Genomic DNA, 288,358 nt, shown 5'->3' with positions numbered 1-288,358 from the left:
GCAGCCGTTCAACTCTGTTTCTCTTTAACCCAAATCATCACAACATGGAAATATAATCATCAAAATGATGTGACTGGAAGGATGCAGCAGTCTGTGCTCCACCTTTCTCCTCCACACCTGCAGGTGGAGAACATGGATGCATGAATCTCTACAGAGTTCTTTGAATATTATCCGTCTTATCAGTTTTCAGTGAACAAAAATCCTCACAGAGCCAAAATAAGCAGTTTGTATCCAACATAACTCAGCTGGACTCTGATGCTCCGTATAACAGCCACACATGAGTCTGGATTCACTCAAAGCATTGAACAAACTTTATTGTAAATGAAGCTTTTGGACATTTATTCTCTGATATTTGCTCTTCAGCTCGAGTCTCCATCAGTGGGAACATTTCCTGATTCAACTTTTCTTCTGTTCAAATCAAACTCCATGAGAATCAAAGTGTGAATCAGAGTCCTGATGATCAGATTCTATAGAAACATGGAGACTGTAGAGGATTTACACTCAATATGTTCATTTGGTCCCTTCAAGAAAAATCAATCATTCATCAAATAAAATCAGTCGTTGATCGACTCAGTTTGATTGACAGGACAGATGATCAGAGGTGCAGAGTTTTTACCTCCATCATTGATACATGGACCGAAGTATGGGTGGAGTTTGTGAGTGAAGGAGCAGCCAGTAAAGGAGTAGATCAGAGCTGCAGCACCTACATCATAAAAGGAGACCAGACCCTCCTCATAATCCACAAACACCCCCACCTTCTCAGGACCAGGATGAAGACAGAGATCAACTGAAGGGTCATCAAGAGCTTTGTACTCATTTCCATTTCTCAGCCACACAGTCCAGAAACCATCCTGAGGACTCGCTGTGATTTGTCCCTTCCTGTTGATCGACTCTGTGGCCACTCCTAAAGTCCATTTAGTCTTTCCTTTAACCTGAACCTCAAAGTAAAATCTGCCTGAAGAGAAACTCTGCTCTCCTAAAACACAAGGACACAGAGAAAATCTCTCTGGGTTGTCTGGAAGATTCTTCTCCACATCACCACAGTAAACTTGTTTTCCATCATCAGACAGGATGAGATAAGGATTTGCTGTATCAGGATCCAGAGTCACATCCACCTCGTACTGCTGCACCCTCTGCAGCTCGGCCTCAAACAGCTTCTTCTTCATGGGTTTCCAGACTGTCTCCTCCAGCTGAGCCACAGCTCTCCCCACAGTCCCCTCATATGATGGTGGATGAACTCTGACCTCTGTCCAGTCCTTGGTGGGTGGAGCAGCTTTCAGGTTGGAGAAGCTTTGGAGGAGGTGGAGGTGGTCTTCAGAGCGTGAGAGCTGCTCCACCTCAGAGCTTCTCTCCATCAGCTCAGAGATTTCCTGTTCCAGATCTTTGATGAGACCTTCAGCCTGTTTCTCTGTAGTTTCCTGTTTGTCTTCGATCTCCTTCATGAGCTCCTTCAGGCGTCTCTCAACAGACTCCATCAGAGCAGTGAAGACCTGAACACCTTCTGCTTTCTGTCTGTCTGCAGCATCTTTACTCATCTTCACCGACTCTGTGATCTCCTGAATCTTCAGTCGTCTCTTCTGGATCATCTGCTGAATCTCAGCCTCTGTCTTCTCCAGTTCTGCCTTCTTTCCTTCATATTCTTCTCTCAGAGGAACAAACTCGTGGTTCTTGTGGTCTAAAACAGAGCAGAGCATGCAGACACATGTCTGGTCGGTCTTACAGAACAGCTCCAGAGGTTTATCGTGCTTCGTGCACATCCAGCCTTCCAGGTTCTCCACAGCATCAATCAGCTGATGTCTTTTCAGACGTTTCACTGTCAGATGAGGCTCCAGGTGAGTCTGACAGTAGGAGGTCTGACACACCAGGCAGGACTTCAGGGCCTTCAGTCTGGTTCCAGTGCAGACGTCACAGGGAACTTCTCCTGGTTTGGCAGCTTGTTGCTCTGAGCTGCTGCTGCTGGCTTTCTGCTGAGCTTCACGTCTGAACTGAGCAACCATCTCAGAGATGAAGGTGTTGACCCTCAGCTGAGGTCTAGTGGAGAAAGTCTCTTTACACATGGGACACTGACAGCTCTGATTCATGTCCCAGTGCTGACTGATGCAGGTTTTGCAGAAGTTGTGTCCACATGGTGTAGAGACTGGATCAGTGAACACATCCAGACAGATGGAGCACAGAAACTGATCTTCAGATCGCAGATTGCTGGCAGCAGACATGTCTGCACTCTGAGGGAGAAAGAAAAGAAACATTTGATTCAAAATTCACTTTAAATTTCATTTTTAAAAAGAGAGAAACAAGCGTCAGTAGTCTGAGGAGCTTGGAAAGAAAAGCATCTGGACTTCTTTGAGTTTCTTGAAGACGTTTCATCAGAGAAGCTTCTTCAGTTCTCAGAGTAACTGGTGGAGACCCAGCAACACACTCAGACACAAACTGGTTCATCCCAAACACAAACTTAACATCGTCGTGTCTGCTGTACAGTGCAGCGTCCAGATGAACAGAATAACTTTTGGGGATGAAGATAAATACAGTCGTTAAAAAGATGTGAAATTGTTTCTCTGACTGTTTTACAGAAGGTCCAAGATTCATCCAGATCATTTGTATACTTGAATAAATCAGTTTGTTGGATATATTCCATCAATTACTGTGAAGTAAACTTCGACCTTGTTGGTGACTAAATACTTCTTATTGTAAGTCCAGATCAACGACCCATTAATATTAAACAGTGACTGTTCCAATAGAAGTGACAGTGAGGAGGACAATGAATCATAAACCTCAGAAATGTGTTATTAACTGTTTGATCCAGTATTTTAATGGCATTTATGAGAACATGTTTATTCAGTGGTGTCTGTATATTTGGTCCATTTGTGCGTCATTAAAAACTGTTTTCTCTCACAGATACTGGAACATCACAGCTCCTCACAAACTCAGGATATGGAAGAAGATGAACTTTTCCAGTCACTCGCTGGGATACATCATTCAATTATTCTGGATCCTCAGAAAACATTGATTTATTTTTTTATTTCATATATTTGTTTGTCCAGATCAAAGATTTATGTTAGTAGAGAAGAAGCCACCATGATAAAGCCTGTGTGTGAAAATGAGATCAGTGAATTTTGTTGATCAAAATCACATTTAAGGAGGAATTCTGTCCTCCAGTTTGTTTAAATAAGCTTTGGGATTAAACACCATCATCTATGTTTGTGTCTGATTACATGTTTGATCCAGTTCAGCTTGAATATCACAGCTGATGTGTGAACTCTGACATATTTAAAGCCTCGATTATCAGGATGATTCAAACACATCTGTTTAAATAATGAGATTTATGTTTCCACACAAAGTTATAAAGTGCAGCATCGACTGTTTTCTGAATGATTGAGGAACATCTGTGACTCTTACAGGATACACTAAGTCAGATAATCTCTCTTTGTAAAATGTCTGAATGACTTTTTAAAGTACTGACCAAAATCTGCTGGTTTACAGTATAAAAGGCTTTATATCAATAAAGAATAAACAGGTGTTTTCACGTCTGTAATCCTTATGATCAATCAGATCCAGAATCAATCTAATAGGAACAGGAAGTGATGAATAACCAGGAAGTGTGGAGTCAGTCTGAAGTCCAGAGCACAGACTGAGTCCACAGTCCTGAGCAGAGCCACAGTGAGACTGAAGCAGCAGCTCGATGTTCCTACAGTGGATCTGTGGTTACAGGAGCAGATTTCTATGGATCCAGTGTGACTGTGATGAGTCAGCATGAAGTGAACAGAGTGAAGATTTGTGTAGAAACAGGAAGTGTGATCAGCTGCACTCACCACTGTTGCTGAGAGAAACCTGATGGACTCCAGTGAATCTTCTTTTAGAGACAAACAGGACTCGACTGCAGCTCTGCTGCTGCTCTCTCACACTGTCACTTCTGCAAAATGACGTTGAACTTGTTGTTTTTCAGGTGTTGCTCCGCCTCTTCCTGCCTCTCCCTGCACCTGTTTGTCTGGTTTTGCTGCCTCTCCTTTTACAGGTATCAGCCGGTCTGTACTCAGTGACTGTGTGCAGCGGGTGGGAGGAGTGAGGAGTGGTGTGTGGGTTCACACAGTAATGACGGCCTCAGGTGATCAGGAGAAACTCACCTGGATTTCCTTTTTCCACAGCAGACTGAGAGCTTCAGGTGGACCCTGAAGGAGGTCTCAGACACAGGTGGTAAAAGTACACACAGTCTGTACTGAAGTAGAAGTACTACTGTTAAAAATACTCCAAGTACTAATTCAACTTCTTTTCTCAAGTAAAAGTAAAAAAGTTCTGGCTGTGAAATGTAAGAGAGTAAAAAGAGCTGATTGAAGAACATTTCTAACACATATGTTTACACAAAGCTAACTGAACCATGTGCTACATCAACGTAATAATAAAATAATATTATTCACTTTATTTCAGTCTAAATTTGAATTCTAATAAATATTTTAGCTTGAAATAAGTGAAGAAAATCTGCCAATGGAACAAGTTAAAATTCTCTAGTTTTTCTCTAGTTTCAAGATTCACTGTCTTGAAAAAAGTTCATATATGTTACAAAATGTTGCTCTGTAGCTGATTGTGTCTTATTTTAAGTGTAATAAGATATTTTGACTAGAAATAGGACATATATACTGGATAAGATTTTGAGTTTTTGCAGCACATCAGAGATCTCTGTCCAGAAGAGCTAGTTCATGCATGTATTACTTCCAGGCTGGACTCCTGTAATTCATTATTATCAGGAAGTCCTAAAAACTCCCTGAAAAGCCTTCAGTTAATCTAAAATGCTGCATGTGCACTAGAACTGTTAAACTTACTTTATTGTTATGATTTTAGTTACATGAAATACTGCATCAAAAAGAACAACACAGCGATCACAGACATGTTTATGCGAACAAACAAACATTAACCCAGAAAAGCCTTTAAAACAAGCTGCTGTGGTTTGGAGTAGAGATTCCTGAATTTACCAGGTGCACCTAAAGGCAGCACGTACCAGCGTTTCTTTGTTGCTGATTTTTGTTCCACAAACCAAAAGAAAAAAAGAATCAACCTTTAATATATTTTCATGTGTGTTTCAAGCACTATGACATAACACACACACACACACACACACACACACACACACACACACACACACACACACACACACACACTGAGTGTGTCACTGATAAAGCTGTGACACAGCAGCTCACTCAGTCCAGTCCAGGTAACAGACTCACCTGTTAGCAGCAGCTCTCCCCTCACAGAGCTCAGCTGCTTATTTTAGTCAGCAGGAAAAATTAATATTATGGACTACAGCAGTCTGTCAGGGCCGTTCAAGGACACAAAGTCACACACAGGCTTAAACTGTTAGACTCATGAATATCCACAACGTTAGATTGATCTCCAAAAGTTGATTCTGTTCATCTGGACGTAGCGTTTTGTGGGAGAAACGTTGCGTCACTCATCCAAGTGACTTCTTCAGTCTCAGCTGACTGCAGGTTTCCCCAAACCCTATAAACAGTACATTTGCATAATGACTGAAACCAGCCCACTGAAGGAACAATGGGCTGGGAGGTCAGTTCCTTAATCATAATTATGCAAATTCCCACGACCATTGATCAACAACCACTGACCAAAACCCACTGATCAAAGAACACTGATCAATGGCCATGAGTACCATTCACAGAGAGTTGGGGAATGGCTGCAATCACAGCATTGTAAGATGGTGACAGAATGATTAAGGATTTCTCACTCACATTTTCAGTGACGGTGGACAAACAGCTGTAACACTCACCTCTGACACTGAGAGTATATACATTAGATATATACATATATATATATATATACTAGGGGTGCAACGATACTCGTATCGATATTGAACCGTTCGATACAGTGCTTTCGGTTCGGTACGCATATGTATCGAACAATACAGCATTTTTAATTTATTTTATCAACTTTTCTTCTGACGATGCTGTCTGTGTTGAGAGCTCAGTGGATCTGCGTTCGACTACTCCGCCTAGGCTGCACTGTCGAGCGCAGATCCACTGAGCGCAGCGCAAGCTAGCAAGACAGAAGCTAAGCTTGCAACATGGCAAATTGAACCTCCCCCACCCTCATTCAGATCTGGCCTTTGGAACTATTTTGGTCTTCATGTGAAGTATGACCCTGAAGGTAAGCGCATCATGGACAAAAGTAAAACAGTATGTCGGATGTGCCACGCAATGCTCAATTACATGGGTGGGAACTACTGCGTTAGCGCAGTTTGCTCGTTAACGTGTTGACACCGTCCAGCCCCAGGCACGGGGCGATCCGCGGTAGCTTGTTAACGGAGATTTGCCGTGTTGTGGCGTTAACGTCATTTCAGATTAATGCTTTGGACCCGGTTTCCACGCAAATAAAACAGCGGGAGCCGCAAATACTTTTTGACATCTAAAATGAAGATAACACTGTATATATTGTTTTTTGCCTTTATGCTTTGTGTGAACAACTAAAGTGTGTTGCTTATGAAATCCATGAATTGCTACAGAGAAAATTACATTTTATTTATGTAATTAACACATTTTGAACTCTTAAAGAAATATAACAAAAGGAAAGACACCCAGCTGAACTAAAATGATCCACGTAGCAAACAAAAACTGTTGTGAGCCGCCACCCTCATATCGCCTTTGGGCTTTTGGAGCCTTGACCTGACTTTTAAAAAAATAATTAGGAAAAAGCAATATGCTGCTAAAAAAAAAGAAAAGAAAAATAGATATTTACAAAATTCAGGTTCGGATGCACCTGAGCGGCACCCGCAATCACGCCTCGCCGATTTAACGACTGTGCGATCTATGCTGTTGTTGGTGTATGTCGGGCTGTGAGCTGAAAAGCTACAGCCAGCTGTATGCGTACAGCAACCGTGTGTGAAAAGTGGTCAATAAAGAGATGCTGAAAAGCGTGTTCATGCAAACATCGTCGGGTCTGCCGTGGTATGTTTACAATGGGACTTCTGCTCCTGAACCTCTGCGCACAGCGAAGTCACTTTCATCTTTACGCAGGACTGTAAGCTGTCATCTGTGAGGCGTGAGCGGTGTTTGTTTTAACATAGTTCACGGTGGAGAATAGCTGCTGACATAATGTGGATCCGAAGATCCATAATTGACCTACCTGGGGTTGAAAGTCTCGGTAAATGCACGGCGTTTCGGCGGGTACACCGGCGATGAAGAAATAATAGAATATAATTGTATTTTTATATTTCAATATCACAATAATCTAACAATTTAGAACTGCAAGTTAAAAAAGAACTAACATAAATAAAATGCACTTCAGCTAAATACTTCTAATTTATTTTTTCCAAACCACGCGGAGCCACACTATAAGGACTAAAGAGCCGCAGGTTGCCGACCCCTGTCCTAGTGCAAAGACAAGTGGAAGCAGACAAAAACGACAAGCACGCATGCTACAAACTTTACCCGAGTCATTTAGACAGCCGTTAGCACATGATTCTCCTTATGGGGACCTAATATGTTTAATATGCTCCTGAGAGTATACCCCAGAAGAAGCATATAGTATAGCTTTTATTTTGGAAAGAGCCATTTCTCTGTAATAAACTCTCTTTTCCAAAGACGAGTGATTTCTCGATCAGATAGGTTAATTTTTTATTGCTTTGTTGTTTCAGCAACATTAAATTTAAAAACTGTACTTTTGAGTTAAAATATATATTTATAATTTTAATAAATGACAAATTAAAAAAGCATGAACACTTTTTTGTATCGAAAAAATATCGAACCGTGACACCAAAGTATCGAACCGAACCGAACCGTGAATTTTGTGTATCGTTGCACCCCTAATATATACATATCTATATACATATATATATGTATATATATATATATATCTATATATGTATATATATATATATATCTATATATGTATATATATATATATATCTATATATGTATATATATATATATATATATATATATATATATATATATATATATATATATATATATATATATATATATATATATATATATATATATATTTACGGATAAATTCTTTACAAATCCTACCATGTGAATTCATGGATTTTTTTTTCACATTCTGTCTCTCACAGTTGAAGTGTACCTCTGGTGCGAATTACTGACCTCTGTCATCATTTTAAGTGGGGGAACTTGCACAATCGGTGGCTGACTAAATACTTTTTTGCCCCACTGTATATATATATATATATTTTTTTTTATATATATATATATATATATATATATATATATATATATATATATATATATATATTTTTATATATATATATATATATATATATATATATATATATAGATAGATATAGATATATATATAGATATATATATATTAGATTTAATTGAGGTGGATAAATGCTAACAGTAGCGAGGTTGCACCTCCACATGACGACAGGGTGGATGTATCTATGTGTGTTTCTCTGTTTTTAAAGGAGTGGAAAGATGAAAGCAACATCCTAGGTTGTGTGCTGATTTAACCTTTTAAAAGCCACTTTCTGTGTCTGTGAATTTACCAGCAGAGTGTTATTTATGACCCAGTATTGCCAAATGCAAAGGTCAGTTTGAGAAAGTGTGTATACACCTGCGCAGCGCTAACATTTACATTCTCTTTTCTACAGCAGAGGGTTAATCATGTGATCTGATTCTGTGGTTTATAGGACATACCACAGGTTGTTTATTTATTTATTTTTTCTAACAGAATTACTGGGTTTATGTGTGAAGGCAACTGTGATTACAGGTTATATGTTGGTTGTGCAATTACTAGGGATGCAACGATACCAATTTTTTCAAACCAATCCGATACCGATACTTGGATCTGAGTACTTGCCGATACCGAGTACAAAAACCGATACTTCTACCACACACAAGTTAAACTTAACCAGTAGTAAAGAAACGACCCCAGACAACTCTTTAACACAAACGAAACGTTTACTGAACGTAAGGGCAGAGAAAGATACTATACAACACATCCCTTTTTTAAACTCCAATGATATTCCAATTCCTTAACCAAATGAAATACACTGTATAAATGACATAATTCCCTTTCAAATTATATTAAACAACCCAACTTATGTTATCACCTTTTGGTAAGTGACTCACTAATATACACTCCAAAGCACGTTATATAAATCCACTAATCACACAATATTCACACATCGGTTCCACACACTCACATTCACACTTGTTGCAGGCCTGTTTGCTGCTCACGCCGGACGATGGAGAAAAATCCTCTTCTCCCCAGTAAGAGCACAAAAGTCTGACTTACAGTTCCGTTGCCCGGTAGATCGCCGTTCACCAGTCCCACACTAAATCCACTCCCTGCGGACCCGATGCTGTCTCTGCTACAGCACGTTAGCGAGTCACTGTCCAGCTCATAGCGGCTGCCGGGCTAGCCTTTAGCCTCCGCGGTCGTAGCTGGAAACACAGCACGGTGGTGCGACCATTGAAACAAAAAGTCACTTCACCCACACTCTGTTGTGAAGCTCTCACACGGTCAGCTTTCTAGTCACACACTCTTTTGTGCTGGTTAACCTCAGTAAAACTAGCTGAGTCTCTCATTTTGGTTCAGCTAACCTCTCTCTCCATGCCGTTCTGTTTTCCTCCTCCATTGCAACAGATACACAGGTCCCGTTTTATGCTACCTTCACGGGCCTCCAGAAAATTAGAACTCTGAAAAATATTTTAACTCCCTTCAGAGTTACATACCATAAATAATACTTTTATGATTAACATAACAGTTTGATTGCTCTAATTACCTGTATTTACCTTGTGACATATTACAGGGCAAATTACATTCAGGGTAGAGTTACATCACATAACATCAACTGTGAACACCTTGTGTTACCGTGGCGTTTAAGTCCATGGGTATTATGAGTATCCACTCCCAAATTCCCATCCGGGCTACATTAGTATCGGTTCATGGTATCGGTTAACTTTTACGAGTACGAGTACGCACACATTTTACAGTATCGGCCCCGATACCCGATACCAGTATCGGTATCGGTGCATCCCTAGCAATTACACTATGTTGTTGAGAAAATGTTGGAGAAAATGTGACTACAGTGTCAAACATACTGTGTTTGAAACCAGTATTATCTCTTTTACAGCAGAGTGTTAACTTTATGATCTTTTGCAGCACCTCTGGAATCTGTTGATCCAGGAAGAATATCCAGGATGCTTCATATGTTTTGCTGATGTTTGTTTCTCTCTAAGAGTGCTATTGAAGGATTCAGCACAGAGAGACAAGTGATGTTAGAGTAGACGTGCAGTGATTGTGTGACATTTTTAGTGTTGGGCTCATTATCTGATTACTGTTGAGCTCATAGTGATAAACAGTGTGAGTGACTTTGCTTAAGGAAAGTCGCTGGTTACAGTAATGTTGAAGAAACACATGGGATGATCCATGTCTGGGGCGAATTATGGCAATAATTGTGGTTTAATAATTTGAGAAAACCTGCACAGGATACTTGTCTTTGATGCTGAATACTTCATTACTCTTATGATCTACAATTGTTTGCAAGTGTGAAGTTTGATTTACCTTCCAGATCTTGTTGTGTATGCCGTCTCCTAGCGGAGCCAGGTGTTAAGCAAATTTAATATGCAAAACACACTAACATCTTTTATTCCAGGGTTACAGAGCTGCTCCGGAGGAGATGCCCTGATGTTGCATTGACAATGATCTAGCTGACCTTTTTCTTTGAGAGAGGAGCCTAGTTCTGATGAGTTGACTCATGGGAGTGTCCATGCATCAAGAGGAGGGATTCCAGGTTTAACATGAAACAATGCTTTCTGTGTTTTTTCATGATGATTTTCTCCATGACTTTTTTACTGTGACTTGTGGGATTAACATGCTATGGACGGGTATTAAACCTCTACAGGTGGTACACCCATGTTCAGATGAGGGTTTGAAAACCTGTAAGTGAAGTTCACTAAACTGAAAGGAAAAATGTGGATTGATGTTGGTCGATATATTTTCCAAAATGTTAGAAGTTTTTCCTTCTAGTAGGGAGATACAGGTGCAGCAGCCAGAGTATTGCTGGAAGAAATCATCCCAAGGGTGGAATCTCCAGACTGAGGTTGAGACTGGGTGCTGATCAGAAGTCTTCAGAGACCCAGCGAGAACTAGGAAACACTCATGGCATAGCTGACAGCCCAGACAGTGGTTGAGGTCAAAGGTCGTGCGGTTTGTGGCCCTACTAGTCATTATGAGAAGATTCCAGAACCACAGCAATAACCATAAAGCTGCATTGGAACGAGAGGGCGAGGGGTGAAAAGAGCGCCCTCCTCCAACAAGAGCGTGCCAAGCTCCAACTCAGCGGCTGCAGAGTGAGACTCTGTGCCACCCAAGAGGGATCATGAATGCAGATGACACCTGCTTAAACAATCAGGCAGTTGTGCCTGAAGTAGTTCCGTGTGGTTTTGAGTTAAGGGGGTCGTTGGTGTGACATTTCTAATCATCTTATAAATGATATGCATTTACACGACTCTCTGAACATCACAAACTCTGTTAGAGTCCTGAGCCCGACTGGAAGTGACTGGAGTAGTTATAGCATGCAAGTTTTACAGAAACCTAACTAATAATTATTTGTGTATATTTTGTAGGGCAGCTAGACTGATTTTCTAGCATGTCAATTCCTGATGCGTAAGTGCATTAGGTCCTTATTGTCTGAGTAAACATAGTAACAACAGTTGTGAGTTCTTTTAACATGTGTACTCAGCTTTGACACATTGTTTGACAGCCTACAGTAGGATTTTGGGATCATCACATTTCATTGAGGGATTTTGATAAGTCTCAAACATGCTGGAAGCACCTAAAGAATGAGGTTGTTCTTCTAGAGTTAAATGTGGTTGTTTTGGTTTCCCCAATCACTGATGTGGGGACAGTAAAGATAATTGTAAATGCCTTTGAGAGGGTTTACACTGTTTAAATGGGTCTACAGTAGGAAAGAGTACAGCACAATGCATAGATAGAGAGGAAAGATCGATCTCTCTGTTGTAAATGTAGCTCAGAAGTGTTTAATATATGTTGGCTGTGTGGAATTTCATGGCTACTTCTGGGTTTTACCCCAGATTTTGGGAAGCACTAACACTGAAGTTAGTTTATGTTTGTGGTATTCACTTAGGTACAGATATAGTCACAGTCCTTTATGGCAAACATCTGGACAGGGCAAAGCAAATGGCACAAAGGAGTGTCTCAGTGTGTGTGATGTTTGGTGAGGCATGTGTCACTCAATTCCTAATAACACTGGGGGAGAGGGTCTTTTACAGAAACCGTTAATAAATTGGGAAACATGGGTTGATGGATTTAATGATAAATTGGGAAAAATATATCACACACTGAAAGACTTCCTTATCTAAACAACAGGTTCTTACGAAAGAGCAGCTTGATGTAACTAAGGTTACAGATGAACAACAGAGGCCGTTTCATTTCTGTATATGATCTCATATTGTGTTTTCCTTTATGATATAACTGCCATCCTTCAAACAAAGGGTGGAGACTCAGATGGAGCGAAGATGACCATAAAGTGTGAATTTGTTTTTTTTTTCCTTCTGAATATAGGGAGGATGCACATTATGGAATTTCTTTGAGTACGTAATTGTGCTGATGTTATGTTCGGTAGTTAGAAAAGAAATCCCCATGTTTTCATGTGATTCTTAATTGTGGTATCACAAAGGGTGGAATGTGGTGGCAGATTTCTTTTCTCATGTATTAATCACATATTTAATTATATCACATTAGTTATAGTAATATCACTTTCTCACTTTACCATAGTAAGAGCACTCCTGCCACTACTTTACACACATGTGGAAAGTTAACACAGTGAGGCCGTTGTAATGGGAGACATTAAACAGATAGTGAGACTTCTTCTGCTTATCAGGGATGTAAATCCTTAGGTGAAGGCTAAGCAGAAAACAAGGTCATAATTCTCTCTGTGAGGGAGGAGGTACAGCCCCCCCCTGAGAGGGGCCAACATGTTAGAGTTTGTTCTTTGTCTGTGTGTCTGTATATAAGATGTAAGGGCGGTGGCCACAAGGCAGAGACGGTCCTGGTGTTTCACTGGGATGCTCTCTCCACATTGCAATGTGTTTATCAAACCCACTTCAAATCAAGCTCACTGGGTGTGTTGCAGGTTATTGTTAAAATTTCCACAACACCACCGACTGGCATCTGTTCCAAAGGATCTGTCTGGCTTTCTTTTTGGCTCTGGGCCTTTTCAGCTTTCATCACATTTTTCCATTTCACAGGACCACTCTACCACTATCAGCATATTGGGAACAAAACACTGACTTTTACAACCCTCAGTACTCAGGTAGAGTAGAAAAGCACTAAATAAGAACCAGTTCAGTTAAAACGACAACACTGATAAAGTGGATTCAGAAGAATAAACTGAAAAACTGGGAAAATGTAAATGTTTCGTGCCATCGAGACATGAAACTGAAGAAAAGAAGATCAAAAGTACTCTAAGCTCATGCATGTCATGGTGTTGTGTCTGTTTAGTTTACTGATGAAAATCAAAGAGGCCTTCAGTCCTGAGGTTCAGCTGACCTTTCACTTTAATGTCTACATGTCTACTTTTTAATGCACAGGTACAACAATCTGCACGTTTCTAATTACTCTAAATATTCTTTACTATTCAAACTTTGTTCAGTATCCCACTCTGTTTGCACACTACAACCTGGGTTTGCAACTTATCTGTATTCTAATTTTAATAACTGTACAGTACTCTGCTTTGGTAGCTATTGTCCACGATGTAAATATGTACAAATATTGTTTCTGTTCTGTTTGTATATGTGTGTTTTTGCTGCTGGTACAACCAAATTTAACCTTGTGGGACAATTAAAGGACTATTCTATTCTATTCTTAATCTATAAATGCTTTAAAGGCTCAGAGAGTGTGGAAATCATCCTGTTATTGAAGCAGATAGTTAGAAGATATTTTAAATGTATCCATCCATCCATTCGCTTCCACTTCTCCTTTTCAGGGTCGCGGGGGGCGCTGGAGCCTATCCCAGCTGTCATAGGGCCAGAGGCGGGGTACACCCAGGACAGGTCGCCAGTCTGTCGCAGGGCCAACACAGGGACAGACAACCATATTTTTAATCATATCTTATTTTAAATGTAGCTGAGCACAATTCCTCTGAAATATGTCTAAATATGTTTCACAGTTTGTTCATTGGTTCATTTGGGGAAACAATCAGGTGACTAATGAGCAGTCGTTGTACAACATGTTGCTGCTCACATTCATTGGATTTTGATAGCATTTTTATAGATGGTCTGCAGATATATATTGTGTTAGAACAGAAGGTGGCACTATTCCTCAGTCTGTAGACAAACCCTTTTTAAGGCTCCTCTCCAGAATCTCCTGGAAGTGTTTAGTTAAATGTTGAGGCACAGAGCAAGAGAAGGACCTGGGTTTGAATCCAGGCTGCTTTTTCTGTGTGGAGTTTGCATGTTCTCCCCGTGTCTCTGTGGTTCTCCCCAGGTACTCCGGCTTCCTCCCCACAGTCCAAAAACATGCAGTTACTGAGGTTGGGTTAACCGAATCTAAATTTAGCACAGGTGTGAATGTGAGTGTGCATGTCTGTCTCTCTGTGTTAGTCCTACAAAGGCCTGGTGATCTGTCCAGAATGTACCCTGCCTCTCACTCTTCCATGACCTGAACTGGATCAGCAGACGAAGATAGACTGATGTTTATTAGATGTCATTCTGTTGACTGTGATGGCCTCTGGAATTATAGATATATTTCTCATTTTTATTCAACTATTCAGAAATTGAATTGAATGTCTCTCAGTCTTGTTATTCCATTCATCCATTTTCTTCTGCTTACCAAATTCAGTTAAATATAATTGTAAATTTTACCAATTATGCCAAGAAAAGTGGTCAGTTAACCAAATGTAAGTGTAACATATGTATTAAATGGTTTTGAATATGACCAAAACACCCTTTTTTAATTAAATTCTTAAATCCTTCTTCTTCAATATGGCGGCGCGCACGGGTGCAGCGGCTCTTAGCTCTCCAGTTTGGTGCTCGTTTTTACTTTTACTGTGTGTATTTTTAAATGTTTGCAACGCCGCCATCTCTTACAGTCGCCAGAACCTAATTGACCTAGGTTTCAAATATAGTTTGTCTGTTTCTGGCGACTATCAGCGAACACACAACATCCTGGAGGAGATAGCGAGACCGCCTGGGTCACCGTGGATGGTCTGCCCGCCCAGCAAGCGTAGAAGGCGACGGAGGGAGAGAAAGCAGAAGAGGGGATGCCGGTCGGGCTCAGATGCTAGGCTACGCAAACAACCACACCGGCCAGCACTTCCGAGCCTTTTCGTATCGAACGCCAGATCCATCACCCACAAATTAGACGAATTGGAGCTACAGATAGCCACCACGAGCTTTGCACGCAACTGCAGCATCATTCTTATTACGGAGTCGTGGCTTCACCTGCTGATTCCCGACGCTGCAGTCGAGTTAGCAGGCCGCACGCTACACCGGCACGACAGAAACAGCAACTCAGTTAAAAGCAGAGGAGGGGGGCTATGTGTTTACGTGCACAACGAGTGGTGTTGTAACAGCAGGATCATTCACACACACTGTTCTCCTGATTTGGAGGTTCTGGCAGTCTCGTGCAGACCTTTTTACATCCCGAGGGAGTTTACAGTAGTTATTGTGATAGCTGTTTATATACCGCCGGATGCTAACGTTGGCACGGCTCTCAGCCTCTTGCTCAACACCATAAACAAACAACAGCTTGCCCACCCTGATGGGGTTTTTATTGTCGCCGGCGACTTTAACAAAGCGTGCCTAAAGACTGTGCTTCCTAAATTTGTCCAGTTTGTGGACTTTGCTACGAGAGGTGAACACACTTTGGGCCATGTCTATTCAAACATCAGGCATGCTTTCAGAGCGACAGCCCTCCCCCACCTGGCTGGATCTGACCACCTCTGCATGTCCCTCACCCCCACCTACACCCCCCTGCTGAGAAAAACAAAGCCCCAGATAAAGACAATAAAAACCTGGCCTGAAGGAGCCCTCTCTCAACTGCAGGACTGCTTCTCATCTACGGTATGGGATTTATTCTCCAGCCACAACCTCCAGGAGTACACGGACACTGTACTCTCGTACATCAAGAACTGTGTTGATAATGTCACCGTCAACAAAAGGGTCAGGGTGTTTCCAAATCAAAAACCCTGGATGAATAGCGAAGTGCAATCCCTCCTAAAAAGCTGCAACACTTCCTTCAAGTCAGGGGACAGGGCTGCGTATAGGGCGGCCAGGGCAGACCTGAGTAGAGGCATCAGGAAAGCTAAGGCTGCCAATAGGAGGAGGATTGAAGATCACTTTGCTGACAACGACCCCAGAAAAATGTGGCAGGGGATCAATCACATTACCAACTACAGAAGCAATAACCAGGAGTCCCCTCCTGTTTACGCTCTACACATCCGACTGCTCCCCTACCCATCTCTCAAACACCATCATAAAGTTTGCGGACGACACCACCGTGGTTGGACTCATCTCAAGGGGGGATGAGTCGGACTACAGAGATGAGGTCAACAGACTGACTGAGTGGTGTTCAGTTAATAACCTCCAACTGAACACCACGAAAACTAAAGAACTTATCTTCGACTTCAGGAAGGGCAGAGCAGACCCGGCCCCACTTTACATTCACGGGAACTGTGTGGAGAGGGTGCACTCCATGAGGTTTCTGGGCGTGCAGATCTCTGATGATCTCTCCTGGACTGCAAATACCACGGCGGTGGTAAAAAAGGCCCAGCAGCGTCTCCACTTTCTGAGAGTGCTCAGGAGGAACAACCTGGAGGAGAGGCTGCTGGTGACATTCTACAGAGCCACCATAGAGAGCATCCTAACGTACGGCATAACAACATGGTATGCAGGGTGCTCAGCTGCGGACAGGAAAGTACTGCAGAGGGTCATCAACACAGCCCAGAAGATCACTGGCTGCTCTCTGCCCAGCCTGGAGGTCATTGCAAACTCTCGGTACCTCAGCAGAGCTGGCAATATCATCAAGGACTACTCTCACCCCAGCAATCAAGTGTTTGAACTATTACCGTCAGGCCGACGGTACAGGTCACATAAAACCAGGACAAACAGATTCAGGGATAGCTTCTTTCCCAGAGCTATCACCGTAGTAAATAAGCACAAAAACAATTGAACCTGCTTAGCCATACCATACTGTCACTGCCATTATATTATGCTGCTATTCATACTGTCATACTGTCATTATATTAATGCTGCTATCCTGTAAATATCATACTTACTTTTGTTTGAGTACTTACGTTTGTTTTATCGTACCTGTTATATTTTACATTTATATTTATTATTGCATTTTGCACCAAGGGAGTGGCACTCCAATTTCGTTGTACCCTGTACAATGACAATAAAGGCTATTCTATTCTATTCTATAAATATTTCATGTAATCTCCTGTCTATGTGAAGTTTTTAATGAGTTTTAGCCCGAGGATGCAGCTGTAGTACTGGCATGCTAAGTGAGCCTGGTCGCTAGCGGCAGGTGAAAGAAATCACTGCGGTATTTTGTTGATGGCTGTTCTCTTGTCAGGAGAGGCACTCTAGCAAGAGCGCAGCACACACAGGTCACAGCTTTGTGTTTCCATATTTTGCAGGTGTGGAGATATTTTTTATGTTCCTGGGATTTTCAATAATTGCTTTTATGGTGTCGTGTTATATTACCTGTGAAATGGAAAATGACAATTCATTAATATAATTGGATTTGAGTTTAAGTTTAAATTATAAGCACCAAAATGCTGGAACCTGGTTATTAAGTTGTATTTGTTTGTCTGATTGTTTAATTGGTTTTGAATTATTTTGTTTATTGTTCTTATAAGTTGTTTTTGATGATTTTTCAGTGATAATATTATTTATTTTGTGTTTTTGCTGTTTTTTGAGAGATATTTTAAAACAAATAAATAAATAAAGCTGCAGGACACAACTCCACTCAGCATGGTTGGAGGAGAGGTGTCCCAGCAGGTGTGCAACACAGACAGATCACAGCTCTGTATGTCGATGTGTAGCAGATGTTGCTGCGATTTACACTAAACAGCCCAGAGATCCAGTGTCGTCTCCTGCCTCTTATTCATACGCCAGAACACAACGCATCGACAGACATAACACACAAACGTTACATAAGGAGGGGTGGATGTATATATTTGAGCCTGCATGCACACTTGTGACTTTGTGTGGATTAGACAAACCATGGAAAAGGAAATAAACAGAGTTTCTAAAAGTGTAGCACATTTTGCCAAGAAATACTGATACAAAAAGGAAACCAGCCAACCAAAGACAAGTTTTCTTACTTTTTAGACTAAATGTAATTGTAACAGTACAGTGAACAGGCGTGAAATAAAGGACAGTGTTGTACAGTGTGGCATACAGTTTGTACATACAGAGGTTTACATACACTTATACATACATAGCAGCAGTTCATAACCTTAGCTGCCTTCTTTTGACTTCCTATTGCATTGACTTTCACACTCCTGGAACATACACAATGGATCTAAAGTCAATTTTCTACTTTTATTTTGGTAAAATTTGAAACCAAACCAGATTGAATCCATGAAAAGACCTGCAAGACAGGACTTTTAGACTGATTTAATGTCATCCATGCTGACAATAATATTAGTAACTGTTTTCCATAAACACACCACATACGTGATGTGTTTAATTTGTAAAAAACAGTTTTTCCTGTCTAACTGTGACACTGCAGTGACTGTTGGTGTGACTTTACAGTTCCAGAGTCCACACAGCATCTACCAGGAGACCTCAGAGCTCTTCATACTTCGTTCTCTTCACAAGCTTCAAGCTTTCCTTTCCCAGCAGGACTCAGGAGCTGCTCACAAACACACTAAACCCAAAGCTTATTACTGTGTTTGATTGGTCAGCCAGCTCTCCTGACCTGAACACCTCGGAGAATCTGTTCTTATTAAGATGAAGATGAGAAACTCTGGAAGAGCTGAAGATCACAGTCAGACCAACCTGAGCCTCAGTGACTCCTCAGCAGGAGCTGATGCAGTAACTCATGGTGCTGGAGCCCAAACCAAGTACTGAGAGTGTAAATGAACAGAGTTTCTGAAGGTGGATGTTTTTGAATGTAAACACTGTTTTTATTGATCCAACAATGTACAATTCATTCTTCACACTTCCTGGCTGCCTCAACATTAATGATGCTGAATGATCCAAACTACATTCTTGGTATCAGGTTCATGTTATGTCCACAAAGAACTCCAGTGGAAGAGATTAAAATACAGAATTTACAAGTTTGTTTCGTGGGAAACACTGATTGACACAAACAGGTGGTCTTTGTGTTTGCAGAGGATCAAAAAACAAAACATCACAACAGCAACAATCACAGAGTCATTTATAGAAACATGTCATCTATCATAATGGTTACAGAACACATAGAATAACACGTACAGTTGAGTATATCTGATATTAAAACTGTATATGAAGACAACGCATGATACCAGCTTTACACAGAGAAGGAATCAATGTTAAAGTTTTCCTTTTACCTCACAGTTCAACACTTCTATTATCAATCAATCAATAAATATAAACATGCAGTAAGTTTGTTCTAATGAACCTTTACAATACATTCAGATTACAGTTCATGTCACACTGATATGGATAACACACTCAGACCACAGGCTTCAGCACACGGCTATAGATGGAGATCCATCAGAACACAAGGAAACAGCACAGCAGCACTGAGCAACAACACACTCTGGGTCATCATCATTATGAGCTTCTAATGTTCGAGAAACAGCTGGCTGAGGTTGTTCAGCTGTTAGCAGAGGAAGGTCAAAGCAAAGCTGCATCTTCATGTTTATGGTATCATAGTTACACCACATACTTTACAGTGTATGAACCACAACAAGCTAACAGAGGGTCTGTTCTTCATACTCCAGTTCCATTTCGTCCACTTTGAGCCACAGCCTGGCCACCTTTTGGCTCATCCTGGAGGAGCAGACAGAGGAGAGTCAGAGAGAGAGCATCAGATGGATCCAGTCTGGTCTCATAATGACACACATGTAACATCACATGTTCCAGTTTCACACAGAGGAGTGGGCAAAGCTTTGATTCATGTTATGTGTAATCCCACTCAGGTGGTCTACACCTGATCATCAAGCAGAGCCAAAGGACTGCAGCATCCCTGGACATGAGGACAATATTCCAGAGAAAAGCAGAGACTGCAGGGACAAAGCAGCTGTCTGTCACTATGTTTGTACATGAATCAATCTCACTAATGATCTCATCAGCAGCCACTTTTAAAGCTGTCACATATGGCTGGATTGTTTGTTGAACCAAGATGGTTTTTAGTTTTGCTCTTCCCGTCTTCTGTCTGTTCCCTTTGTAAAGATCTTCACTGGATTCCCTCTCTGGAGTGTGGTGAGTGTCTAGTGACACTTTGATGGCAGCAGACTCTGGAGAGGACGCCATTCTGGTTATGTTGGATCCCACCTCTGCTTTTGATACTGTTGATCACGGTGTCATGATAATCACGCTCAAAGGAAGGAGAGAGGATGTTGAAATGACTGAGAGGAAGCAGCTCCATCACTGACGGTTTTTAATAGATGCCTTAAAACACTAAACTCTAACATCAAGGGTTTATTTAAAGTTTTCTCAATCCAAGACGGCGCCTGTGTGTGCAGCTTGCCGTCAGCTGCTACCTGCTTTGTTAACATCCATTTTCTTCAAAAATGTCTCTGCTCTTCTGGTTTATGACTTCTAATGGTTTATTCTAAGTTTATAGACTATAACAACTTGTAAGACGATGAGCTTTACTTCTCACAGCCCATGTTATGTTGTAGTATCCATTTATCATTATGCTACTTTGCTCTGTGGACTGTAAAAATGTTTGTATTCATGAAATAAACTACACTTTCACAGTTTGCACCTTTTACTGTTTTCCTGCTTTTGTTCACTCCGAGTTTGACAAAAAGATTAGAGGAAGCCAAGTTCTTTCCATTGCTTGTTTTCTGAGATGCAGAGTTGAAAATGTTATGTTCAGACAGACAGATCATCCAATCAGCTGCTGTATAACCAGCAGCTCTTTAATAGGGAACTACAAACATGGAGGACCAAATCTGTTCCTTCCTTCTTTGATGGTACACAGTACAATGTGTGCATTTCTCTTGTAATGAGCCAAGAACTTTTCCAGAGCAATGCACATGTCAGCTATAGATCAGACTGTGATGGAGAAACTGACCACTGTGAATCATTTACCACGACTTATGAGGCGTTCACTGACCTGTGTCAAACTGTTCTTCCTGTGGGACATTTGCTTTCGTTGTTTCTTCTGAATAGCAGAGGACCATATGACGTGTGAAGACAAACCGTTTGTTTGGAGGAATTCAGGTACTTTTCACTGGTTGTTTATGCGAGATGATTGATTACTAGTTTTAGTTTTGGCCTGATATTTTCTGTCTGTTGGATCTAAATTAGTCGCATGATGCGTTCAGGGCCACTGGTGTTGTGCGATAAATCAAACTGTATAAAAGTCTGAAGGTCATCTAACGGTGTGAGATTAGGATCCACTGAGTTCAGGTCAGGACAGCTGCCTCGTGTAGCTGTGGTGACACACGTGTTTTGGTGTTTCTAACTTGGTATCTTAATAACATGTAATTATGACAGGACGACTCTTTTTGGTTTATGCGAGCAGTATTTGCCTAACTCCTGCAAACAGCACAGGACTCTGAATGGGATTATGATGTGTTTCCTGACCTGTGTGAAGCATTTCTCAAGCTCTGTGAAGTGTTTACTGACCTGTGTCAGACGTGTCTCCCTGTTGGAAATCTGGATCTGTCGTTGTTTTCTGACAGATTGAGATGAAAAATGGATTGTCAAGAGAGACAGACAGATATCAATAAGTGTGATTGTCCATCCGTCTCTGCTGGTATCTTCAACATGAAGCTCTTAGATCCAACCTGCTGACCTGGTCCTTTCACAGAAGTTAAAAGGGAGGAACCCCCAATATCTTCTACACCTTACTTCTATACCTGCCCACCCTTTCTCCCCCCTCTCCTGTTGGATGTCTTTAACACTTTGTTCACCTAATCAAGTTGTTGATTTCTAACCATCTGATGTCCACCCACACCTTCTTTCTCTCTCTCTCTCTGACTTCTTCTACACCGATGATTAAAGATAGAATTTAAAATTTAAACTATAAAATTATTTTATTAAATTTCCTTCTTTCCTGTAACAGAAACTGCATCACATTTAAACATTCAGTGAGTATTGATTATAGTTAACTCCATGTTTCATTTCGTTTCTGTGATCTTCAGTGAGAATGAATTAATACATTTTGACAAGAACATTCATTTTACACTCTTTAAATCAGTTATGTGAAAATTTTCTTTTACTTTTTAAAACTCTGTTTGTCAATCACATTTTACTCAATTCAAATTTCTTTTCATTGAAAGAAATGACTGCAAAATGTCAGTTTAATGTCACATAAATCAGTCTGTGATGTGTTTACCAACCTCTGTGAGGAAGTGACCTGTGCCAGGTGTGTCTCCATGTTCCACATCTGCATCTGGTATTTTTTATGAGAAGCAGAATAGAATATGATGTGTCAAGACAGACAGGAAACCAGGTACTTTGCATTCGCTGTATTTGCCTGATGATTATTATCTTATTTCAAGCCTTCAATTTGGAAATATTTGGTCGTAATTTTCCAGAAAACAAATGAAGTGAGTTGTAAATCAGTCTGAGAAATACAGAGAATATCATGTGTAAGAGAGACAGAAAGACAGACAGATTTCAAACATAGAGGATTAACTCTGTAGCCTCTTTGATGGTAGATGGATGATATACTATGAATCCTTCAGTGATGTGTTTACTGACCTCTGTAAAAGATTTACTGACCTCTTTGAGTTGTTTCCTGGTCTGTGTCTCCCTGTTGGACAGCTGTGTTTGGTGTTTCTTCTGAAATGTAGAATGAAAAATGGTTTGTCAAGAGAGACAGACAGACAGATATCAGCATATATAAATAATATAAAATTGAATTAAGTTATGGATCCATCTCAGTGTGTTTACAGCCCTCTGTGGATAATTTACCAACATTTCTGAGGCATTTACTGACCTTTGTCTTCACCTTCATCTTCTGTGCCAGTGTTAGCTCCAACATTGATTTGCCTGTCTGAAGTTTTTTCTTAATTGTAGAGAGAAAATGACATTAGTCTGTGATGTATTTTTTTTTGCTTGTTTTCTCTTTTTTTTCTCTCAACAGCTGATCCTGGAGATTTTTTTCTCTTCTTTCTCTTTGTAAGTGCCCTTTCTCACGGTCCCTCTTCCCTTCTGTTTTTCTTTTTCTTCATCTTTCTTTCTCCCTTTCCTATCCCTCAGTCATGTCTGTCAAGTCTGTAACAACTGAAAATAAAATAAAATAAACAATAACAACAAATGTTGATCAAATGGACCAATACGGCAAGGCTGTGATGATCCATTTGGCAAAGTAAATCCATTGGGTATCCTTGTTGGTCTTCAGACAACAATTCTGACGGCTAAAGAACCAAATGGGACAGACAAAAAAAAAAAAAAGACAGACAGACAGATATCAGTACGTGTGATCATCCAGCTGTGTAACCACCAACTCTTTAATAGGGAACTACAAACATGGAGGACCCAGTCTGTTCCTTCTGTCTTTGATGGTACACAGTTCAATCTGTGCAATTCTCTTGTAATGTGCCAAGAACCTTTCCAGAAATAAAACATCAGCCACAGATCAGACTGTGAGGGAGAAACTGACCACTGTGAATCATTTACCAACACTTATGAGGTGCTGCCTGATGACTGCAAAGTGTCAGTTTAATGTCACATGAATCACTCTGTGATCTGTTTACCAACCTCTGTGAGGAAGCTGCTTACGTGCGTAAGAGGTGTCTATCTTTTGGACGCCTGTGTCTGGCGTTTCTGGTGAGAAGCAGAATAGAATATGACATTTTATGGCAGCATACAAACAGATGTTACTCTCACCTCTGACACTGAGAGTCACTGCTTTCTGTAGCAGCATGTGTCCATCCTTGTTGTAGACGGTGCAGGTGTAGACTCCACTGTCAGTGAGGTGGAGGTCTTTCAGGGTCAGACTGAGGTCTTTAGTGTTCAGTGGGTCTTTGTTCATCTCAGTGCGGCGTACATAAACCTGATCCTGTTTCTGACTGCTGTCGTTACAGTGAACCATCTTTTCTTCAGGGTGAGTGAGTCTCCACTCCACTTTGATCACCTGAGGAAGCTCACCTGTAATTTTAAAAGGCATCAGGACAGACTTCTGACCTTGTGTCACCTCCACCACTGCTGACTGGTAGTCTGTGAGGAGAACAAAGCAGAACATGAGCTGTACAGACAGAAGCAATGAGAGACGTCAGCATGACAGACTCAGTTTGGTTGAAGATCAAGGGGACTGAGATCCTCTGGCTCATCTATTCAAAAGAGTAGATCAGACTGAACATCCAGCCTTTTATAGCTACAGACATACAGAGTGCTATAATAAAATATTTTGCTAATAGTTAGTCATGCATAAATCTATTCTAAATATATTATGTATGGAATTTCAGGAGTGGGACCACGCCTCCAAACACGCTCCTTCCGGCTGTCATCTATATAGGTTCCTCCAGTTCCGCAAGCTGATCATTCTCGTTTACGTGCCCCACCCTCCCTCCACCCTTCTTCTCCATTCTTCACCTTCTTCATTTCTGTTTAGTACATGGGGATCTGCCAGGCCCGTGAGCCATCGCCAGTCCCATTCGAGGCCTTCCCCAAACCGCAGCTCAATTCATGTCAAAGCATTCACTTTTACCTACTAAAATGCTGTCAAACTTAAAATGAGGACGTGGGCCCAGCTAGTGAAATGAAATATAAGGGATGAAAAAATGAAAATTGGGCAATGTTTAAACTTTGCCTTTAATTTTATGCATGCTGAGATAGAAAGAGGAACTGCTGAGACTGATTGTGAAATATGCCAACAATATGCAGGCAGGTGTGTGCAGCACGGTGGCACGATGGTTAGCACTGCTGCCACTCAGCAAGAAGGTCCTGAGTTCAATTCCACCATCAGGCCGGGATCTTTCCGTGTGGAGTTTGCATGTTCTCCATGATCTCCCACAGCCTAAAGAAAGGGGATCGGTTAATTGACTAATCTAAATTACCCATAGGTGTGAATGGTTGTGTGTTCGCCCTGTGACAGACTGGCGACCTGTCCAGGTTGTACCCTGCCTCTCGCCCTGTGACAGCTGGGATAGGCTCCAGCCCCTCTGAAAAGCATAAGTGGAAGTGAATGGATGGATGGGTGTGTATTTATACATGGACTTTGATAGAACATTTATGAAGCACAGAAAATGTTAGCAAGGGGAGAGAGAGAGTGGAAGCACTGCACATGCCCAAATAAGTTTATTAGGAAGGTTCAGGGTTCTGTTAGGGTTGAAAATCTTTGATATTGTATTTAAATTACATCCACAATGCAAATGTGGAGCCTTCCTTCTATTGGATTTTGTACATATTGGAATTTTGAACTGAGCACTTCAAAAAGACTTTGCATAGAGCACTACCAACACTGTAAATAAACTCAATGAACTTTCATTCCTGAGTCCTGCGTTTGAGTCCAGTCAGACAAACCATGACAGCTTGATTTCATCTGTCAGTCATTGGAAACAGTAATACAGCTATGTACTTATGATTTTAACTAAATTACTGTATTAATGTAGTATTTTCAGTTCCATGTTTTCCTCTTTAAACACAGGTGAGCCAATCACAGGTAACAACACAAAACATTTAACAGGAAATATTTAAATCCTCTCTTCATTTGCTGCTCTCTGGTTATTTGTGGCACAACTTCAACATTTAATACAAAATATTTGTCTCAAAAAGCATTGCACTGTGACCAGTGTTGGGACTAACGCGTTATTAAGTAACGCGTTACAGTAACTACGTTATTATTGTGGTAACGAGCACGGTAACTAGTTATTATGCCAAAACCAGGAACGCGTTACTCGTTACTGGGATTTAGATAGGCTCGTTATTCGTTACTTCGTGTGGTGGCTATCACGGAGCTTCCACAGATTCAGTAACATTAGCAAGTGGTGGAGGCCAGCAGGTGGATGAAGGAAAAGGGAGGCAAGAGGAGAGACCCGAGGCAGCCGCTGGTCCGCGTGTCAGGTGAACTGAACTTCAGGTAAGAAGTTATGACCTGCAGTCTATCTGGGTCAGATATAAACCAAGTTTAGGTGGAGTTTATTTTCGTTATGCTGACATTTTCGTACTGCGTGCTAGCTAGCATGACGGAGTTTCTATACAGCTGTGTGGGTGCTATGATGTTACTGATGTTGAACTTTATTTTGTTCATAAGGTTAATTATTAGAGTTGCCAACCGTCCCCTAAAAAACAGAATCATCTCGTATTCAGAGAAAATATTACGCGTTTCGTATTGAGGTGAAAAGGAACACAGTTTGTCCCGGACTTCAGCTACAATGAAAAAGACACAAAGCTGGAGCTGCACAGCTGCCTCTTCTTCTCTCATTCTCTCCTCTCCTGTTTCTACTTCAATCACGAAACTGATCAATGATCAGCTGATCGGCTTTTCTCTCTTGTTTATTTATCGCCCACTTTGCGCCAGAAAGAGGAAACCAGCAGAGGTCGCGCTAAACAACAGCAGCACGTTTAAGTTTGATCAGCTGTTGTTAGAATTTATTTAATATTAATTTCTAGTATCAGCTGATGTTTGCTGGAGCCACAGCTGTAAAGCTGCTGGTCATGATATTGGTTTGGTTATCTGGTGAGAGGGAAACATGAAGATGAAACCAGGAGATGTCCTTACTGAATCACCAGAGCTGAACAGGTGATGGAGAAACAGGTTTACCTTTTAGGTGACATGGATGAGTTGAAGGGAAGTTATGAGCTGTTTCTGAGAGACAAATAACACCAGGATCCTTTTCTATGTAGCTGACAGCTGGTAACTGTGCAGGGGCGGGTCTAGCAAAGTGTTGCCAGGGGGCCAGGTAGGGCATTAACAGGGAAAGGGGGGCACAAGGAAATACTTTTCTTTTTTATTCTCATTTAAAATGTCTCGTTTTTTTTTTTTTTGTTTTTTTTTTGTTTTTTGTCTGTCCCATTTGGTTCTTTAGCCGTCAGAATTGTTGTCTGAAGACCAACAAGGATACCAAATGGATTTATTCTGCCAAATGGATCATCATGGCATTGCCGTATTGGTCCATTTGATCAACCTTTGTTGTTATTATTTATTTTATTTTATTTTCAGTTGTTACAGATGGGACAGACATGATTGGGGGATAGGAAAGGGAGAAAGAAAGAGAGGAAGGAAAAGAAAAACAGAAGGGAAAAGGGACAGTGAAAAAGGGCACTTACAAAGACAAAGAGAAAGAGAAAAAAAATTAATAAATAAATCTCCTGGATCACCTGTTGAGAGAAAAAGAAGAGAAGACAAGCAAGAAAAAAAAACCCAAACAAAAACAAAGCAACATACTAAACACAACACCATCACGTTAATCTAACTAAGTGTGAACGGCAGTAAATACTAAATATTGAAAGTTGTTGTGCAACACGCAGGACAGACAGCGCACAATGTGCTTTGAAGTAGCAGCTAAGAAAGGTGTAGTTTATGTCTACGAACAGTGAACACCCGTGTGCACACCTGTGTGGATCAACGCGCTTGTATACAAAAGGTTTCCCCATGTAATGGTCTGCTAGAGGGTGTGGAGGCCCATAGCCCCGTCCCCCAGGGCATGAAGCAGGCATGGAGGAGATCCAGGCTCCAGACATCCAGAGGCCCCAGAGTGCGAGAGCCCAAGGAGTACCACCGGTGGGGCATCCGTGCCCCCTTCCTGGGAAGGGCTGAGGAGATCCCCAGACGAGGGGGTCACCCAGTAGCCATGGAGCACAAGCCAGATTGGGCTGCACTGGCGCGCCCGCCGGCTCTGCCGGCAGCCAGCTGTGCCAGAGTGAACCGAGTTGCAGGCCCCGAGGCCGGAGGCCCGAGGGCCCCCTTTGCCCCGGAAGAGGCCTGACCGAGCGACAGGCACCAGGCCCCGCCAAGTAGCCACCGGGAGTGAGCCGGTGCATACCTGAGCGCCCAGCCCCGGACACCAAGAACCACCAATGCACCGACCCCTGAGGGCATCAGTTACCAGCAGGGAGTGTGGTGAGGGGAGATAGGCCTCCACACTTGGAGGGCCTGGGAGTACCCAGGGAGGTGGAGTCTAAGACCCGACCTGACATATAGACACAGACAATCAGGCACACACAGACACAAACATGCTTTCCCACCCTCATGCACACATATACAAACACTCAGCACTCACCCAACGTAGGGATAGACACACATAGACATGTACACACAATCATACGCCCCAAACATACTCTATGCCCCGGGTCCAGGTACACTCGCCCCCAGAGGGGGAAACGGCACCCAGACCCAAGAGATGTGACCCTTTTCCCCGGGGTGGAGGCAAGCAGACCGCCCCAGGCTCCGCAGCAGCAGGGAGGCCAATCGGACAGCCCACACCTCCTCCCAGCCCCCCGCCCTGATGGCTAGTAGAGAACGGGGGTGTGTGAAGACCCCATACCTCCCTCCTCCCGCTCATGTGTAGTGTTGCTGCGTGTTGTTCTAAAGTGCATTTAAAACAAGGGAGGGCATGGTGCTGCTGCCAGAGAGCAGCAGGTGTTAGCACGGCCCCTCCCGAGAACCCTCAATGTCTACATGGATTTAAAATTGAGAGGTGGGCACCGGCGCCAGAGGTAGGGTTGAATACACAGACCGTCCTCTGGACGCCGTTGACGTGGTCACCCTCAAGGCCCTATATATTATTGTTATGAGAGTGTGAATAATGTGGATGTCTAAGTTGTGAAATAAAATTGAGGCACAGGTGGCCAGAAGGGGACAGAGGGGGGGGGGGGGGGGGGGGATGCCTCCCCTGCACCCTGGTGACACACCCGCACCCCAAGGCCCTACCTGTGTGGGTGGGTGTGGCGGAGCGGGAAGAGGGAGGCAGCCGGGGATGGGGAGGAAAAGAAGGGAGGGGCAAGATGCCCCTCCTTAGGGCCAGCTCCCCCGCTGACCCCAGTAGGCACCCCCGTCCTAATGTCTCGCTTTTAAAAAAATAATTATCTGAATCTTACAACAAACGATTGATAGATTGATACATATATACCATCAGAACAGTGTACATCACTGTCACAACAGTGTTTATTTTCATTCAAAGGTTTTATGATTTTTCCCATAATGGCGGGCCGGTCTCTAGTCAAAATGCCCGGGACAATTTTTTTGTCCCAGTCCAGCTCTGTATGCAGCTCATCTGCAGTCTGGTGTTACCTACGTCTTCCTGTTCAGAAGGCAGAATTTCCAAGTTCTGAGTACAATCAAAAGCACCACGACTGCAGTTTTTGTGTTGGATGTAAAAAGCGCACATGACGCTGTGACGTAGGCTAGAATCATGTCGGTGGTCAACGACGGTCCAGGCGTGGGATTTCTCTCGTGGGAATGTGCACATTATTTTTTCCTTTCTATTGGTAGGTGGCACAGCACACTTGTGGCAAGTAAGCAAGCTAGAAGACTGGCAATCTCGCTGGGTATCCAGTTACGGAAGCAACACATTAACAAGATAATTCTGAGTAAAAGCAAAGTTACTTTCCCTAGTAACTAGTTACTTTGAAAGTAACGAGTAACTTGAAGTAACTGAGTTACTTTTTTAGAGAAGTAACTGGTAATGTAACTAAGTTACTAATTTAAAGTAACTTACCCAACACTGACTGTGACACAGTCCTACATATCAAACTGAGAAAACAGTCTGCTTTGATGATGGACTTGTTCTGTTTTCCTACAGAGCACCACGTCATCTTCTTATATCAACATCTGCCAGTCTGTGTACAGGGAATGAGGAAACCCCGTTCATTTACTGAGATCAACAGCAGACTTTCCAGTGTAAGACTTCATAAATATGTGAACATGAGCTGACTCTGGAACAGCTTCTATACAATCATGGACTGTAAAACAGAGGCAGGTGCCACCCTCTCTCTCCTGCACTGTACGGCTCAACTCACATACAGCAAACCTGCACTGATTCAACATATGTCACATTCCCATGATGCATCACAGGCTGTTTGATTGGATCTTTTTCATTGAGGATTTGTAATGTGGACAAACAGATGTTACTCTCACCTCTGACACTGAGAGTCACTGATTTCTGTAGCAGCATGTGTCCATCCTTGTTGTAGACGGTGCAGGTGTAGACTCCACTGTCAGTGAGGTGGAGGTCTTTCAGAGTCAGACTGAAGTCTCCAGTTCTCAGTGGGTCTTTCTTCATCTCTGCTCGTCCTTGTGGAACTTTCCTGTCTTCATGTTTCCACTCCGCTGTGACGTCCTGAAGCTTGACATCAGTTGTAAATGGCAGCAGGACAGACTGAACCCATTTAACTGTTTCCACCATCTGAACCTCAGGAACTGAGAGGAGAATATGAGACAGACAGACAGATGTCAGTGAAGGTGATCCTCCATCATCTAGTTATTATAGTTTGATACTTTCATTGTTTTTATTTAGTGTTGGCCTTTTCTTTTGAATTCAGTTTAAGTTTCTGTGAGTTTCCAGAGTGGGTTTGCTCCTTTCACTTTTGTTTTGATTGTGTGTAAATGTTTAGTTTTTGTTTAACTTTTATTACGTGAACTCTTAGTTTTAGTCTCTATACTTATTTTTGTTACTTATAAATCTATACCTATTTTGGACGGTGGACAAACAGCTGTAACACCCACCTCTGACACTGAGAGTCACTGATTTCCGTAGCAGCATGTGTCCAACCTTGTTGTAGACGGTGCAGGTGTAGACTCCGCTGTCAGTGAGGTGGAGGTCTTTCAGGATCAGACTGAGGTCTTTAGTGTTCAGTGGGTCTTTCTTCATCTCAGTGCGCTGTTTCTGATCTTGGCCCTTTAAGTGACACTGGTCTTTACCAATCTGATACTCATGAACCATCTTGTTTTTGTGTTTCCACTCCACTTTGACATCCTGGGTGAAGCCTTCTTTGATTTTAGAGGGCAGCAGGACAAACTCCTTCCCCTGTGTCACCTCCACCATCTCCAGCTGGTACTCTAAAGAGAAAACAGAGGAGAACACAGTCAGAGATACAACATCCTTTACATCTAGATGACTCATTGTAGAGACGTCAGGTCTGAACTTCCTGGAGCCAGGAGATTTTCTGACTGAGGCCAGACCCACAAAATCAGACACTTCCTTTGATAGATCCAAATCTTGTACCGGTTAAAGGACTCAGTATAAGATTTGTGCACAATGTTGTGCACCATCAGACTCTTCTCTCTCATTACATGAGCCAGTAAAAAAAACTTTTGGCTTCTTCATTAGTTGGAAATGCTTCCCTAATTTTGTTATTGTTAGTCTATCTTTGTCATGGCCTTGAGCTGTTTGACCTAGGGTTTTTAAGTCTTTTAGCAGTCATGTCATTTGTAAAGTTTTTATTTAAATATTGTTTGGTTCTTCATTTGTGTGTTTTTAGTGTTTATGTTTTATAATTGTACTTAAGTGTTTTTAGTCTACTTCTTAGTTCTGGGTTGTATTAGAGTTTAGTTTTTCTCTCAGTGTTTCTTGTTCCATTTTTTGTGTGTCTGCATTTCCATGTTTAGTTATCACTTCTCACTTCCTGCTTTATTGGATAGTTATTCATCCCTTGCTCTTTACTGTGAGTTTTACTTCCCTCATCTAATTATCTGTTCTTTTACATCTGTGTCTCATTTTCCCAACTGTCTCTGCTCCCCTGATTACCCTTCTCTGTGTGTATATATAGTGCTGATTTCTCTCAGTCCTGGTCAAAACATCAACTCTACTTCTCAGTGAATTTTCTTCATGTACTTCTGCTGTATTTCTTCTATTTCTATCAGCCCAGTGTATTTCCAAGTTCCATGTTCGCTAGTTATGGTTTTCAATTTTCTTTTAGACGTTATATGTTCCCCTATTTGACTTTCCTCTAAAACAGCCTAACAAAGATTCAATCCTCTCTTCATTTAGACCTCTCTGGTTATTTGTGCCATAACTTCAACATTAAATATAAAACCAGCTCAAACTGAAAGAGCACAAAGAGCTATCAATTTAAAATATATTGGAATTTATGAGGTGCCGTAAGGGACATTATTACTGAAATGCTCTCACACACACTACTGAAAAACCAAGGCATTTCAGTTGACCAGGAAGGCGTTTCAGTTAAACAGGAAGGCATTTCAGTTGAACAGGAAGGCGTTTCAGTTAAACAGGAAGGCCTTTCAGTTAAACAGGAAGGCGTTTCATTTGAACAGGAAGTTGTTTCTTGACAAGAAAACTGAAGGAAAAAGTGGTAGATTTCAAACAAACCACTACACAGATGTCTACTCATCAACCTGCTAGTAGCCAAAGTGAAGCAGCTGCATTACTTAACAATATATAAGCCTCAGCATAAGTCAAAATTTAGAGTAGCAGACGGGCATTATCCTGGTTAATTTTTTTATGTGCTTTTTGTCTTTTTTTAGCAAAGAAAGAATATCTTAAAATCATTAATAAAACCACGGAGAGAAGGCTTAGCGTTCCTCCATTTAGCACAATGGATATGATATTTACTCAAAAGTATGATGATGACACCCAATGCTAGATGATCCATATAAAAAAAAAATATGATGTAATTCAATTAGTGGCACATCAAGTTGCACCATATCCATTGTGTGATAGGGCATAGAACAAAAGATGTTCTAGGGTTTCATTTTCATCAGTACAAAAAGAACATTGATCCACCTCAAAACCAAATCTCTTTTTTAGTAATTCTGCCACAGGATTAATTTTGTTTATTACTTTAAGTGTGTTTCTTCAACTTTAGGTAGAATAGGCTATTTCATAAATTTTTAGTATTGTGGCGAGCTCAGTCACGGAGGAGACAAAGGTTTCTTTGGGAGCACCCGTTTACTTACAACCGGCCCAGAACACTGCCGCTACCTCCCTCCTCAGCGTGGCAACAACATAAAACAACAAAAAAAGGCGCTCTCTCACCGGAAACACAGTCACCGGGAGAGCGCGTCACTCGTCACCATAACAACATGACAACAAACACATAACTGTAATAACTGAACAAACCCCGAACAGCCCTGGCCCACTACATATGCCCCACCTAAGGGGTCAGTCGTCCCCGACAGCCCCATTACCCCACACAAAGTCCTGTAAGTGTCCAGGTGCCTTCTTCTGGCGCATCGGCTGGTCTCGACCGGCGGGGGAAAAGTCACTCGGATCAGAACCTGGGGTGTCACCAGCATCCCCTGCCCCGGCGTCTGCCGGAGCGAGCGGTCGGTACGGTGAAAGCCTGTCCCGGTGCAACACCACCATGAGCCCCGGGCCCGGCATGCGGATACGGTACACCACTTCCATTAGCCGCTCTACGACCTCCGCCGGCCCTAGCACGGCTGAAGTATGCCACCACTCGTTCTCCGGCCTCGCCCTGCTGGGAAAGGACCGCCCCGACTCCTACATTGCTAGTGTCAGTGTCCACAATGAAAGGTTGCCGGGCGTCGGGGTAGGCCAGAACTGGGGCTCTGGTGAGGGCCTCCTTCAGCTGTGCAAAAGCCGCCACGCAGGCATCACCCCAGCCAAACGGCTGGCCCTTGTCAGTCAGGCGGTGGAGGGGGCTGGCTATCGTCGCGAACCCCTTGATGAACCGACGGTAGTAGGAGGCTAGGCCCAGGAAGCTCCGCAGTTCTTTGACGTTCGAGGGAGTCGGCCAGTCCCGGACCGCAGCCACCTTTGCGGAATCGGTGGCGATACCTTGAGCGCTGATCACATGGCCCAAGAACGTAGTCTCTCTTGCCAACAGTCGGCACTTCGCAGGGTTGAGCCGCAGCCCAGCTCGATGGATGGCGCTGAAGACCTCGCTCAGGTGAGACAGTGCACTGTCGAAGTCGCCACCGTGCACCAACATGTCATCCATGTACACAACACAGCGGCTACGAGGGATGTTCACGAGCACCCTCTCCATCAGCCTCTCAAACGTCGCTGGCGCATTGCAGAGCCCAAATGGCATGACCCTGAACTGCCACAGCCCCTGTCCAATGGTGAATGCAGTCTTAGGCCTTGCTTCGGGGGCTAGCTCCACTTGCCAGTAGCCGCTGCGCAGGTCGAGGGAGCTGAACCAGCTGGAGCCGGTAACGTAATCCAGGGCCTCGTCGATCCGTGGAAGCGGGTACGAGTCCTTCTTGGTGACTGCATTGAGACGACGAAAATCCACGCAGAACCTCGGGCTGCCATCCTTCTTCCCCACCAGGACCACGGGTGCCGCCCATGGGCTGTTGGACGGCTCGATCACCCCAGCCGCAGCCATCTCACGGAACTTTTCCTCTGCCACCTGCCGTTTGGAGAGGGGCAGCCGGTGTGGGCGTAGACGGATGGGTTGAGCAGAGCCGGTGTCGATGGTGTGCTGGACCAGCCCCGTCTGCCTGCAGTCTTTGTCACGGCCGCCGCCCGCGGTGCGCTCGCGCCGTCGGGACCCGTCGGGGGACTTACATGGCCGCTCGCTTCCTCTCTCCTCGATCGCCAGCTTCCCAAGCAGCGGATGCTCTCCTCGACAGCTTGCTCCAGCCTCCGAATGTCTCTCTCCATTATGGCGAGGGTGAGCAATCCCACTTCTGACACCAATGTGGCGAGCTCAGTCACGGAGGAGACAAAGGTTTCTTTGGGAGCACCCGTTTATTTACAAGCAGCCGAGAACACTGCCGCTACCTCCCTCCTCAGCGCGGCAACAACATAAAACAACAAAAAAAGGCGCTCTCTCACCGGAAACACAGTCGCCGAGAGAGCGTGTCACTCGTGACCATAACAACATGACAACAAACACATAACTGTAATAACCGAACAAACCCAGAACAGCCCTGGCCCGCTACAGTATGCTTTATCCAGTATATGAAATAACTAAATTAGAACCATGCAATGTAACCATTCTGTTGTAACTATGAAATATTTTGTCTTTGAAGAAACTACTAATAAATCTATTATTGCATTTTTATCAAACAGCTGACATTGCCCTAGCAATAAATTTGGGAGCACAGATGGGAACTTATTGTATATCATAACATTTTTAATCAAATGAAGCAGAGGCAGTGGGACCAAAATTTGTTATATTCTCTTTGAGAACAGTTTAGACAATATTTTTCTGAGATGTTTCAATGTAATGGGTTTTATTCCTCCACAAAAATTTGAAAATAACTGTGTTAGCCTTATTAATGTTTTTAGAGGAGATATATAGAGACTGATAAGGATAAATCAATTTGGAGATGCCTTCAGCTTTAGATAGGATGTTTCCTCCAATAATAGCGAGGTCTCTGGTTAACCACTGGCTAAGTGATTTCTTCATCTCCATGATACAGTTAGAAATATTAGTGTCTTCTCTGCTAATTGTTTTTTTTAGATATTGACTTATTTTGAAGTCTTTATTAAAAATTGATATTCCTTGTATGTCGTTAGAATTTTTGATTAATAGTGTTAACAACTGAGTTGCCAATATAAAAAGCTTTGGGGAAGCAGGACATACTTGCCGAATTCCCTCTTGCACCTTGAATCCATTCCTTGATTCAAGGAAGCTAAAATATTGTTAAGTAATATGGCTGCTTCACTTAAGCTACAAGCACAGCCGTCCCCAACCCCCAGGTCCTGGACCAGTACCGGTCTGTGATTTATTTGGTACCGGGTCACAAGAGTTGAGGCTTGAGTTTGAAATTTATTGTTTTCAAGGTATTTATCTTTTTTTTTTTTTTTTTTTTTTTTTTTAATATCGTTTATATTGTTAACTCTGTTTCCTTGGGTCTTTTCAAGTGTGTTATAATTAAATCTTCTTTTTTTGGAAGCGGTACTGGTTTTATTTTATTGTATTTATCCAAGACAACTTAAAGGCCGGTCCGTGAAATTACTGTCGGCCATGAATGGTACGTGGCGCAAAACAGGTTGGGGACTGCTGTACTAGCAGGTTGTTGAGTAGACATCCTTGTAGTTTTTTGAAATATACCACTTTTTCCATCAGTTTCCTTGTCAGGAAAAAACTTCCTGTTCAGCGGAAATGCCTGGTTTCAGTGGAGTGCGTGAGTGCATTTCGGTAGTGTGTGTGAGAGCGTTTCAGTAGTGTGTGTGAGAACGTTTCAGTTGTGTGTTTGAGAGTGTTTCAGTTGTGTGTGTGAGAGGTAAAATTTAAGTAGTGTGTGTGAGAGCGTTTCAGTAGTGTGTGTGAGAGCGTTTCAGTAGTGTGTGTGAGAGTGTTTCAGTTGTGTGTGTGAGAGGTAAAATTTCAGTAGTGTGTGTGAGAGCATTTCAGTAGTGTGTGTGAGAGCGTTTCAGTAGTGTGTGTGAGAGGTAAAATTTCAGTAGTGTGTGTGAGAGCATTTCAGTTGTGTGTGTGAGAGCTAAAATTTCAGTAGTGTGTGTGAGAGTGTTTCAGTAGTGTGTGTGAGAGCATTTCAGTAGTGTGTGTGAGAGCATTTCAGTAGTGTGTGTGAGAGCTAAAATTTCAGTATTGTGTGTGAGAGCGTTTCAGTAGTGTGTGTGAGAGCTAAAATTTCATTAGTGTGTGTGAGAGTGTTTCAGTTGTGTGTGTGAGAGCTAAAATTTCAGTAGTGTGTGTGAGAGTGTTTCAGTAGTGTGTGTGAGAGCTAAAATTTCAGTAGTGTGTGTGAGAGCGTTTCAGTAGTGTGTGTGAGAGCTAAAATTTCAGTAGTGTGTGTGAGAGCATTTCAGTAGTGTGTGTGAGAGCGTTTCAGTAGTGTGTGTGAGAGCTAAAATTTCAGTAGTGTGTGTGAGAGCATTTCAGTAGTGTGTGTGAGAGCGTTTCAGTAGTGTGTGTGAGAGCTAAAATTTCAGTAGTGTGTGTGAGAGCATTTCAGTAGTGTGTGTGAGAGCGTTTCATTAGTGTGTGTGAGAGCTAAAATTTCAGTAGTGTGTGTGAGAGTGTTTCAGTAGTGTGTGTGAGAGCTAAAATTTCAGTAGTGTGTGTGAGAGCGTTTCAGTAGTGTGTGTGAGAGCGTTTCAGTAGTGTGTGTGAGAGTGTTTCAGTAGTGTGTGTGAGAGCTAAAATTTCAGTAGTGTGTGAGAGTGTTTCAGTAGTGTGTGTGAGAGCTAAAATTTCAGTATTGTGTGTGAGAGCGTTTCAGTAGTGTGTGTGAGAGCTAAAATTTCAGTAGTGTGTGTGAGAGCGTTTCCGTAGTGTGTGTGAGAGCGTTTCAGTAGTGTGTGTGAGAGTGTTTCAGTAGTGTGTGTGAGAGCTAAAATTTCAGTAGTGTGTGTGAGAGTGTTTTAGTAGTGTGTGTGAGAGTGTTTTAGTAGTGTGTGTGAGAGCTAAAATTTCAGTAGTGTGTGTGAGAGTGTTTCAGTTGTGTGTGTGAGAGCTAAAATTTCAGTAGTGTGTGTGAGAGCATTTCAGTTGTGTGTGTGAGAGCTAAAATTTCAGTAGTGTGTGTGAGAGTGTTTCAGTAGTGTGTGTGAGAGCATTTCAGTAGTGTGTGTGAGAGCATTTCAGTAGTGTGTGTGAGAGCTAAAATTTCAGTATTGTGTGTGAGAGCGTTTCAGTAGTGTGTGTGAGAGCTAAAATTTCATTGGTGTGTGTGAGAGTGTTTCAGTTGTGTGTGTGAGAGCTAAAATTTCAGTAGTGTGTGTGAGAGTGTTTCAGTAGTGTGTGTGAGAGCTAAAATTTCAGTAGTGTGTGTGAGAGCGTTTCAGTAGTGTGTGTGAGAGCTAAAATTTCAGTAGTGTGTGTGAGAGCATTTCAGTAGTGTGTGTGAGAGCGTTTCAGTAGTGTGTGTGAGAGCTAAAATTTCAGTAGTGTGTGTGAGAGCATTTCAGTAGTGTGTGTGAGAGCGTTTCAGTAGTGTGTGTGAGAGCTAAAATTTCAGTAGTGTGTGTGAGAGCATTTCAGTAGTGTGTGTGAGAGCGTTTCATTAGTGTGTGTGAGAGCTAAAATTTCAGTAGTGTGTGTGAGAGTGTTTCAGTAGTGTGTGTGAGAGCTAAAATTTCAGTAGTGTGTGTGAGAGCGTTTCAGTAGTGTGTGTGAGAGCGTTTCAGTAGTGTGTGTGAGAGTGTTTCAGTAGTGTGTGTGAGAGCTAAAATTTCAGTAGTGTGTGAGAGTGTTTCAGTAGTGTGTGTGAGAGCTAAAATTTCAGTATTGTGTGTGAGAGCGTTTCAGTAGTGTGTGTGAGAGCTAAAATTTCAGTAGTGTGTGTGAGAGCGTTTCCGTAGTGTGTGTGAGAGCGTTTCAGTAGTGTGTGTGAGAGTGTTTCAGTAGTGTGTGTGAGAGCTAAAATTTCAGTAGTGTGTGTGAGAGTGTTTTAGTAGTGTGTGTGAGAGCTAAAATTTCAGTAGTGTGTGTGAGAGTGTTTCAGTTGTGTGTGTGAGAGCTAAAATTTCAGTAGTGTGTGTGAGAGTGTTTCAGTAGTGTGTGTGAGAGGTAAAATTTCAGTAGTGTGTGTGAGAGCGTTTCAGTAGTGTGTGTGAGAGCTAAAATTTCAGTAGTGTGTGTGAGAGCATTTCAGTAGTGTGTGTGAGAGCGTTTCAGTAGTGTGTGTGAGAGCTAAAATTTCAGTAGTGTGTGTGAGAGCGTTTCCGTAGTGTGTGTGAGAGCGTTTCAGTAGTGTGTGTGAGAGTGTTTCAGTAGTGTGTGTGAGAGCTAAAATTTCAGTAGTGTGTGTGAGAGTGTTTCAGTAGTGTGTGTGAGAGCTAAAATTTCAGTAGTGTGTGTGAGAGCGTTTCAGTAGTTTGTGTGAGAGCTAAAATTTCAGTAGTGTGTGTGAGAGCATTTCAGTAGTGTGTGTGAGAGCGTTTCAGTAGTGTGTGTGAGAGCTAAAATTTCAGTAGTGTGTTTCATTAGTGTGTGTGAGAGCTAAAATTTCAGTAGTGTGTGTGAGAGTGTTTCAGTAGTGTGTGTGAGAGCTAAAATTTCAGTAGTGTGTGTGAGAGCGTTTCAGTAGTGTGTGTGACAGCGTTTCAGTAGTGTGTGTGAGAGTGTTTCAGTTGTGTGTGTGAGAGGTAAAATTTCAGGAGTGTGTGTGAGAGCATTTCAGTAGTGTGTGTGAGAGCGTTTCAGTAGTGTGTGTGAGAGGTAAAATTTCAGTAGTGTGTGTGAGAGCATTTCAGTAGTGTGTGTGAGAGCGTTTCAGTAGTGTGTGTGAGAGCTAAAATTTCAGTAGTGTGTGTGAGAGGATTTCAGTAGCGTGTGTGAGAGCGTTTCAGTAGTGTGTAAGAAAGCATTTCAGTAGTGTGAGTGAGAGCGTTTCAGTAGTGTGTAAGAAAGCGTTTCAGTAGTGTGTTTACGAGCATTTCAGCAGTGTGTGTGAGAGCGTTTCAGTAGTGTGTGTGAGAGCGTTTCAGTACTGTGTGTGAGAGCGTTTCAACAGTGTGTGTGAGAGCGTTTCAGTAGTGTGTTTGAGACCGTTTCAGTAGTGTGTGTGAGAGCGTTTCAGTAGTGTGTGTGAGAGCATTTCAGTAGTGTGTGTGAGAGCGTTTCAGTAGTGTGTGTGAGAGGATTTCAGTAGTGTGTGTGAGAGTGTTTCAGTAGTTTGTGTGAGAGCGTTTCAGTAGTGTGTGTGAGAGGACTTCAGTAGTGTGTGTGTGAGCGTTTCAGTAGTGTGTGTGAGAGCGTTTCAGTAGTGTGTGTGAGAGCGTTTCAGCAGTGTGTGTGAGAGCGTTTCAGCAGTTTGTGTGAGAGCGTTTCAGTAGTGTGTGTGAGAGTGTTTCAGTAGTGTGTGTGAGAGCTAAAATTTCAGTAGTGTGTGAGAGTGTTTCAGTAGTGTGTGTGAGAGCTAAAATTTCAGTATTGTGTGTGAGAGCGTTTCAGTAGTGTGTGTGAGAGCTAAAATTTCAGTAGTGTGTGTGAGAGCATTTCAGTAGTGTGTGTGAGAGCGTTTCATTAGTGTGTGTGAGAGCTAAAATTTCAGTAGTGTGTGTGAGAGTGTTTCAGTAGTGTGTGTGAGAGCTAAAATTTCAGTAGTGTGTGTGAGAGCGTTTCAGTAGTGTGTGTGAGAGCGTTCCAGTAGTGTGTGTGAGAGTGTTTCAGTAGTGTGTGTGAGAGCTAAAATTTCAGTATTGTGTGTGAGAGCGTTTCAGTAGTGTGTGTGAGAGCTAAAATTTCAGTAGTGTGTGTGAGAGCATTTCAGTAGTGTGTGTGAGAGCGTTTCATTAGTGTGTGTGAGAGCTAAAATTTCAGTAGTGTGTGTGAGAGTGTTTCAGTAGTGTGTGTGAGAGCTAAAATTTCAGTAGTGTGTGTGAGAGCGTTTCAGTAGTGTGTGTGAGAGCGTTTCAGTAGTGTGTGTGAGAGTGTTTCAGTAGTGTGTGTGAGAGCTAAAATTTCAGTAGTGTGTGACAGTGTTTCAGTAGTGTGTGTGAGAGCTAAAATTTCAGTATTGTGTGTGAGAGCGTTTCAGTAGTGTGTGTGAGAGCTAAAATTTCAGTAGTGTGTGTGAGAGCATTTCAGTAGTGTGTGTGAGAGCGTTTCATTAGTGTGTGTGAGAGCTAAAATTTCAGTAGTGTGTGTGAGAGTGTTTCAGTAGTGTGTGTGAGAGCTAAAATTTCAGTAGTGTGTGTGAGAGCGTTTCAGTAGTGTGTGTGACAGCGTTTCAGTAGTGTGTGTGAGAGTATTTCAGTTGTGTGTGTGAGAGGTAAAATTTCAGGAGTGTGTGTGAGATCATTTAAGTAGTGTGTGTGAGAGCGTTTCAGTAGTGTGTGTGAGAGCTAAAATTTCAGTAGTGTGTGTGAGAGCATTTCAGTAGTGTGTGTGAGAGCGTTTCAGTAGTGTGTGTGAGAGCTAAAATTTCAGTAGTGTGTGTGAGAGGCGTGTGTGAGAGCGTTTCAGTAGTGTGTAAGAAAGCATTTCAGTAGTGTGAGTGAGAGCGTTTCAGTAGTGTGTAAGAAAGCGTTTCAGTAGTGTGTTTACGAGCATTTCAGCAGTGTGTGTGAGAGCGTTTCAGTAGTGTGTGTGAGAGCGTTTCAGTAGTGTGTGTGAGAGCGTTTCAGTAGTGTGTGTGAGAGCGTTTCAGCAGTGTGTGTGAGAGCGTTTCAGCAGTGTGTGTGAGAGCGTTTCAGTAGTGTGTTTGAGAGCGTTTCAGTAGTGTGTGTGAGAGCGTTTCAGTAGTGTGTGTGAGAGCTAAAATTTCAGTAGTGTGTGTGAGAGCATTTCAGTACTGTGTGTGAGAGCATTTCAGTAGTGTGTGTTAGAGCATTTCAGTAGTGTGTGTGAGAGCGTTTCAGTAGTGTGTTTGAGAGCGTTTCAGTAGTGTGTGTGAGAGCGTTTCAGTAGTGTGTGTGAGAGCTAAAATTTCAGTAGTGTGTGTGAGAGCGTTTCAGTAGTGTGTGTGAGAGCTAAAATTTCAGTAGTGTGTGTGAGAGCATTTCAGTAGTTTGTTTGAGAGCGTTTCAGTAGTGTGTGTGAGAGCTAAAATTTCAGTAGTGTGTGTGAGAGGATTTCAGTAGCGTGTGTGAGAGCGTTTCAGTAGTGTGTAAGAAAGCGTTTCAGTAGTGTGTTTACGAGCATTTCAGCAGTGTGTGTGAGAGCGTTTCAGTAGTGTGTGTGAGAGCGTTTCAGTACTGTGTGTGAGAGCGTTTCAACAGTGTGTGTGAGAGCGTTTCAGTAGTGTGTTTGAGACCGTTTCAGTAGTGTGTGTGAGAGCGTTTCAGTAGTGTGTGTGAGAGCATTTCAGTAGTGTGTGTGAGAGCGTTTCAGTAGTGTGTGTGAGAGGATTTCAGTAGTGTGTGTGAGAGTGTTTCAGTAGTTTGTGTGAGAGCGTTTCAGTAGTGTGTGTGAGAGGACTTCAGTAGTGTGTGTGTGAGCGTTTCAGTAGTGTGTGTGAGAGCGTTTCAGTAGTGTGTGTGAGAGCGTTTCAGCAGTGTGTGTGAGAGCGTTTCAGCAGTTTGTGTGAGAGCGTTTCAGTAGTGTGTGTGAGAGTGTTTCAGTAGTGTGTGTGAGAGCTAAAATTTCAGTAGTGTGTGAGAGTGTTTCAGTAGTGTGTGTGAGAGCTAAAATTTCAGTATTGTGTGTGAGAGCGTTTCAGTAGTGTGTGTGAGAGCTAAAATTTCAGTAGTGTGTGTGAGAGCATTTCAGTAGTGTGTGTGAGAGCGTTTCATTAGTGTGTGTGAGAGCTAAAATTTCAGTAGTGTGTGTGAGAGTGTTTCAGTAGTGTGTGTGAGAGCTAAAATTTCAGTAGTGTGTGTGAGAGCGTTTCAGTAGTGTGTGTGAGAGCGTTCCAGTAGTGTGTGTGAGAGTGTTTCAGTAGTGTGTGTGAGAGCTAAAATTTCAGTATTGTGTGTGAGAGCGTTTCAGTAGTGTGTGTGAGAGCTAAAATTTCAGTAGTGTGTGTGAGAGCATTTCAGTAGTGTGTGTGAGAGCGTTTCATTAGTGTGTGTGAGAGCTAAAATTTCAGTAGTGTGTGTGAGAGTGTTTCAGTAGTGTGTGTGAGAGCTAAAATTTCAGTAGTGTGTGTGAGAGCGTTTCAGTAGTGTGTGTGAGAGCGTTTCAGTAGTGTGTGTGAGAGTGTTTCAGTAGTGTGTGTGAGAGCTAAAATTTCAGTAGTGTGTGAGAGTGTTTCAGTAGTGTGTGTGAGAGCTAAAATTTCAGTATTGTGTGTGAGAGCGTTTCAGTAGTGTGTGTGAGAGCTAAAATTTCAGTAGTGTGTGTGAGAGCATTTCAGTAGTGTGTGTGAGAGCGTTTCATTAGTGTGTGTGAGAGCTAAAATTTCAGTAGTGTGTGTGAGAGTGTTTCAGTAGTGTGTGTGAGAGCTAAAATTTCAGTAGTGTGTGTGAGAGCGTTTCAGTAGTGTGTGTGACAGCGTTTCAGTAGTGTGTGTGAGAGTATTTCAGTTGTGTGTGTGAGAGGTAAAATTTCAGGAGTGTGTGTGAGATCATTTAAGTAGTGTGTGTGAGAGCGTTTCAGTAGTGTGTGTGAGAGCTAAAATTTCAGTAGTGTGTGTGAGAGCATTTCAGTAGTGTGTGTGAGAGCGTTTCAGTAGTGTGTGTGAGAGCTAAAATTTCAGTAGTGTGTGTGAGAGGCGTGTGTGAGAGCGTTTCAGTAGTGTGTAAGAAAGCATTTCAGTAGTGTGAGTGAGAGCGTTTCAGTAGTGTGTAAGAAAGCGTTTCAGTAGTGTGTTTACGAGCATTTCAGCAGTGTGTGTGAGAGCGTTTCAGTAGTGTGTGTGAGAGCGTTTCAGTAGTGTGTGTGAGAGCGTTTCAGTAGTGTGTGTGAGAGCGTTTCAGCAGTGTGTGTGAGAGCGTTTCAGCAGTGTGTGTGAGAGCGTTTCAGTAGTGTGTTTGAGAGCGTTTCAGTAGTGTGTGTGAGAGCGTTTCAGTAGTGTGTGTGAGAGCTAAAATTTCAGTAGTGTGTGTGAGAGCATTTCAGTACTGTGTGTGAGAGCATTTCAGTAGTGTGTGTTAGAGCATTTCAGTAGTGTGTGTGAGAGCGTTTCAGTAGTGTGTTTGAGAGCGTTTCAGTAGTGTGTGTGAGAGCGTTTCAGTAGTGTGTGTGAGAGCTAAAATTTCAGTAGTGTGTGTGAGAGCGTTTCAGTAGTGTGTGTGAGAGCTAAAATTTCAGTAGTGTGTGTGAGAGCATTTCAGTAGTTTGTTTGAGAGCGTTTCAGTAGTGTGTGTGAGAGCTAAAATTTCAGTAGTGTGTGTGAGAGGATTTCAGTAGCGTGTGTGAGAGCGTTTCAGTAGTGTGTGTGAGAGCTAAAATTTCAGTAGTGTGTGTGAGAGCATTTCAGTAGTGTGTGTGAGAGCGTTTCATTAGTGTGTGTGAGAGCTAAAATTTCAGTAGTGTGTGTGAGAGTGTTTCAGTAGTGTGTGTGAGAGCTAAAATTTCAGTAGTGTGTGTGAGAGCGTTTCAGTAGTGTGTGTGAGAGCGTTTCAGTAGTGTGTGTGAGAGTGTTTCAGTAGTGTGTGTGAGAGCTAAAATTTCAGTATTGTGTGTGAGAGCGTTTCAGTAGTGTGTGTGAGAGCTAAAATTTCAGTAGTGTGTGTGAGAGCATTTCAGTAGTGTGTGTGAGAGCGTTTCATTAGTGTGTGTGAGAGCTAAAATTTCAGTAGTGTGTGTGAGAGTGTTTCAGTAGTGTGTGTGAGAGCTAAAATTTCAGTAGTGTGTGTGAGAGCGTTTCAGTAGTGTGTGTGAGAGCGTTTCAGTAGTGTGTGTGAGAGTGTTTCAGTAGTGTGTGTGAGAGCTAAAATTTCAGTAGTGTGTGAGAGTGTTTCAGTAGTGTGTGTGAGAGCTAAAATTTCAGTATTGTGTGTGAGAGCGTTTCAGTAGTGTGTGTGACAGCTAAAATTTCAGTAGTGTGTGTGAGAGCGTTTCCGTAGTGTGTGTGAGAGCGTTTCAGTAGTGTGTGTGAGAGCGTTTCAGCAGTGTGTGTGAGAGCGTTTCAGCAGTTTGTGTGAGAGCGTTTCAGTAGTGTGTGTGAGAGCATTTCAGTAGTGTGTGTGAGAGCTAAAATTTCAGTAGTGTGTGAGAGTGTTTCAGTAGTGTGTGTGAGAGGTAAAATTTCAGTATTGTGTGTGAGAGCGTTTCAGTAGTGTGTGTGAGAGCTAAAATTTCAGTAGTGTGTGTGAGAGCATTTCAGTAGTGTGTGTGAGAGCGTTTCATTAGTGTGTGTGAGAGCTAAAATTTCAGTAGTGTGTGTGAGAGTGTTTCAGTAGTGTGTGTGAGAGCTAAAATTTCAGTAGTGTGTGTGAGAGCGTTTCAGTAGTGTGTGTGAGAGCGTTTCAGTAGTGTGTGTGAGAGTGTTTCAGTAGTGTGTGTGAGAGCTAAAATTTCAGTATTGTGTGTGAGAGCGTTTCAGTAGTGTGTGTGAGAGCTAAAATTTCAGTAGTGTGTGTGAGAGCATTTCAGTAGTGTGTGTGAGAGCGTTTCATTAGTGTGTGTGAGAGCTAAAATTTCAGTAGTGTGTGTGAGAGTGTTTCAGTAGTGTGTGTGAGAGCTAAAATTTCAGTAGTGTGTGTGAGAGCGTTTCAGTAGTGTGTGTGAGAGCGTTTCAGTAGTGTGTGTGAGAGTGTTTCAGTAGTGTGTGTGAGAGCTAAAATTTCAGTAGTGTGTGAGAGTGTTTCAGTAGTGTGTGTGAGAGCTAAAATTTCAGTATTGTGTGTGAGAGCGTTTCAGTAGTGTGTGTGAGAGCTAAAATTTCAGTAGTGTGTGTGAGAGCATTTCAGTAGTGTGTGTGAGAGCGTTTCATTAGTGTGTGTGAGAGCTAAAATTTCAGTAGTGTGTGTGAGAGTGTTTCAGTAGTGTGTGTGAGAGCTAAAATTTCAGTAGTGTGTGTGAGAGCGTTTCAGTAGTGTGTGTGACAGCGTTTCAGTAGTGTGTGTGAGAGTGTTTCAGTTGTGTGTGTGAGAGGTAAAATTTCAGGAGTGTGTGTGAGATCATTTAAGTAGTGTGTGTGAGAGCGTTTCAGTAGTGTGTGTGAGAGCTAAAATTTCAGTAGTGTGTGTGAGAGCATTTCAGTAGTGTGTGTGAGAGCGTTTCAGTAGTGTGTGTGAGAGCTAAAATTTCAGTAGTGTGTGTGAGAGGCGTGTGTGAGAGCTAAAATTTCAGTAGTGTGTAAGAAAGCATTTCAGTAGTGTGAGTGAGAGCGTTTCAGTAGTGTGTAAGAAAGCGTTTCAGTAGTGTGTTTACGAGCATTTTAGCAGTGTGTGTGAGAGCGTTTCAGTAGTGTGTGTGAGAGCGTTTCAGTAGTGTGTGTGAGAGCGTTTCAGCAGTGTGTGTGAGAGCGTTTCAGCAGTGTGTGTGAGAGCGTTTCAGTAGTGTGTTTGAGAGCGTTTCAGTAGTGTGTGTGAGAGCGTTTCAGTAGTGTGTGTGAGAGCTAAAATTTCAGTAGTGTGTGTGAGAGCATTTCAGTACTGTGTGTGAGAGCATTTCAGTAGTGTGTGTTAGAGCATTTCAGTAGTGTGTGTGAGAGCGTTTCAGTAGTGTGTTTGAGAGCGTTTCAGTAGTGTGTGTGAGAGCGTTTCAGTAGTGTGTGTGAGAGCTAAAATTTCAGTAGTGTGTGTGAGAGCGTTTCAGTAGTGTGTGTGAGAGCTAAAATTTCAGTAGTGTGTGTGAGAGCATTTCAGTAGTTTGTGTGAGAGCGTTTCAGTAGTGTGTGTGAGAGCTAAAATTTCAGTAGTGTGTGTGAGAGTGTTTCAGTAGTGTGTGTGAGAGCTAAAATTTCAGTAGTGTGTGTGAGAGCGTTTCAGTAGTGTGTGTGAGAGTGTTTCAGTAGTGTGTGTGAGAGCTAAAATTTCAGTATTGTGTGTGAGAGCGTTTCAGTAGTGTGTGTGAGAGCTAAAATTTCAGTAGTGTGTGTGAGAGCGTTTCAGTAGTGTGTGTGAGAGTGTTTCAGTAGTGTGTGTGAGAGCTAAAATTTCAGTATTGTGTGTGAGAGCGTTTCAGTAGTGTGTGTGAGAGCTAAAATTTCAGTAGTGTGTGTGAGAGCATTTCAGTAGTGTGTGTGAGAGCGTTTCATTAGTGTGTGTGAGAGCTAAAATTTCAGTAGTGTGTGTGAGAGTGTTTCAGTAGTGTGTGTGAGAGCTAAAATTTCAGTAGTGTGTGTGAGAGCGTTTCAGTAGTGTGTGTGAGAGCGTTTCAGTAGTGTGTGTGAGAGTGTTTCAGTAGTGTGTGTGAGAGCGTTTCAGCAGTGTGTGTGAGAGCGTTTCAGTAGTGTGTTTGAGAGCTAAAATTTCAGTAGTGTGTGAGAGTGTTTCAGTAGTGTGTGTGAGAGCTAAAATTTCAGTATTGTGTGTGAGAGCGTTTCAGTAGTGTGTGTGACAGCTAAAATTTCAGTAGTGTGTGTGAGAGCGTTTCCGTAGTGTGTGTGAGAGCGTTTCAGTAGTGTGTGTGAGAGTGTTTCAGTAGTGTGTGTGAGAGCTAAAATTTCAGTAGTGTGTGTGAGAGTGTTTTAGTAGTGTGTGTGAGAGCCAAAATTTCAGTAGTGTGTGTGAGAGTGTTTCAGTTGTGTGTGTGAGAGCTAAAATTTCAGTAGTGTGTGTGAGAGTGTTTCAGTAGTGTGTGTGAGAGCTAAAATTTCAGTAGTGTGTGTGAGAGCGTTTCAGTAGTGTGTGTGAGAGCTAAAATTTCAGTAGTGTGTGTGAGAGCATTTCAGTAGTGTGTGTGAGAGCGTTTCAGTAGTGTGTGTGAGAGCTAAAATTTCAGTAGTGTGTGAGAGCATTTCAGTAGTGTGTGTGAGAGCGTTTCATTAGTGTGTGTGAGAGCTAAAATTTCAGTAGTGTGTGTGAGAGTGTTTCAGTAGTGTGTGTGAGAGCTAAAATTTCAGTAGTGTGTGTGAGAGCGTTTCAGTAGTGTGTGTGAGAGCGTTTCAGTAGTGTGTGTGAGAGTGTTTCAGTAGTGTGTGTGAGAGCTAAAATTTCAGTAGTGTGTGAGAGTGTTTCAGTAGTGTGTGTGAGAGCGTTTCAGTAGTGTGTGTGAGAGCTAAAATTTCAGTAGTGTGTGTGAGAGCATTTCAGTAGTGTGTGTGAGAGCGTTTCATTAGTGTGTGTGAGAGCTAAAATTTCAGTAGTGTGTGTGAGAGTTTTTCAGTAGTGTGTGTGAGAGCTAAAATTTCAGTAGTGTGTGTGAGAGCGTTTCAGTAGTGTGTGTGACAGCGTTTCAGTAGTGTGTGTGAGAGTGTTTCAGTTGTGTGTGTGAGAGGAAAAATTTCAGGAGTGTGTGTGAGATCATTTAAGTAGTGTGTGTGAGAGCGTTTCAGTAGTGTGTGTGAGAGCTAAAATTTCAGTAGTGTGTGTGAGAGCATTTCAGTAGTGTGTGTGAGAGCGTTTCAGTAGTGTGTGTGAGAGCTAAAATTTCAGTAGTGTGTGTGAGAGGCGTGTGTGAGAGCGTTTCAGTAGTGTGTAAGAAAGCATTTCAGTAGTGTGAGTGAGAGCGTTTCAGTAGTGTGTAAGAAAGCGTTTCAGTAGTGTGTTTACGAGCATTTCAGCAGTGTGTGTGAGAGCGTTTCAGTAGTGTGTGTGAGAGCGTTTCAGTAGTGTGTGTGAGAGGATTTCAGTAGTGTGTGTGAGAGCGTTTCAGTAGTGTGTGTGAGAGCGTTTCAGCAGTGTGTGTGAGAGCGTTTCAGCAGTGTGTGTGAGAGCGTTTCAGTAGTGTGTTTGAGAGCGTTTCAGTAGTGTGTGTGAGAGCATTTCAGTAGTGTGTGTGAGAGCTAAAATTTCAGTAGTGTGTGTGAGAGCATTTCAGTACTGTGTGTGAGAGCATTTCAGTAGTGTGTGTTAGAGCATTTCAGTAGTGTGTGTGAGAGCGTTTCAGTAGTGTGTTTGAGAGCGTTTCAGTAGTGTGTGTGAGAGCGTTTCAGTAGTGTGTGTGAGAGCTAAAATTTCAGTAGTGTGTGTGAGAGCGTTTCAGTAGTGTGTGTGAGGGCTAAAATTTCAGTAGTGTGTGTGAGAGCATTTCAGTAGTTTGTGTGAGAGCGTTTCAGTAGTGTGTGTGAGAGCTAAAATTTCAGTAGTGTGTGTGAGAGGATTTCAGTAGCGTGTGTGAGAGCGTTTCAGTAGTGTGTAAGAAAGCATTTCAGTAGTGTGAGTGAGAGCGTTTCAGTAGTGTGTAAGAAAGCGTTTCAGTAGTGTGTTTACGAGCATTTCAGCAGTGTGTGTGAGAGCGTTTCAGTAGTTTGTTTGAGAGCGTTTCAGTAGTGTGTTTGAGAGCGTTTCAGTAGTGTGTGTGAGAGCTAAAATTTCAGTAGTGTGTGTGAGAGCGTTTCAGTAGTGTGTGTGAAAGCGTTTCAGTAGTGTGTGTGAGAGCTAAAATTTCAGTAGTGTGTGTGAGAGCGTTTCAGTAGTGTGTGTGAGAGCTAAAATTTCAGTAGTGTGTGTGAGAGTGTTTCAGTAGTGTGTGTGAGAGCTAAAATTTCAGTAGTGTGTGTGAGAGCGTTTCAGTAGTGTGTGTGAGAGGTAAAATTTCAGTAGTGTGTGTGAGAGCATTTCAGTAGTGTGTGTGAGAGCTAAAATTTCAGTAGTGTGTGTGAGAGTGTTTCAGTAGTGTGTGTGAGTGCTAAAATTTCAGTAGTGTGTGTGAGAGCGTTTCAGTAATGTGTGTAAGAGGTAAAATTTCAGTAGTGTGTGTGAGAGCATTTCAGTAGTGTGTGTGAGAGCGTTTCAGTAGTGTGTGTGAGAGCTAAAATTTCAGTAGTGTGTGTGAGAGCATTTCAGTAGTGTGTGTGAGAGCGTTTCAGTAGTGTGTGTGAGAGCATTTCAGTAGTGTGTTAGAGCATTTCAGTAGTGTGTGTGAGTGCGTTTCAGTAGTGTGTGTGAGAGTGTTTCCGTAGTGTGTGTGAGAGCATTTCAGTAGTGTGTGTGAGAGCATTTCAGTAGTGTGTGTGTGAGAGCGTTTCAGTAGTGTGTTTGAGAGCGTTTCAGTAGTGTGTGTGAGAGCGTTTCAGTAGTGTGTGTGAGAGCATTACAGTAGTGTGTGTGAGAGCGTTTCAGTAGTGTGTTTGAGAGCGTTTCAGTAGTGTTTGAGAGCGTTTCAGTAGTGTGTGTGAGAGCGTTTCAGTAGTGTGTGTGAGAGCATTTCAGTAGTGTGTGTGAAAGCTAAAATTTCAGTAGTGTGTGTGAGAGCGTTTCAGTAGTGTGTGTGAGAGCTATAATTTCAGTAGTGTGTGTGAGAGCGTTTCAGTAGTGTGTGTGAGAGCATTTCAGTAGTGTGTGTGAGAGCGTTTCAGTAGTGTGTGTGAGAGCATTTCAGTAGTGTGTGTTAGAGCATTTCAGTAGTGTGTGGGAGAGCGTTTCAGTAGTGTGTGTGAGAGCATTTCAGTAGTGTGTTTGAGAGCGTTTTAGTAGTGTGTGTGAGAGCGTTTCAGTAGTGTGTGTGAGAGCGTTTCAGTAGTGTGTGTGAAAGCTAAAATTTCAGTAGTGTGTGTGAGAGCGTTTCAGTAGTGTGTGTGAGAGCGTTTCAGTAGTGTGTTTGAGAGCGTTTCAGTAGTGTGTGTGAGAGCGTTTCAGTAGTGTGTTTGAGAGCATTTCAGTAGTGTGCTTGAAAGCATTTCAGTAGTGTGTGTGAGACCTAAAATTTCTGTAGTGTGTGTGAGAGCATTTCAGTAATAATGTTCCTTATGGCACCTCATAGGAATTAATAAACATTAGACTTTGAACAGTAGAATGAGGAAACCCTGTTCATTTACTGAGATCAACAGCAGACTTTCCAGTGTAAGACTTCATAAATATGTGAACATGAGCTGATTCTGGAACAGCTTCTATACAATCATGGACTGTAAAACAGAGGCAGGAGCCACCCTCTCTCTCCTGCACTGTACGGGCTCAACTCACATACAGCAAACCTGCACTGATTCAACATATGTCACATTCCCATGATGCATCACAGGCTGTTTGATTGGATCTTTTTCATTGAGGATTTGTAATGTGGACAAACAGATGTTACTCTCACCTTTGACACTGAGAGTCACTGATTTCTGTAGCAGCAAGTGTCCATCCTTGTTGTAGACGGTGCAGGTGTAGACTCCACTGTCAGTGAGGTGGAGGTCTTTCAGAGTCAGACTGAAGTCTCCAGTTCTCAGTGGGTCTTTCTTAATCTCTGCTCGTCCTTGTGAAACTTTCCTGTCTTCATGTTTCCACTCCGCTGTGACGTCCTGAAGCTTGACATCAGTTGTAAATGGCAGCCGGACAGACTGAACCCCTTTAACTGTTTCCACCATCTGAACCTCAGGGACTGATTAACACAATATGGCTGTGATAAGTATCAGGTGAGTTTGACTGCAGAAAAATATGCATTTGTTATACTTTGAGAAGGGATTTTATGAAAACCACTGGTGTGCCTTAACATAACAAGCAGTAACACTGATAAAATCGACTTTGTGTTGAAGCACACAACTATATTTCAGACAAAGTTCCCAGAATTCATGCTTTAAAATACTAATTTCTGTGGATGAATTTGAAGTGATTACAACATCATATCATACAGTGATTACAAATAAACCTGTGTGTGACTCTAAGTGCTCTAATAGGGTGATATGGCAATACAAGGTCATTAAGATTAGATGGGGTCTAATTATTTAAGATCTTGTATGTAAGGAACAGGATTTTGAATTCAATTCTGGATTTAAAAGGAAGCCAATTGAGTCTAATAACAGATTAAATGCCATGTTGAGGCTGTCATTTTTAGCATCTACATGGATGTTAAAATCACACACAATAATTATTTTATCTGAGCTGAGAACTAAATCAGATAAAAAGTCTGAGAAATCAGACAGAAACTCTGTGTAAGGCCCAGGTGGACGATAGATGATAACAAGTAAGACTGGTTTCTGAGTTTTACAGCTGGGGTGGACGAGGCTAAGCATCAGGCAAGGCTAAGCATCAAATGAATTAAAAGTCTGTCTGGGTCTTTCATTAATTCAATCAATCAATCAATCAATCTTTATTTATAAAGCACTTTTCATACAGAACAAACTGCAGCACAAAGTGCTTTACATGGTTAAAAGCAGCCCACCCCACCCCCCCCCCCCCCCCCACCCCCCCACCCCCTCACACACACACACACACAACTAAAGAGTAAAATTGGGCTGGGTACGCATTAGCCAAGTGAGGAAACACTATCACAGGGAGCTGTCTGCACCGGGAGCCGGTCACAGACCGCAGCCTCCAGGCTGGGCACACAGCAGGAGGGAGGCAGAGAAGCCCCCCAGCCAGGCAGCAGCCACGGTCGATCACAGCCCCGGTGCAGAGAGCCCCCTCTGAGGAAACACTGGAGATATGACCTAATAAGAATATAAACAGGATAAAAAGATAAAATAAATAAGTTATAATAAATTAATAGGCTGGTGTGAAAAATTGCTGCCACACCGCCCACTCGGCCTGTGCTTCGAGGTTTCTGGTAGTTAGAATGACTCGGGGGTGTTGATTCATTTGAACTAACATAATCATCCTGCTGCAACCAGGTTTCTGTAAGGCAGAGCAAATCGATTTGTTGATCAATGATTAAGTCATGTACTAACAGAGACTTGGAGGAGAGAGACCTAATATTTAATAATCCATCTTGATGCATTCTCAATCATCCAGGAAAGTAAATCTCCAAAAGTTGAATCTGTTCATCTGGACGTAGCGTTTTGTGGGAGAAATGTTTCGTCACTCATCCAAGTGACTTCTTCAGTCTCAGCTGACTGCACGTTTCCCCAAACCTTATAAACAGTACATTTGCATAATGACTGAAACCAGCCCACTGAAGGAACAATGGGCTGGGAGGTCAGTTCCTTAATCATAATTATGCAAATTCCCATGTAGTTGATAGTTTATAGATTCTCATGTCTGACCCTGTTTTAAAATACTGCGTCAGAAAATGTCTGCTTTGTTCACACCATAAACGGGTTTGACAGGTTTTACATTTCGAACATAAACTCACTGCTTTTGGTTAATGACAAAAACTATTTAAGCGATCAATTTTTTATATTCTTTTTTAATAAAACTCACAAGTTTCTTGTTAGGCATAGTGTTTATACTACATTCCGAGTTTTAAAATAATACAATACTTATTTAAAGTCATTGGTTTTTGCAAAGTACGAAGTTACAAATGTTTTTCAGTCTCTATCTGTGAAATAATCTGTGAATCAAGGAACATGAACACCTCTGAGAAAACGATTTTTTTTGGGGGGGGGGGTTGTCCAACTATTTACAGGGCCTTGAATATAAAAGCTGAGAATCTTTAAGCTCTTCTTAACTGAAAAACTGTAACATAAATATGTTTTTGCTGAACAGCAAGTAAAACTGCCCTATTGTCTAAAAGTAAATCCCTGATGCCAATTGCCAGGTTTATATTGTTGATTGTCATTTATTCTTAGAAATATTTACTCATATATCATGTTATCATGTTATATACTCATGTTATCAGGAAATGATCAGACAGCAGAGGGTTTTCAGGAAACACTGTTAAATGTTCAGTTTCTATGCCATATGTTAAAACAAGATCTAGAGTGTGATTAAAGTGGAGTTCTTTTTTTTAATTTTCCAATTAGGGTTGCCAAGGCTAAGAGTCTGGCTTTTAAATGAATAAAACCTCTTAGGGTCTTTGGTTGGTTAATAAGTTGGATTTAAAGAGTTCTGAACCCTACCTTGATGATTTTAACTGCTTGTGTGTATCACAGGTGCTGATTCATTTAAGCAATTCAGGGAGGTCGCTGTGGTCTGCTCTCAGATCCACTAGCCACTGAGCATTGCCACTGAGCATGGGTTGCGTCCTTCTCCCATATGCTCTTCCAGTATTGCTCCATCTCCAGCCTTGGTGGTGCTTTTTCATATTGTTCACCTGCCACTGAGAGTACACCTTGGCTGATTCTGTGGAGAACAGCTGGTTCTTTGTCCTCCCTTTACTCTTTTTGGCCTACTCTTCAAGTGGCTGGCCAATGCTGTGAGTCGTTGCTTGGCAGCTACTTCTTAGGCACCTTCTTTGTTGTGCCTCGTCAATCTCTAGCTGTGAGAGCAGTCCCTTCTTCTAAATGTTGGAAAACTGAGCTACTAGTTGTTCGTCATTGGGTTTAGAGTACAGTCTGACAGGAAAGCTGTGACACTTTTTACATTCATTAATGTTAGCTGGTTAGAGATTATGCTGGAAGATAAGCTGCTCACCTTGGATATGTTTCTGATTCTGCAGACAGTGTATCTCCTCATATTGGGACCAGTCTGCTTCATCAGGAGACTCCTCCTGTCCCCAGTGTGGAGAAAGACCCAGAACCAGAGCTGGACTGCAGACAGCCAGTCAGAGCAGCTGTGTACAAAGTAAGACTGAACATCTGTCTGCTGATGGACTCATTTCTGAAAACTGGACTTCTTGTTGTGTTGTTCAGACATTGAAGAGTTTTCTTTCTCTTTAGTCTCATTGTTTTTCTTTCTTTCAGCAGATGTTGGTCTGCAGGAGTTTTTACGTGAACATAAGATCAGTCTGAGGAGGAGATGTGAACGTGTGACTGAAGGAAGTGATGAAACAGGAAGTAGAACCCTCCTCAACAGGATCTACACTGAGCTCTACATCACAGAGGGACAGAGTGAAGAGGTTCATACCCAACATGAGGTGAGGCAGCTGGAGACAGCTTCCAAGATGGACGCCCTCCATGACGCTCCAATCAGGTGCCAGGACATCTTTAAAGCCTTACCTGACCAACAGAGACCCATCAGAGTGGTTCTGACCAACGGCGTGGCTGGTGGTGGAAAAACCTTCTCAGTGCAGAAGTTCACTCTAGACGGGGCAGAGGGCTTGGAGAACCAACATGTCAGTGTGGTGGTTCTGCTTTCATTCAGGGAGCTGAACCTGATCAGAGATGAGCAGTACAGTCTTCTGGAGCTGCTCCATGTTTTCCATCCAACATTACAGAAGGTCACAGCAGAGAAGCTGGCTGTCTCTCAGCTTTTGTTCATCTTTGACGGCCTGGATGAAAGTAGACTTTCATTGGATTTTACCACCAGGAAGCTGCTGTCTGATGTCACACAGAAGTCATCAGTCAGCCAACTGCTGACAAACCTCATCCAGGGGAATCTGCTTCCCTCAGCTCTCGTCTGGATAACTTCACGACCTGCAGCAGCCAATCAGATCCCTCCTACATGTGTTGACAGGGTAACAGAAGTACGAGGCTTCACTGATGCCCAGAAGGAGGAGTACTTCAGGAGGAGATTCAGTGATGAAGAGCTGTCCAGCAGAATCATCTCCCACATGAAGACATCCAGGAGCCTCCATATCATGTGTGGTATCCCAGTCTTCTGCTGGATCACTGCTACAGTTCTGGAGCACATGTTGACTACAGAGCAGAGAGGAGAGCTGCCCAAGACCCTGACTGACATGTACTCACACTTCCTGCTGGTTCAGACAAAGAGGAAGAAGAACAAGTACCATGAGGGACATGAGACGGGTCCACAGGAGCTGACAGAGGCTGACAGGGAAGTTCTTCTGAAGCTGGGGAGGCTGGCGACTGAACATCTGGAGAAAGGAAACATCATGTTCTACCAAGAAGACCTGGAGCAGTGTGGTCTGGATGTGACAGAGGCCTCGGTGTACTCAGGAGTTTGTACAGAGATCCTCAAAAGAGAGTGTGTGATCTTCCAGAAACCAGTCTACTGCTTTGTTCATCTGAGCATTCAGGAGTTTCTGGCTGCAGTCTACATGTTCCACTGTCAAACCAACAGGAAGACAGAGGTGCTGGAGGACTTCCTGGGATACAATTGTAGTCATTCTGACTTTAATCTTCACTATTACGATTATTCTAATTTAGTCATAGATCGGGGTTGTCACATTAACCCTTTAGAGCCGAGCGTAGCGCCCGCGGTACAATTTGCGTATCTATTTTTAAATCCCTGTATCACTGCAACCACGTAAGCTAGCGCAATAATTTTTTTTGCATATGAAACCTGAGAAGTTGTACTTACATCTTATGCCATCAGCTTGTCCTAGGTCACGGTTTTCTTCCACATATAGCTTTGCAAAAACTGCATAAAAAGCGCTTGCAGCAACAAAAACATAATATTCCAGAAACACGCTTTGCCGATCTGATCAGCTGTTCATAACACTTCCTACGTTGGAATAGACGTCAGCGCGAACTTTCGCATGTCCGCCATTACCTGCCCGAAACCGGAAGTGACGTCATTTTCACGGAAATGTAGTTTTTTTTTACTGTCAGGGCCTCAGAGCCTATACTGGTGTTTTTAAAAGTTATCTTTGACTTTATGACTTTCTGTGTCGTTTCTGGGATGCTTAGAACTCAAATTGCACTGCTGGAAATAGTTTATTTTGATGCATATGCTGCTTTTTTGCAAATTTGCACTATAATATTTATTTTCGTTTTTCCTGCAGTATATAAAAATTGGTGTATTTCAAAAGTAAAACTATGAAGACACTTCAAATAAATTTCCTGTGGTGGGAAACTAGTTTGTGCAGCTTTTTTGTATTTACAGTTTTGAGGGATAAGCCTCTTAAATTTCTCTAACTAGAAATATATGTTAAAAAAACAAAAACGATTTTCAATTTTTTTGTAGTTTATTGCACTTTTTTGCAATTTATGTAATTACTATGCACTTAATGCATACATATTATTAAAATTTGGGCTGTAATGGTTGTATTGATGTATATCAACTTGAAATGCTCCCAAAATTGGCACTACAGCATGTAAAAATATAATATAAGCTCTGGCGGACTTGGTTCTATGGTAGGTCTTAAAGGGTTAAACTATCTTTGGGTGAATCCTCTGTGGATGAGTTTCTAAAGAGAGTCATGGAGAAATCCCTCCAGAGTAAAAATGGCCACATGGACCTGTTTGTTCGCTTCCTTTATGGCCTCTGTTTAGAGTCCAACCAGAGACTCTTAGGAGGTCTGCTGGGTCAGACATGGAACAGTATAGAAACCATCCAGAGAGTCATCATCAACTTGAAGAAGATCAACAATGATGAAATCTCTCCTGACAGAAGCATCAACATTTTCCACTGTCTGATGCAGATGAACGACCTCTCAGTACATCAGGAGATTGAAGAGTTCCTGAGGTCAGAGAACAGATCAAAGTTACTCTGTATGATCCACTGCTCAGCTCTGGCCTTATTGCTGATGATGTCAGAGGAGGTTCTGGATGAGTTGGGCCTGCAGAAGTACAACACATCAGAGCGGGGACGACTGAGACTGATTCCAGCTGTGAGGAACTGCAGAAAGGCTCGGTGAGTCCAGATGTGATCATCAACATCATTAATTAGTGTAGATTAGTAGTTTAGTTCTTCAGATAAGCACAGTAGTAAACAACTCTCATTAGTTTGAGTTTCTCAGATAAAATGATATTTTCCTTTGATCGGGAAATGTTTGTGTGCACTCAGCATGATCCCTCATTGGTAGTCGTACGCTGTGTGTTGTAGACTCACATCTACATGTAGTAGCTGTGTGGTGTCACTAGGGGGCAGTATTTTAAATCTGCTGCTGTTGTTGGTCATTCAGACTTTGCTGTTAGAGAGAAGACAGAAATAAGAATCTATTAAGAGCTTCTTTGTAGTGAAGTGAACTTTAATGTTACAAACAGTGAACAGACAGAACTACAGACACAGAGTTTAGTGGCATAAACATGGTGAGTGAGGATGAAGGTGCTGAGAAAGAATCTGGTTCAGTGTGATTAAAGTGTGATGTACTGATGTGGTGATGTAATGATAAAGAGTGACAGTGTTGTGGTTCAGAGTGAGGTGAACCAGCTGTGCTCTCTGCTGCTGCACTGCTGGACATAGACAGGTAGCATCATTTTGACTTGCTGTCACTTGGATCTGGAGTCATAAACAATGAAGCCCAGAACAGGAATACAAATCTTTCTCTGCCAACTAGCGACACACCAGTAGACTAATGCTTCAGTTAGCTAAAATGTGCCAATCATTTCTTTGTTTAGTTCCCCTGAAATCAGATCTGATATTAACAGCTCTGAGTTAATTCATCATTATTGTCCAGTGATGAGATTTCTGCTCCGGTTGGTAACAGTCATCAGGTTTTTCCTGCGTGTGGACGTGAACAGTCGTACCTGACAGCAGGTGGCAAACAGAGATCATCTTTCCCAGCCAGAACTCTTCACTGAGCTTAACTCATTCAAAATGTTCTGGAGTCAGATTCAAAACAGGAAACAGTCCAAATTTGTGTCTTCAATCTGACTCTGGATCAGATCTCACTGAAAGACTGTGGACATTATGGACATTATTTGTCTTCATGTACATTCAGTCTGTGTTTATAATGCAGATTTTCTGATTTTATAATAACACATTTTATATTTTCTAACATCACAGACTGACTCTGTGTGGACTCTCAGAGACTCACTGTGAAGTTGTGGCCTCAGCTCTGAAGTCCAACCCCTCCCATCTGACAGAGCTGGACTTGAGTGAGAACAAGCTGCAGGATTCAGCAGTGAAGCTTCTGTGTGCTGGACTGAAGAGTCCAAACTGTCGACTGGAAACCCTGAGGTGAGTTCACTCACTGCAGCTGTTGTTGGTTTTTTTTTTTTTTTTTTTTTTTTAAATATATATTTCAGATTGTTGATTGTTTGAAACTTTCTTTTTGGAGTCACGTGGTACGCCCGCCCAAGATGGCAGCATAGGTTGGAGTTGCGCTCTCCACTCCCCCTAAATTTCGTTAAAAATAAGTTGGAGCCGGTCATTTGTCTTACTTTGGGTCTGCCCTGGCAAATTCTGTGGAAGGAGTCAGAAGAGTCATTACTTTACACGCAACGACCCGACTATGCCGCGAGGGAAAACACACAACACTCAGGCTACTTCGCTAACTACTATGGCGGAGGCACCTGATGGTGCGGATGCTAGGTGCTCCTCCCAAGATGGCCAAGCTGACTTCTATAAGATCTCTGCTTGAGCAGGTAGCGCAAGACATAACGGCGGTGAAAGGTGGAATTGAGTCTCTCAAGGAAGCCGTGAATAGCCTAGGTGCGAGGGTGGACGAAACAGAGATAAGAATCTCTCGTTTGGAGGACGAAGAGAATAAAGCAAGCTCAATAAGTAAGAACTTGAAGATACAGAACCAGCGGCTGCAGGAAAAGGTAACGGCGCTCGAGGGTTTCTCACGGCGCCAGAATATTAGAATATCGGGTATTATAGAAGGAACCGATGGCCATAATCTTGAGGACTGCGTGAAGAATTTGTTGTCTGAGGCTCTGGACATTGAGATGGGAGATTACTACGAAATAGATAGAATCCATCGGGTGGGGCCAGCACCTCCGATGCCAGCTGCGGATTCCAGACCGAGACACGTTATCGTTCGCTTCCTACGGGATAAAGCCAAGATGTCCGTACTGGCGGCCGCCAGAAAAAAGAAGCAGATCATTTGGAAAGGCATGAGAGTCCGTTTTTTCCAGGATTATGCGCAGGAGGTACAAGAAAAACACCGGAAGTTTGACGAGGTACGTCGTCTGCTGCAACAGCGCAATATTGACTATTCCCTTCGCTTTCCGGCTGTTATGACTTTTTCAGTGGATAACCAGCATCATCAGTTTTCCAACCCAGCAGAGGCTAAGCACTTTCTGAGCGGGCTGGATTCAGCGAACATTCCGGGTGATGTAGACTAAGAGGATTTCTAAGTTAAGGGGCAGTTTACTTCTGTGGTTTATTCCTGGATTGGGGTTTCGTTACAGCTTTCGACCTTTCGGTTGAGATTCTTTTTTGTTTTGTTTTTTTTTGGGGGGGGAGAGCGTGAGGAGGGACGCCATTCTGGGATTTTTGAGTGCTACGGACCAACGATTTCATGATTTTTTTTTCTCTTTCTCTCTTTTTTTTTTTTTTCTCCTTGTTCTTAACTGTGTTTGGTTTTGTTGTTCCTTTTGATGTTATGGTGCCAATTGTACTGTATAGACCTATTTTTTGGACCACTGGGTTGTTTCATGTAACTGGCTTTAAGATTTGTTATATGGGTATACTCGATTTTCTTCTGGATAAGTCTGTACAATAACTTGGCTCGCGTGGTGTTATGGAGTTATGTAAAATAGTGTCGTGGAATATAGCAGGTTGTCATAATGTTATTAAAAGGAAGAAAATCCTCACATACTTGAAGCAGAAAAAGACAGACATAGCCCTGATTCAGGAGACCTATCTCGATGAGGCGGAATCATTAAAGCTTAAAAGAGATTGGGTGGCTCAAATCTATTTTAGTGCATTTTCTGCTAGAAAAAGAGGGGTGGTCATATTGATCAGAAGAAACTTGGATTTTCAGGTTTTTAAGCAGATCAGGAGGGTAGATGGGTGATTTTGGATGCATGTTTACAGGGGCGGAAAATGACATTGGTCAGCATATATGCTCCCAATTCTCCTCAGCCACAGTTTTTTCATGAAGTCTGTAACATTGTGCGGACTATAGGTAATACAAATATCGTAATTGGGGGAGATTTTAACCGGGTCAGGGATGTATTGTTGGACAAATCCTCCCGTACTGGATTAAGTAAGGACCCAGTAAATGCTGCGGTGGACGTGTTGTCAGAGGAACTGAGCCTGGTAGATATATGGAGACTTCTTCATCCTCAAGAAAGAGAATATACTTTTTTTTTGCATCCTCACTCAACTTACTCCAGGATAGACTATTTCTTGGTGTCTCGTTCTCTGGTGAGTCAAACTATTGGGTCCTCTATTGGTAATATTGCTGTAACGGATCATGCTCCCATTGACCTTGTTCTTTCTGGTAATGATAATATTAAACCGTCACCTAGGTGGCGTCTGAATAACTCACTATTGAAGAATAAAGGTCACTGTGAATGTATAAGGGAAATGATAAAGGAGTTTTGGTTGCACAATGAGGGCTCTATTGACGATGTTGGAATGACCTGGGATGCTTTTAAGGCCTACTTGAGGGGGCGCCTCATCCAGTATTGCTCCTTGATTAAAAACGCTGAGAGGGACAAGCTGATGAAGCTGGAACAGGATATCAAGGAGCTTGAAAAACAACACATGCTGCACCCAGAGAGGGAATTATGGAACAAATTAATTAAATTTAAATTTGAGATGAATAGTATACTGGAGAAAAAAGCAGAATATGCAACGTTTTGTTTAAATCAAAAGTATTTTGAACAAGGGGAGAGAACAGGTAAAATGTTGGCACACAGGGTTAAGCAGATAAAATCTAGCAACCTTATACCATCTATTTTTGTTCCTAGTAATAATAATAAGTTGACCACCAGTAAAAAAGAAATTAATGACGCCTTTACTAAATTCTATCAGGAGCTTTACACCTCCAATGGATTGGTGGAGGATCAGAGGCTGTCAGATTTCTTTTCTTCTATTAAAATTCCCAGCCTGTCTAAAGACCAAAGAACTGTATTAGAAGGTAAGATTACACTAATTGAAGTTAAGCAGGCAATTGGCAGTCTTAGATTGGGCAAATCTCCAGGCAATGATGGATTTCCATCAGATTTTTATAAGGTGTTTGTGGGCGAATTAGCTCCAAGACTACTGTCGATATATAAAGATGCATTTCAAAGAGGGAGACTACCATTTAGTATGCGATTGGCAGTGATCACATTATTACATAAAAAAGGGAAAGACCCACAGCATTGTGGGAATTACCGCCCAATTTCATTAATTAATGTGGACGAAAAGATTATTTCCAAGATACTAGCTTTTAGGCTTGAGAAAGTTCTTCCTTGTTTGGTTCATAGGGATCAGGTCGGTTTTGTGAAAAACAGAAGTTCTGCAGATAATTTACGTAGGTTATTGCATATATTCTGGAAGAGCAGGACTAATTTAGACCCTGTCGTCGCGTTCTCCTTAGATGCAGAGAAGGCCTTCGATAAAGTTTAGTATCCCTTTCTGTTTTATACGTTGAAGCAGGCACGTGCAGAGGGGGGGGGGCGGAGGGTGCTTGAGCACCTGCCCCTTTCCTCCAGGATGCCTCAAGTGCCCCTTTCTTGAAGGGTTTTTTTTTTTTTTTTATGTTTATGTGCGTATGGAGCCCTGTCTTTGCCCCTCAACAATAAAATGTAACTATTAATCTCAATTTTGCTAAATAATCTGGCTTGCATCAGTCACATGACTACCATTGACCAATGGTCGCCATTGAGGGCAGAGCACGCTCGTTACGAGCCGGGTACGAGCTTGCAAAGTGCACGCGCATTTTCTGCAAGCTGGTTGGTGCGGAGCTGGACGAGGCAAATTAATTGGAAGGTGCTGCTGACTGCAACAAAACAGTAAGTAGGATGTACAGCGCACACTATAGTCTATAGCAACAAATAAATTGAAATAAATGAGCGTGCTGTTTGTGCAACAGCGCGACAAACATTACATGTCCTTTTATGAACTGCACAAGTAGTGGTGGTCATTAACTGCTAGCTAACTGGGTAAGGGTGTTACAAGGGGGCCTGTAGCTCTGTCCACAGTTTTAGGGAACATGTTTTGTTTTAAAGTAAGTTACAGGACTTTTCCCTTCTTTTCTGGAGGGCTTTTATTTCACTAAAAACGATCTAATATGGATATCCACATAATTATGGATTATTATATTTATGATATTCACCCCCCCCCTCCCCCCACTGTTTTTAAAGAAAATATATTAAGTAACAGATGATATTAAGTTTATATATCAAATTAGATAAAATGCTGATTTTACAGCAGTAAAATTATTGTATCTCTACAGTTTAAACATTAAATAAGCACAGCATGTGTGTGTGTGTTTTATGTGTATAGATTTTTAAAAATTATTACTAATAATATAACAAATATTCCAGAAATGCCTCGTAAGGAGAGGAGGAAGAAACGGCTACAAAAGGAGCTGTGTGAGGCTGCTAAAGGCAGTGGATCCCTCACCAGCTGGATTAAAAAGAGCACAGGTAACAATAACACATGTACCAGTTGTTGCATTGTAGAGGTATTCATTATATTAACAGTAATTAAAACAGTTGCAATGTTTTGGTTCTATAACATTTTCTATCATGACTTTATCATGGACTAGGTGCAAAAGTTGTTAAGTGTAGATAATTAAGTAATAGATTAATGAGATATAAAATTGTGTGTTGTTCTCAGATAAACAGCAAGTGGAGGGTGATAGTTCAGATGAGGAGATGGAAGGAGGAAGCGAGGCAAAGACTGAGTCACAGGCAGAGCCTAGAGAGAATGTAGAGGAAAGGACAAGCCAGGAGAAAGAGACTGGAGTGAGAAAGTCAGAGAGTGAGTCAGAGCCCAGAGAGGAGGAGAGTGAAGCTAGTGAAGCCATAGAGAGGACATTCTCAAACCTACTTGGACTTGCACACCCAACTGATCCTGCCCATGTCATGCAATTCCACATACAATATGATCAGGCCTTTATTCAAATGTGTGATAATATTGGACCCTGCCAACCAGTACTGTCATCATATCCAAAGAATGAAGAGGGACGATCATTTCAAAAGAAGTTGTGTGAGAAAAATCCATGGCTAGAGTATTCTCCAACTGCTGATGCCATGTTTTGTTTCAGCTGCCGTCTTTTCTTAAATGATGAAAAGTATACAAGTCGCAAAACCTGGAAAACGGAAGGGTTCAGTCGGTGGAGAACGGCTCTAGAAAAGATTAAAGAGCACAGTGCATCAGAGTCTCACATGTGTGGTATGGTGAGGTGGAACTCATTTAAAAAAAAAACCTTGGAGGCAGCTTTTGAAGTAGCTGACCAAGTGTCACAAGCTGCAAAAGACAAAGAAAGAGAGAGAAACAGAGAAATTTTGTCTCGTTTGATAGACATCACTCTTTACCTGGCAAGACAGGGTATGCCTTTCAGGGGAGATGATGAGACCTTGTCTAGCCAAAATCGAGGGAATTTTTTAGAGTTAGTTGAGTTGTTCAGCAAGTATGACAGCGTAATTAAATTACACCTTGATGCCATAAAAGAGCGACAGGGACCTGGAAAAAGACCTCTCGTCTCGCTCCTCTCAAACAGAAGTCAGAACGACATAATTAAAGCTTTGGCCACATCAGTAAGACGTGTCATCCAAGCAGAAATTCAAGAATGTGAAACCTTTTCTATCATGATGGATGAAACCACAGATGTGTCGCACACAGAGCAGGTTTCCTTTGTTGTCCGATATGTGCACAACATGGAAATCAAGGAGCGCTTCCTTCAGGTGTGTAATGTGGAGTCAACAACTGGAGATGCTCTTGAAAAGCTAGTAATAGCTCTACTGAAAGAAAATAATCTGAAGATTGACAACATCCGGGGTCAAGGTTATGATGGGGCTGCAAACATGAGCGGACGCTTTAAGGGACTTCAGTCAAAAATACAAAAAAAAAAATCCAAAGGCCTTATTTGTCCACTGTCAGGCACATTGCCTTAATCTGGTTTTAGTAGAGAGCGCAAAGTCAAACATGTGTTTTGTCAGCTTTTTCAACCTAATCGAAAAGCTTTACACTTTTGTGGCCAATTCATCTAAACGACACTCTGCATTTATTAAAATGCAGGAGAAGTTGTACCCTGAGCAGCGCCCACTGGAGCTGCAGAAGCTGTCAGACACTAGGTGGGCCTGCAGAGAAGCTAACCTTAAAACAATGAGGAAGATCCTTCCAGCTGTCATGCAGTTTCTGGAGGAAATACTACAGCAAGATCCTCCAGACTCTTCAGCAGGTGATGCAATGATCCTTCTGAAAAGCATCAATTTTGAATTCACCCTGTGTCTGGAGATCACCTGTCCCATCTTCCAAGTGACTGCTACTGCATCTGATGCATTGCAGAAGAAAGACATTGACCTGGCTGCAGCATACAAGATTGTTGATGATGTTTTGTAGAGCCTGGACCACACCAGAACAGAGGAAGAGTTTGAAAAAATTTATGAACAGGCTAGAGAGAAGGCTGCATCAGTGGGTCTGGACCCCCCATCTGAGGTCCCGGGACAAGCTCGGAGGAGGAAAGTGCCATGAAAAGTTTAAGTTTGCTGCCACAACAGCTACTGCTGATGACTATGCTTTCACAACTCCCCAAGAATACTACCGTGTTAAAGTGTTCTATGTTTTTGTTGACACAATGACACAGGAGCTTCTGAGACGCTTTAAAGGAGGAGATAATTCCACATGGGAAATCTTGAATGCCTTACATACCCTGACAGTCCCAGAGAACTGGAAAATAATCTCAACAAAGGCACTCCAAGCTGTGAAGAAACTCTGCCAGTTCTATGACATTGAGGAGGAATACAAATTACAGACAGAACTTAAGGTCTTTCATGCTTCATACACATGCCCCCCACCAGTTAGTGTGGCATCCATTCTTTCGTTGGTCAAAGAAAACAATGCACATCTGATCTTCCCCAACATGACTGAGCTGCTGAAGACATGGAACACTCCCAGTGTCCACAGCAACTGTGGAGCGTTCTTTCTCAAAACTAAAACTAGTTAAAAACAAACTTCGCACCCTTTGCTCAGAGGAGAGGTTGTCAGACCTTCTTTTATTGGCAGTTGAGAAGTATGTTCCAGTCAACCACAGTGATGTCATTGACATTTTTTGGGACATGGCAAACAGAAAGTTACTGTTATAATTTGGGACAGGACAAGAAGAGCATCTTATTCCTTCCTGCTCTTTCCAAAACATACCCTGTGTTGTTTTTGTTTTCTGATTAATAAAATGTTTGATTTATACTCCTATTGTTTTTTTTTTTTTTACTGTATTTTAATATTTGAAAGAAAGAAAGACAGAAGATTTTACAGTTCTAGAATCTAATCCCTCCCATGTAAAGTTGATGCTGTGATGTTTTGTGCTCTTTGATGTTTAAAAGGTGCTAACAGGACACACACACACTGTCTGTATAGATTTATTTTTAATAAATTCTCACCCTACCATGACCCCTGTCTTTTGTACTATTAATATCCTGGTTTCAGTTTATTTCCCAGATTTTTTAAATCTGTTGCCTTATGGTTCCAAGCGCTGTCACCAATCTTTTTACATTTTATTTTTATCTCAAAGCATTTGTTTAATCAGCTACCCATGGACTTTTTAATGTCTACAGTCTCAAAACAACACAGCCCTGCCCTCCAGCACTATCAGCAGAAGGAACAGCAGTAATCCCTCAACAGCAACATTGTACGCCATCAGGTAAAACAAAGGCTACATTTGCTTTGCATTGTCCCCACCTGATGTCAGTCATATAGTATGATGCAATTCCATATTAGATTCGCCATGAATGTGAGTTGTTGTTATTCAGCCTGTGCTATCTGCCCCTTTTTTAACTTTGAGCACCCGCCCATTTAAACGTCTCTGCACGGCCCTGCGTTGAAGAGATTCGGTTTTGGTCCCATTTTTAGGCAGTGGATTCAGGTGGTATACACAGATCCAATGGCTACAGTTACTACCAATGGGATAATGTCACCCTCCTTTTCGTTAAGTCGGGGTACTAGACAAGGCTCACCTTTATCACCACTCATTTTCGCCCTGTTTTTGGAGCCTTTGGCTATTGCATTACGTGAATGCAAGCAAATCAGAGGGGTGGATATGGGTCAAGAAGAACATAAAACCTTTTTGTATGCAGATGACATTTTAATTCAATTCAATTCAATTCAATTTTATTTATATAGCGCCAAATCACAGCAAAAGTCGCCTCAAGGCGCTTTATATTGTACAGTAGATAGCACAATAATAAATACAGAGAAAAACCCAACAATCATATGACCCCCTATGAGCAAGCACTTTGGCGACAGTGGGAAGGAAAAACTCCCTTTTAACAGGAAGAAACCTCCGGCAGAACCAGGCTCAGGGAGGGGCGGCCATCTGCTGCGACCGGTTGGGGTGAAAGAAGGAAAACAGGATGAAAGACATGCTGTGGAAGAGAGACAGAGATTAATAACAGATAGGATTTGATGCAGAGAGGTCTATTAACACATAGCGAGTGAGAAAGGTGACTGGAAAGGAAAAACTCCATGCATCATGGGAATCCCCGGCAGCCTACGTCTATTGCAGCATAACTAAGGGAGGATTCAGGGTCACCTGGTCCAGCCCTAACTATATGCTTTAGCAAAAAGGAAAGTTTTAATCTTGAAAGTAGAGATAGTGTCTGTCTCCCGAATCCAAACTGGAAGCTGGTTCCACAGAAGAGGGGCCTGAAAACTGAAGGCTCTCCCTCCCATTCTACTTTTAAATACTCTAGGGACAGCAAGTAGGCCTGTAGAGCGAGAGCGAAGTGCTCTAATAGGGTGATATGGCACTACAAGGTCATTAAGATAAGATGGGGCCTGATTATTTAAGACCTTGTATGTGAGGAGCAGGATTTTGAATTCAATTCTGGATTTAACAGGAAGCCAATGAAGGGAAGCCAAAACAGGAGAAATATGCTCTCTCTTTCTAGTCCCTGTCAGTAGTCTTGCTGCAGCATTTTGGATCAGCTGAAGGCTTTTCAGCGAGTTTTTAGGACATCCTGATAATAAAGAATTACAGTAGTCCAGCCTGGAAGTAATAAATGCATGAACTAGTTTTTCAGCGTCATTCTGAGACAGGATATTTCTAATTTTAGAGATGTTGCGCAAATGGAAGAAAGCAGTCTTACATATTTGTTTAATATGTGCGTTGAAGGACATGTCCTGGTCAAAAATGACTCCAAGGTTCCTCACAGTGTTACTGGAGGCCAAGGTAATGCCATCCAGAGTAAGAATCTGCTTAGATACCATATTTCTAAGATTTTCAGGGCCGAGTACAATAACCTCAGTTTTATCTGAATTAAGAAGCAGAAAGTTAGCGGCCATCCAGGTCTTTATGTCTTTAAGACATTCCTGCAGTTTAACTAATTGGTGTGTGTTACCTGGCTTCATGGATAGATAGAGCTGCGTGTCATCTGCATAGCAGTGAAAATTTATGCTATGTCTTCTAATGATGCTGCCTAGGGGAAGCATGTATAATGTAAATAGAATTGGTCCTAGCACTGAACCCTGTGGAACTCCATAATTGACCTTAGTGTGTGAAGAGGACTCTCCATTTACTTGAACAAATTGGAGTCTATTGGATAGATATGATACAAACCACTGCAGTGCAGTACCTGTAATACCTACAGCATGTTCTAATCGCTCTAATAGGATATTATGATCAACAGTATCAAACGCAGCACTAAGGTCTAGCAGGACAAGCACAGAGATGAGTCCACTGTCAGAGGCCATAAGAAGATCATTTGTAACCTTCACTAAAGCTGTTTCTGTGCTGTGATGAGCTCTGAAACCTGACTGAAACTCTTCAAATAAGCCATTCCTCTGCAGATGATCTGTTAGCTGTTTGACAACTACTCTTTCAAGGATTTTTGATATGAAAGGAAGGTTGGAGATTGGCCTATAATTAGCTAAGACAGTTGGGTCTAGAGATGGCTTTTTAAGTAAAGGTTTAACTACAGCCACCTTGAAGGCCTGTGGTACATAGCCGATTATTAGAGATAGGTTGATCATATTTAAGATTGAAGAATTAATTAATGGCAGGACTTCTTTGAGCAATTTTGTAGGAATGGGGTCTAAAAGACACGTTGATGGTTTGGAGGAATTAATTATAGAAGTTAACTCAGAAAGATCAATTGGAGAAAAAGAGTCTAACTTAACATCGATGGTACTAAAAGTATCTGTAGATAATATTTCATCTGTGGGATGATTATTGGTAATTTTTTCTCTAATGATAAAAATTTTATTTGTGAAGAAGTTCATGAAGTCATTACTAGTTAATGTTAAAGGGATGGTTGGCTCAGTAGAGCTCTGACTTTTTGTCAGCCTGGGTACAGTGCTGAAGAGAAACCTGGGGTTGTTCTTATTTTCTTCAATCAGTGACGAATAGTAAGATGTTCTGGCTTTGCGGAGGGCTTTCTTATAAAGCAACAAACTATTTCTCCAGGCTAAATGATGATCCTCTAAATTTGTGACACGCCATTTCCTCTCCAGCTTACGAGTAATCTGCTTTAGGCTACGTGTTTGAGAATTATACCACGGAGTCAGGTACTTCTGATTTGAGACCTTAGTTTTCACAGGAGCTACAGTATCCAGAGTTGTACGTAGTGAGGAGGTAAAATTATTAACAAGATAATCGACTTCTGTTGGAGTAGCGTTCAGATAGCTGCTCTGCTCTGTGTTGGTACAGGGCATTGAAGATGATAACAGTGGGTGGATTATATTCTTATACTTAGTTACAGCACTTTCAGAAAGACATCTACTTTGATAAAGTCTACTCTCCACTGCTGTGCAATCAATTATTGTAAATGTAAATGTTATCAGGAAATGATCAGACAGGAGAGGGTTTTCAGGAAACACTGTTAAATGTTCAGTTTCTATGCCATATGTTAACACAAGATCTAGAGTGTGATTAAAGTGGTGGGTGGGTTCTTTTACATTTTGAGAGAAGCCAATTGAGTCTAATAACAAATTAAATGCGATGTTGAGGCTGTCATTTTTAGCACGAGGCTAAGCATCAGGCTTTCAAATGAATTAAAAGTCTGTCTGGGTCTTTCGTTAATTAATAGACTGGTGTGAAAAATTGCTGCCACACCGCCCCCTCGGCCTGTGCTTCGAGATTTCTGGTAGTTAGAATGACTCGGGGGTGTTGATTCATTTAAACTAACATACTCATCCTGCTGCAACCAGGTTTCTGTAAGGCAGAGTAAATCGATTTGTTGATCAATTATTAAATCATGTACTAACAGAGACTTGGAGGAGAGAGACCTAATATTTAATAATCCACATTTCACTGTTTTACTCTTTGGTTCAGATGTGGATACTGTATTGTTCTTTCTTTGTGATTTTTTATGTTTAAGTTGTTTGTTGCTGGTTTTTAGTTTGTTTTTTGTCTGTTTGGGAGCTGACACAGTCTCAATGGAGATGGGTTTTTGGGGGGGTAGCAGGAGGAGAGAAGCTGCAGAGAGGCGTGTAAGACTTCAACTCTGCTTCCTGGTCCCAACTCTGGATAGTCATATTTTGGGGGGTTTAATAAATTGGTCCATATTTCTAGAAATGAGAGCTGCTCCATCCAAAGTGGGATGGATGCCGTCTCTCCTAACAAGACCAGGTTTCCTCCAGAAGGTTTGCCAATTATCTATGAAGCCCACATCGTTTCTGGGACACCACTTTTACTGATCTCAAGTAACCCAGAACAGGCCGTTCCTGCAATTTCCTCAATTATTGATTCCTTTTCTGTAATCTCTGGCTACACCATAAATTGGTCTAAGTCGGAAGTTATGCCCATTTCTAAATTGTGTCCTCCAGTTATGAGGAGCTCATGGCAGTTCAAGTGGGTGCCCGAGGGTTTGACTTACTTGGGGATTAAACTGACCCCTGGTTTAGACAACATAATGCAAGTAAATATTTCCCCAGTGATTCAAAACATTCGTCCGCTGTTGCAGAATTGGGTTAAGATAAATCTGTCCCTTTTGGGCAGAATTAATTTGGTAAAGATGCTTGTTGCCCCTAAACTTCAGTACCTTCTTTACATGTTACCGATAGCAGTCCCACATAATTTGTTAAAGCTTTATAATACATGTGTGGAGGGTTTTGTGTGGGCAGGCAAAAAGCCATCTTTTAATCGGTCCAAATTATATGCTGCAAAAGATAATGGCGGGTTGGCATTGTCCAAGATGGTTTGGTATCACTAAGCTTTCTCCCTCTCTCAGTTAGTTAAGATACATCATTCCCTTACAGAGAAGCCTTTATGGGTTGCGATTGAGGAAAGTCTTGTGGCTCCTTCGTCTTTAGAGGCCTTCCTCACTCAGAAGGGAAGACCAGTACCGTTTAAAGATCCTGTATTGGCTTTCATGCAAGAGACCTGGTGTAGAGTTCACCAATATATCAACGTTAGCCCTTATCTAACCTCTAGAGCCTCTATCTGGTATAATAAGAAAATATTAATTGGTAAGAAACCAGTCTGGTGGGAGGCTTGGCCTAGGACAGGTATCAATCAGGTGGGGGATTTATTTGGGCAGACTGGTATGAAATCGTTTGCAGAAATCAGACGAGAATTTAATCTGGATCCAAGGGAAATTTGGAGTTTTTTTTCAAATAAGACACTGTATTAAAACCATTTTGAATAATAACCCAGACCCGCCATCTAGTATTCAGGAGATGTTTGCAGCTCCTGGCATTAATAGAATCAGGGCATCCAAATTTTATGGGATTTTCAGAGAGGCGCACTCTCCCAATTTGGGGGGATTGGGGCAGTGTTGGGAGAAGGATCTGGGTATCCAGATTTTAGAGGACACTTGGAAGCAGCTGGTTTCATCATGGTATGTTTGCTCACCTGAAACACAGTCTCAACTTATCCAGTACAAGTTGCTTCACAGAAATTACTGGACTCCCAGTAAATTAGCCAGGCTGAAGCTTGTGGATAATGACATCTGTTGGAGATGTCAGGAGGAAGCCGGGACTCTAGTTCATATGTTGTACACATGTCGGAAAAATGATTATTTGTGGGACGGGATCATTAACTTGGTGAATGATATTTTTAAACTTAATCTTTCTAAATCTCCAGCTGTGTGTGTCCTGGGCCTGTTACCTGACAATAGTATCCTTTCAAAAAAACAGAGACTGTGGATGCGTTTGGCTTTCATAACAGGATGCAGGATAATACTGAGGCACTGGAAGTCATCCACCCCCTGTTCTCTCAGGGAATGGACTGAACAAATGTCTAAGATGGCATTATATGAACGGGTTATGTACAGAATTAAGGGGAGAGAAGATATTTTTGAGCAGGTCTGGGGTCCTTTTTTGTTGTACATCGACAATGTCTCTTAGATATTGTGATAAGTGTTCTTTTGGGGGGGGGGGGGTTCATGTGTCGTTGGTGTTTTTGTGGTTGTTCTTTTACTTTGAAAGTCAGAGGGAAGAAATTGTCTAATGTTATCAGTGGTCAAGGTTATGTTATATTTTTAGGCACCCGGGTGTTTAGCCCCCATTGCTTTTGTTTTTGTTGATGTTTTTCAGGAGGCGGTTTATCTTTTTGTCTCTCCTGGTGTTTTGTTTTCTTTTTGTTGTTGTTTTGTTTTTGTTTTTTGTTTTGTTTTTGTCTTTTTGTTTGTTTGTTTGTTTGTCTTTAGTTATTGTTAGTCCTTATTTGTTGGTTTTTGTTAAGAAACGGACAGAGAACTGACAGTATGATTATTCCTGTTTTATATTTGTTAATGTTTCTGTCCATCGAAAATATGAATAAAAAAAAAAAGAAACTTTCTTTAGTTTCTAAATGTTCAAAAAAAAATAAACAGAACAAAAGTAAGACATCACAGATCTGAATGAATGAACTATTCTTATTAAATACTTTGTTCTTTACATAGTTGAATGTGCTGACAACAAAATCCCATAAAAAACTATCAAATGTAGCAACCCATGTAGGTCTGGATTTTGAGTCACACTCAAAATTAAAGTGGAAAATCACTACAGGCTGAAAAAAGCTGAAGTTTCCTCAGAACTACTTGTTATTCGAGTAGTTTTCAAAACTACTAAATGTTATAGTGACATTTTCCGGCATGAAAACAACCTGATGCAGAATGATGCAGATTAATAATAAGAAGCTGACACTCAGCTGTCATGTTGCCAATGTTTCTCAAAACAAAAAAAATCTGTTTTTTCTCTTGTTGTGTTTGTTTCTGTTGACTTCAGCTGTTTGGAGTTTCCATTTTCTAAACTTCTACATTCTGAACCTTCTTCAGCTCTGAACAGATTATGAAACACTGAATGATTTCAAGCACACACTTTGTCTAATAAACTTACACATTTCATTCTTTATACAGTTTCAGGGAGTGTGGTTTGTCAGAGATCAGCTGTGATTATCTGGCAGCAACGCTGAAGTACAACCCCTCCCATCTGAGAGAGCTGGACCTGAGCTCCAACAACAAGCTGCAGGATCCAGGAGTGAAGCATCTGTGTGGTTTTCTGGCGAGTCCAGGATGTAAACTTGAAACTCTGAGGTCAGTCACCATGTTTTACTCGTGCTGAGATGAATATGATGTGAAAGTTGTACTGACACTAAACTGCAGACATAAGGCTGATATTATACTGATCCACACTCAGGATCTTCATGGTAAAGTCTGTTTTCTTCTTCTCTGGTTTAGTCCATTGACTGTAGCAGAACAATGTTCACATTTCAAACCTTAAAAGAAGAAGAAAAATCCTCCACTGGATAATTAACTGTGAAACTCTCCAACTCTTCATTCCACCTTAAAGTCTGTCTGACACTGAAATCCAAAGCAAAATGGCCTTACAGATAGCAGTCCAACACAAACATACACACATCATCCAAAACACAGTCCAAAATCCAAATCTCCTCCACTGCCAGCATGAATGATGGGAAAGAGAAGGAGGAACACTCTGACATTCAGGGTTAGAATGAGTTTCATAAAGCAGACTGTGAAGATCAAAGCTGCATTAGAAGCTTACATGAATGAATGAGTGGACAGAGATCATCTGAAGCACTTCAAAGGCTTTAAATCATCACATTTCTCTTTATTCTTCATGAACTCTGTTAGTTTTTATCAGTTTTCTGTGTAATGAAGGTAACAGCAGGCTAATAAGATGCTGACCAATAGGTTTCTATTAAAGGTTGTAGTTTCCTTGCAGAAGTCCACTCTGCAGGTGGGGGAGAGACACAGGAGAGGTGGAGAATAAACCTAACCTGGGTGTCTGTTGTCTTGTGTAGTCTGGAGATGATTGAATGTTGGGGTGGGTATAGTTTCCTCTGCGGTGGGGTGGGCTTCCTCAGGTCCTGTGGGGCTTAGCGGTGCTGCTGCCATAGACCCCGGTCTGGATGGGCCTGGGCTCCCTTGCCTTGGTGGGTACTAGAGGACGGGGGTGCCTACTGGGGTCAGTGGGGGAGCTGGCCCTAAGGAGGGGCATCTTGCCCCTCCCTTCTTTTCCTCCCCATCCCCGGTTGCCTCCCTCTTCCCGCTCCACCACACCCACCCACACAAGTAGGGCCTTGGGGTGCGGGTGTGTCACCAGGGTGCAGGGGAGGCATCCCCCCCCCCTCTGTCCCCTTCTGGCCACCTGTGCCTCAATTTTATTTCACAACTTAGACATCCACATTATTCACACTCTCATAACACACACACACATATATATATATATATATAGGGCCTTGAGGGTGACCACGTTAACGGCGTCCAGAGGACGGTCTGTGTATTCAACCCTACCTCTGGCGCCGGTGCCCACCTCTCAATTTTAAATCCATGTAGACATTGAGGGTTCTCGGGAGGGGCCGTGCTAACATCTGCTGCTCTCTGGCAGCAGCACCATGCCCTCCCTTGTTTTAAATGCACTTTAGAACAACACGCAGCAACACTACACATGAGCGGGAGGAGGGAGGTATGGGGTCTTCACACACCCCCATTCTCTACTAGCCATCGGGCGGGGGGCTGGGAGGAGGTGTTGGCTGTCCGATTGGCCTCCCTGCTGCTGCGGAGCCTGGGGCGGTCTGCTTGCCTCCACCCCGGGGGAAAGGGTCACATCTCTTGGGTCTGGATGCCGTTTCCCCCTCTGGGGGCGAGGGTACCTGGACCCGGGGCATAGAGTATGTTTGGGGAGTATGATTGTGTGTACATGTCTATGTATGTCTGTCCCTACGTTGGGTGAGTGCTGAGTGTTTGTATATGTGTGCATGAGGGTGGGAAAGCATGTTTATGTCTGTGTGTGCCTGTTTGTCTGTGTCTATATGTCAGGTCGGGTCTTAGACTCCACCTCCCTGGGTACTCCCAGGCCCTCCAGGTGTGGAGGCCTATCTCCCCTCACCACACTCCCTGCCGGTAACTGATGCCCTCAGGGGTTAGTGCATTGGTGGTTCTTGGTGTCCGGGGCTGGGCGCTCAGGTATGCACCAGCTCACTCCCGGTGGCTACTTGGCGGGGCCTGGTGCCTGTCGCTCGGTCAGGCCTCTTCCGGGGCAAAGGGGGCCCTCGGGCCTCCGGCCTCGGGGCCTGCAACTCGGTTGACTCTGGCACAGCTGGCTGCCGGCAGAGCCTGCGGGCACGCCAGTGCAGCCCCCTCTGGCTTCTGCTCCGTGGCTACTGGGTGACCCCCTCGTCTGGGGATCTCCTCAGCCCTTCCCAGGAAGGTGGCATGGATGCCCCTCCGGTGGTACTCCTTGGGCTCTCGCACTCTGGGGCCTCTGGATGTCTGGAGCCTGGATCTCCTCCATGGCTTCTTCATGCCCTGGGGGACGGGGCTATGGGCCTCCACACCCTCTAGCAGACCGTTACATGGGGAAACCTTTTGTATACAAGCGCGTTGATCCACACAGGTGTGCACACGGGTGTTCACTGTTCGTAGACATAAACTACACCTTTTTTAGCTGCTACTTCAAAGCACATTGTGCGCTGTCTGTCCTGCGTGCTGCACAACAACTTTCAATATTTAGTATTTACTGCCGTTCACACTTAGTTAGATTAACGTGATGGTGTTGTGTTTAGTATGTTGCTTTGTTTTTGTTTGTTTGTTTTGTTTTTTTTGCTTGTCTTCTCTTCTTTTTCTCTCAACAGGTGATCCAGGAGATTTTTTTTCTTTCTCTTTGTCTTTGTAAGTGCCCTTTCTCACTGTCCCTTTTCCCTTCTGTTTTTCTTCTCCTTCCTCTCTTTCTTTCTCCCTTTCCTATCCCCCAGTCATGTCTGTCCCATCTGTAACAACTGAAAATAAAATAAATAATAACAACAAAGTTTGATCAAATGGACCAATACGGCAATGCCATGATGATCCATTTGGCAGAATAAATCCATTTGGTATCCTTGTTGGTCTTCAGACAACAATTCTTTCGGCTAAAGAACCAAATGGGACAGACAAAAAAAAAAAAAAAAAGGTTGTAGTTTGTATATTAAAAAGTGCTTTGGCTCAGCAGGGATCATCTTACAGGTAGAATACAGCTGCTGGATGGGATTAGCATGTCATAGCTATCTACCAAACTGATAACTGGGGAATTTCAGGCCATCTATGAATAATTTTTGCTAACTGGTTATTCAGCTTAGGCTCACAGGGCTGGAGCCTGTGCTCTAGCTGTCATAGGGCAAGAGTTGTGGTCCTCTAATGGAGCCACAAAACATGTCCAATACTTAGTCTGTCTTGTTGGACAAACTGGAAGAAATGATTCAAGGACTTAGTCACAGAACAGAGATTCAAATCTCCAAAATCCAACTGTTGGCATCGGGCATATAGTCTGAAACTCTGCACAGTTTCCTGTTTGAAGCTGCTTCCTGTTGGCTTCAGCTGTTTGGAGTTTCCATTTTCTAAACTTCTACATTCTGATCCTTCTTCAGCTCTGAACAGATGATGAAACACTGAATGATTTCAAGCACACACTTTGTCTAATAAACTTACATCTTTCATTCTTTATACAGATTGGGGGGCTGTGGTTTGTCAAAGATCAGCTGTGATTTTCTGGCAGCAACTCTGAAGTCCAACCCCTCCCATCTGAGAGAGCTGGACCTGAAAAGAAACAACCTGGAGGATCCAGATGTGAAGCAGCTGTCTGAGCTTAAGCAGAGTTCAGACTGCACACTGAAGACTCTGAGGTAAGTAGAGTGATGGAGTGAGTGGATGGTGCTGTCATCAGTATTGTACTAAACACAGTCAGTATGAAACAAAGATCCAGTGTTTCCTGTAAAGCTGCAGCTTCTCAGTGAAGCTGTGAGAGGAGAACAGCCAATCAGCTCTCTGAACAAAGCAGCACACAGACCAATGATTGCATTCATTTCCAAGTTTAAAGCAGTGAAGAACACAGTCTGTAGGTGAGGAAGAATTTAGTGAGAGCAGATGTTTGGATGGAATTCCTCCAGTTAACAGCTGGAACCGTCCATCTCGATTGTTGTCGCTTGTTGTTGGGGTTCCTACAGAGCTCAGAGTGGACACACCAAGGTTCTTCTAATGAATGAAAGTCCAAACTCAAACTAGGAGGGAAAAACTTTTTCATCAATTTCAATAAAAATCCAAAGATTAGAAAAAGTGAAGCAACAATGAGTCCTAGTACAGTCCCAGCACTGAAGTCCCTGCTGCTCTTTATACTGGATGTGCTGCATCACTGACTGACAGCTGATGAAGAGTCTCTGGAAACACTCGTTTATCTCCTCTGCTCTTCCTTCTTCTCTCTGCAGGTTGAACAGCAGCAGCAGCTTTTGTGACTGACAGAGGAATGAGAAGAACTGCAGATGACTCTCAGTGCTGCAGAGTGAACTGCTCTGAGAACAGCTTCACTGTCAGACACAATGTAGAGTCCAGCATCATCCCTGTGTGTCCCTCTGGATCTGACAGAGGATAATCAGTGTATCTGGACTGCTCTGCTGCTGCTCTGTCCTTCTACAGTCTCTGCACAGTCTCTGTCTGACTCTGGCTTCAGACCCTCCTGGATTAAACTCTCATGGAAAGGCTTTCAAACACCTTTGAATAATAAACAGCATGTTTTTATAAGATAAATATTATGTTTTCATGTATGTGTGCATCCTCAGTGGATGAATCAGTGCTTAATGTTTAAAGTGGATTCTAATGATCAATAAGTGTGCTGATTGGAATCAAAGGAATGACTTGGACTGAATCTTTTCCTGCTTTTCTCTCATGTGGATCCGACCCAGACCTCCAGCTTCTGCCCTCCACCTCACATTAGTCACCCAGCACAGCAGTTTTCCCATTAGAGCTCACTTTTCCCACTTTTAAAGAAGCCTCAGGCACACCTGGAAACATAGATCAGATGAGGTGAGATGAGACGAAGAAACGCTGTGAGAAAAGACACAACACAAACTTCTTGTCTGTGACTGATACTATTGACTCATTTTTAATCTTTGCTGTTAAACTGGGCAGTGATGCAGCTTTGAACACATGACACTCACCTTTGACCTTTAAATGACCCCGTGACCTTTCCTCCAGCGCCATCCTCAATCCACTGATTTACTGAACTGATCAATAGTCCAATACTGATCAATGGAAAAGTTTTACAGACTTGATGCTGCACTCTGATTAAAAAGAGCTTCTATTTTTACGAGCAGGGTATAGGTCACTTCCTAGCGTGACATTAGGACACATCAGGAATGTCCTGAAAAGTAAAATAAGTCAGAATGAGCTCAGTGATCAGATAAAGACTCTAGCTGTGTCCGAATTCGCTTAAAATGCGAGACTTGGAGACTGTTATCCATGCTTTTATAACCTCACTCTTGGATTATTGCAACTCCCTTTTAATAGGGATTTGAATGGGCACTCTGACACGCCTGCAACTAGTACAGAATGCTGTGGCACAGTTCTTATCTGGTAAAAGGAAATTTGAGCACATTACTCTGGTTCTGGCCTCCCTGCACTGGCTTCCAATTGGCTCCCAAATCATGGCTGAAACTGAGAGGAGGCCGAGCGTTCTCTATCGTGGCTCCAAAGCTTTGGAATAATCTTCCTCTTCACATTAGGCAATCAACATCAGTGCTGGTTTTTAAATCCAGATTGAAAACACATTTTTTTTCACTGGATTTTGACTCAGTGGTTAACTGACTTGTATTTACCTATATTTTATTGTTTTTGCTATGTTTATTATTTTATCGTATTTATTATTCATATGGTATCTATTATGTTTCTATTGTTCAGCACTTTGGTCAGCCTTGTGTGTTTTTAAAGTGCTATATAAATAAACTATGATGATGATGATGATATTTGGATGCAATGACATCACAGCGACGCAACGAAGGCTGTCCGAATTCAAAGAATACTCAAAGTGTGGTGACAAATGCGTCCTACTTTTACCCAAATTGTAAGGATGGGTCCGATGTATCCTTACTTATATCCCAGGATTCATTGCGGGTCATAGAGGATATTTATTTCTGATAACGATGGTGGTCGAAGCGGGAGAGGAAAACATTTTCAAATGTAATTGTCAGAATTAATAATTTAAGAAAAGATATTTTAGAAATATTTAATCATTTGTATGCTGATAAAGTATCCTATCCTTATTAGGTCTGATAAGAGTCTGTGTGCACTTGTGTACCATGAGATGAGCGGAAGCAGCCTTGACATGCAGCCTTGAACGAGAGTGAGGGCTCAGGGACTCGCACTCTGCCACTACCCTGGTCTTTATTTATATACAACAGTAGGTGCGTTCATTTATTACATTGGAATGTGGATGTGTGTATATGTGTGTGTGCGTGTGCCAGGAGAGACTCCTCTACCTGGTACGAAGTGAAACTGCTTGTTAAGCTCTTATCTACCACTAGCAGGTACTGCTCCTTCCCAGCTTGATAATGGGTAACAGTGAATTAAAACAACAGTCTGAGTCATAAAGAGGTCATCATGCAGTATTCTATCACATGTAAACTTATATCATTAAAAACTTATATTGACTACTAAGTACAATTTTCTATTGACATTCCCTCCTGCCTGATTTTGGGCCTGCTGAATCTCTCTCAAGGCATTCAGGGCGTCAGTCATGTTTGATGAGTGTACATTGTCTGGTATGTAAGTGCAGCAGGTGTTGTTGAAGAGGACGCAAAGTCCCCCTTTCTCTGCTAGTATCATGTCCAGAGCTACTCAATGTTGCATCACTGCGATCCGTAATGCGTTGATTTCCTGGTTCTGCTGTTCGATGATTTTGCACGAAGCGTTGAGGAAAGGTCCAAAACGGTAGTCCAGAGTTTCAATCCTAAGCATGTTTTTTCCGGTTCCCACCCAGGGGAACGATGAATGGAGTACTTTCTGTCCGGTAGTCCATAATTTGAATTCCTTGGGTAGATCGCTCCCCCATATCGGGTTATGTGGCTGAATTTTGGGGAGCGTTGATCTTCTTTTCCGGCGTACTGTAGAAGTGGTGTTTACTGCGGTCATTCTGAAAGTGTGGTCTGACAGGAAAATGGCAGCACATGTTCCTGTCCAGCCTGGGGGCAGTATGAAACATGCCCGTTGTCCACATGGCCAGGCCATTCCTTGCACCCAGTATGTGCCATTAGATGGTCCAGTCTCCTTCTCCCCCTCCAGTGGTCCGGTTGCAGTTTGTGGTGTTTCCAAGCGGCCTGTTGCCTTTGCTTTGTTTATAGCACATGGAGTGGTTCTTCCCTGAAGTTTGGTCCAAGAACACTGGGAAATGGATGGATGTATTCCGGTTTGTCACATTGAAATTGATGCAGAAGATTTGATCACATGTACCTTTATCAAGTGCAACGACTTCAATGGTGATTTTCTTGTGTTGTAAACCTCCTAGAAGGTTGACGTGAAGAGTGTAAAAGGTAGATGGGTTTGCCACGTCGATCTTCTCTGTCTACCTCGTGGTTCAGCTGTTGTCGGCATCAGCTGGGGGCCTGTAAGGGTGAGCATCGTATGCTCAATCAGCACTTCACCCTCACCACTGAAGCAACCAAGCGAGGGTGAAACTTTCCTAGTTGATTTCTGTGAAGGAAGTGGAATCCTCTGGGACCTCAACTTTCTTGCAGTGGCTTTGATGTATCCAGGAAGGTCTTTCCGCTATTTTGCAGGCAGTTGGAGTGGTCAGAAGCACTTGGTATGGACCCTTCCACCGTGGCGAGCTCCAATTTTTTCTTTGGAGTACTCGGACAAGGATCCAATCACCTGGCTTCAACCTGCAAGAAATAGAAGAAGAGTCTTGCGGCAGATTGTTTAAAACAACTTCTCTATTTGTCAACAATTGAGTCATCCAATCTGCCAGAGTGGTTTCACGGATTGATTTATCTAGTGGCTCGCTAGTAACTGTTAGTGGAAAAGGTCGCCCATGTATGATTTCAAATGGGGACAGTTTGTTATTTCCTTGTGTTATTCTCATCCACATTTTGACTAGGCCTACACATTCTGGCCATGGTCTGCCAGTTTCTTCCATTGATTTCCTGAGCCTTTGTTTTATAGTGCCATTTGTTTTTTCCACTAATCCTGCACTCTGTGGATGGTAGGCACAATGGTGTTTTAAACTGAAACCTAGTGCTTCAGCTACTTTGCTGATCACGTCATTTACAAAATGGGTTCCATTATCTGATCTTATAAGAGTAGGAATACCATATGTTGGAATGAAATGGTTGTATAGACACTTTGCAACTGAGATTGTGTCTGCTTTTTTCACTGGGTAGATTTCTGGCCATTTTGAGAAAACATCTATAATTACTAGAGCATATTTTGAGCCCTGACACTCATTCAATTCAATGAAGTCCATGTGAATTGTATGAAATGGGTAAGGTGGTGTAGGAAAATGTCCTCTTTTTGGTCTTACGTTACCTTGGGTATTGTGTTTTTGGCAGGTCATGCATGTTCTCACGTATTCTTTTGCTGAAGTTTCAAAATTCATAGTGTAGAATTGTCGATTTATCATAAAGACCATCCCTCAGATCCTCCTTCCTGATGAGGCATGGCTCAAACCATGGCTCACTAGAGCAGCTGTTTTGTGCAATGATTTGGGAAGAATGGGCTATTCTCCGCTTTAAACAGTTTTTATTCATTATCAAGAAAAGCATACAACATAACAAAGCAGACAAAAAAGAAAAAAAGAAAGAAAAGAAAAGAAAGAAAAAACCCAAAGAGAATATATTAAAGTCATTATATACCTGTACAAATACACATATGGGGTAAGGAGGAGAAAGAAAAAAACAAAAAAACAAACCAAACAAACATATTTTCACTCAATTACCCACAGATTTAGAAAGAGAAAAAGATAAACTCCAAGAGTGAATTGTTGTCCTTTACACTTACTTCCTATTTAACTGAAAGCATCTTAATCGCACCCCCCCCCCCCCCCCCCCCCCCCCCTCCTCAACAGTTGGGACAAATCATTTGGCAAATAAGAAAGCAAAGGGGACCAAACATTGAGAAAGAGACCCTTATTTCCTCCTAAAATAGCAGCAGTTCTTTCGTGAGGAATAACTTTAAATAATTCTCTGTACCACAAAGTCACAGAGGGAGGTTTATCCTTAACCCAATTAATGAGAATCCATTTCCTAGCTACCAGCAATAGTTTGTCACATAATTTGCGCTGCAAGTGATTCAATGTTACTTCTTTAGAGGGTAGGCAAGGAAGAAAATACCCGGGGTCTCTTTGAATCAGATTGTTGAAAATATTACTTAGTTCTTGAGATATGAAGCTCCAAAATCTTTTGATTAATTTACATTCCCAAAAGTAATGAACAAAAGTACCAGTTTCTTTTTGACATTTACTACATAAATGGGAAATATGATGTGCAATCTTATGCAAGACATTAGGAGCTATGTAAAGGCGATGTGTGATTTTGTATTGGGTTTCTCGCAAGCGGTTGCAAGTAACAGTGGAACTACCCATGTTAATGGCTCCTTTCCACTCCTCTTTGGTATATTGATTATTAAGATCTTTCTCCCATTTATGAATAGCGCTCAATGTGTTGCTACTGAGAGTATATAGGAGAGAATAAAAGGCTGAGATAAAATGAGTTCTGTCTTTTCGTTTAAAAAGAAATGTCTCAATATCATCATATATAACTATTTCTGAAGACTGTGGAATTTTAGAATGAACAAAGTTACGAACCTGGAGAAAGCCAAAAAAGTGGTGTCGAGGAATATTAAAATTTGACTGCAATTGCTCAAAGTTCATCAGTGTGTTGTTTTAATACAAATCGCCAATTACCCTTAATCCCTTTTTGTGCCACTTATCGAACATACTGCGAGACATTCCTGGAACAAAATCTTTGTTTCTCAGTAGAGGAGTCAAGAATGAAGTGCAATCTTCTCTACCCAACCTTTTACGCATTTCCCCCCAGAACCTTATTGTATTATAAATGATTGGGTTATTCGTAATCCCCGTTTGTAATATTGTTTTTTTTTGTCACAGACAGCTAAGCTCCAAAGGGAACAAGGTAAAGTGGACCAAGAGTCTAGGTGAGAGTGAGAATTTAGATAAGCATGTAGCCACTCTCATAAGATGCGGCTATGACATGCCCAATTATAAAAAATTTAATTTGGTAAGCCTAAGCCTCCCCTATCTATAGGCAGTTGTAAAGTTCCAATCCTTAATCTAGGATTGCCACGCCAGATAAATTTTGAAAAGGCTTTTTCTATATCACAAGAAACTTTCTGGGTGATCAGTAAAGGTAGCATTTGTAGGGGATATAATAAACGCGGGAGAATACTCATTTTGATTAAGTTCACACGCCCCATAAGAGAAAGCGGCAATTTTTGCCATCTATCTAAATCTTTTTTTATTTTTATTATAACTGGTGATAAGTTCAGTTTCCATAAATCTTTAAGAACTGGTGGAATGTTTAGCCCAAGGTATGTAAAGCCGCTGGGGACCATTGAAATGGATTAGAAATATCTGGCAAAGAGTTAATCTGATCACCCAGCGGCATGACCTCTGATTTCCCAAAATTAATTCTGTAACCCGAGAATGAGCTGAACTCATGTATAGTACATAATGGCTGGTATTGATTGTTCTGGTTTTGATAAGAACAACAAAATATCATCAACATACAATGCTATCTTATGATTTGTTCCACCCACTGTTATACCATGTACATCTTGGTGCTGGCGAATGGCCTCAGCTAGAGAATCAAAGTGCTAATGCAAAGAGGAGAGGGGACAGGGGACAGCCTTGCCTCGTACCTCTTTGCAGTGGAAACGCTGATGATTGTACACCATTAGTTATGACACAAGCTTCTGAAAGTTTGTAGATAGTCTTAATCCATCTACAAATATTAGACGACTATTAAATATTATACAATACTCGAATCAGACAAATTATAAAGCCTATGTTATATCTTTAGATGCCAAAAAGGCATTTGACAGGATTGAGTGGACATATTTATTTAATGTATTAGAAAGATTTGGCTTAGGTGAGGGTTTTATTGCATGGGAAACGATTTTGGATAAAGCCTGTTTGATCAGGGTTTATAAGCAGTGGGAGAATGCCCTCAAGCCTCCTTACTGATAGCTTGGAGAGTAATTTAGCATCGACATTGATGAGGCTGATTGGTCTGTATCATTTACACCTATCTGGTGATTTATTTTTCTTTAAAATTAACAAGATATTAGCCTGTCAAAGTGTTGAGGGCAATTGTTCATTCTTAAAAGAGTCTAAAAACATATCAGTCAATGGTCCTGCAAGAAAGTGACTTAGTTTTTTATAAAACTCTGGGCAGTACAAGTGAGTACAAGTGTATATAAAACTGCTTCATAGTTCGATTGATATCCGTTGTTTTATAATGCTTGACATGTTTATTATTAAACAGTGATGGTATAACGTTTGTATCTATCCTGCCTTTTGCTATTTTTGCTAAGAGACGGCCAGGTTTGTTCCCAGATTCATATAATTTATGCTTAGCAAAGAAAATTGCTGCCTTTGCTCTCTTAGTCAGTAATTGATTTAAGGCTGAGCGGGCTGCTTCTAACTTCTTAAGTATAGTTTTGGACCTGGAGATTTTAAACTGCAGTTTTTGTTTTATGTGCTCTAAATCAAGTTGCTCTTTCATTGAAGCCTTTTCCTGCGCTGTGGTGTATGAGATAATACTACCCCTAAGATAGGCTTTAGCAGTTTCCCACAATAAAGATGGGCTTACATCTACCATTTTATTAGTGGTCATAAAAACATTCCACTCTTTAGTGATATACTCAATAAATATATCCAAAAAGGCAAAAAACAAACTAAAAACCAGCAATAAACAACTTAAACATAAAAAATCACAACGAAAGAACAATACAGTATCCACATCTGAACCAAAGAGTAAAACAGTGAAATGTGGATTATTAAATATTAGGTCTCTCTCCTCCAAGTCTCTGTTAGTACATGACTTAATAACTGATCAACAAATCGATTTACTCTGCCTTACAGAAACCTGGTTGCAGCAGGATGATTATGTTAGTTTAAATGAATCAACACCCCCGAGTCATTCTAACTACCAGAAACCTCGAAGCACAGGCCGAGGGGGCGGTGTGGCAGCAATTTTTCACACCAGTCTATTAATTAACGAAAGACCAAGACAGACTTTTAATTCATTTGAAAGCCTGATGCTTAACCTTGTCCACCCCAGCTGTAAAGCTCAGAAACCAGTCTTACTTGTTATCATCTATCGTCCACCTGGGCCTTACACAGAGTTTCTCTCTGATTTCTCAGACTTTTTATCTGATTTAGTGCTCAGCTCAGATAAAATAATTATTGTGGGTGATTTTAACATCCATGTAGATGCTAAAAATGACAGCCTCAATATGGCATTTAATCTGTTATTAGACTCAATTGGCTTCTCTCAAAATGTAAAAGAACCCACCCACCACTTTAATCACACTCTAGATCTTGTTTTAACATATGGCATAGAAACTGAACATTTAACAGTGTTTCCTGAAAACCCTCTGCTGTCTGATCATTTCCTGATGACATTTACATTTACAATAATTGATTGCACAGCAGTGGAGAGTAGACTTTATCAAAGTAGATGTCTTTCTGAAAGTGCTGTAACTAAGTATAAGAATATAATCCACCCACTGTTATCATCTTCAATGTCCTGTACCAACATAGAGCAGAGCAGCTATCTGAACGCTACTCCAACAGAGGTCGATTATCTTGTTAATAATTTTACCTCATCACTACGTATGACTCTGGATACTGTAACTCCTGTGAAAACTAAGGTCTCAAATCAGAAGAACCTGACTCCGTGATATAATTCTCAAACACGTAGCCTAAAGCAGATTACTCCTAAGCTGGAGAGGAAATGGCGTGTCACAAATTTAGAGGATCATCATTTTGCCTGGAGAAATAGTTTGCTGCTTTATAAGAAAGCCCTCCGCAAAGCCAGAACATCTTACTATTCGTCACTGATTGAAGAAAATAAGAACAACCCCAGGTTTCTCTTCAGCACTGTAGCCAGGCTGACAAAAAGTCAGAGCTCTGTTGAGCCAACCATCCCTTTAACGTTAACTAGTAATGACTTAATGAACTTCTTCACAAATAAAATTTGAGAAAAATTACCAATAATCATCCCACAGATGTAATATCGTCTACAGCTACTCTTAGTAAAATTCAAATTCAAATTCAAATTTTATTTGTCACATACACAGTCATACACAGTACGATATGCAGTGAAATGCTTATACAACTGCTCGTGACCTAAAGAAAAAAAGAAAAGGCTATGAATAACATAGGAAATAAATATGAAAAATTAAAAAGGATAAATTTAACTAGGAAGGAATGAAATAAAATATATATATGAGTTTGTTGAAAATAAAATAACTGTACAACACAAATTAGAATGAAGGGCAAATTTAACTGGGAAAGAATAGGATAAAATATATATGGATTAAAGTTTTAAATAAAATAACTGTACAGCAAAATACACAATACACAGTATAGAAATATATAAGAATGTTGAAGAAATATAAATATATATACATACAATAACAGCAGCATTTTAAAAGTATTAAATGGAATGAAGAAATATAATGTCCAGTGTTGTGCAAACCACATTGTAGGTGTCTTGTGCAGTGCAAATATGCTTAAAGTGGTGAAGTGTAAACAAAGTCCAGACTGTCCAGTGTGTGTGTAAGAACCATATGTGTGGGTCCGTTCTATGTGGTGGTGTGATTGAGAGACCGTATCGCCTGCGGGAAGAAGCTCCTCCTCAGTCTCTCTGTGTTGGTCTTCAGGGAGCGGAATCGCTTTCCTGACCTCAACAGAGAGAACAGTCCGTTGTTGGGATGGCTGAGGTCTTTCACGATCTTCCTGGCCTTGGTCCAGCACCGCCTGCTGTAGATTGAGTGCAGGTCAGGGAGCTCGGAGCGGATGGTGCACTCAGCTGATCGCACAACCCTCTGTAGAGCTCGTCTGTCCTGCATGGTGCTGTTCCCAAACCAGGTTAAGATGTTTCCCGTCAGGATGCTCTCTATGGTGCATGAGTAAAAATTCCTGAGCACCTTGGAGGGCAGTCGGAAGTCTGTCAAGCGTCTGAGGTGGTAGAGACGCTGTCGGGCCTTTTTCACTACGGTGTTGATATGACAGGACCATGACAGGTCCTGCGTGATGTGAACTCCGAGGTATTTGAAGCTGTCCACTCTCTCCACTGGGCACTCGTTGATGACAGGGGTCTGGTAGTTCCTCTCCTGCTTAGTACTGAAGTCCACTATCAACTCCTTTGTTTTACTGACGTTTAGAAGGAGGTTGTTCCTCTGGCACCAGTTCTCCAGATTCCTAACCTCCTTCAAGTAGGCCGTCTCGTTGTTGTCAGGCCCACCACGACAGTGTCGTCAGCAAACTTGATGATGCTGGTGGAGCTGGTAGTGGCCACACAGTCATATGTGTACAAAGAGTACAGCAGGGGGCTCAGAACACACCCCTGGGGGGCTCCAGTGCTGAGAGTGGTGGAGGCTGAGACATGTCCGCCCATCCTTACTGCCTGTGGTCTGCCAGTTAGGAAGTTGGAGATCCACTGACGCATAGATGAGCTGAGTCCCAGGTGCTCTAGCTTGGTGGTGAGTGTGGAGGGAATTATGGTATTAAATGCAGAGTTGTAGTCGACGAAGAGCATTTTAACATAATTCCCCCTTCTAGTGTCCAGGTGAGTGAGTGATGTGTGGAGAAGATGAGAGATGGCATCGTCTGTGGAACGATTTGGACGGTAAGCGAACTGTAGTGGGTCCAGTATGTCTGGTAGTGAAGAAATGATGAAGTCTCTGACCAGGCGTTCAAAGAACTTCATCACTACTGAGGTGAGGGCTACAGGGCGATAGTCATTGAGAGAAGCAGGGTGGGGTTTCTTCGGGACAGGAACAATGATGGACTTCTTGAAGCATGTGGGGATCACCGACTGAGATAAAGAGATGTTGAATATCTCAGTGAACACAGGAGCTAGCTGGTATGCGCAGTCTCTGAGGATACGACCTGGGACGCCGTCTGGTCCTGCTGCTTTCCTGGTGTTCACTCTCTTGAAGGCTCTCCTCACGTTGTGCTCAGAGATGACGAGCACGTTCCCGGTGTTGGCAGTATCTTCCTGTCTGCAGCCGTTAGCGCCGTTAACGCTAGCATCGTTGGAGTCTTTAGCTGCAGCCTCGAAGCAAGCATAGAAAGTGTTCAGCTCGTCTGCCAGAGTCGCGTCCGCGTTCGTCAAACCGGCTGTTGGTGCTTTATAATCCGTTATTGTCCTTAGTCCCCGCCACAGGCTCCTAGAGTCACTCTGTTGGAGTTGTGACTCTAGTTTCCTCCCGTAGCGCTGCTTCGCCTCTTTTACCGCCTTCCGCACGTTATAAGACGCGGCTTTGTACGGGTCCATGTCCCCTGTCATGAGTCCCATGTTGTAGGCAGCGGTGCGGGATCTCAGAGCGTCGCGGATGGTTTTATCCACCCACGGCTTCTGGTTGGGAAACGTTGTGATAGTCTTTGTCTCCACGGTATCATCCGCTAGTTTCCCGATGAATCCCACCACCGCTTCCGTAAACACGTTGACGTCATCATCGGAGCTGTTTCTGAACATGTCCCAGTCTGCGTTGTCGAGTGCGTCCTGTAACGTGGCCACCGATTGGTCCGTCCAGCGCGCGACCTTCCTCTGAACCGGAACTTTCTGTTTCAGCCTTTGTTTGTATTTTGGCATGAGGAAGATGGCGGCATGATCAGATTTGCCAAACGGAGGGCGAGATTGTGCCTTGTAGCCGTCCTTGACCATAGTGTAGCAGTGGTCCAGTGTCCTTTCACCCCTGGTGGGGCAGGTGATATGTTGATGGAAGTTCGGCGCTGCGCGTTTGAGGTTGGCACTATTAAAGTCCCCCGTTACAATAAACGCGGCGTCCCGGTGTTGTGTCTGGTGCTGGGTGAGAGCCTCATGCAGCTCGCATAAGGCAGTGACCGTGTCCGCTTGTGGTGGAATATAAACGGCACTTATGATGACCGATGTAAACTCTCGAGGTAGATAAAAAGGACGACACATGATGGACAGTAGTTCCAGATTTGGTGTGCAGGAGCGTGTGAGAGGAACAACGTTCGCACTGTTGCACCAATTGTTGTTCACCATTAAACACACGCCGCCTCCCCTTGACTTCCCCGAGTCCTGTGTCCTGTCCATGCGGTGAACCGAGAAGAACTCGGCTGGCTGGATGGCGTGGTCCGGCACCGCTGGGTTCAGCCATGTCTCAGTGAAGCAGAGGAGATTGCAGTCCCGAATGTCTCTCTGGAACTTTATCCTGGCCCTGAGATCATCGAGCTTGTTCTCCAGTGACTGGACGTTGGCGAGCAGGATGCTAGGCAGAGGTGTGCGGTGTGCACGAGCTCTCAGCCTGTTCCTGACGCCGGCTCGTTTCCCTCGAGGCCGCCGCTTTGCGTCGCGTCCTTTGTTCTCCCTCAAGATCTCACTCGGCCAGCTCGGATCCGGAGTTAGAAACTTCGAGTTGTGAGTACATTGTATACCAATAGAAACAAGAGTGTCACTGTCATACCTAATGTACCCAATGGTGATGAATATGACGATTTAAGAACGCTGAAAACTAACTTATAAAACAAAAACGAAGAAAAGGTGGTCGGAGCAGTCGTGACGGCAGCCGACCTCACCGGCGCCATCTTGAATAATACCAATAATAGTACCAATGATGTTAAGTTAGACTCTTTTTCTCCAATTGATCTTTCTGAGTTAACTTCAGTAATTACTTCCTCCAAACCCTCAACGTGTCTTTTAGACCCCATTCCTTCAAAACTGCTCAAAGAAGTCCTGCCAATAATTAATTCTTCGATCTTAAATATGATCAATCTATCTCTAATAATCGGCTATGTACCACAGGCCTTCAAGGTGGCTGTAGTTAAACCTTTACTTAAAAAAAACATCTCTAGACCCAGCTGTCTTAGCTAATTATAGGCCAATCTCCAACCTTCCTTTCATATCAAAAATCCTTGAAAGAGTAGTTGTCAAACAGCTAACAGATCATCTGCAGAGGAATGGCTTATTTGAAGAGTTTCAGTCAGGTTTCAGAGCTCATAACAGCACAGAAACAGCTTTAGTGAAGGTTACAAATGATCTTCTTATGGTCTCTGACAGTGGACTCATCTCTGTGCTTGTCCTGCTAGACCTCAGTGCAGCGTTTGATACTGTTGATCATAATATCCTATTAGAGCGATTAGAACATGCTGTAGGTATTACAGGTACTGTACTGCAGTGGATTGTATCATATCTATCTAATAGACTCCAATTTGTACATGTAAATGGAGAGTCCTCTTCACACACTAAGGTCAATTATGGTGTTCCTCAGGGTTCCGTGCTAGGACCAATTCTGTTTACATTATACATGCTTCCCCTAGGCAGCATCATTAGAAGACATAGCATAAATTTTACCTGCTATGCAGATGACAGGCAGCTCTATCTATCCACGAAGCCAGGTAACACACACCAATTAGTTAAACTGCAGGAATGTCTTAAAGACATAAAGACCTGGATGGCCGCTAACTTCCTGCTTCTTAATTCAGATAAAACTGAGGTTATTGTACTCGGCCCTGAAAATCTTAGAAGTATGGTATCTAACCAGTTTCTTACTCTGGATGGCATTACCTTGGCCTCCAGTAATGCTGTGAGGAACCTTGGAGTCATTTTTGACCAGGACATGTCCTTCAAGGCACAGATTAAACAAATATGTAAGACTGCTTTCTTCCATTTGCGCAACATCTCTAAAATTAGAAATATCCTGTCTCAGAGTGATGCTGAAAAACTAGTTCATGCCTTCATTACTTCCAGGCTGGACTACTGTAATTCATTATTATCAGGATGTCCTAAAAACTCGCTGAAAAGTCTTCAGTTAATCCAAAATGCTGCAGCAAGAGTACTGACAGGGACTAGAAAGAGAGAGCATATTTCTCCTGTTTTGGCTTCTCTTCCTGTTAAATCCAGAATTGAATTCAAAATCCTGCTCCTCACTTACAAGGTCTTAAATAATCAGGCCCCATCTTATCTTAATGACCTTGTAGTGCCATATCACCCTATTAGAGCACTTCGCTCTCGCTCTGCAGGCCTACTTGTTGTTCCTAGAGTATTTAAAAGTAGAATGGGAGGAAGCCTGGAAAACTGTTCATGAAATGCTCTGATACAGATAATTGGCCATCTACAGAGGAACTGCTCAGACCTCTGGGGTAGAGCAGGATGGTCTGAAATTTGTTAAAGGTCTCTAATGTTCTTGTGTGTATTGTATACAAATATAGAGGCTTAGGATCCAGGTTATTGTCTCACAGCTTTAATATCCAGCCATCACCTTCGAAAAAAAAGTAATAGCACTGAGGGCGCTCACACATTCACTGCAGTTCATTTGTATATTTGTACTTTTTTTCTAAATACTGTTCATATGTATGTAGTGCTGCAGAAACCATGCACCTCACCCCCTTCTTCTCCCACATGTTTGCACTGAGTAGGAGATGCTCTGGGTGTCATTGTACATCTTTATGTTGCTGCTCTGCCACAGATCAGCAGTTTAACCCATTTCTGCACCTTTAATCTCAGTCTATTTTTTAAGGGTGTGACATTCTTCTGGTTAATATTTTTATGTTCTTTATATACAGCGCCTCAGGTCAATTAGGTCCCACACCTCCAGACTCTCTAACAGCTTTTTCGCTTGGGCCATTCAGACTGTTACCCCCACCCCCAACACACATCTTTCCCCTCATCATTCTGCATCATGTAAATAAAATGACGTTTATTCATATAGTGCTTTACAAAGCTGTTATAAACAAGTCAGAAAAACTGTCCTGAATCAAGTAAAACAACACAAAACAAAGAAACATTAAACAAATGTCTGTCTGAACAGATCTGTTTTCAGCTGAACATATAAGCACACATATGAAATTAAGTGAAATACACATTTTCTGATTTACTGTAGTAACCAGAAGACATCTGTTCATAGCAGGTGACTGAGAGCTTTCATACCATTAAGTTTCCAGCAGAGGAATGGAACCAGAACCAGGAGGACCACAGAAACCAGACCTGCTACAACTGGGACCAGGAGAGAGGAAGGAGGAGGAGGGGGACAGTGAGGAGGTGGAGGATGGATGATGGTAGGAGGATCTGCAGGAGAGATGATGACGATGGTTCAGTCAGTTTATTATCAGGTCACAATGTTGCATAATTATTTTAACCAGGAAGTAATGTCAGTTTTCTGACCTCTGACCCTCAGAGAGCTCTGAGGGGAGTCTCCACCCTGATCAGTAGAACATGAGTAGAGACCTTCATCAGCCTGCTGGATGTTAGTGATGATGTGCTCTGGTTTAATTTCATTTTCAGCTTGATGCCCATTAATGAAGAAATAAGCTGCGACTGTGGCACCATTCCTCTGCCTGCAGCGCAGAATGACATCACTTCCTGTCCTCACAGGAAGTGCAGGGATTTCCAGTATAACATTTTTTTCTGACAAGCAGAGACAAACAGAGTTAATGAGAACAGAGTCACCCAGAGACAGAGCCACAGCTGGAACATCTCACCTTTAGTCTCTGATTGGACACTGAAGGAGACGTTGTCACTCTGCTGTCCAGAGGAGTCCTCACACCAGAAGGTTTCATTGGGAGCAGAAACATCCACAAAACACGAGGAACCAAACTTCATCCAGAATCCTGAACCAGATGCTCCACCACAGTCCTCAGTGAGGTTTCCTCTGGTCCTCTTCACTGTCCATCCATCAGCTGTCTGACCATCATCAACACAACTCAGATACACTAAAGAAAATCCACTGAAGAACTGCTGAAGGTTTGGACTGACAGACAGAGACACTGGAGGACAGACAGACAGACAGACAGACAGACACACACGCAGAGTAAATGTATTTGTGTTCTTGTTGGAGTGTCTTACTGATTGTTTTCACTTCCATTAACTCACCTGCAGAAATAGTCGGTGCAGACAGCAGCAGCACACACACACCTGTAACACATCACATCATTATAACACACACACACACACACACACACACACACACACACACACACACCTGTAACACATCACATCATTATAACACACACACACACACACACACACACACACACACACACACACACACACCTGTAACACATCACATCATTATAACATACACAAATACACACACATGTACACTCAAAAAAGAGATTCAGGTCCTTCTTTAAAAGAACACATACAAATTTTGTTAGTTGTTCATAAATGTAATTAAAAAATACCAAATTAATTTGATTTTCTTTGTGTAAACTTAAAATTATTCTGAATCAGCAGTGGCTGTCCCTGCAGGTTTTAAATCACAGCTGATTTAAATGGCTAAATTAGCTCCTCAACATGTCCTGAAGTTCTCCAGAGGCCTGGTAACCAACTAATCATGTGTTTCAGGTGTGTTGACCCAAGGTGAGATCTAAAACGTCTTGCAGGTTTTAGATCTCACCTCAGGGCCTGGAATTGCCCTCCCCTGTCCTAAGGCTAACTTCATTCTTACTGTTTTCTTTTTAAAATCTAATAATGTGGCATTCTGTGTTTATTATTATATATGGCCATATTCTAGTACATATTCTAGTTTGAGGTTGTTTTTGAGGAACTTTACTGAGGGTGCTACCAAAAGTGAACCATGTGGCTGTAAGAGTAACTCCAGTCAGCACAATGTGCACTCCTGTGATGTTCAAACCTATTTATTATTAAAACTGATTTATTTACTTTTTATTTGCTACAGCCTAGATTATCAGAAAATGCTGTGTCAGGGGGAAGCATTGGAAGGAGAGGGTGATGACAGTCGCTGGGTTAGTAGGGGAGGGCACTGGAGAACCAGTGAACCCATATGGAAAAGAAATCGTAAAAACTTATAAAAGACTTATATAGTGAATCATATAAGGCTTGTTTCATTTATATAATTTTTCAAGAGATCTTATATCTGTTTTCACTCTTGTATGCTTTTCATACAAGTTTCACATAAGACAGATACAAACTTTATAAGATTTATATATATCTTTTCCATATGGGAAGTTTGACAACGAGTTTTGTATTCGTCTTGTAATCAAAAGGTTGCCAGTTCGACTCCCGGCTTGGACAGTCTCGGTCGTTGTGTCCTTGGGCAAGACACTTCACCCGTTGCCTACTGTTGGTGGTCAGAGGGCCCGGTGGCGCCAGTGTCCAGCAGCCTCGCCTCTGTCAGTGCTCCCCAGGGCTACAATGTAGCTTGCCATCACCTGTGTGTGAATGGGTGGATGACTGAATGTAGTGTAAAGCGCTTTGGGGTATAAAGGGACTAAGTAAAGCCCTATACAAATACAATCCGTTTACCATTCTTTAGTGGGTAAATGAACCAAAAGGCCATATTATGGACTTGGTCTTTACATATGGCCTGGATATAAATGACGTAGGAATTTCTGATCATTTTCCAATTTCCTTTGATATTGCTTTGTCTGCCGCTGGACATCAGTCTGTAGCTCTTTCTCATCTGCTACGTGTACTCAACTCTGAAGCTGTGTCAAAGTTTGCTGTCTTTTTTTTAGATTCAGCATTTATGATTCCTGACTGCTGCTCAGTTTGCTCATCTGATGTCATGCTGATATTTTGTTATCATTATTTTCATCTACCCCTGATTTGGCTGTACCTGACTATTGTTCTCTCTGCTCGGTTGATGGTTATGCTAATATCCTGTTATCTTTTTGTTCTTCTATTCTTGATTCTGTTGCTCCCATCAAAATGAATCGCCCTGCGGTAATGGCGTTTACTGGGTAGACGTGTTTTAGGTCCGCTCCGCTACACGGCTCAGTATTTACTTAAAGAACCTACTTCTTTGAGATTTTGATTACCAGTTTTGGATGGTGTCAGGAGGAGAAATATTTTACTGCTATTATTTGTTGCTATTTTTATAATTAGTATTACCATTCCATTTGTTATTAATATTGGTATTACATTCAGATGTTTAAACCTGTGCTTTTCTGTGAGTGAGAGGCTGAGTTGCAGGCTGACAGGAAACTGCAGGGCTTGCAGAGCATGCTTTGCAAAAGTGAAACCGAAAGCAGAGTCTGAGTGCAAGTATTTTGAGCGGGTTATTTTATTCTGCATTGATATCTTTGATTAAGCTTTGATTAAGTTTTAAGGGGTTGTATTAGATTGAAACATTTGTTTTATACATTTTACATAGAAGTTAAGATCATTACCCACAGGATGGCCTTAGCCTGGTTGCCTAAGTTGAGGTTAGACATACAGACACATATAGTTAGAGAGGTCAAATAAGGTGCAGAGCGAGGGCAACATAGCCACACACACACAGCAGTAGACTCATTTAGTAGGTAAGAGTGTGATTATGTTTTGCTTGCGACTGCAAAGTTGTGCATGAGTGACAGTTTGTGCAGAACGTGGACCTGATGTTCCAGAAGATAAGCCTGGGCAGGATGGTGACAGGAAGCACCTGGGGTCGAGCCGAAGACAATGTTCTTTTAAACTGTGTCAAAAGTTAACTGAACGTTTGTGGTTTTGATTTGACGTATGCTGCATTAAAATCTGCCTGACAACAGGGGGGGGGGGGGGGGGGGGGGGGGGGGCTGTGCTGTTTCACCCGTATAAAACCTTTGTGCTGATGCTTGCAAGTCAGTCCAACACTGAATCTGTACAGTGTTGGCTCCACATGTGTAACTATTAAAATGTCGTCTAATTGCACCCGGCCGGATCAGTGGTGGTTACTTTGGTCTACCTCCTCAATTCCTGAACCCTTAACATTTGGGGGCTTCGTCCGGTGAAAGGGGGAATTTTGGAGGTGTAGACGGAGAGATCCGGGGTCCGTGGTGATTAGACGGGCAGACGCTGATCAGTGGTGAAAGTGAGCAGGCATTCCCCAGGGGATTTAAAGGTAAGACACTGCCTGTTGAAATACATTTCCAAAAGGTGTCACATTGGGCATGTCAAATTAAAAGCCTAATCACTGTAATTACTGGTGGATGTCTGGTTTGATTTTGGTTTTGATTGTAATGTCATGAGTATGAAACTGAAATAAGGATAATGAAATTGATGAAGTATAATACTGAGGTTTTGAAGCAGTTGGACTGCTAATTTAGTTTGGTAGGAAATTTGGTAATTTTGTGGACTAGAGTCCTGATTGGTCAGACACGTTGGACGTGCTTCAATTGTACCCTTTTGTAGGGTATTAATTGTCGTTTGAAAATAATTAAATTAGTTTAGGACGGGAGTTGGACTCCTAGGACTGCACCAAGTTCAGGGGTGGGAACCCCCTCCCTTTTCCAGACGTGGGAAAGGGTCCTCCGGCGTGAGGGAATCCCAGGTGGCCACTGCCAATGACTTGGGACCATTGGTTTTAAAATAGCCCCTGATATCTTACCAGGTTGTCGTCTGGGACGGCATTGTGCAGTGTTTGGTCAGCAGAGGTTGGACTTCGGGCATGTAATTTTAACTTAAAACTTCGGGGAAGCCTGGGATGTGAAATGCCCCACAATAGAGCTTCAGGTGGAGTTTGGGTTGGTTAATGCTTTTAAATTGACTTAGGGATCTTAGAAATTGGGCCAGAAACTGTTGGACAGATACTGGTTAATTGATTACAAAAAAGTCTGGGACTTGATCGGTTGGACCGTTAGGATAAATTGTCGAAATTGTTAGGAGCGAAAAGGCCTAAAATCTGTGCAGTTGTATATATATGACGTCTGTGTAAAATTATGTATAAACGGAGTACTGTTTGATGAGTCTGACTGAGTGACAGGATGCTACGGTCCTGTGAGTTATTCTTAGAGAGCCTGTGAACATGCACGGTGTGAGAATGAGTAGAGATTTCAGTTTTTTCCTTTGACTTGCGTTCATGATTATGGAAAGCATGTCTAAAATACTCGCAGGAGAGCGTATTATAAGTGATTTTAACTGTGTGAATGCTGTTAGTATCTGATTTGAGTGACTCGGTGTGATTGGTACTAAATAAGTAAAGAGGTAATAATAACATTAAGGAGGTTGTTTAGTAGAGTGAGTGAGAAAGAGAAGGAAAGAGAAAGGGCTGGGTGTGTGATGAGTCCTGAATGACCAAAGAGCTCTATTTAAAAGTGTGAGTGAACTAAAGCTGTATTGTTTTTAGATCAAGAGTTAGTAGAATTAAAGAGGGTTTGTAGACTATACATACAAAGTAGGAATAAAAGAGTTCGATGAGTCTGCAGAAACAGGAAATACGGCCCTGTGTGCCTTTGTGTGTGTGTAACCGGGGCTGCATGCCCATAAAAGGAACAGAGTGTGTGAAGAGAGAACCCAGAGAGAGAGACGAGTTAAACTACAGATAGATGAAGCAAAAAAAAAAAAAAAAAAAAGAAAAGAAAAGAAAAGAAAAGAAATGAAAAGGATATTAATTGTATGCTTGAGTGTGTTAATACAGGTGGACTTGTCTCAACCTGGAACCTTGAGTACAGCGGCAAAAGCATAGATTAACACAATTGGGAAAAACAGGCCTCTCTTTGGCTTAAAATTATAGCTTGACCTGGCACTTTGTCCTTGACCCTGAGAAGAAGCTCAAAGGCCAGCTGATCTCCTGATGAAGACCGACAGAACATCGTGGATCAACAGCAGGCAAAAGGAACCAAACTATTAACACTGATGACACCAGCAGCAGCATGTATGCAACATGTACTGTGAATTACAGGCTGGGCAGTTGAACAGTGGGATAAAGAACTGTGGAAAAGCATTGGGCACTGAGTTTCATGTTTGCCATGCTTGAAAGAGGAGACTGAAAAGATGACTGGAGAAGAACAAGACAGTAAATGAAAATAAGATTGACTGACGATTCCAGAAGCAGAATGGAGGAAACCCCATGATAAAACATGCAGGGGGAACTGGAGGCTGGTCAAGAACAGTGTCACATGACTGGGGGGCACTGAGGCGAAGGAACTGAATGTGGTATTTTGCCAGACTGGAACTTAACGTAAAAGGAGAACACTGAAACATCAAAACAGAGAAGAAACAGACTGTGTTTGCTTTAAAGGCCAAACAGGACAGTGTGAAGAGATGGACCAAGGTCAGGTGAACCAGGACAAGTTTGACTGCGAGTATATAGGATATGATTGGGTTGAAAGGCTGGACTCATGAGGGTTTAGGGATGTCCACCACATCACAACAAAGAGGCAAACAATACAAAAGGTAAAAATAATGAAGGAGAATAAGTGACAATTATATTATTGAATAGAAAAAACACATGCACAAATTGTTACAGGTGAAATTATTTTTGGAATGAATCAGGAGTGGGATAGTTTGAATCCAGAACTCAGAGAAAAGATCCATGAAGTAAAACTGATTACAATTTAAGATGCAATGAAGAAACAGCTTGCACTTAGTGTATATTGACATGAATACAGAAAAATGCAAGGAAGAATATAATGAAGGCATGCAACGCAGAAAACAGCTTACACTGCATTTACATGACCACATAACGCAAGGAAGAACACGCTTACATACATGACAGAAGTTGGTATTTCTGACCAGAGAAAGAGAAATGGGTCGTTTAAGCACGAATGATAATCATGAAAATGTTTTAGTTTTGTTATTTTTTAGGAGCAAAGCAGACCTGGACCAATTCTCCAGATGCAGCAGTCGGAAGAAATTACAGGTTAACATCAATGGATAAGTTAAGGCAAGTTTCTGGTTGAATTGTTTACAGAATAATGTGTCCAGGAACCTGAAAAGCAAGCCCTAACTGCTGGCTGAAGACCAGGAGGGCTGTTATTTAAGGTGGGAAATCGAAAATAAAGGGCTAGTAATTCAGGGGGAAGGAGAAAAACTGACTGTCTAAAGTGGAGAATTGTGAAGGAGTCTGAAATACTGCAAAGCAACATATGCAAAACCATACATACAAACAGAAAATGCATTAATCTTGAGAAGACAAAGGCAAGCTTATGAGGATAAATGCGTAGATATTGATTGGTTAAGAACACAAACACATGCAATTTAATCAGCTTGCTAATTGTATGAGTGATAGAATGGTGTGAATGTTTAATAAAATAGACTTAAACGTTTGAAGTTGACTCAAAGAAGTTATATGACAGGGGAGTGAGTGGTGACGAAGGCACTTCCTGTGCGCGTGTGAGACGGAGGTGTTCAGTTGAGGAAACGGAGCAGTGACTAAGGAGGATTATTTTGCGACAAATATAAGGGTAAAGTAACAGGATAATTGATTATGGTGGTCAGGATTGTTCAGAGGGGCAAATATGGACAGGGAATTTATAATCTAGTACTATTGTGGTGTGGAAAACGGTGCAGCTTTTGACGAGGCGGAGGTTGCAGTGAACGGGTGAACTTTGGGATTGTTTCAGATTTTTGAGGCTGTTGTTTCTATTTCACATGGACATGTCGAAGAGGGCCTATAGTTTTTGTAGTAGTGAACTTAGAAAAAACCTGTCAGGTGGTTTTGTTTTGTACTTTGATGAGCTAATAATCAGCTCTCTTTTTTCATTTTTTGGTTTTGAAGCAGGCCTGGAAGAGGGTGAGCAGCGCTGACAAAATTCTCGGGAGAACAAAAGATAAGGTGGGCTTTACAGATTATAATTGGCTGAGGAGGAGACCTGATTGGCTGTGAGTCTCTGTCTAAAAGGATTGTAGCGATTCAATCCAGACAAAAGCCTAAAGGACTATTTTCCTAAAAAGAAAAAACAAGATACAACAAATGATTGAGCTCATGTTGCTGATGTAGAGTATCTGATTATTTGAAGGCTCGATATCAGCAAACATCATGTGCGAATGCGTGTGAATGAATGTGAGTGACTGGACCAAGGGGGGGATGAATAAATGTGGACAAACATTTTTTGATGCGAGGAAGACAAATGGGATGCTTTGTTCTGCGTTTGTCATAAGCAGGACGAGTGGAAGACTTAATTCTGGGGATGCTGACTTTTGAGTTGCTTTGAGGGAATTGGTGTTCTAAAGGGGGGTTAGAGTTTGGGGTTACATTATATTGTTGGGTGAAGGTTTGATGCTTTAGGGGAAATATTTTTTGATATAACTCATGTTACCATTAACAGAAGAAACACGTTTCATATTTTGCTGCTATTTCTGCCGCTATTTTTTTTATAGTCTATTTGTTGGATAATTGTGCTGTTTTGGGGTTTCTTTCTTAATAACACAGATTGGATTATAAAGGGGGAGTTGGTTATGAAATGTAAAGTACAGGTTTTGTTTCCAGGAATTTCCAAGGATCCAGATTTCGAAGGAGCAAGGAGTCGAGGAGATGTGTCATGATGATTAAATTGATTTTATTCCTTAAAACACAGGTTTTGGGGCCGTACCAAAATACCTGAGAGGAACAGGGCAGACGTGTTCGGAGAGAGGATATGACTAACCTTTTTCCCTTTTAATTTTTAAGTACAGGTGACACATTTTGAGTTTTATTTGGACACACATGTGAAGTCCAAATAAAAAGGGGGGGATTTAATTTGAAATGGGTTTTAGGATGATTTTATAATTATGGGGTGTTTGTGATAATTTAGATATGGCAAAACTGAGGCAGGAATTGTTATTTTCATGTTTAGGCTAAAGGAGTAAAATGAACTGTATTGTGTTCAGTAGATAAAGGGTGTCCATAAGAAGTTGTACACGAAATTTAAAGGGAAACCGTGGGAATAATAATAATAACAAGGAAGATTAGTGAAGATTTTAGGAGTAGAAAATGTTTGATTTATTTTTATTTTTAGGATAAGTGGTTATAATCCAGGCTTACAGATATTACATAGATTTATTTCTAGCGTAGAGGAAGAGCTTTTTATGAGCATACTAAAAGTGTCGCTGTCCCAAATGAATAGATTACACACAGAAATGATTTTATACACATTGCATTCTGTGCCTTTAAAGGAGTTGTGGCTCAGAAAGTCGTCTCTTGAGGGGTATGAACTTTTGGTTAGCGTTAATGATTAGCCAATCTACTGTGAGAATGACCTGAGTTATTGAAGGATTGCACACGCTTACAGACATATGGAGTTCTTAACACACATGACAGTATTGATTTGAGGCCAAGGGCCTGGAATTCCTTTAGCTTCTATCTGAATTTGAGTTGGCCCAATAACACGTGACAGAAAGGAGGAACTGAATATAGGTTGCATGCAACTAAACTGTGTGACATGAAAAATATTGAGATAACACATGCAGCCCGACAGGAGTCTTATTAGATGAATGCAGTTACAGAATAACAAATGGTTGTTGAAGTGACAAAGTTTTTTGCTTTAAAACAGAAGTAAAGAGGAGAATGCTTAGATATTGTGGTTAAGTCTGATAAAATATAAATTAGAAGGTACCGTTAAATTAAGAGCAGCAAAAATGAAATAAAATGTTATATTCAAACAGGTTATAACAGGGAATGTGAGCTCTAAAATACAGTTAGAGTTGACATACAGATGTGGTTTTAAGCAGCTTTCAGCAATGATGCAATTTATTTAGGAGCTATTGATTATATGCTTACACTTAGCTGATTGAAGTTCTTTGATCCTGTAGTAGAATAAGTGTATATGATGATCTTTCTTGTAAAAGGTGACTTACATGCAGCTGCAACAGCACAGGATGTTGATGATCAGATAAGGGAGAAGAGAGCGAGCAACAGGAAGTGGATGTGAAAGCAGCCCTTTGAGAGTTTTATACATGATGAGTGATGTTGAATAATATATAGAAATGTTAGGTTGAACCAGGTTTGAATAAAGAGAACAATTGCTGAATATAAGCTAGGGAAGCGTAGGAGGGATAAAGTGTTTTTATCCCTAACAGGAGGAGATTTTCACAACAGAAGGAGGCAGCCCCAGATGAAAAGGGTGTGGCACGAGAAAGGAGCCAGGAGGAAGCCCAGAGCGAAGGAGAGGTCCCTGAGCGGAAGAGCATTGTGTGGGACCAGGAGTGATGCAACACGTAGTTTTGTGTTGACCTCTGGTAAACCAGAGGTCAAAAAGGGGGAATGTCAGGTCAGGAAAGATGCCCTGGTCAGGATATAATTTGCAACTTCCAAAAGAGTATGCCGACCATTGTAATTTTTAACAGTTTGACTGTAAGTGACGGGAGTGTACGGGCCGGCCTCATGTCTTGTTCATATTACCATGGCATTAATTACATAATCTCCAAGTAGGGATAGTGCATTTAGATTCTTACACTGAATCTGCACAGACTTCGGTGAGTGAGAGGCTGAGTTGCAGGCTGACAGGAAACACAGGCTTGTGTAGGGCATGCTTCTGCAGAAGTGAAACTGAAAGCTGAGTCTGAGTGCCAAGAGCAGGGTGTTTTATTATGCATTTATCTTTGATTAAGCTTCGATTATGCTTCAAGTAGTTGTATTAGATTGAAACATTTGTTTTATATATTTTATATATCAGTCAAGATTATTGCACACATACACACACGCATAGTTTCAGTACATGCTGGCCTTCTGTCTGGTGGAAAGGTTACGAGGCTTAGCTGATGAAGTGAAGGGTGAAATAAAGGGCAGCAGAAGCTGACACACATACACATACATAGAAGTAGACTCATTTAGTAGGTAAGAGTTTAATTATGTTTTGCTTGCGACTGCAAAGTTGTGCATGAGTGACAGTTTGTGCAGAACGTGGACCTGATGTTCCAGAAGATAAGCCTGGGCAGGATGGTGACAGGAAGCACCTGGGGTCGAGCCGAAGACAATGTTCTTTTAAACTGTGTCAAAAGTTAACTGAACAGTTGTGGTTTTGATTTGACGTATGCTGCATTGAAATCTGCCTGACAACAGGAGGGGGGCTGTACTGTTTTAACCCATATAAAACCTCTGTGCTGATGTTTGCAAGTCAGTTCAATGCTGAAATCTGCTCAGTGTTGGACTCCACATGTGTATCTATTAAAATGTCGTCTAATTGCACCCGGCAGGATCAGTGGTCATTATTTTGGTCTACCTCCTCAATTTCTGAACCCTTAACAACTGCTGTATGCAAAAATTAGACGAGGAGACAAAGCCGCGTGCTGACATTTACAGCACACCACAAGCTGGTTTCAGTGATGTTTTTGTAGATGGCTCAGAGTCTAAAAATAGCCTAGGACGAAACTGTGTAGGTTATGCAGTAACTACAGGAGATAGAGTCATAGAAGCGAAACCGCTAACATCCTCCCATTCTGCACAGAGTGCAGAACTAACGGCAGTCATACGTGCATGTGAATGGCACGTAGGCCAAGACATAAATATACATACTGACAGTCAGTATGTTTTCTCAGCAGTGCACCATTTTGCAAAGATCTGGCAGAACAGAGGAATGGTTATATCTACTGGAAAGCCAGTACAACATGGAAATCTTTTGAAAACACTATTAGAAGTGATTACATTGCCAAAACAGTTAGCATTGTGTAAATGTGCTGCACATCAGAAAGATAAATCAGAAATAACTGAAGGCAATAACTTTGCAGATCAAGCAGCTAAGTTAGCTGCACAACAAACTGTAGACACATTAATGTCCGCATCCTCTATGCAAATACAACCTGCGAATAGTGGTATGCAAGTACCACTTGATGTACTTAAAGATGAACAAAAAGCAGCACCAACTACAGAACAAAAGAAATGGTTAAAGTGTGGAGCACAACTAGAAAGTGATCTTATGACTTGTGAAGGTAAACCAATACTCCCAAAGTCCCTACACAGAACAGCAGCATTGGTGACCCATGAGGCAACCCATGTTTCAACGGGAGGAATGGTCCAAGTTGTAAACACACACTGCTATACTCTGAATTTTGAAACATCAACAAAAGAATTTGTGAGGACACACATGATCTGTCAAAAACATAATTCACAAGGCAATTTGAGGACAAAAAGAGGACATTTCCCCACACCACCTCATCCATTTCACACCATTCACATGGACTTTATTGAATTAAGTGAAAGTCAAGGCTCAAAATACGCTCTAGTGATTATTGACGTATTTTCAAAATGGCCAGAGATTTATCCAGTAAAAAAAGCAGATGCAATCTCAGTTGCAAATTGTCTATGCAATCATTTCATCCCAACATATGGTATCCCTACTCTGATAAGATCAGATAATGGGACATACTTTGTCAATGACGTGATCAGTAAAGTCTCTGAACCACTAGGATTTAGCATAAAAAACCATTGTGCTTATCATCCACAAAGTGCAGGGTTAGTAGAGAGAACTAACGGCACAATAAAACAGAGACTCAGAAAATGCATGGCAGAAACAGGAAGACCATGGCCTGAATGCATAGGCCTAGTAAAAATGTGGATGAGATTAACACAAGGCTCCCAAAAACTTACATCTTTTGAGGTTGTTTATGGGAGGCCTTTTCCCTTGCCAGTGACAAGCGAACCTTTAGAAAAATTCGACAGAGAAACGACTCTGGCAGAATGGATGGCAAAACTACTAGAAAATAAGGATATTGTTTTGAACAATAAACTGCCGTATGAATCTTCTCCAGTCTCTTGCAGGTTGAAACCAGGTGATTGGGTCCTGTTACATGTGCTCCAGAGGAAAAATTGGAGTATGCCTCGCTGGGAGGGTCCATATCAAGTATTATTGACAACACCCACAGCTTGTAAAATTGCAGAGAGACCCTCCTGGATACATCAGAGCCACTGCAAAAAGGTCCAAAAAGGTCCCCCTGAGGCACAAAGGCCTCAGGGGGACATTTGGCAGCCAGGGTTAGAGCTCAGACACCTGGAGCCTGGGGGTTGGGGGACTAACAACACTGACTGGTAATAGAATCTAACATCGAAGTGTTACATGGTGTTGCAGAAGATAAAAATCCATAAACTACTTCCATTCGTTTAGAGGTGATTGCCAGTTTGGTTGGTTGTTTTAGAGTCACAGAGATCCTGTTCTGCATTACTTAAAAAAAAATGATTTTCAGAGCTGTTGATATATGAATCAGTGCTCATAGAAACATGGATCAACCCTGTTTTTGGCATTGAGTGTTACATTGTGACAGTTTCCATAAAAGCCTACACATTCTCTGAACAGGTAGCCATGAAGCAACCATATTTTTCTTAAGATTAATTCAACTTAATATTATTTGTATGGCCATATCACAACAACAGCATAGCCTTAAACCAGATTTGGAGTAAAGAGAACTGGACATATAGTTGGGTTACTTTGATGTCAAGAAAGTTAATTTGTTTAGAACTGTGATCAAGGATAACACGTAAAACGTTGAAAGTGTCAATATAAAATCTGCACAAACTCCAGAAAAGTGGCAACTGAGGTGGCAAAAGTGCAGGCAATTTTTACTTAAGTAGAAGTACAGCTGCTAGTGTCAAAAACACTCGAGTAAAGGTTTGATAAAGTATTGGGTCAGAAATGTGTTCAAAGTGAGAAAGTCAAAGTAGTAGCCTAACTGAACCTTGTGCTATAATAAAAAAAATAAAATAATATTAGTAGATAGGACTACAAACTTAGTCTGGTGGTAAAAGGCACAAAGGCCTCAGGGGGACATTTGGCAGCCAGGGTTAGAGCTCAGACACCTGGAGCCTGGGGTTGGGGCTAACAACACTGACTGGTAAAAGAATCGAAAAAAAAAAAAGTGTTACATGGTGTTGCAGATGATAAAAATCCATAAACCATTGTTTAGAGGTTGTTGTGGAAGTTTTCCATTTAATAAAGCCTGCAGACAAGCGATGAGCGGTAGCTAACATTCTTTAATCAAGACAAAGATCAGAACCCAAGCTTGGTGAGGGACTGCCATCGCTGGGGCAGAGGGTGAGCATGGCTCTCAGTTAAATACCTCCTACAGGAACAAAAGGCAGTGCACAGCTGTTTTCACACCTTTGGACTTTCCCCCCCAAAGAAAGTTTCACACTCCCTTGCTATCTCTTACAGTGGAGAAAAGACAAAAAGACTCTTCCTGTGGAGTAGTCTGCTTCCCCACAACTTCCTTACCAGACCCCCACCATCTGTCTAACTGTTTGAATGGAGTATGAGGCAGACATGCTAAAACAGTTACCTAAAAGCATTACCAATAAACACAGTCCCCTTGTGGGACAATTAAAGGATTATTCTTCTATCAATACATAAATGAAAGAAATTCCTCTACAAGGTGATTGCCAGTTTTGTTGGGATTTTTAGAGACACAGATAGAAACAGAGATCCTGTCCTGCATTACTTTAAAAAAATAAAGGGGGGTTTCAGAGCTGTTGATATACGCAGCAGTGTTCATAGAAACATTAATCAACCCTGTTTTTGGCATTGAGTGTTACATTTGTGACAGTTTCAATAAAGCCTGCAAATTCTTGCATTTATACTGGAGAGCAAAGAAAAATTAAATGCTACTTGTACTATGGCCAATCAGTTTCATAAAAGCTACATAAACAGAGCTGAAGAAGACTGTGCTTGCAAAATTAGCGGTAACGTGTGAGCACTATAAGACAGACTGTTTCTGCTATCGAAACAATTTGTGTTGTTAATCCTGAATGATTCATGGTGACAACATCATAAGAAGAAGGTCATTTTACTCCACACACTCACACACACACACACACACACTCTCTCTCTCTCTCACACACACACACACACACACACACACACACACACACACACACACACACACACTCAAACACACACACACACACTCTCTCTCACACACACACACACACACACACACACACACACACACACACCCCTTTGGAAAATCACATAGTTTGACCATAAAATTTCCCAGAATAATTAGTGTTTGAGAAGCAACATCACAAAAGAAAAATATCCTTGCATGTCACTTTGCTTTCATTTGAAAATCTAAAGTTTTTTTTATGTAAAACATAAAAGCAACAAAAACTTTAGATGTTAGAGATGTCTGATGAAATTTGTGAATATCTAGATCAATGGTGTTTCCTTGTGAGAGTCTATAGGGCATAGACTGAGGCTTTGTTTTAGAAATACATGATGGTAACATAAGACATGTTAACTTTGAGAACACTAACATCTAGGTGTGAGAAGTAAATGCACCACAGAAGCTGAAAAGGAGTTCCTTGTCTCAAGATTAGTTGAAATAAATTGAAAATAAACTGATTTGAACAGGTTTGATGCATTATACAAAAAAATGGTTGATGAAATAGTTCACATGATCTAAGCAAGAGTCACTCGGAATCTCAATTGTTAAAGTACACTTACTGATTGTACTTTTACTACATGAGCTAATGTGATGTGCTAATAAGATGCTCTAAAAGCACGCTGACTGAAAAAGTAGCACACATTTGGAGAAACTGTGCTTCTCATACTGTGAAGTTTTCTGAGAAAACTGAATTGAAATCTTATGCTGTACAGCTTACTAAGGGGTCCTGTGATGGGCCATGTGCAATTACACAAAAGAACAAGTTAAATTTTACCATAACACTGACTGGAGAAAAGCCAGTTTGGGATTCTAATTGAGATTACAACTGAAATCAGTAAAACCAGTGCTGTGATAGTTAGTTTAAGATCAAATCCTGATTTAAAACACAGTCTAACATCAACATTCTTGCCCCTGAAAACAGGTCAGGATGGCCGAAAAATGTACTTTAAAATGAGATTTTCTGTGTTTCATTGGAACAGTAAAGTACCATAACAAAGAAATGAGTACACCTTTGTAGATATCACTGATATGGAGTTTATCATGTTTTACATAAAGACTTAGACTTTCCTAGTGGCATTTTTCTCATTTAAACCATGGTGACTTAAAGGTTTAGCAGCAAGACACTTGTTTCCTTTGTTCCATCAAACATTTCTTTCATCCATCTGTGTTTATCAGAGCAATATGTGACTATTTTTTTTAAATGAATCACCAGAAAGTACACAAATACAAGATTAAATATTTCATTTATTTATCAAAGATACATAATTACACATTGATACAATGAACAAGGTGTTTTTAAAAATTACACATGGTGTAAGAAAAACATTATATATGATAATCTGACATACTTTAAAAGCATAAGAATAAAAGTTTAAAAAAAAATCATGTTCTTTGATGATCACTTTACATGTATCACATTTTTTAAAGCATAACGTAGGGAGCAAAGTGTTCACAAAGACAGTTTTACGATTACTTTTTCCACAGTGCTTGTATGCCTCTCGCAAAACTATGTACTTTTCACCATAAGACACAATAACTCACGATTATCTAAGACCAGCCATGAAATGTCCATCGCTTCATTACGATAATTTGTCCCTGCTGCTGCCCTCAGATCCAGTCTTCTGTACTGGGGGGTAAAATGGCTCTTTGGGTGGTTCATAAAAAATATCTCGAAAAGCGATGTTGGTGAGGGGACCAGAAACACTGGGTTGCAGAGCAGTTGGTAAGGACTTGTATATTTCTGGAGAGTCTGCAAAAGCTGTCTTGCTCGTGCTCCTGATTGGATATGTGGAGCCCGGCTCTGATATCTCACTGGTGGCAGCTAAATGTAGGCACGCCTTGGAGGCAGAGTTGGTCTCGGGCGCAATCTTTCAAACGAGCCTCACGGCATTTCAGGCAACTTCAGGCTGGAAACAACATCCGGTCACTCCCGGTCACAATCCACGCAGAGCTGGTGTTTCGCAGGGATCAGGTTAACACATGTGGCTTAAATCAGAGTCTAAAAATATAAAGAAAAACAAAAAGAGTTTTAAAACACCCAAACTAGCAAAATATCAAAAGAGCATAACATAACAATAAGAAGATGATATGAGATACCTGATGAGGCCATGATAGGTGAAGTAGACATGTAATGTATAAACTTTTACGGGAGTTAAAGTGGAGCTTATATATATTTTTAAAGTGTATTGTACGTGGGATAGGCTCCAGCGCACCGAGCGAGCCTGAAAAAGGGATACGCGGAAGCGAATGGATGGACGGACGGTGTATTGTACGTGTTACAAATTACAAATTACATTGTGATATTTTTTAAATGAAAGGATTGACAGAATGGTAAAAAGGAAAATGCAAAAATGTAGTTTGAGAGGAAGATTAACACTTACCGAGTGATATGCACATAGGGAAAGCGAGGCGAGTTGTTGTTGATCCCTGGTTCGCGGTTGTTGCAAGCTCGTCCCGCAGGCTCTTCTGCACTTCGGGCATAGTGATAAGGATCAAAACACCCCAATCAGACGAAGTAAAGGCGATCCGCGGTGTTAGCGGGCCAAAACCTTCACCTGCTTTTAGCTGGTAGAAATAGATTTCTCTAAGGCTGAAAGCATAGCCCCAAAACCCACCGGTGTTGAGCCTGAATCTCTCCTCCATCGGACCTGCAGCCGATTGGCTAACCGGGGTGAGGGGAGCCGCCCCTTTGTTATGTGATTGGCAGCGGGGCGAGTTAGGCATGCCTGCAAGGCGGAGTTGGTCTCTGGCGCAAATTTTCAAACTAGGTAAGCAGCATTCGGGAGCTGAGCAAGGGAGCGAACTAGAAGCAAAACATTGTGCGCTGGCAGCGGTTGCGGGTCGGTGCGATTAAGACGGAGGTAGAACTTAGACTCTGCGCTGAATTTTAGACGGAGCTAGTGAGAGGGCTGATTTTGGAGAAAAAAGACTAAGGATTTTTTTCAGGATTTCCCCTGTTTTCGAATATAAGGCTTTGGGTATAGAGGGTTCCCTACAAGTTATTCTAGGGTTTTTTGTTGTGCGTATTTTGGATAGAAATATGGAGGGTTTTTTCAGGAGTTTTTCCCTGCTTATTTGCCTAAGGGTTGGGTGGGAGCAGAGAGAGTTTTATCGAGTTATTCTAGGGTTTGTTTTTTTTTGTGGTGCGTTTTTTGGAGAAAAGAGTTTTTTTTCAGAAAGTTTTTTATGTTGAGAGCAGCGGTGCGTTTATGATCGGACTTTGATTCTAAACCTCCTTGTTCAGATTAAACAAATGCAAATAAAATGAAATAAAGTTGTCCCCCAAGGCATGCAACCTGTATGTCTGGCCATACTGAACGTTACAAAAGCACAAGTTTAACTAAGCACTTTTACTATGGTTTAACACATTTTCACACACACACACACACGCACAAGCATGGTCCCAGAGAGACAAGCGCGCACAGACACACAGGCGCGGGGGGCGTGCACGCGCGCGGTGTGCGCTCACACACTGACCCACCACCAGATGGTGTTTTTTAAGCATAAAAAAGTAAAAACTTTTTTTTAATGGCTTAAAAATAAAAGAATGCTATTTGATATAAAAATAAATAAATAAATAATCAATTAGTTCTTTTTGGGGGGAAGAAAAAGCAATGAGCTATTAACTAACATATTTTGGATGAACATCATAATTTTTATGAATATCATGATTTTTATGAATATCATATTTTTATGAATATCATATTTTTATGAATATCATATTTTTATTACTTCCTTTATTACTTCCTGAGCTCATGAATATTTTATTGGGGGTCATAAATCACTCAGTTTGAAATAAGGGGTATAATATCCCTCCTCCCAACAATCATATGACCCCCTATGAGCAAGCATTTTGGCGACAGTGGGAAGGAAAAACTCCCTTTTAACAGGAAGAAACCTCCAGCAGAACCAGGCTCAGGGAGGGGCGGCAATCTGCTGCGACCGGTTGGGGCGAAAGAAGGAAAACAGGATAAAGACATGCTGTGGAAGAGAGACAGAGATTAATAACATATATGATTTGATGCAGAGAGGTCCATTAACACATAGTGAGTGAGAAAGGTGACTGGAAAGGAAAAACTCAATGCATCATGGGAATCCCCCGGCAGCCTACGTCTATTGCAGCAAAAATAAAGGAGGATTCAGGGTCACCTGGTCCAGCCCTAACTATATGCTTTAGCAAAAAGGAAAGTTTTAAGCCTAATCTTGAAAGTAGAGATAGTGTCTGTCTCCCGAATCCAAACTGGAAGCTGGTTCCACAGAAGAGGGGCCTGAAAACTGAAGGCTCTGCCTCCCATTCTACTTTTAAATACTCTAGGAACAACAAGTAGGCCTGCAGTGCGAGAGCGAAGTGCTCTAATAGGGTGATATGGCACTACAAGATCATTAAGATAAGATGGGGCCTGATTTTTCAAGACCTTGTATGTGAGGAGCATAGTTTGGTCCCACCTTCGCTGTTGTGATTGGTGTGGGGGTAGGGACAGGCTTAGGGTGTCGGGGGATTCCCCAAGAACATCTTCCTTGGAGGGCTCAACCCGGGGTAGTGGTCATGGCCTATTAAGGGCTCTGTTGGCTCTTAGGTGACCGTTTCCTCGTGGCTGCGTGCAGCGGGGCTAGGGGAGGGTCTGTGCTGATGGACGTGGGTCACTGACCTGGTAGCTTAGCTGCCCCTGGGTGGGTCCAGGATGGGCGTCGGGTTCTGGGGGTGCTCCATCTCTGGGCTGGGGCCCTGGCTGGGCCTTGGGGGCTTGGGTACTGGTTGGTGTGTTGCCGGGGTTGTGGGCGGGTGGGTGTGTGGGGGCACAGCCCTGGCACAGGGTGCCGCTGGTGCATCGAGCCACCTGGGGGGGCTCTTCAACTGGTGGGTGAGCTTGTCACATCTTGCAGGAACTCACTCTGCAGGAGGGGGAGAAACAGGAGAGGTGGAGGAAGATCTCAGCCTGGGCGTCTATTGTCTTGTGTAGTCTGGAAGATGAGTGGATGATGGGGTGGGTGGAGTTTTCTCTGTGGTGGGGCCAGGCAGCGCTGCTGTACTGGGCCCCGGTCCAGATGGGCCTTGGCCCCCTTTCCCTGGCGGGTTGCAGAGTATGGGGGTGCCTACTGGGGTCAGCTGGGGAGCTGCCCACCTCTCAATTTTAAATACACGTAGACATTGAGGGCTAAAACAAAAAAAAAAAACAAAAACAAAAAAAAGACATTGAGGGCTAGCAGGAGGGGCTATGCGCTTACCTGCTGCTCTCTGGCAGGTAGCTCCATGCCCTCCGGGTTTTAGATGCACCTTAGAACACACATGCATCAACACTACATATGAGCGGGGGGAGGGAGGTTTGGAGTCTTCACACACCCCCGTTCTCTGCGGCCTGCTGGAGCTGGGGGGCTAGGAGGAGGAGTTGGCCGTCCGACTGGGTCTGGAATGTGGGGCCTCCCTGCTGCTACGGAGTTGGGGCGGTCTGCTTCTCCCCACCGCAGGGAAAAAGGTAACACCACCGGGGTCTGGGTGCAGTTTCCCCCTCCAGGGGCAAGGGTGCCTAGACCTGGGGCTTAGAGTACGCTTGGGGAGTGTGATTGTGTGTACAGTGTCTCTCTATGTCTGTCTCCAAATTGGGTGAGTGTTGAGTAATTGCATATGAGAGCATGAGGGTGGGAATGGATGTTTGTATCTGTGTGTGCCTGTTTGTCTGTGTCTATATGTCAGGTTGGGTATCAGACGCCACCTCTCTGGGGACATCTCAGGCCCTCCAAGGTATGGAGGCCTATCCCCCCCACCACTTCCCCTGCCAGTGGCAGACGCCCTCAGACATCGGTGCGTTTGTGGTTCTTTGTGTTCGTTGTGTCCGGGGATGGGCGTCCAGGTACACACCGGCTCACTCCTTGGTGGCTGCTTGTCGGGGCCTGGAGCCTGGGGCTCACTCGGGCCACTTCGGGGGTAGGGTGCCCTCGGCCTCTCGGCCTGGGGCTCGGTCACTCTGGCACAGCTGGCTGCCGGCGGAGCTCACTGGCACGTCACTGCAACCCCCCCTGGCTTCTGCTCTGTGGCTGCTGAGTGACCCCTCATCTGGGACTCTCCTCAGCTCTTTCTGGGATAGTGGCGCGGCTGCCCCTCTGTTGGTCTTCCTTGGTCTCTTGTGTTCTGGAGTTTTGATCTCCTCCATACCTGCTTCATGCCTTGGAGGACTGGGCTGTGGCTCCCCACACCCTCTAACAGATCATTACATACTAACCTTTTAAAAACAAGCGCATTCATGCTCACAGGTGTACACATGCGTGATCACACACTCAAACTACACCCTTTTTGGCTCCTACCTTAAAGCACACGGTACGCTGTCGATCTTACGTGCTGCACAATAATGTTTAATATTTACTATTTACTGTTATATTCCCATAGATCATCGTGATGTTGTTTATTCTATTGCTCTCGTTTTCTTCTGCTTGTTTTCTTTCTTCTTTCTCAACAGGTGATCCAGGTGATTGATACATGTATTTTTTGTCTGCTTATTCTGTTGGTTTTTGTTTTTTGCCCTTTATCCCCGTCCCTCTTCCCCGCTGTTTTCCCCTCTTTCTTTCTCCCTTTTCTTTTCCTCATTCAAGTCTGTCCCGTATCTAGTAAGTGAAAATAAAAAATTAAATAAACAATAAAAGGTGAATCAAATAGACCATTACGGCAAGGCTGGGATGGTCCATTTGGTAAAGTAAATCCGTTGGGCTTCTTTCTTTGCCTTTAGACAATAATTCTGATGGCAAAAGAACCAAACGGGACAGGTTAAAAAAAAAAAAGAATGAAAGAAAAAGATAACTTCCTGCTGATAAAACCAAAAATAGACAGCGCTTGATAAACAGAATTAAATAATGTATTGCACATCTGTGTTTTAAAGAAGGCATGGGAAGTCAACGCGTATTTATGTTTTAATAATTTTAAATTTAGACATGCTTATGCTTGATGTGATTATTTCCTACATACAATAAACATTGTACAGAACAGATGAAATAAACACCTGTGATCAAATTGAAGAGAAGATATGCCAAATTAAAAAAACCTTCAAAAGTTGTTCACACATTTTTTCAGATCTGCAATCGGAAAGAGTTCCGCTGCTCATTTTAGATTTTATGCCTTTATGCCAGTCGTAGGACACATTTGTTGCCACATTTTGAATACTCTTTGAACTCGGCGCGTTGTTGTGACGTCATTGCCTCAAAATACGTCCCTAGAAGAATCCTTCCCCTGAATTCAGAAACACCCATTGTGTACCTCGAAACACTCTTTCTGGATTTCTTTCTTTTAGCTTTTCTTTTTTTGATTTTTTTTCTCTGTTTTCTTTTTTCTTTTTCTGTCATGTTGTTGGTGCTTTTGCAGCGTCTTTTTGTTTTCTATTTTTTTCTTCAGTTACAGTGTGGTCTGAGCTCTGCCATACATATCCCCCAATTGTTAAAGGGTTGCACTGGCTTTAGGTTAGTTTCAGATATCAGTATAAAAGACCTATGCACACAGCTGTGTGAACAACAGTAACTGTCGCCCTGACTGCATGTTTTAGGTACAGACACCAGGGATAATATACTTTCAAAATAAAAATTAATTTGTATATTTTTGCAGAACAATGATTTAAATTTCCAGCTGTTCTCCAGAATAAACTCCACAGTGTTCCCAGTGGTAATCGGTGCACTTGGTGCGGTGACTCTAGGCGAGTGTATCCTACAGATCCCAGGAACAACATCAGAGATCTCTGTCCAGAAGAGTGCAGTCCTGGGAACAGCTTAGATTATGCACAGGACCCTCAAGCTCCCAGGCCCCTGGTAGAGGACCTTGAAGGATAGACTGCCTGCAGGGGTGAGCAGGGATTTTTTTAAATGTACCATGCATCAACATAAATATATGAAATTATATTATAATGTAAATATGCTACATAATACATAGTGTACATGGTGGTGGTTTGTTTCCTGCTATAGCTTTCTTCTTTGATTTATTTTTTTCTTTGTTATCCAGTTTGAATGCGACCCTCAGTGGAGTTCACAGTAATCCTGATCCTGTTTAAATGGTTTGAACAACACAAACTGGACATTTGATCCAGATTAAAAAATGGATCATACTACCTGATCTTATCTGATCACATAATCCTGTGTTTCCTTTGAACAAGCACATCTCAGGATTTATTGGTTCAAATGACTCCTGCTACGTTACTTTGGAGCAGCTGGGCTCGTTGTACTGAATTCAGAGGTTCATACTGACTGACTAGTCTGTTACCTGCTGCACATCAGGTTAATCACCAGGTGTCGCTTTTGCTTCTCTGTTTACCTTGTGTCAGCAGCTCTCTGGTTTCTCTCCTGAGGTCAGAGGACTGTGGTTGTGAGGCCGTGGCTTGCACATTTATCACACTGTGATGCCAAATGTTCCTGAAGATGGTCAAGAATGTTTTAAGTAGCTGCAGACACTCAGAGGGAGGTGGAGACACCTGGTGACTGCACGGAGAACATCGGGGTGTCTTTAAAGTGACTGACAGTTAGAAATTTCAAAATAAAATTTTCCACAACAATACAAAACACACACACATGAGAAAAAGATGACTTTCAACATAGACTCAGATTCTCAGCTGTTCCTTATTTGGATGAAGATGAGTTCAGCTGGTCCAGCAACAGTCCACAATAAAGTCTGCAGTAAAGACACAATAAAAAACTTCTTATTTGTGACACAGGAAACAGGTGACACATTGCAGCTGACTATTTTACACAGCTGTTCTCCATTTACTCATTTATCTCTAAACCAGGGGTGGTGAACTCCAGGCCTCGAGTCCCGGTGTCCTGCAGGTTTTAGATGTGTCCTTGATCCACCACAGCTGATTCAAATGGCTAAATGACCTCCTCAACGGCTGTGTCCGAATTCAGGGGAAGGATGCTCATAAGGACACTACCTACCTACGTCACAAGATAGTGTCCTTAGACGGACGGGTAGTCAGGAAGTGAGCGGCTTGGACAGCCCCCTTTTTCTCTCCATAGAAACTTTATTGAACAAACAATGAGTATCCAACATAACAGATGGGCTGTGGACAGCCTCCTAGCCCTCAACTCCGCCCTTACTTGAACGTTTTTCCCGATCGCTAGCGCCACAGCGCGAAAACTTTAAAATGGACCCAGAAATGTCGCTCCATTGTTTGGACAATTTTATTTCTCGAGGAGCTAGAAAAACCTTATCGTCATCGCCCGCACGTTTTGTACCTTAGGCTCATCAGAGACAATCATATCCAGGTAAAATAATTTCCTTTAATCTACACGCATTTAGGAATTATGTAGCTAATTACACGGATAATTGAAATATTGCCGGCGTTGTGCCAAAACTGATTTCCAATGTTTCCATGTGTAATATGTGTAATATCTTTATGTATATTGGTAAATAGACTTCGGTGAACATGGTTTACTAAGGGGTTTTATATATACAATAATTACCTGTTGTTCAAGTATCTTTATAACTCTGGTTATACAATTGATATTTTTGTTGCGCTGTCTGCTGTCCTCTTGGCCAGATTACTCTTAAAAAATAAATTTCTAATGTCAACAAGATTGTTTGTGAACTGGATAAATAAAGGATATATAAAAGTCACTGCAAAAAACTGATTGCAGCTTCTACCTTGTTACAGGAATGTTGCTGGTGGCTCAGAGTGACTTGATATCACTAATGAGGGATACATTTGACATGTTTCACGTATAATACTAATAATAATAATAATATAGCATCCACCATCTCCTGCTTGCATATTTCTGAAACCATCTTAGTGGTGTGGCAGCCACGAGTGAGCCAGTACTTTGCAAACCCTGTGGATGGACGATGCAGTGGACAGTGGGAGGAAGCATCCTAAAGCTCTCTTTGCAGACCACCCTGTGTGATTCTCCACTCGCCGACCAGAAAAGACAAACCGCAGGTCTCAGTTGCAGCAGCTCATCCACGTCTGATCTTGCTCCGGCAGATTCAGCAACACTGCCAGAGACTTCCTGCAATCTATTACAGTTGTTAAAGAAACGGTCCAGGAACAGGTCACTCAGGTTAATCCTGTGTGAACAACTGAAAATGTTGTTTTTTCATCTTTACATACTGTTTATTTGAAATAGCCTTGTTTAATTGTTATTGTTATTTACTTTATTGCTATCAAATAAATATCCAAGTAATATTGTTCAAAGTTAGCATTATGTTCATACGTGTTACAAATGCCTGTAAATCACATTGAGTTCAGTGACAGTTACTGTTTGTTTGAATCAATTTATTAATAACATAAAACCTTTAAACTAATGCAGCACATATAACAATGTAACAAATATATTCAAATAAATAAATTTCTCAATGCATAACTCATTTTGGAACTAATCTTTCTAGAAGTGAAAACAGTCTGTCCGTCCTCTCCCTGCTCTCCTCTCCTCAGCCTCTCTTTGCTGCCTCATGTCCTCTCTGATGAGGTCTAGCAGCTCATCATCTCTTTTCCTCTTTCTCCCTGTCGTAGGTGGCTGAGCCGCTTCGTCATCACTGTCGTTTTGGTCACCCACTGCTGTGCTTGGCCCTGGACTGTCCTCAGGGAGAGAGGAAATTAGGACAGGAGGCTTAATGGAAGGCATCTGTCCTATCACCTCATCCATGAGGGCAAACCAGGGCCAAGTAGCAGCAGTAGGATTCCCATTGACCCCCTCTCCTGAGCCTGGATACTTGTTTTACGGGTCCGAAATTGAGGACGAGAGTAAAACAATGATGGTCCAGAAGAGGTCGGTCAAACAATTGATTTTAATGAATACACGCAGCGTGGGGAGATGTAGACTGTAAAACATCAGTTGTGAATCCCTGTCCAAAAATACACTTCAGATTGCTTTTATAATATCAGGGTATTATAACGCCCCCTCTTGCGTTTACAAGCACATAATTTGCATCTTAAGAACATTCTTTGCCTCTTCTACAGACAATAATCAATTTTAAGAGATAAATGCAGAGACATGAGTTCCCCTTTCTGGCATCCTCTTCCAAACATGATCTCAGGCCTTTGAGGTCCCCATGGACTTGTCCTCCTTCTGTCACCTGTTGCTAGGCAAACTCAAATGCAACAAGAAGCTGAATACATTCAGGCCTTTGCTCAGCTACTATTTTACTGTAACAATATACTCAGCATATAAGCTTTTAAGATTATAGATTTAAAGTGGTTATAACTCGGTTTCCCTGGATCTTTTCCCGTGTTGTAGTAAATATTTACACGTTACCATAGCGACCAGAGAGCATTAAGCGGCAGAAAGGAGGATGTTACTGTCAATATTGGCGCATTTTCAGGAGGACGCTGCTAATAAAGTTACACAATTACACAGTACATTCACGTTTATTATTATATTTACAAAATACCACAGTTTTTTTCTTGGTCAGATTATTTTATGTGGTTGTATTTATCCACGATACCTTAAAGGCTCCGTGTCTGACAAAAACCGGTCTGTGGCGCAAAAAGGTTGGGGACCGCTGCTGTACAGCATGAGGGTTAATAGGACCGTACTCATATGAATATGATGCGTAAATTGATTTATTCTTGTACATCCACGTGGTAACGGCCCAATTCTTCACCCCAGTGAAGAGGTGATCGTTTTCTCCTCGTTTCAATAGATTAAGCCGTTTGGTCTTTGTTCCCCACAACATATCACCAATTTGGAAAACTCAAAATTAGCTGTATGTAAGCGGCAATACAATCGCGGGACCCGCCATACAAGCTGGTTTACGGTTATTTTAAAGGAAAGAAACATGTCTATGCAGATGCCCAAATCTTAACAAAACGACCGCTATAACAATTTAACTTTTGTACAACCAGATTTTCATATACTTACATTTGAAAGCGTTTTCCTCTCCTGCTTCGACCACCATCGTTATCAGAAACAAATCTCCTCTATGACCCGCAATGAATCCTGGGATATAGTAGGACATGAAGGATACATCGGACCATCCTTAGAATTTAGGGCAAAGTAGGACGCATTTGTCGCCACATTTTGAGCACTCTTTGAATTCGGACAGCCTTCGTCGCGTCACTGTGACGTCATTGACTCCAAATATGACATTGGCGCATCCTTCCCCTGAATTCGGACAGGACTAACCCTCAAATTCGCGGAAAAGTAGGACGCTCTTTGAATTCGGACAGTCCTCGTCGCGTCGCTGTGACATCATTGCATCCAAATATGGCATTTTAAGCATCCTTCCCCTGAATTCGGACACAGCCAACATGTCTTGAAGTTCTCCAGAGGCCTGGTAATGAACTAATCATGTGATTCAGGTGTGTTGACCTAGGATAAGACCTAAAACATGCAGGACACCGGCCCCTGAGGCCTGGAGTTCCCACCCCTGCTCTAAGCGATGCTCTCTGTTAGCTCAGTGTCTGCAGCTGTTATTCTTGATTCTCAGGATCTTTGTACACCCGATGAATCAAACAGCTCATCCAGAGTGTGGGTGGCTGTGAAGATCCGCTCAACCAAAACCTATAAAAACATTTCCTGGAGCAGAGCTGAATGAATGTCCGCTTCTATTGGACTTCTTTGATGATGTGCTGAGAATAAATACTTTAGAGCTGGTCCAGTCAACAACAATTTATTAAGCACATATATGTGGGAGATCCACACAATACCACCCGAAGCGCAGTCCGGTAGATCTCAAAGAGGAAGTACTTTGATATACAATTTTATATGTCAAGGTTCACGCCCCCTCATGCACAAGAAGAGTATATTTATCATCCATCAGTGACAGTTAACTTCAACCCCCTCTAAAGCAGTGATGTTTGCACATTACTAACAGTCTCAACGCTCTTTCACCCCGAGCTGTTTCCTGTTGTTCTCTTTTAGAAGCATAACAATAGGTGATGTTCTCTGCAACTCTGCACAAAGCTTCCTGTTCTGCACTGTTTTCAGTCTTGCTAAGCAATCTAATGACCTATGGCACAGTTTATAACTCAAAGGTAGCCTTTAATATACTGGCCTGTTATTAAATGCATAAACCAAAATACACAGCAAATAAGCACTAGAAAATATATTTTCCTTATAGACTCTATTGGAGTCTAATAGAGTTCTACTGGGCTCAAGAGAAAGAACCTAGAAGAAATATGGTGTTAGTAAATTTTATTTGTTGACTTTTCTGTTGGTTCCCAGACTGATGTTTGTTTAGAATAGCTGTTCATTTGTAGATCTTACACTTACCTGGGGATAGACGTACTAAGGTACAGTAAAGTACAACAATGAATGTTTTTATTTCCACATGTAATAAAATAAAAAAACTTCTGAAGTGTTGTAAACTGAGTTAAACCCTCTGGTCATCCATCGCAGTCTCACAGATTTTAGTGCAGGTCTCCTGAACCTGTACTCTGCTGCACTACATGGTAGCTTATTCAAACCACAGACTGGGACTGATTACACAATGCGTCATATCAATATGTGATAGGCTCACACATCTTATAATATGGCTCTAACAACCTGCTTTGGGTCTGTTTGAGCAACTAGATGATAGACTCAAGAGAAATCCTCAGACACTGCCTCAGGGATGGAGGACAGAAACAGACTTTAATCAAGGTTAATTTGTGTAATTTTGTGCTTGAAAGGAAACATGAAGAAGCTTTACAAAGAATGAAGGAAGAAGGGTCAAAGAGGAGGAGGACAGAGTGACACAGGTTAATAAAAACACACATTTTAAAATAACGGCACTGAATCAATCTACTGAGCAGATAAACCCTGTATTAATGTTCCAACTGCCTTAGTTAGTCCATGAAGGACGGTCCTCGTAGACAGAGTACACATTACAAACATATAATATATCACTAACATATAATCAAATCATAAATGGCAGGATATCAGCACTGAGCTTAGATGAACAGGTATTAAAGTCAGCTGGTCTTTCTCAGTTTGGACTTTGTGATGTTTTAAGTTAAACAGAGACTGTTCGTTCTAACAGAGTGAACATAACATCATATTACAATAATAAAGTGATGTAACACAGACACAGGGCAGCACTAGTGAACTGACTGATGATGAAGTCAAATATAGACTGTAAAACATGTCTGATCACGAACTTCAGTGTGAGTGGATCATGTTTCTGATGGCTGGTTCAAAAGTGCAGCTTGAGTCTGGGTACCTTTGTCTATAGTCTCTATTTTCTTCAGTACTTCAGTGCAGATTGTGTTGCACAATTCTCTGTCATATTTATCTTTTTTCATTTTTTCCAACCAAACATCAAGGTTGTTTTTTTCCTCCGCAGTGATATATTTGCTGTAATATTCCACCAACAGCTCGTCTCCAATGTGACAATATTTCATAGTATCATCCTCAAACTTTAGTTCTTCTTGTTCTCCTGTTTTAAAACAATACCACAGAAAACAGAATAGAGAATTGTGATCAGATCAAGTTTTACTCACTGAGGAGAGAAAATGTTGCTTCCTTGCTGACACACAGTAACTGTAACAGGACTGTTGGTGCAAAGGCTTTGATCAGATCAGCTGCTTTCTAAGCATGGTGTCCCTCAGAAACAAGCGCCCTTCGTGTGTTCATGTGAGAAACTTTCCCAAAGCTGTTATTGACACTACAACTGACTAATATTACACTTTACATATGTATATGGTAGCTAAGTAGTGACAGAACTCAGTGAAAACGGACTGTAAATGTCATGTCAGTCCAAGGGGATCACTTCTGTCATGCTGATGGATGTGTGTAAAAAGAAAACCATATATGGCCCATTTTACCTTTTTTTTCCTAGGGCTTGATTTTCCTTTGCTAAAACAGGAAAAGAGAAACAGAGTTTAACAAAAGTTATTTTGTGTAATTTTGTGCTCTTATTTAGAAAAAACTCTGATTGAAAGGAAACAAGAAGAAGCTTTACAAAGAATGAAGGAAGAAGGGTCAAAGAGGAGGAGGACAGAGTGACACAGGTAAATAAAAGCACACATTTTATAATAACGGCACTGAATCAATCTACTGAGCAGATAAACCCTGTATTAATGTTCCAACTGCCTTAGTTAGTCCATGAAGGATGGTCCTCGTAGACAGAGTACACATTACAAACATATAATATATCACTAACATATAATCAAATCATAAATGGCAGGATATCAGCACTGAGCTTAGATGAACAGGTATTAAAGTCAGCTGGTCTTTCTCAGTTTGGACTTTGTGATGTTTTAAGTTAAACAGAGACTGTTCGTTTTAACAGAGTGAACATAACATCATATTAAAGTGATGTAGCACAGACACAGGGCAGCACTAGTGAACTGACTGATGATGAAGTCAAATATAGACTGTAACATGCGTCTGCTCACGGATTATGATTCTTATTCTGAACGGATGGAGTTGTTCCTCCTCCCCCTTGTTTGGATTCCTGTTTTTTTATGGCAGAATTGTGAGGATTGTTACACATTTCTGTCCCAGAAACTCCAGGCGGGGTTGTGTTCTCATTTTGTCCACCTGTTTAAAAAACAATCCGACAAAAAACAGAATAGAGAATTGTAATCAGATCAAGTTTTACTCACCAAGGAGAGAAAATGTTGCTTCCTTCCTGACACACAGTAACTGTAACAGGACTGGTGGTGCAAAGGCTTTGCTCAGATCAGCTGCTTTTAAAGGCTCTCTGTGTTTTTAGGTACAACATAGAGCTCATCTGCTGACATAGTGTGGTTATGGATGTGAAGGTGGTCCTCTCTTTATGTGGTGGTGGTGCATGTGTGGAGGTGTACCTGACTATTTATCTGCGTTTCTGAGCATGGTGTCCCTCAGAAACAAGCGCACTTTGTGTGTTCATGTGAGAAACTATCCCACAGTTGTTATTGACACCACAATTGACTAATGTTACACTTTACAGATTATTTTACAATCATTCAGTGAAAACTTGAAGAGTCATACACACAAACATGTTAGTCTCTATAGATAACTTTCCCCACGGTAACTATCATGATCTGTGTGTTATACAAAGCATGATGTCACTGGTGGGTTAGTTGGTGCTAATAGACTTACATCAGTATATGTTAGCTTACTAATGACAGAACTCAGTGAAAACGGACTGTAAATGTAAAGTCAGTCCAAGGGGATCACTTCTGTCATGCTGATGGATGTGTGTAAACGTCTGATCACGAACTTCAGTGTGAGTCGATCATGTTTCTGATGGCTGGTTCAAAAGTGCAGCTTGAGTCTGGGTACCTTTGTCTATAGTCTCTATTTTCTTCAGTACTTCAGTGCAGATTGTGTTGCACAATTCTCTGTCATATTTATCTTTTTTCATTTTTTCCAACCAAACATCAAGGTTGTTTTTTTCCTCCTCAGTGATATATTCGCTGTAATATTCCACCAACAGCTCATCTCCAATGTGATGATATTTCATAGTATCATCATCAAACTTTAGTTCTTCTTGTTCCCCTGTTTTAAAACAATACCACAGAAAACAGAATAGAGAATTGTGATCAGATCAAGTTTTACTCACTGAGGAGAGAAAATGTTGCTTCCTTGCTGACACACAGTAACTGTAACAGGACTGTTGGTGCAAAGGCTTTGATCAGATCAGCTGCTTTCTAAGCATGGTGTCCCTCAGAAACAAGCGCCCTTCGTGTGTTCATGTGAGAAACTTTCCCAAAGCTGTTATTGACACCACAACTAACTGATGTTACACTTTACAGATAAAATACAATAATTCAGTGAAAACTAGTTTAAAGAGTCATACACACACACGTTAATCTCTATAGATAATTCTCCCCATGGTAACTATCATGATCTCTGTGTTATACAAAGCATGATGTCACTGGTCGGTTGGTTGGTGCTAATAGACTTGCATCAGTATATGTTAGCTAAGTGCTAACATATACTTATGCCCCACTCTGCAGGTGGGGGAGAGTCATAGGAGAGGTGGAGAATAAACTTAACCTGGGTGTCTACTGTCTTGTGTCTGGGAGATGATTGAATGTTAGGGTGGGTACAGTTTCCTCTGTGGTGGGGTCGGTTGGGCTGCCCCAGGTCGTGTGGGGCTGGGCTGTCCTGCTGCCGTAGGCCCTGATCTGGATAAGCCTGGGCTCCCTTGCCTTGGTGGGTGCCGAAGGACGGGGGTGCCTACTGGGGTCAGTGGGGGAGCTGGCCCCAGGGAGGGGCATCTTGCTCCTCCCTTCTTTTCCTCCCCATCCCCGGCTTCCTCCCTCTTCCCGCTCCAACACACCCACCCACAAAGTAGGGCCTTGGGGTGCGGGTGTGTCTCCAGGGTCACGGGGATGCATCCCCCCCCCCCGTCCCATTCGCTCAGGTATGTACCAGCTCACTCCCAGTGACTACTTAGCGGGACTGATCAGGCCTCTTTGGGGGGAAAGGGGGCCCTGCCGGCAGCCAGCTGTGCCAGAGTGAGCCGAGCTGCAGGCCCAGAGGCAAGAGGCCCGAGGGCCCCCTTTCCCCCCAAAGAGGCCTGATCGAGCAACAGGCACCAGGTCCCGCCAAGTAGTCACTGGGAGTGAGCTGGTACATACCTGAGCGAATGGGACGGGGGGGGGGCACCCACCAAGGCAAGGGAGCCCAGGCCCATCCAGATCAGGGCCTATGGCAGCAGGACAGCCCAGCCAAGCTGCAAATTCACTGCGCTTGTGAAAAGAACGTCTGAGGAGAACTGAGGAGACTGTTGGAGTTTGACATTTGCCGTGTTTGGAAAAAATGGCAAAAAGAGACAGTGGAACGCAGGACAAAGCTGAAGAAGAGCTGCCGGCTGTTGGACTGTTAAAGTGGGAGAGGACAACAGGGTGAGAGCAGGTGAGAACACAGAGGAATGCTGTTGTTTAATGTGGGAAATTTTGGGTTAGCAAACCTGGGGAAAAGAAAACTGACTGCTTGGAATCTGAACCACTGCAAAAAGAAACATATACAAAATCACACACACAAGCAGAACATGCATTAACCCTACTAACACAAACACAATAGAGCTCATGAAGATTAGACATCTTAAACAGTCAAGTCTGTCCCGTATTCAGCAAGTGAAAATAAAATAAACATTAAAAGGTGAATCAAATAGACCATTACTGCAAGGCTGGGATGGTCAATTTGGTAAAGTAAATCTGTTGGGCATCTTTCTTCGCCTTTAGACAATAATTCTGATGGCAAAAGAACCAAACGGGACAGGTAAAAAAAAAAAAAAAAAAAAAAAAAAAAGGGAAAGGCGCTAGTAACAAAGGAAATATTCAATGGCTTTTATATATGACAACTAATCAGTTATATATATATATATATATATATATATATATATATATATATATATATACGTATATATATATATATATATATATATATATATATATATATATATATATATATATATATATAGATAATTAAAGCTCTTCCAGACTTCTTAGCAAATCAGAATATGCATACATATTTTTTTCAGTCCAAGGGCATCAAGGGTTAATGTGTTCAACGTAATCAAAGGTTGGTTAGTGTTTTTTCACATCAAAACACGGTAACAAATTTCATTAATAATATTACCGGCAAAAACGAAGGGCCTGATTAGAATTGCCAAATCCACCTAAAGGCTCCAGTTGCATTTAAATTAATTTAAATTTGGCTAGTTGTCTGATATGCAGTACTGCATAGGTCTCTGATGAAATACACTGCAGTTTAAATGAGTAAAAGAACTTTGCAGTCAGTTACCTCTGTGTGTTTAGCATCTAGCGCTGCATCTTACTGATTTGGGAGTTTTATTTGATTTTTACTATGTTGTTGGCTGGATTGAGAGATTCTATAGGCCATTTATGGACATGCGATTCCTAAAACATTCAGTCAAGCTGGTGTAATCTACAAATGTTGATAATGTACTTATTGACATTTATTTAGCAATTTTCCACTCTTATTGAGCATTCAAGCTCTATGAATGTTTTGGTGTTTTATCATAAAAGAAAGTCTGAAAATCAACAAGGAAGCAAACATTTTTTCTAGATCAAGCAGAAAGAAGCCAATGCAACAGTGTCAAAAAACTGCACTTCCTCTAGGGTTCAACTTGAGGCTGACTTCAAAAGTGAATCAGTCTCCAAAGACTGCCATCTTAAAATATCCAACTTTATAGTATTAAAAAGCACGTTGACAGCCTTGCACAAAAACACTTTTGTTCTCTTTGGATAATTTTCCTATTGATAACAACCGCACAGTTATTTATAAGTCATCCACTTGAATGCTAATAAGGCCTAAAGTCCTGCTTTGATTGATAGGTGAACAAATGCCTCCCTTTGGGGGGTTTTCCAGGCACACCCAACTGTAAGGGATCCCAGCGTAAAGCCAGAACTCACTGGGGACATTACATATCTCATCTGGCCTGGGAATGACTCAAGATGTGTGGGTGAATGAATGATGACCCAGGTAACTGTAGCTGGGAGCTGTCTGCTAGGACTCACTTTTTAACTGGATCTCTCCTTTTTGTTTGAATTATTTAACAAACATTATGACTGCCTGTGTGGGCCGGACCATCTCAGAAGTTTGTGTTTCACTTTTTGTGAATAAAATTCAAGTATTTCATTATTCTTTTACTTAATTATTCTGTCTGCATTAGAGCGTGACCCTATACAGAATTTTTGAAGACTGATACTGATACCAGTGCTGATATTTTCTGATTTAACATATCATATATCTGTCGATATTTTTCCATCTAGATTCACAAAAATTAACAGATTTTCCTAACACGTTACGTGTAATTATTTATGAATCCTTAAAAGAAAAAAGAAGAAAAAAAAATGAATCGATTTTTTAATAAAAATTTTGCCAGAAATGCCAGAATCTCAGGTGAAATCTCACAAAATTTCAACAACCACCAAAAAGCTAAAACATTAAACGAGAGCAGTTACACGGATTCTGCACAAAGACTCCGTGACTGACCTGCCGACGGATCAGAATCAGTGAGATGTCGCCTTTCTCACTCAATGACACGGACACGTTCGGGGCTGAAAACCGACAGCTCACTGATTCTGATCTGTCAGCGTGTCCGCACTTTGTGTTTACGCCCTTTTTGGGCTGATTCTAAAGCTGTTAGTTTGATCTCTCTCCAAACAATATTGACTGAACCAGCAGCAAAAGAAGATCCAAAGTACGCTTCACATAAACATCGTCATGAATTCCCTCTGACTTTTACTGTTTTGCTTCCACCACGATAAAATCACACTTCATGCACAGCTCTCTCTCTCTCTCTCTCTCTCTCTCTCTCTCTCTGTACTTCAAGAACAGTTTCCCGTCTAAAAATCTGTTTTCTGTATTATTCGCTTGCTTGTTACGCACAAGTCTACCGTTGTTTTTGTTTTTGTGTTTTTTACATACTTCTGAAAAACCTACCTGAAATACTGAACAAATTTAAACTTTTTAAAATTATGCAAAATGCAAAACACTTAGCTGTGTCTCTCATAAAACCGCTGTAACATCAGAGGTAATGCTCATATGTTGATTAATGGTTTTCTTTCGTTTTTGTTGTACTGCAGAACATTTTTATACAATCCCAGGCCAGGAAAACCACCTTAATGTTTTTCTGTGTTTTATCTTCAGCTACTTTGACACAAAGGCATCTGATGTGACGCTCACAACTTTAATAAAGTCTTGCGTGTGTCAGCTTCCTTTTTATAGATACAAAAATATGTAAATGTACTGATCTGAATTATATTTGTTATTGAAGGTTCTCAGTGATCCAGGTCATCGTAGTCAAAGGAGTTTGCAAAGAAAAGCGTCTGGACTTCTTTAAGTTGCTTGAAGACGTTTCACCTCTCATCCGAGAAGCTTCTTCAGTTCTAAGGTCAAATGGCCGAGAGTCCCAGATTTAAACCCAGTGGGAGTTTCCCCCCAAAGAGGGACAAAGGACTCCCCTGATGATCCTCTACCTAATCACATGAGCCAAGGTGTGAAAGCGGGTGTGGGTCCCAATCAGCCAGGATTTCGGGTGAGCTCATTGTGAAACCTGGCCCTACCCTATCATGTGATTTCCTGAGGTCAGATGGCCCAGGGTGTGAGTGGGCGTTGAGGCGTCTGGGGAGGGATCTCAAAACTGGATTATAGATGGCAGACAGTTGGTGTCGTAAACCCCCGCCTCTGTTCAAAGATGGTCGCTCACAGTGGACGTAAATGGCTTCTTTCACTCCTCTGTCAAACCATCTGTCCTCTCTGTCCACAATGTGAACATTGGCATCCTCGAAAGAGTGACCTTTGTCCTTTAGATGCAGATGAACTGCTGAGTCTTGTCCTGTGGAGGTGGCTCTTCTATGTTGTGCCATGCGCTTGTGAAGTGGCTGTTTGGTCTCTCCAATGTAGAGGTCTGGGCATTCCTCGCTGCACTGTACAGCATACACCACATTGTTAAGTCTGTGTTTTGGAGTTTTGTCTTTCGGGTGAACCAGTTTCTGTCTGAGTGTGTTCCTCCATGTAAAGGTTGGCTACAATAGGTGACACGGGGGAGCCTCCCCCGTGTCACCTATTGTCACCCCCGATCCTATTGTCACCCCCGATCTGAATTATAATATTTCTGACAGTACAAATTTCCCAGATTCAAATGGAATTGAATCAAATCAAATTGAATCGAATCGTGGATCAAATAGATTCAGGACATTGTGAATCGGAATTGAACCGATTCTAGAAATCAGTGACGATATCCAGCCCTACTGGGTGACCCCTCGTCTGGGGATCTCCTCAGCCCTTCCCAGGAGGGTGGCCCAGATGCCCCTCCGGTGGTACTCCTTGGGCTCTCGCACTCTGGGGCCTCTGAATGTCTGGAGCCTGGATCTCCTCCATGCCTGCTTCATGCCCTGGGGGACGGGGCTATGGCCCTCCACACCCTCTAGCAGACCATTACATGGGGAAACCTTTTGAATACAAGCGCGCTGATCCACACAGGTGTGCACACGGGTGTTCACTGTTCATAGACATAAACTACACCTTTATTGGCTGCTATTTCCCAGGACATTGTGCGCTGTCGGTCCTGCTTGCTACACAACAACATTCAATATTTAGTATTTACTGCTGTTTACACTTAGCTAGAGTAACGTGACAGTGTTGTGTTTAGCATGTTGCTTTGTTTTGGGGTTTTTTTTGCTTGTTTTCTCTTCTTTTTCTCTCAACGGGTGATTCAGGAGATTTTTTTTCTCTTCTTTCTCTTTTTAAGTGCCCTCTGTCACTGTCCCTCTTCCCTTCTGTTTTTCTTTTCCTTCATCTTTCTTTCTCCCTTTCCTATCCCTCAGTCATGTCTGAAAATAAAATAAATAATAACAACAAAGTTTTATCAAATGGACCAATACGGCAGAGCCATGATGATCCATTTGGCAAAGTAAATCCATTGGGTATCCTTGTTGGTCTTCAGATAACAATTCTGACAGCTAAAGAACCAAATGGGACAGGCAAAAAAAAAAAAAAAAAAGTATATGTTAGCTAACTAGTGACAGAACTCAGTGAAAACGGACTGTAAATGTACCAGTGCTTGATCTTTCATTTTTAAAACACGAGGAGAAAAACAGGAGGATTCAGCTGTTAGCCCGTAATGCTAAGACACTCTATAGACACTTTCTGAATGAACACAGTGGAAAAGAGTCTGAATAAGTCATGTGGCTCCAGCTGGAATGGACACTTTCTTCTCTGTGGTTGATTTTTGGTGCTCATGCCAAGCAGCACAATCAGATGACAGTATCTGTATAAAGGTAGTACATCCGACTAGTTTGTAGCATGACAGGTTGTCACATGTGCAGCACATGACAGATATAACTGTAGTTCTGTTTTTCTACTATCACATGTGAGCCTGGCCTTTCCTCATTTCTGACTAAAGATGAAGGATCAACCCATCCGCACCAGAAAACTATAAAATCAATAACAGTTTTTTAATATAAGGCTGTTGAACATGTACACAAAACACATGAACCACAAGATTTAGATTTATTTAATCTAGTCCAAAGACTTTCTGTGGCTTTTTTATGGATTTATGTTGCATTTTCTTTTTTATATCATACTGCACTTCACCTCTGTCCTCATACATCCTGAAGATGATTAAATGTCAGTGAGCCATTTTTAATGTAACAAAGTGTTTTATTTTGTTGTCTTGCTTTCTCCACTTTTTGCTTTTTATGTGAAGCATATTATTATTTGGCCAGTCCTTCATCTTGCTTTAACCTACTTCACTTGTCTCACGACTGATGTTTAAATCCAGCTGTTCTCCACACCTGTCTGTTGTCCTGCAGTAATGTCATCTGGTATGTGTATGTACTTGTTGTTATCATGATGGCATAATAAGTGTTATATCACACACACACACACACACATATACACACACACACACACACATATACACACACACACACACACATATATATATATATATATATATAGAGAGAGAGAGAGAGAGAGAGAGAGAGAGAGAGAGAGTAAAAATACCTTTAACTTTCTGTTTGATGTATTTTGAACCCTCTGGATTTGCCAACATCAGGGACCATTTTATCAGTTTTTCTCCATCAACAGAAAGAAGGTCATCTTCAAGGATTTCTCTTTGAGAAAGAATAGAAAAAAATAAAGCCATGAAGAGAAAACCACATCTGAGTTCAGCTCAAACATAAAAAATATTTCCTCGTACCTGATAGCCTGAGCACATTTAGAGTTGCCATGAGTGAGGCCTTGTTTGTGATGTATTTTATAAACATTTCTGCATGCCCCTTTGTCTCCACTTTTGCAAATCAGATGACAAAGACTCCGCTTTCCTTTATTATCAGAAATACTTTCTTCAAGTTTCTCCAGTTTTGATGCATTATTTTCAGTTTCAATCCTCAGTTTTTCAAGGATCATCTTTTCATATTCATTCTTTATAATGCAAATTTTAATGGCTTTTTGTTCACGGCTTTCCTGTTTCCATTCCTGTTTCTGATTGATCGCTTTAAAGATTTTACAATCTGTTAGACTTTCATCAGATTTTCTTATACATCTCTCAACATTCTGAATGGTATTCCTTAAACTTTTTTTAACTTCATCTTTAAGGTCATCGTCTTTGTGATCATGGTGCCACTTTGCCACCTTGTAGAAAGTGTTTTCATTTGCATTTTTAAAGACACATTTAGGAGGGATATGGTCTGCTTCCACTTCCACGTCCTTGATATCTTTCGTTTTGGTTTTTAACCTTTAGAAAAGAAACATAATAACGAGAAGGTTACATTCATATCAGCCCTAAATATCATGTCACATTTTGTCCATTCATGTCATAACCAATACAAAATCACCAGTCATAGGTGTCCCAGCTGACAGTGTACTAGAGGCAGGTGACACCCTGAACATACAGCAAAACTAACTCAAAGAGACAGACAGGCTGGAGGGAAGCCTCACAGGAACAGGGGCAATTTAACATTCAGGCTGCCAGCAGTGCTTAGCACTACAGCAGTATGACAGTCACAACAGCAAATCATCATCTGTATGTATGCCTTAGCATTTATTTGCACTTTTAACATATACTAATTGATACATTAAATGCTTTGCTTAATAATACTTACGGATCATGCTTTCCGACCAAACCAAGTTTGTATTTCCTAATCTTTGACTCTGTGGGAAGAGTTTTCACACTGTCATTCCATTGTTTTTCCAAGACTTCCATAGTTTTTCCTTTGTTGTCTTGTCCACAGTTTTCTCCACCGTTTCTTCAAATTCTTTCTGCAGGTTCAAAACTTCCACGTATCTAGCTAAATTTTATTGAAGCTGAGTGGATGAGAGAGCAGAGGAGAAGAGTTACCTCAGCATCAAAATTATTCATGCATATGCATCTCATTTTGTGTGTGCACAGTTCAACCTATGTGAGTGTGCATAGAAATGACACACTGAAAATAAATAAATCACCAAGTATAAGTCAGGTAGTTTTCAGGTGACTGTGTTTTGAACATGTAATCTCTTTACTGTCCTCTAATACTCACAAAGAGGTCTTTACTGAGGTTTTCAGTGTGAGATTTGGGTGTGATCCAGCATTTCAGTATTAAGACGAGCAGAAAAAGACATGACAGCAAGGTGCAAGGTTCAACTTTACTGAACACAGGACAAGACTGGGTGTTGTTGTGGACATGGTGACGAAGCACCATGATCAGCTGATACAGAAGAGAAAGTGATGGTAGGGATCTTATACAGTGTTATAAAGAAAAAAAATAGGAAGGGGGAGAGTTTAAAGACAGTACTTTTTGGCCAAAATGCAAAACGCTATGTGTGGCGGAAAACTAACACCGCACATCACTCTGAACACACCATCCCCACTGTCAAATATGGTGGTGGCAGCATCATGCTCTGGAGGTGCTTCTCTTCAGCAGGGACAGGGAAGCTGGTCAGAGTTGATGGGAAGATGGATGGAGCCAAATACAGGGCAACCTTGGAAGAAAACCTCTTGGAGTCAGACTTGAGACTGGGGCGGAGGTTCACCTTCCAGCAGGACAACGACCCTAAACATAAAGCCAGGGCAACAATGGAATGGTTTAAAACAAAACATATCCATGTGTTAGAATGGCCCAGTCAAAGTCCAGATTATTAAATCGGGTTCCTGTCATTCTTTTACTGAATAGAAAGAACAATATTTAGAATAAATAATTCTAAATATTTTGACTAACTGAGTCAGTTAGTCAAAATATTTAGAATTATTTATTCAATCATCTTCCGGAATAGAGAGACCTGCACAGCCCAAAGCCATTTTGCAAATCTCTAACATTAGAAACCAAAAATGTGTATCATATAGGTGTTACTTTGGTCCTTTACATGTCACACATAGTTTCAATAAAAATAACTTCTTCTGGCCTAAGTTGATGTGTGTGTGTGTTACTTAGTTCCGCTTTTACTCCCTGTACTGGTTTCCTGTATTTTAATAATATGCCTCTGCATCTCTGCACTAAACTTCCTGTTTCTCAGTCTGGCTGAGCACTTTGTGAGTCAAAGCTGGCCTTGCTTAATACAGGCCTTTATTATTAAAATATATAAAACAATATAATTAGAAAATGAGCAGTAAGAATATATATTTATTCCATAACTAAATCCAACTGAGAATCTGTGGCAAGATCTGAAAACTGCTGTTCATAAACACTGTCCATGTAATCTGACTGAGCTGGAGCTGTTTTGCAAAGAACAATGGGCAAGGATTTCAGTCTCTAGATGTTCAAAGCTGGTAGAGACAGACCCTAAAAGACTGGCAGCTGCAATTGCAGCAAAAGGTGGTTCTACAAAGTATTGACTCAGGGTGCTGATCTTGGCAAAGCTCATGGCTCTGGAATATGGATAAGATCTTGGAGCAGAACAACGGGAATTGAGAGACCTGGTGACCAATGATGGACATTAGACCAACTGTAAAACTGTAAGCGGTTTGTTCGCATTAACCAAAACAACTACCATTTTCATCTCATGCGCCCCCCCTGGCTCAAGCTGGATGCTCAAGGCAAATGCTGACGGGAATAACAAAATTCTCCATTAGATAATGAGACTATCATCTCTCCCCTCATTCAAGGCCACCAGCGTTGATCGAAGATTGTTGACTTTTGCCTAACCAGGTGAAGGGACACTTTCTCTCGGCTGAACATGGAACACACACAACCACACACACATATACGTACATATACTCCTGTACACTGACACAGACCTACACTCTATCCCCCCAACCCTTTAAGAGCTTCCTTTACATGTGTGTGTTCCTTCTTTTTCCCTTCAGGCTTAGAGGGAACATGTTCTGCCTGGTGGTGTAGGGTCCTGATTACTCCAAGTTTGTGTTCCAGAGGGTGATGGGAGTCAAAGAGGAGGTACTGGTCCATGTGTGTGGGCTTCCAGTAAACGAAAGTGTTGAGGTTGCCATTCTCTTCAATGCACACGGCGGAGTCCAGGAAAGGCAAACAGTTATCCTTGGTGTCTTCTCTAGTGAACTTTACGTTTTTAACCACGGCGTTAATGTGAGACGTGAAGGATTCCACTTGTGTTTTGATTTTGACCCAGGTGCCGTCTACATATCTGTACCAGTGGCTGGGTACTCTCCCTTTAAAAGAGCCAAGAGCCTTTCCTTCCACTTCCTCCATGTAAAGGTTGGCTACAATAGGTGATACTGGAGAGCCCATGGCACATCTATGTTTCTGTCTGTAAAAACCCTCGTTGTATTTAAAATATGTAGTTGTAAGGCAGAGGTCCAACAGTGTGCAAATCTGATGGGGGGTGAAGTTGGTTTGACATTTGGAGTCTATTGTGATTTTATTTTCCTCAGAAATGACAAAAACGTCATTGTCCAGAGAAAATACCCAAGAATAAAAGCTGCTTTGGTTGTTCTCACTCAGGTTTGTCTGTGTTGTATCTGAATGAAAGACAAAGAATCTGTACATCTCACCTGACTGCAAACTCATGATGCCAATGCTGTTACCATGGCAGAATCCAGTTTATCAGGTTTACAGACAGACGTAGCAGGAGAAAACTAAGCTGTAGTGTTTGTCACTGTGCAAGAGACTTTTGGCTGTCTACATCTCATTGATGACAATATTTCACTGTGTAGTGGGATTTCTCTTTAATGTATTGCCTCGATGAAATGCTTTGATGTTACTTAGTTTAGTATGTCTGGTTCACACCTCATTCACGCTGGGAAACAGACTGTGAGAACCTGGTGAATGTTTCTCAGGAGACGAAAGCTCACACAGGAAGGCTTGACCCAACAGTGGGGGAGAGTCTCGCAGATGATAGAGGTTTTTCTGTTTGGAGCCAAGGTGTGAACTGCAACTGTAAAAGCCTTTTGTTCCATGACTGTGTTTAAAAGGGACCTGAACTGTTCATTGTCAGAGACAACTCTCAGTGCCCCCTGCTCATCGTGTCTGCAGGCTTTGTTAATAAATTTCCACAACAACTGCTATTCCTATTTATATATTTTGTATTTATACGCGTATATATGCGATATATTTACGCTTATGTTCATATACTTTTATTCTCCTTTATTTTATATTATATTGTGTAATATATAAATTTCTGTCAGTCTTCTGCTGCTGGAAACTGAATTTCCTGGAGGACCCCACCTGAGTATGGCATTATTTTTGTCCCACAATTCTAAGCTCACGTAAAAAAAATTTGAGCGCACATAAAAAGAATTTGCCAGTACAAGTGTTGCATTTTGAGGAGAAATTTCTTTTGAGCGAAGAAAAGCTAATTTGAATGAAAAAAATTCACTGCTGCGTGCAAAAAGTGTAGTTTAGTGTTTGCTAATTTCCATATACACACACAATAAGAGCCCCTCTCGACCCTGCTCTTGCTTTTGCCCAGATCTCTGTGGACCTGCTCGTAGTGTGTCGCTCGCGCTCTCAACATCACTGACCCTGCACATTCAGCCCATTCTGTACACCGTTGTATTTGTGGCACAAAACCAACCAATCGCTAGCTAATGTAGCCAAACCCAGGCAAATAGCCCAGAATGCACGTCGTCCAGCATCCAAAACTCAAAGGAGGCAGTGACTGAGGAACATTTAAGACATTTACAGGCCTGAATGTTGCTGTATAAACAAATATCTGCTCGATTTATCAAAACATCAGATATTTGCAAAACTGCTCTAACGTTTTTCAGAGATGCCTGTCCGCACAGCTGGATTCGCCATTGGGCATGCCGGGCATTTGCCTGGTGGCCAATGGTGATTTTTCATTTTTATGTTTGTTTTTGTAACAGTATAAACAATGAAAGGCGGTGGATTGTAGGTTAAAGTTCAGCATAATAACTGGACCGTTTTATTTAATACTGAAGTCTTACTTGGGGAGCTGTCAGTCTATTTTGAATCTCACCTGTTTTATTATGAAAATGTTTCCTCTTGAATTTAAATATTTTTTCATGTTAGATTCAATTCAGAGTCAACTGTTTAAATGAGAACACAACATTTTACATCAGGGGGCATGAGGTTAAAATATCTTAAAAGTTTATTTTGTGATCCAGAGAGAGTAATATATCAAACTGAGTTCCTCCGCCACTGCCTCGTTTGAGTTTTGAACTAAATTAATTCTGGGATATTTGCCTGTGTTTGGCTACAGTAGCTAGCGAGGTGATTGGAGAACAAAACAGCCGATCAGAATTTTTTACATTCAAGTCTGTGATTGGTTGGTTATGTGGTACAAATATAACAGTGTACAGAAAGACTTGAGCGAAATGTTGAGAGTGTGAGTGATCTGGCCAAAAGCAAATGCAAAAACTGAGTGAGAGGGGCTGCTATTGTAATGGTAAATGGTAAATGGACTGCTTATAGCGCTTTTCTACTCTTCTGAGCACTCAAAGCGCTTTATACAACTTGTGCATTCATCCATTCATACCAATTCGCACAAGCACATTTTCTAACTGACATTCACACACATTCATACTCCAATGGATGCATCGGAGAGCAATTTGGGGTTAGTATCTTGCCCAAGGATATTTAGCATGCAGACTAGGGGAAGCCAGGAATCGAACCACCAACCTTCCAATCAGTAAAATGGTAAATGATCTGTATTTGTATAGCGCTTTACTAGTCCCTAAGGACCCCAAAGCACTTTACACAACCAGTCATCCACCCATTCACACACTGATGATGGCAGCTACATTGTAGCCACAGCCACCCTGGGGAGCACTGACAGAGGCCAGGCTGCCAGACACCGGTGCCTCTGGGCCCTTTTTTTCCAGCTGCTGTGACACCAGGTTATTGGTGTTAACTTTTTACTTTTTTTAAAGTGCTTTGATTACATTTATCTGGACTTGTTTCTGCACATTTCAGCTGTGACAGCAGGAAATGAACAGGTAGAATAAATGTCATGACAATGACTCATCTACATGCTCCAGTAAGTCATTGTCGTGCACGAACAGTAATAGAAATTCCTTTGACTGGAATGCAGTCTTTGTCTAAGCTGTTGTTGGTCGCTGTGATAAGCCTGAAACGAGAGCTCACTGCATCCACTCAGTGATGGTGAGGCTACAGACCTGGAAGCCCAGAGATCTCTGTTTCATTGTGCCTGCCATAGTCTGTTCCACTGAAAGATTAATAAAACTTTTTCAGGCTGATCGACTCGTCCTCACAGAAGGAAACTTCATGAAACATGAAATGGGCTTAATGAGATGTGTGATGACTGTTTTTGTCCTTTTCACATGACCTGTAAATAGTGTCTCTGTATGTTTTTACTAACTTGTGTTTAACACCAACCTGCCAAAAGGTTTGCAGATGGAAATTAGCCCAAGGCTATAATCTGGCATATTTACATTTATTAAAATGTTCATTAATATGTATTGCCCCTCTTTCTAAAAATAAATAAATAAATGATGTAGCTTCAGCCAGCATTTGATGGATCATGTGACTTTACTTTTCATAATCATGATGATGAACTGACCTCTAAAGCACTCATATTTCCAGTGAAAAAGGACAGGCGTGTTGAAAACCAACAAATATATTTCAGTTTCTGTCTAATTCAGATACTCTGAACAATAAATGGTAAAATGGTAAATGGCCTGTATTTGTATAGCGCTTTACAATACAGGTCATTATAAAGCGCAATATGTTTTCCTTCTTTGTAGAGACAGGAGAGGAGTCCTGAGCTGATGTGGTCTTCCTCAATTTCATGTCACCGAGACAAGCTGACAAGTTTTCTTCATTGAATTAAAGTTACATCAAAAATACCACATCAGAAGGACTGAAGGTCCGTCACAATGTGCCAGGTATCAGCCCTTACCTGAAGTAGCAGTATTTCTACTTTAACATGCTGGTCAGAATCAGAACACCTTCCTCTGACACAACAGGATTTTGAATTTAGAACTTTTAATTCCATAAATATATTTTTTTTTACTTTCTGTCAGAAATGACAGAAACACCATTATCCAGAACAGAGACGCAGGAATAAAAGCTGCTGTGTTTGTTCTCACTCACCTGTCATTATTGTTTCACCTTAAAATGATGGGAAGAAAGTGTGAGGAAGAGATTGGACGTCCTCACGCAGGAATGTCTGTGTTGTATCTGACTCAGAAACAAGAAGTCTGTACATCTCACCTGACTGCAAGCTGATGATGCCAATGATGTCACATTGGTAGAATGCAGTTTATCAGGTTTACAGACACAGAAAGAAACTCCTCACAAAACCATAAGAGTCACGTAAGAGGGCACATTTACTGTTTAAGATATGTTTAACCTATTTTAGAGTTCAGAAATGTGTTAAAATTATTGTAGAGACACTGACACTGCCCTGTATGTAATAGAGGCCTGAGTGTGTCATAAACTTAGGAGTAGATTTCTAGGAGACCCTCCCCCAGTTTGAGCTGTGAAACCAAGACAAAGAGTTAATGCTGAGGGGAAATTCCCCAGGTGATACCTGGGTGGGGGTCTCAACATGCCATGGTAAATGGTAAATGGACTGGTTCTTATATAGCGCTTTTCTACTCTTCTGAGCACTCAAAGCGCTTTATACAACTTGTGCATTCATCCATTCATACCAATTCGCACAAGCACATTTTCTAACTGACATTCACACACATTCATACTCCAATGGATGCATCGGAGAGCAATTTGGGGTTAGTATCTTGCCCAAGGATATTTAGCATGCAGACTAGGGGAAGCCAGGAATCGAACCACCAACCTTCCAATCAGTAAAATGGTAAATGATCTGTATTTGTATAGCGCTTTACTAGTCCCTAAGGACCCCAAAGCGCTTTACACAACCAGTCATCCACCCACTCACACACTGATGATGGCAGCTACATTGTAGCCACAGCCACCCTGGGGAGCACTGACAGAGGCCAGGCTGCCAGACACCGGTGCCTCTGGGCCCTTTTTTTCCAGCTGCTGTAACACCAGGTTATTGGTGTTAACTTTTTACTTTGTTTAAAGTGCTTTGATTACATTTATCTGGACTTGTTTCTGCACATTTCAGCTGTGACAGCAGGAAATGAACAGGTAGAATAAATGTCATGACAATGACTCATCTACATGCTCCAGTAAGTCATTGTCGTGCACGAACAATAATAGAAATTCCTTTGACTGGAATGCAGTCTTTGTCTAAGCTGTTGTTGGTCGCTGTGATAAGCCTGAAACGAGAGCTCACTGCATCCACTCAGTGATGGTGAGGCTACAGACCTGGAAGCCCAGAGATCTCTGTTTCATTGTGCCTGCCATAGTCTGTTCCACTGAAAGATTAATAAAACTTTTTCAGGCTGATCGACTCGTCCTCACAGAAGGAAACTTCATGAAACATGAAAAGGGCTTAATGAGATGTGTGATGACTGTTTTTGTCCTTTTCACATGACCTGTAAATAGTGTCTCTGTATGTTTTTACTAACTTGTGTTTAACACCAACCTGCCAGAGGGTCTGCAGATGGAAATTAGCCCAAGGCTATAATCTGGCATATTTACATTTATTAAAATGTTCATTAATATGTATTGCCCCTCTTTCTAAAAATAAATAAATAAATGATGTAGCTTCAGCCAGCATTTGATGGATCATGTGACTTTACTTTTCATAATCATGATGATGAACTGACCTCTAAAGCACTCATATTTCCAGTGAAAAAGGACAGGCGTGTTGAAAACCAACAAATATATTTCAGTTTCTGTCTAATTCAGATACTCTGAACAATAAATGGTAAAATGGTAAATGGCCTGTATTTGTATAGCGCTTTACAATACAGGTCATTATAAAGCGCAATATGTTTTCCTTCTTTGTAGAGACAGGAGAGGAGTCCTGAGCTGATGTGGTCTTCCTCAATTTCATGTCACCGAGACAAGCTGACAAGTTTTCTTCATTGAATTAAAGTTACATCAAAAATACCACATCAGAAGGACTGAAGGTCCGTCACAATGTGCCAGGTATCAGCCCTTACCTGAAGTAGCAGTATTTCTACTTTAACATGCTGGTCAGAATCAGAACACCTTCCTCTGACACAACAGGATTTTGAATTTAGAACTTTTAATTCCATAAATATATTTTTTTTTACTTTCTGTCAGAAATGACAGAAACACCATTATCCAGAACAGAGACGCAGGAATAAAAGCTGCTGTGTTTGTTCTCACTCACCTGTCATTATTGTTTCACCTTAAAATGATGGGAAGAAAGTGTGAGGAAGAGATTGGACGTCCTCACGCAGGAATGTCTGTGTTGTATCTGACTCAGAAACAAGAAGTCTGTACATCTCACCTGACTGCAAGCTGATGATGCCAATGATGTCACATTGGTAGAATGCAGTTTATCAGGTTTACAGACACAGAAAGAAACTCCTCACAAAACCATAAGAGTCACGTAAGAGGGCACATTTACTGTTTAAGATATGTTTAACCTATTTTAGAGTTCAGAAATGTGTTAAAATTATTGTAGAGACACTGACACTGCCCTGTATGTAATAGAGGCCTGAGTGTGTCATAAACTTAGGAGTAGATTTCTAGGAGACCCTCCCCCAGTTTGAGCTGTGAAACCAAGACAAAGAGTTAATGCTGAGGGGAAATTCCCCAGGTGATACCTGGGTGGGGGTCTCAACATGCCATGGTAAATGGTAAATGGACTGGTTCTTATATAGCGCTTTTCTACTCTTCTGAGCACTCAAAGCGCTTTATACAACTTGTGCATTCATCCATTCATACCAATTCGCACAAGCACATTTTCTAACTGACATTCACACACATTCATACTCCAATGGATGCATCGGAGAGCAATTTGGGGTTAGTATCTTGCCCAAGGATATTTAGCATGCAGACTAGGGGAAGCCAGGAATCGAACCACCAACCTTCCAATCAGTAAAATGGTAAATGATCTGTATTTGTATAGCGCTTTACTAGTCCCTAAGGACCCCAAAGCACTTTACACAACCAGTCATCCACCCATTCACACACTGATGATGGCAGCTACATTGTAGCCACAGCCACCCTGGGGAGCACTGACAGAGGCCAGGCTGCCAGACACCGGTGCCTCTGGGCCCTTTTTTTCCAGCTGCTGTGACACCAGGTTATTGGTGTTAACTTTTTACTTTTTTTAAAGTGCTTTGATTACATTTATCTGGACTTGTTTCTGCACATTTCAGCTGTGACAGCAGGAAATGAACAGGTAGAATAAATGTCATGACAATGACTCATCTACATGCTCCAGTAAGTCATTGTCGTGCACGAACAGTAATAGAAATTCCTTTGACTGGAATGCAGTCTTTGTCTAAGCTGTTGTTGGTCGCTGTGATAAGCCTGAAACGAGAGCTCACTGCATCCACTCAGTGATGGTGAGGCTACAGACCTGGAAGCCCAGAGATCTCTGTTTCATTGTGCCTGCCATAGTCTGTTCCACTGAAAGATTAATAAAACTTTTTCAGGCTGATCGACTCGTCCTCACAGAAGGAAACTTCATGAAACATGAAATGGGCTTAATGAGATGTGTGATGACTGTTTTTGTCCTTTTCACATGACCTGTAAATAGTGTCTCTGTATGTTTTTACTAACTTGTGTTTAACACCAACCTGCCAAAAGGTTTGCAGATGGAAATTAGCCCAAGGCTATAATCTGGCATATTTACATTTATTAAAATGTTCATTAATATGTATTGCCCCTCTTTCTAAAAATAAATAAATAAATGATGTAGCTTCAGCCAGCATTTGATGGATCATGTGACTTTACTTTTCATAATCATGATGATGAACTGACCTCTAAAGCACTCATATTTCCAGTGAAAAAGGACAGGCGTGTTGAAAACCAACAAATATATTTCAGTTTCTGTCTAATTCAGATACTCTGAACAATAAATGGTAAAATGGTAAATGGCCTGTATTTGTATAGCGCTTTACAATACAGGTCATTATAAAGCGCAATATGTTTTCCTTCTTTGTAGAGACAGGAGAGGAGTCCTGAGCTGATGTGGTCTTCCTCAATTTCATGTCACCGAGACAAGCTGACAAGTTTTCTTCATTGAATTAAAGTTACATCAAAAATACCACATCAGAAGGACTGAAGGTCCGTCACAATGTGCCAGGTATCAGCCCTTACCTGAAGTAGCAGTATTTCTACTTTAACATGCTGGTCAGAATCAGAACACCTTCCTCTGACACAACAGGATTTTGAATTTAGAACTTTTAATTCCATAAATATATTTTTTTTTACTTTCTGTCAGAAATGACAGAAACACCATTATCCAGAACAGAGACGCAGGAATAAAAGCTGCTGTGTTTGTTCTCACTCACCTGTCATTATTGTTTCACCTTAAAATGATGGGAAGAAAGTGTGAGGAAGAGATTGGACGTCCTCACGCAGGAATGTCTGTGTTGTATCTGACTCAGAAACAAGAAGTCTGTACATCTCACCTGACTGCAAGCTGATGATGCCAATGATGTCACATTGGTAGAATGCAGTTTATCAGGTTTACAGACACAGAAAGAAACTCCTCACAAAACCATAAGAGTCACGTAAGAGGGCACATTTACTGTTTAAGATATGTTTAACCTATTTTAGAGTTCAGAAATGTGTTAAAATTATTGTAGAAACACTGACACTGCCCTGTATGTAATAGAGGCCTGAGTGTGTCATAAACTTAGGAGTAGATTTCTAGGAGACCCTCCCCCAGTTTGAGCTGTGAAACCAAGACAAAGAGTTAATGCTGAGGGGAAATTCCCCAGGTGATACCTGGGTGGGGGTCTCAACATGCCATGGTAAATGGTAAATGGACTGGTTCTTATATAGCGCTTTTCTACTCTTCTGAGCACTCAAAGCGCTTTATACAACTTGTGCATTCATCCATTCATACCAATTCGCACAAGCACATTTTCTAACTGACATTCACACACATTCATACTCCAATGGATGCATCGGAGAGCAATTTGGGGTTAGTATCTTGCCCAAGGATATTTAGCATGCAGACTAGGGGAAGCCAGGAATCGAACCACCAACCTTCCAATCAGTAAAATGGTAAATGATCTGTATTTGTATAGCGCTTTACTAGTCCCTAAGGACCCCAAAGCGCTTTACACAACCAGTCATCCACCCATTCACACACTGATGATGGCAGCTACATTGTAGCCACAGCCACTCAGTGATGGTGAGGCTACAGACCTGGAAGCTGAAGCGAGATCGATCAACTGCAGACCAGACAACAAACGACGGAGGCTTCCAGAAAAGTGCAATCAAACGATGAGTTTATTGGCAGCGGAGAAGACATAACAGGATATGTCCTCTGACAAAAATATATGTGAAGATCATTTATAAGGCACTGGGGTATACGCCCCCCCATGGCACACTGGGGTATCCGCCCCCCCATGGCGTCAACACAAGTCAAGAGTTCATCACGTACAGGCAATATCTTGTACATCTTTAATAGTTATAAACAGACATGAACCAGACATATAACTTCCCGTTTCTGCAACACCTTTAATGTACAATCATAGTCTTAAGCCTTCAGAGTGTCTGAGGGCTGGTTATTGCCTCCCGTCATCTGCTACTAAGTAGGTAAAAGGGCAGCCAGTTACAAAAAGGTCAAAGACACTTGGGCCAGCACTCAGGCCTGCTACTAGATTTGTGTGTATTGTAAGCATGCATGTAATCAACCTGCTATGTTCTCATCTTCCCTCAACATGTATCACCTGGACACTCTCACCAGTGAAGCTTAAAACCCTCTTGGATGGAACATCAACTCTAAACAAGCACAATTATGCATTGTGTATAGAATGATCATAAATAAACCTGTGAATAGAAAGGTTAATGTGATGACAAACATATTCAATGCAATAAGAACCCTGTGAACAATATTACTGTTAAAATAATACTGTAAAACACGTTATCAATGCATTCATCATAAGGCGGATTATATAATAGCAATAAAAGAATCTCTGAATCCCAACATTCCCTCTTTTGACATTCCACCCAGGAATGTCACCACACTTCGTGTTGTATCACTCCCTGCTCGGCTCTATGGGTTCTAAATTCATCTGGTAGATGCCCTCAACCCAGCCAGGGTTCACAACCCATTATCTTTACCAACAGTCCTCATACACAAGGAATGATACAACAATCAGCGATAACCAACATTCCCAAAAATACAGCCAATGAGCATATCACTGACATAGCCACACCTTTCCATTGACCAAACACAGATGTCATCCGGGACGCCAGCAGATTTTCGATACCTGAGTGCTCATGCATTGTTTTAGACAAAATCTTCAGACCCTCCAGAGCTCAGGTTACTGAGCCATCTCGGGCAGTATTAATAGGGATAAAAGTGCAGCACATGTCTCCGAACATGGCGCATAGCCTCCCCTCTTACGTCAAGGGCCATTTGATTTTGCACTCCCATCAGCAACCTCGGACCCAATCGTTCTTCAAACCCCATCATGGCATCCCTGGTTAGGTTAGAGAATCTCAGCAGGTTGTAATGAACATAGTTAATGCGGTCAACATTTTATTAGGCGTTACCCAAAGAAATATACTCTCAAATCCTGCCGTTATCGGATTTACCAGCTTGTACTCGTCTGGAACTCCCCTAGGCACTCCTATGGAGTCTATCCAGGTCAGTGAGTTCAGGCGAGGATCATAAGCATGTGTACCCTAGGTCCCTCTTTTGGCCAAAATCTGTCTCTTATGTCTGGCAGCTAAAGTTTGCATGTTATGTTGCGAAATAGTCTTTACCTGGTTTCCAATCAGTATGAGTGGAGCTCCCAGTCGCTCTGTAGACAAACGTGGCCTGGCTGAAGCACAGGCAACATAATCAGATACATGTTGTTCTCTAGCATTTTTTTTTTTTTTTTTTTTCTTGTTTTGTCTGTCCCATTTGGTTCTTTAGCCGTCAGAATTGTTGTCTGAAGACCAACAAGGATGCCAAATGGATTTATTCTGCCAAATGGATCATCATGGCATTGCCGTATTGGTCCATTTGATCAACCTTTGTTGTTATCATTTATTTTATTTTATTTTCAGTTGTTACAGATGGGACAGACATGATTGGGGGATAGGAAAGGGAGAAAGAAAGAGAGGAAGGAAAAGAAAAACAGAAGGTAAAAGGGACAGTGAGAAAGGGCACTTACAAAGACAAAGAGAAAGAGAAAAAAAAAAAATCTCCTGGATCACCTGTTGAGAGAAAAAGAAGAGAAGACAAGCAAGAAAAAAAAACAAACAAAAACAAAGCAACATACTAAACACAACACCATCACGTTAATCTAGCTAAGTGTGAACGGCAGTAAATACTAAATATTGAAAGTTGTTGTGCAACACGCAGGACAGACAGCGCACAATGTGCTTTGAAGTAGCAGCTAAGAAAGGTGTAGTTTATGTCTACGAAGAGTTAACACCCGTGTGCACACCTGTGTGGATCAACGCGCTTGTATACAAAAGGTTTCCCCATGTAACGGTCTGCTAGAGGGTGTGGAGGACCATAGCCCCGTCCCCCAGGGCATTAGTGATGGGATTTCCGGCTCTTTTTAGAGATCCGGCTCTTTCGGTTCGGCCCACTAAAAAGAGCCGGCTCTTTCGGCTCCGAACCGGCTCTTCAGGTTGTTTAGTTGCTTTAATTAATTTATTATTAACAATAATATAAAATTATGCACAAAAGGAATTACTAACGTAAAAAAAGTGGTTTTATTTATATATGTTTATATATAAATATATGCGGTGGCCCCTAGAGACAAAACACGTACAAACTCCAAAACACATTTCTAGCATGAACTGAACTTCCAAAGCAGAGCTACTAGATCACTTAAATTACACAATTGAAAGCATGTGTGTATTGTTTGTGTATTTATACACAGGCACTCATATATATTCAAATAATTTAAAAACAATGTTCATTTAACTGTTACTACCACACACCAAATCCGGTCGTTGGTACTTGCTGGCTTGTGTAGCCACTAGGTAACAAAAGCTCAACAATGCGCCGAGCATACTGGAGCACTTCTGTTGTCTTTTGTACGTGTTTTGAGTTTTTATGTGCTTCGGAGTTTGTACGTGTTTTTACGTGTTTTGGAGTTTTTACGTGTTTTGGAGTTTGTACGTGTTTTTACGTGTTTTGGAGTTTGTACGTGCTTCAGGGTTTGTACGTGATTTGAAGTTTTTATGTGCTTTGTCTCTAGGGGCCACCGTAAATATACTTTTATTTATTCACTCCATATAAAATGTAATAAATAAATCATATAATACAAAAATCAACTATTCACATTTCAACTTTTAACTATTTAAATTTTCAGCTTTTTCCTTTTACAAATTTAAAGTGAAACAACACAAAACACTGCAAACCACAACACAATTAAATATAAATTAAAATATGAAAACAAAAAGAACATGCATATTCTCTGTCATATGGGCCCGCATGAAAAAACTTTCTGAATCCTTTATCATCTGCAACTGAAAATAGTTGTGGATGATTACTATACCTTTCTAATGTGACGTTGTTGTCCCTGGCTTTCTTTCTCTCCCTCTGGCTCTGTTCCTGTGCTACTGAGTGTAACTACCGCCCCTCCCCCCTCTGCCCAGCTTAAAGCACAAGGCTCGCGTGCGGAGTGAAGCAGAAAAAAGTGCGAGAGAGAGGCTGAGAGAAAGAAAAAAAAAAAAAAACCCACGTGACGGCTCGCGATAAGGAGCCGGCTCGCGTCGTTCACGTCAAAGATCCGGCTCTAAGAGCCATTTCGTTCGCGAACGACCCATCACTACAGGGCATGAAGTAGGCATGGAGGAGATCCAGGCTCCAGACATCCCGAGGCCCCAGAGTGCGAGAGCCCAAGGAGGACCACCGGAGGGGCATCCGTGCCACCTTCCTGGGAAGGGCTGAGGAGATCCCCAGACGAGGGGGTCACCCAGTAGCCACGGAGCAGAAGCCAGAGGGGGCTGCACCGGCGCGCCCGCCGGCTCTGCCGGCAGCCAGCTGTGCCAGAGTGAACCGAGTTGCAGGCCCCGAGGCCGGAGGCCCGAGGGCCCCCTTTGCCCCGGAAGAGGCCTGACCGAGCGACAGGCACCAGGCCCCGCCAAGTAGCCACCGGGAGTGAGCCGGCGCATACCTGAGCGCCCAGCCCCGGACACCAACAACCACCAATGCACTAACCCCTGAGGGCATCAGTTACCAGCAGGGAGTGTGGTGAGGTGAGATAGGCCTCCACACTTGGAGGGCCTGGGAGTACCCAGGGAGGTGGAGTCTAAGACCCGACCTGACATATAGACACAGACAATCAGGCACACACAGACACAAACATGCTTTCCCACCCTCATGCACACATATACAAACACTCAGCACTCACCCAACGTAGGGACAGACATACAGAGACATGTACACACAATCATACTCCCCAAACATACTCTATGCCCCAGGTCCAGGTACCCTCGCCCCCAGAGGGGGAAACGGCACCCAGACCCAAGAGATGTGACCCTTTCCCCCGGGGTGGAGGCAAGCAGACCGCCCCAGGTTCTCTAGCATTTTGAGCCACCCAATCAAGCCAGAGGTTACTGTCCTTGAAACCAGTGGCACGCTCGATTAAATCCTTAAGCTTCAGTCTAGAGTAATCTGTGGTCACAAGTACTCTCCCTTTTGGTTCCTGTTGCTTTTGAGCTACTGTTCTCGAAGTTAGCATCTGATCAGTCAGAATGGTGATAGAACTTTCTGCGAGCGGCTTAGACTTTGGATCAATTAAATTTACCTAAGCATATCATTGGGTGATTGCAGACCTGTACATCATACGCTCTCCAACTACTATTAGCTCCTGTACACTTAATGACGTCACACAAATCAAAGTGAATGAGCTGGTAGACCCTTTAACATAATTCAACTCTATGCCATTATTGCTGCTGAGACACTCATCACCTTTACCTGACACCTCACGCTTTAGTCTTTTTACCGATCCCGTTTTAGCAACTATAGTCTCAGGAAGCGCTGGACTGGACTGGCGTCCGTGTTCAGACAAGGGGTCTGGAGTGCCCTGCAAAATATAAACAGTAAACAACACAGCCATGGTTAATATCACTGCATACAATAAACATGTAGTGGTAAGGAACATTTTAATAAGTTTCTTCTCATTGCGTGTCTCTGATGCACGTGTTTGCATCATGTTATATAATCAATCAATCAATCAATCAATATACTTTATTAATCCCGAGGGAAATTAGGGTTACAGCAGGCAGCACGCTAATGGCGCATGCGCACTTACAAAGGAACCTTCTGACCAACATTACACAAACATCACATTGGGGAGACATGTCAGAAGGTAGGCTGATAGGAAGAAAAAACAACGAAAATATGTAACATGAGGAGAGAGGAGGAGAAAAAAACTCCACTCAGACTGAGCTCCTAGTGGGAGAACAGTTTGATAACAGAAAAAAACACCTCAGCACAAAAAGCACATGACTATCAATACACCATAGAAACACAAGACAAGCAACAGGGTGGGGAAAGGGTGAGAGAGAGCCGGTGCAGACAGCGCTTCCGGTCCTGCAGCATGCCTGCGCTGGTCCAGTTGACTACCATCTTCTCCGGCAGGGCACAAGCATCGAAGGCGTTTGGAAGGGGAGGGGGGATCAGTGTGTGCAAATCAGTGTATGTGTATTTGTGTGTGTATGTCCAGAGTCAAGCTGAGACAGTGTCCTTCGCCCTGCCAGGCTAAGTAAACAGTCTTCCAGCCAACTCAGGTGGCCTTGCATGGAATAGGGAGGAACAGTCTAAACACACTCGTTATCTGGGATTGTTTTGATCGGCTCCAGCCTTGAGCCCGCAGCTGGCGCCGGAGGGGTAGCCGCATTAAGATGGCGATTTCTTTCCAACAACTCATGAGAATTTCGAGCTGTTTTTGTTTTAGCACTCCGACACTGATCTCTCCATCTCCCGTTGGATAGCCGTCAGTTTCTCCATGATGTTGTTTACCTTCAATTCCGTGGTCTTGTCAATCTTTTGCTCACAGAGCAGATTCTGAGACCTCGCGACCGCAGCCAACTGATCCGTGATGTTTTCCAGCTTTCGCCCATAGTTGTTGATTTGAGCTGATTCCTCCCTGGTGTATCCCAGTATCCGCTCAGAGATGTTATTCTGAGTATTCACTGCAGCCGCAATAGCCTCCAAGCTCTTGACCATGTCCCTGTCTGTGAGCCTTTTCTGAGAAGCCGAGTCTCGTCCAGTCAATCCAATCTCAGCGGGCAGCTTTGTGGGGGTTTGAGCAGCCGGTTCCGCTGTCTTAATTCTCCGATAAGCCAGGGCCAAGCCAGCTCCGATCAGCAAGAACCCTGTTATCATGGTTCCGAATAGGTAGATATCTTCAGCGTCCTCGATCGACAGTCCCGCCAGGCACACGATCCTCCATTTCTGCCACCCGTCCATCGTGTATCCAGCAGGGAAAGTCCCTCCAGGGCACTCAGGCTCTCCCGAGCCCAAACTTCTCGTTGAGAAGAGGGTGTCAATAGCATTCAGAGACCAGTTGATCAAATCCATAATTCTCTTTAGGTTTTAGACACAGACTGTGAGAGAGTGTTCCAGGGAAGTAAGAAACTCAGACAAGACAAGGACACAAGAAGCTAAGCAGGGAAGATAAGGGCAGGAGAGGAGAAAAGTGCGACCGCCTTCGCTGAGAGCTGAAAGAAGAAGGAAACTTTGTATCCTGGAAAGAAACTCCCCTGCTTTTGTGGAGTCCTCAATTTGTCACCGCTCCTTTCTGTTGGCGACCTTCTCAACTGCTGCTCTTCTCTCTTCAGCCCCCCAGGTAGACTACTGGTTGGCCCGTTGCACAGGTGAGAGGATTTATTCTACCTCTGCTCGTTGACACCCGTGTTAGTTGAAGAGGAGTTTTCCTCTACCAAACTCTCATGTGCTGGAGCACACTGCGACCAATGATACCACGTATCACCTTCCCTTTTAGTTGAACTGCTGTAGTTGTTCTGGCAATGACCTCGTAAGGACCCGTCCAGCGTGGCTCCTTTCAAAGACCACCCTCTTTCCTGGGAAGAAGTCTCCTGTTGGGCCCGTCTGGCCTCCTCCAACCTATTGATGCCTTCCTCCTCTTCAGCAGTTACCTACACCCTTTGCTGTTGTCCTTTATAAGCCTGCTGCTTCCCTTGCGGATTCATTCTCCCTGCTTCTTTTACCTCAATTCAGTTCTTTGTTTGCAGACTATAGTATAGCCACTTTGGCAACAGTGGCAAGGAAAAACTCCCTTTTTTAACAGGAAGAAACCTCCGCCAGAACCATGCTCAGGTATGGGCAGCCATCTGCTGTGACCGCTTGGCGTGAGCTAACCGAGACTTTGAAGAGAGAGACCTAATATTTAATAATCCACATTTCACTGTTTTATTCTTCGGTTCAGATTTGGATTCTGTATTGTTCTTAATTTGTTATTATTTATGTTTAAATTGTTTATTGCTAGTTTTGGTTTGTTGTTGTCTGTTTGGGAGCTGACATAGTCTCTATGGATAGGGGTCTTTGGCGGGGTAGCATCAGGAGAGAAGCTCCAGAGAGGCATGTTCCATGTTGAAAGCTAAAATATAACAAAAGAGATTATGCTAAACAAACAAAACCTTGCAATTGCCCAACCCTATCTGTCTCCTCAACGGGTTGTATGTTTTCAATGTTTCCTTATTATTTTGTCATAAAAATAAATCAAACAAATAACTTAAGCTGTGTGACAGCACCTTGCGTTTATGCTGGGCTGTGAGCTGCCCTGAATCTACTTGCTACACCCCCCTTTCACCCAATTTAATTTTTCAATCTTAATTTAAACTATTCCTGACCTTTCCCTTCTCTCATCTGATCATCTCAAGCATGTCCTGTACCAAATTTGCTTCCTCTTTTCAAGCCCACATTTAATTACAAGCTCTACCACATTTGCCCTATATGGCTGTCTCGACATGTTTCCTATCAACTTAACAGAGTTATTCTCAGAACTCAGAGCTGAGGTTCCCCTTTCCTAAGTCTGTATGTTCTAGAAGAGAGCAAGCTGCTAGTCGGTAAACAAGTTTATCATCACAAAAGTTATTAGGTAAAAGTCACGTAGACTTTTGCTTAGTAATCCTAAAAAACACATTTCATGTAGCTGATCACATATATACGATTTTCCTTTGACATATCTGTATGTTCAAGCCTAAATTATAACCTCTTATTCTAGAAATCAAAAAGAACCTGAAAATAACAATTTCTGCCTCAGTTTTACCATACCTAAGTTATCAAAAACCCCAAATGTCATCAAGCAATCCTAAAACCCATTTCAAATTAAACCTTAAATCCTGTAACTCCCCCCTTTTGTGACACATCTCATGTGTTACAAACTCAAAATCCTTCACTCGAGCTTAGAGAATTAAAAGAAAAGGTTAGTCATATCATATTAGGTATACATGCTCCGGCCCGTCAAACCTGTGTTTAAGGAATGAAATCAAATTAATCATCATGTCAAATCTTTTCTTGGCTCCATCCACAGCCTGCATCCTTGGAACGTCCTAGAAACAAAAACCTGTTTGTTAACCAGAACTTCACATTTTATACTCAGTTTCTCTCACTTATGATCCAACTTGTGTTATAAAAAGAAAACTTAAAACAGAACAGTTATCAGTCATGTGTCCAACCTTAGTCCAGTCTTTATGTCAGTGTCCAGTCGGTCCAACCTATGGTCTGCCTGGTCTGTCCATTCACCTGTCCATTCCCACATATTCACTCACATTGCAGACTCCCGCACAAATAATCAGATTTTCCACTCTCAGCAAAATCAATTTATTTATTTTATTTTTTACATGTTTCTAGGAAAATAGTTCTTTATACTTTTGGACTGGATTGGCTCGCTGCAATCCTTTTAGACAGGGACTTACAATCTGATCAGATCCCCACAGGTAGCCTCTTTCCTCCGCCCATTGTAATCTGGAAAAGGTCACCTTATTTTTTGTTCTCCCGAGACTTTTTGTCAGCGCTGTTATTCACTGTTTTGCAGGCCTGCTTAGAACAAAAATGAGAAGAAGAGAGCTGATTATTAGCTCATCAAAACACAAAACAAAATCACCTGACAGGTTTTTTCTAAGTGCACTGTTACAAAAATAATGGGCCCAATTCTACACATGTCCATGTTCTATAAAACTCCCTCTATTAAAATAAGAAAACAACACAAATCTAACCAATATAAGTAACCCATCACTACAACAACAACCTCAACAATCTTAAACACAGAACATTTTGCCACAAGTTCTTCAGGGTCCTGACACTCTCAGGTCAACTTAACATAATTTTACCTGCTCAAAACACAGAAAATCTTGTTAAACACCACACAACTTGCACACCATCAACACTAAATTCTGAATTTTCTCTTCTAAAAACTACTACACACTAAGCGAGTTGGACAACATGATAAACAGACTCCTATGCTAAAGCTGCCATCTGATCTTCATGAACTCTTTTGCATTCTAAGGTTAAAGCATTTTCTATTTGTGTGTGTGATTGTGTATATTTTTTTTGTTGTGGTTTTTTCAGACTCCTTCACAATTTTCCACTTTAAACAATCAGTTTTCTCTTCCCAAATCTTCTATCCCCAATTCTGACCTCCCACCTTAAATAACAGCATTCCTTGTCCTCCTCCAGAATTGAATGACATTTCCCCTTTCTACTCGGCCCAGCGGCTTGAAGTCCCGTCTCCACCAGTGAGTCCGAGCTCACTCAGGCCGTAGTAATCGTGACTGTGCCTGCCTTAGGTTGTCCCGTGGTTTTTCCAAGTGGGATCTTACCCGTCATGGGCTACCAGCCTTCCATACTCGCCTGTTACAGGGGCCAAGTGGGCACGAGTGCTATGAGGTTAGGGGACACACTGGCTCTGGAAATTAAAGGAGTGTAAGCTGCTTTCTTCATTGCCTGGGTGTATTAAACTATCCCTCTTCTGATTGTTTTCAACAATAATTTCACCTGTAGCAATTTGTGTACGTGCGTTTTCTATTCGTTAATATAATTGTTAGTTCATGTATTTATGTCCTCGGTCTTTCTCTTTTCTAAAACATATAATTAATATAATTTTATTACTTTTTCTTAAGACTTTTAGTCTCTAATTGCTCTGTTTTCATGTTGCAACATCTCTCTAGTTCACAAGCTATAATCAGACTACGTGTTTGACACACACACTCTTCAGCTTGGCTATACACACGTACTTCTCTCAGACTTCCTCTTTCTCCCACACTCTGCTATGTACCTATGCAGTGTTATTATTACTTATTTATTATCTTGTACAACTCACACAGAATCATTCAAATCCAGTACAACATTCATACACTAAGAATCACTCCATACACGCTTTCCTAAGAGTCTTAGAGAGAGTTTTATCAAGCGCGCAGAGCTCTATCAAACATGCTTGTTTAGAATCAGAAAGAGGAAGTAGACAACCCTCAGTAACTGCGTCTGTCCTCTTAAAAGAGAAGAGAAATAAACACATATGGGACAATTCTCCCTATATTAGACAAAATGTGACCTTTAATGTCCGTTTCTAAGTCATGTTCTTCTCTACACACGACTTTTGGCCTCCAGAGCATAAAACTTTGAACATAATCTTTTACTTTACCAGAACTAGTGCTTTACCAGAACCCTCATACGTGCAATAAGACAGCTATATGTTGTGAGAAAGAGGATGTTTTTTCTATTTTTCAGGTGTTAGTTATAACCAGTATTATCACCATTATCATCATTTATCATTGTCATTTCATCAAAGCATTTAATGAATTGGTTGAGGTTACATTATAGATTGTATTTAATCCCATATGGTAATGCCATAATAATCTTGCATTGCAGGTTTAACTGTATTCATGTTATTCATAGGGTCCATTAGAGAGTTGTTAACTGGGGGGTTGAAGCTATGGGGAAGTGAGAAAGTTAAGCTAATGTTAGGATGGTTTCATATCTGTTTACCCTAGAGCACATCACATATAATAAAATCACAGCCTGGAGGCCTGTAGGCCCAGCGCTCTGAGGTTAACTGAGGATAACACATAAGACACATAAGGGGGGGGGCCTGCACACATACACTCATACTTTATCAACTTGTTTTGCTCAAAAGTGCTACGTGACTTGTCCGATGTTCTTGGCTGATTAGCAATAACAGTTTAAGATAACGGAGAACATCTGGAGGAAAGGAGTGAAAGGCCGTTGGGGTCCAGTGGGAGACGGTGTTCTTAGATTCCGGGAATTGATACTTAGATTTCCAGTAAATCCAACTGTTTGACGCATATTATTCGTCATTAACTGTTATCTATACCACTCCTAGATTTGGTTCGGGGGAAACTGCCTTGAAAAGTGTAACGATACGCTTCTCCCCCACATATATATGTGTTTAATAAAAATCACTATTTTTGACATCTACTGGGACTCTGCAGTCGTTTGTCTTTTCCTCAAAGTACGAATCGGGACAGTTTTTTGGTGCCGAAATCCCGGTTTGAGGAGGGACGGTTGTTGGGCTGAGGTCCGGTGGTGTCAAAAGGACGGACGGGAACCCAGCAGGTCGACTGAGTGACACGCCAGGCGACATAGAAAGGTGAGTACCACCTGTTGATAAATAATATCCAAAGGTGCTGAATTTGGGAATTAAAGCTAAATTAAATGTTCACTCAGTGGAGCTTCTGGGGAAATGTCCGTGGTGATTTGGGGTAATTAGTGATAAAATTTAGTGATAAAAGTAAAAGGGAATATTGGACTGACAAAATTTTGTTGCTGTTAATTCTGGGGTGAATTTTGAGTTAATAAGGTGTGTGTTTCAGTGAGAATATTATGTGCTTAGGTTAAGGGGTTATATTTGCTGACTGTGATGCCAGTCAAGCAAAATTTAGATTAGGGCATTTGGCTCAGGGATTTTATCCCTGTTTTGACCGTCAGGATCGCGGATCCGGGCATCATATAATAAGGTGGCAAGGGAACGTCCGCTTTGATGCTTTTAAAAAGTATTTAAATTATAGGACCGGAGTTGAGGGATTGAACTCCGAGGAGCGCAGTCGCTCAGCGTTTGGCACCGACCAATAACCGTGGACGCATGGTTATTTTTTAGCCCGGGTGGTACCCGCGGAACTTCGAGCACCCGTTAAAAACCCGGTGGTCGACGGAGACCACCGTTTTACTGCGCTGTTTGAATAGCAGGGTTGGACCCGGCCGCGACCATTCAACGGGACTGACTTATGAGCTTTAAGTATAGCTGAAGGCGCAAGTGGGATACTAGACGCCGGATGTGGAGCTCTCTGTCAAGTCACGGGAAGCGGTTATAAATTAAATAGGGCTTAGAAATTTGGCCGTTCTCGGAAAGGGATTTTCTGAAGCGGAGTAATTGATTAGCAAGGCTGGGCCTGGGCTTAGATGCTTTTAAATTAGTCAAAAGTTAGGTGTGATGCTACAGAGGTTTTAATAGGGATTAAAGTGACAGGGATGAGGATAAAATAAGGAACGGTTACATAAACCTGTCGTGGCATCTGGTGTTTTTGTTTTTATGTTCAATACAGGCCTGTGTATATAAAATAAAGTGTGAAGTAGCTGTGTAAATTGCTTATACTGATTATAACTGGGTGTGTTGTGAAACTGATTGCATATAGAAGCTGAGTGTAGGAAGGAGAAAGTAGACTATTTTGTGCTGGTGAAGTTTTTTTTTAAGGGTGAAGCTTGTGTGCTGGTGAGGCATGAAAGTGTGTGTGTGGAATGTGGATATGGTCCAGTGAAGAAAGGAGCATAACAGAGCGTTTGGAAATTTTGTCAGAAGTTGTGTGTAATATTGAGTGCATGTTGAATAATCTCTGTAGTCTTGTGTTTGTGATTCTGGAGTGTAAGCACGGGTGTTGTGATATTCCATGAGGAGGTCATTAAGGGCTCTCATACCAAATTCCTGTAAAATAGAGTTGTTGTCTTGTTGTGAAACATATATTCAAAAAGGAATTAAGTGTGAGGTAGGGTTGATATTTTTGTTTGGCTGAAGGAGGCAGAAGTGGGGTTTATGTTAACATTGCATGTAGAGTGACCGGGGTGATTTATGTTTTCTCCCTATTAAGGGTGGGAGAAGTGCGTGTATAGTGGAGTTATTTTTATGTCAAAACTTTGCAGTTGCTAGATGGAGTGAATGTGAGAGTGAATTTCGCTGGCTTTGCGTGCTTAAATCGTTGCAGTGGACTGTTGAGAAGTTTTGTGTCTTGTGTTTCTTGGAGAACTGTTGCAGCCGTGAGTGAGAGGAGAGAGACAGAGAGAGCGTCTGTGTGGGTGTGTGTATGTGTGTACGAGAGGGGCTGTTAGAGCTTAGAGGAAGTGAAGGCTTGAGCAGCCTAGGTGCCTCTGACTGTTAAACGGGAAGTATAGCGAGGCAACCCCAAAGGGAGGAGCTCAAGAGCGGCCATCTTTGTGAGGGTGAGGTCAAAAGCAAAATGGCTGACAACGAAAAGGCGACCCCCGGTGGGGAAAAGAAGTACAAGCCAATTAAGGAGCAGATTCAACAATTAAAGAAGGCTATTAAAATTACCTCCAAGGGAACTCCTAAGGAGATTGCCCACGAGTGTAAGGAAATGGAAGAAGAGGTGAAGAAATTATGTGAAGATCAACAAAAAACTTTGGAAGACAGAGTACCCCTCCATTTGATCTTCCAAGTTGGTGGTGAAAAATGTGAAGAGAAAATAAAAGAATTGGAAGAAGAACATGTGGGACGCTTCCTGGGGAGAAAGGTGAAGGCAGAGAAGAAGGGGATGATGGAAAAACAAGGTAAGTATTGTAGGTTCATGATTGTGTGCCAAGGGGTGTCTCACTGGATGAAAGAGGAAGTGGATGAGACCAGACCAGCACTGGCAAAGGAAGCCGTGGCCGAGGGAACATTATATCCCAACCTGACTCAACTCCTGAGTGCCCCGCCCCCTCCTTACAACTGTCCAGTGTTGACTGTTGAGGGTGGCACTTTGTGGGGGCCAGGAGGGAAAACAGGAACAGTGAAGGGAGGAATTGTGGATTTTCAGGAAGCTAGCAGACAATCGACTCCTGCTCGGCCGGCAGAAGGGACCAATACAGGAGTGATGCAGCCTCAATCAGTGGCAGTTACACCAGAGGTGACTCAGTCTCCCCACTCTCCGTCTCAAGCAGTGGCTGGGACATCAAGTGGGAGCATGACTACACAAGGTGTGACTTTGCTCCCTCCCGCCCACTTCAGCCCAGAAGGAGCTATGGAAGAGGCTCAACCTGTGGCTTCTACGAGTACAGATCAGGTGACACCAGAACGGGTCAGGCAGGAAGGCGTAACCCAGGACTCCTGGACTTCAGGGGAGGACACGCCTGCACAGCAGTCTCAGAGGTCGCCACGAAAGGTGAGCCAAAAAGCCTGTCAGAGGCCAGATGTTGGCGACCTTGAGGAAAATCAGTGGCTGGGGCAAGTTATTGGGAAAATATCTACCAACCGGGAAGCCGTGATAAAGCTAGAAGAGAGGTTGAAGGAACTGGAGGTAGCACGAAGGATCGAAGGATTGGACAGGGATATTTCAAACTCGGCATGTAAAGTACGGAGATCACGGGAAGTGTCAAATTTGGCGATTGAAGGGTTTGCCCCAAAGTTTCATGCTGACTTGGGACTGAAGACGCTTCGCTCTGGAAAGACTCTGGGGGCGCAAAGAGACAAAAGGCAGTCAATTTTTGACAAGAACCGGAGCCAGAGCATTGCAATGCAAACCGAGGAGGGGCAGTGTGACACAGAGGATGAGTTGCCACTCTCCATGCCTCTGATGAAAGGCTTAAAGGGAGAACCAGTGTATCAGCCCTATAACGTCAGGGACTTGGAAGCACTGGTGAAGCAACTGCCCCCAATCACAGAGGGAGGAGCGGCTTGGCTGAGAAGACTGGGAAGTCTCACAGAAGGGGAGGAGCTTAGTTTGGGTGACTTCCGCGCTGTGTCTGGCAGGTCCTTTCGCGGTACGGGCCTGGCTGATGTGGAAGAGATAGCAGGGACTACGTGTGACCCAAATGATGTCCCCTATGCAAGGGTGCGAAATGCTCTCGCTGATGCAGTGCGTGACAAATATCCAACCCCTAACACCGGCACCACACCTAAAATAGTGTGGAGCCCAGAACACACTCCTAGAGAGTTCATAGAGCACGCCAAAGAACAGTGGGTTAACCAAACGGGAGAGCATCCTGGACAGGAAGGAGAACCGAGGGCGTGGTTCCGCTGTGCGGTGTTGGCAGGTCTGCCAGAACGGGTGAGAACCGACCTACAAAAGAATCCAGACTTCGCAGTTGCAGATTCAACTAAATGGGAGCGGCATGTCATCCATCGACTTGAGCTGGAGAAAGAGGAGGTGACCAAGAAGAAACAGGAGTTGGAAGAGGCGCAAGGGCAGCTGGTAAAATTAAAACTGGCTGAGGCAAGAGAAAAACTAAATGAAAAGAAAAAAGAGAGTAAAGACGGAGCTAAGAAAATGCTGGTGGCAAAGCCACAGGGTGATCCGAGGCCTGACTGGCCAGATCTGGACCCAGTCCTGTACCCTGATGACCGATGGCACGCCAACGGACCAAGGCAAGTAAGATCCGCTGGGAATTGGGGGGCTATTAGGTCGCAGAGGGGGCGTGGTGGACCTCAAAGAGGAGGAGGCCTAAGAGGTCGTTCTCTGGGGGGACCTATGCTGGACCCCAACAGGTGCCACAGGTGTGGAGGACAAGGACACTGGGCTCGTGAGTGTCCTACACCAAGGCCACAAGAACTATATTATCCACCCCAGGCACAGGGAGCTCCTCGAGGCAGAACCGTCCAAACAAGGGGACATCAAGCTCCAAACCCAGGCATGGCGCCGGTGGCTCAGTATCCTCTGGCCCACTGGGGCGGGGAGGAGGAGCTGTACTGACGGGACCCACAGAGATCCGACAGCATGGGAATGGCAGATCCTATGTTGTCGATGACCGTGGAAGGGACTGAAATGACCTTCCTGGTGGACACTGGAGCGACTTACTCAACGCTGAGACAAAGACCAAGCAGTGCAACACTTTCCAATCACACGGTGAGTGTTGTAGGTTTCTCTGGGGTTCCGATGACTCTGCCAATCACCAATCCAGCCCTGACGGTGCTGGGAAAACAGACTTTGAAGCACAGATATGTGGTGTCTCCTCACGTGCCAGTGAATCTGATGGGCAGGGACCTGCTCATAAAACTGGGAGCCACTATCATGTGTTCGGCTGATGGACTAACAGTTACGCTTCCAGGAGGAAAACAGTTCTTGTGCCTGGGGACACTTTCAAAGAACCAGTATTTGCTACAAGACTGTGAACAATCGACAGCTGACATATACTGGGGTCGGTTGGTGGAAGAAGGCATTCTGAGACTGTACCAGCAGTGGAAACCTTGGATTATGGCTTTGGCGGTCTATTCTCCTCCAAGAGATTCGTACCACGCAACCCTCTATTATGATAGGGACGATGATGAAATCTACAGGGACCAGTTCCAGTCTGAACTTGAAGGTCAGATGTGGAATGTGTGTTCTCAAAACATCTATGTTGGCCCCGAAGGCGTCGCTACAGCAGTAAATTTAACCGAAGAACAACGGCCTTGGTTTAAAATGGGACCTGATTCAGTGCCCCATATTACGTTGGCGGTCCATGAGAGTCACCAGGCAAAGGAGCTGGGAACGATGGTCAAAAGAGCCCTGGAAGAGCCCTGTTGGCAAGCCACTCAGATTCCAGATGTTTGGTATTCGCCAAAATGTAAAATTTACCGTATCACTTGTCTGTCAAATGACGCAGTGATATTGGAGCATGAACAAATCTCAAGAATTCATGGGAGGGAAAGAATAGACCATGCTGACGCAGTAGCCGCACTTGCGACTCTTCCTGACACTTTGTGGTCTGGAGGGCCCACAGATGTGGGTCTGGCAACTTGCTCGCCTGTCTTGTTCCAGCTGAAGTCTGAAGCACCAATCTGGAAACCGCAGTATAGACATAAAAGAGAAGCTGAGGAGGGAATTGCAGAAACTATTGAAGGGCTATTGAAAGTAGGGGTGCTTGAGCCCTCACAATCCCACTGGAACACTCCCATTTTGCCAGTAGAGAAGCATGGGACAGGAAAGTACAGAATGGCACATGATTTGAGAGCCATAAATGCCGTTCTACGTACTGACACTGTGCCTGTTCCAAACCCCTACACAGCATTGACGGCACTAACACCAGATCAAAAATGGTTCACGTGTATTGATCTAGCTAACGCGTTTTTCTGTCTTCCATTACATGAGTCTCTTAGGGACATTTTTTCATTCACATACAGGGGGCAACAGTATAGATACACACGGCTACCACAAGGGTTTGCACTGTCCCCGGGAATTTTCAACCAGGTGTTGAAAGAGGCTCTCTCACCATGTCACCTCCCAGAGGGGTGCACGTTGGTGCAGTATGTGGATGATTTGTTGGTTGCAGCGCCGTCTGCTTCGGCGTGTACGGCAGCCTCACTCACCATACTGAGGAGACTCGCTGAATGTGGGTTCAAAGTGAGCAAAGAAAAGTTGCAGTTGGTCCGACCAGAGGTAACATTTCTGGGCCGTGTCATTGCTCACAAATCAGTGGGGTTGTTGAACACACACCGAGATCAGATTTTGACACATCCAAAACCGCGTACGGTTAAAGAGCTGCTCTCATTCTTAGGCTTGACGGGATACAGCCGGCAGTACATACCAAATTATGCAGGTAAAACAGCTCCCTTGAGGGATTTGGTAAAACTGGTGGGTGTCCGTAACCTTAAGGCTGAACTGCCATGGACATCGGCCACTGAGTCGGCGTTCATCACATTGAAACAAGACCTGTCGAGATCTGCTGATCTTGCCATCCCTAACTATGATGAACCCTTCTATCTTGATGTTTCAGAAACACACGGGATAGTTAATGGGGTGTTGTTTCAGAAAAAGAGGGGAGGGAGAGATGTACTTATGTACGTCAGCATCAGACTGAATCCCTTAGAGACAAGGCACCCAGTGTGCACACAGCATGCACTTGGGGTTGCAAAAATCATACAGAAAACAGCACACATAGTGAGGGACCATCCATTGAAAGTGCTGACCACACACAGTGTAGTGGCATATGTGAATTCACAAGTCTTCACTATGACACCACTGACACAGCAGAGAGTGAGCAAAGTCTTAGACGCTCCAAATCTGACATTCACACATGAGGGAATCAATATAGCAGATTTAATGGGGTCTGGAGAGCCGCACGACTGCGCAAAGAGAGCTGAAGTTGAAGAGAAAATCAGAGAAGATTTGAAGGCGGACCCTATATCGGGAGCTGAAGATTGGTTCACGGATGGATGTTGCCACAGAGATGAGGAAGGATTGAAAGCAGGCTACGCTGTAGTTTGCAGAAATGGGACTGGATTTGAAGTGAAGGAGGCTGGAAGACTTGAAGGGCAGCAGTCGGCTCAGAGAGCGGAAGTAATTGCTTTAAGCCGAGCCCTGAGACTCGCGAAGGGAAAAAGAGTCAACATTTACACGGATTCAGCTTATGCCTTTGGAGCAGCTCATGTGGAGCTAGCCCAATGGAGAAGAGCAGGATTCAGGACAGCAGACAATGCACCAATCTGCCACAAGAAGGAAATGGAGGAACTTGAACAGGCATTGGGAGATCCGGAGGAGGTGAGTATTATAAAATGTAAAGGTCACTCCTCTGGCACTGGTATGGTGGCCCGGGGAAATCAAGAAGCCGATCAAGCCGCCAAGGAAGCTGCAGGATATAAAGCATCAAGGCAGATGGTGCAAATAAGTGTGGAAGAAGAGTCAGGAATCAACATGTTGGAGGAGGCCAGGAAGGCCCAAAAGGAGGCAGCCCCAGAGGAGAAAGGGGTATGGAAGAGTCGAGGAGCATGGGAGGAAGGAGGTCTATGGCGAGGACCTGATGGGAGACCTGTGCTGACTGCCAACCTGGCAAAGCAGAAGATTGCTGAAGCCCATGGACTGGGTCATGTGGGTGTGGCACAAATGGAGAGACACCTGTGCCATTGGTGGCATCCATTCTTGAAGGATATGATTAAGGAGAAAGCCAGGACGTGCCTGATCTGCGGGAGGCACAATCCAAAGCCAGTAATCAAGCCAGAAGCAGGCAAGTTTCCCATTCCAGAGAGACCAGGAGAAGAGATTGTCATTGACTTCACTGACATGATCGACGTGGGTCCAGGAGGAGTCAGGTATTTATTGGTAAGTGTAGATGCTCTGACAGGGTGGCCCGAAGCATGGCCAACAAAGAGGGAGGATGCGAAGAGTGTGATTAAGTGTTTAATCAATCATTACATTCCTCGACATGGGTTTCCCAAAAGAATTAGATCAGATAATGGAACTCATTTTAAGAACAAAGATTTGGCAGAGGTAGAACAGAGGCTGGGGTTGCAACACAGGTTTGGGACTGTGTATCATCCTCAGTCCCAGGGGAAAGTAGAAAGGATGAATCTAAATCTGAAGAACAAGATAGCAAAAATTTCTGCTCAGACGGGACTAAATTGGGTTGCAGCCCTGCCAATTGCATTAATGATAATAAGATGTTGTGTTAACCAATCCACAGGATTCACGCCGTACGAGCTGTTGACAGGACGACAGTTTCCTGGTCCTTGGACGACAGTCCCGGCGGAAGAAAGTATGAAAAGTAATAGAACGCATGCTGAATATTGGAAAGAATTAAAAGCTCTTGTGTCTAGTTTCACACAACAGGTTGCAGCTGGAGTGAGCACGGTGGACAGGTCCATCCCCGACGCCAAGGTGGTGTGGCTGAAGGTCATCAAGCGAAAGTGGAGGGATCCGAGGTGGACGGGGCCATTCGAGGTGACGGCTCGTACCACAACAGCGGTCCGCTTGAAGGGGAAAGGGGAGACGTGGTTTCACTGGTCTCAATGTGCGGTCGCTGATGAGAGCTTGGCGGAGACAAGCTCATCTTCAACCAACACGGGTGATAAAGAGGCAGAATAATCCTCTCACTCGTGCAACGACGACCTGGTAGTCTACCCGGGGAGTCGAAGAAAGAAGAGGAGGGATCGCCGAGCATCACTCCACGCAAAAAGGAGGTGTCAAAGAGGCGAGAAATTTAATAGGCTGGGGTTCCAGTCTAAAGTTAAAGAAAAGCCTGGGAACAAAGACCATGAGACTGTGGGGAAATTGGAAAATAGCTGGGGTGTTGACTTGTGTGAGTGTTCTAACATGTTTGTTTGTTTTTTGGCAGACAGGTGAATTGCCCAGACGCAGAGGTCTACCCGCTCCAGAGTCCAAATCAATGAAGTCGCCAAGGAAATTCAAGCGTGACGTCTCGGGTGAGGGGGATGAGTGTCTCAGCACTTCTGGGGGGATCGAGTTAGATTACGTTAACGGGTCCACAACAGCATTCACATTCGATTTGTGTGATGTCATTAAATGTACAGGGGCTAGTAGTAGCTGGAGAGCATATGATGTGTGGGTTTGTAATCATCCCATGATATGCTACCGTAAGGCAGTTTGGGGCCCTTCATGGGACGCACACGTTCACACCTACGTAACAGATCAGTGGTGTTCCTGGGAGGATGTGGTTAGTTGGACGGGAGTAGGATGGCAGCCAAAGGTGCCGCAGGCGCTGAAAGGGATAGCCATTCAAAGGGATTATTCTGTTGCCCATAACCCTATTACTCTTTCCCTAGGACCATGGAGTGAACTTCCTAAATCGGGGATTCCGGGAGGCGCATTTTATTTAGTAATTGGGGTGCATGTGACAGGGACAGATCCAACGGGAGTAATTCGGGTGAACTTAGTTGATCCAAAGTCTCAGTCGCTCGGTGCAGTCACAAACCTCACGGAGCCAACGGTCACATCAGGGACAGGTACTCATAAGGAGCAGCAACCGGAAGAGAGATGGCTTGTTTCAACCGATTACACTAGACTGAAACCTCAGGATTTAATTGAGCGTGCCACCGGATTCAGTGACAGTAATCTCTGGCTAGATTGGGTGGCTCAAAATGCTAAGGAGCAAAATGTATTTGATTGTGTTGCCTGTGCTACAGCTAGACCTCGTTTGTTCACTGAGCCTGCGCCTCTGTATCCAGAGGACGAGTGGGGTTATAATTGTATGCTGAGGCTAACGAGAGAAGCTGTGGACACAGGGAACTGCACCACTTTATCAGGTTTATATCCGCCAATTGATAAACGTACACAAACAGGTTCGTTCACACCTAAACGAGATAATTACACATGTTTCCAGTTTTCCACGGACAATGTGAGATACACTCTGGGACAAATTGACCCAAGTTGGTGTAAGAGGACGCTCACGGGAAGGACCACCAATAATGTAAGTGACCCAAACACAGTGATAGGTACATGGGCAAGAGGTGGGTTATATTATTACTGTGGACATTACACCCTTTTGGTGCGTATTCCGTTGGGGAGTGTGGGGACATGTGCTATGGTGCGGTTAGGAGCACCGTTGATGCTCATAGGCAACAGGGTAAAAACTATTCAACAACAGGACACGCGTACATTGGCAGCCAGACGTAGGAGACACTTGGTGAGGGTAAGAAGCACAACGGGTACACGTAGTTATGACCCAAGATCCAACTCGCCAACCTGGATTGACTCAATAGGAGTCCCCAGGGGGGTTCCTGATGAATATAAATTAGTTAACCAAATAGCGGCAGGATTTGAAAGTATTTTCATATGGGTAACTCCAAATAAAAATGTTGATCGCATTAACTATGTTCATTACAACTTGCTGAGACTCTCTAACCTTACCAGAGACGCCATGGAGGGGTTTGCGGAACAATTAGGTCCGACGTCTTTGATGGGGGTGCAAAATAGGATGGCTCTAGACATGTTGTTGGCTGAGAAAGGCGGAGTCTGTGCCATGTTTGGTGACATGTGTTGTACTTTCATTCCCAACAACACTGCTCCAGATGGCACTGTAACCAGGGCCCTGGAAAGTTTGAAAACGTTATCTAAAACGATGCATGAACATTCGGGCGTGAGCATGGGGCTGGGGGACTGGATGACGTCTGTTTTTGGGCAATGGAAGGGTGTGTTTATGTCTGCCATGTTTTCTCTTGTTACTTTTATAAGTATATTATTTGTAGGATGTTGTCTCATCCCTCTGGCCAGACGAGTGGTGGTGAGATTGCTGGAGAGGGCTATGGATTCGGGGCCAGCTGGTTTCACTGGTCCTGGGTCTATGATGCCGTTGCGAGAGGTGGCTGGGTGGTCTGAGGAGTGAGACAAACCTGATGAGTGTTGGCCTTTCTCAAAAGGCCAAAAAGGAGGAGTGTGAGAAAGAGGATGTTTTTTCTATTTTTCAGGTGTTAGTTATAACCAGTATTATCACCATTATCATCATTTATCATTGTCATTTCATCAAAGCATTTAATGAATTGGTTGAGGTTACATTATAGATTGTATTTAATCCCATATGGTAATGCCATAATAATCTTGCATTGCAGGTTTAACTGTATTCATGTTATTCATAGGGTCCATTAGAGAGTTGTTAACTGGGGGGTTGAAGCTATGGGGAAGTGAGAAAGTTAAGCTAATGTTAGGATGGTTTCATATCTGTTTACCCTAGAGCACATCACATATAATAAAATCACAGCCTGGAGGCCTGTAGGCCCAGCGCTCTGAGGTTAACTGAGGATAACACATAAGACACATAAGGGGGGGGGCCTGCACACATACACTCATACTTTATCAACTTGTTTTGCTCAAAAGTGCTACGTGACTTGTCCGATGTTCTTGGCTGATTAGCAATAACAGTTTAAGATAACGGAGAACATCTGGAGGAAAGGAGTGAAAGGCCGTTGGGGTCCAGTGGGAGACGGTGTTCTTAGATTCCGGGAATTGATACTTAGATTTCCAGTAAATCCAACTGTTTGACGCATATTATTCGTCATTAACTGTTATATATACCACTCCTAGATTTGGTTCGGGGGAAACTGCCTTGAAAAGTGTAACGATACGCTTCTCCCCCACATATATATGTGTTTAATAAAAATCACTATTTTTGACATCTACTGGGACTCTGCAGTCGTTTGTCTTTTCCTCAAAGTACGAATCGGGACAATGTGCAATTCTTTCTTTGACACAGTTGTAGTTTGTATTTTCTTACTCAGCTGTATATAGTATTGGTATTCTTATTTTATTCTATTATATACATCATTCTGTTCTACTTTATTTTATGGCATTCCAGTGTTTCCTAATTTCTGCTGCATAACTTTGCACTTTTGCTTTAACAAAACAAATTTCCCACCTGTGGGACTGACTAAGATCATCTTTATCTTTAACTAGCCCAAATGAAATTCTAGTTTAATGCACACATGTGTTGCAGTTTAAATTAAAACAGGAAGTAACTCACCCCTAAGAACTTTGTGTGTGTGTTAATGTCTGTGTCCCTTTAAATGAAAAAAGTGAACACATATGTGGTGAGTCCCCCTCAATTTACACAAAATATGACATTAAATATCTTTTCTAATTCCTGTTCTTCTTTAAACACCATGAATTACCTCCAGGTCATCACCTTTGGACTTATAACTCTAATATAAGTCCACACAGCGCACCAAGCACAGAGAAAATTAAACCTCAGTGCTTCAAAATTCTCCTCAAAATTCAGAAACTGTTTCTGTCATTTATCTGCCCATGAACTTCATCATATGGACCTCGCCGGGTCCAGTAATCGTCCGCACATGTACATCACTGCGGCCAGTGCTACTTTGAAAACAGTTTCTTGTCTAAGTTTACCCAGCACTCACTTATCAGATGGACTGCAGCCGATCCATATCAACATAATTGTGAGTCCACATGTACAACTTATTCTTCACTTGGGTCACAACACCTCTAATAATATCATCAGAATTACTTCAACATGGTAAACATTGATTCTTCTTTTAAAATCAACTTACCATTAAAACTCAAGACCACAGCTGACTCGATTCTCTGAAATCCTGAGTCAGTTAAACACCTTGCTCATCTCACGGTGTCCTTTTCTCAGACTCCCTCGTCTGAGCTCACTCTTTTTACCCCAGGATCTCCACCGGAATGTTAGGAGATCTTCATAAACCCAAAAGTAAGCGTTTTATTTCCCTAGTCAAAAGTCAAACCGTTCCTCACACAGTAATTCTTAATCTAACAGCCTTTGTGTTTTGAAACTAAAAAGAGGAAGGAACAGTGCCCAATTTAAACTGCACATGTTGTCACACACACAGACACAGACCCAGGGCAAGTCTTCCTGGATCATTTACCAAAGTTTAAACCAACACAGTCCGCATTGATTATTCTTCTGGACCTCAGCGGATCCACCAAAATTCATGTAAATATATCAACCATTCACCGATTTATTTATTTTCCTCAGACCACCGGATCTGTTACTTCAGCACAACAAACACTGATTGATTTTCCTTCAAAATCAGTTCACCAAGAGCCACAAAACCATTTCTGACTCGATTTTCTGAACCTCTGTATCACTTAAACATCCTGACACCACCAGGTGTTTTCTGTCGGACTTCCTTGTCCGAACTTAATCCTTTTACTTACAAATAAGCGTCTCCCAAAATGATCCTCTTGATCATTAGCTATTCACACTTATTAAACCATAAGCAGACCAATAACTCTTATATTCTTCTTTTCTTAAACATGCATTGGTCTCTTTTTTCTCATTTACCATGAAATACCATATAACCTTTTAACTCAGTACTGTCTGTTTCTCAGAGTTTCATTATCCTTGCTTCAAAGCTTCTCATTACTTCAAAGTTTCTCATTACTTCAAAGCTTCTTTATTCTCAAGAACTCAGTTTTACCACTACTGCGCCAGTTTTAATAGTTAAGATCATCTACTTCAGCGAACAGATAATTTAGAATTCAGCCAATTTGCACAAATTTGCTTATTGAACAGGTTTGTGCATACCTTTTTAATCTTTAAACCGGTCGTCTGTTCGCCTTGGTATCAGATCCAACCTTCACTTTTGCTGGTCGGCTCGGTTTGCTGCAACACTTCAGGCTCACGGCTGGCCTGAGTTTCTCTTAGCTCATATATCAACTCCTCGGACCTTCGTGTCCGGTATTTATTCTCTTAAAACATGTCACACTTCCTCGGACCTTCTGTCCGGCATTTACTCTTAGAACATGTCACTTTTCCTCGGACCTTCTGTCCGGCATTTACTCTTAAAACATGTCACTTTTCCTCGGAGCTTCTGTCCAGCATTTACTCTTAGGACATGTCACCATTAAGTGTCTCTCAAAAATGATCTTTTACAATCATAACCAATTTTAAAACCAAGGTCCCAGGTCTTGGTAGGAGGTCAGTCTCCAGTACCGCACGCCGGCGGACCCTAAAAGACGTCTCTAATAGGGAGGGGGTCTGTACCCCTGAACTTTGACACTTAAAAATCCTTAACACATCAGAAGCAGCTCCGTACTGCTTCTTCCGAGCCGGCCGTGAACACAACACTACTCTTAAGTTTCACTTTCGTTGCAACACCGGTTTTTGTTTCAAACAAAACTCAAAACAGAGATCAACGGATGACCACTTGACTACCTGTTTTAGAATTATAATCCACTATAGCACAATTTCTGTTTAAGAGATTTGTGCCTTACATTTTTATGTTATATGGGCCCAGCAGTCAAGAGAATCACCGTGACGTCTGCCGTCCGATCACTGATCTGGGCTCGACCTCCGCCGACAATAACAACAAACACCAGCTGATCGCTAGTTCTCCGCATCCTCCACCAAATGAAGCGAGATCGATCAACTGCAGACCAGACAACAAACGACGGAGGCCCCAGAAAAGTGCAATCAAACGATGAGTTTATTAGCAGCGGAGAAAACATATCAGGATATGTCCTCTGACAAAAATACATGTGAAGAACATTTTAATGCACTGGGGTATACGCCCCCCCATGGCGTCAACACAAGTCAAAAGTTCATCATGTACAGTCAATATCTTGTACATCTTTAATAGTTATAAACAGACATGAACCAGACATATAACTTCCCGTTTCTGCAACACCTTCCATGCACAATCATAGTCTTAAGCCTTCAGAGTGTCTGAGGGCTGGTCATTGCCTCCCGTCATCTGCTACTAAATAGGTAAAAGGGCAGCCAGTTACAAAAAGGTCAAAGACACTTGGGCCTGCGCTCAGGCCTGTTGCTAGATTTATGTATTGTAAGCATGCATGCAATCAACCTGCTATGTTCTCATCTTCCCTCAACATGTATCACCTGGACACTCTCACCAATGAAGCTTAAAAACCTTTTGGACGGAACATCAACTCTAGACAAGCACAGTTATGCATTGTGTATAGAATGATCATAAATAAACCTGTGAATAGAAAGGTTAATGTAATAACGAAGATATTCAATGCAATAAGAACCCTGTAAACAATATTACTGTTAAAATAATACTGTAAAACACATTATCAATGCATTCATCATAAGACAGATTATATAATAGCAATAAAAGAATCTCTGAATCCCAACATCAGTAATTAGTCATATAAAATAAAATAAAAACATGGCATAAAACATAATCATAATCAGAATACTTTATTGATCCAGAGTAAGCATCTGGTTAGAAACCAAATTTCTACGCTTTTTAGAGCAGAGTAAAATAATATACAAATTAAGGATCAGCAAATTAAAGGTCATCCAGGTTTGTATGTCTTTAAGACATGCCTGCAGTTTATCTAATTAGTGTGTGTTATCTGCTTTCATGGATAGATGAAGTTGTGTGTCATCTGCATAGCAGTGAAAATGTATGCTATGCCTTCTGATGATACTGCCTAAGGCAGGGGTGTCAAACTCCAGGCCTCAAGGGCCGGTGTCCTGCAGGCTTTAGATCTCACCCTGGGTCAACACACCTGAATCACATGATTAGTTCATTACCAGGCCTATGCAGAACTTAAAACATGTTGAGGAGGTCTTTTAGCCATTTAAATCAGCTGTGTTGGATTAGGACACATCTAAAACTTGCAGGACACCGACCCTCGAGGCCTGGAGTTCGACACCTGTGGCCTAAGGGAAGCATGTATAATGTAAACAGAATTGGTCCTAGCACTGAACCCTGTGGAACACCATAATTGACCTTAGTGTGTGAATAGGACTCTTCATTTACATGCACAAATTGGAGTCTGTTAGATAGATATGATACAAACCACTGCAGTGCAGTACCTGTAATACCTACAGCATGTTCCAATCGCTCTAATAGGATATTATGATCAACAGTATCGAACGCAGCACTGAGGTCTAGCAGGACAAGCACAGAGATGAGTCCACTGTCAGAGGCCATAAGAAGATGATTTGTAACCTTCACTAAAGCTGTTTCTGTGCTGTGATGAGCTCTGAAACCTGACTGAAACTCTTCAAATAAGCCATTCCTCTGCAGATGATCTGTTAGCTGTTTGACAACTACTCTTTCAAGGATTTTTGATATGAAAGGAAGGTTGGAGATTGGCCTATAATTAGCTAAGAAAGCTGGGTCTAGAGATGGCTTTTTAAGTAAAGGTTTAACTAGAGCCAACTTGAAGGCCTGTGGTACATAGCCGATTATTAGAGATAGGTTGATCATATTTAAGATTGAAGAATTAATTAATGGCAGGACTTCTTTAAGCAGTTTTGTAGGAATGGGGTCTAAAAGACACATTGATGGGTTGAAGGAAGTAATTATTGAAGTTAACTCAGAAAGATCAATTGTAGAAAAAGTCTAAATTAATATCAGTGGTACTGTAAGTAGCTGTAGATAATGTTACATCTGTGACATGATTATGAGTAATTCTTTCTCTACTGGTTAAAATTTTATTTGTGAAGAAGTTCATGAAGTCATTAGTAGTTAACGTTAAAGGGATTGTTGGCTCAGTAGAGCTCTGACTTTTTGTCAGCCTACAGTGCTGAAGAGAAACCTGGGGTTGTTCTTATTTTCTTCAATCAGTGACGAATAGTAAGATGTTCTGGCTTTGCGGAGGGCTTTCTTATAAAGCAGCAAACTATTTCTCCAGGCTAAATGATGATCCTCTAGATTTGTGACACGCCATTTCCTCTCCAGCTTACGAGTTATCTGCTTTAGGCTACGTGTTTGAGAATTATACCACGGAGTCAGGTACTTCGGATTTGAGACCTTAGTTTTCACAGGAGCTACAGTATCCAGAGTTGTAAGTAGTGAGGAGGTAAAATTATTAACAAGATAATCAACCTCTGATGGAGTAGCGTTCAGGTAGCTGCTCTGCTCTATGTTGTGTTAAAAACTGACAAAAACTGTTGACCACAGTTCTTTTATCTTCGGGCTGAATGAAGGACGACAGTCAGTGTTTACTGCTCAATCAACAATCTACTTAATCTATACAATCTCTTTGAGCAATGCAATCGTCCAGACTGGAGATGTGCACAGAGAGGGCATCTTGGAGATCTCCAAATGTCTTACAGTTATAGCGTCAACCCCCACACAAGTCATAAAACCTAAGTATTCACATGCTTTTCTCCGTGTCTGTGAGCTTCAGTTATGGCTTCCTGTTTTTCTTCTCCTGCCACTGAGGTGGGGGGAGAATCTCCTGCACAATATGTTCTGTTCTCTCTAATCAAACAAAGAAGGCCATGATTGTACGTGAACAGTATTTTCTTATAAATCAACAGTATAAGGTATCATGAAACAGTGTAATAATCCACAGTTGGTATGGGGCATTAAAGATGATAACAGTGGGTGGATTGTATCCTTAAACTTAGTTACAGCGTTTTCAGAAAGACATCTACTGTGATGAAATCTTCTCCCGACTGCTGTGTAATCAATTATTGTAAATGTAAATGTTATCAGGAAATGATCAGACAGCAGAGGGTTTTCAGGAAACACTGTTAAATGTTCAGTTTCTATGCCATATGTTAAAACAAGATCTAGAGTGTGATTAAAGCGGTAGGTGGGTTCTTTTACATTTTGTGAGAAACCAATTGAGTCTAGTAACAGATTAAATTCCTTGTTGAGGCTGTCATTTTTAGCATCTACATGGATGTTAAAATCACCCACAATAATTCTTTTATCTGAGCTGAGCATTAAATCAGATAAGTCTGAGAAGTCAGACAGAAACTCTGGGCAAGGGCCAGGTGGACAACGGTCAACAAATAAAACAGGTTTTTGAGTCTTCCATCTATGGTGGACACAGCTAAGCTAATAAATTCAAAATGGGTCTTTGGTTGACTAATAAGCTAGAGCAGAAGAATGCTGCCACTCCTCCTGTTATGCCTGTGATTCCAGGATTCTGACAGTTGGTGTGAATCAGGAGTCTTGATTCATTTACTAACTAACATAATAATTGTTGTAATAAAATATATGGTTGACTATTGGGAAACAGCTGAGATAGAGCTAATTGGCAGCTGTGTAGTCTAATCTGAAACGGCGTTAGATAAAATCTGGAAACCAGAATCATCTACTTGATCCAAAGTTGTTGAGCTGAGAAAGGAACTAACAGTGTCTCGGAGGGTTGACTTTGGTATTTAGTTGGAAGACATTGTGTTGTGTACCTGCATTACCCCTCCCAGTGATCTTAATTAGATCTCAAGTGTTTGAGATAGTGCTTGAGGTTTAGGTCTGTAAAGCATCAGATTTCTAATGTATCTGAGATAAAATTTAAAGGTTTAAAAACTTCTGACTCCAAAGCTCTCTGATCATTGATGCTCAGCAGAGCAAATAAAACTGAACAGTTGATTCTCTATGGGATCAGTTGAACTGTGAACATTTAAAACTATGAGTAGTCACCTAAACCTGTTTGCCAAAATATTACTGGCGGGATCACCAATTGGTCCTTGAACTAATTCTCCATGATTCCTCAACAGAGTGGACCAGGAAAGCTCAGAGGTTCCCTGTGGTCAGTCTGCCCAGCAGCATCAAACACAGCTGGACTCCATATTTATGGTCTGTACATGTACAACAACTACTTTTACATCTATTCTGTTCACAGTCATCTCCACGCTGCTCTTTGTAGTCCAGTGGATTGGGTCATTTATAAAGCATTCTGTTCCAGGTGCTGGAGGACAACATCATCACTTTTGTTAAGAATGAGCTGAAGAAGATCCAGAAGGTTCTGAGTCAAGATTACCCAGAATGCTTAGAGAGTCAGAGTGAGGATGATGAGCAGAGGAGCAGCAGAGAGGCATTTGTGAAGATCACAGTGGACTTCCTGAGGAGAATGAAGCAGGAGGAGCTGGCTGACCGTCTGCAGAGCAGTAAGAGGATTTATCTAAAGATTTAAGCTGCTGGTGATGAAAAAAAATTAGTAATGTTTATTTAAGTCCCCCTAGATGTAATTCTTATGGGGACTAAAATTGTCATCAGTGGGTTTTTTTTTAAATTACCTTATATTTTACAATTTGTTCATTCAGAACATTTTGATGCTGTTTGCCATTTGTTGGTTTTGAATTTTTATTATTGTTATTCAGAACTTACAGCTTCTGTTGTTCAAAGTAAACTTAAATCTGCACTGAAGAAGAAGTTCCAGCATGTGTTTGAGGGCATCGCTAAAGCAGGAAACCCAACCCTTCTGAATCAGATCTACACAGAGCTCTACATCACAGAGGGAGGGACTGCAGAGGTCAATGATGAACATGAGGTCAGACAGATTGAAACAGCATCCAGGAAACCACAAGGACCAGAAACAACAATTAGACAAGAAGACATCTTTAAAGCCTCACCTGGAAGAGATGAACCAATCAGAACAGTGCTGACAAAGGGAGTGGCTGGCATTGGGAAAATAGTCTTAACACAGAAATACACCCTGGACTGGGCTGAAGACAAAGCCAACCAGGACATCCAGTTCATATTTCCATTCACTTTCAGGGAGCTGAATGTGCTGAAAGAGGAAAAGTTCAGCTTGGTGGAACTTGTTCATCACTTCTTTACTGAAACCAAAGAAGCAGGAATCTGCAGCTTTGAAGACTTCCAGGTTGTGTTCATCTTTGATGGTCTGGATGAGTGTCGACTTCCTCTGGACTTCCACAAAACTACAATCCTAACTGACCCTAGAAAGTCCACCTCAGTGGATGTGCTGCTGATAAACCTCATCAGGGGGAAACTGCTTTCTTCTGCTCACCTCTGGATAACCACACGACCAGCAGCCAATCAGATCCCTTCTGACTGTGTTGGCATGGTGACAGAGGTCAGAGGGTTCACTGACCCACACAAGGAGGAGTACTTCAGGAAGAGATTCAGAGATGAGGATCAGGCCAGCAGGATCATTTCCCACATCAAGACATCACGAAGCCTCCACATCATGTGCCACATCCCAGTCTTCTGCTGGATCACTGCTACAGTTCTGGAGGATGTGCTGAAAACCAGAGAGGGAGGACAGCTGCCCAAGACCCTGACTGAGATGTACATCCACTTCCTGGTGGTTCAGGCCAAAGAGAAGAAGGTCAAGTATGATGGAGGAGCTGAGACAGATCCACACTGGAGTCCAGAGAGCAGGAAGATGATGGAGTCTCTGGGAAAACTGGGTTTTTGATCAGCTGCAGAAAGGAAACCTGATCTTCTATGAATCAGACCTGACACAGTGTGTCATTGATATCAGAGCGGCCTCAGTGTACTCAGGAGTGTTCACACAGATCTTTAAAGAGGAGAGAGGTCTGTACCAGGACAAGGTGTTCTGCTTCATCCATCTGAGTGTTCAGGAGTTTCTGGCTGCTCTTCATGTCCATCGGACCTTCATCAAGTCTGGACTCAATCTGCTGGAAGAACAAAGAACCACCAAGAAGTCTGAAATGAGAGAATGTACAGATAAACACTTCTACCAGAGTGCTGTGGACAAGGCCTTACAGAGCCCAAATGGACACCTGGACTTGTTCCTCCGCTTCCTCCTGGGTCTTTCACTGCAGACCATTGAGAGTCCCTTACGAGGTCTGCTGACACAGACAGGAAGTAGCTCACAGACCAATCAGGAAACAGTTCAGTACATCAAGAAGAAGCTCAGTGAGAATCTGTCTGTAGAGAAAAGCATCAATCTGTTCCACTGTCTGAATGAACTGAATGATGATTCTCTAGTGAAAGAGATTCAACAGTCCCTGAGATCAGGAAGTCTTTCCAGAGATTATCTGTCTCCTGCTCAGTGGTCAGCTCTGGTCTTCATCTTGCTTTCCTCAGAAAAAGATCTGGATGTGTTTGACCTGAAGAAATACTCTGCTTCAGAGGAGGCTCTTCTGAGGCTGCTGCCAGTGGTCAAAGCCTCCAACAAAGCTCTGTAAGTAAATATGTGTTCAGTCTGTTATTTATAACATAAACAGTGTAATCTGTGATGGTCCCTTCAGAGACAGATGATAGGTACCAACAGGCCAAGCGGAACACAGCTCGGGCAGTGGCTGACGCAAAAACTCAGGTCTGGGAGGTGTTCGGAGAGGCCATGGAAAAAGACTTTTGGACTGATCCCAAGAGATTCTGGCAAACCGTCAGGCAATTCAGGAGGGGAAAGCGGTCCTCTACCTGCACTGTGTATAGTGTGGGTGAGGCGCTGCTGACTTTGACTGCGAAAATTGTCAGGCGATAGAAGGAATACTTGAGGGTGCATGGGAGTTTGTCCACCAGTCTACATGTGTTTAGTGGACTTGGAGAAGGCATTCAACTGTGTTCCTCAAAGTGTCCTGTGGGAGGTGCTCCGGGAGTATGGGTGTCTGGTACATTGCTATGGCCCATTCGATCCTTATACAACAGTTGCAAGAGCTTGGTCCACATAGCTGGCAATAAGTCGGACTCGTTCCTGGTGGGTGATGTGCTCCGCCAGGGCTGCCTTTTGTCACAGATTCTGTTCATAACCTTTATGGAAAGGATTTCTATGCACAGCCAAGTGTCCGAAGGCTTTCATTTGGGTGGTCTCAGAATCTCCTCTCTGCTTTTTTGCGGATTATGTGGTTCTGTTCTGTTCTCGGTCATTAGTGATGGGAGAAGGGAGCAGGAGATCGACAGATGGATTGGTGATGCGGCTGCAGTGATGTGGACTGGCGGAAGCTAAACCGAGATAAAGTCCCAGGTTAATCGGTGGTTCAGCCTTCATTAAGCTGTGTAATTTACTCATGTATTAGTCTAATTAATGCAACTTCTGGAGAATTATTGCCGATGTATCTCTGTGTAAAACAAATGGCGGTGGATGAAGCAGTTATAAAGTTTTTCTTTTATTCGTGTTTTTTGATTAGGTGCTTTGATGAAGGACTCCCACTTGAAGGTTTTAATGGTGATCACAGGACCCGCTGCTGTTTTGGACATTACAAACACTGTATTGTTTTAGGGTCTACCGTACATTAGAAAGCGCTTTGAGGTGACTGTTGTTGTGATTTGGCGCTTTAAAAATAAAATTGAATTGAAAAGTTTTTTTTCACTTTACCTGAGCTCACTGTCTCAGGAATGCCTCCACCTCTTTGCTCTTCACGGTATGTAAACAAGAGTCTGGTTCAAAGTTAAACTGTGACGTCATCATCACTGCTGCTTTTGTTATCAGTGTTTATGTTTAAACGTTGAGGCTGTGTGGGCCTAATGTTGTTGAAGTTTCTATTCATGCGCTGCTCCTAAATATGTTTCTAGGTTAAACGCACACGTTTGTGTTTCCATGGTAAAAATGTCGCACTACAGAGCCGCCTCGTTTAATGAAGCATCAATGCCAAGAATTTGTCCAGAATTTTTAATAATAGAATAATTCAATGAATAGCTACAGCCTTAAAGTGTGAATACACATGGTGGAAGTAGGTTGATATATTTTTTGGATAGTATTTTAAATATGAACCTAAAATTTCACACCACCATAAGATGCAAATTAGAGATGGCTGAGCTGAAGGTCCATGAATTAAACAGATAAACTGTGAAAGGCTGCAGCAAGGTTCAGTATGTGATCAGTAAGTATTGTTTAGAACAGTAGTTCGTATATTGTGATGAGGTTAGTAATTAATATACTGTTGCATGGACTGGGCTGTAGTTACATCGTACGGTTTTAAAAACTGAGCTTTAAAGTGAACAGTGGTAATAAAAGCCCAGAGAGGCTGACAGTGATCACTGCTTTTTTTAGGGGCTTGTCCAGATTAAATAGAACAAGATACAAAGCATTAAAACATGTTAAAAACACAACAGCCTTAATAAACACAGAGTAGTTTGGACCCAGAAGCAGGGTTCTGTCATGGTCCTGGGTCTTTGTGACCCAGTGTTGTGAGTTTCTTGTTTTTCGGTATTATTTTGTATTATAGTTTATCTTTTGACTCCCTAGTTGTGCTGTTTTGATTATTATTATTGTCCTAGGTCTCTGTAATGGCTGTTAAGGTTTTAGTTCTTAGGTTTAGGTTCCGTGCTCCCTGTGTATATCTAATCTGTGTCTCTGCACCTATTGTGTGTCCTGTTTTACTCTGATAGTCTTGTGCTTAGTTAGGGTGTCTTGTTTTGCTTCCCTTGACCCGTCCTGCCTAATTAGTCCTAGCTGTTTTTTTCTTCTGTGTCTGGTTCCCTGACTTCTCCCGAGTGTATTTTAGTCCTCAGTACAGTTGCTATTATTATCACTTGTCACATCCTCTTTATGACAGTTAAAATAAATAGCATTCATATAAGAAATAAAATTGTCTCATGTAAACTGTTTGTGGTGTTAAATAAGCCTATACTGCTGTACTTTAATGTCAGTCATGAGGGCAGTACTTTAAGAGCCATATATTTTATGAGGTAGTAGTCGGTGTGAAAAGTTTGATAACTACTGATTTAGAATAATCGCAGATATTTAAACTGGGAAACTGACAGACAGCACTGTATGAATGTTGCAGCAGGTACTAGTGTCATAAAAATCTACGAGCTCCTCAGTGTTTGTCTTCAGCAATATAATCTTTTTTAATGAGCAAATTCCAGGTCTTAAATATTTTAATATTTCTATGTAAAGTTTTTTTGTTAACCACGAATAATAATGCACAATGAAGTTTGTTTTTCTTGTAACATATGAAGTGATTTAATTTGATCACAAACTTTCCTTTTTTTAGGCTGAGTGTCCCCAGTCTCTCAGAAAGAGGCTGTGAAGCTCTGTCCTCAGTTCTCAGTTCTCAGTCCTCTAGTCTGAGAGAGCTGGACCTGAGTATTAACACCCTGCAGGACTCAGGAGGGAAGCTTCTGTCGGCTGCAGTGGAGAGTCCACAGTGTACCTTGGAAATGCTCAGGTTAGATCATGTAATAGTCTAAATTCCTTATGAATTAACACAAGAAATCAATTAAAATTCTTAGCAAATTAAGGGAAGATTTATCCGTCTATTGTTGTATTTGAATTTTTTTTTATTAATATTGTTACTAAGTTACAATAAGCTGCCAAATTTCTAACCTCTTTACCATAAGGACAATGATTAAGGATTCTTGTTCTTTTCCCCAGACTGAATCTCTGTAACCTCTCAGCGAGAAGTCATGAAGCTCTGTCCTTAATTCTCACCTCTCAGTCCTCTAGTCTGACAGCGCTAGACCTGAGTAACAGCGACCTACAGGATTCAGCAGTGAAGCTTCTGTCTGTAGGACTGAGGAGTTGTAAACTGAATACCCTGAGGTGAGATCAAGTGATATTGTGGGGGGAGGGGGGGTTGTCATTCGGCAGAATTGATTTTTTAAGAATACACTACTCAGAAAAATAAAGAAATAAAATAAAGGAAATAAAAGGAACAATTATTAATCAAAGACAGCCTCATGATGCTTGATTGACGTAATCGACCTTAATTTAATACACATGTAACACAAATGCACAGAAATAAATTATTTTTCTACAATAATTAAATAAATTCAACATTTCTTCACTTTCTTCAACAGAATTGCAGACTGCACAGATGGTACCTTCCCAAAGGAAAAAGTACTATATCTTACTAGGGTAGATATTAGACTTAACAGTTACTGTCACGGACTGCCGGGGCAGACCGTGTGGAGAGTGTGTGGAGGACTCAGGTGCGGACACAGGCGAGGACATGAAACTGAGTTCAAACGAAAAGCGAGCCTTTATTGTGGCTGGTGAAAACAAGGCAGAAGCGCAGTGACAAAACTAAACTATAACTAAACTGGGAAAGTGATACTAAGATAAACTATGAAGATACAGGTAACCAGAACTATGAATACAAAGGCTGACTGATACAACATGGAGGGTGGGAACACAGACGACGCGACACTGAACACAGCAAGACTGAGGACTAAATACACACATGAGGTGATCAGGGGAAGTGGAGACACATGAGAACACAGCTGACTAGAATGGAACATAATGACAATACAGGGGAGAGTAACACTAACTACAATGAACAAAGAACACCAGACTCTTCCAAAATAAAACAGGAAACACGCAGACATAGACATGGAATGAAACATGGCATGAACTTAACATAACTGCATGGACATGAAACATAGACGCAGAACCAGGGAGACAGAGCACAGGGGAAGATGGCAGAAATAACTACAAGAACTTGACAACAAAAGACACACAGCCATAACACACATGAAGGGCAAGAAAGACTAAACACAAGGGTAATATAATTACAAAATGAGCTGGAATAACTTAATGAACCTAAACAAACAATAAACATCCAAATAAACTAAAACTCAAAACACTGGGTCGCATGACCCAGGACCATGACAGTTACTATATACAATAATGGCTTTCTATACATTTTACATCAGATGAAAACTTTGGTTGTAAAATTCAGATAATTATTGATTAAAAGCTAGACATTTTAAATGAGAATAAGAAAGAAAAATAAATCTTTGCGCCCCCCTTTCCCTGTTAATGCTCTGCCTCGCCCCCTGGCAAAACTTTGCTAGACCCACACCTGCACAGTTACCAGGTGTCAGCTACTTAGAAAAGCAAACTGGGTTACACCAAATCGCAAGTTTTCTGTGGTGCTTTGGTAATACTTAATGGATCGGATAACATTTTTTATTTCTCTCCGATATCCGATCCATTAATTTAGGTCAGTATCGGACCGATACCGATCCGTAATATCGGATTGGTCCATCTCTAATTTTGACAAGTGTACTTTTTTTTCTTTTCTGAGCAGTCTATTATAGCTAATAAACGTCATTTGTTGGTATTTCTCAGTAAGGAATGAAGGATTCTTGAAAAAACAGGACTGCACATTACTAAGTCTAATAAATCCTCAGTGCACCCTAATTGCACTTCAACAACAGTGTTTGTTTAATGTTTATCTTTCATTTTTCAGACTGAGTCACTGTAAGTTCTCAGAGAGAGGCTTTGAAGCTCTGTTCTCAGCCCTCAGCTCCCAGTCCTCTAGTCTGAGAGAGCTGGACCTGAGTAACTCCAACCTGCAGGATTCAGGAGTAAAGCTTCTGTCTGTTGGAGTGAAGAGTCCACACTCTAAAATGGAAACTCTCAGGTCAGGATTTAAATTCCTCCACTGATGATCATTTAAAATCTGATGTATATACAGTAACTTGGTAGAAATATCTTCATTTAAATGATCGGTTTATTATTTATGGTTATTTCTTATATTTGTTCATTCAAAGATCTTTATGTCAGCAGCACTTTCATTCACCGAACCTTACAGTTTCAAATAAATATGGTCAAATTGATTATTTCTGGCCAAAAAGATTCGGCGGGCGTTTGGGCGATATTACTAATTTGCAGGTGCACAGAATTATATTCAGTGCAATATGCTGGGAATTCATTGATAAGTTTCAACCTGTTGTGTTCAAGAGTCTAGGACTACATGTATTAATATAAATTCCAGCTGTTTGATATAAATGTGTAATTAAATGAAATGCACTTAGAATCTGTAACACCCTATTCAGTGTTTGCAGAGGGCAGGCATACAAGGACTGACTGGACTGACCACGCTCATTTTAATTGCTCCCTCACAGTTCTGTTAAATCTGAGTATCATAAAGTAATGTGGTAAAATCTGGACTAATGAGACTGTGTTGACAGACAGCATTTTAATCATTATTTTAACTTCATGAGCATGGCATGCATTTTTAATTGCTCTTTGATATTTGAGCTGATTGGGACCTGATGAATGTAAAAACAAAGAATTATTAGATTTTTTTTTTACCTAAGTTTTTTTTCTAAGAAAAATGAGAGCCACATATTAGGATACATTTAAAATGTCAATAGAACAGTAGCAGTATAATGTTCTCGTAAGTGGATATCAGGCCCTTGTAGAGTAAAATTGACTATTTTGGCCTAAATAACCCAAAAAGTGATGTCCACATATGTGGACGCCAGGTCCTAGGAGGTTAAAGGCTGTATATTGGAGCCATTGCTCCAACATCGTATAAATGTAACAGTGCTTGGTGCTAATGCTAAGAGTGCTAGCTGCTTCAGGCTTTATTTGCATATTGTAAGTATATTTAGCTTATTATAAGCAGTATATAAAGCAGATAGTACTGCTGGGAGTTGATATTTTCACAAGCTAATATGAGCCAATCAGTGAAAAGTCTAGCCATGAGAGTTGTATGTTGCTGTGAGAAGAGTGCGCTACATGCAGTGATGCTAGTGTTAGCCATGTTAGCATGTTACCTTCACCAGGTGGTCATTGTCAGACCAGAAGACCGTCTGCATCAGGAGGGCTACATTTTTACTGCAGTGTCTTCATAAATCCATGCTGGGCATTTTAATAGACTGAATATGTCACAGTTATTTCTTAGTATTCTGAGCCTTCAGGTCTCGTTAGTTTTAGTTACTCTTTGTATTTTTGACTTTGTATACTTCTCTTAGTGTTCATTTCCTGTTTTATTTTGGTAGTTATCATCTCTGGTGTCATAGGTTTAAAAATCCTTCAGAAGGCACAGGACCAGCTGCTCAATGAGTTGGTGAGACAAACAAATTTTGCCATTGGCGTTCTAAAATCTAAAGAGGAGCAGATCCGACAGAGACTTACTATGCTTATAGATCTTGAAAAGGTGTTTGAGTTCACCAAGAAGGCTTGTCTAGCACAGCATGAGAAGACTAAAACCAGGCAATAAAGGAAGTTTGACTTACTTGTTGTAAGTTTAATTGATGAGTGAAACAGACCGACCCTGCATGCTAGTAACACCTTAGCCACAGCTCGGGTGTGGAGAAGCTGAAAAGGGTTTTCTAGTTTGTAAGGAGGAAAAAACTGAGAGGACTGAGTTAAAGAGAGGCTGTAGAGTAACACAGAGCAGCATAGCAGCTAACTAGTAAACCAGCTAACTGCAGCCACAAGCTGCGACTGTGTCTTTCTAACAAGAGCGTCAAACATTCAGACTGGTTTTCTTTGTGGATGATGATGTATTCTCACACTGATCCTTCCCACATAGCATGCAGGTCTGGCCCGGATCTGGTGTCAAGCTGGCACTGCTGGCTGACGTCTGGCATGGTATGTGGTATGCCATCCAGATGTGGGCCAGGCCTGGCATAGATTGCACTGTGTATGTGATGGCATGCCACATCTTGCACATCTTGATTATGGTTTGGTTTATGTGGCCCAGGCTCATAGAAAATGGGTCAGGCCCAGATCTGGAATCAAGCTGGCACTTCTGACTGACTGGTGTCATGGCAGAGTGTACAGTGGGGCAAAAAAGTATTTAGTCAGCCACCGATTGTGCAAGTTCCCCCACTTAAAATGATGACAGAGGTCAGTAATTCGCACCAGAGGTACACTTCAACTGTGAGAGACAGAATGTGAAAAAAAAATCCATGAATTCACATGGTAGGATTTGTAAAGAATTTATCCGTAAATCAGGGTGGCAAATAAGTATTTGGTCACCTCAAACATGGAAAATCTCTGGCTCTCACAGACCTGTAACGTCTTCTGTAAGACGCTTTTCTGTCCCCCACTCGTTGCCTGTATGAATGGCACCTGTGTGAACTCATCATCTGTATAAAAGACACCTGTCCACAGCCTCAAACAGTCAGACTCCAAACTCCGCCATGGTCAAGACCAAAGAGCTCTCGAAGGACACCAGGAAAAGTATTGTAGACCTGCACCAGGCTGGGAAGAGTGACTCTAAAATAGGCAAGCAGCTTGGTGTGAAAAAATCAACTGTGGGAGCAATCATCAGAAAATGGAAGACATACAAGACCACTGATAATCTCCCACGATCTGGGGCTCCACGCAAGATCTCATCCCGTGGGGTCAAAATGATCATGAGAACGGTGAGCAAAGATCCCAGAACCACACGGGGGGACCTGGTGAATGACCTGCAGAGAGCTGGGACCAAAGTAACAAAGGTCACCATCAGTAACACACTAAAACGGCAGAGAATCAAATCCCGCAGTGCCAGACGTGTTCCGCTGCTGAAGCCAGTGGATGTCCAGGCCCGTCTGAAGTTTGCCAGAGAGCACATGGATGATACAGCAGAGGATTGGGAGAATGTCATGTGGTCAGATGAAACCAAAGTAGAACTTTTTGGTATAAACTCAACTCGTCGTGTTTGGAGGACGAAGAATACTGAGTTGCATCCCAAGAACACCATACCTACTGTGAAGCATGGGGGTGGAAACATCATGCTATGGGGCTGTTTTTCTGCCAAGGGGACAGGACGACTGATCCGTGTTAAGGACAGAATGAATGGGGCCATGTATCGTGAGATTTTGAGCCAAAACCTCCTTCCATCAGTGAGAACTTTGAAGATGAAACGCGGCTGGGTCTTCCAACATAACAATGATCCAAAACACACCGCCCGGGCAACAAAGGAGTGGCTCCGTAAGAAGCATTTGAAAGTCCTGGAGTGGCCTAGCCAGTCTCCAGACCTCAACCCCATAGAAAATCTGTGGCGGGAGTTGAAAGTCCGTGTTGCTCGGCGACAGCCCCAAAACATCACTGCTCTCGAGAAGATCTGCATGGAGGAATGGGCCAAAATACCAGCTACTGTGTGTGCAAACCTGGTAAAGACCTATAGTAAACGTTTGACCTCTGTTATTGCCAACAAAGGTTATGTTACAAAGTATTGAGTTGTATTTTTGTTATTGACCAAATACTTATTTGCCACCCTGATTTACGAATAAATTCTTTTCAAATCCTACAATGTGAATTCATGGATTTTTTTTTCACATTCTGTCTCTCACAGTTGAAGTGTACCTCTGGTGCGAATTACTGACCTCTGTCATCATTTTAAGTGGGGGAACTTGCACAATCGGTGGCTGACTAAATACTTTTTTGCCCCACTGTATGTCAACCAGATGTGGGCCAGGTCTGGCAATGATGGCACTATTTATGTTCCTATTTTCCTGTTTTAGTTTGAAGACCAAATCCCATGTTGCAATACTATACTGTACTCCTATGGTAGCCAACGTTTCAAATGCAGGTTTGACAGGTTTGTGAGTGTACACTTTATCCAAAACCTAGTGAGGGTTTACTCATGTTTACCACTGAGTGGCTGTAGCTGAGGAGGTAGAGCAGGTCAGCTACTGATCGCAAGGTTAGTAGTTCGATCCCTGGCTCCTCCAGTCTGCATGTTACGAATGTGAATGTGTATGAATGTAGTTCGGAAGCACTCAGCTTAGAGACAACGGGTGAATGTGGTATGTTGTATAAAACACTTTGAGTGATCCGGGAGAGTAGAAAAGCCCTATATACAAATCCGTCCATTCACTGTCTGAACAGAGTTTCGTCATGTTGCTTTTGCACTATTATGTTCCGGCACATGCTGTTATGATATGGCTTGATGAAGGTACACATTAGGCTGACATCTGGGGCAAGAGCTGAAACTGTTCTGGGCCAGCAGTGTGTCTGCAACTGGCCTTGTGCTGGCCCATGTGTGGGCCACCTCTGGCAAACCTGATCCGGGCCACCAAAGGGCCATCATTCTTTACAGTATGTGGGCCATGTGTAAGCACATTGTATGGGCCAGATCCACACAATGCTATGTGGGTTCATGGTGATGCTGCCATCCACCCACTGCTCCTGGATTCGCATCTTCATCATCATCTCCACCTTCATCAGCTTCATGTTTAGGAGCCTGGATGGACAGTAATCCGGTCTTTAAGTAATGACGTGATGAATCCTGCTTCTGGGCCCAAAGTAGTCTGCATTTAATAAGGCTGTTGTGTTTTCAACATGTTTTATCGTAGCACATCATTATATACCAGCTAGCCCGACTTCAGTAACCCTACAAAAGTCACTGCTGTTTACTTTCCTATCTTCATTTATGTTGGAAGTGATAGCAGAGCTATACATTTTAATTTGTTTCATAAATCTCTTCATCAGAACATGGTATATTATATTTAGATGGAAGCTAGCGAGCTAACTCCCTGCTAACTTGTAACTCTGTCATAAATTCTGTTTTAATGGATGCCTGGATGTTAAACTTAATTGTTACACCTGGTAAAGCAGCAACGCTGATCATTTTATTACAGATGAAAGAATCATTTTGTCCGTCTGTATCTGGAAGTCCCACAGGATCTTAGCTCGGTCATTCTCCATGACCCTTGGGGACATCTCCCATTTTGACCTCGGGACTTCCAGGTTATACTCGGCACAGATGTTCCTGTACACTATGCCGGCCACTTGGTTATGGCGTTCCATGTGTGCCTTGCCTGCTAGCATCTTGCACCCTGCTGTTATGTGCTGGATTGTCTCTGGAGCATCTTTACACAGCCTGCACCTGGGGTCTTGCCTGGTGTGGGAGACCCCAGCCTCTATGGATCTTGTTCTCAGCGCTTGTTCCTGTGCTGCCATGATTAGTGCCTCTGTGCTGTCTTTCAGTCCAGCTTTTCCAGCCACTGGTAGGATTTCTGGGTATTAGCCACCTCCGCTATCTGCCGGTGGTACATACCGTGCAGGGGCCTGTCCTTCCATGATTGTTCCTTGTCTTCCTCCTCTTTCTTTGGTTTCTGCTGCCTGAGGTATTCATTGAGCACGCTGTCAGTTGGGGCCATCTTCATGATGTATTCGTGGATGTTTCTTGTCTCATCCTGGACTGTGGTGCTGAAACTCACCATTCCCCGGCCTCCTTCCTTCTGCTTAGCGTACAGCCTCAGGGTGCTGGACTTGGGGTGAAACCCTCCATGCATGGTAAGGAGCTTTCTTGTCTTTATATCAGTGGCTTCTATCTCCTCCTTTGGCCAGCCTATTACCCCAGCAGGGTACCTGATCACGGGCAGGGCGTAGGTGTTGATGGCCCGGATCTTGTTCTTACCGTTCAGCTGACTCCTCAGGACTTGCCTGACCCTCTGCAGGTACTTGGTGGTTGCAGCTTTGCTAGCGGCCTCTTCATGGTTCCTATTTGCCTGCGGGATCCCCAGGTACTTGTAACTGTCCTCTATGTCTGCAATGTTGCCTTCTGGTAGTTTGATCCCCTCAGTTCTGACTACCTTCCCTTTCTTTGTTACCATCCGACTCGACTTCTCCAGTCCGAACGACATTCCAATGTCATTGCTGTATAGCCTGGTAGTGTGTATCAGTGAATCGATGTCTCGTTCACTCTTGGCATACAGCTTGATGTCATCCATGTACAGGAGGTGGCTGACAACCGCTCCGTTCCGTAGTCGGTATCCGTAGCCGGCATCCATAGCCAGTCTTGTTAATGAACTCACTGAGGGGGTTCAGGCCTATGCAGAACAGCAGTGGGGACAGAGCATGTCCTTGGTAGATCCTGTTCAGGGAGATCATGTAGCAGACTTTCTGAGTGTACTTCACGTAGTCTTGGTAACCGGCTACGGGGGGGTCCAGGTTTCAAGCTTGGCCACGATCCTGTCTTTCAGGTCAGTTCATCTTGCACTCAACGATCCTTCTGCTATCGCACTTGGGGCTTGGTACCCAATCTCGGTAGTAACTTTAGCCCTGATAACACTTTAAAAACCGCCTACAATCAAATAGAGTGATTTTGCCGGACAAAATATGCTTTGCTGCTAATCATCTACAGCATTAAAATTAGCATTGAGTTATTAGCTTGCTGTTAGATAGCAGTGAGGAGGCCAGACTATCTGGTCTTTAAGTCTGACGTCATTAGCCGTTTCCAGGTCCAAATTCTGCTTCTGGTCCCAAAGTCAAACAAGGACTGTGGCATCACTGAGTTAAAAAATGTCGGAATTTTTTCATCTTTAATAAAATGATCAGTGTGGGTGCTCTGTCAGGTGTAACAATCAACTTTAAAATCCAGACATCCATGAAAAAAGAATTTATGAAAAAATTAAATAAAACAGAAAACTAAACAGCAGTGAAGTTTGTAAGGTTACTGAAGTTGCGCTAGCTGGTATATAATGATATGCTACGTGGTGGCTATCTACACAGCTATGTTAGCATAATTTAAACACTAACACTGTCATGCGGCGGCTGTGTGAAGGCGAGAGAGGACCCAAATGCACGGCTCAAGACAAGCGGGGATAACTCAAAAGGCAGGTCTTTATTAATAGAAACATAAGTCATACAAAACTATACTGGGGGACACTAGAGCTGAGGCACTGGGAAGACACGAGGGAATGCACACAACCTAGAGGGACGACGCAACATGGAACAAAGGGATACTCTGACATAAATACACAGAAGGTAATGAGGGAAGTGGGAACACACGGGGAACACAGCTGAGGACAATCACCTATAACAGAGCGGGGAGGACACAAAACTGAAAATACTGACACTAAGATGTGGACCTTAAACACAACACAGAGTACACAGAGAGGAGCACAGAGAGAGGCAGAGAACAAGAAGGAATACACGAGGGGATGAGGAGAATACAGAACACAAAGGATGGAACAAACACAAAGGATGGTATCAGAACAAACACCACAATACAAGCACGGACACGGGGGGAATCCAAATACCAAACCAAACAATCATGAACACAAAGAACAAAATATAAAACCATAGGAAAACTAAGAACACTGGGTCAAAATGACCCAGGACCATGACAAACACAGTGAAGCTGGAGAATGAACAGCAACTTTGAAACCGTGAAAGCAACCGTGAAAGCTAGGCGATGAGGGTGGGGGGCAGTAACAGTTGGATCCGGGTGAAATGAAAAGAACGCCAGGCAGAGGTATTTAGCACAAAATAAATCTTTATTATAGTCAAATACCTCAATAATCATAAATAGTAACAACAGAAAGAGACAGCACCACTGCTTTAATGATAACTCAAACAGATCAACACAAAGAGAATGATGACCACTTCAACAAAGAAAACAACTATAAGGCTTCAACAGAAAAAGACAGCAATGTTGCTATTAACGATAACCAGGCAGGCCAAACAAAGTAAAGCAGGCCGCCGTCACCCAAGCAAAAACACTGCCCAGTTGAGCTACTCACAACAAGCCACGCACGGTGGGGCTGGTCACACACACAGCAGGCCTTTTCCACGCCTAGGCTGGAAACGCACACTGACCAACACAGAGGAAACCCACTAGAAACCTCTCCCCACTGCTCCTACCACTCCACACCGTAGGCAGGACAATCACACGCAACGCGGAGACACCAGAGAAAGCCACCCTCCCACATTCAGTCCATCCCCAGCTTTTATAACCTCAGAGAGGTGATTGCTGACTGGGCCCAGGTGGTAAATGAGGCCAATGAGCAGCAGCTGTGTCCTGGGGAGAGAGAAGAAGCGAGAGAGAGACAGAGGGGTGGAGCAAGAGAGGAGGAGGTGGAGAAAAACACCACGCCCACACAAGGGCAGTATCAGGAGGCCCAGCTAGGGCCGTTACACCCCCTCCCATAAATACAAACCAGTGGTTTCTCACAGAACGTTCTACCCAGCTTTTAAACATACCACCTACCATGCACCATAGTAACGGTTAGGCATAGCCTCCCAAAACTGCCAAGACCTTTTCGATGTGTCGAAAACGCTGAATGGGGTTGGCTCAATTCCCTTAACATAGTGCCCCAAGTGACAGCTGGACGCTTTCTGAGCCATCACATATGGAGAATTCAGCGAATAGCTAGAAGGCCTATCCGAAACACTTTTCAGACGCTTCTTTGCTAGGTCATGGTGACAGGTATGCTGGTTAGCCAGAGGTGCAGGTTTGAATGTTTGTGTCGTACACAAGGTGTCACACTGCAGGTCATCTGGACCTGAAAGATTGTCAACAGGTGGCCTCTCATACTTAGGTCACCTCTGACGTTGGCCAAATGGCACCACTGAGCAATTATGCTCCAATTGTGGCCTAGGACTGGCAACTTTGTCTGTCTGCAAACCACGGTTCACTGTTTTGACAGCAGATCGTTTTTGCTTTGATTTGGCTTTCAGACAGCGAGCAATCAGGTGGCCAGGTTTGTGGCAGAAAAAACAGAGCTTTGTTTTGGCTCTTGCCACCATGCCACCATGCACAATCCTAGCCCTCGAGACTGACCGTTTCTGTTTGTAGGCCCCACAATTAGCTATTAAATGGCCAGACTTGAAACAGAAAAAACACTTACGGTCTGACCTGGGACAAGGCACAGGCACCTCCCCCCTTGTGCCTTGCTCACAACTAGCACCGCTAGCCCTCGCTAGTGTGTCGCGTCGCTCTTGCTTAATGATATTGGCTTCATGGACAAGTACGAACTAGTCAGCCAGTGTCGCAGCCTGCTGCAAAGTGGAGACTTTCTGTTCATTCAGATACACTGCCATCCGCTCAGAGATGCAGTTTTTAAATTCCTCAATGAGAATTAACTCCCGTACCGAAACTACATCTGCAGCTTTATAGGCCGAACACCATTGGTCAAAGAGGACACTCTTTTCCCTTGCGAAATCCAGGAAGGATTGACCCTGCACCTTTTTCAAACCCCGAAATCGCTGCCTATAAGCCTCGGGGACTAGTTCGTAGGCTAAAAGGATAGCACTTTTTAGTTTGTCGTAATCCAAACTGCATTCAGTGGACAATGAGGAACAAACCTCCTGTGCCTTGCCCACCAGCTTGCACTGCAGCAGGATAGCCCACGCCTCCCGCGGCCAACGCAAGGCTGTCGCTATCCGCTCAAATGATTCAAAATAAATCTCCACCTCAGTGTCACGAAGCACAGGGACCAGACGACTATTTCTGCCTACATCAAACTGTACCTCCACCTTCTTTAGCTCGACCTCCCTAGCCCTAGCCAGTTCCGCTTCCAAACGCCTAAGCTCTAACTCCTTCAGCTGGAACTCTCTTTCACGCTCCTCCTTTTCCAGCTGGAGATGAGCCAGACAGACTTTGAGCCTAGCATCCTGCTTAGAACCCTCCGATGACTGGGCGGAAAGCGGATCAAAACGGGGCAGCGTCATTGGCCCGCCCTCAGGCAGCCCCTGGCCCACAGGTGTAGACACTGGCGGTCCTACGACCTGGCTTGGAACATGAGGCGCTGCACTTGGTCCAGCCGGACCGGGTGTGCTCGGGGGTTCTTGCATTACAACCACCCCCTTCTCCAACAACCCGGACACCACAGCGGCCTTCAGCTCCGCTTTGCGTAGACCAGTGGAGACACTGATCCCATAACATGTTGCCACCTCATGTAGATCCCTCTTCCTACACACATCCAGCAGGGCAAGCTCTGCCGTAAACCCAGAAATATCAAAAGTGGCCATGAAAACTCAAAACGGCCTGCAAAACACAAGCTATCCACTAAAGAGCCACACAACACCCTTACTACACAACCAAAAAAAAACAGGCAGACGTTTCTATATCAGTGAGTTACAGAAGAATCAGAAGGAAAGGAGACAGTGTTGACTGTTGGTTTGGACGCAATGATCAGTCCTGGAGTCTGTGGTGCTCTGATGATGGTCCTTATTCGGTCTGTCACAATAAGAGACAAACATTCATCTCCTCCTCCTCCTCTGTCTTTAACAGAGCAGCAGTGTATGTGGACTGTCCTGCTGGCACTCTGTCCTTCTACAGAGTCTCCTCTGACACTCTGATCCACCTCCACACCTTCAACACCACATTCACTCAAACTCTTTATCCTGGGTTTGTGGTAGGAATCAGATCTATATCAGATTTTTATCTATTGTCTCATGGTTCGTCAGTGTCCCTGTGCTGAGTGTAAAGAGTGTCTCCTGTTAGAGAAACACTCTGACTGTTGAACAGATAGTTCAGTCTGTACATGTCTGTCTCTTTCACTCACAAACACGTTTTTAGATTCATGGATTCAATCAGTTGATGTTTGAAACTCTTCTAAATGATTCCTTGTAAACTTCTTCCTCTTCAGTCCTTTAAAGATGGAAGCTCCCATTATTCCAGGATCAACCCCAGATAGCAAGGAAACATTGAAACAATGTTGAGTCAATATCAGGCGACGTCATTGAATCAACGTTGAAGTGTGACGTTGACCCAACGTCACTCTTGCACCCATTTTTAACGTTGAAACAATGTCAGGTTTTGATGTTGAATCAATGTTGAAACCTGACATTGATTCAACGTTATATTTTCTAACACTGTTGACATTGAAACAATGTCAGATTCTGATATTGAAACACTGTTGAGATATGGTATTGCTTTTCCACCTCTTTCGCACAGTTGCTTTTTATTGAAAAAAACAAAAAAACAAAAAAGGTCAATAGACATGTATCATTTGCAAAATACTTTATTAAAAGACAAAGTTTCCTATTTACATTTCTATGTTTCACGTCACTTTTTATTATTTACTCCGGGATGGGGATGGATGATGTGCGTCCTGCGTGCCACCCGTACGATCTGGATCATATCTGAGCCATTTCTGGACTGCTTGAGCAAAGACCAACTCAGACATAGAGTTCGCCCCTACCTGCTGCGCCAGGCCATCTAGGACAAAAATAGACACACACACAAAAAAACAAAGACAAAAAAAGGGAATTAGAGCACATGAATAAGCTCTTGTTAATTGTCTTCAGCAGTGAGAAAGTATGTAAACTCCTAGGCTGATAAACATGAAAGTCACCAGGCGGAAATCAGCAAACTGCCGCATTTGATTCCCAAAGAGCTATAAGCTGAAAATGTGATATGTCTTAGCATGGTGTGCCGTGTATCCTTTAAAAAAAAGAAAAAGAAAAAGAAAACATAGGGCCCTCAGTCTGTACAAAGTGTACAACCCGAGGACAAAACAAGCCGAAGACCAAAGACTCCATCTCCAGATTAACCGGACATGAAAGTCTTGTTATTAAGAAAGACAAAGTAATATAGCAAAAAACAGACATAGGAAATGTGAAACGCACCCAGCACATCAATTGATCCCTTTATTTTTCACTTTAGGCTCATAAAACTACAATAAATGTTAAAACTTACCAAATATGCATCTGCACGGCGCTGTCTCTTTAAATGCCCTTTTTTGCTTTGTCTGGTCCTTGTGTTTTTTTCCCCTGCCCAGTTGAGTACAGAGGCCAGCTCCTTTGTAATGGCATAAACCATTACACGGCTGACTCGCACCTCCAGTGTGGTCCAGCAGCACCAATCAACGCAAAGCGTCTCACCTATAGACACATTTTATGAGATGGAATTAGCGAGTCTCATGTCTTAAATGTGTATGCAAGTGCTTGTGTGTTTACTTCATGTAATTGATGATAGAAACATGTCATTTAGTTTTCCCTAAAGCCTGATTTTCAAGTCATACAAAGAATAAACCAAAGTATTGGCAGTACAATGTATTTCTATTCCCTTTTGTTGGAAATTCATTTGTTAGTTCTTGTAACTGCTAAAAGTGTTTACTAGTTTTTGCCTGTCACATATATTTGTTATACCATGTAAACTGTGAAATTCCAAGATTTTCAAACTTGCCTTGTAATAGTGGCTTCACAGAGTCTCTGGAATCTACAGAAAAAAAAATCACAACAAGATGACATTCAGGAGTATAAATTGTTTTGGTTTTTTTAGATAAGAGTACAATGACATTGTGATGCAGCTTTAAAGCTTTTTAAAAAGCATACCATCTATAGGGAAGACATCAGACTCTGCATGCTGGCGAGATCGCAAAGCTGTGTCGGTTTGTGCCGGAGTGGCGAAAGGTGCCGGGAGCTGGGTGGGGCATTATGATGGTTGCTATCAGTGAGCTGGGGGTCAGACTGCGGAGTGGTGAGGGCTGTTTAGAAAAAGATAATTTTTTAAGTATTTAAGAATACAGACAACTTGTCAAAAAAGTTTCCTCGTGTCAGACACAGATATGTAAACAGACACTAGACAGTATTTTATTACCTGGTATTTTCACTCGAGGGGCCTGGGGAAACCGTTTTTTTGTAGGCTGCTCATCCTCTGAGTCCGTATATGTGTCCAGGGGATTTGGTCTAAAGAAAAGAAATTAAAAACGGTCTTAAGTAATTGTAAATATGCTTTTGGCATATTGTTTCCTAAAGTTAGTTTGATTTCTAACAACACACACAGGAAACAGAGATGTGCAAGAAGGTGCAGTATACAATGAATTTTTGAAGTGCACAAGTGTACACGGCTTTGCATTTTTAAAAAGTTTACAAACTTCCACTTTTTGGACTATATTATGTGGTGATATTGCAGTATGCAAGCACCACAGATATGTATAAAAGACAAGATCATAAATTCTTAACAATCAAAGATATGTTTGTGAATAAAAAAGTTTTACTTGTGCTTTCTTTTAAGACTGGTCTGAGTTTCAGCTTCGGACTGAAGGTCAGACGTATCACAGCGTTAACGTGGATATCTCTGAAGACTGCGTTCTGGTTCGTGAAATGCCCCTGGAAATACAAACACAATGTACGGCCAGACATACATTACGTGTGGACAAAAGGTGCAAACGCATAGAAAAATCAGCGGTTTCAAAAATACGCTGGTACGTGTGGACGTAGCCTTATTCATTATTTAAGGCACAAACGGAAAGTCATGTACGCGTGCAACGTAAAGTTAGGTGCGCGTACAACGTACAGTCACATGGGCATGCTGCGTGAGCATTCAAACTGAGTCTAAAGTTTTCGTGTGCGAATTGAAGCGAGTGCTCTCCAATCATCAAAAGTAACAAAGTCATTGAACACGTTTATACAGTTAACTTTACGTTTATCAATCATATATCACAGATTTAGAATTTTTTGTAGTACTAAGCAACTACAGAGCGAAAGTCTGGGTCAAGCGCCGAAGCGACGGCAAGAAGAAAGGAAACCTCGAAGCGTTAAAGCTAGCTTTGTAAGGGAATATAACAAAGAAATTATGAAACGAAAATGTTTTCTTTGTTGATATACTTTGTTCGCAGTGCAATTTATTTGTTGCCGGATTGTAAGAAGTAGACACAATTTCGGCAACGTAAATAACAGTAAAAAACTCGTTAATGTACAACATTAACGAGTTTTTTACTGTTATTCAAATGCAAACATGGAAATAATGAGTAGGGAAAAAAATCATTCATTCTTACCTTATACTAATCGTGGTGCAGGCCAGTGCAGTGCATGAACTGATGCCTTCTCCGGTCAATTCCGCTGAGAGTAAATCAAATGTCCCGCTCTACTGTACAAGACAATGAATACCTGGGGGGATGTACCAATGTGAGAGGGGTGCTGCGGAATAGTCCAAGTGATCGCTGCTTTAATTTCCCGGTCAACTATACATAAATTGCACGTAGACACGAATTTTTTAAAGCTGGTGAACTAGACCAAGTCATTGATAACAAATGAACAATAAATCTACTTTCTCTGGTACTTTATACCCGATCAGTTGCAATGCAATTTAATGCTCAACTACAAATCGATGGTTTTTGATGGTGACCGGAGCCGAATGATCGTCAACTATAAATAGACGTTTTCTCGACGTTGTTGTTGTCACCTGGTCGACTATAAATAGATCAAATATCAATGACAAAAAAACAACGGTGAATCAACATTGTTACAACGTCTCTATAGTAAGACCGTCGGTTTACCACAGTATTTCAATGTTGTTACAACATTGGCATTTCAACCCCGACCATATACGACGGTTCGGATGAAAAATCAACATAGATTCAATGTCGTCTTGCTATCTGGGACATGTTTTTTTCTGTCTTTTTCCACTCAAAGCTTCACAGTGAATCTCAGTATGTTGTGTTTCTCTGAAGCTCAGTTCACAACCAGCTCCTCTGCATTTTCAACAAGTCTGAGCTCATTAAAATGAATCCAAATGTTTGATTTCTCTTTCTTAATGGGATGTTTCCAAACTCTCCACATGCTCTTACTGTTTCACTCATTGTTGGAAGCTCATCATGTGAAAATGTTTCAGCCATAGAAGCTGAAAATATTTGCTCAATAGTTTTGAATGCAGTTCTAACCAGTGTGCTGGGTTTTTAAAAATCCATAGCTGCTGCCTGATGTTGGGCCCACAGAGGAAGACGAGTCACTCACTCTTCTTCACTTCCTCCTCAAACATGTGGAAGGAGAGCAAAGTGCTGCCAGACTCTTATTTCTGACAGGAACAGAAGAAACCACAGCAAACTGTTCCAGTTATTCATCTTCATCACAATGGGGTCTAAGGAGCTTGGAAAGAAAAGCGTCTGGACTTCTTTAAGTTGCTTGAAGACGTTTCACCTCTCATCCAAGAAGCTTCTTCAGTTCTAAGGGTCAAATGGTGGAGAGTCCCAGATTTAAACCTAGTGGGAGTTTCCCCCCCAAATGCGGACAAAGGACCCCCTGGTGATCCTCTACCTAATCACATGAGCCAAGGTGTGAAAGCGGGTGTGGGTCCTAATCAGCCAGAGTTTCGGGTGAGCTCATTGTGAAACCTGGCCCCACCCTATCATGTGATTTCCTGAGGTCAGATGGCCCAGGGTGTGAGTGGGCGTTAAGGAGTCTGGGGAGGGATCTCAAAACTGGATTATAGATGGCAGACAGTTGGTGTCGTAAACCCCCGCCTCTGTTCAAAGATGGTCGCTCACAGTGGACGTAAATGGCTTCTTTCACTCCTCTTTCAAACCATCTGTCCTCTCTGTCCAAAATGTGAACGTTGACATCCTCAAATGAGTGACCTTTATCCTTTAGATGCAGATGAACTGCTGAGTCTTGTCCTGTGGAGGTAGCTCTTCTATGTTGTGCCATGCACTTGTGAAGTGGCTGTTTGGTCTCTCCGATGTAGAGGTCTGGGCATTCCTCGCTGCACTGTACAGCATACACCACATTGTTAAGTTTGTGTTTAGGAGTTTTGTCTTTCGGGTGAACCAGTTTCTGTCTGAGTGTGTTGCTGGGTCTGAAGTACACTGGGATGTCGTGCTTGGAGAAAACTCTCCTGAGTTTCTCTGATACACCGGCTACATACACTCAAAAAAATGAAACGTTGACTTTAATTAAAATTATTTTGTCAACAGGTTCCACGAAATTGCATTATGTTAGTTTAAAGCAAAAATCTTTAGTTCATCTAATTTAAAAAAACTACTTAAGATTAACAAGACATATTTAAGACTAACTAAATCAAGTTATGTTGTATGAACATAGATGATATATTTACAGGTTAGATAGTTTAGATTAGTTACGTCAACACATTTCTTATTTGTGGCAGTAAAATGTTAAATTTAAGTTGGATTAATTCAAATATTATATTTTCAGCCACCTTGTGATTTACTAATTAGTTTTACATAAATCTATTTTGTCAACAGGTTCCACACAAATGAATTAAGTACATCCAACTTATTTTTTAAAATTTCTTTTATTGCCAACACATTCAGTGAACATTTGTGTAAACCCAGTCCAAAATAAAACACAACAGGTTAGTAATTAACAGTATGTAGACAGATGCAACATCAAGACTTTAAATTAAATGTCTGTATCTGCCAGAAATAGAAGAAAAAAAACATTGAAGACCACATAACACATTGATAAGATGACACTTGAGTTATGCACATGTGATGCTAGTAAGGTCTTTGGAGTGTTTTTTCTTTTAGTGTCTATAATGGATAGCAAAGTTGCTATTTGCAATGATTGCTTAGGGTCAGTCCAGTAACACAACGCCAATGAAGTGCTTTCCTTTAACAATGCAAAGTGAAGTGTCCACCTCAACAGCCACAATTAAAAAAAAATTAATGTAATAATAATAATAATGATGATAATAATAATAATAATAATAATAATAAATAGTCCACTGATATTAGCAATCAAAGAAAATTATATCACCATCCCAAATAAAACTTTAATAAAACATGCCAGCATTATGGTCTAACAATAAAACAGCTTGTCAGCGTTCAGTTTTTTTGCAACAGCACAGCAGTAACCATTTAACACTTGCCACCGTCAACGTCTTTTTTACCAGTGTTTGGGCAAAAAACTTCAGTTGTAAACATTTTAACATGGAAACAATTGCTCGTCTTTAAAAGTCGGCAAAATATACATTCATCCTGCATTCCTAACTTACCCTTATTCTTAGTATGTATTGCAATTACCTTTACAATGCACACAATGTAACACAAACTGAATACGAACATATTTCCACCTCATAACAATATGCCTTGAACGCTAATATACACACCACCCTTCAACATTTCTGGTGCAGTATTATCTCTCAATTAAATCCTTTAAATCTCAATACTTTTGATTGTCTCTTACTAGCCCCCCCACAAGAGTAAAATCTCTCAAATTGTAGTAGTTTACAAACTTTTCAAAATGTTCTAAATTTCTCTTAAATGTAATTGTCCCTTTATCTGTCATTTACAAATTACCATTTTATTCCCATTCAGCCTCCGAAAAACTTCTGTCCATCTGACAGAACATTCATCATCCAAATTAAGGGTTGGCTTATTCATTCGGTTTATTCTTGAGCAACTATGCCTTGGTCAAGAGTTTGCTGACATACAGATGAAGGAAGAGCTTCTGAAGTACTTCGAAGAAAGCTTTCAGTCTCGAGGTTAACTGAGATTCAGTGCATATATCCCACCCATTAAGAGTGCACATGCAGAGGCCAGGTCTTCCAGGTCATGCAGGACACACTAGATGGTTATACCCACATCGGCTGGAGGAGTGCTGGCATCAGCTCTTTCAATGGTAAAGATAGCAAGGGTAATTTGTTCCAGCTCCCTCTGAACAGCTGTAGCTTAGACACAAAAACATAGAAAAATGGCATCCAGTTTTAAAAAAAAGAAGAAAAAAAAAGGGCCAAAGCTACCCTTTAATGAAGTAAACACAATATTAGGAACATGCACCCCAGTGCGCCACTATTTTAGACTACAGATTCAACAATAAATATAAATAGTTTGGGTATACAAGAAGACTCCCCAAAACATTTAAACAGGTTCCATGCAAATTACAACAACAACAACATTAGTTATTCAAAATTTGGTTTAATACAGATAAAAAACTAAACTAAAATTACCAACCAATTATTCTTTGAAGAGGATGCTTGGGTCTTCATTCAGGTACAGTGGGGCAAAAAAGTATTTAGTCAGCCACCGATTGTGCAAGTGCCCCCACCTAAAATGATGACAGAGGCCAGTATTTTGCACCAGAGGTACACGTCAACTGTGAGAGACAGAATGTGAAAAAAAAATCCATGAATTCACATGGTAGGATTTGTAAAGAATTTATTTGTAAATCAGGGTGGCAAATAAGTATTTGGTCACTTCAAACATGGACAATCCCTGGCTCCCACAGACCTGTAACGTCTTCTGTAAGACGCTTTTCTGTCCCCCACTCGTTACCTGTATGAATGGCACCTGTTCGAACTCATCATCTGTATAAAAGACACCTGTCCACAGCCTCAAACAGTCAGACTCCAAACTCCGCCATGGCCAAGACCAAAGAGCTCTCGAAGGACACCAGGAAAAGTATTGTAGACCTGCACCAGGCTGGGAAGAGTGAATCTACAATAGGCAAGCAGCTTGGTGTGAAAAAATCAACTGTGGGAGCAATCATCAGAAAATGGAAGACATACAAGACCACTGATAATCTCCCACGATCTGGGGCTCCACGCAAGATCTCATCCCGTGGGGTCAAAATGATCATGAGAACGGTGAGCAAAGATCCCAGAACAACACGGGGGGACCTGGTGAATGACCTGCAGAGAGCTGGGACCAAAGTAACAAAGGTCACCATCAGTAACACACTAAAACGGCAGGGAATCAGATCCCGCAGTGCCAGACGTGTTCCGCTGCTGAAGCCAGTGCATGTCCAGGCCCGTCTGAAGTTTGCCAGAGAGCACATGGATGATACAGCAGAGGATTGGGAGAATGTCATGTGGTCAGATGAAACCAAAGTAGAACTTTTTGGTATAAACTCAACTCGTTGTGTTTGGAGGACGAAGAATACTGAGTTGCATCCCAAGAACACCATACCTACTGTGAAGCATGGGGGTGGAAACATCATGCTATGGGGCTGTTTTTCTGCCAAGGGGACAGGACGACTGATCCGTGTTAAGGACAGAATGAATGGGGCCATGTATCGTGAGATTTTGAGCCAAAACCTCCTTCCATCAGTGAAAACTTTGAAGATGAAACGCATCTGGGTCTTCCAACATGACAATGATCCAAAACACACCGCCCGGGCAACAAAGGAGTGGCTCCATAAGAAGCATTTGAAAGTCCTGGAGTGGCCTAGCCAGTCTCCAGACCTCAACCCCATAGAAAATCTGTGGCGGGAGTTGAAAGTCCGTGTTGCTTGGCGACAGCCCCAAAACATCACTGCTCTGGAGAAGATCTGCATGGAGGAATGGGCCAAAATACCAGCTACTGTGTGTGCAAACCTGGTAAAGACCTATAGTAAACGTTTGGCCTCTGTTATTGCCAACAAAGGTTATGTTACAAAGTATTGAGTTGTATTTTTGTTATTGACCAAATACTTATTTGCCACCCTGATTTACGAATAAATTCTTTACAAATCCTACCATGTGTATTCATGGATTTTTTTTTCACATTCTGTCTCTCACAGTTGACGTGTACCTCTGGTGCAAATTACTGGCCTCTGTCATCATTTTAGGTGGGGGCACTTGCACAATCGGTGGCTGACTAAATACTTTTTTGCCCCACTGTAAAAAGGTAGTGCCCTGAGGACACACTCCCTCCCCTTTTCAATAGTTTCCTTCTGTAGAGAGTGGCAGAGATACAGGAAGAGAAAACAGATATACTTTAGGATGACACAAACTCACATTATACGCAAAATGAATGACATATCCACTGCACAGATAGACATGTACACAAGACCAACTAATCATCACATGGACACGAATAGTTAACCTGTTGGGCAAGGCATTATATATGTCCACAATGGGGGTATAGACAAACTAATAAAAACATTCACTTCTGGTTTAACCTAAATTGAGGGATCAGATTTTACTCATGTTTAGGTAATTTAAATTTTCCAACGTTTTGAGTACCAAACTTTGTCTTGCTTAATATAAATGTAAGTGCACTGCGCAGCTACCATACACTAGCTGTTTAAATTTGAAAATGATCTTATTAGCCATAATATTTTGCTACCAACAGAATAACGCACCTGTGTGGCTGGGGCCAAAGTTTGTCAAATTTTCTTCCCTGCAACGCCTCCTTTTTTCTCGAAGACTTTTATGAGCTGGTCATTGGTGTATTGGTCAAGTTGGGCAAAAAGCCTTGGAACAAGTGGAGGAGTAGTAATCCTCACATATTCTGCTTCCACCTGAAAACATGTCAACAAACACAACATACTGTACTGTAAATATACATACTATATGTACACATATACATACTTTATAACTAAAACTAATGTAGAAAGACCTCATTAAAGCTATAATTTTAACACAAACATTTACACAAAATGCTAAAGGAGCCATTACAGCTTTTGTTGTTATTTATCAAGTTCCAAAAAATATTGATCACAGCTGATCTGAAAAGAATTTCATACCTCAGGCCCTTGAACTGCAACCTTTAGATCTGGAGAAGAAATAACAGAGGCATGGGATGGGTCACTAAAGAAAACTTAACTTATAAAACGGTTTTGTTTTTAAAAGTATAACAGTTCACATACCACATACAAGCTCAGCAGTACCACATACACCACATCATTATAGGAGGGAGCAGGTAAAGGCAGGATCTGAGATTTATAAAGTAAAACAAGAAATTCATTACTTAATTTCAAGAAGCAAATTATTGTTTGAATTACAGCTAAATAAAATACTACTCAGAAGAAAAGCAAGAGATTGACACTGCCATGTGCTAACTTTCTATAGAAGCAATTATCGCCAGGTCTGTCGACCTCCATTGTCTGTCCACTCATATGTCATGAATAATTTTATTTAAAAAATTAAGTGTGTACTTTCACAAACTGTAATTTATAACTATGTTGATATGTATAACTCCGCTAGGAAACATGCTGTTTTTACAGACCATTTTTACATAATACAGATTACTGATAGAGCATAACTATGGTGTCACAGTGGCTTTCGCCCTCGACTTTTTGGATTTTAAATGTCACTTTATGCTATCCTTGCTATCCTATTCGATATTTACGACTCTCGGATTACAGTAAAGGAATCCCAAGAAAGCAAATGAAAAAATAACCCCTTGAAAAAATAACCCAATGAACCCCTGTAGCTAATCCCTTAATAAAACAAAAAACAATAAAAATGTTTCTTACACAGTCCACAAAATAAGCATGTCCAGGACCCAGTAAAACTAATGTAGAACAAACGCACGCAAACGATATAACATGTCTCGTAAGACAAACACAAAATATAACCATGCTCGACATATAGATACTACACAACATAGTCAAAGAAAAAAGTGGTCTTACCTCTCAAAGAAACAGCAGCTTGGCGCCAAAACAACGTTTTTAAGTTAAATTTGAAGTCTTGCGCATGAGCAGGCCCAAGCCGTGAAACCTTGTTGTTCTTCGCGGTTTCATTACAACTGTTTTTACATTACTGCCACCTTGTGGATATACAAGGTATATCGATCCTAATTGACTTAACTTAAATGTTATGCCATCAAGTAACACATTAGCATTATGTACAGAGAATAATAGACACAATTACGTAGACTTGATTAGAAAAACATATGTTAACTTAAAAAAAACATATATTTTAAGTAAAATGAAAATAAATAATTAATATACACTGAACAATCCACCTCATTCATTTTTTTGAGTGTAAGGGATGACAATGTTGTTGCGTTTGTCCTTCTTATCCTCCCTCGCTGGTGTCTGATCTTCTTTTTTGTGCATCTTTGCTGACTTTATAAATGCCCAATTAGGATAACCGCATGTTTTAAGCGCTTCCTTTACATGTGTGTGTTCCTTCTTTTTCCCTTTAGGCTTAGAGGGAACATGTTCTGCTCGGTGGTGTAGGGTCCTGATTACTCCAAGTTTGTGTTCCAGAGGGTGATGGGAGTCAAAAAGGAGGTACTGGTCCGTGTGTGTGGGCTTCCGGTAAACTTCAATGTTGAGGTTGCCATTCTCTTCAATGTGCACGGCGCAGTCCAGGAAAGGCAAGCAGTTGTCCTTTGTGTCTTTCCTGGTGAACTTGATGTTTTTGTCCACGGCGTAAATGTGCGCAGTGAAGGATTCCACTTCTTGTCTTTTGATTTTGACCCAGGTGTCGTCTACATATCTGTACCAGTGGCTGGGTACTCTCCCTTTAAAAGAGCCAAGAGCCTTCCTTTCCACTTCCTCCATGCAAAGGTTGGCTACAATAGGTGACACGGTGGAGCCCATGGCACAGCCATGTTTTTGTCTGTAGAAACCCTCGTTGTATTTGAAGTATGTTGTGGTGAGGCAGAGGTCTAACAGTGTGCAAATCTGATCGGGTGTGAAGTTCGTCCTGTCTTCCAAGGAGCTGTCTTCTTGTAGTCGTTTCCTGACAGTCTCCACTGCCTCCGTGGTGGGTATGCAAGTGAAGAGGGAGACTACATCAAAGGACACCATGGTTTCATCTGGATCCAGGGTAAGTTTCTGGACCTTGTCTGTGAAGTCGGTGGAGTTCTTGATGTGATGTGGGGTGTTCCCCACAAGAGGTGCAAGGATGGTAGCAAGGTGTTTCGAGATGTTGTAAGTGGCTGATTCATCACAATCTATTTATTTCTGATGGTGTCTTCAGTCTGAGGGTTGAAGTTTCCATGTCTGTGTGATGTGTGGTGTGAAGGCTGCTGGTTAAACTGGGACTCACTGTTTAAAGCACTGAGTGCTCACAGCGAGATGCTCCATGAGTCCCAGTACAGACTACAAACATGGTGGAAACTTAGCTTTGATATCCACACACTCTGCACGTCTGTGAGTAACTGTGATGAAGATGTGCAGCGATCTGTGTACAAACAGGAGAAAGACTGTAAAGACTCTGTGCTTCTAACAGCCTCTGTTAACATATGTGAGGCTGTTTGTTGTTGTTGCCATGGAGCTTTCCACTGTTTGGGTCAGCAGGTCATGTGATCAGGTTTGGACGATGGTTCAGTGTCAGGGTTTGTTTGCATTCATCAATAAATATCTAAATAAATCAAAGACTCCATGTTTGTTCTTTCATCATGTGACCTCTGCTCATCCATCTCTGTGTGTATCAGGATACATTTAGTTCATAATACACAGAAAAATTAGAGTTATTACCTGTAGTAAATGTGAAAGATTCCTGCAGTGATAACCAGGCAGGACTGAAACACATCCAAGCTGTCACCACGGTAACAGCACCGCCCATCCACAGGTGAGGGGAGGAGCAAAAAGAGGGACTTTCACCATTTTATACTAAAAACACTTGATAGGTTTGTAGCTTAACCCTATTCGCTGGAACGTTGGAGGCAATGTAATTACACAGCAAGCAAGACTCGAGTAGGCAACATTCTTTATGTTTCACGTGCACGGGAGAGAACTGGACAGGCGCCGTTCCTTCGCTTGACCCCAGTTGCTCTCGTCCGCTCCCCCGTAACACTGCTCTTTTATTGTGGTTACATGAATATGCATAGGGTCATTAACATATAACATCTTACATACCTTGTGTGTGTGTGTGTGTGTGTGTGTGTGTGTGTGTGGGGGGGGTTAAGATGTGACCTCAGGAAGACTCCCCAAAGCTGGTGCCAGGAGTCTAGCGGTCCATCTAAACAAAAGGCTCTTATGCTTAACCAGATACAGAGTAGGTGTCCTCCTATACCATAAAACAATAAGACAAGGCACGGCCTCTCCCATGTTCCCAGGATGTGGGTGTGAAAGCCAGAGTGCTCTGGAATGCACACAACGCCTTTTACAGCCTACCGAAGATCACACATCCTATCACTACACAATCGATTATACACCTCCAAACATATATGGTTAAATATTTCTAAGCATAAATGACAATCAACAATACAAAACCTAACATTCCCCCCTTTTTGGCAGTTATGCTAGAAAAGTACCCAGTTATGAATACCTCATGTCTGACAGTGTCAATGCAACGATTTTTATACTCAGCATATGTCAATGTACACAGTCTGACAAACATATTAGCAGTTATCCAATTTCTCATTAATCCCATTCAATGGTAAACTGCATCCTACAAGTAAACAAATGTATTGTTAATGGTCAAAAGAGAAATTAACATTTTCAAAAACACTCCAGCTTGGTGGTGCTCCTCTGCAAGACATGTAAATCACACGTTTCTCTGCAGAGTGGTTTAAGATCTGCAGGGCGTCACAAATGTCTCTTCCAGTTGTTTCCATCACTGTCCATAGGACCAGAGTCCAAATGTATGTAGAATAGAATTTCAAACATACCAGTTGAGTTTGTTGTTTGTCAACATGGGTCTCAGCTATCGTGAAAGTTGCAGACCTCTTCAGCACTCTAGTTTTATGGCCTCTACCAACACCCATCACCTCACTTCAGGCCCCCTTGTCCTGTGGGGGAGATAACTATGACTCCTCCATTGTCCATTCTCTGCAGGAAAACCCTCTGTAGAAAGGGTGCTGGATCCAGTTATCTTACTGCTGTTATGATCCCAGCAGTCTTCAGAGTGTCATCATATGCACAGTATAGTGACACAGCATTAGGTGATGTTCATAGGAAACTGCTGTCATCACCACCATAGCTTCTGGTTCCTGTGCTTCTCACAGAATCATGATTGAAGTCATCCTTGGACTCCTCCTGCGTTGTCGATGGAGCTTGGCATGCTCCCCTCATCCTTCAGGTGCCCATCTGTCGTCCACAATCTCCTCTGTTGGCCTCTGGAAAGCCCCCTTGGCACAGCTCTCATCCTTCGCAGCTTCGTGGTCCTTGCTGTGGCTCCAAAGTCTGATCTCATGATGGGCCCCAAACAGCTCGACCTTTGACCTCAACCAGTGCCTTGGCTGTCAGCTATGCCTGGAATGGGTTGCTTCTCACTGGGCCTCTGAAGATTTCTCAGGAGACTCCTTTCAGCAATACTCTGACTGCTGCACCTTTATTTCCTTGCTAGGAGAAAAACTTATATCTGGAAAGCATGTCAGTCATCATCAAACCACATTCTTTAGTTCATTGAACTTCACTTATAGGCCATCAAAGCCTCATCTAAACATGGATGCACCACTTGTATAGGTGTAATACCTGTAAATGAACCGTTAATCACACAAAAATCATAAAAACATTGTTTAGAAAACATGGTTTCATGTAACTCTGTAATTCTGGACCCCTCCTCTTGACGCATGGACACTCCCATGAGTCAACTCATCAAACCTAGATTCCTGTCTGGAATAAAAAGGTTAGCTAGATCATGTCCCAGCCAACATCAGGGCATCTCCAACGGAGCAGCTCCATAACCCTGCAATATAAGATGCTAGTGTGTTTTGCATATTAAGTTTGTTTAAAACCTGGCTCTGTCTGGAGCCTGCATACACACCATCATGGCCTGGAAAACAAGATCTGGAAGTGAAATCAAACTTCACACTTATAAACAATTGTATCATACGAGTAATAAAGCATTCAGCATCAACAGGACAAGTATTATGTGCAGGTTTCTCAAATCAGTAAACTACAATTATTGCCACAATTTGCCTCAGACATGGATCATCCCATGTACTCAGTTAACATTAATGTAATCGGTGACTTCCCTTAAGCAAAGTCACTCCATGTATTTAACACTAGGAGCCCAATAGTGGCCAGCTAATGAGCCCCATATTAAACTATTCCATAAACACTGCATCTCTCATTTGCTTTCTCATGTTACTTGTCCATCTCTGTAATTCTCTACATGCACTCTTAGAAAAAACAAACATTAGCAACACACATGGATAATCCTGGAGGTCAGGCACAAGTTGACAGTGTCCAGAGGTGCTGTAAAAAACCCATAAAGTTAACCATCCAGAGCTGTGGAAAGAAGTGACACTAGTTTCAACACAGGAAATGTCTCACATGTTATTCACATCGTCAAAGTAACCTTCACATTTCCCCAACAACACAGTGTAACAGCATCACCAACTCATAACCTGCAAACACAGTTTTCTTCACACATGAACCCAGAAATCCTGTCGTAGAAAAACATCAACCAGCTATCCTGGTATAAACCACATGATTAACTCACATGAAGAACTGTAATGCTGTAGAAATGTTAGCGCTGCGCAGGTGTATACACTCTTTCTCACAGTTACCTCTGTGAGCAACACAAGGCAGTGAATAACACCCCTGATAGATTCTCAAACACAGAAAGTGGCATTTAAAAGGTTAAATTGTCACACAACCTCGAATGTTGCTGTCATCTTTCTGCTCCTGTAAAAAAGAAATACACATAAATTCATCTGCACCTTTGTCAGGTGGGGGTTAACTTCGCACAGTGATGTCAGTCAGTCTGTCAGCTTCTGTCCACTTTTACCAGTCAGTCAGTCAGGTTTCTTTCTTTTCTCTCTTCCACTCATTCATGCATGCATTCATTCATTCTTTCTTTGCTAATAGTGGGACATATCGTCGTATTTAGTGTCCACATTCAGCAAAATGACGTCATTTCAAAAAGAAAAAGAACTTTAGATGGATTATCTCGGTGAATCCTTTTTGGCAGGGACTTGTTTTCGAATTGTCCCAAATGAGTGACTTTCTCCTGAGCCAATTTTAATGGAGAAACTCAATTTTCTCGACGACGTGTTGTATAGCGTTTCTGTTCCAGGCATGCAGATCTGCTCAAACAGAGATTATCAAACAAAACTTTCAGTGCACTGTGAAAGTATCAAAATAAAAAGGCCTTGTTAAGTCATGACACACACTCCTCATCTCAGGAGGGTAAATCATACCATTAGCATGATTTATCAAACCATCATACTAATTGGCAGGCTCAACTTCACAACAAAAGAAAAATCATCAGCTAGATTAATTCCAAACCAACCATCAGCCGCACAACACACAACATAAGCCTAATGTCTTATTAGCTATGAGTTTAATCTGTACTTTACTCATTTAGGCCACAGATTTTATTTAGTTTTCCTTTTCCCCTTTATCATAAAACATGTGACGTCATCAGGCATTTCACAAAAGAAGTTTGTTCTTATGTATTCAGAGTTTTGTATCTGGGTGCAGGATTCACTCGCACATCACAACAGGAAACTCAGTGTTTTAGAGTCTCCACTCTAACAAACTCCAACACATCTCATTCACTCGTGCTAGAATTCAATCACCTTTCATTAATCTAAGAACGATCAACTAATTTGCATATCAGCTATAAACCCACTAAGATGACAGGACAACAGAAATGCATGTTCAAAATATTATCACAAAAATAGAATTTCCCTCATACAGTAAAATATTTTGTGCTGCATCAATCAGGCAGAAAGCGTCTCCCAATTTACTATATTAACTACTCAATTTATTGTCTGATCACTGGTTGGTCAAACCAGAATCTTTTTTCCCACAAAAATTAAACTGTTGTCCTGCAACCAGGAGTGCTAACTGTCAGCATTGGATAAATTCAGCATTTGATAACAAGCGTCTGTTAAATTGACACTATTTTAACACTGATGACAGATAACAAGCTGATTTTCATTGCATGTGTGTTTGTTATTAGGCAGGTTTAATCGATGTGTCTGGAGCTGCATCTCCAGCAGGGCATGTTCTTAAAGCTGCCTTTCCTACACACTTCTCTGCTCTTAATTGATCATTTTTAACCGACGTGCTACGAGTCCACTGGTCTTTGCATCACACGAGGTGACTTGGACAAGATGATAAACAGACTCACATGCTCAAGATGGTGTCTAATCTTCATGAGCTCTCTTGTGTTTATGTTAGTAGGGTTAATGCATGTTCTGCTTGTGTGTGTGATTTTGTATATATTTCTTTTTGCAGTGTTTCAGATTCCTTCACAATTTTCAACTTAAGCAGTCAGTACTATTTTCCCAGATTTGCTAACCCAAATTTTTGATTTCCCACATTAAACAACAGCATTCCTCTGTGTTCTCACCTACTGCTCTCACTCTGTTGTCCTCTCCCACTTCAACAGTCCAATGGCCGGCAGTTCTTCTTCAGCTTTGTCCTGCATCCCACTGTCTCTTCTTGCCATTTTCTCCAAAGGTGGCAAATGTCAAACTCCAAAAGTCTCCTCAGTTCTCCTCAAACGTTCTTTTCACAAGCACAGTGAATTTGCAGCTTGTTGGAAACACAGTGCCATTCATCCACTCAGTCAGGATGATGGGTTTGCTCGTCTTCTCCACTGCTGTTTGTCCACACTGCTGCTGGTTGCTGGGTCTCTTGCTCAGGACTCTGCTGTCTCTTTATCTGCCATGTTATTGCTCTTGGAGCTGCATTCTTTGTCTTCAGGGAGGAGTGAGAGCTCACTTGTGAGGTTGAGGGACACATGGAGCTGTAAATATGTTAGCCAGAAATTGCAGAACCCAACAAAACAAATAAACAAAAACATGATGCTGATGCTATAAACACTCTACACACATGAGTTAAGATGCAGGAAAACTGCTGCGCATCTGAAAGAAGAAGCTGAACTCACGGATACGCTACATACTCGAGTTATCATAGTTCTCTTCCCCTTTCTTTGATGAGTTCTCAGCCCGCTCCTGATCTGATAATGTGTAGCTTGCTCATCAGCTCAGAAGAGACCGCAACGCAACCACACACAGTGGTTGTGTGCTTTGCCCACAGTGGCAAAGACTTACACTTTTTTATTCAATTCAGCTTCTCCATCATGCTGTTTTCAGCTGCTTCATACAGGGTTCAGCATATTAGTTGTTTTCATAGGTGTGCTCTATATCTCAGCAATGGCTCATAATAGGATGACCGTTTTTCAAACAGGTCAAGTGCCTCTATGCACGTCATTAGTTTAAATATTTGCCTATTTTACTTCAACTCATATGTCATTGTACTGAATTTGAGCAACGTTAAGCTTAATGCAGATTACTGTTAACAACTGGTTAAATTAATGGTCAGGAGCACAGGCTGTTGTTGATCAGGGCAATGTAAAGAATCATCTAAACATTTTGTGTCAGCAAGGGGTGGGGAAAACCATTCACCAGAGCATAGCTTAAATGCTGCTGATGTGGGCTGGCCTTCTCCACACGCTCTTCGAGGCTGCTGTTTTCCTGAAAACTTCTAACATTTGAATCCAAACATTGTACAGCAACCAATTAACCCTCAAGATCACAGTTTTGTATGAGAATATAAATATCTACCGGGAGTGAGTTCTTGCATACATGTGTCATCTCCCTGTGAGGCAGTCTTACTTGCTCGGGAACCCATGATAACAACAACAACCGCGTCACAGACCGCACCTGCTCCGCAGTCATTCACACAACAACAACACAAAATAGGCCCACTCCGGACTCACACCGGACCGCTCGGGACCCCAACCCAGTCTCCGGGACCCCAACCCATTCTTGCGACGCAAAGCCCAATTAAGGGACGCTCGGGACCCAAACCTCAGGTCGATTTTATTCTCGGACACGCACCGGACGCTTGGGCCCTTGGGCGATTTTACCAAAACCTCTCTTTCGGGACCCTAACCCAGTTCTGCGGTTATAAAGTGGCTCTCTCAACTTACTCAGCGTTGCTTAGCGTGTAATATCAGCCTCGGATCCCGCCGATCGTCATTCGTCGAGGAGGAAAGACAGACAGCTAATCCACAGGCACTACCTGGCTGACGTCAGTCTTTCAGCGTGTCTCTTCTCTCCTCGGTGAATGTCGACTCCAGGGCTCCGGCGTCGAAGGACCAATTAATGATAGGTTTGTAGCTTAACCCTATTCGCTGGAACGTTGGAGGCAATGTAATTACACAGCAAGCAAGACTCGAGTAGGCAACATTCTTTATGTTTCACGTGCACGGGAGAGAACTGGACAGGCGCCGTTCCTTCGCTTGACCCCAGTTGCTCTCGTCCGCTCCCCCGTAACACTGCTCTTTTATTGTGGTTACATGAATATGCATAGGGTCATTAACATATAACATCTTACATACCTTGTGTGTGTGTGTGTGTGTGTGTGTGGTTAAGATGTGACCTCAGGAAGACTCCCCAAAGCTGGTGCCAGGAGTCTAGCGGTCCATCTAAACAAAAGGCTCTTATGCTTAACCAGATACAGAGTAGGTGTCCTCCTATACCATAAAACAATAAGACAAGGCACGGCCTCTCCCATGTTCCCAGGATGTGGGTGTGAAAGCCAGAGTGCTCTGGAATGCACACAACGCCTTTTACAGCCTACCGAAGATCACACATCCTATCACTACACAATCGATTATACACCTCCAAACATATATGGTTAAATATTTCTAAGCATAAATGACAATCAACAATACAAAACCTAACAACACTCAACTAATGTTTCTAATATGAAACAAATAAGCCCACATTAATGTGAGCATTTATTAAATAATAATAATAATGATTTCCTACTGATCTCATTTCCATAGCAGAGAAAACTGTGGTGTATATTGAGGTGGAGGGTGTGGTCTATGGCTCGGGTGTAGAGTGAGGGTGGGGTGCACCACAGCAGCATGCTGGGACTGCTGAGGGTGGAGGAGGGAGTGATGATGACATCAGAGCTGCAGCAAAGCAGTCAGCAGCACAGAGACCAGTGAATACACAGTCTGTTCATCTTTGCATAGATACAATATATAGCACAATATTGAATGACAGAGATACGCTGTGTGAGCTTCCACAGATACACTGACGTCCGCATCCAGAGTCCTCCTGCTGCTCCCCCCTCAGAGCCCCGTGATCAGCACCAACACATTCAGTTAGATGACAGAGTCCAGCTGCAGCTAGAATCAGCTCTGTGAACAACAGCACAGCGTCAGTGTTTCACACTCAGTGAAAGGAGGAAACACCAGAAGAACACCATGTGTGCTACGTTTCCCAGGACACACTACAAACTGCACAAATACAGAGCAGCACGTGGAAGGACCTGCAGCTGCATTTAAAGAGAAAAGACAGCGTGATGTCCTGTATGGACAGGTGGAAGGAACCAAGTCCTCAGCTGAAACACTCGTGTTTGTCCACAGACAGGAAACACAGCAGGAAACAAAGAAGCTCATGGATAACACACTTCCTGTCAGTCACAATGAGGCTGGAGCCAAACACAGAAAGGTGTTTTTGTCCAGATGAGCCCAGAGAAGAAACACGAGTGTTCACAGACATCAGAAGCTCAGAGAGGTGAAACATGAGGTTGGAGTCCTCGTCAGCATCCAGAAGAGCTGCTGTGAAACCCTGAGTACTCATGACAGACTCTGATGGCACAAACACATCATGATTCAAACAGAAAGACAAACATGGAGCTCCTGATCCTCCTGCATGAGAACAAGCTGACATGAGCGCTGTGTCTGAGAGTGTCTCCCTGTCACAGTGACAAGAACACAGCTGCTGCTCACAGTCATTAAACTGACCTGAGGTCAGCTGCTAGCACGTCTCTGTGCTCCTTACATATGAACCATGTGACCTCACATCAGTGCTGTGGATGACTGTAGTCATAGAAGAGTAGAGCTGTAGCAGGTGGTGTGAGGAGGAGGAGGAGGTGGTGTATTCTAGTTAATGCAGTACTGAAACACTCCAGCAGAGGGCGCTGTTAAGTCCTTATTGTAACACAGTTACTGTGTGCAGTTATACTCAGAGGTGGGTCGAGTATCCAAAAATTGTACTCAAGTAAGAGTATCATTACTTTAAAATATTATTACTCAAGTAAAAGTAAAAAGTAGTCGTCAAAAAAGTTACTCGAGTAAGAGTAAAAAAGTACTTGGTGAAAAGGCTACTCAAGTAAGAGTATCTAGCGAGTAACTGTTTGAAATGTCCGATTTATTTTATAAATAAATGCTATCAGACAATCAAAAAAAAAATATACAAATTTTAGTATTTTCAAAAGGAATATATGTAAAAAGATCCACAAAATAAGGCACAACAATTCTTATTTCAAGATTTCAGTTTGTCAGAGAAAACATTAGAACGAGGCAACTTCAACATAACAGACTGCAGCTGATGCGCCAGAATGTCATACTAGGGGTGGTTCTTTTAAATACAAGGAGGGATTAAGTAAATCAGAAACAAATGACAAAGAGATGCAACAGTTATAATCAGGAAAAGTTTATTCCCAAGGCAGGCAGCAGGAATAAAAAACAAACAAACAAACAAAAAAGAAACACATCTGTGCTAAAATTCCATAAGAATAGACATTCTAACAAAACTTATTCTGTATACTAAAATACCCTGAAGTATAGACAGTGGATTAACACAATGTAATATGTAAAAATGTAAAAACTACACTCACAAATAAACACTGAAATCAGAGTAAAACTAATTATAAAAGACAAATACAAATTTCCACTACGTGGATGTACATATGTGTACAGCTCACTTTACCATAAATTGTTTCCTCAGTGAAATGGTGGTTCAGCTTCAGCTGAAAGATCAATTGCCTCTGTTTTGAGTTTTGTTCAAAAAAGAATGACTTCATATAGGGAAAAATATATATCACATATGCAGGACACCTTAAACTAGTTTTTAAATTAAGCAGCAAGGCAGAGCAAAATCAGGGCTGTATCAAGACACAGGGACTAAACCCTAATTCAACCAGACCCAGAACTGATCTGGAATTAAAACAGGACTACAACAGTTCAAAATCAGGACTACTGAGGATTTAACCAAGACAGAACTAGAACCAGAACTAGATGATAGTAGCACTAAAAACCATCATAGACCTGCACTACACTTATTTTTTAATTCTACCAAAGTCCACTATTTAGATTCAGAAAAGTTTATATAATTATTCAGCCTTGTTGTGCAAACAAGCCTGCATAACTTAATAAATATAGAATTTGAAAAATAACAAACCTAAAAAGAAACACTAGGTACGAGATACATGAGTTCCTATGATACGGTGATACTTTTGGTAAACAACCATTTGACTAACATGTCTGTCTCACCTGCTCTTGTTCCTCTCTCTCCCTCTTTGTGCTGACATTCATCAAATATACAGTGGAAACCAGATATTTATAAACTCTTCAGATAAAAACACAAACATTTTTAATTGTAACATCAAATCAGACAGCAGTTGGCTCTCAAGGTTCTTGCTGTGAAGCTGTGACCGTTTGGCAGTGAACAGGAGTCCTGCATGACTAAAAAGTCTCTCACAGGCTGCAGATGCAGGAAGAGCTGTATTGACTTTGATCGACAGCTTCTTGATCTGAGGAAAGCCATGCAATAGATCCACACCTCCAGTGAATGGACATGAAAGGTACCTCTCCAGCTCCTCTGCTTCTGGCTTTCCTGACCCCATGAATCCATCATCTTCGTCGGTTAGGCTGCTGTTTGTGCTGGCCTCATCCAGCTCTGTGTCTAGGTGATGTCTGATGAAGTGGAGACCTGTGGAAAGACGTAAGGTTTTCAAAAGAATTAGGTCTGGTCATCATAGTGCTGTATACACTGCCAAGCTGCAGGTGTTTGTTTGGAGCTAGCCTCCAAAAGCTGCCCATACACGGTGCGATTTGGCCCATTTTGAGCAGATCTTTCAGTCGCGCAACCGTTTTGGGGATCGGCCGTGTTTTGCCTTAATCGTGTGTGCATTGTGTAGTATACATGGGGTAACGATAAGCAGTTAACAGCTCACGACCAGCTCCCAATCATCAATCTTATGGTCGCATGATAATCAAACCAGTTTGAAATCCTGTCGCCCCTCACACTGCGCACGCACAAACACAGAAATGAAAGAAAAGGTGGAGCGGCACGTCAGCGCAGCGCGTGATCTGGACACAAGAGATGGAGGCACAACTTGTAGGATTATGCAAGCTACCCCGAGTTTATTGTTCTAACAATATAACTTTCACGTTTGAACAATATAATATTTATATTGTACGAACGTGATAATTATGTATATTGCAATAACGCGATATTATATTGTTCAAACATGAAAGGTATATTGTACAAACATTAAAAGTATATTGTTAGAACAATAAACCTTTCATGTTATAACGTGACATAGCTCTATTTTTCTTTTGCCCCGGTGGCAGCTCTACGCTTCCGTATCCGAGGCTTTTCAATGTGGCCTCACAAAATTATCACGACTACAACAACCATGAAATGTCCATCCAACTCGATGGACATTGCTGCTCAATCACAGCTGCCTGGTCAATGTTTTTCATTAGTAATTTAGCAGAGTTGATGTGTGTGTGTGTCTGAGTGAGTGAAAGACAGAGAGGGAGAGCGAGGGACAGATTTTGTATGTTAAGCTTCATGTTATGGACGCACAGTTTGAGCACTCAGGTCGCATCAGAGCATCAGGACGTGTGTGAGACCCTGCATCGTGACCTATGACCTTCTAACCTCTGCGATTTAATTGTACAGTTTGAGCAGGAGCGGAATAACGTGACTAAAAAAAATCGCGCAGTGTTTGCCCAGCTTAATGCAGACTGTTTAAACTAAACAAGCTGCTGTTTCACATAATAAATCCTGTCAGCCGCAGTATTGTGTTCTGTTTTAACAGTTAAAGCAGTAGACACGAGCTGTTTGCATGTGCGTGGAACTCTAGCGTCATTAACCAGGCTAGCTGTTAGCTTATAGCTCACGCTAGCTAACCAGTGACCAGTTAAAAACACAGCTAAAGCGGCACAAAACACCCACAAACTTATCTCACTACAACGTAGGGCCGGAAATATGACTCGCAGCTCGAGCTCGACACATAAGTCTGACATCCAGCTAACCACAGCTAAAATTTAGAGAAAACTTACCGTTTCCTCAGTTGTTTCACGCTGAAAAGTTGGTTTGTTTTGGCTCTCACTGAAGACACCGACACTGCAGACATAGCTGTTCTTTTGTGCTGCTTTTAAGCGAAACATTCTTTGTATGTGAGGCCAAAGGTGTGCATCCTCTTCAGCTCTAGCATAGACTCTGCCATCACATTTCTTCTTTCCGTGTGTCCGCTACTTTGAAACGCTTCGGCCGCTCTGCCCGCCACCGTTTCAAACTGGTCATGTGACTGTATGGCCACGTCTCATTGGTAAAAACGTTACCGGAAACTCCACTGACGGCATGTTATCTAATGTGTTAAACTAATTTTTTTTTAAAGTAACGAGTCGAATTTTGCAAATGTAGCGGAGTAAAAGTACCGTTTCTTCTTCACAAATGTACTCAAGTAAAAGTAAAAAGTATTGTGCAAAAAAGGTACTTAAAAAGTACATTTTTTTCAAAAACTTACTCAAGTAAATGTAACGGAGTAAATGTAGCTCGTTACTACCCACCTCTGGTTATACTTCATACATAATCTGCACTTATTTCAATCAGACATGCTGTCAGTAAATGATTGGTTTCTATTGATTCTACTTCCTGTTGACTAGTTTGATGACAGTGAAACAATCACAGCTGATTGTGTGATGATGTAAACTGTCACTGTTACATTCAGTGTGTGTGACATCATGTTAGTGCAGCTGATAACAGCCTGGTTCTGTTAGAAACACATGAACGTGTCCATAGATCAGTGTGTGTTTAACATGAGAGCTTCAGCCCTGCTGATGTGTTCAATAAAGACATGCAGGAAAACTGATGAGACTCTGAAATAACTCTTTATATTTATAATGTAACTCTGCATCAAAAGAACAACAAAGGATCCCAGACAGGTTTATGTCAACAAAGACCATGTTTCTGTGTTTCTAACAGTTTGACATTATTAGTAAACAGACTGCAGTGAACAGGATTTATAAAGAGCTTATATATAAAGATATGACAGCTGTTTGTTGATCACTCTGTGTTTGGACCTGATCAGTCCAGCTGTTTACTTGAAATATGTTCATTTACCTGTGACGTTATATTTATGTTCTCGTCTCTGTTGAAAAACACATTTTAATGTCCCTCAGATTTTTCTCCCAGATGAATAAATATAAAAATGACACAAACTGACTGCAGCTACTTTTTGTCCTTTCTGTCAGAAACCTTCATGTGACTCATGAGAGACACGTTTCAGCTGTTTGTGACAGATCAGAGGCCAACAAGTCATTTATAACACTTTCCATCATTGTTTATGTGGCAGCACGAGGTGGAAATAAAGTAAATACTCTTCACAGTTTTAAAAAGACAACGCCACCCTGGGAATTTCACCCAGAGAATACTGGAAGTAACACTAAATCACCAAAAAGGCACTTAGGTTCGCTATACTCAGTACAGAGACGAGGTTCAATGATAAACAAATTGACAATTTATTAATAATTATTTAAAACACCAGATAAAAGCACAATCATAAATATTCATGTACAAATATGCTTAAAAAGGTATTCAGAGCCGAGGCTTACCAGTGGAGGGGCAGGGATGCCACACACAAACTAAAAAAAAAGAAAACACACCAAGACACAAGTGCAGCACACTATCACACACTCACACTAATAAACTAAACAAGGCAGGTGTGTACACGCAAAGGATCCCACCACCAAGGCAACCTAGTCTCCTCCACGTCGGCGCTCCGCATCTGAATAAAAGAAACAAAGAAAATTTTAATATATTACAACAAACTAATGTGTAGCGCTGGGGGATAACCCAACTGCAGGACCACACTGGTGATCTACAGCTAGAAAAAGGGCCTCCCACCAGTGGCGTAACAAAAATCCAAACTACAAATCAAAAACAGTAAAACAACATACAATCTGGATAAAACTCTAAAATATGGAGCAAACGGGATCGCCGTATTGCTCCAAATTGCCGTCTACACGACTACAAGTTAACGGTCAATCAATATGCACGCCAGCTGACTCCGATAAGCGGCATGCATATGGTCGTTGTCCACGCCGACGTCCACTGTAAAAGCTGGCAGCAGCAGGGAAAGAAATCTCGCGACGGGAACAGATAGTGAAAGCACAGCAAAGCAAAACAGCAGCACTTCAGTTTGCGTAGCTTGGCGCAAAGCTAAGGCCCACACTTCCTGCAAAGCATAATAAATAATTACTATAAAAGAACAATAGAAGGCAGAGAGCGTAGCAAAAGTTGATTACGTACCGAGTAAGCCGTGTCATAAAACGTGAGCAGAATGGCTCAAAGGAGGCTTCTACAGCTACGACCTACAAACAATAGCCGTTTACCACCAAGTAAGGTAATATACACACTACAATGAGCAAACACCTACCAGCCGCGATGGAGGCTTCAGAAGAGTAACCCGCAACTAATCTCAGCAATAGTGATGGGTCGTTCGCGAACGAAATGGCTCTTAGAGCCGGATCTTTGACGTGAACGACGCGAGCCGGCTCCTTATCGCGAGCCGTCACGTGGGTTTTTTTTTTTTCTCTCAGCCTCTCTCTCGCACTTTTTTCTGCTTCACTCAGCATGCGAGCCTTGTGCTTTACGCTGGGCAGAGGGGGGAGGGGCGGTAGTTACACTCAGTAGCACAGGAACAGAGCCAGAGGGAGAGAAAGAAAGCCAGGGACAACAACGTCACATTAGAAAGGTATAGTAATCATCCACAACTATTTTCAGTTGCAGATGATAAAGGATTCAGAAAGTTTTTTCATGCGGGCCCATATGACAGAGAATATGCATGTTCTTTTTGTTTTCATATTTTAATTTATATTTAATTGTGTTGTGGTTTGCAGTGTTTTGTGTTGTTTCACTTTAAATTTGTAAAAGGAAAAAGCTGAAAATTTAAATAGTTAAAAGTTGAAATGTGAATAGTTGATTTTTGTATTATATGATTTATTTATTACATTTTATGTGGAGTGAATAAATAAAAGTATATTTACGGTGGCCCCTAGAGACAAAGCACATACAAACTTCAAATCACGTACAAACCCTGAAGCACGTACAAACTCCAAAACACGTAAAAACACGTACAAACTCCAAAACACGTAAAAACTCCAAAACACGTAAAAACACGTACAAACTCCGAAGCACATAAAAATTCAAAACACGTACAAAAGACAACAGAAGTGCAGAAGGATGCTCGGCGCAGTGTTGAGCTTTTGTTACCTAGTGGCTACACAAGCCAGCAAGTACCAACGACCGGATTTGGTGTGTGGTAGTAACAGGTAAATGAACATTGTTTTTAAATTATTTGAATATATATGAGTGCCTGTGTATAAATACACAAACAATACACACATGCTTTCAATTGTGTAATTTAAGTGATCTAGTAGCTCTGCTTTGGAAGTTCAGTTCATTCTAGAAATGTGTTTTGGAATTTGTACGTGTTTTGTCTCTAGGGGCCACCGCATATATTTATATATAAACATATATAAATAAAACCTTTTTTTACGTTAGTAATTCCTTTTGTGCATAATTTTATATTATTGTTAATAATAAATTAATTAAAGCAATAAAACAACCTGAAGAGCCGGTTCGGAGCCAAAAGAGCCGGCTCTTTTTAGTGAGCCGAACCGAAAGAGCCGGATCTCTAAAAAGAGCCGGAAATCCCATCACTACTCAGCAACACCAACAGGAAGTCAGGTGACCAAAAAGGAGATCACAGGTAAGCGATCCAGGGACACTCAAATGGCCACTATTTATACTAGCGCCCCCTAATGCGCCAGGCTGAAAGTGGGTTGGACCGAGGGATAACATTCATCCTGCCACATTTAGCACAAACACATGTTGACACAGCAGAGGGGCCGCAGTGAGAGTCAGTGCCAGGAGATAAAAACTCCTGTTTGACCACAGCCTCAGTTTGTTCCTGCAAACACTTCCTGTTGTTGACTGGGTGGAGTCAGGAAGCCAGCGAGGCCCTGCAGGACTGAGACTGCAGACTGGGACGTGCTCTGTGATGGAGATCAACAGCATCACTGACTGTTTCTGTGAGGACACCATCATCCCAGCAGGGCTGTTTCCCAACAACAAGCCTGGACCATCAGAGACCTGAAGCTGCTGCTGAATGAAAGAAGAGGATCTTCAGGTCTGTAACAAGGACGACCTGACGAGCAGCATCATCTTCGTCACTGCTGATTCCTTTGTGTCATCATGTGTTGAGAAGAGAGAACAGTTATAACCGAGGAGCAACAGGAAACCCTGAAATCTGCATCCAACAAGGAAGTGTTGGCTCACCAGTGATCCCAGCAGAGCCACTGGTTTGGCTCCAGTTGTTCTAGATTCAATGATGTTGTTCCTACAGATACATGTTAGCATCTTTATTGTAGTAAAGCCTTGTAATGTGAAGCTAGAAACAAGGCAGAAAACAGCTCCATGATCTGATCTTAATGATGTTGTTTTTCTTTCTGTCTTTCAGAACTGGATTGGAAACTATCAAAGGTCTAAAAACAGCCTCAACAAAGACAAACTTTACACACGTCATCTTTCAGCTACAATCTTTGTTGCAGGGATCTTCTGCCAAACAAGGCTGAGAGAAGATTTCTTACAGCTGTCATGTTGATGCTGTTTCAATCTTTGGGCAAACACACTCATATATTAGGGCTGATATCAGGGCTGCACAAGTTCTTTGTGATCATGAATAATAGAAGTGTGCCTGTTGAAGATCATGTTTCTACATGATTATATGTCCTGTTATTGTTCTGTATTATATTCAGCTTTCAGCATCCTTTCCCAGCCCCTGTTACACCATCCATACAAAGCCAATCTGACTGTGAGCCAATGTGTTTGATAGTTTGTGTTGGATCAATAGATTTGACAGACTTGGTTCTCATCCAGAGGGAAACAGTCCAAATTCAGATCTAATGAAATGATGGAGGCTGTTTCCTACCACGGTGCTAATGTGTGACTAACAAGGCTCATGGTCTCCAGCAGACAAGCGCCTGGAATGAAGTGAGCTGAGTGTTGCTTTGGTGGGTCTGTGCCCATGTCATGCATCAGGATTCATATTGGCAACAGTTCATATCTCTGTTCTTTAGCCTTCATCACAAAGCTGTGAAGGAAAAACAAACATCTAACAGGATTTGATGGATGCAAAGTCCACTGAGCTCTTTGTCATTTACAAACTTGTCCAACCAACAAGAGCACAGATGAAAAACACAGTGACAGTTAAAGCATTTTGCCATATATGAGCATAGATTACTTTCATATAGATTTTCAATGCAGGCTTTTGGTGAGCCGCTGGGTTCTGTCTAATAATCATCTCAGCATTTTACAATAGAATAGCTCTTTATTAGCTCTTCATTTATTGTTATTGGACATGAAACAAGGAAGCTGTGTTTCTCATTGGATGTTAGTTTCATGTTCATCAGGATCATTTTCTAAAGAGCTGATATTTAGACCATTTACTGCACTGGCTGCACATCCTGTCTACATTTCTCTGTATGTGCTGTGTTTGTCTTTCATATTTCTCCATATTGACACAAACAGTGAACAGCAGTAGATCTACTCTTCATCTGTTTTAGGCCCAGTGAAAGATCTGAAGCAGAAATGGTGTCATTAGGAGAAGAAGAACGGCGAGGAGGCAGCAGCTCTTAAAGATGAAACACAGCAGCTTAGCCCTGAGCTCAGAGAGCTTCACATGAAAAAGCTCCTCAAGCAGATCATGTCAGAGGTTTGTCATCAACAGGAGGAACTGTTCATATCATAGAATGAAGGATGCTTGTCAGCTGGATGAAGAAGGTTATTTAATGGCAAACGTTCACATTGAAGTCAAATTGTTGTCGTGTTGAACAGATTCATGGACTGATTGTCTCCAGAATGTTAGAAGAGCTTCAATGAATCATTAGAAACAACTTACAGCTGCACAGTTGTGTCAAACACATCTTTGTGTCATTGTGGGATTTTTGTGTTTCTACATGTGACACACGTCTAAAACATGCACACAATTTGAACACAAACAGGGACTCATTTGTTCCCACAGCCAGATGCTGAGAGCCGTTTCCTTGTAGTCCTGTGTCTATATATATGTACCATTAGATGTTATTGGAATGATTGTCAGCTTTGATAGTTTCATGTATGTTTAGCTGGACGGCTGTTTGATCCTCCACATGTTTAAAGGTGTCCAGTCCTGAGACACTGGGGGTGGAAACAGCTGTGATGTCATTGGACTGTCACAAAGACAGAAGTGCATGAAGTGAGCAGCCAAGGAGCCGCTGATGTTTTGGATTCAACAGCATTTGAAAGGTTGACACAGACACATTTGCACATAGAAAGCTGAATTTGTCATATGCCACAGTGAACTCACTGTTCAGTGTTTTTCAGGAAGCTTCTTAACTGCCTCTGCTGCCAAACAAGCAGCTGATGTCCTTGAGAAGAAGCTGAAGAAGTCTTCAACAACAAATACAGGAAGTGGACTTTCAAATACTAGATTCACTTTAGACTCACACAAGAAATGACTCAACTAGCTGTGTTTGATTGACTCCTTTGACTCTATGAAAGCTCAGTGTGTGTCTGTACACAGACTGTTGTGTTGGACTATTATTCAGTTGTCTGCTTTTCAAATGTCTGCATCTCAGTGTAGATGAGGCTGGGGGTCTTGGGAGGCCACCATAGCAGTCTCTTCAACATCATGACATCATCATAAATGCTGCTGGACTGTCTGATGGGCTGACGGTGAAAAAGCCGTCGGGAAGGAAACAGAAGACATTTCAGAGGCTGCAGCAGATTTCTTTGATTTGGGGCCTTTTTCAGCTTTATTGGACAGAGCAGTGAAGATAAGTGACAGCAAAGCAGAGGGAGAAAGAAAGGGGACGTGGTCAGAATCAAAGCCAGGCCAGCTGCTCTCCACCTCGTGGCACATGGTCACCTGCTCATCCTAGTGAGCTCCACCAGCAGCCCTTTCACACAGTTTACACTGTCAAACACTGTGTGTGGACCTCAGCTAACAACAGGCTACATTTAAGTCTGGACTACATGCTTTTATATTGACACAGATTTTTCACTGTTTTTATTCCATCAGCAGCTCAACATCATGAGCAGCTTTGACATAAAGACATCAAACTCAAGCTGACTTTAAACTGGATCTACTTTTAATACAGGGGCTCAAAAACAACTAACATCTTTATTATATATCAGGACAGAAAGTCATCTCAAATGGAAAACAGCTTTATTTGGAATAATCAGCACTATCAACTGGTTTGGGATCTCCACCAGTTTCATGTCTTTACAGCTTCTCCAACAAAGTTCCTGTAAAATCAGCATCTTTATTGGTTTGATAGTGATTGATTATTCAGTCCCAATCTGCTGTCATCTAAAGAACAAAATGATGTTTTATGAGTCAAAAAGCTCCAGATGTTGTTCACAAAGAAAACAAAGATTAGGAACTTAAACACAAAGTGTTTGGAGCCAAAATGTTCCCAAGCTGCTCTTTTTGAAATGGCAGAGGTACAGTGGTGTCTAACAGCACACTGTGGAAGGCAAACATGTTCTTGCTGGATGAAACTTCATGAATCCTTTGTAGATTTGAGCTTTTGGAGCCTTTCTTTTCTCTTCAGGTGTACAGAGGCTGAGGAGGCAGGTGAAGCAGGTGGAGCTGTTGTAATGCTGGCAGAGGGTGTGTCTTAGTAACTCTGTGAGGTAGAACTGGATCCAACATTGTGGATGTGTTGATGTTGGAGCCATTAAGATTCTCTGGCACACTGTAGGATTTCCCTTTGATTCACTGCGGGGGCATTTTGGAGTCTGTCAATGAAACTCTTCATATTTGTGTTTGACACCAGTTTATAGAAACAGACAAATGTGTCGTGCTTTTGTTCGGCCTCCACAAATACACACATTTGTTCATTGGTTGGACTTTTTGGAAGGAGACACATTGAAAACCATGTTAATAAGATCTTGTTGTGTCCTGTGGATCCGACACAGAGAGTGGACTTCAGACAGAAAGCGTGGAAGAGATTTTAGAGGCCGTGTGTGGCAACAGGAAGTTTCTGTATGTTTGCTGATCTTACATGTGGAAAACAACACGTGATGTTTGTGAAGTTCTACAATGATCATTGTTCTGACAGCATTTTGAGTGGGAACAGTTCAAACTGAGAGTAGTGGGAGTTATTTACTGATTGAAACAAGCTGAATGTTTCTGTGCACGATGAAGATCAGCAGCTCAGCTGATCAATGAATTGACATCTATCAGTCATTTCATGAGATGAAGTCATCAGCAGACATTTGTTCTAACTGTGTGATAAATGTCAGAACGTCAGGGCTCTGCTTTAGTCACTACTTGATGATCATTGGCTCATTGTTGAATCACGTGGCCCAGTCTGACCTCTGACCCTTTGCTGCAGGTCTTCTGTGTTATCTCCACTTTCATGTCTGATCTTCTGCTGTATCGTCCAAAATAAACATCTGAATCATTTCCAACACTTCAGCAGATCTTTAGTTTGGGCAGCACAGTACAAATTAACACATATTGTACTATACTGCCCACTTCCTGATCTTATTGGATCTGTGTGTGAGGTTGGTGAAGGAAACACATGTTTACTGAGTGAATCGCTGCCATTAGGAACTAGTTTTTATATCACAGCCTAGAAATCACACAGGACCATTTCTGCAAGGGAAAAGTCCTAATTGGAGGAAAATAATTGTGTAGTTTGTGCGACTGAAGAATTGTCCCAACTACATGTGCTGCTGACCTTTGACCTTTTCTTTAGGTGCACAGAGGAGTCTGTGGAAACATCCTGAGGCAGTGCTACAGATGTCTTCAAATAAAGTGGTGTATTATCCATGTTTTCTATGGATCACATCAATATCCTGATCTAACAAGCCCCCTTTTTGTGGATTTTAGAGCCTCTGACTTTTGCTGCGTCTGCGTCTCATTTCAAGCACAAGAGCAAGAAGTGGATGAAGAAATGGGGCGAGTGGGGTCAGTGTGGTGCATGTCAGCTGTGCTCATGCTTTCACAAAGAACATGTGTATTCATTGGCAGCATTAAGGTGCACTTTAGTCTTCATAATAATAAAGTATTCTGACTTTATTATTGTGAATCCTCACAGTCATGTTGCAGCTCTGCTTTGCTTTAAGAAAATGTTCTACCAGGATGTTACTTTCCTAAACGTGTTCTCCAAATGTTCCCAAAGACTTTGTTCTCAGTAGTTCTACATGATGAAACATTCACACTAAGTTTAATGGACGTCCTGTTGGATCTGGAACAGCAGCAGAGCTCGTCATTAGACGAGTTAAACAGTCTGATGAAGGTCTCTACTCGTGTGCTACTGAAGCATTTGGATCGTCTCCTCAGAGCTTTCTGAGGGTCAGAGGTCAGAACAGTGACATCACTTCCTGTTTAAAGACATGATTTGCTGATAATGCATTCATAGCAGGCCTGGTTACTGTGGTTCTTCTGGTTCTGCTCTTGGTTCTAGTTTGACTTCTTTTCCACTGCAAAAAGCAAAATGAAGCAAATGGTACGACCTCTGTCACATTCACCTGAGATCTTTTATTTTTCATCACAACAAGGAGCCCAGCTGCTGCAGTCTGAGGCCAGATGTTTCCATTTTGGTTGATCTCAGCTGCTCCTTTATGAGTACTTTTGGTTTTATAAAGCTTCAGATGTTTCAGAGAGTGAAACAGGTGGACTACAGGCAGGCTAGCTTAGCAACCAGACTTATTTCTGAAGTGTGATCACACTGAGGTTTGGCAACATCTGACTGAAATGATGAGATGAGGCTTGAGGTTTTGGGTTTCTGTTGTTTCCTCTGAGGGCTGTCTGCTTTCACCTCGTTACCTTTGTCTGGAAATGGCTTCAAAAACCTTCCCACAATGTTAACAAAGTTACCTGTAAAATCACTGTTGTCTTTATTGTTGGTGTTGTGTTAACACACAGCTGAATGCTCCAGACCACCAAACTGCCAAACGTCTGCTTCATTACAGGTGAATCAGTATCAGTCAGTGTGACTTAGTATGAGTCAGTATGTTTGAGGTTCTGTGCTGACTGCAGCTGATTACAGACTTTAAACATCATCTGTTTGTGTTTCCTCTGTTTTTAGTTGTAACATGACCTGAGTGTGTGTGTTTGTATTTTCCAGATACACATCAAGCTGATACACATGTTGTCTACTCTGACGTGAGGATTCTCACTGCAGGTACAAATGAAGAAAATGAATTTTCTTAATTTTATTAGATCAGGTTTTTTTCATAACAATAAATGTGCAGCACACCGGAGAGAAAAACAGCAGATTAAGGAAGAAGGTAGGAAATATAATATGTAGTCAGATTATTGGGGGCTAAATACAGATTCACACCACACTTTGCAGGATGAAGGGGTATAAATACTTTTTCAAGACACTGTACATAGAACACAAACATCTGGATGGGTGTCCAGCAGCTGAGTCAAGACCTGAAGGGGGGGTCGGTATGAGAAAGTGGACTGTTGGCAAGAGGCGAGTCTCAGTTTAACAGGTTTAATGTCACAGCATGAGCACCGATGAGAGACTAAAGGATTACAACGACTGGGAGAAAGAAACTGTTCTGATGGAGCTCGTGTCAGGGTGGTGTCACAAACAGTTCACACCTGGGGTGGGAGGGGTTCCAGAGTCTGAGAGGCTGAAGTGGAAGGTGATTTCTGCTCTGGTGTCAGGGTGGCTGTGGGGTAAGACCACAGAGCTCTGAGTCAATCACTTCCTAAGTAACTGATGTGGAAGAACAGAAAGGAGGGTTGATCTGTTTCTGATCATTTACTGGAGGAAACTTCACAGACGTGTGGGACAGGTGGCTGCTCAGAGCAGGTGGAGGAGATGAAAGGACTCCTCTTTGACTTTATATGCAGTGAGTGAGAAGTTGGAGCTTCATGTATGTGAGCTGCCTCTGGCAGTTTGAACCTACACATGACTGCAGGACACGTATGATGCTTCATACTCCTTTGTTGTTTTTCTGTGTGTGTTACAGAGCAGTCAGCTGATCCAGGTGTTGTTATTCATCACTGAGAGCAGGTAACATTTACACACAAATGTAAAGTTTTCAATTCAATTCAATTTTATTTATACAGCGCCAAAACACAACAATCACCTCAAGGTGCTTCATGCTGTAAGGTAGAGCCTAGAATAATACATACAGTGGAAAACCCAACAATCATATCTACGCTGACACACCTGTGTTTGATAACCTACCTGCTGCTCATTAACCTGACTCCTCCAGCCACTACTTAGAGCATCGGCTCAGTGTTTCTGTTTGTTGGATCATTACTACTTGCGTCCGTTGGCTCTTTTCTACTCTGGTATTCTCTTGGCCTTTGTTGTTACTGATTCTAATCGCCTGTTTCTTTGTATGCAGACTTCCTTGGACCTGTCCCTGATTCTGCCCTGAATCCCTGAGTGTGAGTTTGCAGTGTGGCGTGTACCAAAGAGGAGTGTGGAGGATGTCCCCTTCCCTTGGATTGTTGTAACGGTCTTTTTACTTGTTCCCACCAGTCAGCCTTGGACTGCCTTCAGATTACACAGAGTGCTGATGCATTCTGGTCAAACTCCAGTTTTGGCTTCTCTTCATTGGTTGCCAGTAAATTTTAGATCTCTTCAGGGTGAAGCTCCCCAGTACATCTCTGACCTGTTTCAACCTCACGCTTCATCCTGAGCACTTAGGCCTTCAGGTCAGAGGTTACTGTTGGTCCCACGTACTCGGTTCAAAACACGAGTGGATTGTGCTTTTCAGGCCGCGGCACCAAGGTCGTCTCCTCCACCGTGTTTACACTGAATCCACTGAGTGTCTTTAAAAAGCAGCTGAAGGCATTTCTGTACAGACAAGCTGTTAATTAATTAATCGTTTCATATCATTATTTTATTTATACTTCTGGTTTTATTGTGAAGCAGTTTGTGATTTTTATCTGTGAGTGTGTGATCTACTGTGAACACATTTTACTTACTGTACTATAAGGTCATTAAGATCAGATGGGCTGACTGTGGGGAGCTGACATCATGTTTGTCTCTGAACAGGAGGCTGAGGACACCCTGGGCCTGATGGACCTTCATCCTTCCCTCTGCTCCTCTTCTTCATGCTGCCTGTGCTTTAGTCTGTTTTAAATACAGCTGTTAGCTCTCACCTGTGCACACAGTAACATCTGCTCAGGAAGCAGGTTCAGTAACTCTGAGTTTCCTGTTGTCACCTGTGCAGGTTTCAGACTTGCACACAGACGCTGTGCTGCACTCTAACACACTCTCACACTGATGGAGGCTGCAGACTGTTTAGCACAGAGGTCCTCTGACTGCCAATCCACAGTCTCTGATTGGTGGGGACCCGCTGTACCCCTGAGCCACAGACAGAAGCAGTAGTGAGAGCTGAGGACACAGGTGTGAATGAGGGTCTGCGACCTCCTCAGAGAGCTGAGTCTGTGTGACAGAGCGTGGATGTGAGCCTGAGTCAGCAGGTTTCTGTAGTCACACAGCAGGAAACACTCACTGTGAGCTCAGCAGCATTAACATGCACTGAGAGCGACACACACAACTACTGTCTGTCCCCTCTGATGTCCACACAGACACACTTAGGCAGCAGCAGGTGCAGCAGGTGAGGTCAAACACAGAAGCACTGAGATGAGCCGACAGCGCCCTCTGCTGGTCTCAGTTTGAGCTGCTGCTGATCGTCCACAGACCATATTTGTTCATTCCTTTTTCCTCCTACATGCTCTCCTTCACACTCTTTACATGTTTGTACTAAAGATCAGGAGTTATGGCTTTCTGGATGTGTGTCATCTGTTGCCATGGTAACTGACCCTGTTCAAGTTATCCTTCTTACTGGGACCAAAAGGCTGCAGTTTCCTTCATCTGAGGATTAACAAACTCACTCAAACCTGCTTCCTGTAAGAGAAACTGTGTGTGTGTGTGTGTGTGTGTGTGTGTGTGTGTGTGTGTGTGTGTGTGTGTGTGTGTGTGTGTGTGAGTGTGTGTAATCTGTTTTGCTTTTGTTTTTCAATGAAATTCTTTTTAATGTTTTCTAAATGTTTGATCGGATAAAAAGAATAAAACTCTTTGTTTGTTTTGTGGAACTTTGGAACTTTTGTGTCATGATTATCAGATCTGTCCTGTGTCAGTGGAAGAATCAGCACACCTGTCTGATTTTTCCCTCTGAGCTCTTTATTGTAAAGCATTTACAGATCTGAGCTCCATCAGTGTACATGTGGGTCCCACCTGCTGGTGTGCTGAGCACAGCCCTGCTGAGGGAACAAGTCCTGGTCCTGAGCCAAAGTCCAGTCTGAGGTCTGAGAGACTCTGTGTTCTCTGAACTGTTCAAATATGTCTGTGTGTAGTCACACTGAGAGTTTTTACAAATGATCATCAGACTGAATAAAATAATAATAAGACTGCAATAAAAACATTTCAGTCTCTAAAATCACACAATAATCATGATCAATACTGAAATCAGTCCTGATTTAAATACTGATTATAATAATCATGATGATCATTTTACAGTGCTGATGCTGGACTCCTGCCTCACACAACCTCAGTGAGGAGTTAATAATAAACTTTAACTCCTGCAGGAGGAGAACGTGAGGATCATGAGTGGATCAGATGATCATGAAGGAGTCCACAGTTTTATGATTTAGCTGATGTCAGCACTGACAGCAGAACACAACATCATCTCCTTATGAAGTGGATTCAAAGACTGTTTGAATTTACAGATACAGCTTTAAAATACTATAAATATCAGATAATCATCAAACGAGCAAAACTGCAGATGCTGATCATCTAAATCCATCAGAGTTCATCACGACTGAACATCGAAGCTCTGAAGCTTCTAAACACATTTACACATCAGTGTGTTCAGCTCCAACTACACACTGTTCTTCTTTGATTTGAAGCTTCAGATTTATGGAAAAACGTGTGTTGGGATCAGCATGTTAGCCTGCGTGCACTCAGCAACTGTCTTTCAGCCGCCCGCCCCCTTGCCAGGTGGCGCAATCAGTAATGACACGGCTCTGCACCTCAAAGGTCGTCGGTTCAATCCCACCTTGGTCAACATTTGTTTTTTCACTACAAATTTATACACTATCACAGACCTGTCATTTATATTGATCATTTATTACAATTCTGCAAAGTTTTATCATTTTAGCAGCTTTTCTAATATGGACCGAAATACATACAAGTACCCAGCCTAATCAAGCAGACAGAGGCAGTAGCTCTGATTGGTGAATTTGAGCAGAATCAGGTTGTTCTTTCATTTCATTTATTTATTTATTTCACACATGGTTCATCGTGTTTCTTTTTCTACATACAGAACCTTCTGCCTCTTTTCAGCAGAAATTCTGCCTCTTTTCAGCAGAAATTCTGTTCATTCACCTCTTTTCAGCGCAATGTTCTGCTTCTTTGCCTCTTTTCTGCAGAAATTCTGCTGATTCATCTTTTTTCTGCAAAATCTTCAGCCTTTTCACCTTTTTCAATGCTTTCATCTTTTTCAAATCATAGAGTTCAAATCAAAACATAGTATTTTTACCAAAGCATTGTATTTGTACGAAGTACAGTATTTCTGCCAAATCATAGTATTTTGAGGAATCCCTTTTGTTATAGTATTACTTCTAAGTCATAGTATTTCTGCTAAATCATAGTATTTGTACTCAATCATAGTATTTCTGCCATATCATCTTATTTGTGCCAAATCATGGTATTTTTGTGCCAAATCATGATATTTGTGCCAAATCATGTTATTTGTGCCCAATTAAAATTTCTGTTATGTTATACTATTACTACTAAGTCGTAGAATTTCTGTTATGTTATGGTATATCTGCTGATTATAGTATATGTGCCAAATCATAATATTTATAGCAAATCATAGTATTTGTGCCTAAACATAGTATTTGTGCAAAAACATAGAATGTCTGCAAAATCATAGCATATCTGTTATGCTATAGTATTACTACTAAGGCATAGTATTTCTACCAAATCATAGTATTCCTTCAAAATCAGAGTATTACTGCAATTTCATAGTATTTTGAGGAATCCCTTTTGTTATAGTATTACTTCTAAGTCATAGTATTTCTGCTTTGTCATAGTATTTGTACTGAAACATAGTATTTCTGCCAAATCATAGTATTACTGCTATTTCATAGTATTTGAGTGAAATTACAGTGTTTCTGCAAAAACATTGTATTTCTGCTACTGTATTTCCGCTGTATTACGTAGTGGCAAAGTAGGAGGCTGACTGTTACTAAGTGCATCAGTGTACATAGGTCATCTCTTGTGTTGGAGTGCCCTCTTGTGGCACCTTTTGGGTAGTGCCTTAGTAAACATGGACACTGCAAAGTAGTAGTATCAGACTGATTTGTAGTGGAGGAATTTGTTGCCAGTTTCTTTCATCTTTAATCCGTATTCATGTTTTAATGTAATAACTTTTGTGGCACAATTACCACAATATGGCAGAAATACTATGTTTTGGCACAAATACTTTGATTTGGTAAACTTTAGCTTCCTCACCACTTTTTAGCAAAATTTTCATTTTTTTCACCCCTTTTCAGCACAAATTCCAGGTTTTTGGGGCTGTTTTCAGAAAAAAAAATTATTTTCAGCAGAAACTCTGCTGATTCACCTCTTTTCTGCAAAATTGTCAGCCTTTTCACCTTACATCAGCACAATTCTCAGCAGCTTCTGCTAATTTCAGCAGCATTATCAGTCTCTCCACTTCTTCTTTGTGTGAATGCGTTTGGCTCAGTGAGATAAGTAGCTGCCTTTGGACTAGGAGGGCCAGGTTCAAATCCTGCTCAGGGTGACTTCTTTTTTTTCCACCACCATGCAACTTTTTCCAACTTTTCAGCTTTTCAGCAGACAGCTTCAGCGTTAAGGCATCCACACAGCATTTTCGCAGGAAATGCAAATTTTTCTAGTTCTTTATTATTCCTGTCGCTTCCGTACGTTTTTCGCCGTGGATCTACTCCCACAGTTTTCAGCCGATTTTCTCCGTTCAAACTCTAAACTGTTCTGCTCTTTCTGCTAATGCCGGCTATATCTTTTGGTGTTTATTACTGTTATACTTTTTAAAATATTACACTTTTTTCCTTTAATTTGTCCCATTGAAATGAATGGGAAACTTCCACAATTCTGCTAAAACTTGCTTGTTTTTGAAACTTAACTACTTCCTCATACTTTCACCTAGAAACTCCATTCAAACTTTAAAATGTTCTCAGATTATTGGGCTATTCCTGTGTGATTCAGCTTTTTCAGATCTTCTACCGTTTAAATTTTATACCTCTTTAAGTTTTCAGTTGCAAAATTGTGATTTTTCAGAAAATACATGCGTTGTTATGGTTGCTATGCAATTAACTCAGAGTGGACAGTGGAAATTTCTGAATTTTCTCTTCTTGTCTGAACAACTTCTTGCAACTCGCTCAATTTCCACTCAACCCCCACAAATTATACATCAAAACGTAGGTATTTTTGCTGGTTTTCAGAAATTGTCACTATCATTATTGTGGGAGTTACAGAGTTTTGGCAAATCCCCTCAGAGCAACACAAAGTCTGAAAAGTCTCCTTAGAGAGTCAATGGAGAGTTTGTTCAAAATCAGCGCTGGATTTCTGTAATGAGAGGCATTTTCAAATCGTCATATCTCCTTAATGAAACAAAGTTGAGACATGACGCTTGTGCCAATATATCTTCAGACACCCCTGATGCTCACAATTCAAGAATTTTTTTCTCACCTATTACCGTTTGGCCATGAATTACACTTGTTTGAGGGTAGGAAATTCGTGCCTTGCTCAGATCTCTTCAGATTTCAAACTCTGGAAATGAGCAACTTTTTTCTCTCGTCAGATCTTTTTGATGGATTTCCACAGAGACCTGAAAATTCCCATGACTGTTCACCAAAGCCTGCTGTTTCTTACAGTGAAAGAATGATTTTGATGCTCCATATAGATTTAGAGTTACAAAACGTTGTTTGAGGGCAAGTCAAGGCAGTTTTGCTTCGCCTCTACTCAGTTACAGTGTATTACAAGTCATATATCTTCAATAATTTAGATTTTATCTCTGAAATAAGAAGACCTGCAGATTCCCCCATCTCTTCTGAACAAAACGGTGTCAGAATGAGCGTTCTAGCCCCTACAGTTAGGAAATTATGGCCATTTGTTCGAGGGGAATCCTGAATGTGAGAAATACACTGCAGAAAACTTAGAGCTCTCTCTGTCTGTGTGTGTAAGGGCTGATTACAGCAGGTGCAGCTAATTTAACTGACCTAGATATACCAAGCCCAGACTCTTAACAGCCCCTGCTCCCTTTAGGCTCTGTGTATGTGTATGTTTGTGTGTCTGTATCAATATTTCTCCCATGTTAAAGTATTACTCCTCCATAATAGTATTTCTGTTGAATCAAAGTACTTCTACTACATCTTAGTACTTCTGCTCAATCATAGTATTTCTGCTAAATCATAGTATTTTTGCCAAATCATGGTATTTGTGCCAAAGCATAGTATTTCCACAAAATAACAGTATTTCTACTATGTTATATTATTACTGTATTTCTGCCAAATCTTGGTATTTGTTCCAAAGCATAGTATTACTGCCAAATCACAATATAACTGCAAAATAAAGGTTTTTGAGCCAAATCATAGTGTTTGTGCTACATCCTAGTAATTCTGCTCAATCATAGAATTTCTGCTATGCTGAAGTGCTTTTTGCTAGATTATAGAATTTCTGCTAAGTCAAAGTATTTCATGTAAATCATAGTATTTCTACCAAGTCCCAGTGAAATGAAGCCGTTTCATCTCTCGTCATAGCTCCGCGACGGAGGTACAAAGAGCTATGGAAATCACAGTCAGTGTTCACCAAAGTCCGCTGAATCACCCAGTACAAGAATGATGCTTCTATTCCACCTAGTGTTTGAGTTACACGACGTTGTGTAACTCCAAAAACCAGCGTTTTACGCCTCTCACCGCGATCTAATTCTGACAGTTCATCTCCCTTTTTTCCAAGCCGCCGCCACTGTCTTTCTCAGTGGCGCAGTTGGTAATGACACCGGTCGGCAGCCCAAAGATCGCGGGTTCAATTCCACCTTGGTCAACATTTTTTTTCCCTACAAATTAACACACTATCACAGACCAGTAATTCATATTGATCATTTATTACATTTCTGCAAAGTTCTATGATTTTAGCAGCTTTTCTAATATGGACCTCACATTCTTGTTAACACTCCATGGCACAAATACTGTTCCCTTTAGGCTCTGTGTATCTGTGTGTGTATCAATATGTGTCCCATTTTAAAGTATTACTTCTCCATAATTGTATTTCTGTTAAATCAGAGTACTTTTACTACATCTTAGTACTTCTGCTCAATCATAGTATTTCTGCTAAATCATAGTATTTTTGCCATATCATGGTATTTGTGCCAAAGCATTGGATTTCCACAAAATAACAGTTTTTCTACTATGTTATATTATTACTGTATTTCTGCCAAATCATAGTATAATTGCAAAATAAAGGTTTTTGAGCCAAATCATACTGTTTGTGCTAAATCCTAGTAACTCTGCTCAATGATAGAATTTCTGCTATGCTATAGTGCTTTTTGCTAGATTATAGAATGTCTGCTAAGTCAAAGTATTTCATGTAAATCATAGTATTTCTACCAAGTCCCAGTGTTTCTGCCAAATCATAAATCATAAATAATTTGAACAAAGCAAAGTTAAGACAAGAGGCTTGTGCCAATTCATCTTCAGACACTGCTGACACTCACGGTCGGAGCAGTTTTTACAGTCATCTTACTGTTGAGCCATAAATTACGTTTGTTTGAGGGGTGGAAATCTGTCCTCCTCTCAATTTTCAAACTCTTAAAATGAAGCCGTTTCTTCTCTTGTCATATGTCCACGATGGAGGTACAAATTGCAGTCAAAGTTCTCCAAAGTCTGCTGATTCACCCAATACAAGAATTGTGCTTCTATCCCACCTAGTTTTTGAGTTACACAACGTTTTGTAACTCCAAAAACAGCATGTTACACCTCTCACCGCGATATGATTTTTACTGGTCATTACCATCTTTTCCAGACGCCAGTTGTCTTTGCCGGTAGCGCAGTTGGTAATGACACGGGTCTGCAACCGAAAGATCGCGGGTTCAATTCCACCTTGGTCGAAATGTTTTTTTCCCCTACAAATTAATACACTATCACAGGCCAGTAATTCATATTGATAATTTATTACAATTCTGTAAAGTTTTATGATTGCTGAATATAGTATATGTGCAAAATCATAGTATTTATACCAAGTCCCAGGGTCACGTTTTCAATGCCAATTTTGTTTAATACCGGAGTTTCCCACTACCCCTGAATGCCTCTTGTTTTATGTCTCCGGCTCACTCCTGCATCTCCGCCCACTTTCTCACCGATCCCTGCCGGTAAGCCTGCTTCTCTGTCTGTCTTCTCTGAAATTAAATGTCTATAAGCTGTTTGAGTGATTTACCGAGTTGTTGTTAGTTACTTAAAAACCCAGTCGAAGTATGAGTCATATTAAAGTAACACAATGGCTGCTTTTTTAGTGAAACGTTGTAATTGTAGTATTTAAAAGGAGTGTTTGGTAAGCTAGCCCTAACAACCTAAGCGCTAACGCCTAGCCTAGCTCCTATAGGCCCAGTGTGGAATTAATATGGTTCATTTGATTGTTTAATACAGTTATTGTGTTGTATCTGGTTCATTCGGTGTGTTCGTGTATCTGAGTCTCTTAGGGAAGCTGAAGTTAGTTCTCCTCTTCACAAATCAGTCAGTTAAAACGGCCTCATTCTTTAGGTTATAAGGTAATGAGCCGCCATTTTAGAACCACTGATTAGCTGCTGAAGCAGCTGCGTCGGCAACTTCAAAGGAGAGGTCTGTGTTGTGGGTTAATTAACAGGAGGGAGAGTGAGTGGGGATAAAACACATAAGAATAATAACATCTCTTAACAAGAAATTTTTGTTTTTTAGTAAATTTTAAGAACTGTTTAACAAACACTTGTTTGTGCAGGTTCGTTTTTAAGTAAAACCTACACCTGCACCTCTGTTTAACTTCTCACATTGTGAAAAATTAATGAAATATAAAAAAGGCCACCTTCAAATAAATAAAATGCAGCACTGCGCCATTAATATTATTAATATGATATGTAGATATTTAAAACAACAGCATATTAAATGATACTAAATGATACTGTGTGCAGGTGATAATATTTTTAGTAAGCAGAATTTGAATGCAGACCAACTCAAATGTTGGATCCTACAAATATATCACCCAAGCTTTCATTTATGATTGTTGCTGCTTTAAAATTGTGATGTCAGAATTTGGTAAAGTGTGCAGTGCTAGGTGTAGCAAATCATTGCTTATTACATCTACTGTGTTATCTAACAGCACCAAACTAATAGAGCTATCACATAACTGAGAAACTTGTGTGGCTTATTACAAATGGATGAAACCACATATTACCTTAATGAAGACAGTAATCTTTAATAAGGTGTAGAAAAAACAGGTGAGTTGTTTGTTGCTGTGGTAAACAAAGAAGTGTACTGAATCTTTTGGACTGCACAGAGTGATGCAGTATTGACTCTGATGCTGATTTGAGTTGTCTCATTCTGTATTTTTGTGCTTTGTCTTTTGTTACACAGAGTGAAAGAGATCTTTGGTTTTGCCTTTGCTGGTAAGTAAACAGTGATTGTAATTGAAGCAGTATGAACCTGGCATTTGGCAAGCACATTTGGCAACTTAAATACAGTAGTTTGACTTTTTGTGATATGTTTCCATTTACTGATTGGCAAAAACACAGATTTGTGACCTGTAGCAGCAAAGCCCCCACACAGGGCCTCTGACTGTCCCTGAAAATGTCCCTGAAGTTTAATAGCCCATTTATGTATGATTTAAATTTCTTATGGCTTATCAAATCCAAACATAGTTAAATGTCAGATGTCTTTATACAGTTGTTCATTTTCTCCTTATGTTTGTGGATTTAAGTAGCAGACAAAACAATTAAAATGTTTTAGGGGAGTCAGTATAAGTGGTTGCTCAAACACTTAAGAGCTGCACAGGTATTGATTTATATTGTCTCTCAAATTCTGCTGATGTATTACATTAAAGTCAGAACACTGTAGAAGTACTTTGCCTGACTCGGTATAGGTAATAGCTTTAACAGTTAAGCAATAATAAAAACGAAGAGAACCAGAGGTGTGAGTGGAAATTGTTAGGTACATTACAGCCAGTGTGTCTAATTAGTTTATTACTTATTTAGTGAATATAATGTGTTTTAAAATTAAATAGAAATGTTGCTAAAAGGGACATTGCAAAATACATAAATATTCCTAGCAACTGGTACAATGAAAGGACTTTGTAGTGTAATATTTTAAGACATTTCATTTTAATCACAAACATTCTGCACCTCTGTTATTGTAACATGTTAATATTTACATGTATTTTAGGATTTGCATATTCATATCAGACTAACCAAAACATGATGAGGCTTTCTTTTGCTTCTGATTTAAAGAATTACTTTGTATTTAATGTTTTTAACCTGAAAGGACATTAAAAGTTTTGGTTTTCATACTTTATTAGAACTGACCTGTTGTAGAAAATGTTGGAGCCACAAGGCTTCTGTGTAGGAAATATTTGGTGTATCCTGCACTTGTGCCAACAAATATTGGTGCCTGTTCTTTGCATTTCTGTAGTAATAATGCTTTTATTACACTTGCTATAGCCATGTGAGACCACACAGTTCAATTATCTCTTCTTTAGACTAAAAAAACCTTAAAGTAATTTAGGATTTTACTAGTTAATTTGTGTCACAGTAAATTGGATTGTGTGTGAAGAGGCTCAACAGTCTGAATCATCAAACAGTGATCTGATGAATTGTTTCCTTTCTCTAGACTGCTGATCTGATCGTGTCAAGTCTGGTAAGTAAAGGTTATTCTGAGGTGCAGTGCTGGGAAATGTTTCTCATTATAGGAGATTCAGTGTAGTACAGTGAGTGAGCACAGCTATTGGTGATCATCAAAAGTCATCAAATCCTAGAAAAGTCTGTGTAAACATTTCCAGACCTACAGAGGTTGGTAGGTTATTGTGGCAGCACATTAGAGCAGCTCATGAACAGCAGTTTAGGTACAATTAAGTCTTCAAGTAGGGCCTTGTGGATTTCAAAAGCTTCTTTCCCTTCAATAATTAAGTCACTGTCTGAAAACTGTTTTTTGAATTAGTCTTTTAATTAAAGATTTTGTTGATGACTGGAAAAAAATCAAAAGCACAGATACAGATCTACAAAGAAATTATCATCGTACATAGGGGTGGCTGTAGCTCAGGTGGTAGAGCAGGTCATCTACTGATCGGAAGGTTGGTGGTTCGATTCCTGGCTTCCCCTAGTCTGCATGCCAAATATCCTTGGGCAAAGTACTAACCCCAAGTTGCTTGCTGATGTGTCCATCAGAGTATGAATGTGTGTGAATGTCAGTTAGGAGAAACGTGCTTGTGCGAATGGGTGAATGTACAAGTTTTATAAAGCGCTTTGAGTGCTCATAAGAGTAGAAAAGCGCTATATAAGAACTAGTTCATTTACCATACTACATTTTTAATTAGGCCTTTAAATCTGCCATTATAAGTACGTCCTAGATTTAGTGGAGTGCTTATGGCTGTGTATTAAACATGCCCCAAATGTGACTGAAATATGTAGAAACTGCTTTGTAGGAACCATTCATCTCCAAATTTCTCATTTTGCCAAAAGTCATACTGAATAAAGTATTGTTTACTTTTATGTTAACGAATCTCAAATCCTTGTTTCCGTGTGCCCAGATATTATGATGTACTGTTGTCCCAGGTAAGTACACACAGAAACAGGGATTTGAGAACTTTGGGGATTAAGGAACATGTGATGTGGCATGAATTTTAAGTAGGTGGCCTGAAACTGTCTGCTGTAACCTCAGTGTGTTGGTTTTGTTGGACCATATAATATTTACAGTAAGTTATTGTAGCCGCACATCTTGGTGCAAGTTTATAGACTGTTTGTTTTTATTGTGTTAATAGAATTTGAATTCAGGCCACCTCAGATGTTAAAGCCTACAAACATTCCATACAAGCTATCATTTGTGATTGTTGCCTACTTTTAAATTGTGACATCACCATTTGATAAAGTGTGCAGTGCTAGGTGTTGCAAATCATTGGCTACGATATCTACTCTCTTAAGTAATCGAACCTAAATTTTGGAGCATTACATGACTAAGAAACTTGTGTGGCTTATTGCAAATGGATAAAACTACATATTACCTTTATGAAGATGATAATCTTTATTAGGGTGCAGGAAAAAGAAAACAGAGGAGAGTTGTTGTTTGTATTCCAGCTGTGTTTAACAAAGAAGTTTCCGGAAGCTTTTTGACTAATGCTGATTGGAGTTGTCTGAGCCTGTATTTTTGTTCTTTGTCTTTTGTTACACAGAGTGACCAGATCTTTGGTTTTGCCTTTGCTGGTAAGTAGACAGTAATGGTAATGTTTAGTAATTTACTTACAGTAGTTAACTATTTGTGTCATCTTGCCATTCACTCATGGGCAAAGACAAATAGTGAGGATTTAGAATCTGTAGCAGCAAAGGGGCAGTCAGTGGTCCTGTGTGGGGGCTGAAAATGTCAATGAAGTTTAATAGCCCATTAATGTCTGATTTTAATTTTTAATGGCTTATCAAGTCCAAACATAGTTAAATGTCAGAGATATCTTTATGCAGTTGTTCGATTTCTCCTTATGTTTGTGGATTTAAGTATCAAGCAAAACTATGAAAGTGCTTTAGGTAAGTATAGGTGGTACCTTAAACACTTAAGAGCACCACAGCTATCGATTTTTATAGTCTCTTTCATTCCACTTATGAATTAGCATGAAGTCGAAACACTAGAAGTATTTTGCCTGAGTGACTGTAAGTGATAGCTTAAACACTTAAGCAATAATAAAATGTAAGAGAAGTACAGTTGGAGTAGGTATATTAAAGCCAATGTTTTAAAATTAAATATAAATGTTGCCAACAAGGGATAAACTGCAAAAAACATAAATATTGCTAGCAACAAGTACAATGGAATGACTTTTTAGTGTAATATTTTTAAGAAATTTTCATTTAAAAATGGTGTGCCACTGTTGTTGTTGTGGTTTTCTGTTGCTTCTGATTTAAATAATTAATTTGTATTCAACATTTTAAATCTGAAATTAGATGAAAAGTTGTCGTTCTTCACATTTTATTAGAACTGACTTGAGATAGAAAATGTTGGAGCCACAAAGCTTCTGTGTAGGAAATATTTGGTGTTTTCTGCATTTACGCCAACAAATATTGGTGCCTATTCTTTGCAGTTCTTTAGTACAAATGTTTTTATTAAACATGTTAAAGCCATCTGAGACTCTGCAATTAAATTGTGCCCTCTTTAGACTACAGTGAGTTCATAAAGGCTTGAAGAAATTGAGGATTTAACTAGTTATTTAATGTCACAGTAAATTGGATTGTGTGTGAAGAGGCTCAACAGTCTGAATCATTAAACAGTGATCTGATGTTTTGTTTCCTTTGTCTAGACTGCTGATCTGATCGTCTCAAGTCTGGTAAGTAAAGGTTTTTTCTGAGGTACAGTGCTGGGAAAAGTCTTTCTTCCTTGCAGATTTATTTTGTTTATGCTTTTTTGTCACATGTTTCAAATCTTCTAACAAGGATGACCTGGATAAATACAAATACAAGCAGTTTTAAAGTGATGATTTCATTTATGAAGCAGAGAAAACCAAACCACAGCTATCTGTTCTCTAATACCCAGCTGTGAAAGCCCTGATAGCAACAACTACCATCAAGCATTTATAGTAACTAGTAATGACTGATTTACATCACTGGGGGATTTTGGTCCACTTTAATTTCAGAGTTGCCTTAATTAACGTCAAAAATAGTGTTTTGAAATCATTTCAAGGATCTCAATTTCATCAAAGTCGAGATTCTGATTAGTCAGTTGGACTTACTTGTGTGCTTCAGATCAATTTCCTGTTGCAAATCCCAAGTGTGATTAAACTTAAGCTCAGGACCTGATGAGTTGATGTAGGTCCTGAAGTAGTAAAGGAACTGTGGACTATTACAGTAACAGCATCATGTTTGATTTTAATGCTGGTGTTTTTCTGAAATGTTTCTCTTGCTATATAAGATTCAATTTAGTGCAGTGAGTCAGCACAGCTCTTGGTGATCATCAAGAGTCGTCAGATTCTCATAAATAAACCTTTGCAGACTTACAGATCTTTCTGACCTTGATTCACATTAGAGTAGCTCATGATTAATAGTTCAGAGACAATTATTTCTTCACGTAGTACCTTGTGGATTTCAAAAGCTTCTTTCCCTTAATAGATTACTTCACTGTCTGGGTTAGTGCTAGTGTTATTATTTTTGTAAAAAAAAATTTAAATTTGTGTTGATGATTTTTTTTTAAAAAAATGGAAGTGTGATGAAAATATAAGATATTTGTAAAGGGACAGATATTTTTTTAACAACACTGTGTTGTTGTTTTTTTGTTTGTTTGTTTGTTTTTTTTACAAAATCTTTCCCACATTTACAAAAGATGAACTATCTGAAAGTCATGTTTCTGAAGAAATGGAAGAAACTCCACCAAAGACCTTCCTTAAAACATCACAGATACAACATTTGTTTGTTTATCATTAAATGATCTACAAAGAAATTATCATCATAATACATTTAGCTAATTAGGCCTTAATATCAACTTTGATAAGTTTATCATAGATTTAGTGGTGTGTTTATCGCTATGTATTAAACATGCCTCTAATGTGACCGAAATATGTAGAAATGTGTAAGCAGGAACCATCCATCTCCAAATTTCACATTTTGCCAAAAGTCAGACTGCTTAAATTATTGTTTATTTTTATGTTAACGGCTCTCTAGATATTATGATATACTGTTGTCCCAGGTAAGTACACACAGAAACAGGGATGAGAGAACTTTGGGGATTTTGAAACATGTGACGTGGCTTACATTTGAGTTGATTGGATGTAAAGTTTTTAAAGCAGGTGGCCTGAAACTGTCTGCTTTAACCTCAGTGTGTGGGCTTTGTTGGACCATATAAGATTTACTGCAAGTTATTGTAGCAGCACATGGTAGTTTAATTTTGTTCTGTTTGTTTTTATTGTGCTAATAGAATTCAGAATGTCCTTACAACAGTTCCACCACCATTTTTTTTAAACCATTTTTATTCAGTTCATTCCAATAATGTACTTTTCAGTGTGTAAAGCCCTATATGTACTGTATTTTTCAGACTATAAGGTGAATTAAGCCAAACAACACAGTTAAGTGAAACTTTAACTCATTCACAATAACACTCAACATTGTCCAGTTGTAACATAAAATAAAAAACAATACACTTATGTTTTCAATTTTTCTCTCTTCCACAAATCCATCAAATTCTTGATGGGTTGATTAGATTGAACCCTGTTTCGTAAGCATGTCTTTTAACAGGTGCTAGGTCCTTATACATACACACCATAATATTATGACGAAGCACAGTATGTATTACTCCATGAGGCTCCTGACTATGGTAGCTGTCATGTTCCGACAGTCTATCAAGCGCTGCAGCTTCATAGCTTACCGAAGTTGTACTAAAACATTTTGACAGAAGTTTGAGCCCTGTGTACCACATAAATCCAGTTCGAGGTCAGTAGGCACAACCAGAATCAATACATAAGGCACACTGTTGATTTTTGAGAAAATGACAGGATTTTAAGTTCACCTTATAGTCTGAAGAAAGTGGTAAAGCCAAGCTTATTGGAAATATGCCTAATTCCTGTCTCTTTGTGTCTTACAGGTGACCTGCTGCAGAAGCTCTCTCCCTCTATCATTAACAAGCCATTCAGTCTGTCCTATCACTCTACCCACTCTATCTATTTTGACAAGACGTTCTATCTTGCTTCACTCTATCCCACAAGCTCTATCTAAGTTATCAAAAATCACGTTTTTAACTGGAATCAAATTTTGACTGGAATCAAGTTTTGACTGGAATAATCAAGTTTTGACATGGCCCCATTTTTGGGAAATTGAAGTTACCAGTACTTCATCTATCTGTTACAGAATTCTGAGAGATCTCTGCTCTCACTGCTCCTTCTTTCCTGTTGTTAAACTCTCTCACATCCAGTCTTTTTGCTGGAAATTACAAGTAGAAAGTTGACTATACAGTAGTATATTAAAAGTACAGTAAAACAGAGTAGAAATTATTTACGCAGCCCTATATTTGTAATTTTTATTTGTACATTTGTAACACTTTGGAATAAACACTGATTATTTGGCTTACAGTTGCAATTACTTTGATAAATTCTGAGGTTTATTTGGAATAAGATAATCTTATTATACTGTAATACATATTTTCAGAGTGCTATATTCACATAAATATTTAATTTGATTTCTTCAAATACCTTTTGCTAGTTTTTCATTGGAGATAACATTTGAGAACAGTTGGTTTATACTATTATTATTTAAGGACAAACACCTTTCTGTTAGTCATTGTAAGTGTTCGTATTGTGGTCGAGAATCTGCCCCGAGGACCCAGACTTCCCGTTTCCTGACTGCTGCAGAACATCCAGCTGAAGAGTCCTCATCGCCTGTCATCTGATCACCACAGCTCTTTATATTTGCTTAAAATCTTAGATATCTGAAAGATTAAGACAAAGTCTACTTAAGAGTTTTATTATACCCTGTAGATTGTTGTGATTTCTACATATCCCTTTACACAAATATAGATCTAATCATTAACCAATCTGGTTAAAAAAATATAGTTTTTGAAAATACTACAATAAAACTGACCCAAGTTTTTTTTTAGAGAACTTTGAATATTCTTTATATTGTGTTCGGAACAAAGCCAGCCTTTTACATCTATTACATATTTATAACAACATTTGAATACTCTTACATTTCTCAGATTAAATAGTAATCCATTTTCAGCATTTCCAAGTTGAGTTGTGTTCATATCTGTTTGTACTTCAATAAAATGCCACGGAAAGGTCAAAGGTCACAGTCCCAGAAGCTTAGACGACAGAAGGAGAAAGAACAGGTAAATGTTTCTCTCAGCGGTGAGCAGGTAAAGGTGTCTGTTACAACTGTTCCCAGTCCAGAAGTGCAGAGCAGAGTTCAGACAGCCACAGTGTCTTATGCAGATGTGGTAAAGAGAGATTTTCAATCAGTGTCTGTGCCAAAGGCTAAAGTACAGCAGGTAATCCAGACTGAACCGCAGGTAACTGTGCAAACGCAGCGTGATGGAGAAGCTCCAGGACCATCTCATATACAGGTTACAAACCGTGAAAGTCGTCCACAAGTGAGTAGCATCTGTGCGTCTCGAAGCCAGGCCTCTGCTAAGTATGGAAAGTACCGGAATCAGCAATGCATGGCTAACAGTTTGGTTTTCCTGTCATTCTTACACGAGGATGAATTCATTACGAGAGCAGATCTTAACCGTGTGTTGGACAAAGGCCATGCCATGCATTCAGATGCCAGAAAGAGGTTTGTGAACAGGGTGTTTCTAGCCACTGATGAGCTTCCCACAGTGGTCACCAGCCGCAGACAAGAGTATCAAGTGGACATGTCTCAGTTTGCTCGTTATGGCGCATTTGATGGTACAGATCATCTTCCGAGTCTTGAACAGGGACTACAGTCTTTGGTTTCAGACATTCGTTACGCTTTGCTAGTCATGGGAGGAACAGTCATCGCAGTTTGCAGACTGACTTCTGGTGAATATGCATATTTTGACCCTCACCCACGTAAGTCTACAGGAATGCCATTGTCGCTAGCTGTAAGTGGTGGAACTGCGGTTATGCTGAAATTCACACGTCTTAATGACATGATTGACAGGATCAAACACTTGTACCGAATGCTTAGCATCGCACCAACCTGCACTTATGAGCTACAGCCCGTCGAGTTTCACAGTGTAAACGCTGCTGACCAAAGAGATGCTAATCAGACCACCGAATACAGAGAAACAGCTACAAGTGCACCAGCTTTAAATGAACGTGTTCATGAATTAAACCCCGAAATATACACTGAGCAGACACGGAAACCCGTGACCAACAATTTAACCAGTGAAGTAATGTCATCCAGAGCTGATTCTTCAAATGAGACAGCTGCTCCCAGAAACAACCATCATCCTTCTGATTATTTTGAAAAGGAAACCTCTGCATCTTCTGTGAGAGAAACTCCGTTAACACCAGATTCTGTTCCTCAGAATGATTCAAACACTGCCTCCTGTTCAACTAAGATAACAGAAGAACTCTCAGATAAACTGCTGAAACGTAATAAACAGGAAAGGCAAAAAATGAGGAGAAGATTATTGACCCAACAGAAACGACCACAACGAAAGGAAAATCAGAAGATGAAAGAAAGGCAGATGTACACGTTTGATGAAAGCTTCAAGACAAAGAAAAAAAACTCAACTAGGAAGTCTAATGATCCTGATCACAGACAGAAAAGGAGTCTGTACAAAAATAAACTGTATAAATTAAATGCTACATATAGGGATAAACAGAGAGAACATTTGAGAAAGATGTATAGAGAAAGTGCTAAAATTAGGGAGAGAAAAAGAGAACGTGTCATAAGGACATATAAAGACAATCCCATATTCAGAGATAAGCAGAAGGAGCGTATAAGACGAATATACAGAACTTGTGCTGGATTCAGAGAGAAACATAAAGCTTACATGAGGACATATGTATATAACCTATATAAAGAAAGCGAAGAATTTAAACAGAAAAAACAATCTTACATGACTAAACGTTATGGAGAAAAGAGACAATTTCAGCAGCAACACAAGGACAATATGAGAGAACGAATGAGAGTAAAATATTGGAACGTTTTTTCTTTCAGACAGATGCATAATATCAGATGTGCAATGAACATAAAACGAAAATATCGTCAGATGCATCGACCAGCTGAGAGTTTACAGTGTCATCCAGATAACACTTTAATGAATGAGGCCATATCTCGTTTCAGATCAAACATTAAGTCAGCACCATCTTATGTTTGTACTGTTTGTCTAAAAGCTTCTTTTCCTAATCAGGTGAAAATCTGCAAAAGAAACAATTACTCAAAACACCAAACTGTAGCTCAGCAGTGTCTAACTGGTGAATTTGTTCATATGTGTGATGAAGCATGTAATGATCACTGCAGCTTTCCTGTTGAGAGAAAAAAAGAGTATATCTGTCACACGTGTCACAGTTCCCTGAAAAGTGGACGCATGCCAAGGCTTGCTGCTGTCAATGGTTTAGAACTGCAGGATATCCCAGCTGAACTGTGTGATCTCAACATTCTGGAGAGACATCTGATTGCCAAATGCATACCATTTGCAAAGATTATTCCACTTCCAAAAGGTAGACAAAGACTCATACGTGGTAATGTGGTGTGTGTACCATCTGAGGTCCAACAAACAGTTGACTGTTTGCCTCGGCTCAGAAACCAATCACAGATAATGAGGATCAAGCTTAAAAGACGACTGTGCTACAAAGGCCATCAGCTGTTCCAGACTGTCACCTGGTCTAAACTGATCCAAGCCCTGCATAAACTCAAACAGATTCATCCGCAGTACACAGATATTGTTATCAGAGACGACGCATTGCTTTGTGATCCAACGTTACCTGATGATGACAGCAGTGATGAAGCCAGCATGGGAAGTGATGATTATAATGAAGCAGATTTAATGGAAATTGACAACTATGAAAAAGATGCCCTTTTGTGCGAAAGTGAATCTGAAAGTAAACAAGATATCGATATGGTATCCTGTGATGAACAACCAGAGGAACAAAATCCAGAGGAACCAGAAAGTGATTTGAACAATGGAGGTTTTGCTCTAGAAAGTTGTCTGCAGCCTGTAGACATTTCAGAAGAGATTCTCTGTTTCACTGATAACACATATTGTGTGGCTCCTGCAGAAAGAAACAATCCTGTTAGCTTCTTCAGAACTCCTCATTTGGAAGCCATGGCATTTCCTATGCAGTTTCCTACTGGTCAGAATACACTGGATGAAAAGAGACGTCTTAAACTCACACCGAGTGCTTACTTCAAGTCAAGGCTTTTCAACATTGATGCAAGATTTGCTAAAGACACAAATTACCTGTTTTTCTCACAGTTTGTTACTGAAATACACTTGGCTAATTCCAGCATGACAATACAGCTAAGGAAAGGTAAAACTATGACCAAAGATGGACGCAAAATCACATCAGGAATGTTACAAAGTAAGACAGAAGTAGAGAAGCTGGTAAGAAATAAAGATGCAATCAGATTTATGCAGCCACTCAGAGGAACTCCAGCTTACTGGCAGAAAACCACCAAAGATCTATTCAGTATGGTTCGTCAAATAGGAACACCTCAGTTCTTTGTCACTTTCTCTGCTGCTGAGATGAGATGGCCTGAAGTGATTCAAGCAATAAAGAGACAGCAAGGTGAAGAGGTTGATTTTGAAGCCCTGGACTGGTCAGAAAAGTGTGAAATTCTAAGATCAAATCCAGTAACCACCATGCGAATGTTTGATAAGCGTGTTGAGGCTTTGTTCAGAGATTTGCTTTTTTCTCCTGCACAGCCCCTTGGTGAAATCATTGATTACTTTTACAGAGTTGAGTTCCAGCACAGAGGTAGTCCACATATACACATGTTGCTGTGGATTAGAGAAAAGGTAGAAGTAGATGTGGATGATGACCAAACTGTCTGTGACTTTGTGGACAGATACATTTCAGCTAAGCTCCCTGATCCAGAAAAACAGCCTGAACTGCACAAAAAAGTCGCTGAACTACAAAAGCACAGCAAAAACCACACAAAAACATGCTTTAAGAGTGTGAACTCTGGTTGTAGATTTGGGTTTCCAAAACCACCAGCCACAAGAACAATGATTGTGAGACAGGATGAGGATTCAGACACTGAAGCTGCAAAAGCCAAACTCAGACCTTTGTTGAACCTGCTGAAGGAACCTGAAACTGCTTCCCTCACCATAGAGCAGATTCTGTCACGATGCAACTTGACAATGAATGAGTATGAGCAATGCCTCCAAGACATAAACAAGAAAACAGCGCTGATTCTCAAACGTGACCCAAAGGACTGTTGGATCAACAATTACAACCCACACCTGCTTGAAGCCTGGAACTCTAATTTAGATGTCTCGTTCATATTGAATGCCTATTCATGTATAGAATACCTCTGTAAATATATAACGAAGAAAGAATCTGGCCTCTCTGAATACCTAAAGACAGTTATTGACAACTCTGCAAAGAACACGGTCAATGAATGTGATGAAATGAGAGCTGTGATGCAGGCTTACTCAAAAAAGAGAGAAATCAGCGCACAGGAGTGTGTGACTCGAGTCTGTGGCCTAAAAATGAAAAAATGTTCCCGCAGTGTTGTATTTGTACCAACAGATGATAACCCGGTAAAAATGAGTCGCCCGATGAGCTATCTGGAAACCACAACACACGACAGTTGTAATATTTGGATGACAAGTTTGAGTGATAAATACAAATGCAGACCTGAGACACTGGAATATGAGGAAATGTCACTGGCTGATTTTGCTGCCTTGTGCCGGTTGGTGAGTGGTCCAAATGAAGGAAAAGATGTGCTTCCTCTTCTAAACCAGCTTGGATTTGTACAAAGGCGAAAGAATGATAAACCAGCTATAATCAGGTATTACCACTGTTCACAGGAAAAAGATCCTGAGCAATATTATGGACGACTGTTGAGACTTTACCTTCCACACAGATCAGAGCAGGAACTGAAACCACAAGGGTTCCAAACCTATCAGTCCTTCTATAACTCAGGTTGTGTACGACTTCCATGTTCAGACCACAGTGAGTCTGTGAAAAGGGTTGTGAAGAGAAATAAAGACAAGTATGAGAAGAACTCTGAGGATATTGAGAGTGCACTCGAAGAGTTTGAACAAAATAGGGATGTTGTGATTGATGAATGGTGTAATCTTGCTCCTGAATCTGAAGTTGTGAGGTTGCAATGTGATGAGAATCTTCCTGAGAGACATTCTGATGATGAGAACGAACAGGAAAATGTTCCCGACTACAGTCGTCAGTCTGATGCTGTAACAGAGATCAGAGCCATCAGAGAACAACCTGCAGTCGATCCAGCTGTGGTACGTGTAATGTATCAGAATCTGAACCAGAAGCAGGCCTGCGTGTTCTATGCTATAAGAGACTGGTGTATTCAGCGAGTTTGTGGTTTGAACCCAGATCCATTTTTCTTGTATGTCAACGGTGGTGCAGGAACTGGAAAGTCACATCTGATTAAATGTATTCACTCTGAAGCATCAAAGATCCTGAGCAGACTGCCTGCTAATGCAGAAGAAGCTGACATATCAAATCCAACTGTTTTACTGACGTCATTTACCGGTACAGCAGCTTTTTCTATCAGTGGCTCTACGTTACATTCCCTACTGAAACTACCCAGGAGTCTGAATCCACCCATTCAAGGACTTGGTAATCAACTGGATGAAGTCAGATCTGAGCTTGTTAATGCCGAAATTATTGTTATTGATGAGATTTCGATGGTTTCAAAACCCCTTTTTGCTTATGTGGATGCAAGACTGAAACAAATCAAAGGCACTCAGAGACCTTTTGGTGGAATGTCAGTTTTAGCATGTTGATATTTTTAACTTTAACTTTTTTGATATTTAATGGATCGGATTACATTTTTTATTTCTCACCGATATCCGATCCAGCCATTTACGTCAGTATCGGACCGATACCGATACCTAATATCGGATCGGTCCATCTCTAGTCACAACACTATGTGAAAAGCTGTTAGAGGTAAAGTTAACCCAATTAATACCTCATCATAAGTCACTCTCTAACGCAGGGCAGTGGTTATTTTTAAATGTAATTTAAAAAAAAAAAAAAAAAAAAAGTAATTTATTGTACAACAATGTTCTTTATTTGATCCCTGTTTCTTTAAATATGTGCATCGATTGGTCAGCTGTGTGACTCGACACCTGAAATATATCACAATGTCGACTTCATTCCGACAGTATTTTGTAGTTTGGTACCATATTTATCATAAAATCAGGAAGCAGTAAACTAATTGAAAAAAAGAAGCTTTTGAAAATTTTAATGTGGCATTGGAATATGCTGTTTATCCTTGCCAAATGGTATGTGCACAAAACTCCAGCAAATGAGAGGATATATTTTTGTCTCTCACTTGATGTTTATATATGTGTATATTTTTGCAGTTAATAGCCTATCATGTGTCTGCGCATCTTAGGGCCATAAACATAAACATGGAAAACAAGGATATGTTCACAATTCCATGTATGCCATTATTGTAATCATTGAAAACAACTGAGTAAATATTTTGTATTATATGTTTCTAAAAAGTATTTAAGTGATCTACTTTTCTACTACTGGTTTTCTATTTTCTAAACTTTCTGCCACTCTTTGGCATTTCAATAACATTATTTTTGGGTGTTTTTATCTCTGACTGCAGCATCTTGTGCATTTATTACCTAACTGTTTTTGTGGGGTTTTTTTTTGCTTGTTTGTTTTTTGTTGCCATTTTTACATTTCACCAGCTGTGTAAACTCTGCAATTTTATCTTGTTTTTGGTCCACATCAGTTTATCTGCTGGCTGTTTCTTTTTTCCTTTTCTGTTTCTGGTCACTTTTCACAGTTAAATGAATGACTTTGAGGTTAAATCCGCATTTTCAGCTGTTATCTGTTGACCGTTTTGCCTAATTATTACATTTCTGCAAAATTAGAGCAGTTCTGGTAAGTTGTAATATTTCTGTGAAGTTATGTTATTCTAAATTGTTACATTTCTGCTAAGTTGTAGCTCCTGGCAAACTACAATGTTTCTGCTGAATTGTTATGTTTCTTCTAAGTTAGTGCATTTCTGCTAAATTATTACATTTTTGTTAACTCAATGTTGTTCTGCAAAGTTATTAAAATTTCAACAACTTTTGAAACACTGACTTTGATTTCTTCAGCTTCTTCAGCTATTTTCAACTATTTTCAGCAAACATGCGTTGTTATGGTTGCTATGCAATTAACTCAGAGAGGACAGTGGAAGTTTGTGAATTTTCAAAGTTCAACTTATTCAACTGTTTTCAGTAAAATTTAAACTTTTGCACCTCTTTTCAGTTGCCTGAAAATCAGTTTGGCTCAGTAAAGTGAGCAGGAGTTCTTAGAAGTAAAGCCCAGGGTTCAAATCCCACTTATGGCAAAAAACCGCTTTAGTGAACGCTTTTATTTTTCAACACAAATTTGAGCTTCTTCACCTCTTCTCAGCAGAAGTTTCAGTTTTTCACCTCTTTTCTGCACAAAATTCAGATTCTTCAGCTGTTTCCAGCACAAACTTCAGCTTCTTTAGCTCTTGTTTGCAGATTGTTCTCCTTCTGCTTTTTTTCCCCGATTCCACTGCTCTTTTCAACAGATTCCACCACAAGGCATCCACACAGCATTTTCGCAGGAAATGCAAATTTTTCTAGTTCTTTATTATTCCTGTCGCTTCCGTACGTTTTTCGCCGTGGATCTACTCCCACAGTTTTCAGCCGATTTTCTCCGTTCAAACTCTAAACTGTTCTGCTCTTTCTGCTAATGCCGGCTATATCTTTTGGTGTTTATTACTATTATACTTTTTAAAATATTAAGCTTTTTTCCTTTAATTTGTCCCATTGAAATGAATGGGAAACTTCCACAATTCTGCTAAAACTTTCTTGGTTTTGAAACTTAACTACTTCTTCATACTTTCACCTAGAAACTCCATTCAAACTTTAAAATGTTCTCAGATTATTGGGCTATTCCTGAGTGATTCAGCTTTTTCAGATCTTCTACCGTTTTAATTTTATACCTCCCTACGTTGTCAGTTGCAAAATTGTGATTTTTCAGAAAATACATGCGTTGTTATGGTTGCTATGCAATTAACTCAGAGTGGACAGTGGAAATTTCTGAATTTTCTCTTCTTATCCGAACAATTTCTTGCTATTCGCTCAATTTCCACCCAAGCCCCACAAATTATACATCAAAACGTAGGTATTTTTGCTGGCTTTCAGAAGATGTCACTATCATTGTAGTGGGATTTACAGATGTTTTGCAAATCTCCTCAGAGCAACACAAAGTCTCAAAACTCTCCATAGAAAGTCAATGGAGAGTTTGTTCAAAATCAGCGCTGGATTTCTCTAATGAGAAGCATTTTCAAATCATCATATCTCCTTAACAAAACAAAGTTGAGACATGAGGCTTGTGCCAATATATCTTCAGACATCCCTGATGCTCACAATTCAAGAATTTATTCCTCACCTATTACCGTTTGGCCATGAATTACACTTGTTTGAGGATAGGAAATTTGTCCCTCGCTCAGATCTGTTCAGATTTCAAACTCTGGAAATGAGGCATGTTTTTCTCTCGTCAGATCTTTTTGATGGATTTCAACAGAGACCATGACTGTTCACCAAAGCCTGCTGTTTCTTACGGTGAAAGAATGATTTTGATGCTCCATACAGATTTAGAGTTACAAAACGTTGTTTGAGGGCAGGTCAAGGCAGTTTTGCTTTGCCTCTTCTCAGTTACAGTGTATTACAAGTCATATATCTTCAATAATTTATATTTTATCTCTGAATTATGAAGACCTGCAGATTTCCCCATCTCTTCTGAACAAAACGGTGTAAGAATGACCGTTCTAGCTCCTACGGTTAGGAAATTATGGCCATTTGTTCGAGGGGAATCCTGAATGTGAGAAATACACTGAAGGAAACCCATAGCTCTCTCTGTGTCTGTCTGTGTAAGTGCTGATTACAGCAGGTGCAGCCAATTTAGCTGACCTAGATATAACAAGCCCAGACTCTTAACAGCCCCTGTACACTTTGCTCTCTGTGTATGTGTGTGTGTGTATCAATATCTCTCCCATGTTAAAGTATTACTCCTCCATAATAGTATTTGTGCTAAATTAAAGTACTTCTACTACATCTTAGTACTTCTGCTCAATCATAGTATTTCTGCTAAATCATAGTATTTTTGAAAAATCATGTTGTTTGTGCCAAATCATGGTTTGGGGGCAAAACCATAATATTTATTTCATGTTATGAGATTACTACTAAGTGGAGGAATGTCTGTTATGTTATAGTTTATGTGCTGAATATAGTATATCTGCCAAATCATAGTATTTATCCCAAATCATAGTATTTATGCAAAATTACATTATTTCTGCTAAAAAGCAGAAATAGTACCTTTTAGCAGAAATTTCTGTCAAAAGATATTATTTATGTTAAAACATAGTATTTCTTCCAAATCATAGTATTTATAGCAAATCATAGTATTTGTGCCCAAACATAGTATTTCTGCCAAATTGTAGTATTCCTTCAAAATCATAGTATCACTGCAATTTCGGAGTATTTGAGCAAAATCGTAGTATTTGTGCAAAAACATTCTATGTCTGCAAAATCACAGTATATCTGTTATGTTATAGTATTACTACTAAGGCATAGTATTTCTACCTATATATAGTATTCCTTCAAAATCAAAGTATTACTGCAATTTCATAGTATTTGAGCAAAATCGCAGTATTTGTGCAAAAACATACTATGTCTGCTAAACCACAGTATATCTGTTATGTTATAGTATTACTACTAAGGCATAGTATTTCTGCCAATTCATAGTATTTGTACTAAATCATGGTACTTGTGAAAATCATAGTATTTTTTGCAAATCATAGTATTCGAACCAAAACATAGTATTTGTACGAAATCATAGTATTTCTTTTAAATCATAGTATTTCAATCAAGTCTCAGTAGCTGTGCTGAAACGCAGTATTATTGCCAAATCATAGTATTTGTACTGAAATATAGTATTTGTGCCAAAAGAGTATTTCTACTAAATCATAGTACTTGTGCCAAATCATAGTATTTCTGCCACATTGTGCTAGTTGTGCAAAAACATAGACTGTCTGCAAAATCATAGTATATCTATTATGTTATAGTATTATTACTAAGTCGTAGACTCTCTATTTTGTTATAGTATATCTGCTGAATACAGTATATGTGCCAAATCATAGTATTTATAGCAAATCATAGTATTTGTGCTAAAACATAGTATTTCTGCCACATTATAGTATTTGTGTAAAACCAGAATGTCTGCAAAATCATCATATATCTGTTATGTTATAGTATTACTACTAAGGCATAGTATTTCTGGAAAATCATAGTATTTCAACTAAATAATAGTATTTCTCCCAAATCATAGCATTTATGCCAAATTACAGTATTTCTGCCAAAAGGCAGAAATAGTACCTTTTAGCAGAAATTTCTGCCAAAAAATAGTATTTATGTTAAAACATAGTATTTCTGCTAAATCATAGTATTTGTACCCAATCATAGTATTTCTGCCATATCATAGTATTTGTGCCAAATTATGGGATTTTGCCAAAACATGGTACTTGTGCCAAATTATAGTATTTGTGCCCAATTAATATTTCTGTTATGTTATAGTATTACTACTATGTCGTAGAATTTCTGTTATGTTATAGTATATCTGCTGAATAAGGTATATGTGCCAAAACATAGTATTTATACCAAATCATAGTATTTGTGCTAAAACATAGTATTTCTGCCATATTGTGGTATTTGTGCAAAAACATAGACTGTCTGCAACATCACAGTATATCTGTTATGTTATAGTATTACTACTAAGTCACAGTATTTCTGCCAATTCGTAGTATTTGTACTAAATCATACTACTCGTGCCAAATCATAGTATTTGTTGCAAATCATAGTATTCAAACCAAAATATAGTATTTGTACCAAAGCATTGTATTTGTATGAAGTACCGTATTTCTGCCAAATCATAGAATTACTGCAATTTCATAGTATTTTGAGGAATCCCTTTTGTGATAGTATTACTTCTAAGTCATAGTATTTCTGCTTTGTCATAGTATTTGTACTAAAATGTAGCATTTCTGCCTAATCATAGTATTACTGCTATCTCATAGTATTTGAGTGAAATGACAGTGTTTCTGCAAAAACATTGTATTTCTGCTAAATCATAGTATTTCTGTTATCTTAGAGTACTTGTACTCAATTATAGTATTTGTGCCAAAGTTTAGTATTTCTGCCAAATCATATTTATGTGAATTTGTACACTGTAATATCGCTGTATTACGTAGTGGCTAAGTAGGAGGCTGACTGTTACTAAGTGCATCAGTGTACATAGGTCATCTCTTGTGTTGGAGTGCCCTCTTGTGACGCCTTTTGGGTAGTGCCTTAGTAAATGTGAACACTGCAAGAAGTGGTATCAGACTGGTTTGTAGTAGAGATGGCACGATACCACTTTTTTATGTCCGATACCGATACCGATATCATAAATTTGGATATCTGCCGATACCGATATTAATCCGATATAGTGTGTTTTTTAATCAATAAAACTGTTTTTTTTTTAATATCTTGCTGCATTTTGTATAAGTTCATACTCAAGTTTAAATAAACAACAACACTAAAGCTATTCTGTTATACCTGTATGTAAAAAATACACTGCACCCAAAATATTTCATAGTTCAGCAATACTGATCAATCTAATAAACTTAAACCTACTCCATCCTTCCTATTCTGGTATTTTAAAGAGTACTTAGCAGAAATATTAAGCAACCTAACTAATAGGGTTGCAAACTCCCAGCAAAAAAAAAAAAAGGGAACCACCCCCCACCCTCCACCTCATGATGCTTAATCAACGTAATCAACTTTAATTTGATGCAGTGTGAAAAAAAATGCACAGAAATAAATTATTTTTCAAGAATAATTAAATAGATTCAACATCTTTCTTCTACAGAACTGCAGACTGCACAGATGGTATCTTCCCAAAGGAAAAAGTACTATAGCTTACTAGGGTATATTAGACTTAACAGTTACTATATACAGTAATGGACTTCTATACATTTTACATCAGATTAAAACTTTGGGTGTAAGATTCAGATAATTATTTATTAAAAGCTAGACATTTTAAATGAGAATAAGAAAGAAAAGTATGTCTTTGTGCCCCCCTTTTCCCTGTTAATGCCCTATCGGCCCCCCTGGCTAAACTTTGCTAGATCCGCCCCTGCACAGTTACCAGCCGTCAGCGACGTAGAAAAGGATCCTGGTCTAGAAAGTAATATTAAATAAATTCTAACGACAGCTTATCAATGTTAAACGTGCTGCTGTTGTTCAGCCGCTGGTTTCCTCTTTCTGGTGCAAAGTGGGCCAAAAATAAAGAAGAGAGACAGACTCGCGACAGAAAAGCCGATCAGCTGATCATTAAGCAGTTTCATGAAGTAGCGGCAGGAGAGGGAGAGAGAAGAGGCAGTCGCTCCATATATCGGTTGTTAAGCTTAACGTAGGTACGCTTTACAAACATTCAGAGATGAACTTACACACTTGCTTTACTTCTCTCTGGGATAACTTCCTCGGAGATGAAATGCTGGTTTACTAGCAAGGCTACAAATACACACAGCCGCTCTATCACGTGAGCACACTGCTCCGACATGCTACGGTTATGAGCCGAGTTACGCTGTGTCGCAAGTTTTGTGAGGTGCTTTTTTGATATTTAATGGATCGGATTACATTTTTTATTTCTCACCGATATCCGATCCAGCAATTTACGTCAGTATCGGACCGATACCGATACCTAATATCGGATCGGTCCATCTCTAGTTTGTAGTGGAGGAATTTGTTGCCAGTTTCTTTAATCTTTAATCCGTATTCATGTTGTAATGTATACCCTGTTCTTAATCATAGAAACCACGCCATATCACCCCTCCACATCCTCCTACTGTATGCCATATCTCCCTGTAACATCCATCTGACTGCCAATAAACTCCACCTGTGGTAATCTAATCCCTGGATGCCAGCCTCTCCTTCTGACCGAGGATAGCTACTATTGCAGCACCACCCAGCATTAAACTGACGTACACCATTCTGTACAGTGCTAAATCATAGTGTTTGTGCCAAACAATAGCATTCACCCAAATAATAGTATTTCTGCTATGTTATATTATTACTGCTCATAGTATTTCTGCCAAATCATGGTATTTGTTCCAAAGCATAGTATTTCTTCCAAAGCATAGTTTTTCTTCCAAATCATAGTATAAAACATATTTTTTGTGCTAAAACATAGTATTTGTGCCAAATCATAGTATTTCTGCTAAATCCTAGTAATTTTGCTCAATGATAGAATTTCTGAATTCATGCTGTAGTACTTTTTGCTAGATTATAGTATTTCTACTAAGTCAAAGTATTTCATGTAAATCATAGTATTTCTACCAAGTCCCAGTGTTTCTGCTAAATCATAAATCATACATAAATCAATGTTTCAGCACAAATTGTATGATTTGGCTCAAATACTATGATTTGGCAGAATTTTCTATGGTTCAGCACAAATGCTATGATTTGTATAAATACTAATAATACTGTGTTTTAGCACAGATTCAGCTAACACTATGATTTGTCACAAGTGGTATGATTGTAAAGTGCTTTGGGTGCCTTGAAAAGCACTATATAAATCCAATGCATTATTATTATTATTATTATTTGGTACAAATACTGTGATTTGGCACAAACACTGTGATTTACCAGAAATACTGTGATTTGGCAGAAATACTATCATTTGGTTCAAATATTATGATTTAGAAGAAATACTATGTTATAGTATAAATACTATGTTCAGACTTTAAAAAAATTCTGCTATTTCTGCTAATGTGTGCTATGACTTTTGACCACTGAAATGAATGGAACACATTATCAATGTGGTCACTGATTTTGCTCCCTGGAGTGAGCTGTGTTTTAGCTCAGTGAGATGAGCAGCAGTTCTCAGAGCGGGAGGCCCGGGTTCAAATCCCGCTTATGGCAACTATTTTTTTCAGTGCACAATTATATTGTTTTAACTCTTTTCAACACAAATGTCAGATTCTTCACCCCTTTTCACCAGAATTTTCCAGTTTTTTCACCACTTTTCAGCACAAATCCCAGCTTTTTCAGCTGTTTTAAGCAAAAACCTCTTTTCAGCAGAATTTTGCTCATTCACCTCTTTTCAGCAGAAATTATGCTGATTGACCTCTTTTCAGCAGAATTTTTAGAATTTTGCTTATTCAAGTCTTCTGCAAAATTTTCAGCCTTTTCACCTCTTATCAGCACAATTCTCAGCAGCTTCTGCTCATTTCAGCAAAATTGGCAGTCTCTCCACGTATTCTTGGTCAGAATGAGTTTGGCTCAGGGAGATGAGTAGCTGTCTCGAGACCAGAAGGGCCAGTTTCGAATCCTGCTCAGGGTAACATTTTTTTTCCACTACTTTTCAGCAAAGATTTCTCCGTCTTTACCCCTTTCAGTAGAATTTTTGGCTTTTCACCAATTTTCAGCAAAAAAAATTCTGCTTCTTCACCTGTTTTCTGCAGAATTGCCAGTTTCTGCACCGCCATATAACTTTTTGCAAATTTTCAGCTTTTTCAGCAGCCAACTTCAGCGTTAAGGCATCCACACAGCATTTTCGCAGGAAATGCAAATTTTTCTAGTTCTTTATACTTTATTGTGTGGATGCTTTATGCATCCACACTATTGTTTTCCTGTTTCTCTTTATTCTTTATTATTATTGTGTGGATGCTTTATGCATCCACACTATTGTTTTCCTGTTTCTCTTTATTCTTTATTGTGTGGATGCTTTATGCATCCACACTATTGTTTTCCTGTTTCTCTTTATTCTTTATTGTGTGGATGCTTTATGCATCCACACTATTGTTTTCCTGTTTCTCTTTATTGTGTGGATGCTTTATGCATCCACACTATTGTTTTCCTGTTTCTCTTTATTCTTTATTGTGTGGATGCTTTTTGCATCCACACTATTGAGTTCCTCTTGGGACTTCCGTACACTTTTCGGCACTTAACTACTTCCACAATTTTCAGCCGATTTTCACCATTCAAATTTTAAACTATTCTGCTATTTCTGCTAATGTGTGCTATGTCTTTTGGTATTTTTGACTATTATACTTTTTAAAATATTAAGCTTAATTTGTCCCATTGAAATGAATGGGAAACTTCCGCAATTCTGCTAAAACTTGCTTGTTTTTGAAACTTAACTACTTTTTCCTACTTTCACGTAGAACAACCATTCAAACTTTAAAATGTTCACAAATTATTGGGCTATTCATGAATGATTCAGCTTTTTCATATCTGTCACCATTTTCATCTTATCCCTCTTTAAGTTTTGAGTTTCATCTTTGTGATTTTTCACAAAATTCATGCGTTGTTATGGTTGCTATGCAGTTGGTTCTAAGTGAGCCCCTGTACCTTTGGCAATTTTCTCTTCATGTCCGAACAACTTCTTGCTACTTGAATAATTTTCACTCAACTCCCACAAATTATACATCAAAACGTAGGTATTTTTGCTGGCTTTCACAAAATGTCACTGTCATTGTTGTGGGATTTATAGAATTTTGCCAAATCCCCTCAGACCAACACAAGCTCGGAAAAGTCTCCATACAAAGTCAATGGAGAGTTTGTTCAAAATCACCACTTGATTTCTGTCATGAGAGGCATATTCGAATCGTCATATCTCCAGAACGAAGCAAAGTTAAGACATGAGGCTTGTCCCCGTATATCTTCAGACACTCCTGACGCTCACAATTCAAGAATTTGTTCCTTACCTATTACCATTCTGAAATGAGTTAGACTTGTTTGAGGGTAGGAAATTCGTCCTTCGCTCAGATTTCTTCAGATTTCAAACTCTGGAAATGAACCACTTTTTTCTCTCGTCATAACTTTTTGTTGGATTTCCACAGAGACCTGATAATTTCCATGACTGTTCACCAAAGCCTGCTGTCCCTGACGGTGAAAGAATGATATCCATACTCCAAATAGATTTAGAGTTACAAAGCTTTGTTCGAGGGCAAGTCAGGGCAGTTTTCTCTTCGCCTCTACTCAGTTGTGGTGCATTAGAAGTCAAATATCTTCAATAATTCATATTTTAATGATAAATTGTCAACACTTGAGGATTCCCCCATCTCTTCTGAACAAAACGGTGTAAGAATGACTGTTCTAGTCCCTACGGTTAGGAAATTATGGCCATTTGTTTGAGGGGAGTCCTGACTATGAGAAATAGACTGCAGAAATCCTGTCTCTCTGCTGCGTACCTGTTTTGGCGGGAAAAGCACAGAGCCTCTCTGATTGGTGGATTCAAATTTAGCAGCTCCCAGGCTGCTTGACTGACCTAGAAACTTGGTTTTCTCTCCCTGTGTGTGTGTGTGTGTGTGTGACACAGAGAGAGAGAGAGTTTCTATGGGAGCATCTTATTGTATGATTTAAAGTCAATATATTTAGACTGGTTGACTGACTTTGATCCTGTGTGTGTCTCTCTGTGCTTGTGTGTTTCTATACTTGTCCATCTTTGTGATTGTGTGACTGTTATACTTTTTTTTTACAGATCTTTTTTCATTTAACAATTACATTTGAGGGACCCTTAGCATGTTCAGCATTTGTTCAGCTGTTCATTTTGCTTTTCCAATTTTTCTATTGTTTTTACTATTGTGCTAAGTCATAGCATTGCTGCTACTTTTCAGCATTTGTGCTAAATACAGCATTCCTGCTAAATCATACTTTTTCTGCTATTTTATGAGATTTGTGCTAAATACAGCAGTTCTGCTAAATCATACTTTTTCTGCTATTTTATAAGATTTGTGCTCAATACAGCATTTCTGCTAAATCATACTTTTTCTGCTATTTTATGAGATTTGTGCTCAATACAGCATTTCTGCTAAATCATACTTTTTAAGCTTTTTTATGAGATTTGTGCTAAATACAGCAGTTCTGCTAAATCATACTTTTTCTGTTTTTTTATGAGATTTGTGCTAAATACAGCATTTCTGCTAAATCATAGGCCACCTGTAACCGGAAGGTCACCGGTTCGATCCCCGACCTCTCTGTCCTGGTCATTGTGTCCTTGGGCAAGACACTTTACCCTACCGCCTACTGGTGTTGGCCAGAGGGGCCGATGGCGCGATATAGAAGCCACTCTTCTGTCAGTCTGCCCCAGGGCAGCTGTGGCTACAACTGTAGCTTGCCTCCACCAGTGTCTGTGTATGTGTGTGTGTGCGTGTGTGTGTGTGTGTGTGTGTGTGACACAGAGAGAGAGAGAGCTTTTTTATGGGAGCATCTTATTGCATGATTTTAATTCAATATATTTAGACTGGTTGACTGAATTTGATCCTGTGTGTGTCTCTCTGTGCTTGTGTGTTTTTATATGTGTCCATATTTGTGATTGTGTGACTGTTATACTTTTTTATAGATATTTTTCATTTAACAATTACATTTGAGGGACCCTTAGCATGTTCAGCATTTGTTCAGCTGTCCATTTTGCTTTTCCAATCTTTCTATTTAAGTTATTACTATTGTGCTAAGTCATAGCATTGCTGCTACTTTTCAGCATTTGTGCTAAATACAGCATTCCTGCTAAATCATACTTTTTTCTGCTATTTTATGAGATTTGTGCTGAATAGAGCATTTCTGCTAAATCATACTTTTTCTGCTATTTTATGAGATTTGTGCTAAATACAGCATTTCTGCTAAATCATACTTTTTCTGCTTTTTTATGAGATTTGTGCTAAATACAGCATTTCTGCTAAATCATACTTTTTCTGCTTTTTTATGAGATTTGTGCTGAATACAGCATTCCTGCTAAATCATACTTTTTTCTGCTATTTTATGAGATTTGTGCTGAATAGAGCATTTCTGCTAAATCATACTTTTTCTGCTATTTTGTAAGATTTGTGCTAAATACAGCATTTCTGCTAAATCATAGGGCACCTGTAACCGGAAGGTTGCCGGTTCGATCCCCGGCCTCTCTGTCCTGGTCGTTGTGTCCTTGGGCAAGACACTTTACCCTACCGCCTACTGGTGTTGGCCAGAGGGGCCGATGGCGCGATATGGCAGCCTCGCTTCTGTCAGTCTGCCCCAGGGCAGCTGTGGCTACAACCGTAGTTTGCCTCCACCAGTGTATGAATGTGAGCGTGAATGAATGTCATTGTAAAGCACTTTGGGTGCCTTGAAAAGCGCTATATAAATCCACTGCATTATTAATTTTATTATTGTTATTAATTATTCATATTTTTTTTTTAAAAAGAAAACACTTGACGATTCCCCCATCTCTTCTGAACAAAAAAATGTTAGACCTGAGACCTGAAAATTTCCTGACTGTTCACCAAAGCCTGCTGTGTCTTACGGTGAAAGAATGATATAGAGACTCCAAATAGATTTAGAGTTACAAAGAGTTGTTTGAGGGCAAGTCAAGGCAGTTTTCTCTTCGCCTCTACTCAGTTATGGTGCATTGCAAGTCAAATATCTTTAATAATTCATATTTTAATGATAAATTGTCAACACTTGAAGATTCCCCCATCTCTTCTGAACTAAAGGGTGTAAGAATGACTGTTCTAGCCCCTACGGTTAGGAATTTATGGCTGTTTGTTTGAGGGGAATCCTGACTATGAAAAATAGACTGCACAAATCCTGTCTCTGTGCTGCGTGTGTGTAAAAAGAGGTGCACCTGTTTTGGCGGGAAAAAGTGCACAGCCTAGAAACTTGATTTTCTCTCCCTGTGTGTGTGTGTGTGTGTGTGTGTGTGTGTGTGTGTGTGTGTGTGTGAGACACAGAGAGAGAGAGAGAGAGACTTTTTATGGGAGCATCTTATTGTATGATTCAAATTCAATATATTTAGACTGGTTGACTGAATTTGATCCTGTATGTCTCTCTGTGCTTGTGTGTTTCCATATGTGTTCATATTTGTGATTGTGTGACTGTTATACTTTTTTTTTGCTGATTTTTTTTTCATTTAACAATTACATTTGAGGGACCCTTAGTATGTTCACGATTTTTTCAGCTGTCCATTTTGCTTTTCCAATTTTTGTATTTAACTTATTACTATTGTGCTAAGTCATAGCATTTCTGCTGATTTACAGTATTTGTGCTAAATACAGCATTTCTGCTAAATCATACTATTTCTGCTATTTTATAGGATTTGTACTTAATATAATATTTCTGCTTAATTATAGTATTTCTGCCATTTTATAGTATTTGTGCTAAAACATAGTTATTCTACTAAATGCAGCATTTCTGGGTAATCATTGTATTTCTATATATTTCTGCCAGGTCCCCAGGGAGTCAGTCCTCTGTAAGGACTGTAATATTCAAACTTACCTATCAGGACCCGGACGACTTCCCAGCCAGCCAATCATATCTGAGCCCTGGCACATTCAAATTTGCATATTGGGGCCTTCATGGCTTCTAAGACAACCAATCATATCTGAGCCCTGGCACATTCAAATTTGCATATTGGGTCATTCATGGCTTCTAAGCCAACCAATCATCTTGTCATATATCTTTAATATTTCATATTTGTATTTTAAATGGTCAACATTTCAAGATTCCCCCATGTCTTCTGAACAAAACGGTCTAAGAATGACTGTTTTAGCCCCTACGGTTAGGAATTTATGGCTGTTTGTTTGAGGGGAGTCCTGACTATGAGAAATAGACTGCAAAAATCCTGTCTCTCTCTGTGCTGCATGTGTAAAAGCCTGCACTTGGTGCACCAGTTTTGGCGGGAAAAAGCACACAGCCTCTTTGATTGGTGGATTCAAATTGAGAAGCTCACAGCTGTTTTACTGACCTAGAAACATGCTGTTCACTTGCTGCTGCTGTGTGTGTGTGTGTGTGTGTGTGTGTGTGTGTGTGTGTGTGTGTGTGTGTGTCTGACAAAGAGAGAGAGATAGAGAGGGTGAGAGAGAATTTCTATTGAAGCATCTTATTGTATGATTTTAATTTAATATATTTAGACTGGTTGACTGAATTTGATCCTGTGTGTCTCTCTGTGCATGTGTGTTTCCATATGTGTACATATTTGTGATTGTGTGACTGTTATACTTTTTTTGCTGATTATTTTTCATTTAACAATTACATTTGAGGGACCCTTAGCATGTTGAGCATTTGTTCAGCAGTCCATTTTGCTTTTCCAATTTTTCTATTTAAGTTATTACTATTGTGCTAAGTCATAGGATTTCTGCTGCTTTTCAGTATTTGTGCAAAATACAGCATTTCTGCTAAATCATACTATTTCCGCTATTTTATAGGATTTCTACTTAATATAATATTTCTGCTAAATTATAGTATTTCTCTCATTTTTCATATTTCTGCTAAATTCTGCTATGCTATTGTATTTCTGCCAAGTATTATGTTTCCTCGAAGATATTACAGTTCTGCTAAGTTACTACATTTTAGCAAAGTTCCTTTGCTTCTGCAAAGTTTTTACAATTTCTGCAACTTTTCAGCTAGTTTCAGCAGAAAGCTTCAACGTTCCAGCATCCACACTGCATTTTCGCAGGAAATGCAAATTTTTCTAGTTATTATTATTCTTGGTGTTTCCGTACGTTTTTCGCCGTGGATCTACTTCCACAATTTTCAGCCGATTTTCACCGTTCAAATTTTAAACTATTCTGCTAATTTTTCCCTTTCCGGCTATATCTTTTGGTATTTTATACTATTATACTTTTTAAAATATTAAGCTTTTTCCTTTAATTTGTCCCATTGGAAATGAATGGGAAACTTCTGCAATTCTGCTAAAACTTTCTTGTTTTTGAGACTTAACTACTTCCTCATACTTTCGCCTAGAATAACCATTCAAACTTTAAAATGTTCACAAATTATTGGGCTATTCAGGTATAAGTCAGCTTTTTCAAATCTTTTACCGTTTTACTTTTATGCCTCTTAAAGTTTTGAGTTTCATTTTTGTGATTTTTCACAAAATACATGCGTTGTTATGGTTGCTATGGTCTTGGCTTCCACTGTGCCACTGAAGGTTTTGCAGTCTTCTCTTCATGTCCGAACAACTTCTTGCTACTTGCTCAATTTTCACTCAACTTCCACAAGTTATACATCAAAACGTAGGTATTTTTGCTGGCTTTCAGAAAATGTCACTGTCATTGTTGTGGGATTTATAGAATTTTGCCAAATCTCCTCAGACCAACACAAGGTCGGAAAAGTCTCCATACAAAGTCAATGGAGCGTTTGTTCAAAATCACCGCTTGATTTCTGTCATGAGAGGCATATTCGAATCGTCATATCTCCAGAACGAAGCGAAGTTAAGACATGAGGCTTGTCCCCGTATATCTTCAGACACTCCTGACGCTCACAATTCAAGAATTTGTTCCTTACCTATTACCATTCTGAAATGAGTTAGACTTGTTTGAGGGTAGGAAATTCGTCCTTCGCTCAGATTTCTTCAGATTTCAAACTCTGGAAATGAGCCACTTTTTTCTCTCGTCATATCTTTTTTTGGGATTTCCACAGAGACCTGAAAATTTCCATGACTGTTCACCAAAGCCTGCTGTCTCTTAAGGTGAAAGAATGATATCAATACTCCAAATAGATTTCGAGTTACAAAGCTTTGTTCGAGGGCAAGTCAGGGCAGTTTTCTCTTCGCCTCTACTCAGTTATGGTGCATTAGAAGTCAAATATCTTTGATAATTCATATTTTAATGATAAATTGTCAACACTGTAAGATTCCCCCATCTCTTCTGAACAAAACGGTGTAAGAATGACTGTTCTAGCCCCTACGGTTAGGAAATTATGGCCATTTGTTTGAGGGGAGTCCTGACGATGAGAAATAGACTGCAGAAATCCTGTCTCTGTGCTGCGTGTGTGTAAAATCAGGTGCACCTGTTTTGGCGGGAAAAAGCACAGAGCCTCTCTGATTGGTGGATTCAAATTTAGCAGCTCCCAGGCTGCTTGACTGACCTAGAAACTTGGATTTCTCTCCCTGTGTGTGTGTGTGTGTGTGTGTGTGTGTGTGTGTGTGTGTGTGTGTGTGTGTGTGTGTGTGTGAGCCACAGAGAAAGAGAGAGCCTTTTTATGGGAGCATCTTATTGTATGATTTAAATTCAATATATTTAGACTGGTTGACTGAATTTGATCCTGTGTGTGTCTCTCTGTGCATGTGTGTTTCCATATGTGTACATATTTGTGATTGTGTGACTGTTATACTTTTTTTGCTGATTATTTTTCGTTTCACAATTACATTTAAGGGACCCTTAGCATGTTCAGGATTTTTTCAGCTGTCCATTTTGCTTTTCCAATTTTTCTATTTAAGTTATTACTATTGTGCTAAGTCACAGCATTGCTGCTGCTTTTCAGCATTTGTGCTAAATACAGCATTTCTGCTAAATCATACTATTTCTGCTATTTCATGAGATTTGTGCTAAATAGAGCATTTCTGCTAAATCATACTATTTCTGCTATTTTATAACATTTGTGCTAAATACTGCATTTCTGCTAAATCATACTATTTCTGCTTTTTTATGAGATTTGTGATAAATAGAGCATTTCTGCTGAATCATACTATTTCTGCTTTTTTATGAGATTTGTGCTAAATAGAGCATTTCTGCTAAATCATACTATTTCTGCTATTTTATAAGATTTGTGCTAAATAGAGCATTTCTGCTAAATCATACTATTTCTGCTTTTTTTATGAGATTAGTGATAAATAGAGCATTTCTGCTGAATCATACTATTTCTGCTATTTTATAAGATTTGTGCAGAAATTAGTATTTCTGCTAAAAAAAATATACTAATTTTGATTTAATTATAGTTTTTCTACCAAATCATAGTACACTATTTCTGTTTTTATAGGATTTGTACTTCATATAGTATTTCTGCCATTTTATAGTATTTGTGCTAAAACATAGTATTTCTACTAAATGCAGTATTTCTGGGTAGTCATAGTATTTCTATATATTTCTGCCAGCTCCCCAGGGAGTTAATCCTCTGTGAGGACTATAATATTCAAATTGACATATCAGGGCCTGCACGACTTCCCAACCAGCCAATCATATCTGAGGCCTGACACATTGAACAACTTTTTTCTCTCGTCATATCTTTTTTTTGGATTCCCACAGAGACCTGACTGTTCACCAAAGCCTGCTCTCTCTTACGGTGAAAGAGTGATATCGACACTCCAAATAGATTTAGAGTTAGAAAGCGTTGTTTGAGGGCAGGTCAAGGTAGTTTTTTTGCTTCACCTCTACTCACTTATGGTGCATTACAAGTCAAATATCTTTGATAATTCATATTTTAATGATAAATTGTCAACACTGTAAGATTCCCCCATCTCTTCTGAACAAAACAGTGTAAGAATGACTGTTCTAGCCCCTATGGTTAGGAAATTGTGGCCATTTGTTTGAGGGGAGTCCTGACTATGAGAAATAGACTGCAGAAATCCTGTCTCTGTGCTGCGTGTGTGTAAAAGAAAGTGCACCTGTTTTGGCGGGAAAAAGCACACAGCCTCTCTGATTGGTGGATTCATATTTAGCAGCTCCCAGGCTGCTGGACTGACCTAGAAACCTGATTTTCTCTCTCCCTCTCTCTCTCTGTGTGTGTGTGACACAGAGAAAGAGAGAGCCTTTTTATGGGAGCATCTTATTGTATGATTTAAATTCAATATATTTAGACTGGTTGACTGAATTTGATCCTGTGTGTGTCTCTCTGTGCTTGTGTGTTTCTATATTTGTCCATATTTGTGATTGTATGACTGTTATACTTTTTTTTACAGATTTTGTTTCATTTAACAATTACATTTGAGGGACCCTTAGCATGTTCAGCATTTGTTCAGCTGTCCATTTACTTTTCCAGTTTTTCTATTTAAGTTATTACTATTGTGCTAAGTCATAGCATTGCTGCTACTTTTCAGCATTTGTGCTAAATACAGCATTTGTGCTAAATCATACTATTTCTGCTTTTTTATGAGATTTGTGCTAAATAGAGTATTTCTGCTAAATCATAGCTTTTCTGCAATTTTATGAGATTTGTACTAAATACACTACTTCTGCTAAATCATACTATTTCTGCTATTTTATAAGATTTATGCTAAATACAGCATTTCTGCTAAATATTACTGTTTCTGCTATTTTATGAGATTTGTGCTAAATACTTCATTTCTGCTAAATCATACCATTTCTGCTTTTTTATGAGATTTGTGCTAAATACAGCATTTCTGCTAAATCAAAATATTTCTTCTGTTTTATGAGATTTGTGCTAAATACAGCATTTCTGCTAAATCAAAATATTTCTGCTAAGTTCTGCTATGTTATTGTATTTCTGCCAAGTATTATTTTTCCTCTTAGATATTACAGTTCTGCTAAGTTACTACATTTTAGCAAAGTTCCTTTGCTTCTGCAAAGTTTTTACAATTTCTGCAACTTTTCAGCTTTTTCAGCTAGTTTCAGCAGACAGCTTCAGCGTTCCAGCATCCACACTGCATTTTCGCAGGAAATGCAAATTTTTCTAGTTGTGTGGATGCTTTATGCATCCACACTATTGAGTTCCTGTTTCTCTTTATTCTTTATTATTATTCTTGGTGTTTCCGTACGTTTTTCGCCGTGGATCTACTTCCACAATTTTCAGCCGATTTTCACCGTTCAAATTTTAAACTATTCTGCTAATTTTTCCCTTTCCGGCTATATCTTTTGGTATTTTATACTATTATACTTTTTAAAATATTAAGCTTTTTCCTTTAATTTGTCCCATTGGAAATGAATGGGAAACTTCTGCAATTCTGCTAAAACTTTCTTGTTTTTGAGACTTAACTACTTCCTCATACTTTCGCCTAGAATAACCATTCAAACTTTAAAATGTTCACAAATTATTGGGCTATTCAGGTATAAGTCAGCTTTTTCAAATCTTTTACCGTTTTACTTTTATGCCTCTTGAAGTTTTGAGTTTCATTTTTGTGATTTTTCACAAAATACATGCGTTGTTATGGTTGCTATGGTCTTGGCTTCCACTGTGCCACTGAAGGTTTTGCAGTCTTCTCTTCATGTCCGAACAACTTCTTGCTACTCGCTCAATTTTCACTCAACTCACACAAATTATACATCAAAACGTAGGTATTTTTGCTGGCTTTCAGAAAATGTCACTGTCATTATTGTGGGATTTAGAGAATTTTGCCAAATCTACTCAGACCAACACAAGGTCGGAAAAGTCTCCATACAAAGTCAATGGAGAGTTTGTTCAAAATCACAGCTTGAGTTCTGTCATGAGAGGCATATTCGAATCGTCATATCTCCCTAACGAAGCGAAGTTAAAACATGAGGCTTGTCCCAGTATATCTTCAGACACTCCTGACGCTCACAATCCAAGAATTGTTTTCTCAAATATTACCATTTGGCCATGAATTGGGTTTGTTTGAGGGTAGGAAATTTGTCCCTCGCTCAGATTTCTTCAGATTTCAAACTCTGGAAATGAACCACTTTTTTCTCTCGTCATAACTTTTTGTTGGATTTCCACAGAGACCTGAAAATTTCCATGACTGTTTACCAAAGCCTGCTGTCTCTTACGGTGAAAGAATGATATCGATACTCCAAATAGATTTAGAGTTACAAAGCTTTGTTCGAGGGCAAGTCAGGGCAGTTTTCGCTTCGCCTCTACTCAGTTATGGTGCATTACAAGTCAAATATCTTCAATAATTCATATTTTAATGATAAATTGTCAACACTTGAAGATTCCCCCATCTCTTCTGAACAAAACGGTGTAAGAATGACCGTTCTAGCCCCTACGGTTAGGAAATTATGGCCATTTGTTTGAGGGGAGTCCTGACTATGAGAAATAGACTGCACAGATCCTGTCTCTGTGCTGCGTGTGTGTAAAAGCAGGTGCACCTGTTTTGGCGGGAAAAAGCACAGAGCCTCTCTGATTGGTGGATTCAAATTTAGCAGCTCCCAGGCTGCTTGACTGACCTAGAAACTTGATTTTCTCTCCCTGTGTGTGTGTGTGTGTGTGTGTGTGTGTGTGTGTGTGTGTGTGTGTGTATGTGTGTGTGTGTGTATGTGTGTGTGTGCGTGTGTGTGTGCGTGTGTCAGAGAGAGAGAGAGAGAGAGAGAGAGAGAGAGAGAGAGAGCCTTTTTATGGGGGTATCTTATTGTATGATTTAAATTCAATATATTTAGACTGGTTGACTGAATTTGATCCTGTGTGTGTCTCTCTGTGCTTGTGTGTTTCTATACTTGTCCATCTTTGTGATTGTGTGACTGTTATACTTTTTTTACAGATTTTTTTCATTTAACAATTACATTTGAGGGACCCTCAGCATGTTCAGCATTTGTTCAGCTTTTCCAATTTTTCTATTTAAGTTGTTAATATTGTGCTAAGTCATAGCATTGCTGCTACTTTTCAGCATTTCTGCTAAATCATACTTTTTCTGCTATTTTATGAGATTTGTGCTAAATACAACATTTCTGCTAAATCATACTACTTCTGCTTTTTTACGAGAGTTGTGCTAAATATAACATTTCTGCTAAATCATACTATTTCTGCTATTTTAAAAGATCTGTGCAGAAATTAGTATTTCTGCTAAAAAATATAATATTTTTGATTAATTATAGTTTTTCTACCAAATCATAGTACAGCATTTCTGTTTTTTTTAGTATTTGTGCTAAAACATAGTATTTCTACAGTATTTCTGGGTAATCATAGTATTCCTATATATTTCTGCCACCTCCCCAGGGAGTTAATCCTCTGTGAGGACTGTAATATTCAAACTTACCTATCAGGGCCTGCACGACTTCCCAACCAGCCAATCATATGTGAGGCCTGACACATTGAACCACTTTTTTTCTCTCGTCATAACTTTTTGTTGGATTTCCACAGAGACCTGAAAATTTCAATGACTGTTCACCAAAGCCTGCTGTCTCTTAGGGTGAAAGAATGATATCGATACTCCAAATAGATTTAGAGTTACAAAGCTTTGTTCGAGGGCAAGTCAGGGCAGTTTTCTCTTCGCCTCTACTCAGTTATGGTGCATTAGAAGTCAAATATCTTTAATAATTCATATTTTAATGATGAAATGTCAACACTTGAAGATTCCCCCATCTCTTCTGAACAAAACGGTGTAAGAATGACTGTTCTAGCCCCTACGGTTAGAAAATTATAGCCATTTGTTTGAGGGGAGTCCTGACTATGAGAAATAGACTGCAGAAATCCTGTCTCTGTGCTGCGTGTGTGTAAAAAGAGGTGCACCTGTTTTGGCGGGAAAAAGTGCACAGCCTCTCTGATTGGTGGATTCAAATTTAGCAGCTCCCAGGCTGCTTGACTGACCTAGAAACTTGATTTTCTCTCCCTATGTGTGTGTGTGTGTGTGTGTGTGTGTGTGTGTGTGTGTGTGTGTGTGTGTGTGTGTGACACACAGAGAGAGAGAGAGAGAGAGCCTTTTTATGGGAGCATCTTATTGTATGATTTAAATTAAATATATTCAGACTGGTTGACTGAATTTGATCCTGTGTGTCTCTCTGTGCTTGTGTGTTTCCATATGTGTTCATATTTGTGATTGTGTGACTGTTATACTTTTTTTTTTTTGCTTATCTTTTTTTTCATTTAGCAATTACATTTGAGGGACCCTTAGCATGTTCAGCATTTGTTCAGCTGTCCATTTTGCTTTTCCAATTTTTGTATTTAACTTTTTAGTATTGTGCTAAGTCATAGCATTTCTGCTGCTTTTCAGTATTTGTGCTAAATACAGCATTTCTGCTAAATCATACTATTTCTGCTATTTTATAGGATTTGTACTTAATATAATATTTCTGCTTAATTATAGTATTTCTGCCATTTTATAGTATTTGTGCTAAAACATAGTATTTTTACTAAATGCAGTATTTCTGGGTAATCATTGTATTTCTATATATTTCTGCCAGGTCCCCAGGGAGTCAGTCCTCTGTAAGGACTGTAATAATCAAACTTACCTATCAGGACCTGGACGGCTTCCCAGCCAGCCAATCATGTCTGAGCCCTGGCACATTCAAATTTGCATATTGGGGCCTTCATGGCTTCTAAGACAACCAATCATATCTGAGCCCTGGCACATTCAAATTTGCATATTGGGGCCTTCATGGCTTCTAAGACAACCAATCATATCTGAGCCCTAGCACATTCAAATTTGCATATTGTTGCCTTCATGGCTTCCCAGCCAGCCAATCATATCTGAGCCCTGGCACATTCAAATTTGCACATTGGGGCAGTCATGGCTTCTAAGCCAACCAATCATCTATGTCATATATCTTTAATATTTCATATTTGTATTTTAAATTGTCAACATTTCAAGATTCCCCCATGTCTTCTGAACAAAACGGTGTAAGAATGACTGTTCTAGCCCCTACGGTTAGGAATTTATGGCTGTTTGTTTGAGGGGAGTCCTGACTATGAGAAATAGACTGCAAAAATCCTTTCTCTCTCTGTGCTGCATGTGTAAAAGCCTGCACTTGGTGCACCAGTTTTGGCGGGAAAAAGCACACAGCCTCTCTGATTGGTGGATTCAAATTGAGAAGCTCACAGCTGTTTGACTGACCTAGAATCATGCTGTTCACTTGCTGCTGCTGTGTGTGTGTGTGTGTGTGTGTGTGTGTGTGTGTGTGTGTGTGTGTGAGAGAGAGAGAGAAAGAGAGAGAGAGAGAGAGACAGGGAGGGAGGGAGAGAGAGAGAGAGAGAGAGAGAAAGAAAGACACACACAAAGACCTTTTTAGGGCAGCATCTCATTGGTGGATAGAAATTTAATATATTCAGACTGGTTGACTGGCATAGACCCTGTGTGTTTGGCTCTCTCTATGCTGCGTATGTGTAAGCAGTTGCACCTGTTTTGGCGGGAAAAAGTACACAGCCTCTCTGATTGGTGGATTCAAATTTAGTAGCTCCCAGGCTGCTTGAATGACCTACAAACGTCCTGTTCTCTCCCTAGTGTGTGTGTGTGTGTGTGTGTGTGTGTGTGTGACAAAGAGTGAGAGATAGAGAGGGCGAGAGAGAATTTCTATTGGAGCATCTTATTGTATGATTTGAATTTAATATATTTAGACTTGTTGACTGAATTTGATCCTGTGTGTCTCTCTGTGCTTGTGTGTTTCCATATGTGTCCATATTTGTGATTGTGTGACTGTTATACTTTTTTTTGCTGATTCTTTTTTCATTTAACAATTACATTTGAGTGTCCCTTAGCATGTTCAGGACTTTTTCAGCTGTTCATTTTGCTTTTCCAATTTTTCTATTTAACTTATTACTATTGTGCTAAGTCATAGCATTTCTGCTGCTTTTCAGTATTTGTGCTAAATACAGCATTTGTGCTAAATCATACTATTTCCACTATTTTATAGGATTTCTACTTAATATAATATTTCTGCTTAATTATAGTATTTCTCTCATTTTTCATATTTCTGCAAATTCTGCTATGCTATTTTATTTCTGCCAAGTATTATGTTTCCTCTAAGATATTAGAGTTCTGCTAAGTTACTACATTTTAGCAAAGTTCCTTTGCTTCTGCAAAGTTTTTACAATTTCTGCAACTTTTCAGCTAGTTTCAGCAGACAGCTTCAGCGTTCCAGCATCCACACTGCATTTTCGCAGGAAATGCAATTTTTTCTAGTTATTATTCTAGTTGCTTCCGTACGTTTTTCGCCGTGGATCTACTTCCACAATTTTCAGCCGATTTTCACCGTTCAAATTTTAAACTATTCTGCTAATTTTTCCCTTTCCGGCTATATCTTTTGGTATTTTATACTATTATACTTTTTAAAATATTAAGCTTTTTCCTTTAATTTGTCCCATTGGAAATGAATGGGAAACTTCTGCAATTCTGCTAAAACTTTGTTGTTTTTGAGACTTAACTACTTCCTCATACTTTCGCCTAGAATAACCATTCAAACTTTAAAATGTTCTCAAATTATTGGGCTATTCAGGAATAAATCAGCTTTTTCAAATCTTTTACCGTTTTACTTTTATGCCTCTTAAAGTTTTGAGTTGCAAAATTGTGATTTTTCACAAAATACATGCGTTGTTATGGTTGCTATGGTCTTGGCTTCCAGTGGGCCACTGAAGGTTTTGCAGTCTTCTCTTCATGTCCGAACAACTTCTTGCTACTTGCTCAATTTTCACTCAACTTCCACAAATTATACATCAAAACGTAGGTATTTTTGCTGGCTTTCAGAAAATGTCACTGTCATTGTTGTGGGATTTATAGAATTTTGCCAAATCCCCTCAGACCAACACAAGGTCGGAAAAGTCTCCATACAAAGTCAATGGAGAGTTTGCTCAAAATCACCGCTTGATTTCTGTCATGAGAGGCATATTCGAATCGTCATATCTCCAGAACGAAGCGAAGTTAAGACATGAGGCTTGTCCCCGTATATCTTCAGACACTCCTGACGCTCACAATTCAAGAATTTGTTCCTTACCTATTACCGTTCTGAAATGAGTTAGACTTGTTTGAGGGTAGGAAATTCGTCCTTCGCTCAGATTTCTTCAGATTTCAAACTCTGGAAATGAACCACTTTTTTCTCTCGTCATAACTTTTTGTTGGATTTCCACAGAGACCTGAAAATTTCCATGACTGTTCACCAAAGCCTGCTGTCTCTTACGGTGAAAGAATGATATCGATACTCCAAATAGATTTAGAGTTACAAAGCTTTGTTCGAGGGCAAGTCAGGGCAGTTTTCTCTTCGCCTCTACTCAGTTATGGTGCATTAGAAGTCAAATATCTTCAATAATTCATATTTTAATGATAAATTGTCAACACTGTAAGATTCCCTCATCTCTTCTGAACAAAACGGTGTAAGAATGACTGTTCTAGCCCCTATGGTTAGGAAATTATGGCCATTTGTTTGAGGGGAGTCCTGACTATGAGAAATAGACAGCACAAATCCTGTCTCTGTGCTGCGTGTGTGTAAAAACAGGTGCACCTGTTATGGCGGGAAAAAGCACACAGCCTCTCTGATTGGTGGATTCAAATTTAGCAGCTCCCAGGCTGCTTGACTGACCTAGAAACTTGATTTTCTCTCCCTGTGTGTGTGTGTGTGTGTGTGTGTGACACAGAGAGAGAGAGAGAGAGAGAGACTTTTTATGGCTGCATCTTATTGTATGATTTAAATTCAATATATTTAGACTGGTTGACTGAATTTGATCCTGTGTGTGTGTGTCTCTCTGTGCTTGTGTGTTTCCATATGTGTACATACTTGTGATTGTGTGACTGTTATACTTTTTTTTGCTGATTCTTTTTTCATTTAACAATTACATTTTAAGGGACCCTTAGTATGTTCAGGATTTTTTCAGCTGTCCATTTTGCTTTTCCAATTTTTCTATTTAACTTATTACTATTGTGCTAAGTCATAGCATTTCTGCTGATTTACAGTATTTGTGCTAAATACAGCATTTGTGCTAAATCATACTATTTCTGCTATTTTATAGGATTTTGTACTTAATATAATATTTCTGCTTAATTATAGTATTTCTGCCATTTTATAGTATTTGTGCTAAAACATAGTATTTCTACTAAATGCAGTTATGGTGCATTAGAAGTCAAATATCTTTAATAATTCATATTTTAATGATAAATTGTCAACACTTGAAGATTCCCCCATCTCTTCTGAACAAAACGGTGTAAGAATGACCGTTCTAGCCCCTACGGTTAGGAAATTATAGCCATTTGTTTGAGGGGAGTCCTGACTATGAGAAATAGACTGCAGAAATCCTGTCTCTGTGCTGCGTGTGTGTAAAAACAGGTGCACCTGTTTTGGCGGGAAAAAGTGCACAGCCTCTCTGATTGGTGGATTCAAATTTAGCAGCTCCCAGGCTGCTTGACTGACCTAGAAACTTGATTTTCTCTCCCTGTGTGTGTGTGTGTGTGTGTGTGTGTGTGTGTGTGTGTGTGACACAGAGAGAGAGAGAGAGAGAGAGACTTTTTATGGGAGCATCTTATTGTATGATTCAAATTCAATATATTTAGACTGGTTGACTGAATTTGATCCTGTGTGTCTCTCTGTGCTTGTGTGTTTCCATATGTGTTCATATTTGTGATTGTGTGACTTATACTTTTTTTTGCTGATTCTTTTTTCATTTAACAATTACATTTGAGGGACCCTTAGCATGTTCAGGATTTTTTCAGCTGTCCATTTTGCTTTTCCAATCTTTCTATTTAAGTTATTACTATTGTGCTAATAATATTTCTGCTTTTTTATGAGATTTGTGCTAAATACAGCTTTTCTGCTAAATCATACTTTTTCTGCTTTTTATGAGATTTGTGATAAATACAGCTTTTCTGCTAAATCATACTTTTTCTGCTATTTTATGAGATTTGTTCTAAATACAGCATTTCTGCTAAATCATACTTCTGCTTTTTATGAGATTTGTGCTAAATACAGCATTTCTGCTAAATCATACTTTTTCTGCTATTTTATGACATTTGTGCTATATACAGCATTTCTGCTAAATCATACTTTTTCTGCTATTTTATGACATTTGTCCTAAATACAGCAGTTCTGCTAAATCATACTTTTTCTGCTTTTTTATGAGATTTGTGCTAAATACAGCATTTCTGCTAAATCATAGGGCACCTGTAACTGGAAGGTCGCCGGTTCGATCCCCGGCCTCTCTGTCCTGGTCGTTGTGTCCTTGGGCAAGACACTTTACCCTACCGCCTACTGGTGTTGGCCAGAGGGGCCGATGGCGCGATATGGCAGCCTCGCTTCTGTCAGTCTGCCCCAGGGCAGCTGTGGCTACAACCGTAGCTTGCCTCCACCAGTGTGTGAATGTGAGCATGAATGAATAATGTCATTGTAAAGCGCTTTGGGTGCCTTGAAAAGCACTATATAAATCCAATGCATTATTATTATTATTATTAATTATTCATATTTAAAAAAAAAAAAAAAAAAAAAAGAAAACACTTGACGATTCCCCCATCTCTTCTGAACAAAAAAATGTTAGACCTGAGACCTGAAAATTTCCTGACTGTTCTCCAAAGCCTGCTGTGTCTTTCGGTGAAAGAATGATATCGATACTCCAAATAGATTTAGAGTTACAAAATGTTGTTTGAGGGCAAGTCAAGGCAGTTTTGCTTTGCCTCTACTCAGTTACAGTGTATTACAAGTCATATATCTTCAAAAATGTATATTCTGTCTCTGAATTAAGAAGACCTGCAGATTCCCCCATCTCTTCTGAACAAAACGGTGTCACAATGAGCGTTGTAGCCCCTACGGTTGGGAAATTATGGCCATTTGTTCGAGGGGAATCCTGAATGTGAGAAATACACTGAAGAAAACCCATAGCTCTCTCTGTGTCTGTGTGTGTAAGGGCTGATTACAGCAGGTGCAGCCAATTTAGCTGACCTAGATATACCAAGCCCAGACTCTTAACAGCCACTGCTCCCTTTAGGCTCTGTGTATGTGTGTGTGTGTGTGTCTGTATCAATATTTCTCCCATGTTAAAGTATTACTCCTCCATAATAGTATTTCTGTTGAATCAAAGTGGAGAAGTTTTTACAGTCATCTTACTGTTGAGCCATAAATTATGTTTGTTTGAGGGGTGGAAATCTGTCCTCCTCTCACTTTTCAAAGTCTGAAAATGAAGCCGTTCCTTCTCTCGTCATATCTCCGCGACGGAGGTACAACGAGCTATGAAAATCGCGCCTCCTAGTTTTTGAGTTACACAACGTTTTGTAACTCCAAAAAAAGGCGTTTTACAGCTCACCGCGATCTAATTCTGACAGTTCATCTTCCCGTTTTCTAAGCCCCAGCTCTGTTTCCCAGTGGCGCACCTGGTAGTGACATCGGTCGGCAGGCCGAAGATCGTCGGTTCAACTCCACCTTGGTCATCGTTTTTTCCCCCCTACAAATTAATGCACTATCACAGACAAGTAATTGATATTGTTTATTTATTACAATTCTGCAAACTTTTATGATTTTAGCAGCTTTCCTAATGGAAATCTGTCCTTCTTTCAGTCTTCAAACTCTGAAAATGAAGCCGTTTCTTCTCCCGTCATATCTCGGCGACGGAGGTACAAAGAGCTATGAAAATCGCAGTCAAAGTACACCAAAGTCCGCTGATTCACCCAGTACAAGAATTATGCTTCTATCCCTCCTAGTTTATGAGTTACACGACGTTTTGTAACTCCAAAAAACGGCGCTTTTGTAGTATTTGTATTGTATTTGTGCTAAATACAGCATTTGTGCTAAATCATACTATTTCTGCTATTTTATAGGATTTGTACTTAATATAGTATTTCTGCTTAATTATAGTATTTCTGCCATTTTATAGTATTTGTGCTAAAACATAGTATTTCTACTAAATGCAGTATTTCTGGCTAATCATTGTATTTCTGCCAGGTCCCCAGGGAGTCAGTCCTCTGTAAGGACTGTAATATTCAAACTTACCTATCAGGACCTGGACGGCTTCCCAGCCAGCCAATCATATCTGAGCCCTGGCACATTCAAATTTGCATATTGGGGCCTTCATGGCTTCTAAGAAAACCAATCATATCTGAGCCCTGGCACATTCAAATTTGCATATTGGAGCATTCATGGCTTCTAAGCCAACCAATCATCTATGTCATATATCTTTAATATTTCATATTTGTATTTTAAATTGTCAACATTTCAAGATTCCCCCATGTCTTCTGAGCAAAACGGTCTAAGAATGACTGTTTTAGCCCCTAGGGTTAGGAATTTATGGCTGTTTGTTTGAGGGGAGTCCTGACTATGAGAAATAGACTGCAAAAATCCTTTCTCTCTCTGTGCTGCATGTGTAAAAGCCTGCACTTGGTGCACCAGTTTTGGCGGGAAAAAGCACACAGCCTCTCTGATTGGTGGATTCAAATTGAGAAACTCACAGCTGTTTGACTGACCTAGAAACACACTGTTCACTTGCTGCTGCTGTGTGTGTGTGTGTGTGTGTGTGTGTGTGTGTGTGTGTGTGTGTGTGTGTGTGTGTGTGTGTGTGTGTGTGAGAGAGAGAGAGAGACAGGGAGGGAGGGAGAGAGAGAGAGAGAGACAGGGAGGGAGGGAGAGAGAGAGAGAGAAAGAAAGACACACACAAAGACCTTTTTTAGGGCAGCATCTCATTGGTGGATAGAAATTTAATATATTCAGACTGGTTGACTGACATAGACCTTGTGTGTTTGGCTCTCTCTGTGCTGCGTATGTGTAAGCAGTTGCACCTGTTTTGGCGGGAAAAAGTACACAGCCTCTCTGATTGGTGGATTCAAATTTAGCAGCTCCCAGGCTGCTTGAATGACCTACAAACTTGCTGTTCTCTCCCTGTGTGTGTGTGTGTGTGTGTGTGTGTGTGACACAGAGAGAGAGATAGAGAGGGCGAGAGAGAATTTCTATTGAAGCATCTTATTGTATGATTTTAATTTAATATATTTAGACTTGTTGACTGAATTTGATCCTGTGTGTCTCTCTGTGCTTGTGTGTTTCCATATGTGTACATATTTGTGATTGTGTGACTGTTATACTTTTTTTTCCTGATTATTTTTCGTTTCACAATTACATTTGAGGGACCCTTAGCATGTTCAGCATTTGTTCAGCTGTCCATTTTGCTTTTCCAATTTTTCTATTTAAGTTATTACTATTGTGCTAAGTCATAGCATTTCTGCTGCTTTTCAGTATTTGTGCAAAATACAGCATTTCTGCTAAATCATACTATTTCCGCTATTTTATAGGATTTGTACTTAATATAATATTTCTGCTTAATTATAGTATTTCTCTCATTTTTCATATTTCTGCTAAGTTCTGCTATGCTATTTTATTTCTGCCAAGTATTATGTTTCCTCTAAGATATTAGAGTTCTGCTAAGTTACTACATTTTAGCAAAGTTCCTTTGCTTCTGCAACGTTTTTACAATTTCTGCAACTTTTCAGCTAGTTTCAGCAGACAGCTTCAGCGTTCCAGCATCCACACTGCATTTTCGCAGGAAATGCAAATTTTTCTAGTTGTGTGGATGCTTTATGCATCCACACTATTGTTTTCCTGTTTCTCTTTATTCTTTATTATTATTATTATTATTCTTGGTGTTTCCGTACGTTTTTCGCCGTGGATCTACTTCCACAATTTTCAGCCGATTTTCACCGTTCAAATTTTAAACTATTCTGCTATTTTTGCTCTTTCCGGCTATATCTTTTGCTATTTTTTGCTATTATACTTTTTAAAATATTCAGTTTTTTTCCTTTAATTTGTCCCATTGAAATGAATGGGAAACTTCAGCAATTCTGCTAAAACTTGCTTGTTTTTGAAACTTATCTACTTCCTCATACTTTCACGTAGAACAACCATTCAAACTTTAAAATGTTCTCAAATTATTGGGCTATTCAGGTATAAGTCAGCTTTTTCAAATCTTTTACCGTTTTAATTTTATGCCACTTAAAGTTTTGAGTTTCATTTTTGTGATTTTTCACAAAATACATGCGTTGTTATGGTTGCTATGGTCTTGGCTTCCAGTGTGACACTGAAGGTTTTGCAGTCTTCTCTTCATGTCCGAACAACTTCTTGCTACTTGCTCAATTGTCACTCAATTTCCACAAGATATACATCAAAACGTAGGTATTTTTGTTGGCTTTCAGAAAATGTCACTGTCATTGTTGTGGGATTTATAGAATTTTGCCAAATCTACTCAGAGCAACACAAGGTTGGAAAAGTCTCAATACAAAGTCAATGGAGAGTTTGTTCAAAATCACCGCTTGATTTCTGTAACGAGAGGCATATTCGAATCGTCATATCTCCTTAACGAAGCGAAGTTAAAACATGAGGCTTGTCCCAGTATATCTTCAGACACTCCTGACACTCACAATTCAAGAATTTTTTTCTCACCTATTACCGTTCTGAGATGAGTTACACTTGTTTGAGGGTAGGAAATTCGTCCTTCGCTCAGATTTCTTCAGATTTCAAACTCTGGAAATGAGGCACTTTTTTCTCTCGTCATATCTTTTTTTTGGATTTCCACAGAGACCTGAAAATTTCCATGACTGTTCACCAAAGCCTGCTGTCTCTTACGGTGAAAGAATGATATCGATACTCCAAATAGATTTAGAGTTACAAAGCTTTGTTCGAGGGCAAGTCAGGGCAGTTTTCTCTTCGCCTCTACTCAGTTATGGTGCATTAGAAGTCAAATATCTTTAATAATTCATATTTTAATGATGAATTGTCAACACTTGAAGATTCCCCCATCTCTTCTGAACAAAACGGTGTAAGAATGACTGTTCTAGCCCCTACGGTTAGAAAATTATAGCCATTTGTTTGAGGGGAGTCCTGACTATGAGAAATAGACTGCAGAAATCCTGTCTCTGTGCTGCGTGTGTGTAAAAAGAGGTGCACCTGTTTTGGCGGGAAAAAGTGCACAGCCTCTCTGATTGGTGGATTCAAATTTAGCAGCTCCCAGGCTGCTTGACTGACCTAGAAGCTTGATTTTCTCTCCCTGTGTGTGTGTGTGTGTGTGTGTGTGTGTGTGTGTGTGTGTGTGTGTGTGTGTGTGTGTGTGTGTGTGTGACACAGAGAGAGAGAGAGAGAGAGAGAGACTTTTTATAGGAGCATCTTATTGTATGATTTTAATTCAATATATTTAGACTGGTTGACTGAATTTGATCCTGTGTGTCTCTCTGTGCTTGTGTGTTTCCATATGTGTACATATTTGTGATTGTGTGACTGTTATACTTTTTTTTGCTGATTCTTTTTTCATTTAACAATTACATTTGAGGGACCCTTAGTATGTTCAGGATTTTTTCAGCTGTCCATTTTGCTTTTCCAATTTTTCTATTTAACTTATTACTATTGTGCTAAGTCATACCATTTCTGCTGATTTATAGTATTTGTGCTAAATACAGCATTTCTGCTAAATCATACTATTTCTGCTATTTTATAGGATTTGTACTTAATATAATATTTCTGCTTAATTATAGTATTTCTGCCATTTTATAGTATTTGTGCTAAAATATAGTATTTCTACTAAATGCAGTATTTCTGGGTAATCATTGTATTTCTACATATTTTTGCCAGGTACCCAGGGAGTCAGTCCTCTGTAAGGACTGTAATATTCAAACTTACCTATCAGGACCTGGACGGCTTCCCAGCCAGCCAATCATATCTGAGCCCTGGCACATTCAAATTTGCATATTGGGGCCTTCATGGCTACTAAGACAACCAATCATATCTGAGCCCTGGCACATTCAAATTTGCATATTGGGGCATTCATGGCTTCTAAGCCAACCAATCATCTATGTCATATATCTTTAATATGTCATATTTGTATTTTAAATGGTCAACATTTCAAGATTCCCCCATGTCTTCTGAACAAAACGGTGTAAGAATGACTGTTCTAGCCCCTACGGTTAGGAAATTATGGCCATTTGTTTGAGGGGAATCCTGACTATGAGAAATAGACTGCAGAAATCCTGTCTCTCTGCTGGTGTGTGTAAAAACAGGTGCACCTGCTTTGGCGGGAAAAAGCACAGAGCCTCTCTGATTGGTGGATTCAAATTTAGCAGCTCCCAGGCTGCTTGACTGACCTAGAAACCTGATTTTCTCTCCGTGTGTGTGTGTGTGTGTGTGTGTGTGTGTGTGTGTGTGTGTGTGTGTGTGTGTGTGTGTGACACAGAGAGAGAGAGAGAGAGACTTTTTATGGGAGCATCTTATTGTATGATTCAAATTCAATATATTTAGACTGGTTGACTGAATTTGATCCTGTGTGTCTCTCTGTGCTTGTGTTTTTCCATATGTGTTCATATTTGTGATTGTGTGACTGTTATACTTTTTTTTGCTGATTCTTTTTTCATTTAACAATTACATTTGAGGGACCCTTAGTATGTTCAGGATTTTTTTAGCTGTCCATTTTGCTTTTCCAATTTTTCTATTTAACTTATTACTATTGTGCTAAGTCATAGCATTTCTGCTGATTTATAGTATTTGTGCTAAATACAGCATTTCTGCTAAATCATACTATTTCTGCTATTTTATAGGATTTGTACTTAATATAATATTTCTGCTTAATTATAGTATTTCTGCCATTTTATAGGATTTGTGCTAAAACATAGTATTTCTACTAAATGCAGTATTTCTGGGTAATCATTGTATTTCTATATATTTCTGCCAGGTCCCCAGGGAGTCAGTCCTCTGTAAGGACTGTAATATTCAAACTTACCTATCAGGACCTGGACGGCTTCCCAGCCAGCCAATCATATCTGAGCCCTGGCACATTCAAATTTGCATATTGGGGCCTTCATGGCTACTAAGACAACCAATAATATCTGAGCCCTGGCACATTCAAATTTGCATATTGGGGCATTCATGGCTTCTAAGCCAACCAATCATCTATGTCATATATCTTTAATATGTCATATTTGTATTTTAAATGGTCAACATTTCAAGATTCCCCCATGTCTTCTGAACAAAACGGTGTAAGAATGACTGTTCTAGCCCCTACGGTTAGGAAATTATGGCCATTTGTTTGAGGGGAATCCTGACTATGAGAAATAGACTGCAGAAATCCTGTCTCTCTGCTGGTGTGTGTAAAAACAGGTGCACCTGCTTTGGCGGGAAAAAGCACAGAGCCTCTCTGATTGGTGGATTCAAATTTAGCAGCTCGCAGGCTGCTTGACTGACCTAGAAACCTGATTTTCTCTCCCTGTGTGTGTGTGTGTGTGTGTGTGTGTGTGTCTGTGTGTCTGTGTGTGTGTGTGTGTGTGAGACACACAGAGAGAGAGAGAGAGAGAGAGACTTTTTATGGCAGCATCTTATTGTATGATTTAAATTCAACATATTTAGACTGGTTGACTGAATTTGATCCTGTGTGTGTCTCTCTGTGCATGTGTGTTTCCATATGTGTACATATTTGTGATTGTGTGACTGTTATACTGTTTTTTGCTGATTATTTTTCGTTTCACAATTACATTTGAGGGACCCTTAGCATGTTCAGGATTTTTTCAGCTGTCCATTTTGCTTTTCCAATTTTTCTATTTAAGTTATTACTATTGTGCTAAGTCATAGCATTGCTGCTGCTTTTCAGCATTTGTGATAAATACAGCTTCTCTGCTAAATCATACTATTTCTGCTTTTTTATGAGATTTGTGCTAAATACAGCATTTCTGCTAAATCATACTTTTTCTGCTTTTCTATGAGATTTGTGCTAAATACAGCTTTTCTAATAAATCATACTATTTTTGCTATTTTATAAGATTTGTGCTAAATACTGCATTTCTGCTAAATAATATTATTTCTGCTTTTCATGAGATTTTTGCTAAATACAGCATTTCTGCTCAATCATTCTTTTTCACCTGTTCTATGAGATTTGTTCTAAATACAGCATTTCTGCTAAATCATACTATTTTTAGTTTTTCATGAGATTTGTTCTAAATACAGCATTTCTGCTGAGTCATACTTTTTCTGCTATTTTATAAGATTTGTGCTAAATAGAGCATTTCTGCTAAATCATAGTATTTCTACTATATTATAGTTTTCTTTCTAAATATAGCATTTCTGCTATAGAATAGTGTTTCTGCTATATAGTAGCAGAAACACTATTCTGCTACTATATAACAGAATAGTGTTTAGCAGCCAGTCTAAATATATTTAGACTGGCTGCTGTGCTAAACTGGAATATTTTTGTGAAAACATAGTATTCATATAAAATTATAATATTCATAGTATATTACAGTGTCTCTGGTAAATCACGGTATTTCTGCTATGTTGTACTGTTCTTCTAAATCATAGTATTTCTGTAATGTTTAAGATTGTTTGGCTAAATATATTCTTTCTGTTATCCTATACTATCTCTCCTAAATTCTTGTATTTTTGAGAAGTTATCATGTTTCTGGTAAGTTACAATATTTCTGCTAAGTTCTGCTATGCTATTGTATTTCTGCCAAGTATTATGTTTCCTCTAAGATATTGCAGTTCTGCTAAGTTACTACATTTTAGCAAAGTTCCTTTGCTTCTGCAAAGTTTTTACAACTTCTGCAACTTTTTAGCTTTTTCAGCTAGTTTCAGCAGACAGCTTCAGCGTTCCAGCATCCACACTGCATTTTCGCAGGAAATGCAAATTTTTCTAGTTGTGTGGATGCTTTATGCATCCACACTATTGTTTTCCTGTTTCTCTTTATTCTTTATTATTATTCTTGGTGTTTCCGTACGTTTTTCGCCGTGGATCTACTTCCACAATTTTCAGCCGATTTTCACCGTTCAAATTTTAAACTATTCTGCTAATTTTTCCCTTTCCGGCTATATCTTTTGGTATTTTATACTATTATACTTTTTAAAATATTAAGCTTTTTCCTTTAATTTGTCCCATTGGAAATGAATGGGAAACTTCTGCAATTCTGCTAAAACTTTCTTGTTTTTGAGACTTAACTACTTCCTCATACTTTCGCCTAGAATAACCATTCAAACTTTAAAATGTTCACAAATTATTGGGCTATTCAGGTATAAGTCAGCTTTTTCAAATCTTTTACCGTTTTACTTTTATGCCTCTTGAAGTTTTGAGTTTCATTTTTGTGATTTTTCACAAAATACATGCGTTGTTATGGTTGCTATGGTCTTGGCTTCCACTGTGCCACTGAAGGTTTTGCAGTCTTCTCTTCATGTCCGAACAACTTCTTGCTACTTGCTCAATTTTCACTCAACTTCCACAAATTATACATCAAAACGTAGGTATTTTTGCTGGCTTTCAGAAAATGTCACTGTCATTGTTGTGGGATTTAGAGAATTTTGCCAAATCTCCTCAGACCAACACAAGGTCGGAAAAGTCTCCATACAAAGTCAATGGAGAGTTTGTTCAAAATCACAGCTTGATTTCTCTCATGAGAGGCATATTCGATTCGTCATATCTCCCTAACGAAGCGAAGTTAAAACATGAGGCTTGTCCCAGTATATCTTCAGACACTCCTGACGCTCACAATTCAAGAATTGTTTTCTCAAATATTACCATTTGGCCATGAATTGGGTTTGTTTGAGGGTAGGAAACTTGTCCCTCGCTCAGATTTCTTCAGATTTCAAACTCTGGAAATGAACCACTTTTTTCTCTCGTGATAACTTTTTGTTGGATTTCCACAGAGACCTGAAAATTTCCATGACTGTTCACCAAAGCCTGCTGTCTCTTACGGTGAAAGAATGATATCGATACTCCAAATAGATTTAGAGTTACAAAGCTTTGTTCGAGGGCAAGTCAGGGCAGTTTTCTCTTCGCCTCTACTCAGTTATGGTGCATTAGAAGTCAAATATCTTTAATAATTCATATTTTAATGATGAATTGTCAACACTTGAAGATTCCCCCATCTCTTCTGAACAAAACGGCGTAAGAATGACTGTTCTAGCCCCTACGGTTAGAAAATTATAGCCATTTGTTTGAGGGGAGTCCTGACTATGAGAAATAGACTGCAGAAATCCTGTCTCTGTGCTGCGTGTGTGTAAAAAGAGGTGCACCTGTTTTGGCGGGAAAAAGTGCACAGCCTCTCTGATTGGTGGATTTAAATTTAGCAGCTCCCAGGCTGCTTGACTGACCTAGAAACTTGATTTTCTCTCCCTGTGTGTGTGTGTGTGTGTGTGTGTGTGTGTGTGTGTGTGTGTGTGTGACACAGAGAGAGAGAGAGAGAGAGAGAGAGAGAGAGAGACTTTTTATGGGAGCATCTTATTGTATGATTCAAATTCAATATATTTAGACTGGTTGACTGAATTTGATCCTGTGTGTCTCTCTGTGCTTGTGTGTTTCCATATGTGTTCATATTTGTGATTGTGTGACTGTTATACTTTTTTTTGCTGATTCTTTTTTCATTTAACAATTACATTTGAGGGACCCTTAGTATGTTCAGGATTTTTTCAGCTGTCCATTTTGCTTTTCCAATTTTTCTATTTAACTTATTACTATTGTGCTAAGTCATAGCATTTCTGCTGATTTACAGTATTTGTGCTAAATACAGCATTTCTGCTAAATCATACTATTTCTGCTATTTTATAGGATTTGTACTTAATATAATATTTCTGCTTAATTATAGTATTTCTGCCATTTTATAGTATTTGTGCTAAAACATAGTATTTCTACTAAATGCAGTATTTCTGGGTAATCATTGTATTTCTACGTATTTCTGCCAGGTCCCCAGGGAGTCAGTCCTCTGTAAGGACTGTAATATTCAAACTTACCTATCAGGACCTGGACGGCTTCCCAGCCAGCCAATCATATCTGAGCCCTGGCACATTCAAATTTGCATATTGGGGCCTTCATGGCTTCTAAGACAACCAATCATATCTGAGCCCTGGCACATTCAAATTTGCATATTGGGTCATTCATGGCTTCTAAGCCAACCAATCATCTATGTCATATATCTTTAATATGTCATATTTGTATTTTAAATGGTCAACATTTCAAGATTCCCCCATGTCTTCTGAACAAAACGGTGTAAGAATGACTGTTCTAGCCCCTACGGTAATAAAATTATAGCCATTTGTTTGAGGGGAATCCTGACTATGAGAAATAGACTGCAGAAATCCTGTCTCTGTGCTGCGTGTGTGTAAAAAGAGGTGCACCTGTTTTGGCGGGAAAAAGTGCACAGCCTCTCTGATTGGTGGATTCAAATTTAGCAGCTCCCAGGCTGCTTGACTGACCTAGAAACTTGATTTTCTCTCCCTGTGTGTGTGTGTGTGTGTGTGTGTGTGTGTGTGTGTGTGTGTGTGTGTGTGTGTGTGTGTGTGACACAGAGAGAGAGAGAGAGAGAGAGAGAGAGAGAGAGCCTTTTTATGGGAGCATCTTATTGTATGATTCAAATTCAATATATTTAGACTGGTTGACTGAATTTGATCCTGTGTGTCTCTCTGTGCTTGTGTGTTTCCATATGTGTTCATATTTGTGATTGTGTGACTGTTATACTTTATTTTTTGCTGATTTTTTTTCATTTAACAATTACATTTGAGGGACCCTTAGTATGTTCAGGATTTTTTCAGCTGTCCATTTTGCTTTTCCAATTTTTCTATTTAACTTATTACTATTGTGCTAAGTCATAGCATTTCTGCTGATTTACAGTATTTGTGCTAAATACAGCATTTCTGCTAAATCATACTATTTCTGCTATTTTATAGGATTTGTACTTAATATAATATTTCTGCTTAATTATAGTATTTCTGCCATTTTATAGTATTTGTTCTAAAACATAGTATTTCTACTAAATGCAGTATTTCTGGGTAATCATTGTATTTCTACATATTTCTGCCAGGTCCCCAGGGAGTCAGTCCTCTGTAAGGACTGTAATATTCAAACTTACCTATCAGGACCTGGACGGCTTCCCAGCCAGCCAATCATATCTGAGCCCTGGCACATTCAAATTTGCATATTGGGGCCTTCATGGCTTCTAAGACAACCAATCATATCTGAGCCCTGGCACATTCAAATTTGCATATTGGGTCATTCATGGCTTCTAAGCCAACCAATCATCTATGTCATATATCTTTAATAGGTCATATTTGTATTTTAAATGGTCAACATTTCAAGATTCCCCCATCTCTTCTGAACAAAATGGTGTAAGAATGACTGTTCTAGCCCCTACGGTTAGGAAATTATAGCCATTTGTTTGAGGGGAATCCTGACTATGAAAAGTAGACAGCACAAATCCTGTCTCTGTGCTGCGTGTGTGTAAAAAGAGGTGCACCTGTTTTGGCGGGAAAAAGTGCACAGCCTCTCTGATTGGTGGATTCAAATTTAGCAGCTCCCAGGCTGCTTGACTGACCTAGAAACTTGATTTTCTCTCCCTCTGTGTGTGTGTGTGTGTGTGTATGTGTGTGACACAGAGAGAGAGAGAGAGAGAGAGAGAGAGAGAGAGACTTTTTATGGGAGCAACTTATTGTATGATTCAAATTCAATATATTTAGACTGGTTGACTGAATTTGATCCTGTGTGTCTCTCTGTGCATGTGTGTTTCCATATGTGTACATATTTGTGATTGTGTGACTGTTATACTTTTTTTGCTGATTATTTTTCGTTTCACAATTACATTTAAGGGACCCTTAGCATGTTCAGGATTTTTTCAGCTGTCCATTTTGCTTTTCCAATTTTTCTATTTAAGTCATTACTATTGTGCTAAGTCATAGCATTGCTGCTGCTTTTCAGCATTTGTGCTAAATACAGCATTTCTGCTAAATCATACTATTTCTGCTTTTTTATGAGATTTGTGCGAAATAATGCATTTCTGCTAAATCATACTTTTTCTGCTATTTTATGAGATTTGTGCTAAATACAGCTTTTCTGCTAAATCATACTATTTCTGCTATTTTATAAGATTTGTGCTAAATAGAGCATTTCTGCTAAATCATAGTATTTCTACTATATTATATTTTTCTTTCTAAATATAGCAATTCTGCTATAGAATAGTGTTTCTGATATATTATAATATTTGTGCTAAAGTGGAATATTTTTGTTAAAACATAGTATTTATTTAAAATTATAATATTCATAGTATATTACAGTGTCTCTGGTAAATCACAGCATTTCTGCTATGTTGTACTGTTTTTCTAAATCATAGTATTTCTGTAATGTTTAAGATTGTTTGGCTAAATATATTCTTTCTGTTATCTTATACTATTTCTCCTAAATTCTTGTATTTTTGAGAAGTTATCATGTTTCCGGTAAGTTACAATATTTCTGCTAAGTTCTGCTATGTTATTGTATTTCTGCCAGGTATTATGTTTCCTCTAAGATATTACAGTTCTGCTAAGTTACTACATTTTAGCAAAGTTCCTTTGCTTCTGCAAAGTTTTTACAATTTCTGCAACTTTTCAGCTTTTTCAGCTAGTTTCAGCAGACAGCTTCAGCGTTCCAGCATCCACACTGCATTTTCGCAGGAAATGCAAATTTTTCTAGTTATTATTCTAGTTGCTTCCGTACGTTTTTCGCCGTGGATCTACTTCCACAATTTTCAGCCGATTTTCACCGTTCAAATTTTCAACTATTCTGCTAATTTTTCCCTTTCCGGCTATATCTTTTGGTATTTTATACTATTATACTTTTTAAAATATTAAGCTTTTTCCTTTAATTTGTCCCATTGGAAATGAATGGGAAACTTCTGCAATTCTGCTAAAACTTTGTTGTTTTTGAGACTTAACTACTTCCTCATACTTTCGCCTAGAATAACCATTCAAACTTTAAAATGTTCTCAAATTATTGGGCTATTCAGGAATAAATCAGCTTTTTCAAATCTTTTACCGTTTTACTTTTATGCCTCTTAAAGTTTTGAGTTGCAAAATTGTGATTTTTCACAAAATACATGCGTTGTTATGGTTGCTATGGTCTTGGCTTCCAGTGGGCCACTGAAGGTTTTGCAGTCTTCTCTTCATGTCCGAACAACTTCTTGCTACTTGCTCAATTTTCACTCAACTTCCACAAATTATACATCAAAACGTAGGTATTTTTGCTGGCTTTCAGAAAATGTCACTGTCATTGTTGTGGGATTTATAGAATTTTGCCAAATCCCCTCAGACCAACACAAGGTCGGAAAAGTCTCCATACAAAGTCAATGGAGAGTTTGCTCAAAATCACCGCTTGATTTCTGTCATGAGAGGCATGTTCGAATCGTCATATCTCCAGAACGAAGCGAAGTTAAGACATGAGGCTTGTCCCCGTATATCTTCAGACACTCCTGACGCTCACAATTCAAGAATTTGTTCCTTACCTATTACCGTTCTGAAATGAGTTAGACTTGTTTGAGGGTAGGAAATTCGTCCTTCGCTCAGATTTCTTCAGATTTCAAACTCTGGAAATGAACCACTTTTTTCTCTCGTCATAACTTTTTGTTGGATTTCCACAGAGACCTGAAAATTTCCATGACTGTTCACCAAAGCCTGCTGTCTCTTACGGTGAAAGAATGATATCGATACTCCAAATAGATTTAGAGTTACAAAGCTTTGTTCGAGGGCAAGTCAGGGCAGTTTTCTCTTCGCCTCTACTCAGTTATGGTGCATTAGAAGTCAAATATCTTCAATAATTCATATTTTAATGATAAATTGTCAACACTGTAAGATTCCCTCATCTCTTCTGAACAAAACGGTGTAAGAATGACTGTTCTAGCCCCTATGGTTAGGAAATTATGGCCATTTGTTTGAGGGGAGTCCTGACTATGAGAAATAGACTGCAGAAATCCTGTCTCTGTGCTGCGTGTGTGTAAAAACAGGTGCACCTGTTATGGCGGGAAAAAGCACACAGCCTCTCTGATTGGTGGATTCAAATTTAGCAGCTCCCAGGCTGCTTGACTGACCTAGAAACTTGATTTTCTCTCCCTGTGTGTGTGTGTGTGTGTGTGTGTGA

The 288,358-nt window shown here is 41.0% G+C and overlaps 3 protein-coding genes and 2 long non-coding RNA genes across 11 annotated transcripts; 2 read left to right on the top strand and 3 right to left on the bottom strand.

Moving 5' to 3' along the window:
* Window positions 1–288: 288 nt before the first annotated feature.
* LOC134624368 (zinc-binding protein A33-like) lies at window positions 289–2,310 on the bottom strand. 7 transcript variants are annotated; one of them, XM_063469349.1, is made up of 3 exons: window positions 1,979–2,310; window positions 1,532–1,942; window positions 289–1,408 (listed from the first exon to the last, which is right to left on the bottom strand). In XM_063469349.1, exons 1-3 carry the CDS (start codon window positions 2,244–2,246, stop codon window positions 555–557), a joined length of 1,533 nt encoding a protein of 510 aa, XP_063325419.1. In that variant the 5' UTR covers window positions 2,247–2,310; the 3' UTR covers window positions 289–554. The 7 variants fall into 7 exon arrangements, with proteins under 7 accessions (XP_063325419.1, XP_063325418.1, XP_063325414.1 ...); XM_063469348.1 differs by having other exon boundaries at window positions 289–1,622; window positions 1,656–1,950; window positions 1,987–2,310; XM_063469344.1 differs by having other exon boundaries at window positions 289–1,940; window positions 1,974–2,310.
* Window positions 2,311–23,862: 21,552 nt separating this feature from the next.
* Window positions 23,863–30,334, bottom strand: LOC135932640 (junctional adhesion molecule-like). The gene is made up of 3 exons (XM_065470145.1): window positions 30,190–30,334; window positions 24,000–24,329; window positions 23,863–23,936 (listed from the first exon to the last, which is right to left on the bottom strand). Exons 1-3 carry the CDS (start codon window positions 30,332–30,334, stop codon window positions 23,863–23,865), a joined length of 549 nt encoding a protein of 182 aa, XP_065326217.1.
* Window positions 30,335–50,710: 20,376 nt separating this feature from the next.
* Window positions 50,711–187,090, top strand: LOC134621966 (NACHT, LRR and PYD domains-containing protein 12-like). The gene is made up of 11 exons (XM_065470144.1): window positions 50,711–50,730; window positions 53,631–53,755; window positions 53,875–55,199; window positions 56,205–56,668; window positions 57,764–57,937; window positions 72,142–72,318; window positions 75,729–75,902; window positions 176,478–176,651; window positions 176,858–177,025; window positions 178,677–178,850; window positions 186,901–187,090. The coding sequence occupies exons 1-11, from the start codon at window positions 50,711–50,713 to the stop codon at window positions 187,088–187,090; spliced, it is 3,165 nt and encodes a 1,054-aa protein (XP_065326216.1).
* On the top strand, window positions 61,552–65,462 carry LOC134624382 (uncharacterized). The gene is made up of 3 exons (XR_010093527.1): window positions 61,552–61,653; window positions 62,188–62,289; window positions 65,422–65,462. It is a non-coding gene; the product is annotated as an uncharacterized LOC134624382 (long non-coding RNA).
* A 3,608-nt stretch (window positions 187,091–190,698) lies between the features above and the next one.
* On the bottom strand, window positions 190,699–191,343 carry LOC135932690 (uncharacterized). Its single transcript, XR_010573591.1, has 3 exons — window positions 191,222–191,343; window positions 191,073–191,105; window positions 190,699–190,768 (listed from the first exon to the last, which is right to left on the bottom strand). It is a non-coding gene; the product is annotated as an uncharacterized LOC135932690 (long non-coding RNA).
* Window positions 191,344–288,358: the final 97,015 nt, after the last annotated feature.

Source organism: Pelmatolapia mariae, linkage group LG3_W, assembly GCF_036321145.2.
Source record: "Pelmatolapia mariae isolate MD_Pm_ZW linkage group LG3_W, Pm_UMD_F_2, whole genome shotgun sequence".
NCBI classification, from domain to species: domain Eukaryota; kingdom Metazoa; phylum Chordata; class Actinopteri; order Cichliformes; family Cichlidae; genus Pelmatolapia; species Pelmatolapia mariae.
The sequence above is the reverse complement of the archived record's forward strand: the minus strand, read 5'-3'. Positions and strand labels throughout refer to the sequence as shown.

Coding starts and splice junctions, on each gene's coding strand:
- LOC134624368 (XM_063469343.1), bottom strand. CDS start 2,246: ATGTTTCTTTTCTTTCTCCCTCAGAGTGCAGACATGTCTGCTGCCAGC.
- LOC134621966 (XM_065470144.1), top strand. CDS start 50,711: ATGGCTGTGATAAGTATCAG. Junction 56,669..57,763: donor AGGAACTGCAGAAAGGCTCG/GTGAGTCCAGAT, acceptor CTAACATCACAG/ACTGACTCTGTGTGGACTCT. Junction 57,938..72,141: donor TGTCGACTGGAAACCCTGAG/GTGAGTTCACTC, acceptor TTCTTTATACAG/TTTCAGGGAGTGTGGTTTGT.
- LOC135932640 (XM_065470145.1), bottom strand. CDS start 30,334: ATGAAGAAAGACCCACTGAGAACTGGAGACTTCAGTCTGACTCTGAAA. Junction 24,330..30,189: donor AGTGACTCTCAGTGTCAGAG/GTGAGAGTAACA, acceptor TTCTCCTCACAG/ACTACCAGTCAGCAGTGGTG. Junction 23,937..23,999: donor AGTGACTCTCAGTGTCAGAG/GTGAGAGTAACA, acceptor GCTTCTCACCAG/AAACGCCAGACACAGGCGTC.